At 35.3% G+C, this 235,308-nt stretch overlaps 5 protein-coding genes and 2 non-coding genes across 11 annotated transcripts; 3 read left to right on the top strand and 4 right to left on the bottom strand.

The window, feature by feature from the left end:
* Positions 1-8,000: 8,000 nt before the first annotated feature.
* LOC126964638 (uncharacterized) lies at positions 8,001-92,707 on the bottom strand. Of its 2 annotated transcripts, XM_050807868.1 has the most exons (3): positions 92,323-92,707; positions 47,542-47,837; positions 8,001-11,380 (listed from the first exon to the last, which is right to left on the bottom strand). In XM_050807868.1, the coding sequence occupies exons 2-3, from the start codon at positions 47,683-47,685 to the stop codon at positions 8,180-8,182; spliced, it is 3,345 nt and encodes a 1,114-aa protein (XP_050663825.1). In that variant the 5' UTR covers positions 47,686-47,837; positions 92,323-92,707; the 3' UTR covers positions 8,001-8,179. The 2 variants fall into 2 exon arrangements, with proteins under 2 accessions (XP_050663825.1, XP_050663826.1); XM_050807869.1 differs by lacking the exons at positions 47,542-47,837; positions 92,323-92,707 and adding an exon at positions 28,663-28,686.
* Positions 13,997-14,069, bottom strand: Trnak-cuu (transfer RNA lysine (anticodon CUU)). Its single transcript has one exon. It is a non-coding gene; the product is annotated as a tRNA-Lys (tRNA).
* Positions 78,825-78,896, top strand: Trnaf-gaa (transfer RNA phenylalanine (anticodon GAA)). Its single transcript has one exon. It is a non-coding gene; the product is annotated as a tRNA-Phe (tRNA).
* A 6,802-nt stretch (positions 92,708-99,509) lies between the features above and the next one.
* LOC126964676 (UPF0605 protein CG18335-like) lies at positions 99,510-133,858 on the top strand. 2 transcript variants are annotated; one of them, XM_050807937.1, is made up of 8 exons: positions 99,510-99,657; positions 107,717-107,855; positions 108,947-109,043; positions 115,051-115,226; positions 115,513-115,675; positions 118,928-119,066; positions 128,272-128,370; positions 133,070-133,858. In XM_050807937.1, exons 1-8 carry the CDS (start codon positions 99,611-99,613, stop codon positions 133,137-133,139), a joined length of 930 nt encoding a protein of 309 aa, XP_050663894.1. In that variant the 5' UTR covers positions 99,510-99,610; the 3' UTR covers positions 133,140-133,858. The 2 variants fall into 2 exon arrangements, with proteins under 2 accessions (XP_050663894.1, XP_050663895.1); XM_050807938.1 differs by lacking the exons at positions 115,051-115,226; positions 115,513-115,675.
* LOC126964647 (elongator complex protein 3) lies at positions 120,671-128,238 on the top strand. Its single transcript, XM_050807888.1, has 7 exons — positions 120,671-121,312; positions 122,656-122,820; positions 123,591-123,705; positions 124,189-124,439; positions 125,204-125,369; positions 126,158-126,370; positions 126,982-128,238. The coding sequence occupies exons 1-7, from the start codon at positions 120,750-120,752 to the stop codon at positions 127,177-127,179; spliced, it is 1,671 nt and encodes a 556-aa protein (XP_050663845.1). The 5' UTR covers positions 120,671-120,749; the 3' UTR covers positions 127,180-128,238.
* LOC126964657 (kynurenine aminotransferase) lies at positions 133,803-150,946 on the bottom strand. Of its 2 annotated transcripts, XM_050807907.1 has the most exons (10): positions 150,797-150,946; positions 150,436-150,573; positions 148,402-148,555; positions 142,815-142,941; positions 141,946-142,055; positions 140,918-141,161; positions 139,839-140,005; positions 137,309-137,495; positions 135,905-136,068; positions 133,803-134,087 (listed from the first exon to the last, which is right to left on the bottom strand). In XM_050807907.1, coding segments are annotated over exons 1-10 (1,356 nt in total). In that variant the 5' UTR covers positions 150,799-150,946; the 3' UTR covers positions 133,803-134,024. The 2 variants fall into 2 exon arrangements, with proteins under 2 accessions (XP_050663864.1, XP_050663863.1); XM_050807906.1 differs by lacking the exon at positions 150,797-150,946 and having other exon boundaries at positions 150,436-150,760.
* A 7,492-nt stretch (positions 150,947-158,438) lies between these two features.
* Positions 158,439-210,767, bottom strand: LOC126964687 (protein obstructor-E-like). 2 transcript variants are annotated; one of them, XM_050807959.1, is made up of 6 exons: positions 210,650-210,767; positions 192,606-192,646; positions 171,407-171,646; positions 169,668-169,856; positions 165,570-165,775; positions 158,439-159,987 (listed from the first exon to the last, which is right to left on the bottom strand). In XM_050807959.1, exons 2-6 carry the CDS (start codon positions 192,637-192,639, stop codon positions 159,910-159,912), a joined length of 747 nt encoding a protein of 248 aa, XP_050663916.1. In that variant the 5' UTR covers positions 192,640-192,646; positions 210,650-210,767; the 3' UTR covers positions 158,439-159,909. The 2 variants fall into 2 exon arrangements, with proteins under 2 accessions (XP_050663916.1, XP_050663915.1); XM_050807958.1 differs by having other exon boundaries at positions 165,561-165,775; positions 210,650-210,766.
* Positions 210,768-235,308: the final 24,541 nt, after the last annotated feature.

Here is a 235,308-nt window from a genome sequence, read left to right as displayed (position 1 = left end):
AAAAGATGGAATATTTTATCAAGTTTTATATCTAATAAAGAAAGTGAGTCTTCAACTTCAATAACATTAAAAACATTAAATCCTACTATGGGCAGGATTTATGATGCCGTTTTTGCTTTAAAAGTTAGGTTTGTTGAAGTCCAAAAAGCGCTAACGAAAACAATTCTGTTAAATTACAAAGCAGATGAAAGAAATGAAGCTATCTCTCTCAAAAAGAATATCGAAAACTACAATTTTATACTACTATAGCACTTCAGTCTCAAGCCACCGATCTTTTAAATTTAATAAAATGAATGAACATATTTTATTGAGTGTTGGACATAATTATAAAGCAACTGAAATCGCGTTACCTTCCAATGAATGAAATTGTTTAAAATTTCAGTGTTTTGCTGCCTTCCACTTTAAAAGTTTTAAATGACACTAATCTGTTAAAAAAAGCTCTAGAATTTGTTGAGATATATAAAAAAGACCTAAATCATTTGCAACAATGACGTTCTTGATTTGCAAGAGAAATTTTCAGTTTTCGATCAACTTTCAGAGACGAAATAGAAAAATCTTTTTGATTTATTAATAATATAAAATCATTTTATGTCCTGCAGCCTTCCTGAAGTATGCACTGCATTAATGTTATTTCTTACAATTCCTGTGACTACAGCTAGTTGCTGAACGATCATTTTCAAAACTAAAATTTATAAAAACCTATTTAAGATTATTTTATTTAATATTTAAGAAAACACATTTGCGGAACAGAAAGTCCGAAAAAAAATTTTCTTAAGAAAACATCTTATTGAAATGAAATTTTTATTTTTATTTCATTGTAAAATGTATGCAGGTTTCCTCACGATGTTGTTCCTTCACCGAAAAGCTAGCGAATAGATGATGAATGCTTTGAGATATTATGTTCTATGGATGAATGTGTAGTCTGCAATAGGCATTGGGCTAGAGTGGGGACTACAGACCATTCCCTCTCGTCTAAGAGAGGAAGCCTATTACCATTAGTGGGACATATACAACGTGTTTGATAAATTGAGTACGCTGAAAATCTCGAAGTTTATTAAAATTAAACTGAGTACAATGTGATGATTTTTACTGATAGGGCCCCATCAAAATTATTTGCCACGGGCCCCAGATGGTATAGTTACACCACTGGTCCTACTGCTATCATATTATATCGATATATTCGCAATGCAAACAATTCAGTCAACCGAGGTGAGCGGAAGCAGTGTACTAAATGCTGTTAGTCAGGTAACGACCGCAATATATTGTAATTCGTAAGATTATAATCACAACATACCTATTGTAAGCAAAAATTGTGTCTGGTGTTGGCGAATCTGAATATTGACTTCTGTGTTTCTGGTTTGAGGGCTCCGTCCAATCAGGACCTAGGACTTAAGACTGCGCCGGAAGAGTATGGTTTTGACAACAACGAAATAAAATGCTTATCTATATAGTTAATATCAGTTGTTTTTTATTTTGTAAATTTTCTGGAAATGAAGGAAGAATTATTTGAAAGAGAAATCACACGGAGCTAGATCAGGACTGTATGGAGGATGACTCGTGACTTTGACCGGTGTGGTGTCCAGGAAGTCCCTTGTTTGGAACGCAATGTGCGCGGGCGGGATGTCGTGGTGAAGCAATAGCCCGCGGAGCCCGCTATATTCGGTCGCCAGTGGCTCATGGCTGTGAAAACTTTTAGCAAGTATTTAGTAGGATACCATTTGGCGTTAATGCAGCAAATTGATTTCGTAATGGAATCGATGCGAAATACCCCGTCACAGTGAAGAAACTAGCGATCATAATTTAACCTGCGTTTCTCAAGCGCTTCAATTTGGTAGGCATTGAGTCGCTTTGAAACGCAAAACCAAAGTCGTTTGACCACACTGTAGACTGACGCTGTGTTTCGGGATCGTCTTAATAAATCCAGGAGTCGTCACCAGCCTGTTTCAAATTTATTGATCATGTTACGACACCATTCTATACGGGCCAGCTTCTCAGCTTCGGTGAGGTTGTGCGTCACCCAGAAACTATCCTTCTCACGTGAAGGTGCTCGTCTAAAATCTTGTGAACGCTTCCCAATCCAATCTGCAATATATACTGAATTTCTTCGTATGTACCTAATTCATTGTCAGCTAGGTACCTTACTATTACGCTCTATGAGACAGACAGACACACATGGGGCATAAAAAAGGCATAAAAGGCATTTATTTTCTCAAAATTATTTCCCTTAGAATTCTTTTTGATGTCATTTCTGATAACTACTAGATACTACTACAAACGGATAAGTAGCTCAACTGGTGGAAACCCTCAACCAACGAGAGCTTAAGAAATGTGCGTCAGCATTCCAAGAAATGGTTTTGCATTTTGAAGTTAAATAAATAAGCATAATTCATCCCTACCACCTGGCTGTGTAGCGGTCCTCCACAGTGCGGTTTTCAAGGAACTTTCTTCCACGTAGGTACAACAAAGCTGCGGAATAAGCTTCCTTGTGCTTGTGTTTCCGGGACGATAAGACATGGGTACCTTCAAAAAAGCGCGTACACCTTCCTTAAAGGCCGGCAACGCTCCTGTGATTCCTCTGTTGTTGAAATATAATGTGGCCGGCGGTCATCACTTAATACCAGGTGACCCGTACGCTCGTTAAAAAAAAGTTAAGTGATGTCTTCATTTCTCTGCGTAATTCCCAAAAATCAAGTAAAATTATTCGAGCTGCTTTTCCCTGTTGGCGCTCAAATGGAAAGGGCACTGCAGGGTTCCCTACCCCGCCTAGAGTTGGTAATATGGGTCCCGATTACCTTTCGGGTTCGGAATCCTAAAATTTATCGGCAAATAATCATAACAACATGTATTTGACATCAAAATTATATGACTTACAAAATATTCTTATAGCCGATATCGGAAAGTTGAGGAATGCACTAAAACATAAAATAAATAATATAACTAATATTTATTAATTAAGCAGGTTACTTTTACTGATATAATAAACAATAACGTAACCTTTGAAAATAATAAAGGGTTAAATTATAATCACCCTTTAAGTACTGTGATTAATTAGTAATATTGCACAAATTGATATATTACTTAATATACCATAATAGCAGGTGCATCTAGTATGAAATTAGTAATTTGATAATTAACCCTTTCAATATTAATTAATTTGGAGTATATATAAGTTGAAATTTATTTCGAATAACCATATTGCATAATACATTTGTCGGAGTAACAAGTGAAGAACGAATTTATTTGAAATGGATCTGCATTTGCATTTGACCGTTGCTTTCCGTGCCTTGGACCGTGAATGGGGAATGCCAATCGATCTAGAAGATTCCTGTGACGTCAGAACATGTCTGCCAGTCGACATTGATCTACCGAAAACAACGTTTTCTTCTGAAGATTTTTTCTGCAATATAAGAAACCAGACGATGTGCAGGCAAAGGAGAAAAGAATCATTTTGTGATATATCTATGCCAAGAATGCCTTCTACCAGTGACTTGGGGTCGTCCTGTGAATCTTTATACTTGTCAGGTGACGAAATTGGCTCCGATGATAAAGTATTCTCTAACAATGATGATATAAACAGCTCACAGACCAAGGAAAGCACGCTTAAAACGAGACAAAGAAGGTTACATAATGTTTTAAATCGATTGAAGAGATTTGTAAGGAAGTTTTAATAGAAATTAATTTAATGTTTTATTCTAGCTTAGCTGTTGTAATACAAGTCAATGTAAATGTTGGTATTGTTAAATTGAATAATTTTGTTATTATATTGAATAAATGTTGTTTGTTTTTATAGAAGATATGTATATTTATTCATAACCATGGAACTAGTATATTCATATAAACGTGTTTTCTGAAAAATTTGTTGTTTAGGTTTCACAAAGAAATATGCACACACAGACTCATAAACAGATCAACCAACTCGTGCAGTCGAGTATAAAAATCGTATAAGCGTGATGTTTGTATTAAAATTACTAATATAAAAACAAAAACTTGAATTAAACTAAATATTGTACTGTAACTTATTAAACAGTAGGTACAATGTACACGTTGCCATCAAAATTTTCTGTAGGCGGTAAAGTTTTATTCATTCGACCAATTGGACAGCTGTTTGACCTGATTCCTGCCGCCGAATTTCACCTTCTCATGACACCCCCAACACTCATTATCTCTACCATCTGGATGTTTGGTATTCTTCTACAGAGCAGATTTCAAATAACTTTGTTCCACGTACAACCAAACTATAGAAAGAAATTCCGTGCGCGGTGTTACGAGGGGTACCTTAAAAAGTAGTTGTTTTAATTTATTTTGTATGAAAATAAGGGACGAGACGAACAGGACGTTCAAGTGATGGTAATTGATACGCCCTGCCTTTTACAATGCAGTGCCGCTCGGAATTTTTGAAAAATCCAAAAATTTTGAGTGGTACAACTGCGCTCGTCATCTTGAGACATAAGATGTTAAGTCTCATTTGCCCAGTAATTTCACTAGTTACGGCGCCCTTCAGACCGAAACACAGTAATGCTTACACATTACTACTTCACGGCAGAAATAGGTGCCATTGTGGTACCCATAATCTAGCCGGCATCCTTTGCAAAGGTAAAAGGTAAAAGCTATTTAAAAGGCCGGTCACGCATTCTAAGACAATTTTTATGGTGAAATTATTGCATTTGGAGCTTTGAACACAACTTTATCTTCTTTGACATACCCATAAGTTATTTGAAACTTGCCAATGCTAACTGTTGGTTATAGTTAATACTCCAGAGCTATTTTTAACCACCATTTTCATTTACAGTAAAACAGTTTGTTTCTCGTGGCGCATTTGTTTAGTACGAAACGAAGTTTTTCAGAGTTATTTTCCTAAAGCTTGTACTTTTATTGTGTAAGATTTAGTACTACTTAAGTACTTTTATTATTAGAATAATTAATCAATAACAAGGACTGTAAGCATATAACTGCTTACGCCTTACTTTTCAACGAAAGTCAAGTATGAAAGTATTCACTCGCAAAATATGATCAGGCGTTACATTTTTCATGCTTTACAAACCAGCCAATTACCAGAGTCCAGACATTTACACAGTGCGGACGTAGGTACGTTGTGCCACGGCAATGTTCTGCTGTCGTCGGGAGTCGGGAATGAAGCAAGCTCCTCCCACTTGATCAAAGTTGCTGGCATTTAGCATCGCTTTAAGTCTGGGGCCCGAGCCAACGGCCTTGAGGAATCGAGCAGAGCTAGGTTACCTCTCCCGTACAAGATCGCCATACTTTTAATTTGGAATTAGAAGCTTTTTGAAGTGAAACTTCTTTAGAATCGTTGTGATTTCAAACCGGATGCAACGGAAAAAACGACAGGTAAGAGACACAAATACAAAAAAGTGTAGGATGAAGCCGGCAAAGAATGAGAGAGAAATATGCATACTATTGAAGTGGAAACTTCTTTATCATCGTTGCGGTTTGAAAGTCGATAAAACGAAAAAGCGACAGTAATAAGAGCAGTCACATCAATTCATAATATTTAACATGGGATAATGAGATAGGAAGCACAATACAATGTTTGGGTACCAGGCGATCATAGTTAAAGAAGAGAAAGTCTTAAGTATGGCGCGAGTATACCTTAATATATTCTGACTCCAAGCGCACGACGTATTACTACATAGACACCAGGAGAACATATTATTATATATATTAGTGGTGGTAGGAATGTCTTTCATAGCGGTTGAAATCATGTGTCATCCTAGCAACACGTACAAGGAATTCATATGCAGTTTAGAGGTTCATGCACCATGCAGGTTTCACTTCTGACAAGTGTACTTTGTATGCACGCAATGTTTTTTAATTTATTACAAGCATAATACAGTTTTCTTAACAAAACTATGTCATGTTAAATAGTATTGGTGCACAATTAATACATTTTCGTACAATTTATAACGAGATTGAATGATTAGCATGGCTTCAACTGTAAAAGTTAGAAGCAATGACGATAAAAAATAGAAACGTAATGAAAAAATGAATGCTCTTCTCATATTCAGTAGACATAATATTATTTTTTGTGTAAATATAAGTATAAAATAAGGCTTTATATAAACCGTCAAGAAATGGTTTCTACTATGCGCTATTTTGGCGATTTCTGAGATAGTAACCTTAACATCAGGTGATCCGTTAGCTCGTTTGTCCTCCTAAAGACTGTCCGTATGAAACCTACGGCTTGTATCTCATCAAGCGCGATAGTTAGACAGTTGACAATTGCAACCAAAGAATATTATTTTGAAGTCAACTTACATTAATTTTTCTTTGAGTTTTCGCAAAAAATAGCCATAACAATACAATTTATTTGCCTCCAAAAATACGATATAATTACAAATCGAGGTATAATTTTTAAACATCAGGTGCAAAGTCTGATCAACAAGCATGCATCAATAATTGCAAACTTGACAAGAATATTTGTTATTATTTATTACATAAAGTATAGGTGGGTATTTGGTGTCAAAGGCTATTCTTAAATCAAAAAAAATAAAAATAAATAAAATCAGCTTTCATTACTGTCAACAATAAATATTTTTGGCGACTTAATGAGCAAACGATTATTACATCAGTTTGCTCTTTGGCAAAAGCCCCTTTCTAGATTATTCCACAGCACTCTATCCCTTGCCATTTTCTCTAACTTATTCCATATAAAACACTTTTCAAAGGATTGAAACGCGTGTAACTGTGTTTTTAGCGTAGCGTAAAAGTTACATTTTTATTATTATTTTAGCTAACCCGACGTTTCGTGACCTTTCCAGTTCACGTTTTCAGGAGGACTGACCTGTTCCAGCCATATTACAAATTTCACTCTTCCCACCATTTGTCGCGGCATTCACATCTCAATAATAGGTACCTTATTAGTAGCTTACTATCATTTGGTTTTACCCTCCTTAGTGTATGTCCAGTCAACTTTCATTTGAGGTATCACGGTATTTGTACAATATGTTTAGTTTTATTTCGCCCTAAAACCTCGTATTCAAAAAACATAATTCTCAGTTCTTTCGTTGTTTTGGCACTGTTTTAGAGCCATTTTTCGGCTAGGGTCCATTCCTTAAAAGTTTAGCAGTCATAAATCAAGCTCAGCAAATGTTTAAATATTTTTGTAGTAGACACTACATAGATATATTATTACATAGAGGAAGTCATTTGTCAGCGGATCCGAAAGACCAGCTTTTCTTCAGAATTTTCTTGCTTTAAAAATACCTACCGTGGTATCAGAGTGGCGAAGTCAAAGTCAAAGTCAAATAAACTTCAAAATTCAATTATGCTTAAACAATTTGAATCGTCACTATAAATATCTCTTTTAAATTACTGAATTTATCATATGTTCGTGAAAAGTTGAGCTCATGAGAAGAAGATATAAAAAAAAATCAACGGCCACTCTTTTCAATCAAATAGAGTATTTTACAATTGTAACAATACATAACAAATAAGTTCGTAAGTGTGTAAGGTTGGATGCAGGATCCAATAATTATATGAGTCGTGTTTAAATAATATAAATTATTTCATAAAAAGTAATAAAGAATTAACTGCATAAATAGAAATTCTCGTATATTGGATGCATAAATGTTTAGAGCCTGAACTCATTATTTGTGTAAGGGATGCTTGATGAACATGATGGTCTTGTCACAATAAGAAGTTGCATCCAGTAATTACAAATACTAAATATAAAGTCTTCAACAAATACAAGTCTTCTAGGATATATTTTATAAATAGCCTTTTAATGAATCTAGCTATTGTGAAGCCAATTCAATTATATTATTTTCTGACAAGACGACTTGTTACCTTTCACTATTACTGTGGTGCTGAATGCAAGTTGCTTCCTAAGTTTTTAAACAAGTACCATGAGGATAAAAATTCTTGTTGAATGAGGAGCAGTAATCACCTACACTCAAGTGAGCCGCACCTCGTCCGTTAGGAGCAATGACTTTGACTTTATGGAGAATATAATTCATAAAATAGTTGGAGAATAAAACAAGTGATTTATTTAACAGATAGATGTATTATATTTTCAAATAATAAGTGAACATTGTATATTTACAAAATAAAGGTTGAAACATTAATTACACTAATATTATGCAGGCAAGTTCATTTTTACAATAAATAATAATTAGTTTAGCCTAACGTTAAGTACTTAACATATATTATACTAAATATAAAGTTACACATAAGGCTCGAAATATTTGATAGCAGTCGTCATTGATTTTTCGTTGATTTTATTCGTTGTGATGGTATTTTTGACGCGCATTTTTACGTCTTTTGGCTTCAGTACGTTTTTGTGATTTGCACTCGGCGGCCTCATACCTAGATAGTTTTTGTTCGGCGAAAATATTGACTTAGTACTAAGACCAGATGTCTCAAGGAAGAAATCGAAAGCTCCCCTCGTTTTCATGTTGCTTTCTGATGAAACTATCATTCTTGGTTCGCATTTTACAGTGTTGTACGATCCACTGTTACTACCCGAAGAGTTGCTCGATTCAATGTCAGAATTTCTAACTGATTCAGTCTCTAAGTTCTCTATATTAGATAGGAGATCAGGCTTATTTGAAAGCTTAGCGTTTTTTGGAAGACCAGTATTTATAGCCTCATTGGATTCCTGAAATTTATTATTTTCCTTTACTATATTTGCCTCATCATTTTCTTCATTTTGTTTATTCGGTAAAGTTATAATGTGCTCTATTACAGCATCAGATATAGAACCATCGCTGCTACCTGAACTTATGCGATATTCCTCAGCAACTATACTGCCAAGTTCATCATCTATTTTGAACTCTTCGAAGTTTTGTGATAAATCAAATTTATCTATATCGTCAAAGTATTCCGCTTTATGCTCCACGTTGCGTTTCTGAGGTTTTTCAATAACATTGTTGAATTGATTGTCTAATTCTGTTAAATTTATTTGTTTACCGTTAGTCTTCACACCTTTATTAATCTCCGAAAGAATGGAAGATACAGTGTTGCCCATCTGAATCGAAGCACGAGTTTCGATTTTAGGTTGAATGTTGAAATTAACCAGATAATGATGATTATTGGCTGTTTGAAACGATCGGTGATCATCCTCAGGTTTTTCATCGTCATCTGGAATTATTATTTCGGTTACCTGTGGGAGCTTAGGTATATCAATGTCACTGATTTTGTTTTGAATTCTTGGTAGAGACACAACTTTTGCAATATTATTTCTGTGGTTTGCTGTGTGTGTATTGTATTGCTCATTATGAATTTCGACCGTTGGCTGCGTGAGTAGTAAGTCTCTCTTACTGTTATTGACTACTGGAACATTTATCTCTGAAATGGAGCAGTAGTCCGGTTCAACGTTCTTCGGTGTTGCCGTGTTACCCAGGTTTCTCATCTTAACATCTGCAACCCGTTGATTAGCCGCAACGGCTTCAGAGTCTAAACTTTCTGCCAGGCTTTTGACAGTATTTTCAGCTTTCAATTTGGCCGATAAATTCTTCGGCTTAGGTGGCAGAGCTGGAGGAGTTCGGGGCACTTTTCTTTTATTAAATATTTTCATGGATCCACGGTTGTTTTCAGATCTAAATTCAAAACTGTTGTTTGTGTTTCGACTTTCAATATTGGCAGCGATGTTTTTAACAATAGATCCCTTAATTTTCGGAACACTAGTTTTGTTATCAAATTGTTCCATAATATGCGGCAATGACATAGACCTTTGCTCCGTTGATCTGGTTATGATAGGTTCATATTCATTACTATAAATACTTTGAATCTCATACTGAAAACCTTGAGCTGTATTGGGTACCTCGTAGCTATGTTCTGATGCAGTTTCTAAACTGAATTTAACTATTTTGTTTGCTCTTTTGTCTGCCCGAGGTAGCGTATTGTTATTAGTGGATGGTCTAACTTTTTCATCATAAGAAATACTATTCAACGTCGAAAATTGAACTCTTTTCGTTGTCGCTTTTGGACTAGGAGTAGGAGCTTCGCTAGACTTAGAGTTATCATTGCTGCTATCATCTAATGAATTTTGTAATAAAATTTGATTAACACATTCCAATACAGGATTATTTTTATATATCTCATTGGGAGGAGCCTCTTCAGCATCACTAGTACTTGCGTACCAATTCTCATTGATATCATTTATATGTTCAATTTGAATTGATTTTGATGGAATATTATTGTTTTTGTCGTCAAATCTAGTATCTACTATACCATTTAATATAACGTTATTGCAGAGAACTTCATTTTTGGCTGAAATTATTTCAGCGTTGATGATACCGCTGTTAAGTCCTGCTATCAGGACGTCATCACACGGCTTCGTTTTTTGTGGTAATCTTTGGTCCATACAATCGATGTCTTGTTCCTGATCGCTGACATTGCAGTACCAAGGTTTTTCATCATTTTTTTCATTTAGGACATTGTTCAAAAATAGGGTCCTATTAGCTTTTATATCATCTGAGGCATGCCTCTTAATCCCATGAAGCCTCTCAATTTTAGTTGCATATGTTTTTTCTGAGTCACTGAGAATATCTTCTCTTTCCTTTTTATTAGCTTCGCATATAAGTTGGTCAATTTTGATAGAAGCTATTCTTATATCATTAGCAATTTGGTTTGCAGTTAGATCAACATCGTCACGATTTACCTGATAGCTCATGGCGGCGCAATCATCGGCACTACTACTATTATTCGCTTGATGCCTGTAGATTTTTTGTTGGTCGGAAATTTTGATACTACTGTTTCTTCTGCCCGAATATTTTCTTGATCGTCTCAATACGTCCCTTCGAACAAAAGCTTGTTTGTTCTTTATAAAAGTTCCTTTACCACAAACGTTTCCGTTATTTCCTTCTTCGCTTGAGCTGGTATTACAATAAATTGTATCATTTTTCGGCAGTTGGAAGCTCTTACTCAGTCTAGTGTTCTTTTGAAAAACAGGGGGTGACTTTCGTTCACGATAACTACTGCTTCTTACGAAAGCATGTGGAAATCTTGAGTCTGTACTTTCTAGGCTTTGAAATTCTGGATCAGTTTCAATATTAGTCTGTTCACTTGTGAAACCTAGTAACTGTTGACAATTGCTGCAATATGATTTCCTGGTTTTAAGCTTCAATATTTCCTCCTGTTGAGACTTAATTATTTTATCTTTCTGTTTAAGAGAAACGTGGATTTGTTTCTGCTCTCGAGTTAAACGTGACTCTAGTAGGACTAGTGATCTTAAAACAAGAGCAAGCTGGTCTTGTCTGAGGCGCCTTTCTTGCACAGCTTGTTTGTCCCGAGCTACGAGAGCCTGTCCAGCTTCTACTAACTGATGCTTCTGCTTCAAAACCGACTCCGACTGCTTCTGCAATGCGCTTTTAACAGCGTCTAACTCCCGCCGGAGCTCCATCGCTTCAGAGCTGCTATCCATCTGAAAAGAATGAACAACCAGTTAATAATCCGTTTCATTTCAAGTCACTCGTAACATAATTAAATGTCAATTGGATAAGATCAGTATTGAAGCCGTACTTTTCAATAGACTTACAAGGTAGAAATGTCAAGAACGATAGCTGCACGTTTTTGTACAAATTAATATTATGAACATGTGTTGCGAATGAAGTATTGTATTGTATTGAATAATATGAATTAGATCTAATGATGTTATTGTTTATGCGATCAAAGTCCAAAGAGTGCTCGATAGAGGTCAAACTTTAATGAGAGGTGTCATGCAATGTTGAAAGCGGAAATTGTTTACTATCGCAGTGACGCGGTGTTTTTAATTGTTGTGTCGTAATGAGATACCTATCTATCGGTTGCGCTTATCAGATAAGGAGAACTGGTTGTATTCCAGAGATTTTAATGTTAATTTTCATCTACTCTCGTATATATTAATATTCATTTTCAGATATTTAACGATTTAATTGTTTTTTTTTTGTTCTTCTCGCGGGGTAATCTCTTTTCTAACGACTTAATGGCAATATACTCAATTCACAGTTATCTGCAGCTCTCTTTTATTGTTTATTTAACCTTGATTTTGAATATGCCTGTAACCTTTACCAGTGAGAGGCTCCTTTCAACAGGATACCGGCTAGATTATGGGTACCGCAACGGCGCCTGTTTCTGTCGTGAAGTAGATAAGTGTAAGCATTACTGTGTTTCGGTCTAAAGGGCGCTGTAGCTAGTGAAATTACTGGGTAAATGAGATGAGTGTTCAGCGCAATTTGTAGTGCCACTTAGAGTTTTTGCGTTTTTCAAGAATCCTGAGCGGCACTGCATTGTTATTAGCAGGGTGTATCAATTACCATCAGCTGAACGTACTGCTCATCACGTCCCGTATTGGCATAAAAAAAAACCTTCTCGAAAATGCTCGCAATGAGTTGGTAAAGTGTTTTTTCATATGATAAGAATAACATTATACCTACAGTACTTAAGCCGCAAATGTTTTTATTTCCTTAAGATCAGAAAAAGAAATATCTACATACTGAGCGTTTATACCCATAATATAGGTACTTAATATATGTAAATTTGAATGGAAATCTTTGTGTTCGTATACCGTGAAAATGGAAACTTACTTTCATAAATATAATATGTGTAAGGATGTAAAAATGATTCTTTATGTTTTGTACAAAATATATTTTGCATTTCACCTAAAATAAATAAGTCACAAAAACGTTATTAAAATAAAATATTACACCAATGATCCACCTCATTATTAAGCAATATTTTTTTAATGACTATCTGACGTTCAACTTCTAATTCTGAGCTAATTCTTAGCGGCACTACAATTGCGCTCGTCACCTTGAAACATAAGTTGTCAAGTCTCCTTTGCCCAGTAATTTCTAGCTACGGCGCTCTTAAGACCGAAACACAATAATGCTTACACATTACTGCTTTACGGCAGAAATAGGCGCCGATGTGGTGACCATAATCTAGCCGGCATCCTGTGCAGAGTAGCCTTCCGGACTTCCCTATTCTTTTTATGCCCCGGGAAAGCAAAGGACAGGAAGTGGCCATAAACCTGGCATTGACTACGAATGTAACCTAATTCTTTAACCAAGCTGTGTGTTAAAATAAAAAAAAGCACAATAAAACACATCAAACCATCGCATAGATGTGCAGAACTGTCAAAGAGTATAAATTATTATTAACAGTAGTGACATTTGATAGCGTCGTAAGCTGTAACTCGATTATCTGTGACGAACTAATAAGACTATGACGGACACATAAACCCGGATCTTAGAGCTATAATATATAACCTTCTGGATAAACAAGAGTGAAATGCAGTCGTGAAAGCGATATATCTTGCTTCTTCGAATCCTGGTATGAGATTATTTGAATTAAAATTAAATACCAACAACAGAGACCATGCATACACACTTTTTTAAAGTTTAAACATGAATTCTTTTTTAATAATTTAATTCCACGTAGTAAGTAACATCGTTATATTATAAGAAAAATATTTTATTACATATAGTAATATTAATTTAAAAAGACACTTTAAAAATTAGAAATTAAATATCACGAAATCGTTTTCGACCGAATCTATATTTTCAGACCAGTTGGATTTTTTTAAATAATAATACATCATTGGTTTGTTTTTTTTTCGGCCGTCTATGGATCAGAATGAGGGTCAACAGATGATAGGTGACAAGATTCGAACACTTTATGTGTAATGGGCATTCGATCGCATTTATTTTAGCATACAGGAAATTCATTACCTACTAGTGGAACACTAGTAAGATGTCCTAATAAACTTAATATTATGAATAAACTGTATTGTAATGTAGTATAAAAAATAAATGAATAAAACATAAAAATAAAATATTTTTAATAAATTTTTATTTTTCGTTTACAAATAATGTTTTTGATTATTTTAAGGAATTCTGATCTTTTGTCTATTAGAATAATAAATGAACAAAAATTTTTATGCACTGTGAATTTTATTGAAACATTCAAATTGTTAAATTTCGAAAATCAAATATTATAATTTGATAGAAATTAAACCATTTTATTAAAATTAAATTGTATTAAAAATAAAAAAAGTGGTCGCCCAACGTGGGGCTCGAACCCACGACCCTGAGATTAAGAGTCTCATGCTCTACCGACTGAGCTAGCCGGGCTTATGTATCCTGGTTGAAAGTATAAATCGTTTTATTAAAAAATGTAGTATTCAAGGGGAAGAATAGAACATTGACGTGTTTGAATTATTTATATCTCACAGTATCTTGTAATGACGTAATTAACATGAAATTTATAAGACATCAACGATAATACTGGGATTCGAATGTAAATTAATTACAATTATATAATGTGTTAATAGTACTTTTGAATCCAGGGGAATAATAGTAGATATAATTATAAACCTATGTGTACTATTAGTATTAGACTATAAGGTATGTACTCTTTATTCTGTGCCAAAATTTATGTTATTACTAGCTGACCCAGCAAACGTTGTATTGCCGATATTAAAATCGCGATACAAAAGTAACTGTTGAAAGTAGATGGGTGAAAATTTGAAGTTGTATGTATTTTTTAATGCTGACATAATCAAACAAATTTAAAAAAAATGTCAAAAAAATAAAAAATAAAAAAAAATCGTGTGGACCACCCTTAACATTTAGGGGGATGAAAAATAGATGTTGTACGATTCTCAGACCTACCCAATATGCACTCAAAATTTCATGAGAATCGGTCAAGCCGTTTCGGAGGAGTTCAATGTTTAACACCATGACCGAGAATTTTATATATTAGATATAATACGTAAGTGTTAATAACCCACAGCACAGACTTACAACAAAACAATTTCACGCTCAGATAAGTAAAGCGAATTACTGACACGGTTATAAGTAAGAATTTGGCTCGGATAGCGTCGACTGACATCTATATAGTGTACAAAATAATTCAAATTCAAATATTTTTATTCATAAAAAAGTAATTAAGTGAAATACATATTATATTATAGTTATTGACAACCCATATAGCCCAGTCGTTAGTGACCCTTCCTACTGAGGTCCCGGGTTCGAATCTCCGTAGGTGCAAACATTTATATGATGAATGTGGATGATTGTTTCCGAGTTTGGGTGTTTATGAGTATATTTTATTAAATATATCGTTGTCTTGTACCCATAGTACAGGCTATATGCCTAGTTTGGGCCAAGATAATTTGTGTTAAAGTATATCAATATTTATTTATTTATTAAAAAGCGGATTCAAGATTCACTTATTGCATAGAATCTGTGCCTGAACAAAAAAATGAATCAGACGTTATTTCGCGTAAAACCAAAATTATCCAAATGTAATGAGTTTTGTTGAGTATTAACTCCCTTAAGATTTGTCGAACCAATTCGACACGTTTTTCGCCTGTACACGAGGCACCCTCAGGAGATGTTGACTCGCCTCGATTATGTTACTCTTTGCGCCGAATTCTGGTACTCGACTAAGGGTGAGATCTAGATCTAAATGTCGTAGAAGTCTTCCGCTGATATCTATAGAGTCGTCTCGTCACCTGGAGACATAAGATGTTTCTCATTTGCCTAGTAATTTCTCTAGCTCGGTGCCCTTCAGATCGAATCACAATAATGCTTACACATTATTGCTTTACGGCAGAAATAGGCGCCGTTGTGTTACCCATAATCTAGCCGGCATCCTGTGCAAAGGAGCCTCCCACTGGTTAACTTCAGCATCATTTCAGCTATCAAGTGACGATACAAACGAAATCGAAGATTATAATAAGCTTACACTCAGTTGAGTTTTACGTAAGTAAAGTCTGAGCAAAGTCTAAGTACGGTCTATACCTAGATCTCAGTCTGGTGCCACGACCAGCGGTGGATTTACACTAGGGGCAGTTGGAGCAAGTGCCCAGGGCGGCAAATTTTGTAGGGCGGCAAAATTTTCAGAGTGAAAAAAATTTTTTTTTTTAGTTTTATCAAGATTGCTCAATATAATTAATTAATTCTGTTAATTATTAATTTTTGGTTTAATTATAATTCAAGAAATTCAATTTTTAAAATAAAATATATAAACTATAAGATTAAGTGAAATTCCAGTATTGGGGCGGTTTTTTTTCCGGTGCCCAGGGGCGGCATTAAGTTTAAATCCGGCCCTGGCCACGACATGCCACACGTGTCCAATTAGTTTATCTTAGCGGGAGAAAACTCATAATAATTGGAGAATATACCACCAATACCATCCCTAAACCACACAATGAAGCGTAGCCGGGTTTATCTAAAGTAAAGTTAAAAAACGAAATACAATTTTCTTTATTAATCTAACAAAACTATGTCGTGTTAAATTGTATTGGTGTACAATTAATAAATTATCGTACAATTTTTATCTAGATTGACAGATTAGCATGGCTCCAACTGTAACAGTTTGGTATTTTGGTAATTGTTTTTCGCATTGTCTATAAAAAATAGGAATTTATAGAAAAAATGAATTTTCTTCTCATATTCTGTATATATATAAATATTTTTTGTAAAAATATAAGCTATATATACACGCTTACATTGTTTTGGCGATTTCTTGGAATAGCACTCTTAAGGTCATGGTGCAATCTGTGGTTGGTGATATACCATGGTTCGTTTACTATCATTGGATTGATATATTGGATAGTAGGGAAGATGTTCTACTTACTTTGGTCCATGCGCTCCAAGTACTTTGAGCTATTATTAGTATTAAATGCTGGTTACGGTATTTTAACATACATATTATTATGTTATAAAGCTATTCTGTATAGAGTGGGAATGTGTGGAAATGAATGAAATGAGTTAGTAAAGGAATTCCCATTGCATATGTTGAAGTAAGGCCATGTACACACTAGTAGATAACATTAAAGTATTTAAATCTATACAATATATAATAAACTCGTAAGTAATAATAATATTTAGTACTAAAATGAATAAGGTATATTCCTCTCTAAAATTTATTTCTTAATATTTCAGTTTATATTATATTTTGAATGCCTAGTTAGTATAAATAAAATCAAAATCACTTTATTCGTGTAGGTTCGGGAAATGGCACATATGAATGTAAAAAGTTTTCTTTACTTTTTAAATTTAGCACCACTTGGGAAAAGGTTGAGCTTTAACGAAAAGAAGCAGCAAGTAACTTATTGCCACTCTTTTAAATCGATAGCTTCATTGTTTTACAAATAGTTTCAATTACAATAAATGTAAAGTGATGCAACAAAAATACTCAAATGTCAAATACTCAATGCCTTACACGAGGAAATTAAAAAAATCAACTGTAAATTAATACAAAAAAATATAGACAAAAATTAATAATAAAGAGAAAAAAACAGTTGTCTATAATATCAAAGGGCTGAGTTACAACATTGTCATGCAAACTGATTTTATTTATTTTAGTACTACTATTATTATATTTAGTATAGACAGTGTGAACAAAGCTTTACATTTAAAGCTGTTAACGAAACCGGTAGTGTGTGGTCTTGCGGAGATTTCAAGGTTGCTTTCTTTAGCGACTCGATCTCTATGTGGAGAATGTTAAGATGTTTGGAATATAGTGCTTGAGGTTAGGTTTCTAGGTCTTCGTCTGGTCGTAGACTATCCTTGTACGATGAGTTATGTGTGATATTTGTATACTTTCCCAACTAATTAAACTTAAAACGTGTCGTCTTTACATAGCAATATTTCTGCGAAATGTTCTGTTAATGAAAGAAGTGACGATACGAATAAGACTTTCAACTGATGGTTGGTGATATGTCCACATTATCTCTGCACCTCGCTAGAACGTGAAGCCCCCTCCTGTTCCCCTTTCACCCCCTCGCGCTCGTCCTGTTGCGTTAGTACTGTTTGCAGTTTCATTACCGTTACCATGTGATCTTAATTGTTTGTTTTTGATTAGAGGTAAGGAGAATCATCTGTGTATATGAAAAAGTGTCCGTCAAAATGCATTAAATTAGGGTGGCGCTACAGTCGCATCAGGGTAAATCTTAAAAGAAGCGCCAAATATAAAATAATTATAATCACTCTAGGTGAACGTTTCCCTATAATAATTCTTTAAGGTTATAGTTACTACATTATTTTGTACAACGTAAGTTGATGAAATGTTCAATAATTAACTAAATTAGTCGACAATAATATTAAATTCTTTAACTCGGCATACTTCAATTCGTTTATACATTCACCATGCTTCATATCATACCCTGTGCCTACACTAGCGCCACTGTGGAAGCTTTTTGAACTGTTTTTTACAGCTTAAGCTGGACACTTTTTCAACTTTTCTCTCATATGAGATGCTGTCCCAGTCTATCGAGACGTATAAATTATCTAAGTTGACAGGCGTTAACATTGAGTACAGACTAGTAAAATTGTCAACGCAGCTTCGGTCGTACAAAAGAGAATGCATACGCTAACCATGTATGATCTGCGATGACGTAATAGAAACCTTTACTTTCGGTCAAGCGACCTTCTCTGGGGACATTGTCACTGCTGAATCGGTGATTCAGACTTGATGCTGAGGTCACGGTAAAGGCACCGGGTAGGACCTTCTCAGATCACACACTGGTTTTCAATAAGGTTATTTATTGTTGTGAATCACCTTGGCAAATAAGACTTAGGTAACTACTTATATGAATTATAGGCAACTAAATATCGGTATATCTTAAACGAATAATTATACAACCCACTTACATTATCTCTAGAGCTGACGTCAATGACGTCACATTGTCGCTTTGGTACGGTGCGCAAAATAAGCATCACTAGGATATTAATAATAAACTACGATTTATTTTTTCAGAATTTTAGATTAATGTTAAGGTTTTGTAAGAACTACTTATTAAAAATAAAAGTCAAAACAATGAAAACTTCAAAAACAATGTACGAAAATATCACGACATGTGCCTAACGGTACTGAAACTGCAAACCGTAGTGACACAACAGGACGAGCGCGAGGGGGTGAAAGGGTTAAGGGAGGGGGCTTCACGTTCCAGCGAGGTCCACAGATAATGAGGCCGTGTAGTACATTTATGTTGTTGGTGTTCCAATAAATAAATGAATAATTAAAAAAGTACTTCAATCTATGTAAAATAGTATAAGGTATTTTAGTGAAGCCAAGAGAAACCTCCGAATACCTGTAGTGCGATACTAGTGCATTGTGCCTCAGGGCAGATGTCAGTGGGTCGATTGAAGAAAGTGGTAAAGGGCCAACTCGCTGTCACTGTTGATGCGCCGTGAAGGGCAAACATTAGCATGATAATGCGACAGACATTCTGATAAGTGAAGAAAGTTATGACGAAATTCTAGGTCACAATCCGCCTACGGGAGCTATTTATGGAATGTTGATGGAAAATGAGAATAAGTTGGGTGTGGGGATAAATGACCGTTGTTATGGGAGTGGGGGGGGAAACAATTGTTAAGTGATTTGTTATGGTTTAAAGTGATAACCCTCACTTCTAGGATTAATTACACAAATAAAACTGAAAGCAAATGTGTAATTAATCCCAGAAATGAGGGTTATCACTTTAAAACATAACAAATTGTTTGGATTTGCAAGAGCGACATCTCAAGTCAATTTCCGAATATGCAAATATTGGGGTTGACCAGGTTATCAACTGTAAAGTAGATCCTATAAATGAAGTCACAACCTGAGAGTTGAACAAAGCATACAAGATTTTGATCAGATCATTTTGATCAGATGGCTCAGTTGGAAAGAGCGCTCGCACGGAACGCGAGAGGTCGCGGGTTCGAGTCTCGCATCGTTCATAAAATTTTGTTTTCAGTTTTATTTATGTAATTGTTAAGAGATCACCGCCACTTGCAACATCAAAGGAATCACAGGAGTGTTGGCAGCTTTAAAGAGGACCCTATAGGACATTAAAAGAAAATTGTTATAAAAATTTTAAACAAAAATTTAGATCTACGAAGTACATAATATGATAAAATATTCTGTGACAAAACTAGATAATATGTAATAAGCGATCAAAATTGAAACAGGATCTTTATATTTATAGTATTTTATAATGGTAAAAATATTTTCTTAATCTAATATATAAAATTCTCGTGTCCCGGTGTTTGTTACAAATTCCTCCGAAACAGCTGAACGTATTTGTATGAAATTTTGTGTGCATATCGGGTAGGTCTGAGAATCAGCCAACATCTATTTTTCATACCCTTAAATGATAAGAGTCAAAGACCCACCCCTAAATACTTATTTTAATTATTTAAACAATATTTTTTACTTTTATTATATTATATAACTTCAAATTTTCGCCCTATTTTATTATCTACAATTATTTTTGTATAGCAATTTTTATATTATTCTGTTTGATATGAGCAAAGTCACGAATAAAGTCTAGTTAGATCATTTATACCCTCACTAACCCTTTCGACAACCATTTTGCATACTTGTTCATTCTGTGCTCGAAAGAGTAGCGGTGTTATAACAAAAAATTAATTTAAACATGGTTTATACACGTGTTCTGTTAAACAGTGACCTAACTATAACAACTCAGTGATCTAACAATAATGACGTCTAACATGGAGTTTATCTTTTTCTATTACAAAACAGTGTGTTTGTGTTTAACTAAAACGTCGTTAAACACAACATAAACTCAAGTATACAGGAACAATTAATGAAACGGAACGCAATTTTTGACAGCTGTCATCTACCTGTCATCATATAATCTAAAACTTCCGTATGAATATGATCTATCTGTTAGACACACCTTAGACAAGCTTCGACTTGTGGTTAAATATAAGCAATGTCTAAAGATTGTTGAACGCTAAGCAATAGTTTTACCAGTGGGAGGCTGCCGGCTAGATTATACTGATACCAAAACGGCGCCTATTTCTGTCGTGAAGCAGTTATCTATAAACATTACTGTGTTTCGGTCTGAAGGGCGCCGTACCTAGTGAAATTACTGGGCAAATGAGCCTTAACATCTTATGTCTCAAGGTGACGAGCGCAATTGTAGTGCCGTTCAGACTTTTGGGTTTCTCAAGAATCCTGAGCGGCACTTCATTGTTATGGGCAGGGTATCAATTACCATCAGCTAAACATCCTGCTCGTCTCGTCCCTATTATCATAAAAAAAAACAGAAAGACACAGATTTGTAATAGAACTTTTTTTTAATACTTGATTTAATTTTCAGAACATTCTTAACTCTTTGTAATAACACAGTCTGTACTTGTGGGCGAGTTAAAATACATATTTTTAAACAGATGTTTCCTTCACAGATAAATAATGTCTTCACATTTGAAGGTGAATAATAAAACCCAATCGGCAATAGTGGGCCAACTGTGTTTGCAACTATTAATGAAGTCGATAAACAAAACTTTCACGATAATTCGCGTGGCGTATCACCTCTTCAATCGATATGGAAAGTCAATATAATGTGACCTGATTGTGATTGTCAATAACGAAAGTGATTAGTTCATGTTTGTGTGAATTATTAATCATGATGATTTGTAGATTTATAACGTACACGGCTCCAACATCGTGCAATAGTGTTCTCTAGAGGTATTTGGAGCACTTTGTAAGTTTCGCTTTTGTAAAATTGTACGAACTTAAAATAATATGCCAACCGTGTAAAGTCAAAGTTAAATAAACTTTATTCAATCGTTAGATGCTATAAAATACAAAAATTTATTTTAGGCCGCTATCCCAAAAAATCACCAAAATACCCCTAAGTTTTACAGTTGGAACCACGCTAATCATTCATAAAAATTGTACGAAAATTTATTAATTGTACACCATTACTGTTTTACATGACATAGTTTTGTTATTTAGTAAAGAAAATTGTATTTTGTTTGTGATAAATTAGAAAATGTTTATAATTCTGAATTAAAACTATGGCGATCTTGTACGAGAGAGGTAACCTAGCTCCGCTCGATTCTTAAAGGCCGTTGGCTCGGTCCCCAGCCTTAAATAGCCGAATACTACGAGTATGTAATACTATGCGATAAAGTGTCAAAAATCACAATCTAACCTTAGGCTAATAAGCAATTTAATTTTAACTTTGTTTACTAAGTAGAGTAAAATTAAGAAAGTGTCTATAAGTAATATTCTTATTACACTATGTTCGTGTGTTCTTCATTTTTTCACCAATCACTGCTCCATAACTTTGTACAATCTCCGCTCCTCTGGGTCCCGCGGTCTAAGGCTGATATAAGGATAAATAGAGCATATTTATCCTTTCTCAGACTTTATTTATATAAGACTTAGCTGAGTGTGATAAAACGTGCGCACGTGACTTTTGCATTGGGCTGTCTCAGCATAATTTCAGCTGTTAAATGACTATAAAAACGTATATTATGTCAAGCTTACAATCAGCTAAGTTGTACGTAAGTTAAGTCTGAGCAGAGTCTATGTACGTTCTATAGTTGTCAGCCTTAGTTTCGACACCAAACGGCACAAAGTTGTAAGACTCACTAAGACCAAAATATTTGCGACATTTTTGTTGTCTTTGGTAGTCGAAGCAGCAGCCCCAGCACCAACTGTAGTAGCTTGGACATGAGAAGGAACCAGAGTGTCAACCCCGTGCCCAAGCCACTAGGGCTATTCCATCAGGACGCTTGCCATCGCGAGGGGCCATTTGGCTCTAAAATAGTTGGTATGTTAAGAGCGACAAAGAACCTTCTGGATGACTATATCATTTTATACCACAAATCTGTGAATTCTATAAGAATAAAGTCTAACTTACATAAATTTACATTACTTAACTTACTTATGTTACACGTTAAAATAAAGACAGACAGGTCATATGAAAGCCAACAGTTCAATATTATTCTATTCTCGTTATTGTGGCTTTTGCAGAAGTGTCAGTACAATTTAGCCAACTTCATTATTCAATTACGTAGGCCACAAGCAATAAATATTTGTACGGTGTGTACATAAATAATCCAGTTTTAACGGTAATGATTGGTTGTCAACTGTTTAATTATGTTTTGTTTAATTCTTAAACAAAACCTATTCACGTAGGTCTAATGACGACAATTATGAATTTGAATAATTTCGAATATACACGGTGATACAAATTAAAACATAACGTTGACTTATCCGGACTTAACCTATATCCGAATTTACCCTATATCTGGACTTACACTATATTCGAAGTTACCCTGATGATACATGAATTGTGTATCTTTATATATTTATAATTCTTCTGTACGTGTGTTGACAGTGAACTCCTCCTAAGTGGCTGGACCGATTTGAATGAAATTTTCTGTGTGTGTTCAATGGGATTCGAGTATGGTGTAGATTCACAATTGATCTACCACCTAAATGGCTGGATTTTGATGATTTTTTACAGTGTTCCAGAGAATTTGAGATTTGTTTAGATAATTCTCCTATGTTTGTTAGTGATCTCCTCCCAACAACTGGACCGATTTTTTCTAATTTAACACGTGTGTACAGGACAACGTCTGTCGGGTCGGCCAGTTTATTATAATTTTATGAAATTATAGGTATTATTCGTTAACAGAAAATTACCGTTACATAACATTTGAATTTGAATATCTCTTAAGCCTGGCATTTGCCGCACTCAGAGGGGCGAGTGATGCAAGCTCTACCTTCGAATCTATTGTGTTTGTGGAATGTATCGCATGGTTTTTCTTGTTCTTTTGTGCTTTATGTGACTTTCTCTGTATTTAATCACTTTTATTCGCAGTTTATACTACGTAGGCCTTGAAATAACTGGCATACAACGATATGTTTAATAGAAGGAAGGGCATCAAAATTTAAACTATATGAAGAGTATAAGATACATTATAGTTTTAAGGGTAAATGTATACACTTTTATAATAATGTCCCAGCAAAGTTCAGGCATTATCTATAAATCAATTTAAATGTTTTATTAGAAAATGGCTATGCCGTAAATCCTAATACTCCACAGCTGAATGATTAGAATATAACTATTTTATAGTAATAGCAATGACAGTAAAATATTATATATTTTATTAAAAGGAGCGCAAAAAAGAATTGTGGGAGATTTCTTGCACCCTTCTTCTCTCTCAGAGCGCCATTTGTTTCCGAAGCGGTACTAGTGTCTAGTATATTAGAAATGACATTAATAAGAATTCTTAAGGAATCAATTTTGAGAAAATAAATGCCTTTTTATGCCTTGTAGAAGATAACACTACATCAGACGAAAACGAGGCTCTAAATACAGTCCACTTTGGAATCGCAGCGTAATGCTAATGCAAATCTATAGATGATAATCTAACGCGACGCTATGTGAAATCTTGTTGAAAGTGTCTTCTCGCATCACAAAACTTACTCTATAATTACTTTTTCTTCAATATATCGCCTAATAAATAACCATTTATCACGTTATTTTATCAGTATGAACCCTATACGTTACCAAAGCTAATACTACATACGAGTATATATCCATATCACACACGGTAACGTAACATTCTAGCAGTGGAATAACTTATGAATTTGGGTATTTTAGTATTATTGAAGTTATACTTCTTAAGTCACGTTATGAAAAAATGATGAGAGTGAAATTTTTAGATGAGCGCGCATCACTGTAACACAAACGTAACAAGTTTAAGTTGGTTCCTAAAATTTTCTGACGTTTGCGTTATTCGTTATTTTTTTTGGTTTCTTAGTCCATTATTAGGACAGGCAAAGGGTTCAAACCCATACAGCCGTATTCATTATTTAATAATTAACTGTCAAAGCCATCTTTGGAAGAGTTTTTACAAAATTGTTCTTTCTAAAAACGTAGAATAGCGCGAGGAATAAATGATTTTAATGATTTTTGCTTCGTTAAGCCAAAGAAGTATAACTTCTTGCGTGCATACATAAGTTTTTTAGTTTCGGAAGTTACTCATGACTAACAAACCATAAAACTTATTAACCTTAGCTCTTTGTAGTATTAGTATTTATAGATTTAAAGATGATCATTATTAAATTATCTGTTATGTAACATAGAGGAATTTTAATAGGATTGAACCTGCAGCAAAAACAAAAGGTTGAAGGCACGCGCGTTCATTGCCGCGTGTCCAACGCGGGGCGTTCTTGTGGGTTGCCATTTTATTTGTGATCTAGTCGAGATTAATTAAAACTACCAAATTCTACAAAATTGATGAAATAAAAAAACAATGGGCAGTGAGGACTTTTGACTGCATACAGTTGGCGAAAACTTTAAATTGTTTGAAATGTAATTTGTTTTCATTAAAACCAATAATTTTGCTTTTTTATATACATATGGGCCAAGGAAGAGTTGTATTATAAAAGTTGGATGTTTTTAATTTAACAAGCGATTTTTATTATTACTTAATGATGTAATGGAAATAAATATTTCATACATATACAAATTATTAAATTATAACTTAATGAATACTTTGACTAATTGTTACAATATGGCGATCGTCTTCGTTATGTTGGAATTCTGCAAAAATTTACCATTTTCGATTTTTTCTAGCATGAATAAACTCTCTCTGTCTTTCTAGAAACAATATCTTCTGATTAACAATGTAATCAGCAGGAGTGTAATAAATAAATAAATAAATTTTATCTTCAGAAAGACATGTATAATAATAATTTAATACCAAATCATTTAACCATTAATACTTGTTCGCATATATTGTTATGGGTAGGGCGTATCAATTACCATCAGCTGAACGTCCTGCTCGTCTTGTCCCTTATTTTCATAAAAAAAAAATGTTTCTCTTAAACTAATATTTACTTTGTGAAAAGTATTGAAGCATGCATGTAGTAGATACCTGTAATTGTTTGTTACATTAAATACAATATATTTAGTCTGTATTGTTATATATATTGCATCAATATAAATAAATGCTGGTGTTTCTAAATAAATAAATAAAAGACTTTTTTTAACGGTCTAAGAAAGACCGAGTCAACGAAGTAAATCAGAAAAGGTTCGTTTTTAAATTTTCAATCAATATAATGACAATTATTTAAAATACGGTAGAAATGGTAAAATCTACTAAAATGGTAGTATTATACCTGTTATGTGGTGATGTTAGTACATTGCAGTTTAGCCATGCGTTAGAAGGGTCAGTTTTTGTTTGATTAAAAACGGTTGGTTGCACTTGGCAACAGAAATCAATTATTCCAATCACTGCTGTAGGTTCCCCTGTGTAATTATTTATAACTACTGGTAGCGCCCCCGGCTTTGCTTGAAGAGTTTTTATGACGTTTCGACCACGTTTGCATAATAATTATTAGTATTTTGTAACCGCTAGAGGCTTTTATAGAGAAATTCATATGACTATTACTACTAGCTAATTGATCATTCATCATTAATAATAAGAAAAAAGCTAATTCATCATCTTCTTCCAGAACTTGTACAAGGATGACACGATATATTCAATAAAACACCTTTTTTATACAGAACAAGAAGAAGCGATTCCATTAATAATGAGGAACGAAGTTGTAAAAGCGATTGACACACAAAAAAACCAAAAATCACCTGGAGAAGATGGAATTTCAAATGAACTACTTAAAGGGTTAAAGAACGCTGTATTGGATAACTTAGTGAATCTGTTTAACGAGATTCTAAAGAAGGAACAAATACCCTTCGAATAGGCAACATCAACCATAACTTTAATTCACAAAAAAGGTAAAAAAGACGATATTGGCAATTATAGACCCATTAGCCTCATGTCAAACCTTTACAAGATGTTTTCGAAGATATTATTGGATAGAATCACGAACGTGTTAGAGGAAAACCAACCGAAGGAACAAGCTGGTTTTAGAAGCGGGTTTTCTACTATAGATCACATACATACAATAAAACAGGTCACAGAAAAATACAAAGAATATGGTCTACCCTATTATCTAGCGTTCGTTGACTATAACAAAGCATTTGACTCTCTAAAACATGGACCGATATGGAAAGCATTAGCTGACCAAGGAGTACCAAAGAAATACATAAGAATTATTGCAAATGTCTATAAAAACATGACAGCGAAAATAAAAACCGAAAGGGCGGGACAAACATTGCAGACGTATCACAAACTATTAGTAAACTCAAATGGCAATGGGCGGGACACCTAATACGAGGCAAACAAGAAAAATGGGCCAAAATAGTAACAGAATGGTATCCTAGAGAAGGAAAAAGACAGAGAGGGAGACCGAGTCGTAGATGGAGCGACGATTTAAAAGATGCCGCTGGTGTGACGTGGAGCAGATCATGTCATGACCGAGAACAGTGGAAGAGCCTGGGGGAGGCCTATGCGAAAGCAAAACAATCTGTGCCGATGTCTACTGCAAACTAAATGTAAATCGAAAACTATGTAAAGATTGTTATTAAATGCTATTATTATTATTAATTGATCATGCTGAGTCCCTGATGCTTTTACAAGCAGCATGACTGCAAGATACTTATATTTCTTATCGTGATGTTAGAATTAATTCGACCTCCAACAAAATATGGGTTTAAAGCCATTAAGGCCGCTATCCCAAGAAATCACCGAACTAGCCCATAATTGAAACCATTTCGTAGCAGTTTATATAAATCTTATATTTAAAAAAAAATTATATATCTACAGAGTTTTAGTTGAAACTCCATTTTTATCGTTACATTTCTATTTTTTATAGACAGTGCGAAATAAAATCACCAAAATACCCCTAATATTTACAGGTTGAGTCATGCTTATCATTTAATCTAGATAAAAATTGTACGAAAATTTATTAATTGTAATTTGTACACCGGTACTATTCAACGTGGCATACTTTTTAAATAGTATTATGTTTGTAATAAATTAAAAATGCTTCTAATTCTGAATTAAAATTCTCTTACTTGGTGCGATTAATTGTTGTGTACTATGACGTCACAGTTCATTACATCAAACAAAAATATTTTAACTCTTGGTTAAGTCAAATGTATAAAGCCTAGTATTATTTTTATGAACTCGATGCAAACATTTATATCTGCACTGTTCCATTCAGTGTATTTATTTAGTGTTTGCAACATTTTGAGAGGTTTTCCAAAGGTGACTGAAATTTATTTATGAATTTATAATAAAAATCTAGAAATAGAAAAATAATTCGGACAAGGGTTATATAAGAAAAAAATAAAAATAAAATCTTTACTAACTCATTAACAACCTCACAGACTATTCAGATGTTCTTCAAAATATTGGCATTTGTGTACTAATATTTAATTGTAGGTAGGTACTTATTCCCCAATATAAAATGTTATAGAAATAACTACAGATTAAACTCTGCCATTCAACTCATATTGTAAACTATAGTAAAATATTTAAATTAGATCATGAAATTAATATATATTTTTTTAATTTAACTTTATTATCTAACAGGAGTAATTAAAAAGCTTAAATATAAATTGCTAAGTAAGTGATTAGTAGTAAATACATTATTTTTATTTTTCTAAATTATTTCTAGCATTTGTTTTTTAGTTTAGTAAAACTTTGTGCATAACTTTTATTTAGATATATAAGTAGTAACAGATATTATTGTTTATCATATTCGAATATATATATTAAATTATGTATCTGTAGTTGGTAAGCCTTAATAAATAAATAAAAAGATTCTATATATTTTCATAATCAGCTTACGGCTAAAACAACCAATGAATTGACCCCAAAAGTATCAAAACATAAACGTAATAATTTATTTAATTTTTAAAATATTGCACAAAAACCGAAAATCTAGTCACATGTGATATATGAATATTATTAACCGGATGTTCATACGCAATAAAATTTTCAAAACACATCAAAAATAGAATAAAAATAAAGAAATAGAAAAAATACTTGCATGACGTCGATCTCTCTGTTTGAATACCCATTCAATGGATCAAGGAAATTGTCTTTAGATTAAAAATGTCAGATGTGGTTGTTTGCTTCCCAAACATTAACATATAAATTGATTAATCAAACATATATATTACTTTAGAAGTCAAATAATAATTAAATGTTTAAAGAATTAATTAATTCTTAATTTTCACATTCGAATTCCCGGCGTTACATTTACCGAGGCACACGTTTTTGTGAAATAAATGTGTAAGTTGGTTCCCTATTAAAGCCAGCCTAGCGCAACTTTTAAAGAAAAAAGCGATTCACTCGATTGTATGAAATGTGCAGATGATATTGACAGATGACAGCTATAATCCTGTAAAAAACGGAGATAGCCGAAATCCACTACGTTTTAAGAAACTGTTCGCTTTCAAACTTAACCGGATTAGACTTCGTCACCATATTGTAATTATTATTTCAAACTCATGTCAAATCTCACTGCACGTTTCATAATAATCTAAATTACTCAGGCAGTCCCGGCTCTTATAACGTAGTATTTACATCCTTTTTGATTAAAGCTGTGGTTATCAATATTATGCAAAAGACATTAAAGCGACAGTGGGCAGTGGGCATAGTTCGATGGACAGTTAGCCGTTGGGGCAGCAAAGTCTTCGAATGGCGACCACGTACTGGAACACGCAGTGTTAGTATGCCCCCACAAGATGGATTGATGATCCGGTCAAGACCACCGTAATGGGTTGAATGAGGGTAGCACAGGACTGATCTTCGTGAAAATCTTTTGGGGAGACCTTTGTCCAGAAGTGGACGTTTTCGGCTGAAATGATCCCGGCGAAAAACGATCGGAAGGACAGATGAACATCCGAGTCTTAGATCCGAAATTGAATGTTTATATACCTACCTACATTTTGCATGTTTGCACTTCTTTAGCCGCGTTGGGCACTTTTTCGTACCGGTCAAATCTTATGGGCTCGCATCACCGGCATGCTCATGACTGGCGCACGCGATAAATAAAACATTATAAATATACAGATATACTTAGACACTTTTTGGAAACTACCAAAATGCTTATAGCAGTATATCTGTAGCTATACAGCTGACGTATTGTACACATTAGTGCTGTGTATATCTTATAAGTGAAACTGAATGGATTTAGTGAAAAGTTCAATGTGTATATACATTGCATTGTCGAAATAGTGTTTTTATTGATTAATATAATATTATTGAAACAAAGTTTTAAAAATAAATAGAAATTAATAATTCAATTGTTTTTAAACATGATGAAATTTCAAAATCTAATACTATAAGTTCTAAGTTTTTACTTCTATCGGTAGTCTTTACAACTGCCAATTTCTTATAATTTTACAAGCTCACAAACAATAATTAACATCACATCATTGTTCCACAGATTTGATGCTCAAATCGCCATTTGACCTGATTCCTGCCGCCATCTTCAAACCTCACAAACGTAGACACTTTCAAACAACGAAATTTAATGCCATTGTTTCACGCATATGCATATAAAGTTCCGTTACGTTTTCGTATGCAATGAGGTTAACGAATTTGGAGTTTTTAACGGATTATTGGAAAGTTAAAATCGATAACATTTTCTTGTGATATTTCACGCAAATTATGAATATTTATGGATTTATGAACTGGTAGCAATATGGAAAGCTGTTAAATGCAACTAGTTTGTCTGATGTGGTTGTTCAATTATTTATTTAAAAAATATTTTATTTAGATATTACAAATTAGAATTTAGTTAAGATTCCTTTAGAATTATTTTTGGTGTTATTTCTAATATACTAGACACTACTACCGCTTCGGAAACTAATGGCGCTCTGAGAGAGGAGACGCGGTGCAAGAAGCTCTCCTTTTTTTGCGCTATTTTTAATAAAATATACAATATTGTATTGTCATTGCTATTGCTATAAAATAATCATAATCTAGTCCCAGGCTGTCGGATCACTTAGATATTCAGCTGTGGAGTAGTAGGATTTACGACAGACTTAAGGCGAAGGGTAAACAGAAAACATGCAAACAAGGTGTTTTTAGACATGTATTGTGGTGAAAATATAGGATTTGGAGCTATGAACACTACTTTATCCTGTTACACATACCCTTAAGTCTTACTTGTAGGTTACTAATGCTTATTGTTGGTTCAAGTTAGCACTCTAAAGCTATTATGAACTACCAGTTTTCCTTGCAGTTAAACAAGTTTTTTCTCGGCATCATGCATTTGTTTAGTATACTACTATCATAAAAGTTGTTCTTGTAGGTTTTACTTTTTTATGTAGGTACATTTATTCAGATTAGTAATCTATAATGAGGATTGTAAGCAATTAAGCAGTTTGCGCCAGTTAAAATGTTATATTTTCGACGCAAGTATTTTGAAAATATTGGCTTTGTTACATAGGAGTCGTGAACTCATATCGCTCAAGGTCGCCGGCATTTGGTGTCGCCTTAATGCCTGAACAGTAGCTGGGACTTTATTTTAAAAGTGTATACATTTACCCTAAAGCAATCAGTTCAAATTAATGCAGGTTATTTATATTACGTGTAACTATAATATATCTAATTTCATACTTATATATTAGATTAAATAACTTAGTATCACAGTTAAGAAATGACCAATAATTAATAAAAAGCAGAAAGTCAATGAGTAATATATGCAATCATGATAAAAATGGAGATGAAACCTCATAGGTGTATGAACGAAATAATTCATACAAGTTCAAATACTTATATAGCAATACATTACTAGCAGAGAGAAAAATATATTTTTAATATTGAACGATATCATCCTATATTATATCTTGTTCGTTTTTCATAAACGTAAACAACGATTAAGCATTGAATTTAACTTTAACATTAAATTAATATATGTCACAATTTTTGTCGTTTTGCTTAAGTTTTTTTTGTAAACTTTAATTTGAATGAAATTGTAACAAAAAAACAAGTTTTTGTATCTTTTCAAATCAAAACAGCAAAACTTTCAAATTTAAAAATATTATCATAACTGTCATTTAGAATAATAATAACACGTTATGTGTAATATATGATATATTGTTGTTTATATTACTTTATCCGACAACGAAATCGCCCCATAAGATATGAAAATCATAATGTCAAAATAATATATCGATTGCGTAGCGGATTTCGATACAAACGAATAGAACACGGGTGTCAGTGACTGACAGATGAAAAGCTTATTTATATTTATTTAATTTATAACAATCTAGAAGTTACAACTTCAACCAGATTTAAGGGCAGAGAGTACTACAGTATAAAAAATATATAATTGATAAAAATCAACAGTTTTAATATATTAAATCATTACAGTTTTTAGGGTGCCTTACCCATAGGGTAAAAACGGAACCCTTTTATTTTGGAACTTCTAATACTTTGCTGACCGTCTGTAGAATTAAACTAAGCGCTTTTGATCGCCACTATAAATATTTCTTGTAAGTATATACCGGAAAAAGTAGAGCTCGTGAGAACAACATACAAGAAACTAAACGGCCACTCTTTTCAATGAAATAGAGTATTTTACAACGGCTGTAATATACATAACAAATTAGTTTTAAAGGTGCTGCATCCAATATATGAATCATGTTTAAATAATAACAAATACTTCATATAAAGTAATAAATATTAAACTGTATAAATGTAAATTATCGTATATATAGTACTAGCCGTTCCCGCCCGTTTCGCTGTGCGGATTTTAAAAGGAAGGTTGGAATTCGAAAAATAAGTAGCCATAAACTATATAGGACTATTTCGCATCGAATGGCGGTAGTTTCATGTCGATACGATCAGTGGTTTAGGCTTGAAACAGCCTCAAACAAAGACCATTTTATCTAGTAGATAAGTAGATTTTTGCATCCATCCCATTTTGTATAAAAGGATCCGTATATTCACATTAGCCGACCTTTTAAACTTTCGGTGCGTTAAAACAACGAAAGCGCTGCATCTCGCAATCCGTATATATATATTATATTGGCCCACGTTGACCGCACGCTCAATTGAACGAATGCAAATGGGTCACTTTTGTGAAACATTATGGCCTTTTAGCCTAACATGTTTCCGTGTTGCCAAATGAAACTAATGGATAGAAAGACAACGGATTTAGTCTAGTTTCGACGGTGACACAATATTTTTGTGTGATTTATGAATCAATAAGTTTCAAGGGCGTTGAAGCATCGCCAGGAGTGGACTGGTAGTTGGATTCGTAGTTTTTTTATGACAATAAGAATGACATCAGCAGGACGCCTAGCTGATGGTAATTGATACGCCCTGCATTATATTACAATTTGTTTCTTCGATCATCAATTATAGTTATCTTGTGTGTGAGAGGAGCTATGTAGGTATATACAATTAAAAATACAACAATAATAAAAAACAGTCTAGATATATTCCTTATAGCTTATTTACATATAACTCCTTAAACTGCCGTAAGTAACCAACACAAAGCAGGAAATCTCAACTTGACATGTAAAAGTTTATTTTTACGTTTATCGTTCAAATTGTTTTGTTTTCTGAATGTTTCATTAATAACAGAGCTTAAGGAGGCAGTTATTGAAGTGAAACTTTTATTATATAGCCTCAAATTTTTTCGCCTATCTATCGCATGTCGCATTACAGGAGGGGTGAAGGCCCCTAACCCCTATAGTATTAATATAATTGCATCATTAATTTCAACAACTGCTTTCAAGTCAAACAATTTGTTATGTTTTTAAAGTGATATCCCTCACTTCTAGGATTAACGGTTAGCTCACTTGGTAAGAGCACCGGCACGAAACGCCGGAGGTCGTGGGTTCCAGTCCTGCATCGTTCAGAAATTTTGTTTTTCAAATTTTATTTGTGCTTTCAAGTCAGTTTGTTCACGCGGCCTAAAGCGCCAGATAAAAGTGATAGAGAAACCTTTCTTTGAAAATGTAGCAATTTGAATACGACCGATTTTCCTTTCATTCAATTCGTAAGGATACTTCTATCAAATGCCACGACCCTCAACACGCAGCTGCCAAGATACTACGTGTCATATAAGCTACAATATCTCCCCAGGTAATCGGATACTGTGGGTGGTGGGTGTCGCTTCCTCAAGAAACCTTATTGCTCCACGTGTCGCAGACATATGCCCACCCAAGTGACAAAATACACAATATATTTATGATATTATTATCACTCATGTCAACTTAAAATATAATTTTTTTTAGATTATTGTTTCAACAACTTACAACAAGGTTTTTGTATGCGTATTGGGTATTCTTTTTTTCTATATCTATTATTCACAACTAGTTAAAAAAAAGTTTAAAAATTATTATGGAGAACGTCTAAGTGTATATTACCAAAGGTTTTTAATAATGTACAATTACTCAGGCAAACACCAAAAATGAGCAAGGGTAGTGTAAAAACAAACTTTAAACAAAATTGACATTTTTTAATTCGTTATGTCTTTTGAATGGAATATCCGATTTTAATCATTAAAAAAATAATTTTTGCACACTTTTAAAATATAAAAAAGTAGTTATAGTTGTTACCACAGAACACTTTAAAGATAATCTTTTACGTATTCTGTGGTTGTTACTATATGCCTAACTACAGTAGATGAACATATGGTATCACGGACTTTTTTGTAGATATTGATACGTTCTATAATACTGTAGAATATTTTTTTGTTCTATCATCGTCAGTTTCTTCAGCGCACGCGATGTTTTTCACACCTTGGTTTTTCTTATTGAATTTATATTAAATTCTTTTTGAAAATTTAATATAGCCTATGTCACTCAGTGAAGATGCAGCTTTCTAATGGTGAAAGAATTTTTTAAATTGGTCCAGCAGGTTTTGTGTGAAAACATTCCAAACATACATACATAAACACAAGTGTTTCCTCTTTATAATATTATATTAAAACAGTGCTTATATTTACTATACTATCTATTATATAAAATACAATGATGTCTGCTTATGAAGCTCTGCTAAAACAAGTTCCTAGTTTTTTTTATGGAAGAGAAGTACAAACATATACTCTTTTGTATTTGTACACTAGAGGAATTACAGGACCGTTGCTGTTCTTATAAAGCGACGATAAACGTTATGTCCGTTTAAAATATTATAATAGTTATTTATTTTGAGGGGGACTGATTGTATTTAAATAAATGTCTAACTCGCTTAAAGAAAATACATTTCATAACCGAAAACACATTGGCACGAGGCGGGCGAGGTTTGAACCGGCAGTAGTGAGTAACAATAAGGGACGAGACGAGCAGGACGTTCAGCTGATGATACGCCCGGCCCATTACAATGCAGCGCCGCTCAGGATTCTTGAAAACTCCAAAACCTCTGAGAGACACTACAAATATTGTGCTCGTCACCTTGAGACATAAGATGTTAAGTCTCATTTGCCCAATAATTTCACTAGCTACGGCGCCCTTCAGACCGAAACACAATAATGCTTACACAGACTTCCCTATTCTCTTTATGTCCCGGGGAAGCACAGGGCAAACAATTCAGCCACCGAGTCATAAATACAAGTTAGTAACTAGTATTAAGGCCGATGTACCTTAAAGACAGTACTAACGTACATAATATTGTATTGCTAACGGAAACAGCCCGCATTGTGTATATAAGTGTGTAATTCCACCAACGCTTTGGACTTTAAATTATAAAAACAAACGCTATAAGGGTTGCACGTGCCTCACACACGTCAATATGAGCTAAGGGTTTGTGTGTGACGGTTGAAAATTAATTACAAGATAATTTATTTATTACACTAGCTCCTACACTTAAATTTCTGCGTATATAATCAGGTTACTTGCGTAGAGACGTCGCTTCATTGTGTGTCTTCTACCGCATTTATCACGGGGAGTGTTCCGAAGAGCTGTTTCATCTGATTCCTGCCGCCGAATTCTACCTTCGCACGACACGCCACAAGTTAGGATATCATCCCCTCCATCTGGATGTGTGGCGGTCCTCCACAGTGCGGTTTTCAAGGTGCTTTCTTCCACGTACCACAAAGCTGTGGAACGATCTTCCTTGTGTGGTGTTTCCGGGACGATACGACATGGGTACCTTCAAAAAACAGCGTACACCTTCCTTAAAGGCCGGCAACGCTCCTGTAATTCGTCTGGTGTTGCAAGAGATTGTTGGTGGCGGTGATCACTTAACACCCGTACGCTCGTTTGTCCTTCTTTTCCATAAAAAAAGTGCGCTATTATTATATAGCTGACCCGAAAGACGCCAATAGACGTTCTGTCAATAGAAAAAAAAAATGATGTTCCTATTCGGTAATAATGTAGTCTAAAGCCACCGGAAATATGTAATCTTATATAATTAGTTAAAATTGAAACAAAAACGTATTTATGAATGATTCAACCCATCATTCCTTGTTTGGAGTAGGCAAGACGGGGGGAGGGTCGTATAAAGAAACTATATTATGATGTAGAAGAGTAAAATATCAAACTTATTTAAAATGATAAGGATTAATATCGTATTTGTGTAAACAGATTTTAAATTACCGCTTTATAATTATAAATTGCCAATTATTTTCAAGTATTAAGATGGATATAGTATGTCATCTGTAAGAGATAGACATATGCCATCGGACTTTTCTGTAAATCTATATAAGATACACAATTCCGATTTACATTATTTTGTTATATCTCAAAGGGTTTCCACAGCGTTTTCGTTGAAAGCTCCCAAACGGCTCATTTTTTTCCGACACCTCCAACAAATATAGTTGATGTATTCAAAAATGTATGCAAAAACCTAACAAATTATATAATAAAACCTTCCTCCATAATCCTAAATCCATTGTTTAAAACAGCATGAAAATAGGTGCTGCAGTTTTTGAGTTTATCGCGAACAGACAGACGCGACGGATGATTTTGTTTTATAATATGTGGTAATATATAGTTTGTGTTCGATTCTTAAATCTAAGACCTTTAACCACAGTAGACATAATGTCTACTGTGGTTTTACTATGCGATGAACGCATAGAAAAGAACTATCAATCAATCATATTACATACTCGTACATATTACAGTTCCCGGGTTCGAATCCCGGTAGGTGCAAACATATATATGATGAATATGAGTGTTTGTTTCCGAGTCATAGATGTTTATTTGTATTTATGTATGTTTTAGTAAGTATATTGTATTAAATATATCGTTGTCTTGTACCAGTACTATGACTGGCTGTACCTAGTTTGGGGCAAATAATTTGTGTAAAAGTGTGTCATTATTATTATTTATATTATATTTTTAAATAAAAAGGGGTACAAGGTTCTCGTCACTAAAAGTTAAAAACCAACTGTCCCTGTACTATGCTCTAAACTTAAAAGAATTCTAAGTCGGTTTAGTGCCGCCTATATCTATGAAAGAAACGCAAAGCGCATCAAAAGATACAACTGAAATATAAATTCCTATAAAATACTATGTTCATTGTCAGTACATTTATGAAAATTTAATATAAGTTCACAAAATTCGTCACCTCTTTGCACTTAATAGTGATTTTCATTATTATAACACTAGAAATAAGGGATTGCTTGTAACAATTCAAGTAGGCTTCATAAGATACATAATAGCTTTAAGGCCAAATGTATACACTTTAATAATAAAGTCCCAGCCACTGTTCAGGCATTATCTCGAAATAAATTTAAATGTTTTATAAAAAAAATGGCTCTGTCGTAAATCCTTCACGGCTAAATATCTAAGTGATCCGACAGCTTGGGACTAGATTATGGTTATTTTATAGCAATAGCATTGACAGTACAATATTGTAAATTTGATTAAAATTAGCAAAAAAAAATGCTTGGAGAGTTTCTTGCGCCGCGTTTTTGTCTCTCCGAAGCGGTAATAGTGTCTAGTATATTAGAAATTACATCAAAAAGAATTCTAAAGGAATCGATTTTGAGAAAATAAATGCCTTCAATGACGTGACAAATGTAATTAGGAGAGTGGAGAAGTCACTCGATGATGTAATCTGATGAAAGAATCGTGCATTCGTGCTCGCGCGACCAAGGACGATCCGGCCACGATAACCCATTAACTATACAAGCGATCTTACTTCATTTTATTATTATTATCTGAGATAACGTACAGTGCAATTGTCACACCAAGTGTTTCGCGACAATTCGTAGAAGATTTACAATAAATTTAGAATATGTAATAGTTATTACTACGGTCTGAAACTCAGCAGACGGATTGTTTTTTGATTTCTGATTTTCTGCCCCGTAACATTCGAATTGGTCTGAATTCAAACACTTTAAATGCAGGTTATATGAAAAATAATATAAGCGTCGGTTATCACTTACAAACAAACCATAAAATGATTATAAACTCATATTAAAATCACCGCTGTAAAGTGCCTCGAATCTCCTTTTCATTTGACCCACTAAAACCATTCTTTATTGACAGAACATTCGAGATATTTCGTCGCGAACATAACTCAATTGCGAAATATTTATCAGATCGTATCTAAACTTTTATAACGTAGAATCAATATGGCGATAACATTATCAGTGATTCAGATAGACTTAAGTGCACAGGGATTTATGTATATATCGTCGAGCATAAGAAACAGTACGAAGATGATTCAGTAATGTCAAGTAAGTAAGTTCATAATAATTATGCTAAGGTCACATACGCACTACGCGGTTACCGCCTAGTAAGCCCTAATAACAATAATAAAGTAGCTAATGCAGGTAAACACTGTAATATCCAGGCATTAGTTGTCCCTGGATGTTTTCAGCTGAAAAGTAGTGGGAAGCAGTTGGCAGATTTGTGCACGACCTGCTGGGGAAGGGGGTAGAGGTCGTACTACCCTGAAAACGGGAGGTATGGATGAGGTTTTAAGTAGATAATAATTCCAAAAATATTTTCCTTCTAACACGAGAGAAAAACAGTCAAAGCCAGATAAATGAAACAACGAGTTTCCCTTAATCGATTCGAGCCGACTATATCCGCATGAGCAGTACAAAGCCGACGTGTCTAAAAGTCAGTCTCACAAAAAGATGTTTTCTCATATTATTGAAAAATTAATGTTTTTTTTATGGAAAAGGAGGACCAACGAGCGTACGGGTCACCTGGTGTTAAGTGATCACCGCCGCCCACAGTCTCTTGCAATTTCAGAGGAACCACAGGGGCGTTGCCGGTATTTAAGGAAGCTGTTTTGTCTAAATAAAACAAAACATTTTTGAGCTATTCCTTCAATGAAAAAACTCCAGTTATATGTATAGCACTGTATGACGACTCAAATTACAAATGTTAGCGCTATTTCACTAACAAGTGCCTACTATATGTTACAATATTGACTGACACGTGCAAATTTCTAACATAAACAATAATACACACGTTTGTTTACAAACAATTAGACTCTGGTTATTGAATAGTAACGATATCAATGCATTTTACATTTCAATTTACATGTGTTAAGTTAAAGTAAGTTATGTTATTTAAGGATGCTCCCGAGATAGGTGATAAGCTGTGTCGTTTTTTTATATGACAAGGAACCCAAACCCAAAAATTCTGAGTGACACGATAACTGACCCTTGAGACATAGATGTCAAGTCTCATTTGCCCAGTAATTTCACTAGCTACGGCCCTCTTGAGACCGAAACACAATAATATTTACACATTACTGCTTCACGGCAGAAATAGGCGCCGTATATATCTATATACTCTCTCTTTTTAAATGTGATTGCATTATCTATAGATAATATGTAGGTATCACAAAATATTATAAGACCATAGAAATCTTAAGTGCCTTATTAATAAGATTTCTATGTATTCAACAAAGTCCCCGTCGCGTCTGTCTGTCTGTTCGCTATAAACTCAAAACCTACAGCACCGATTTTCATACTGTTTTCACCAATGGATAGCGTGGTTCTCGAGGAATCTTTTAGTATATAATTAGTTAAGTTTTTGGATATGTTTTTATATATATGAACGATATTTGTTGGAGGTGTCGGAAAAACTAAGCCGTCTGGGAGCTTTCGACGAAAACGTTGTCGAAACCCTTTGAGATATAACATAATAATGTATGACGGAATTGTGTATCATATATGGGTCTACAGAAAAGTCCGCGATGGCATACGTCTATCTATTTTAGGGTAATAAACATAAACATACTATATCCATTTTAATTTTCTTTCTCTTGACAGAACAGCGTCTGTCGGGTCCACTGATAAATTAAATACCACTGGACAGGCTGTTCCATATATACGACAGCAAATTTTTTGTGCCTATTTGAAGCGCCTCTCGCGAGCGTCCAGAGAACTAACTTTGACGTATAATACAAATGGCTGCGAAGGAACGTTCAATACTCTGAAGTATTTTTGCATTATGAATTAATTTGGTTAGTTTTCCGTGTTATTTATACTCCAAGAATCAACAACAACACAAAAGTACACAATTTTTTGTAAATAGTTTTCCACTATCTATCGATGTCATCACTAGTTTTAGTACCGCAGACTCTCGCTACATGGCCAACAGCGCCAAAATGGCGAATATCAAACAGGCTCAATAGCACCTTGGCAACCGCCAGTATATAGTAGAGGTCCTTGCGTTATATACATAAACGTCATTGGCCTGATCGTCAAAACACCTCAAAGCTAAAAGCGACTTATTCACAGTGGTGTTTTATTAACAAAAAATAACTAAAAAAATAGTTTGCCATTTAATGAGGAAATAAAAATAGATTACGATTTTAATTGATTGACCTTTTTCATATCAGATAACGGTACGTTGCAACAATGCATTCTAATTTAAAATTAGGTTGTTTTTTAACCAACTTCAAAAAGGAGGCAGTTATCAATTCGATCGGTATATTTTTTTGTATGTACACCGAGATTTATGATCCGGTTTACGTAATTCTTTAGTTTGATCCGAAATACATGCCATTTGTCCCATAAAAATTTTACACAGTTTGGCCCAGTAGTTTTCATTTTATGAATATTTTTGTTTACGTGGATGTTTTATTATAGTTTGTCTGCTTTTTCATGAGTTTTCATTAAGTTTGATTACATATTATTATTATTAACCCGTTTGCCTATAAGTGGGTCTTAGTCTACCTGTCATTCATAGCTAACAAACGTTCTTCACAATATTTCAGTGTCTCAGCGTGAGTATATAATAATAATAATTATGTATAAATTGGACGTAGGTCCTGAAAAACGTTCCAAGCCACAAATATCACATTTTAAGGAATTCGTGTTTTAAGTTTAATAAATATTAGTGTATTCCATACATGTGGGTTGGGCTGCCATTTTTTTGTCAGTACGTTAATATGAATCACGTGACCAGTTTTGTATTATTAACTCAATTTCAACATTGATTGTGATTTGAAACGTTTTTCCGGGATTACGTCCAATTACTCTGGTGAATATTGCTCCGATGGATCCCGCCACTTTAGTCGATGCGGGCCGACTTTAACACTTCCTTTCGATTATTTTGGAAACCTGCAATCAATTGAGCCCTCTGTTGACTGCTGACATAAAATAATTAATGTACAATAGAGTCTTGATTCGGCGATTTAACTTTCTTGTACTTTCACTATATATATCTGATCAAACACATATCAAGCACTCAAGCAGTAACAAGATTATTTTAACATAGAATAATTTATTGTGCCAAATATTGCACGTACCAAATGCAGGGCCGGATTCAAAACAATGCTATTAATTCTATTTTATATACAGGGTGTCCCAAAGTTATGGGACATGAAGGAAAAGTACCTTAAATATCGAAGATAGGCTATTTTACTGAAAGAACACTTTATGTTATTTTTAAAAGTTAGTACTTCTGCATTCAAAGATATTCTAAAAATTACTTGCCTCATCTGGGAATCGAACCGACTGAAGTGTAAAAAAAAACACCCCTACTTTTTTAATGCCAATCGAAAGAATGGCCACTCTACTACAACTAATTACTCTTCTTAAGTAACATTTGGGACACTCTGTATAAGTAGCCGTTCCCGCCCGCTTCGCTCGGCGAACTTTAAAAGGAAATTAATTGATGAAGGAACGTTGGAATTCGAAAATAAGTAGCCGAAAAACAATCAAGGATAAATTTCGCATCGAATGGTGGTAGTTTCATGTCGATACGATCAGTGGTTTAGACGTGAAAGAGCCTCAAAAGAAGACCATTTTCATTATATATATATAGTTAAAAATGAGAATTCTACATCAAAAATAGAACGTCTACCTTTTCCTGCATTTACATATTGTACACTTGTACACAATATTCAAATTTACTCAGATAATTTAAACGTCTAGATAGTCTCTTGCTGTTAGACAAACGATAAAAACTTACACTCCCGAGGTAAATATAGGTTAGTTCTAAACTCAATTTTTACGACATTTTCACAGCTGTCGTCATAGTCTATCTAGACGTAAAAATGATCTAAGCAAATTTATTTTATGTTATGTTGTAAGAAACAGGTTTAGTGTTTTAAGGGTTCCGTACCCAACGAGAACCCTGTTAGAGGTATGTATCTCATAAACAATAATAGTCAGATACTTGAAAAATTTATAGATAGTTGTAGCAATAAGAACAAAAATAAAACCCAAGATGGTGAATAATAAAATGGGCATCATGCCAGTTATCAAATGAAAATGTATCTATTAAGTAGGTACAAAAGTATTTTTTTATGAAAATAAGGGACGAGACGGGCAGGACGTTTAGCTGATGGTAATTCATACGCCCTGAGCATTACAATGCAGTGCCTCTCAGGATTATTGAAAAACCCAAAAATTCTATTAGTTTATATTATTATTATTACAAATTTAAAAAATACATAGTGTTGTATCTTTCTGGTTATATTTGACTTTAATCTAACCGACCGTTAACTAAACCGTTAAAATATGATAAAACCAAATTCCATTACAAAATGTTTTTATTTATGATTCGTACTCTATACTAAATACGGTTCGAATTTTTAGTATGTTAAGCTATGGTTATTTAGCAATTAGTGCCTAATTTAGCTCGTTTCGTCACGCCAATTGTCGAATGCTACAATGTAACGATTAAGGATTTAACGGATTTTAGCGATAGAGAAAGAGTGAGAAAAATTTAAATATATATTGGTTAAAGGGTTGTTAATGAAGTTAAGAAGAAAATAGAAGATATTAATCAATAATGACCGAAACTGAAAAATAACCTACTTTCATGTCATTTCCAAGTCTATACGACATTACGAACGTTCCTGTTATTCAAAAGTGAACTTAAAGCGAGGTGTTCACAGGGTTCGAATTACTATTACTACGAATATAACTATCGCGTGTGTGCAATTTTCCATCTGAAATTATAGGTGAAATAATAGTGAACAAGGGTCGATTCGTTTCTGGCACTCGCCGGGTTTTGCCGCGGCACGCTACGCTCGACTCTTGCTTTGTTTTTAACAGTGTTAATTTGTTTTTGGGACCTACTAGTGAATTTTGTTGCTGATTTGCTTAGATAACAATTAATCAATTACACTTATGCATAACTTAAACATAATGACTACAAAATAAATACAAGAAACAGACCAATCAGAGACGGCCTCATAAACTAACGACCAGTAAAATTGTCAAAATATCATTGCCTTACAATATGACATTAGAATATCACTAATACCAAGCCGTGAATTTTAAGAAATGAAGTCAATTGACAATCTTTTTTTTTGTGGAATAGGAGGACAAATGAGCGTACGGGTCACCTGTCGTTAAGTGATCACCGCCGCCAAAAATCTCTTGCAACACCAGAGGAATCACAGGAGCGTTACGTAGCGTAGCGTAGTGAAATTGTAACATAACGGCTGTGACAATATTTATTTTCGATTAAAAAATCTCAGTTGTAAAATGGAATCCGTCCCTGTTTTGGACATTTCACAGAGCGCCCACATAAGAATTAAAACAATAAAGAAGTATATTACTAACTTGTTATCTGATTAACAGATCACTTTCGCCACGCGTGGGCGTGGACACAATTATAGAAGACAAAGCTGTTTTATTTTCTGCCAAAGTGACACCAGAGAGTCGTCACTATCATTGATTGAATACTTTCTACTATTTAACCCTGTTTGTTTTATATCGTCACCATTCTATATTTATAATATATATGGTAACGGCCAAACCCGATTTTAAGACAAACTAGTTTTTTCAAGGCCAAGTCGGTTCATGCTTTAGTGCTCTGGGCACTTGGCGTTGCGTAGAGAAGTCGCTTCATTGTGTGTCTTCTACCGCATTTATCAAGGGGAGTGTTCCAACGAGCTGTTTAACCTGATTCCTGCCGCTGAATTCCACATTCGCACGACACGCCACAAGTTAGGATATCATCCTCACCATCTGGATGTGTGGCGGTCCTCCACAGTGCGGTTTTCAAGGAGCTTTCTTCCTCGAACTACGAAGCTGTGGAATGAGCTTCCTTGTGCAGTGTTTCAGGGACGATACGACATGGGTACCTTCAAAAAAAGCGCGTACACCTTCCTTAAAGGCCGGCAACGCTCCTGTGATTCATCTGGTGTTGCAAGAGATTGTGGGCGGCGGTGATCACTTAACAACAGGTGACCCGTACGCTCGTTTGTCTTCCTATTGCATAAAAAAAAATAGTTGATAGGATACAACTGTACATCACTATTTTTTTTTATAAAAATAAGGGATGAGATGAGCAGGACGTTTAGCTGATGGTAATTGATACGCCCTGCCCATTAAATGCTATTATAACGTATTATCAGGTTCACCCTCATTATGTTTCTTATAATAAATATAACAATTTTTCAATATATATCATCAAGTAGGCACCACTTTCATTTCGTCGTACGTAAAATTTCGAAAAGCAAATTAAAACCATCAACGCGATATAAAGCATTTATCACAATCACGCGAGCGAAAGTTAATGTAATTTCAGTGACATTACACGTTAAAAGCCATCCGAACGGGCCATTGGATAATGTTGCGAGATCGAACCAGCTGGAATCGAACTTGTACTTTCTCCGCGAACGATGACACCTGTATTGTTTTCACTAAGCTGTAGTTACACGAAATTGAAAGTTCATTTATTAATGTTTACCATTAAATATAAGAGTGTATCTTCAATGTAATGATATTTCTTATAAGGGTATGGTACAGTGAAATAGACGCACGAAATTTTAATTATATGACCCACATGCGAGAGTTTTTACTTCTTCCTTCCGCAGCGTTCAGCACTTTTCTTGGGATGGGTATAAAATGTTAAACTCACGTCAGAACACGTGGCCTGATCGAATATTCGTAAGACATTCAAGATGCTATTTCAATTCAAAACATACGGTCATTGGACCAGTGATTGAATCATTGTGATTGCGAAGCCGAAACACCGCGAGGTCGACGAATCGAATCTCAGCCGTGAATTATTTTTACAGTTTAACTATTTGGTTTTTATAAGCTTTGTAGTTATCGAAGACTTTTCCTAAGGCGATAGTAATACGTGTATTTCCTCCATTAAATTAAAACTATCATTACGGGGAAGCGTACCAAGAATACTGGCAGCATTTCAGTGTTGGATTGCTAGGCTGATCCGTTGACCGAAATAGCTGCCAACGCTTGGGTTGCCAGTAGCCCTATTGAAGCGCGTAGATTGTACTTTGTACCTACATTCTCCCCGCCTCTGGGCCCCACGGGCCAAGTATCAACAAACCACCAAGCGGCAAATAGATGTGACTCACTGAGACCAACTTATTTGGGACGCTTGCCGTCTTCGGCAGTCGAAGCAGCAGCCCCAGCAACTGACGTAACTTGGACATGGGAAGGACCCAGAGTGTCGACGCAAGTCGCGTGCCACACCAGCGCCCTTCACCATGCTCAAGCCATCAGGGTCATTCCATCAGGACGCAAAAGAAGAAGAAATGTCCCATTTAAATTTTAAATTTCTGTTCCTTTTCCTGCAAACAGTTTTTAATCCGTGGGCCCTCGCAGTGACCATGCGTTGCTTAATTAATAATATAATATCCGGTTAATATTTATTTTTAAGGTTAAATTGGCGCGTTAGGGAAAAATTATCAGAGTGAATTATTACGATGCCCGCGAACACCGTCACGCAAATTCGATACGCTGACGTAATCTGGTCAACAACACCATTTGTATCATACTTCAGCTACCAAGCGTTTTGTAACTCATATGTGTACTGAACCACAACCAATGAAAGAATTAAATAAATTTCAATACATAATTTCAATTTAAATACAAGTTAAAAAAAAAAATTACTCTCCAATTGTATGAAAATAATTTAATGACATTAAATTACACGCTATTTAACTAAATGTTATAATAATATTTCATTTAATACCTGCTTTATTACAATTGTTTTTTCTACAAGAATAAAATAGCACAGCGAATAAATTTAGTTTAAGGATTTTTGTATTAATACGCCAAAGAAGAATAACTTATTAAGTACGGTAAGGTTCTCACCTCTCATGTTGTATGATCTATGTTTATTTTTGCTATCAGCCTAGCGAAACTCTCTAAGAAAAAAGCGATTCACTCGATTGTATGAAACGTCCAGTCATTGATAGATTGACAGATGACGTCTATAATTTTGTAAAAAACGGAGATAGCCGAAATCCACTACGTTTTAAGCAACTGTTTGCTTACAAACTTAGCCGGATTATACTTCGTCGCCAAATTGTAATTACTATTCCAAACTTATGTCATATGACTGCACGTTTCATACAAAACTAAATTTCAATTTTTACTTAGGCAGTCCCGCCACTTATTACGTAGTATTTACATCCTCTTTGTTTGCTATGACATAATTTAAAATAACTAATTAAATCCAAACAAAGTGCGACAAATTATTATGCAATTATCTAAATGACCTCCTTAATATCCGGCAATAACAGGATGTGAAAATTGACTTGTTGATGTTAAGTTTTAGCAAGTCCTGCATTCCGATTATGTAATTCTGGTAATAAGTCCGTAAATACCTAATAACGGTCTGTATAGCCAAATTATCTCAACTAATACAATCTAAGGCTAAGATCTATAGATCGTACTCAGACTTTGCTCAGACTTTACTTATGTTAAACTTAGCTGAGATTTCGTTTTTATAGTCATTTTTCATATAATATTTTAATATTAGATTTTCTAATGTAAAAACACAGTTACAATTACACGCGTTTTAATCCTCTAAAAAGTTTTTTAAATGTGTAACACTCGCGTTAATCAAAGAAAATACTCAAATTCAAATTCAATTTTTGAAGAGAGTCTATACTCTAGTTAAAGCTGGGGACCGAGCCTTGAGGAATCGAGACGAGCTAGGTTACCTCTCTCGCACAAGATCGCCATAGTTAAAAATTAGAATTAGAAGCATTTTTGATTTATTACAAACATACTACTTTTTTTTTACAAAACTATGTCGTGTTAAATGGTATTGGTGTACAATTAATGAATTTTCGTACAATTTTTATCTAGATTGAATAATTAGCATGGCTCTAACTGTAAAAGTTAGAGGTATTTTGGTGATTTTTTTTTACTCTGACTTTAAAAAATAGAAATGTAACAAAAAAATTAATTTTCTTCTCATATGCGGTAGATATATAATATTTTTTTATAAAAATATAAGTTGTATATAAACCGTCAAGAAATGGTTTCAACTATGCGCAATTTTTGGGATAGCAGCCTTAAAAGAGTCTAACGTCCGATTTCAATAACGTATCTCTAGTTAAATTGCTATCACCGTTTAATGACAAGATCTTATCTATCCATAGTTATGTCCAATATAGTTATATTATTAGTTATAGTCCAATGCTACCTGTCGATAGGTTATTGAAATATAAGTTAGTGTGAAAGGATAGTAAGTCTACCTCTAGTAAGTTAAAGTAAGGAAAGATAGGTTAGGTCTTTCGTAGTAACCATCTAATGCTTACTCACCCTTTCAATAGTAGGCGGTAGAGGTGTATCCACTTCTGTGTAAATGCAGAGCGTCGACTTCCTAGACAGCGAGTCGCTCGCGAGGCTGCTGGAGCTTGATCCCGTCGAGAACTTCATCCTGGTTCTGACAGAATCAGGTGACATCTAATCCCTCAATGCGTCGGCGGGACATCACCGGCCTCTTAATGTCAGGCGAAGTTTGACAAGTCTCTTTACGTCACTGTCAGTGTGACACCTCCTATTTCGATGACACGTGCGTCAGTGACAGCTGTATGGCCACTTGAGTGCTAGTTTGCCTGAAAAAAAAAAACATTTTATTAATAATTTGTATTATTATTGAATTAAAAAAAAGTAGTAATTGGTTAGAGAATGCGTGAGAGAAAGGGAAACCAGACAGACTGTCGCCGTAACGCGTTACGTTATGGAGTGGGTTACCCTCCCATAAAAAGTTATCACTTCAATAAAAATGAGAAGTTACTATACTAATAGATGTTACATAAATTAAAATAAGCTTCTTATAGATCTCACTTATTAATAAAATACAGATAAATAATCATAATTTATAATCCTATTTACATACTTTCGCACAAATTATCTTGCCACAGACGAGGCGTACATTTCATTATGGGTTGCCGGAAAAAATATATTTAATACGATATATACTTATTACATAAAAGGATAAAAACATGAATTAAAAACAAATAACACATAACTTGTTTTTATAAATATAAATCAAATAAAACATTTAACTTTTTTATGATCGACGCAATTGTGAACGACCCTGTCCACTGCCTCCTGTGATTAGCTTTAGGACCCGGGTTTGAATCCCGGTGCAAACATTTATATGGATCATCAGCGTCATCAGCGGGGAGACGTCCACTGTTGGAAAAAGGCCTCTCCCAAAGATCTCCACGATGATCGCGTCTGCGCTGCGCTCATCCAACGTATTCCGCCGAACTTGACCAGATCGTCGGTCCATCTTGTCTCCTAACACTATGTCTTCCGTTACGTGGTCGCCATCCGAGGACTTTACTGGGCACTGGCCTAACGGCTATGTCCGTCAAGCTATGTGCCCTGTTCACTGTTACTTCAGTTTCACAACCACCTGGGCTATTTCGGTGACTTTGGTTATCCTACGGATATCCTTATTTCTGATTCGATCTCGCAGGGAAACTCCGAGCATAGCCCTCTCCATTGCCCTGTGAGCGACAATGAGCTTCCTCATAAGGCCCATAGTTAGCGACCACGTCTGCGTACCGTAAGTCATCACTGGCAACACACACTGGTTGAAAACCTTCGTCTTCAGACACTGTGGTATTTGGGACTATATGATTTTACGGAGTTTCCCGAACTTTGCCCATCTGGGTTGAATTCGACAAGTGACGTCTTTCCACGAAATTGGACTTGTGTCCAACCGACTGGATTATTAGTTCCAGGTAGACTAGTACTTGTCAACAATTTAAATTATTATGCAGATATTAATATGTTATTCTGTAAAAAAAATCAGTAACATCTTGGTTTCGGTTGCCACCCAGTTCGATACCATGTTCAACAATCAAACTACAACCTATTCAAAATGAAATCTGCTCTCGAAATATACCAAGGGCAAGTTGATAAAACCTTTTAAGTACACATGCATTAACCGATCAATATCTGATACCGATAATCATATATTTGGCATCTACGCAACTTAATTGAATTATGGTGGATTTTCATTGCTCACGGACGATAAAACTAGAGTAAGGTTGTTCGCTAATTTGATTAAAAACTCAATGCTGTACCACCTTTATAGAACATAATTCAATTTATTTCTTTTATTCTTGCGTTAGAGTAGACGATGACATTTAGCTATAAAGGTAAGCTAGTTTCGAAATTCTATGCATGCTATAAAACAAAATATATGAAACTGCGACAATCATTATGTTAACACGAGGAACAGACATAAACTTGTTATGCCTACTACTCGGTTAAGTCGAGTTTTTAAGTATTTTATTGGGCGACGAAAATCAGAAGAAATTTACAAAACAAATGTTTTACGAAATTTAAAAGAATTGTTAAAAACTGTTTGTGTGGGAAAGGTTACTATAACATTGATAATTTTCTTAATGATACTAGGTTAAGTCGAGTTTGTAAGTATTTTATTGGGCGATGAATATCACAAGAAATTTACAAAATAAATGTGTTACGAAATTTAAAAGAATTGTTAAAAACCGTTTGTGTGAGAAAGGTTACTATAACATTGATAATTTTCTTAATGATACCCTTAGGCTATTAAATTGTAAATTTTACTGTACGATACCACACATTATATTGTATCTAAATTGAAAAAATAAGCCCGTTGAGTTTTTTGCGCCCGTTCTTCTCAGGTCTGAGGCGTACTATTTTGAATGGTTGGTAGTCTTTTGACGTGCAATGAGTCATTTAAAATTATTTTTTGAATGAAAATATTTGAATTTGAAATTTAAATATACTATATACAGGATTCAAAAGTGAGGAATGTTCTTAATTCGTTTATAAGTCTCTATACCAGTTGTTGACTAATATTTATTGATTCATTTTTTAATAAAAGGATATCTAAAGGATGGTCCTTTTGAAACTATGATCTTTTCGGTCTTTACACTCGTGACAGTGTGGTGGTGATTGTCAGGAAGTTTCAATAGGGGCCCGATGTAATGCGCCTGACAACTTTTCGCCATCCCTCTCTGTTAAAGTGCACACAATCACGGAGCCGCTCACAGCAGATTTGATCTGATCGGTCCATCGCATAGGAGACTCCGCGCGGTCTAATGCCGTCTACTTTACCGTGGACGACAAGGCTTTCTAGGGATTGACTGCCTCGTCTAGATGCGTGTCCAAGGAAGGAGGAGAGATAGCAAATAGCCAGGTTTTCCCAGTTTCCTAGATTTTCCCCCACAAACCCTATGTATTAGTTTTTAAGCATAATAAAGTTTTATCCCCCAACGTAGATAGGGTTGTAGAAGTAAGTTTTCTGATAACTACATATATAAGGCTTATTTGTAAATTGCTTTAATAAGTAGATTATAAGTAATTTTGTATATATATTTTACTATCAAATATAGAAATTTGGAATTTGATTTTTTTTCCAAAGAAGGAGTATGCAGGACTGCACTATGGAACATAAACACTGTTTGATTTTTAGTTGCTGGAGTATCGAATTCTGCGAAATTCGGTCCACGATACGTTTAATTAAGTTTTTGTTTGTTCCTGGTGTAATCATTATGGTTATAATAAATTCACTTATTTGCCTGTGAACGTACATATTATTATCAAGAATATATTGAGAGGTAACAGTTAAGATGTTTATTTCGTTAAACTTTACTCTCAATGATTCTTAATATTTACATCTTAGATTAAGAATTGGTCTCAGCTGCGCTCCAACTAGATGCCGCACTACCTAAGACCAATAGCTTTTTTATTACGCCAACTAGTAGATGCTTATGTGCGTGGCATCTTGACACTCAATGGCATCTTTAAAATTTTTTAACATACGCTTCGTGTTATTTTACATTAAAATTAATAAAATACAAAATACTTACTGATGTGTGTTCCCAGTGTCTTTCTTATTTCTTGTAGTATAATTTTTACAAAGTTTTACTACGCAACCCGGTCTTAGTCTGAATTATAAGCAAAGTTTAACAGAATATCTGACACAGCAACGTGACACATTGTTCGAGACTGGCTCGAGAACGCCCACTTGGGCGTAGTATTAGTTGCCGCACTTTGCGACTACGCCAGCGGTATCTAGTTGGAGCACAGAGGAGACCAGTCCTTAATCTAATACTATGTATGCAATGCCATAATAATAATAATAATATAATATTGACACACTTTTCACACAAATTATCTTGCCCCAAGTTAAGCATTTATAGCCTGTATTATGGGTTACTAGACAATGATATATTTAATACAATATACTTACTTAAACGTACATATATTCATATAAACATACATAAATGCATTTAAACATCCATTGGAAACAAACATCTATATTCATCATATAAATGCTTGCACCTACCGGGATTCGAACCCGGGACCTCTAGCTTAGTAGGTAGGATCGCTAACCACTCGACTATACAGGTTGTCTATAATGACAGCGGCATTTTATCTAGCTAGTCGTTTTCCATAATACATAAAAGAAAACTTCACACATACTCTTGCAACATTAACAACAGTCTGTCAATCACTTGAGTGTTGCAATCAAACAATGTTGAGAAATTCAACATGGCGGACGACGGATACATTGATCTCATTGTTAAAAAGATAAGATAACCTGAATTATCAGTACTGAAAAATATAATATGCGATAAATTACATATTATAATGAACTTGCTTTATATTGTATTGTAAATCTCACAAACAAGAATAATAAGACTCATAAAGACATTTATTTTCTCAAAATTGATTCCTTTAGAATTCTTTTTGATGTCATTTCTAATAACTACTAGATACTACTACCGCTTCGGAAACAAATGGCGCTCTGAGAGAGAAGAAGCGGCGCAAGAAACTCTCCCAGCATTCTTTTTTTGCGCTCTTTTTATTTTTATTGAACATTTAAACATTTAAATTTATTTATAGATAATGCCTGAACAGTGGCTGGGACTTTATTATAGAAGTGTATCCATTTACCCTTCTAATATAATTCTAACTATTATTATATTATGTACTACTATTTTTTGTCCTGCTACAAAATATGTTTTTGTCTTAGATAATTTATACGTCTAGATAGACTATGACAGCTGTGGAAACATCGAAAAAAAAACACTTTAGAACTAACCTCTATTTTGAGCAATTCACGCACACTAACACAAAGTGTCATACAAATCGCGAGTGTACGACGTTGCTTGTCACGCACACTAAACAAATATTCATGGCCTGTTTTTATCGGTTCTAAACACTCTAACAGCAAGAGACTATCTAGACGTATAAGTTACATGATGAATATAAATGTCTTTTTCAGAGTCATAGATGTTTATATGTATTTATGTATGTATATTAAGTAAGTATATTATAAATTTATTGAAGTAGGCGTTACTTTACGGAAATCCATAATCAAACAAATGATTTAAGTTTTCTTTAGTGTTAATTCCGCCAATATTTGTTTTTAAACAATTCGACACGTGTTTCGCCTCTACACGAGGCATCCTCAGGACGTGTTATCTCAGACAACACGTCCTGTCGATGTGTTTCGGTCTGAAGGGCGCCGTAGCTAGTGAAATTACTGGGCAAATGAGACTTAACATCTTATGTCTCAAGATTAGAGCGCAGTTGTAATGCCGCTCAGAATTTTTGGGGTTTTTCAAGAATCCTGAGCGGCACTGCATTGCAAAGGGCAGGGCGTATCAATTACCATCAGCTGAACGTTCTGCTCGTCTCGTCCCTTATTTTCATTAAAAAAAACATTATCTAAGGAATTTATATTGCTGTTCGTTCATAATTGGGTAAAAATAAATGTACCTTAATGTAAATTTATAAATCATAGTGTTAAAATAAAACAATACTGTTTATTATTATAATAATATCTTCTAGGTGTAACTTGTATTTTTATTCTCTAATTTTCATCTAATATATGAAATTTGTGTGCATATCAGATAGGTCTGATGATCGGCCAACATCTATTATTCATACTGAATCCCGACCTGGGTGACCCAATCCTTAATATATTTTTATAAGTTTGAATAAAAAAAATTCAGCATTAAATAATACATACAACTTAAAATTTTCAGCCTTCTACGATCAATCCCTGTTTTTTAATCACGATTTTTATATAATGCTGTTCCATCCACAGATCCACAATATGGTAAGCAAATACAATAATTATTTTAGTACGATATAAAGAAACGAGATATTTTGTAGGTCTGAGAATCGTATGTCATCTTTTTTTATACCCCAAAAATTTTAAGTATTGAATTTCATCTAGTATACATATAAAAATCAAAGAAAAAGTTTACCAAAATAGAAGCTTCTTGGGCCGTCTTTTTAGACAAGATACACCATACAAAATGATGATGAAATAAGTTTACGCTACAAGTTAGGATATCATCCCCACCATCTGGATGTGTGGCGGTCCTCCACAGTGCGGATTTCAAGGAGCTTTCTTCCACGTACTACAAAGCTGTGGAATGAGCTTCCTTATGCGGTGTTTCCGCGACGATACGACATGGGTACCTTTAAAAAAAAGCGCATACTCCTTCCTTAAAGGCCGGCAACGCTCCTGTGATTCCTCTGGTGTTGCAAGAGGTTGTGGGCGGCGGTGATCACTTAACACCAGGTGACCCGTACGCTCGTTTGTCCTCCTATTCCATAAAAAAAAACTTTACTAAGCTTTTTATCTAGGAACCTGATCATTTCAAAATAAATAGGACTACTCGTAGTTTATCTTATTCTGGACTCGGGAAGGACGAATAGTGATGTTTTAGCAAAGCCAATATTTTGTCGATTTCTTATCGTAAATTCATGTTCATGTTATAAGTTCACATTATAGATCGCCCGAAAAAATTCTTACTAACTCGACTTAACCGAGTAGGCGAAACAAGTTAATGTTCCTGGCGTTAACATTATGATTTTCATAGTTTCTAGCAAATTCACAATTGTGGCGCAAATTCATAAAGGTAAAACAAATCATACGATGCTCTTTTTGAACAAATTAAAATGAAATATTTATTTCATCATCATCATCAGCCGGAAGACGTCCACTGCTGGACTAAGGGCTCCCCCAATGATCTCCACGACGATCAGTCCTGTGTTGCCCACAAGCGACGTATTCCGGCGATCTTGACCAGATAGTCGGTGCATCTTGCGGGGGCCTACCAACACTGCGTCTTTCGGTACGTGGTCACCATTCGAGGATTTTCTGTCCCAACGGCCATCTGTCCAACGAACTATGTGCCCTGCCCACTGCCACTTCAGTTTTGCAATCATTTGGGCTATGTCAGTGACTTTGGTTTTCCTGAAACTCCGAGCATTGCTCTCTTGATTCCCTTGTGAGCGATGAGCTTTCTCATCAGACCCATAGTTAGCGAGCACATATTCATTTAAAACTACTAAAATACCGAAACACGGTGGACTCGTTCAAGCCTTTACCGTAAAAGTCGGCAGCATCACATTACCAACTGGATTTAAGTTATTTACTCTCAGGCTTACCGTGTGACTCATATCTTGAGTTTAACTATTCTAAATCCGACCTTAACGCTTATGTAATAAGGAAGCGTGATTTGATATAGAGCGTGGAAGTTTGTAATGATCCGATAACAACAACAGTTATGTAATAGATATAGAACTTGCTGTATCTTGCACGGTACGGTGACTGCCTTCTGACTGTAGCCGTAACAGGAAAACATATTAGTCAAAATAGTTTTCTGTTTGTACTTAATTCAAATACTTAAATAAATTAAGAATATGTGAGAGCTTGATATATTTCTGCGGTAATAAATAATATTTCTATTAAAGCTTAAAATAATAGACATTTACCCATTGAGATTGAAGGAATGCAAAAAAAGTATAGTATAAAGCAAAGGGTAATTACTTCTTAGTCTGACCATATATACAGTTATAATTTGAAATAAACAAAATATTACATTTGAATTTGGAATATGTCATTTTTATATGATTGTTCAGTGAGTTTTCTCATTTTGGCGCCAATACATTGTGCAATATTTTGCGATACTTAAATGGAGTGGGGTTATAAAGAGAACCAAATCGCTCTGATTGCATTACACAAAGATGCTATGGAGCCAAATGCAATTTTTAATACTCTCCATACGCTTGGTATTAGTAAAATGTTTGTGTATCGGGCTATTAATAGGTACAATGAGACCTCCTCTGTTTGTGACAGAAAAAGATCTAGCCGTCCACGTAGTATTCGTACGAAAAAGGTGGTCAAAGCAGTAAGGGAAAGAATTCGAAGAAATCCTGTCCGAATGCAAAAGATTTTATGTCGGGAGATGAAGATAGCACCTAGAACCATGTCGCGTATTTCAAAAGATGACTTAGGACTTGCAACCTATAAGAGACTTACTGGTCATTCTTAACTAATTGAATAGGGTGGTAAAATTGAAACAACTACTGAAGCGGTACGCAAAAGGAGGTCACAGAAAAATTTTGTTTACGGATGAGAAAAGTTTCTTTCTCAATGAAAATTATTAGAATTTGGTATAGAAATTAAAGATTTTGTTTAATAAAATAATTTTAAAGTAATAAGTGTACAACAAGTACAAAGTGTATAACACATTATAAAGAATGTCCTTGCAGACAATAAAAATAGATAATAATGCTCGTGGTAATGTACGAGGAATCATATTTGCGACAGCAATAATTATACTCGTACTATAACATATATATATGTGCCTGCAGATATAAAACATAAAAAATAGTGGTTAAGTATTGTTAAAAAACTTAGTAAAGTGAAATAATTATTCGCAGATGGTTGGTAAAGTTGAATAAAATTGTGTATAAAACTATTATGTAGCTCATTACTTACTTATCTAGTCATTGACGTATTTTGAAGCAATAAGGAAATTAGTTAATTAGCCGAAATAGTTGAACATATTATTATTATCAAGAATATTTTATACGAAGAACATAAGCGGCCCTATTATGAAACCCTGTGAAACACTCGTGGAATGGAAGTGTGTTTACTATCCTAAATGCATTTTTTGTGTGATAACATATTATAAAATAGATTATAAGTTAAATTTTATTACGATGACTTCAAAGATTGACTATTATTGTAACCCTCATTGCATGTTTGGAATAGTAGAGCTAGTGAGAAGCTTATACAAGAAACTCAAAGGCGAGTGGCCTTTTAAATTTTTTAAATCAATTTGAGTATTTTATAGTAGCTTTAATATATATATCTGCATGAACAAATTAGTTTGTAAAGTATCTAATATATAAATCTGTAGTCGACCAGGCACCACAAGCAGCACCCGTTCACGAGTTGACGCATGGACCAGACATCATTTCCGTCGCATTTTAATATAAATAAACTTCTAACTGAAACGCAAATTGTAGCTTCACATTACGACTTGGCGGCGGAAATTGAAGCCATTGTGGTAGTTACCATTCCAGGTGATATCGTGTGTAAGAAGGCCCCGAATTGAAATAGAAATGGATATAGGATGTACAGAACTGCCCTGACTGAATACTAGACATACAGTTCTACCGCCACTAAACTGAAATACCTGATACAATTTAGTGAAATTCTTAATCAGACATAATATATCCTACTTTTCCTTTCAGGAAGTCCCGTCATGACACGCGAATGGATTGAATCATTGATTAGTAAAGTGATTATCGCAACGTAGATACAGGAAGTACGCGTTGTGCGTGAAATACATTGACCAACTGTTTCGTATGCCTTAGCGATAATCATTACGTGAGAAGGATGTGTCGCTATTTTCATAATTATATTAATAAAGGGTGACATAACGTTGATTCCCTGCAGTCGTGGAATGCCGCTGGTGTGGGATTCAACTGGGTTGGCACGCAAAACACATCTAAGCAGCGACAGAAACTGGCGATAATCTAAAGCGGATGAAATATGTACCACTCGGTGATGTTTTTTTAATACGCACTAGTTATACGCGCCTTTATTGAAGGTACTCATGTCGTATCGTCATGGGAATACTGCACAAGGAAGCTCATTCCACAGCTTGGATGTTCGTGGAAGAAAGTTCCTTGAAAACCGCACTGTAGAAGAACGCCATACATCCAGATGGTGATGATGATGGTGAAATTTGGCGGCAGGAATCTGATCAAACAGCTCTTCGGAACACTCTCCGTGATAAATGCGGTAAAACACACAATGAAGCGACGCAACGCCAAGTGATTAGCCGTTCATAGAGCACTGGGTCCTCGACAATTCGCGCAGTTATCCCTGCTTATTATAATTACACGTTAAGCGCATTATAAAATCAGAGAAAATATTTCGTTAAGAATCTAAATGCTTATATAAAGAGGTAAAGAGACAGCCATAGAACATTAACAACAAATTTTGAGGTTATCCATCTTAATACCAACCCAGGCATGTCGAGGACCGCAACCAATCGCGTGGAACCGCACGCACTTGCAGTTAAATAACGATAGACCACGCGTAACCATTCTTAAAACTAGTGATAAATTGTTGTAACGGTAATATTACCGAAAATAATCGTGGCGAAATTGCGACTAATGCAGTTGTTTGATGAGAATTGAGTTATTGGAGCTTGCTTAAGTGATTGCCGGGTTGGGTGTCAAAATAGAAAGTGCTAATTACTTGAAGGACTGTCGCCTATAAGATCATAGATTGCATTACTACCTACACTTGCAACGCTCCGGATATTGAGGGGTTTTTGCTTCAATGGTATGCAAAAAACCATAAAAGTCATTTATTTTCTCAAAATTGATTCCCTTAGAATTGTTTTTGATGTCAGTTCTAACCGTACCACCATTTCGGAAACAAATGGCGCTCTGAGAGAGAATAACTGGCGCAAGTAACTCTCTCAGCATTTTAGTTTTGCGCTCTTTTTAATAAAATAATTATTATTACTACAAAATAATCATAATCTAGTCCCAGGCTGTGAGATCACTTAGATATTCATCTGTGAAATAGTAGAATTTAAGTACGACAGAGCTATTTTTTAATAAAAAAAAAATATTTATAGATAATGCCTGAACAGGGACTGGGACTTTATTATAATAGTGTATACAGTTACCCTTAATGCTATTATATATCTATCTATGATGACTACTAGAGTTAGTTACAAGCAATCCCTTATTTTTAGAGTTATATTAATGAAAATTACTATTTAGAGCAAAAAGGTGACGATTTTTGTGAACGTATATTAAATTTTCATCACTATGACGGCGATACGAATAAATTAAGAATCTAATAGTGAAAAATGATGGCCATATATATTTTTTTTAAATTGCGTGCGTACAAAGTACCTACACATGTCAGAAGTGAAACCTGCATTGTGCATGAACCTCTAAACTACATAATATGAAGTCCTGGTACATGTTGCTAGGATGACACATGATTTCAACCGCTATGAAAGACATTACTATCACCATTTATTTATATATGTTCTCCGGGTGTCTATGTACTAACACGTCGTGAGCATGGCGTGAAAATATATTGAGGTATACTCGCGTCATACATTAGACAATCTCTTCTTCAACTATGATCGCCTGGTACCAAAACACTTTATAATGTTTCCTATCTCATTATCTCCCATGTTAAATATTATGAATTTAGTGTGTGCTCTTTTACAGTCGCTTTTTCGTTTCATCGACTTTTAAATCACAACGATGCTAAAGAAGATTTCACTTCAAAAAATAAAATAATGGTGAATTAATTTGCAGTTCTTGCGATAATCGTTGTTCGAGATAGATTGCACAGAGTCAATATCGGTACTATGTATGTCTATTGTCTACATTTGCAGCGTTTGTATGTACCAGTATGGTACAGATGTATGGTATGTACTTTAAAACGCGCTTTAAGTATTTGTTTCCATTTGGTTAGGATATTAACAACCAGTAATTAAAATAAGTTAACTGTTAACGTAACAGTGCTATCAAACTCCCTACATGATAGCGTTAAACATTTAACGCAACCTTGTTTGAGGTCGCATTAGGAGTTCCACTTCAAAAATACAACTGTTTATTTGAAAAAAGTACTTTAATACTTATCGATAAATATTATAATTGATTGCTATAGTTACAGGTTGTGGAAGAGTTTTGTAGCGTAACAATAGTGGTGGTCGAGCTTTCTTTTTTGACTCTAGCTGATTAGTCTTCAGTCTCATTCAAAATACTCACCAATAAAGTACTCAGTGCTCCTAAAGAATAATTCCATTATAAACAAGCACACGACACCGATTTGTATGGTCACGAATTCGTTAATACAAAAAGTTTTTATTGAAGTAGTCGTGTCTCAAGTTAAACTAGCAAAATACTTGACATCTTATTACTATCAATAAAATGATAGCGAGTCGAGTAATATAAACTATTTTTTTTTCTCGGTTGCTGGATATTTTTTTTCCGTAAAAAGGGACGGAAATGTGTTACAGGAAACCGTGGAAGCGCGCGCAATTTGATTTGACCAATCAGCGCTTGCTATTTGATTTGTCCAATGAGCGGGCGCAATTTGATTTGACCATTGAGCGCGTGCAGTGGCGGAGAAAGAGATGAGTGCGGAAATGCGTGAGATTGGTGTACCACGATGTACTGTCAGCTAACATAGTGTATGCGTATGTATAAGAGATAGAGAAGGAGAACGGATTACCTTTGCACTTATCTACAGTACAGTGCTATGTATTAAATCTGAGGTTACGTTATAGTAAAATGTGTAAACTATATTCGTAATAATTTTTACTTCTAAGCTTTTGAGAAAGTTCCATCATCCTTAAAAAAATACGAGTTGGTAATTTTCATGTCTACTTTTAAAATTCAAAAGGAACTGTAAAACATAGAATCAATCACAGAACAGGTAAAAGTAAACGGCCAGATTTCGTTCAAACTTCATAGATTTATCGAGGATTGATGACAATACATTAATCCGATCAAATTGTTCATTTTTTCAATTTGCAAAATAAGATTTTTGTTCATTTATATAATTTTCATCTATCGTCTACAAGGCAGGAATTGGTGTTAATTTCAACCATTATCTTTATCCGATTTATCTAATATTAGGAATTTTTCCAATACCAAATAGAATTTTTAATTCAACAATGCAAATAATAGTTTAATGTATGAGAAAATATTTTCTATTTTTAGTTCGGTTTTCTATAAAAGGCGTGTTTTTTCGTAAGTATTCATCCCTACCTTGTGGTAGTTTCTACCTGCTTAAAATTTTGTTAGTTCCATTAAAATTTTTAATAAATCAATTACAACAATATCGCCATTTACAGAGCAGCTTACACACGACCGTGTTGCAATTGTAATTGTATTTAAGACGATATTAGCTCATCTTTACAAAATAACAAAAATGTGATATTACGTGAACGACACACTCTCCGCAATCCGCATTTGGATAATATTTACGTTCGAGAATGTAAGGCCGAAGCGATTCAGAAATAAAACTGCATTACGACCGACGATAACACTACATAAACCTTATTTAAAATGGTCATAAAATGAACGTTATGTAAAAGCGAAAATCGTGCACCCCAAAGAAACATCGTAAAAACTAAAACAATTAACTTGCAATTTACGCGAATATTTTAATTGTTAGCTTTGGTTTTATTTATGAAAGAGTAGGACAAATGATCGTACGGGTCACCTGGTGTTAAGTGATCACCGCCGCCCACATTCTCTTGCAACACCAGAGGAATAACAGGAGCGTTTTTACAGCCTTTAAGGAAGGTGTGCGCGCTTTTTTTGAAGGTACCCTTGTCGTATCGGCCCAGAAACACCGCACAAGGAAGATCATTCAACACCTTTATATTACGTGGAAGAAAGTTCATTAATAAACCGCAGTGTGGAGCAACGTCACACATCCAGATAGTGGGGATGATATCCAAACTTGTGACGTGTCGTGCGAAGGTGGAATTCGGAACACTCCCCGTGATAAATGCGGTAAAAGACACACATTGAAGCGATGTCTCTACGCATCTCCATATGATCTAGCCGTTCACACGTGCAGTTTTCAAGGAACTTTCTTCCACTTTCAATAAATCTGTCTTATGAGCTCCCTTGTATGGTGATCAGGGTACAACCCACCTAAAAGGTTGCGGAAACGCTCAAGTATTTACTCTAGCGTTGGACTAACATGAGGCGTATACTTTTGTCCTGTTAAAATATATTTTTTCAACTGATTTTCTTACTTACTAATAGCACAATAAAATGGGGTCTAATTTGATCAACAATTCTTCCTTCCTTATATTATTCTAATTGTTTTTGCATATTATAACATACTCGAAAAAATTCAATCAAATACAACATCTGTTATACCATCAGATGCTTCATAGTCAAAGTCAAATAAACTTTATTCAAATAGACTTAAATTTTATAACCTTTTGTAACCGTTGCTATTAATATTTCTTTTAAATTACTGAATCTACCATATGTTCGGAAAAAGTAGAGCTCGTGAGAAGAACATACAAGAAACTCAACCGCCACTCTATTAAATTGGTTTTTAGTTGGTAAAGTGCTGCATCTAATATATGAATCATGTGTAAAGTTAAAGTTCATAACAAGAAATAAAAAATAAACAGGTATAAAAATAAATTATCGTACATTGGATCCGTCGACCTTTAGAGCGCGAATTCATTCTGTGTAAGGATGCTTCTTTAGCATGATGGTCGTGATTACTTTCATCAAACAAATACAATGAATAATTATTAACTACTAGTTGACCCGGCAAACGTTGTTTTGCCACATAAAGTATAATTCACGCGATAGTTTTATAAGTAATAAAATATTGCCTATATTATAGCCTCTACATCATTTTGTTCTATTGTCAATAGTTTTTGCAGCGCACGCAAAAATAGGTTTTCGATTTTACACCTTGTGTTACAAAATAGCAATTTTATTACGGATCCCTAATTTTGAAAAAAAAATGTATAGCCTTCCTCGATAAATGGACTACCCAACACTCAAAGAATCATTCAAATCGGACCAGTAGTACCAGAGATTAGCGCGTTCAAACAAACAAACAAACACTGCAGCTTTATAATATTAGTATAGATAACAGCTTGATCAGGCATCACAAGCTGCACTCGTTCACCAGTTCACACATGGACCAGCCATCGTTCCCGTCGTACATTTTTGAGGAGAGTAAGCTATTGTTTTATTTCTCGTTTTAGTTTTCATAAAAAGCCATCGATATTTTTGTCCAACATAACATAACCAATAAGTTCAATGACCACCAACTGAGGTTAGAATTTACTTAAAAAATGGCCAGCGATTTCCGCAGTATCTAATTTTCGGCCATAAACATTAATTGCGTTTACCAAACCTGCTACTTGCCTTCCAATCAAGTTAGCCTGAGAATTCTTTCGATGTAGAACAGGCTTGTTACGTGGTTACATTGATTTTATCAGCCGCGAATTAAGGTTTTAATTTAAATGATTCTAGTAATGTATGAGTATCCGGTATTGACGATATAGATAAATCTACAGCAGCTTTTTGGGTACCACAACGGCGCGTTTTCTGCCGTGGTCAAATTGTTTAAGCTGATGTTGGGGTGCGCCATACTATAGCTACTACAACTGTCGGCAATCTGGAGACGAGCGGCTGTGTTCAGCGACAGTGAATAAGGCCCGATAAGAAATATAATCCATTTCTCTGTAACTATCCAGGATCTTATTTAGGCTATTTCTCTCCCTTGAACAGAATTACCAGGGAATATAACAGTCACCACGATGATGTCCACATATATTTGGTCACGATTTACACAATTTTAAAAAATATATTAAGACGGTTCTTTCAAGGGAGGGATGACCTCAATCTATTATTGTGTTAATTTCATGTCTAAATAGCATGTCATTTTCGCCTATAATTGAGGCATCACTTACCATATGAATGTTATTGATTTTTTATTAAACTGTGTTTAAATTAGTGTATACCTAGTTGGCGGATTTTATTGAATAAATATCTTGATTCCTGTCGAACAAAATAGCTGATTACGGGCAAATGCGCCTTTTTCTGCCGTGAAGCAGTAATGTGTAAGCATTACTGTGTTTCGGTCTGAAGGGCGCCGTAGCTAGTGAAACTAGCTAGTGTACTGGTCAAATGAGACTCAACATTTTATGTCTCAAGGTGACGAGCGGAATTGTAGTGCGGCTCAGAGTACTTGCTGCACTGCACGGCAGGGCGTATCAATTCCTCAGCCATCAGCTGAACGTCCTGCTCGTCACGTCCCTTATTGATAAAAAAGCGCTACTTATAACTGACAGTGAGAATGAAAGACATGGAAGTCGAAAGCTGGCGTGGCAAAAACCGCATTCCACGCAATCACATTCAAGCAAAAATTAAAAATACTTGAGGTATCCCATTGAAACCAGTTGCGCATTGTAATCTTATGAAACATGTGGTTATTCTTAAGCGTTTGACAGGTCCGGAGATAACTTCGCAATACGGACGTGTTAGGGATTTTAGATTGTCGTTTTTAGGGCATCGTGGGCGGTCAGTAGATAAGAAATCAACGCAAAAAATCGCAGCCTAGTTCTAACAGGTAACGATTACTATCCTTCTTTGTGACAGGCAGTACTTGAAAAACTTAACTCGATTGTATTAATCTTAGAATATACTAGAACATGTTTTTCAATTTGTGGGTCACCCTTGGGGAAAAAGAAAGCATGAAGTCTTATTTAGGTGGTCGCCGGCAGAAGGAAAAAGGTAGGTAAGTGAAATTTGTCAAATTGCGGTTCTATTTTTGAAATGTTAAAATTCAAATAGTTTTCTTAATGAAGTCAATTTCTCTTTAATATTAATGTCCACTATTGAAGAGAATGTCATTTCACACAGGTCTGAAGTGGCAAATGATATTAATAACTTTATAACTTTCCTTGCCAGCTTGTTAATCAAAATCCTATACATATAGGTTTTTTATTAAAGAGGCGGACACACTTACGTAAAGGCCACCTGAAGTTAAGCAAGTGATCACCGCAGACACATATATTCTTGCAAAACCAGAGGAATTACAGGAGCGTTGCATGCCTTTTACAAAGGTGTGTTTATGGTGTTCCGGAAACACCGCACAAGGAAGCCCTATCCACAGCTTTGTAGTACGTGGAACTAAGCTCCTTGAAACCGCACTGTGGAGGACCGCCACACTTCCAGATGGTGGGGATGATATTCTGGTGGAATTTGTCGGCAAGAACAAGGTCTAACAGCTCATCGGAACACTCCCCGTGATAGATGTGTTCGAATGCATTCGCTCTCGTTTCCTATCTTGCTGTGTCTCCGTTAGAGATATTCTTCCCTCTTGCAAGCTTTCTTTGACAATAAACTAGTTCGAGTGACGTATCGTCATAAAATCTTGTATTCTTTGTTCAACTCTCAGGTTGTGGCTTCATTTAGGATCTACTTTACAGTTGATAACCTGCTCAATCCCATACAATAAGCTAGTACCTTGATGATACCACAGATTGAGAATGAAGCAACTGCCGTCAGGCTATTAAAATTTAAAATTTGATTGTACCGAAATTTGATAAAAATAAATGAAACACGCTGAAATTCTTGCGGCCGTTCTTCTCTGTATTGGGGTTAAGGTTGTAATTTTTGTCTTTCAATAAGTGATTTTATAGCCCATGTTGAATAAAAATATTTGAATTTGTATTGTAAGTGTATTTTACCTTGAAAACTATAATATATCACGCTCACGACAGCGAAATAGGTCACATTTCACGATTGATTTAGTAAAGGTCAATATTAATCTATTTCAAGCATATTGGTTGGCATAGCAATCTATTGTATACTTTGTTGTATACAAATATGTATCTGAGCTGGTATTTAAAACCATTCTCAATCCTTGAATGCGACAGACACATGTGGCATTTCTTGTTGAATCTATTTGTTGTTTGACCACCTTGAGAACCTTAATAGCGAAGTCACGCGCTGAATTTGGACTTTTAACAGATTAAATTGTGTGATCTGTAACGGTTACGTTTTTGCTGTGATTATGTTTTTTTCCATCTTGAGTTTTGTAGATTTTTAGTCAATTAATCACAATTAAGTCAGATTTGTATTTTGATTTGATTTAGTCTGTTATATAAGCACTAACACATATATACCTAACCTCATTTTACTATTTTATTAGCTACTGACCTGTATAAATACCGCTGGACAGGCTGGTCCATGTGTTTGACAGCAAATTTTTGCCTATTTGAAGCGCCACTCGCGAGCGTCCAAAGAACTAATTTTGACGTAAAATACAAATGGCTGCGAAGGAACGTACAATACTCCGAAGTATTTTTGCATTTTGAATTAATTTCGTGCGTTTTCCGTGTTATAGTAGAGGTCAGTGGCTACTGACATAAAATATTTAGCTAATGTCAAATCAAATCAGATTTATTCAATTAAGTCAAAAACGACTCTTAATAATGACAATAACACCCGTGAAAACATAGAGAATACATGAAGCCATTCGGTAGTCTTAAGTAATCAAATCGAATCAAAACTGCTTTATTCTTTTATATTAAAAATTGATTCCTGTGAATTTAAAAACCTATTCATTTAATACCATTTCGGAAAAGATTGTTTAAGTAAAAGAAGTTGCAAGTAACTCATTGCCAGTATTTTAAATCAATATTTGTACCTTAATCATTTTAATTACAATCTATGTGAAACAAAAACAAACAAACGCCATGCCTTACAAGAGTAAGTTATTAATTAAAAATATAAAACCACAATAGTAAATACATCAATCAATCAACATACACTATTCATAGATAAGAGTAATAAGGAAGGCATTATATCAATATAATATATATTATTATTTTTATGACAATAATTGTTTAAATCATAAAAATAATAATAATATTACAAAAATCTTATAAAATGATGTTTATATATTATAGAAGATTGTTTTAATCCCCGAATTTTATCCAAGTTATATTTTGGTTGGCTTCAGATTAAGTTGTCAAGTTCTTTATTCCAACTATGTTAAGTGTCAGGCAAGCTAAGCGCTATAATCCTGTTTGCTTGCGATAGATATATCACAGAATAAACTTGATATACTTAACCAGCTGATGTAAATGACTATATAAACGTGTTAAGCAAATATCCGACTTAACGTCCGTCGGGCAGTCTTTTGTATACAGATATAATAATTATAATCTTATGACTACTAAGATTATATAATAAAAAAAGTGTGTGTGTACATGCATACATGCAAGAAGTTATACTTCTTTGGCGGAACAAAGCAAAAATCCTTAAAATTATTTATTCCTCTTGCTATTCTAAGTTTGTAGAAAGAACAATATTGTAAAAAATTCATAACGTGCCAAAGGAAGTATAGCTTGAAAAATACTATAAGTTTTTCCTTGCCTTAGGAGACTGGGCCTACTGGGTAACGATTTTTGAGTAATATTTATTTTATGTCATGCATTTCTTATACAGTTTTTATAATAATTGCAATGTTAAATGTAATTCTAGATTAGATCACCTGCTTTACCAATACATAGTGTGAGAAACGTGTAAATGATTCATATTTACAAGGATATAGGGGCATACTTACCTCCACATGAGCAATACTTATGACAACGTACTGTGCTAACGGTAGATCGTAAAGTGATTTCATATACAATGCTTGAAAACATCACCAACGTTGTGTGATCATAAACTTATAATATACTACCTGTAAATACAGCCCTACAACATATGACAGCCCGGTAATGCACGACTAATATTTTATATATATACTAGCGAACCCACGTCATAAGTTTGAAAAATCAGTCTAGCCTAGCTAGGAGGAGTTCACTACCATGGGCAGGAGTATTATATATGGACTGAATTGAGAATCTAAACCATTCTCAAATTCACTGGAACACACAAAAAGTCATCAAAATCGGTCCAGCCGTTTAGGAGGGAGTTCACTGTCAACCTACGTACCTATAGAAGAATTATATATATATAAAGATAAAATATGTCATACTTTTCAATGTGTGCGTTAGTATTATAATCAAAATACTAAGAAACTAATAACGAGCCCCGCTGATTGTTTTCGACTTGCCAATCAGAATCTGTTACAGAAACAAAAGACTCACTCTCCTTTTCTATCTTGCTGTATCTCCGTTAGAGATGTTCTTCTGTCTCATTACGAAATTCAAATTGCAAAAAAGAATTGTTAAAAAACGTTTATGTTGTAAAGATTTCTATCACATATTTATGTATTTAAGTCATTTGACTTTCTTATGATACCACTGATTGGGAATGGAGCGACCGCAGGCTATTAAATAATAAGTTTTATTGCTCGATATAACATTGTAACCATATTTTTTATGAAAACAAAAGAAGCCCGCTGAGTTTGTTGCCCTGTCTGAGGAATACTTTTTCAAAGGGGTGGTAGTTTTTAACTTAAAATAAGTGTTATTATATCTTATATTGAATATATTTGAATTTGAATCTCGCAAGCTTTATGTTAAACCACACGACAGGAAAACTTCATCAAAGCCTGGTTTATAATACGAAATAGAACCATGTGTTTACGAGTATCAAATACCTAATAACATTTACAAAATATAATATAATTATAATTGCGTATATCTTACTATGGCTGTTTTAACTTTTGAGGCCTTTGTCCAGCTGTGGACGTCTTTCGGTTGAAGTGATGTTGATGAAGTGAAGTGAAATTGATGATGATTTTCGCATAAACCCAATAGTAAATACGCGATCACGTCATCTTCAACTTGTTATTTTAAAAAAATGCTTAGATTTGAAAAGGTGACAAATTATGTCAAGTCAATTTCCTAATATGTAAACATTGGGGTTGAGCAGGTTATCAACTGTAAAGTAGATCCTGTAGATGAAGCCACGACCTGAGAGTTGAATAAAGCATACAAGATTTTATCAACGATACGTCACTCGAACGGAACGGGAGAGGTCACAAGTTCGAGTCCCGCATCGATTATAAATTTTGTTTTCAAATTTAATTTGTCTAATTAATCCCAGAAATGAGAGTTCTCACTTGGTCTATCATCAATAGTTACCGCAGGGCATGCGATATAAAGAATATTTAAGGTAATTTTATTACACCTTGGGTTACATTATTGGAGTTTCAGTAATGATCCCAAATTTTTTTGTAAATATAAAATTGTCTATGTCAACTATGGAACTTTTCAAATCGGTTCAGTAGTTTCGGAGCGTATCCAATGTAAACAAACAATCAATCAAATCTTTCCTATTTATATAATATTACTTAAATAACATTAATTTTAAGACATGAAACACATTTTCCGTTAACAGAATCATCCAGCCACCGCATACCGCACCGTGCCACAATCCCAGAAATGGTTATGTAGGTCCCGGTGACAAAAACTGCAATGTTGTCCATACGAGTTGAATCACTAATGGCTTAGCCGTAACTACGGCTGACCTCTTTTACCTTAACAGGCTATCCGGTTCAACACGCGTAATAGCCATAACAATGTACAGACAATGGACTCTAGTCACTATTGTAATTTAATACGACATTTTGAAAGGAGTTATCCTAAAATGGTTTGTCACACGAAGCTTTGTAATTCTTGTAATACTGAGAAATAGCACGGTTAAGGCATTATTATGCTATTTTAGGTATATCAGTTGTTTGTATTATTGTTTTGAAACTAGTAATGTGTTAAACCTTTACTGGTCTATTTATTTATCAGTGAGAGTCGCACGGAATGTCGGCTAGGTACGACATGTCGGTATGACATTGTATGTATAACATTATAAATATACCGTACCTCCAGATTCTTTAAGCAGCAAATCGTCCGTGCGAAATCGAAGCACGTTGTCAAAATCAGCGATCAGTTTTCCAGTTACCCGACTGGAACTCGTAAGTTCTGGTCGTTGTCGAAAGCTGCTCTTGGTAACTTCAACTAGCCGTCCCTGCCGCCGTTGCTCATTAGGAATGAAACCCTGGCCCATACGGCAAAAGAGAAAGCCGTACTCCTGTGCGCTCTTTCTGTCTCCAACTCGACTCTTGACGACAACGGAAAAACACCGCTGACCATCCAGCGGTGTCAGAGCTCTATGCCTGAAGTACAGTTCAGACAGAAAACTGTTCGGAGCTCTGTTTTCATTGGACGTCAGGAATTCGAGCGGGCCGGATGGCATTTCTCCAATCGTGCTCAGAACGTGTGCCTCTTAGTTGACGCCGGTGCTAACGCGTTTGTTCCGGCACTCATAAAAAAAAGTCGTAGTCCCTGACTCATAGAAGTCAGCTTTGTCCATCCGATCCAAAAAAAAGGAGACAGTTCGGATCCGGCAAACTACAGGCCTATTAAAGCTATTACCTCCCTGCTCTCCAAAATCTGATCACTTAGCACCAGGTGACCCGTACGCTCGTCTATCCTCCATTTTCCATAAAAAAAATATACATGTATGACATGTACGTACATGTACAGAAAGTCGTACATGCTTCATACCATATGATTAATTTTAATTTGTGTTATTAATCCCAGAAATGGGGGTTATTAAGTACTTTAGAAATAACAAACTGTTAAGATGATAAAGATATATTGATATGATTATCTGTTTTCAACAACTCATAAAGCCAGTAGTAGATGCAAATAATTTATTTTAATAAAAAGAACGGTGAAATCTTCCTTATTTAAATATACATTAGATACTGCTTGTAGCGTTTAGTTAAAAGATAAATTAATTTTATATCATAAAATTAAAGTTTAAACACGCAATCGGCGAAGCGGTAATATAATAATAATTAATTTTAAAGAGCTAATAGCCTCTCAAGACGGTAATAATAATAATTTTGTGAGATGAACAATGCGACATACTATCGATTATGGTCCGCTACCGGACCGCGTCCGATGGCTTGGCCGTACCAAATTCGATCATGTGTTTAGGCTATAAGTGTCTTCTCGGTTTGTGTGAACCATAGACATACAGAGAAGAACATCTCTAACGAGATAAAGTGAGTTGGAAAAGAAAGGCGAATCTGTTGGGACTGTCACCGATTTTGATTGATAAGTCGTATGCAGTCAGCTTATGAGGAAGCTCATGGTCGCTCAGAGGGCAATGGAGAGGGCTATGCTCGATGTTTCCCTGGGAGATCGAATTAGAAATGGGAAGATCCGTAGGAGACTTGAATGATTGCGAAACTGAAGTGGCAGTGGGCAGGGCACATAGCTCGACGGACAGATGGCCGTTGGGGCAGTAAAGTCCTCGAATGGTGACCACGTACCGGAAGACGCAGTGTTGGTAGGCCCCCCACAAGATGGACCGACGATCTGGTCAAGATCGCCGGAATAATACGAAATAGAACAATTTTTTCTTGTTCTATATTCTACAAACTTAATATTATAATATTATGTTTATGTCGTCCCAACTAAGTACATAACTCGAGCGTGACAGCTAAACTTTATGGAAAAAGAGGACAAGCGAGCGTACGAGTCATCTGGTGTTAAGTGATTTCCGCCGCCCACATTCTCTTGCAACACCAGAGCAATCACAGGAGCGTTGCCGGCCTTTAAGGTAGGTGTACGCGCTTTTATCATGGTACGCATGTTGCATCGTCCTCGGAAACACCGTACAAGGAAGCTCTTTCCACAGCTTTTTTACGTCGAAAAAAGCTCCTTGAAAACCGCACTGTGGAGGACCGCCACACATCCAGATGGTGGGAATATCCTAATTTGTGGCGTGTCATGCGAAGGTTTTTCGGCGGCATTCGGCGCCAGGAATCAGGTGAAATAAACTCCATTCAATAGACTCATTCACTTTAAAAATATATTTTCAAAACTCCAACCTAACTTGTGAATGGTTTTTATCAATTTTAAATAGATAATAAACTATGTGAATTCATTTCTCTGAAACTTTCTAGACACACATAATATATGCATGAGACCGGTTGGTACTAAGCGGTCTAATAATAACGGACTCTACAATTTATCTTTGTAAATGGTCAGCGATCTATGAAGAGACTAGTTTTTTTTTAATGGGTACGAATGTGTGCTAGACATTATTGAAGTGAATACTGGCCTGTTTGTATTTAGAATAAACCAAAGAGTTGTAATATATTGTGATTTATTTTTCTTCTTAAATATAAAATTCTCATGTCGCGGTGTTGGTTACTAAACTCCTCCAAAGCGGCTAAATTTGTATGAATTTTTTGTGTGCATATCGAATAGGTATTTTTATACCCCTAAATGATAAGGGTGACCCTTGATATATATCTTTTATTTTTTACATATTTATTTTATATTTTATCATGATTTAAAAATACATACAACCTCAAATTTTCACCCATCTACGATCAACAACTATTTTTGTATCGCGATTTTTATATTATTCTGTTCCATCCACAGACCCGCAATAGGGCTGCAAGATGGAAATCGACTATTATTATTATTAATGTATAATTCCAGTATGATTATGGAAATCGTTAATAAGTTACAATAAATTTTATGTACGATATATTATTTGGAAGGTCTGAGAATCGGTCGTCAACTTTTTATTATTATTGATTTTTTTATTACTTTATATAGGAATACTAGCTGACCCAGCAAACGTATTGCCGATATTAAAATCGCGATACAAAAGTAACCGTTGATCGTAGATGGGTGAAAATTTGAAGTTGTATGTATTTTTTAATGCTGACTCATAATCAAACAAATTTAAAAAATATATCAAAAAAATTAAAAAAAAATTGGCATGCACCACCCTTAACATTTAGGAGGATGAAAAATTTCATGAGAATCGGTCAAGCCGTTTTGAAGGAGTTTAACTACAAATACCGCGACATGAGAATTTAATATATTAGACGACGTTTGCTGGGTCAGCTATTTGGTCGTAGTTGGGTATTTCTTTATGTCGCTGTTATGTATTAATGTTATTCTTGCTTTTATTGATGGGTACTAACCGGCTATATTATGACGTAGATGACGTCACATCGTCGCTTTGGTACGGTGTGCAAAACAAACATCACTAGGATGTTATTTAAAAAAATAAACGACGATTTATTTTTTCAGAATTATAGCTTGTTGTCAAGAAGTTGTATTGTGATTTTGATTATTATTATTATAATGATGAAACATGAATGAAGGAATCTGGTTAAAGTAAAAAATGTATTTATATTTGTGGCAGTACTATTATAGCCACACAGAAGTAAGTATTAACAACTAAAGTCAAACCGTAACAATGAAAACTTCAAAAACAGAGCAGAGATAGTATGAAAATAATATGTACCTAATGGTATTGAAACTGCAAACCGTACTGATTCAACAGGACGAGTTATAAGTGAGATGTGCTTGTGCCGCACGCGCGACGTCATGGGCCGAAGGCAAGAGCGGGGTCGCGGCGGCGAAAAAATTGAGGTTGACTTTTAACCTCTATGTTGAGCATAGTATGCACACTAAAGTCATAAGCCTGGGCTGTTTTCATTGGTTGTCTAGCAGCAAGAGGCTTTATCTAGACGTATAAATTATATGAGTTTGGTATAGATTTACGGCCGTTTTCAATAACCTATCTATCTTTAGTTTAAATAACTAGACGTAGACAAATCTATCCTTTTACGCATACTTACATTTCAATAACCTATAGACATAAAGCATTGGACTATAACTATATTGGACATAACTGTGGATAGATAAGATCTTGACATTAAACGGTGACAGCAATGTATCCGTAAGATAAACTAAGGATATATAGGTTATTGAAAACAGTCGTAAATCTATAATAAACTCGGAAAAGCTTTTAAGATTTCTAAACGTCATAGCGCGATACAGTAACATTGCGCCATTCTTAAAAGAATACTAGCTGACCCAGCAAACGTTGTATTGCCGATATTAAAATCGCGATACAAAAGTAACTGTTGATCGTAGATTGAAGTTGTATGTATTTTTAATGCTGACTCATAATCAATGAAATTTAAGAAAAAAGTCAAAAATATTAAAAAAAAAATCGTGTGGACCACCCTTAACATTTAGGGGGATGAAAAATAGATGTTGTACGATTCTCAGACCTACCCAATATGCACTAAAAATTTCATGAGAATCGGTCAAGCCGTTTCGGAGGAGTTCAATGTTTAACACCATGACAAGGGAATTTTATATATTAGATATAATACGTAAGTGTTAATAACCCACAGTACAGACTTCCAACAAAACAATTTCACGCTCAGATAAGTAAAGCGAATTACTGACACGGTTATAAGTAAGAATTTGGCTCGGATAGCGTCGACTGACATCTATATAGTGTACAAAATAATTCAAATTCAAATATTTTTATTCAAAATAGGATATGACATCACTTATTGAAAGTCAAAAACTACTTCGATTTCGAAGAATGTGTATTCATGTGTGTGTACTTTCCTAAATAATTTGTTTATGTTATAAGTTTTTTCAAATTCAAATATTTTTATTCAAAAATTAATTAAAAAGTCAAAAACTACCACCCATTCCAAAAAGAATGCCCCAGACCTAAGAAGAATGGGCGCAACCTGGGGCAAAAAATATGTTTACAATGTAATATTGTACAATTAAACTTATTATTTAATAGCCTGAGGGAGGTCGCTCCATTCCCAATCTGTGGTATCATTGATAAAGTCATTTATGTTATATTAAGCTTTACCACACAAACGTTTTTTAACAATTGTTTTGTATAAAGTAATACTTTTGTTTTGAATATTTTTTGCGATCTTGTTGTTATTTAATAATTAATAATACGATCTTGTTTTAAGGATTGGTCTTCGCTGCGCTGCAACTAGATACTGCAGGCGTAATCGCAAAGTGCGGCAACGAATACTACGCCCAAGTGGGCGTACTCGAGCCAGTTTGTGTGATTGTGTGTGTGTTGTTGAGCCTGTGACGTTGACGTGCCACATGTTCTGTTAAATTTGCTAAAAACTGAAACTAAAAACTAAAACTTTGCAAAAATAAAACTACAAGAACAAAAGAAAGACACTGGGATCACAAATCATCAGTAAGTATTTTGTATTTTATTCATTTTACTGTAAAATAACACGAAGCGTATGTTACAAAATTTGAAAGATGCCATTGAGTGTCAAGATGCCACGCACACAAGCATCTAATAGTTGCCGTAATAAAAAAGCTTTGGTAGTGCGGTATTAGAACGCAGTGGAGACCAATCCTTAATCTAATCATACGATATTATAGTACAGAATGATTTACTTCTATATCTGTCAAACAATTTGGCGAGTATTTTTAAATATCTGTGCACAGTCGCCTTGGCAACAACAATGTCAGTAAGAAATGTCCGGAATGTCCCAGTCACGACACAATGAACCTCCACACAGGTAGAGAACCAAGCAGGACTGGTTTAGTTACTTTTTACATCTAACACAGAGCCCTTGTGCCTTTACTTATTACTTAACACATGTCTGTCCAAAGATACTCAATAGGTGCTCAATACTAAGTCTGGCCATATATACTGTTACAATTAAAAATAAACAAAATATTGCATTTGAATTTGGAATCTGTCATTTTTATATGATTGTTCTTTGTGTTTACTCATTTTGGCGCCAATACATTGTACAATATAATATTGCGATATTGAAATGGAGTGGGGTGATAAAGAGGACCGAATCGCTGTGAATAAATTACACGAAGTAGGTATGGAGCCAAATGCAATTTTTAAAACTCTCCATACGCTTGGTACTAGTAAAATGTTTGTGTACCGGGCTATTAATAGGTACAATGAGACCTCCTCTGCTTGTGAGAGAAAAAGATCTGGCAGTCCACGTAGTGTTCGTACGAAAAAGATGGTCAAAGCAGTAAGGGAAAGAATTCGAAGAAATCCTGTCCGGAAGCGAAAGATTTTATCTCGGGAGATGAAGATAGCAGCGACAGAGTGCAACGTGGGTACTATCCGACTTTAGTGATGGTTTGGTGGGGTGATTACCTATAATGGAGTGACTGCGCTATGCTTTTGTGAAAAAGCTATCAAAACATCGGCACAAATGTATCAACATACCATTCTTGACGATAGTTAAGTCCCTTAACAACACCATGCTGATTAACTAAGAATGGTCCTTCCAGCAAGACTCGGTGCCGGGTCATAAAGCTTGGTCTACGCAGCCTCGGTTGAAAACAAACATTTCGGACTCCATAAGAGCTGAAGACTGGCTGTCGTGTAGTCCTTATTATGATTAATGGTCAGTTTTAGAGAGTACGGCTTGCTTTAAACGCCATGATAATTTGGAGTTCCTAAAACAATCCGTACGATTGGCAGTGAAGAATTTTCCCATGGAAACAGTGCGTGCTTCTATTGAAAACTGGCCTCAACGTTTAAAGGACTGTATTGCAGCCAATGAAGACCACTTCGAATAAGCTTTTTATATTTTAAATTGTTGTATATTTATATATTAAACTAACACACTCTAAAAGTAATAAATGTTATTTGCAATAAAAAATTACCCTTTTTCTTTGTTTCAGTATTTATGGCACGACTGGGTATAGTATATAAACCTAATCGATCTTACAAATAAGCTTGCTATAAAGTTATACCTGAGAACCTAAATCAAGAATATGCAAAATGTTGACTATATCGCTGACAACACTCACGACAATAATGATTCTCAAGCGTTCCGAATGTCAAGGAACCTTGCAATAAACCAATCATTTTTTTTTTGGATTTTATGGCCTGGTAACGAGACAATCAATCATAAGCAAAATATCTATTTATAAACATACCAGTACTAAATGTATATTGTATAATATATTGTATAATATACCAAATTTTGGGTACCACAACTGCGCCTATTTGTACCGTGAAGCAGTAATGTGTAAGCATTACTGTGTTTCAGTCTGAAGGGTGAAGTTACTGGGCAAATGAAACTTGACATTTTATGTCTCAAGGTGACGAGCGTTTGCATTTTCTTTGCTTAATCACAGTTATAACTTTATACCAAGTTTATTTGTAAGGCTGTATAAGTTATGAAAACGATAATAATAAAGAGAAACTCGCCGACCTCTGCTACTGACTTAAAGAAACATCTGTACAATATGACCTCGTGGCTTATGGCATACCAAATAAACAGGCACCAAACAATAGCTTATATAAGTACAGAATTTTGTTAATACGTACTAAACCTTGCATAATAACTGGTCCGCATAAATGTGCACCCACTTTCCAATTTGAGTTCCGGATTTAAGAGTAAATAAATTACTACCATTTGTTAGAACTAATTGTTTACGTGTCGCCTGTTGCGATTTGGTTATGATGAATAGTTTTTATATACATACAAGCTAATCCAGCAAACGTTGTATTGCCATATAAAGTAATTAAAAATAAATTATGGGGTATAAAAAATAGATGCAACGGATTCACAGACCTACTAAATATATCGTACTACGAATATTGTATTTGGTACAAAAATAGTTGTAGATCGTAGAAGGGCGAAAATTGAAAAATACATACAACTTCATATGTATTTTTCAATTCGGAATAAATAAAAATAAAAAACATTGTCAAAAATAAAAAAAAGTATTTATAGGTCACCCTTATCATAAGGGAATTTGAAAAAAAATGTTGGACGACCTACCCGATATGTACACAAAATTTGACAGAAATCGGTTCAGCCGTTCCGGACGAGAATAATATAATATAAGATATGGTAACACCGGAGAATTATATAAGATATTGTTCGCCATCGTTACCCTCGGGCTGGAAATTGTTTTAAATGCGTCAATGATCATAAATCAAAGATTTTTATGTGTAGAAAGTATAACTTGGTTAAATGGAAGTAGGGTTGTCAATTTTTTCTGGAAAATGTAAAATATGTCTACTTTCCAAGAAATATAACTATATAATATTAGTTTTAAAAAACATTAAACTGTTTTTCCTCCAAGAAATTAACAGTATATTCATAAATTTTCGCTACCTTCAGAAACTAGAGATGAGAGTTTCTTGCGTCGCTTTTTCTCTCTCAGAGCGCTAATTGTTTCCGAAGCAGTAGTAGTGATGCAAGTGATATCAAAAAGAATTCTAAATGAATCAATTTTGAGAAAATAAATGCATAATATGCCTCTTAAACAATGAGTCTATTAACAAAATCGAAAGCCGAATTTTCGGTCCGAAACGAAAGAACGAAGAACTTCGAATTAAATCCTATTACCAAAGTACTTCGGATCCGAATAGTGCGGACGGATTTCGCTTCGTAACCATAGACTTAACCATAAAATGAAAAGTTGTAGTTACTATCATAATACATTCAAACAACAAAACAGTAAATGTCTAGTGAATTTGAGAATAAGGTAAACGAAAGACAAAATGTCTTATCGCGAACTTTGTATCGATCTTCGGAACAGTTTCGTAATAGATAAAATGTGCGATCCGTCAACCGAAACTTCGTATTTCGATTTTGGTAATAGGGCTCCAGATTCGTTATAATCAAACTCAACAGAAAAAGGCTCTGCAAACATAAAATACGCAATTACGCCAGTGAGATAGAGTTAATCGTAACAATATGTTATGTTTTTAAAGTGATAACCCCCACTTCTAGGATTAATACATAAATAAAATTTGAAATACAAAATTTTATGAACAATACGGGACTCGAACCCACGACATCCGGCGTTCCGTGCCTCTAACCAACTGAGCCAACCGTTCGAGTACCGCCTCGTTACAAAATTCTGTTTGCTTTGTTCAACTCTCAGGTTGTGGCTTCATCTACAGGATCCACTTTACAGTTGATAGCCTGCTCAACCCCTATATTTGCGTATTTGGAAATTGACTTGAGATGTCGATCTTGCAAATCTAAAAAAATATTATATTTTGTAACGAGTCCCGCATCGTTCATAAAATTTTGTTTTTCAAATTTTATTTGTGTAGAGTTAATCGTATTAAAGTTATAAAAACCATGCAACCTTCACCGATAGCCATATAAGGTTTGTAGTTATTGAAGACCAACCAATCAAATGTGGATTTGTTGCACAACTTGCAAGATATCGTGATTCGTAGGGCCCTGAGTGAGTGGCCTAATTCGTGCACCAGTTAATATGACCGACAATACACAGAAGGACTTTTAAAACTATTTCGGTATTAGAGTTCTGTGATCAAAAATACTACGGCAACTTTGCAGCTGGCATTGTGAAATCACGGAGCCGGGTGCGGTACAGTTTACAATAACATGAAACTAACAAAATCATTTTTTTGTTAACGTTTTCTCTAGTTATAATTTGTGTAATTGCCATTAATCTAATATATAAAATTCTCATGTCGCGATGTTTGTAGTTAAACTCCTTCGAAACGGCTTGACCGATTCTCATGAAATTTTAAGTGCATAGTAGGTCTGAGAAACGGACAACATCTATTTTTCAGCATTAAAAAATACATACAACTTCAATCTACGATCAACAGTTACTTTTGTATCGCGATTTTAATATCGGCAATACAACGTTTGCTGGGCCAGCTAGTATAATATAATATTTAATAATAAACAATTTTTTATGTTTTTAAAGTGATAACCCTCATTTCTGGGATTAATTCAACAAATATAACTGAAAACAAAATTTAATGAACCATGCGGGACTCGAACCTGCTACCTCTCTAGTTCCGTGCGAGCGCTCTTTCCAACTGATCAACTGTAAAGTAGATCCTGTAGATGAAGCCACAACCTGAGAGTTGAACAAGAAATATCAAGATTTATGGACGATACGTCACTCGAACGGTTGGCTCAGTGGAAGAGCGCTCGCACGAAACGCGAGCGGTTGCGGGTTCGAGTCCCGCATCGTTCATAAAATTTTGTTTTCATTATTATTTGTGTATTTAATAATAACATTAATAAATAAATAGTATTTTAAAATTAAGTGTATATTAGTGATAGGCAAGGCCTATTAGAGGGTAGTTGGCAGTGAAATAGATTGCTCTTAGTCGTCCAGTCTCTGTTATTATACACAAAAAAAAATTTGCTTACTGAGTTTTTTGTGACTTCTTCTCAGCTGACTCGCCATATTGAGCAACGTGAGTACTTATATTGATAAGTTAAAAATTTTTGAATTTGATTTTGAACAGCTGAACGACTTGTTTTAGCTGGACGGTATTTTTGTCTGTTTGTTCGGATACAATTGCAATACTGTATAGTATCTATTTAGATTTCACGTGATCTGTAGGCGACAAAAATCTACTTCGAAGACCATACAAGTAAATCTTAGATCATTTATACGTCTAGATAGACTGTGGCAGTGAAAGCAGTGAAAACATCGAAGAAAAAACAAAGAGGTTGACTGTTAACCTCTATTTTGAGCAAATCACGCACATGAACACAAATTGACATACAAATCGCGAGTCTAAGACTTAACCTGTCACGCACACTAAAGTAATAAATCAGCGCGTCATTTGTTTCCGAAGCGGTAGTAGTATCTAGTATATTAGAAATGACATCTAAAAGATTTCTAAAGATATCAATTTTGAGAAAATTAAATGCCATTTATGCCTAACCTGGCCTATTTTCTTATATATTCTAGTTGTCTACGTTGGTAGAGGTAAGAGGCTCTATGTATATATATATATGCTGTATATAGGATGTATATGCTTTTACAACAAGATCCCAGAAAATGTTCAAAACAAAAATAGTACGATATTCAAAAGATTGTTAAAAAACGTTTGTGTGGTAAAGGTAACTATAACATAAATGACTTTCTTAATGATACCACAGATTGGGAATGGAGCGACCGCCCTCAGGCTATAAAATAATTAGTTTAATTGTACAATATTAGTTCATAATATTCTTTTTATGAAAAAAAAAGCCCGCTGAGTTTTGCGCCCATTCTTATAAGGTGTCAGGCATTCGTTTTGGAATGTTTGGTAGTTTTTGACTGTCAATAATTGATGTCACATACTATTTTTAATAAAAATATTTGAATTTACATATATCTGGACGCATAAATTATTTAAGAAATCAACAGAGCTGGAGAATATTGCATTCATTATTGTCGTAGTTTTAGGTGACAATACGTCGTTATTATTGGAATATTAGTGACACAGCTGTGCATACTATCGATACGTACTTGGTTTTTACGTCTTATCAAGCGCACCGTTGATTCGATACGCGCAAAAATATGAAATAAATTAATAATAATGAGTTAATCCAGAGGGCACGGCCATAGTTCGACGGACAGATTGCCGTTGGGGCAGTAAAGTCCTCGAATGGCGACTACATACCAGAAGATGCAATGTTGGTAGACCCCCACAAGATGGACTGAGGACCTGGTCAAGATCGCCGGAATACGTTGGATGAGGGCAGTGTAAGACCGATCGACGTGGAGATTTTTGAGGGAAGCCTTTGTCCAGCTGTGGACGACTTCCGGCTGATGATGATGATGATTAATTTTATCAAGAAACATCGCTTCATTGTATCTTCTAGTGCATTCTTCTGGAATAGTATCGAGACGAGCCAGCTTGGCCTGTTACAATGCAGTTCCGCTCAGGAGTCCAAAATAATATTTTAATGAGATGAGTGACGAGGTGTTCACTTGATGGCAAGTGATGTAAGTGCCGCTCAGGGTTCTTGAAAAACTCTGACTGACATTGCAATTGCATTTTGAGACATTAATATTAATACAAGATTAAGATACAAATGATTTGATTCACCTCTACACGAGGCATCCTCAGGACGTGTTGTCTCGCCAAAATCTGGCACCAGACAGAACACACGAGAACACACATTTTGGCGAAACAACACGTCCTGAGGATGCCTCGTGTAGAGGCGAAACACGTGTCGAATTGTTTAAAGACAAATATTGGCGGAATTAACACTAAAGAAAACTCAAATCATTTGTATAATTATGGATTTCCGCAAAGTAACGCCTACTTCAATAAAAAGATTAAGATACTTATAAGATTTTATGCAAGCGCGGGTTGCGGTAAAATTTGATATATTTTTGTCGATTTATTTATTTATTTATTCATCTGGTAATCGTACACCGATGCAGCAAAAACATAGTTAATAATATGGTTAAAAGCGGATTACACATTTAAAATTACAATAGGAGGTCAAACTATTCCTGTGTTTTAAAATAAACACACACATTGTGTATGTGTGTGTGTTTATTTTATTATGTGAACTTTCCTTATTTTCATTTATATTTAGACAAATAAAATAGTCATTGTTATATGTTTGACCAATAACGGCATGCTGAGTTTCGAACATAATTCGTCCTTAAATAAGGTATTTGAAGTAATTTTGTATGTTGTATGATGAAACTTATTCTTTGACAAGAAAAAGTTTCACGTCTGACATATATGTTAGGTGTTTCTACAAAAAATATTTAAGAAGAAGAGATAAGTAAAACTACACATAAACAAATTCTTGCCACTCTTTCCAACATTTGACAATAGTGTTTCTTTTCATTTAAACTACACTTAGCATGCTACAAACCAGTTTTTGAACAAAGACTCGCACATGGGAATAACCCATAGAGTCCCTCGTCTATATCGAAGTGATTCATACAATTTACTTTGTTCGTCTGTTGGCCCTTTATAAACAACGGTTCTATACATAATTGTCACATCAAATGAGTGTTAAGTGACTGTTAAAACAACGATGAAAACATACGTTTAATTAATTTGAATGAATAATACAAATATTTCACGAAACAGGCTTATAAAAACTGGAGCATGTAACTTATTTTGACTCCATGCAGATATACTATAGTAGATATACTAGTTTAAGATATATAATATACTAGTAAATGGATATTATATGTTATACTTAAAAGATAGAATTTTTTACTATACTGTTGGCCCGTATAATATGCTCAATTCTACCATACAATATTTTGTTATAATATTTCGGAGGAGTTCAAATTTAACAAATTATATACTAAAACCTTTCTCGAGAACCACGCTATCTATTGGTCAAAACAGCATGAAAATCGATGGTGTAGTTTTTGCGTTTATCGCGAACAGACAGACAATCATGTGGCGGGGGACTTTTTTTTATAATATGTAGTGATATAAGTAGCTAGCTGACCCGGCAAACGTTGTTTTGACAGATAAAGTATAATTAGTTTTATAAGTAATAAAATATTGCCTATATTATAGCCTGAACATCATTTAGTTCTATTGTTAATAGTTTTTGCAGCGCACGCAAAAATAGGTTTTCGATTTTATACCTTGTGTTACAAAATAGCAATTTTATTACGGATCCCTAATTTTGAAAAAAAAACATAGCCTATAGCATTCCTCGATAAATGGACTACCCAACACTGAAAGAATCATTCAAATCGGACCAGTAGTACCAGAGATTAGCGCGTTCAAACAAACAAACAAACACTGCAGCTTTATAATATTATGTATAGTATAGATATGACACGGTTTGACAGTTCTGCTATGAAACAATTTCACTATAACAACAGGGAGCATTAATTACGAAATAATTCTTGATGTTACCTTGTTGAAACCTAGCCTCTATTTCAATATACTAAGGTGACAACGACAATCAATGACACGAGGTGGTGGACAAAATCTTTAGTAATTCAATTAATATTTTACTCCGAGACGAACCGACGTGCTTTAAAATCAAATGCTTTATGAGACAGTGTACCATAGAAATGTTTCTTTAACGCCACAGAGCTAAGCAGTATCAGGATAAAAAAATATATCTATCTATGTACATGATAAAATATATGGAGATAAGAAATCAAATTATGGCAAATATACGAAAACCATACAGTAATTAGTGAAAGTATATATGAAAGAATTTAATTGAAAAATAGATGTATACATATAGATGCTAAATAGTTGACCCGACAGACGTTGTTCTGTACATCTAATAAGTATATAAAATTATGCCATTAATCTAATATATAAAATTCTCATGTCGCGGTGTTTGTAGTTAAACTCCTTCGAAACGGCTTGACCGATTCTCATGAAATTTTGAATGCATCTTGGGTAGGTCTGTGAATCGGACTACATATATTTTTCATCCACCTAAATGTTAAGGGTGGTCAAATATTATTTTTTAATTTTTTTGACTTTTTTTTTTTATTTGTTTGATTATGAGTCAGCATTAAAAATACATACAACTTCAAATTTTCACCCATCTACGATCAACAGTTACTTTTGTATCGCGATTTTAATATCGGCAATACAACGTTTGCTGGGTCAGCTAGTAATAAATAAAATTCTGTTTTTTATGAATTTGTCAAGAATATTTTATAACATCAAGAATTATTTCGTAATTAATGCTCTCTGTTGTAATAATGAAATTGTTTCACAGCAGAACTGTCAAACCGTGCGTCAATAAATTCTCACAAAGAAAATATGTCCATACAAAACAAATATCGGATATAAAAATAATTATGGGTCACAAATCGAAATAAAAACTGTCCTATCTCTCAAGTTGGACTAAACTGATTCCTGCCGCCGAATTCCACCTTCGCACGACACGCCACAAGTTAGGAAATCATCCCCACCTGATGTGTGGCGGTCCTCCACATTCCGGACAAGGAGCTTTCTTCCACGTACTACAAAGCTGTGAAATGAGTTTCCTTGTGCGGTGTTTCCGGGACGATACGACATGGGTACCTTCAAAAAAAGCGCGTACACCTTCCTTAAAGGCTGGCTAAGCTCCTGTGATTCCTCTGGTGTTGCAAGAGATTGTGGGCAGCGGTGATCACTTAACAACAGGTGACCTAGCTCCTGTGATTCCTCTGATGTTGCAAGAGATTGTGGGCAGCGGTGATCACTTAACAACAGGTGACCCGTACGCTCGTTTGTCCTCCTATTCCATAAAAAAAAAACTGCACTGCATGAAGTGATCCTCATTAAAATCTGTTCAGGAGTTCACTGGAAACAAACATCAGGACACTGGATTTATATATAGATAGTATACTAATAGGCTTATCTAGTTTATAGAAGTTGTACATACACAAATAAATTTAGAGGTGGCAATGAACTGCCGCATATATATAGATACATATGTACAGATAATATTAAAAGAACATGAATATTTCCAATGTTTAAAGTAAAAACAAAGCATAATAGAAAATGTACTTGAAATGAAGAATGTTATCGTAAAACCGATGCGGGCGCCATGTTTGTTTACTGACGTGCAAAATGAAATTATCTTTATCTTATCTATGGTGCTACCTCAAATTTATTGTGACATAACACAATATGTATTGTAAGCTCGCGTATTACAATAATATACCTTAGTTTATTGAAATAGAGGTTAGGTTTCAATGAAACGAGGTAGTGGACAAAACCTTTAGTAATTCAAATATTATTTTACTCCGAGACGACCCGACGTGCTTTAAACCTAAATGCTTTTTGAGACAGTGTGCCATATACTAACAATTTACTAGAGTATAGACAAACAAAGCTGGCAAGAGAGAAGCTCATCTCTAACGGAGATACAACAAGAAGTCGTAAACAGTCAGCGACGGTTGGCATTAGGTCCTTATAGTATAAGATCACACCGCTCGATTATGCCGGCACGCGTTTTTTTGATGAAACTAATTTTAAATGAACGTTTAGGGGGGTATGCGATAGGTAGCCAATAAAAATTGGCCGCAATCATATTTATTTATTTTAGTATCATTAATTTAGTGATGTAAATTGCACGTTTTTTTTAATAAATTTTCACGTCATTTTAAAGAAAATTATGTCCAGAATTGAAAAAATATGCTTGCCAGCTCTGTCAGCCGCAACATAAAGGTTGCCAGGTGTAAATAGGTACATTTTTATTGATAATTTGTTGTCATCTGTTTTTATTAAATTAAATTTAATACAAAATTGAATAAGAAGTGATCAACTATGGTTAAAAAATCTTAGTTAAATGAGAGCAAGTATATGTTTTTTATTCAATTTATGTAATTTTAAAAGGAATTATGTAAAAAATTGAAAAAAAGTGGTTGCCATGTTGTACCTTTGTAATTTATATATTTAGCACTATCGTTAATAAATAAAAGTAGTCTACTTTTATGAAAATTAAAATTTATTCAACAATATATAAAAAATGAGATTTTATACGGATTCTACAAAAAATTTACTCACTTTCTCCCAAACGAAACATCGTAAACGAACGAAATTTAAACGATTCGGTAGTGATCCTACTCTATTTTGTTTTCGGACACACCGACGTAGTTCGGAAACAATGAATTTTTTCGTGAACAATTGATGTCATTGTTATCTGACTAACTAAAGGATACGAGATACAACTAACTATTTAATATACATATATCAAGAAGAAAAATGCAATTCACATAAGTTCATTAATGTTTGCTCTCTTTCCAGACTAAAACAAAACTTATTTTTTAAGAAATCATAATATTTTTGATTGCTTTTTATTCTAAAAGAGGAAAACATATAAATACTGCACACAGCAACCGTCATGTTGTTATTTAAATCAAACATCCTTGACATATTCACCCTGGGTACAAATTGCACAGTATTAAGCCATCCGGTAGTCAAAACAATATATCGTGTATAGAATTACAAACGGAATTTCCATTCATTAAAATTCTATGTAATTATGTCTTAGGGTGAGTTAGGGTGTGACTGACAATGGGTTATTCCCTACTAATTCAAAGGATCTATTAATGCTTTTTTATTTTTTTTATTCGTTAAAGTTGACAAGGGTTTATTGGCAAAATGATGATTGCAATTAATTAGAGTTTTAAAGACCCTGATTTAATTCAATAATGTTGGTACAAAATACAAACTCTATGTAGATCATTGTTTATTATAAAATAAGTTTCATAATTCTTCATCATAATATTAATTAATGCTTAAATCATTATCATATTTAAGCTTAATATGTTTGCTGTTATTAAAGAAATTATATGATAGCCCAATCCTCAGTATATAAAATATAACAGTGATTTATGTTAACAAAATAAAATCATCTAATGTCAAAACTCACTAAAACATTAAACAATGGACACAAAATCTCCATTGATCTAGTTTCCGAGAAAGGTACAATGTTTGTTCTATCGTTAAATGAATTACTAATCAGCATAGAAATATCACACGTTTGTTTCCTGAACCGATAACAAACTGAGATAACATTGTCGACAAATATTTTTAAGGATTAACAGGATTATATAATTTATGTGTGATATTAGCATCACATTCTACGGACAGATGGCCGCTGGGCAGAAAGGTCCTCGAACACGTACTGGAAGACGTAGTGTTGGTAGGCCCCGTAGATTGTCGTGGAGATCTTTGGGGGAGGCCTTTGTCCAGCAGTTAACGTCTTCCGGCTAATGATGACTATCATCCCTGCTACAACCCTTTTTGGCTTACAATTTTCACAGCTTCAAGAGACTATAGGCTTTAGTATAGCGTTTCAATTTCAACTCGATACCTCCACGCATTCCCGAAATAATGGATCTTTTAAGACAGACGGGCGGAACCCGAAAAACTAATTCTGAATTCTTCAATAACATCAAAGACACGCCAATTACATTACATGTCAATTGAAGTGTGAACCGTTTCTATGTAAATGTTAATTTGTGCGAAGAGTTGTGAATATTATTATAAACACAATATACAAAGATCTTTTGGAAGGTTATTTGCTTGTGTTATTGCTGGTTTTGACAACAGTGATCTCAAAATGGCGTCATCGTGTTTAATAATATTAGATAGAATACTGCGATGTATGCGGATGTTATAGCTTAGATTTGATTGCTATTTGTTGTTGGTTAATTAAGTCTGTTATTACACAAGATTGTACAGTCCAGGTTCCGCAGTAGAAGGACAAAAATCCGAATATATAAAACCATCATAAGACCAGGCCAGTGGCCCGCGGGGCCCATAGGCGCGGAGAATGTATAATGTACTATCTTCGCGCCTCAATAAGGTGAACGGTTCAGCCTAGCTATCCAACATGGAAATGCTGCCAATATTCTTGGTACGCTTCCACGTAATGATAGTTTTCATTTTATATAGTCATAGTACTGTAAATATAGTTATAAGAATTGTAGGAATCATTTATAATATATCATAAGACCAACATTAATGTATGGATGTGAAGCCTGGACATTTACACAAAAAGACCAAACTACTTTTAGCAGGGCGAATGACATCTTGGCTGAGCCGAACATTATTGGATAAGTTAAGGCCCACGGTCTTCGCTGGGCCCCCTACGTAGAACGCATGGGAGAGGATCGTGGAGTGAGAAAAGCAAACTAGGTACTTGTAGAAGGCCGACGCATGGTAGGTCGCCCTAAGTACAGGTGGAAAGAACGGTTGAACGCTGATCTGTGCGAGACGAAAGTCATAAATTGGTGTGATATCGCACAGGATTGAAATAAGTGGAAGTCTCGTGTCTGAGGCCAAGTCCCTTTAGGTCGACAGTGGGTCGCTGCGCTGCTGGAGTAAGTAAGTAGTAAGTCTGTTATTATTTCAATAAAACTCTTATTAGATCGTCACAAATTTTGTCGACATCTATCGCATGTCACATACAGACGGCCGGGGAGTAGGAGTGAAGTTAAATCATTAATTTCATGTACTGCTTTAAAGTCAGTTTGGTCGAGCGGCCTAAGGCCGGGTAACCAGCAAAGCGGAGAGGAGAGGAGACGAGAGGAGATAAACCGCGAAGCTGTCACGTTATTTCCACCAAAGCGGAGATGTGAGCTGTGAGAGCTCGAATTCAGTCAAGTGATGTCTACGAAACGAAGACGACATCACACCCATCCAAGCATCTCCGCTCTGCCGCGGCCGCGCCGCTTGATCGCGGCACAATTCCATAGTAAAATAAGACATCTCCTCTCCTCTCTGCTTAGCTACGGTGGAAATGGATCAAGTGGATGTGGAAATAACGACATCAATCAGATGTTATCAATATATTAGGTTATCAATATACATCTCTTCTCCTCTCCAATATTTTGACAAAAGTTTTTTTTTATTATGCCTAATATTTAAAATTTAATTATTTGTAATACAAATTGTAATTGTAGATAATAAGTCATTAAGTAATTAATAAAATATTGTCTGATTTGTTGTTCCCAATAACGTAGTATCTGTTATTTTTTTCGTTGAATTGCAGACTGTTTACCAATGTAAAACCGGTTAGTATTCCGGTTTAGTGTTTTACCCTCATTGAGTGTTTTCAAGCCTTTATAACAACAAGGAAATAATTGCACGGTATCCATGAGATATTATTTTTTCGTGTTTTTAGCGGTGTATGCTTTTGGTGTTTTTGAAGTGATAACTTATTTGTACAAAGCTTGGATACTTAATATTATAACCGGTTAACGTGTAAGTATATCGTGAACTTTTTATTCGGTCCTATTCAACCTTTAAACGAAATTACACGGTTATTTGATATTTAAGTTGAAATAAATGTCGTATTAAATAAACCGGTTTAAACCGATTTTTTTCGCAGAGCCGATTTTCAATTTTGGTAGCCATGATTTTAGTAAGCCTCTCTAGCAGGAGCCATGGTTCATATCTGAGTTCATAATAAATGTATTAAATAAACCGGTTTGAAACGGTTATTTCTCACAGCCAATTTTCAATTTGTGGTAACGATGATTTCAGCAAACCCTTCTAGGAGACATGGTTCATCATGGTTGTATGTAAGTATAATATAACCTGACACAATGCTTGGATACCTTAATACATGTTATAGACAGTTAACGTGTAAGTATGTATATCGAGATCTATTTATTCGGTTTTTCGGTTTTCGGTTAACCTTTAACTGTAATATTACGGTTTTTGTTTATTTAAGTTCGAATAAACGTCGAATTAAATTAACCGGTTTAAAACGGTTTTTTTTCACAAAGCCAATTTTTGTATATTTTGTGGTATCAATGATTTCAGAAAATCCTCAATTTATGTATAACATAACCTGACCCAATATGAAAATGTACATCACACCTACTTTCAAGCGAAAACTTAATTACTCATTAGCTCTGTAGGTATTGAAACGACTTTTTAATGAGACAAGTTCTGTATTGTACAATTACAGTCGGGTTAATGTTTTATTCATTACAGAATGCGTTACTAAGCGTGTAGGAATGTGCTGATTAATGGCATACTCCAAAAAACAATTCATGCACGTATTGGATTTCAGCATCCCAGGAACAGGGTTCCGTACCAAAATACACAAACTTTGATCACACCACAATCATTGACATTTTATCTAGATCATGGGTTACATAACGGTGCCTTTTTTTGCCAAGTAGCAGTAATGTGTCAACATTATTGTGTTTCGGTCTGAAGGGCGCCGTAGCTAGTGAAATTCCTTGGCAAATGAGACTTAACATCTTACGTCTCAAGGTGACGAGCGCAATTGTAGTGCCGCTCAGAATTTTTGGGTATTTCAAGAATCCTAAGCGGCACTACATTGTAATGGGCAGGGCGTATCAATTACAATCAGCTAAACGTTCTGCTCGTCTCGTCCTTTTTCATAAAACAAAAGTGTCAAATGTCAATCTGTCAAAGAGTTTCTCGCCGCCTCCGCAGTTCAGCGGTTCATGCAATTAGATCGAAATATCGGCTTTAAATTAATTAAATATATATCATAAGTATCTGTCAAATAATAAATCTTAATATATATAAATTACGTGACACGTTGTTTGTCCGCGATGGACTCCTAAACTAATGAACGGATTTTAATGGGGATCACTTCATGGAGTGCAGTTAGGTCCAACTTGAGAGATAGGATATCTTTTATTTCGATTTGGGACCCATAATTATTTTTATTTCTAATATTTGTTTTGTATGGACATATTTTCTATGAGAGAATTCAGGTTAGACAGTTCTGCTGTGAAACAATTACATTACAGTTGACAACAGGGAGCAATGATGTTCTATACATAATATAGAACGTCATTGACAGGGACCATATTTTACAAAATAATTCTTGGTGTTATGAAATATTATTGACAACATAAAAAAATTAGATACTTCCAATATTCCAAGTATAAAATTAAGATTGATAAAGCGATTTTAATACCCTTGATGGAAGATAATTCAAAAAAAATTTAGTTAAATGTCTTTATAGACTATATGTGTTTCACTTTTTCCGTGGTTTCATAAAACCACACAATCCTTTTTTTTTATTATGCACAGAACGACGTCTGTCGGGTCAGCTAATAAATTATAAACATTGACATTCTTTTACACAAATAATCTTGCCCCAAACTAGGCATAGCCTGTACTATGGGTTACAAGATAACGATATATTTAATACAATAGTACCTGGACGACCGAGCGTTGCTCGGATTTATAAGAAGGTATAAAACTTGAACAAAAAAAACTAATAGAACATTTGCATTCGAACTGGGGTCTTCTGCTTTCCGGATCATCCAATGTCCATCTGAGCTATTATAGTCTTGTATATAGTGGTGAAATTTACCTTTGTATTCCAATGTTATTGTAGCTGTTTCTCATTAAAACACGGATAGAACTACATTTGTTTAAAATTGAAACCTAGCTAGATCGATTTCTTGGCCCCGAAACTACCTGTATACTAAATTTCATTAAAATCGTCGGAGCCGTTTCCGAGATTCAGATTATATATATACAAGAATTGCTTCAACATACATTTATAAATACTTATAAACATCCATGATTCAGAAACAAATATTCATAAAATTCATCATATTAATGTTTGTACCGGGATTCGAACCCGGGACCTCTAGCTCAGTAGGCAGGGTCACTAACCACTGGGCTATAGGGTCAAATAATTAGTATATCAATTCGCATACGCGTTTCGAACGTAAAAGTGTGTTTGCCTATCGTGGGCACCTGTAGTGTTGGTGAAATGAAGTCTGGGCGTCACGCCTCAGAGAAAGTGTACTATAAAGACCAATTGGGTTATGACCTCGAAATCCAACGGCCACGGGTATTCTTTTTTGAATCGCAACTCGTCGAAACCGGTCGGCGTCCAATACTAGCCGTGACTTCTTGCTCGCGCAAGCAATAATCTAACTTTTTTTTTATGAAAATAAGGGACGAGCAGGACGTTCAGTTGATGGTAATTGATACCCTATACCCTGCCCATTACAATACAGTGCCGCTCAGGATTCTTGAAAAACCTAAAAACTCTAAGCGGCCTTACAACTGCGCTCGCCACCTTAAGACATAAGTTGTTAAGTCTCATTTGCCCAGTAATTTCACTAGCTACGGCGCCCTTCAGACCGAAACACAGTAATGTTTACACATTACTACTTCACGGCAGAAATAGGCGCCGTTGTGGTACCCATAATCTAGCCGGTATCCTGTGCAAAGGAGCCTCCCACTGATAATATCATATGACCTCTATTTTGCCTCGACCTCTTGTAAACTTTGGATCAACATAACTTTTGTCTCCTTACACTGTATTGGATCAAATACAGCCTACACCAATGTGTAGGAGCAATTCAAATTCAAATATTTTTATTCAAAATAGGTTTTAAAATCACTTATTGAACGTCAAAAACTACCACCCATTCGAAAGATAGTGCCTCAGACCTGAAAAGAATGGGCGCAAGAAACTCATCTCCTGGCTACGCTGAAGGCATACGTAGAAGTTCTCTCCAGTAGTTTCAGAGATTAGCATGTACAAAGACAGACAGATAGACATTTTTTTAAATTTGTATTTAGCTGCCTTTATTATACCTACAAACTATTTTTGAAAAAATTATGCAATGTACAGATAATTCGACTCTACAGTTTTATTATTCTATAGATAGATTAAAAAAAGTAGAGTTTGCGTGAATGAATATTAAGTTCTTTCCGGTTGAGTATTTAGGGTTGAAGTTTTATTTTAAGAAAGGAAACATAAAAAAGAAACTTTAAATTTGGAATTGTTTTGACATTTCCAACTAACTTCATGGAATATCAAACAAGCGTAAGAAAACATTCATTTAGTTCCTTGAACTATTTTAAATCAGCATTTTATCTTAAAATTTCTAAAAGGAATAGTTTCTTAATATTTCTTTACCAATGTATAATTGTTTCTATGTAAAAAAATAAAAATCATTTCGAACCTAACAAGTTTAAATGTAGAGTCGAAATAATAACTTTTGAATTATAATAGATTTCGTACCTATATTCCTTGATTTAAGTATATAGTCATGGTGTTTTTCTGGCAATTTGTTACTATCATAAACTACTTAGTTTGGTATATTCAACTAAAAAGAACCTAAAGAAAACCGAATAAAATATACAAAGGTAAATATTAAAATAAGTAACAATTTAAATAAGTTATTAGAAACTTCAACTCACCTTGAATATTTTGGCGACTTACGTCACTTAGAAACACTTTTCAGGCACAAATTAACAAAACAGCGTCACTTCATTTGTCAAACGTTCACACCGCGAAATCAGTTCAGAAAAAAAAACACGGACTTATGCAATGTATTGAATATATTGAAAACGAACCGAACAAAAAAACAAAGTTCAATATTCTCCGCGGAATGCCTGCATTTCAAACCCCCGCTGTCATTGATTTGGATTACGAATTTGTTTAGATGCACTACACTTGATCATTGTAACTTGTAAATGACATGAGTAAATACACATGACACAATGCCTTTGAAAGTTTTGATTTCATCGTTATAAGCTGTCAAATGACGCACGCGCCAGCATTGGGCACAGCCTACCCGTTCGACGTTTCGAATCAATATGGCTGCCGCGGCGCGCGCGATTTTCACAGACTTGAAGTTCGAACGAGTCGCCTATTTTAATCGTTTAATGAATGAAGGGCGTTATGTTTTATTCTTTTTTAGTTTAAATAATTAAATATTAAATGTAAAATAAAGGTTTTTATTGTTCAACTGTAGCTCTATCACAAAAAATGTTTTGAATTGAATATTCTCGATAGCAATTTCCTGGAGGTTTTTTTTTATTAATTTAAACTTTAATTTATTCATTGAAAGATACACGCTTATCTTACTAAATATATTTTAATGTATTAAGTAGTTTAACTCGGCACACTAAATGCTTGTTGTAGAAATTATAATAAAATCTGTTATTTTCTGATACAAAACCTCACTGACTTTATAGTACTAGTGGTTTACATAAATAAATTTTGAAGAGTCTGTTTATTGAAGTGAAAATAACAGCCTGTTTTGCCCTGTGTTTTCCCGGAACATAAAGGGTATCGTAAGACTTAGGGCATTTACCAGTGGGAGGCTTCTTTGGACAGAATTTTGGCGAGATTATTTGGGTCCCACAACGGCCCCTTTTATCTGCCGTCAAGCAGTAAGTAATGTGTAAACGTTATTGTGTTTCAGCCTGACGAGTGCCTTAGCTAGATAAATTAAATGAGACATAACATCTTATGTATCAGGGTGAAATTGTAGTGACACTCAGAATTATTGGGTTTTTCAAGAATGCTGAGCGGCACTGCATTTTAATGGACAGGGCGAACAATTACTCCATTACTGTTATAAAAAAGCCAGATTTATACAAATGTGTCTGTTTCCGTTTAAACTAACCTCCAAAATGGTGCGACTGATTTTGGTACTGTATCTCTTGTTATAGCGAGTAATAAAGCATACTTATGAGTATTTCATCATGTGAAACAATATATTGATGAGGTAGATTTAATGCTATGTATACATATCCCAACGGATACTCCCAAGGGAGTGCCGTTAGCACCTCTCTCTACCCAAGAGAAGGTCGCCTTCGATGAAGGCTTAGAAGGCACTTTCCGAAAGCTAACCTCAGGTTGTGTTTAGTGGGTAGGCACTTAGGTTTTACGTGAGTTCCACATAACCAACGCAGATTTAGGCTCCATTGGTATGCATGAGCATTCACCATCTCCCTCCCCTTAGTTCCCTCGAAAAGAAATGTTATGTGTACATAAATGTAATAAAGTAACAACTGTACATAGAATTTACTAAAATATAATACTTGCTATGTATAAATATAAATATATTCATACAATGTTGAGGCCAAAAAAAGTAGTTTATAGAATTTTTATCTATTTGCCTGTAATGAATATCCGGGAAAAATTCTTAAACTACTGAATAGATTAAATTCAAATTTTGCATGAGTATTAAAAAAAGTTAGGTACAACATATATGCTGTATGTAATCACTTTAGATGCAGGCAGTGTATCTCTGCTGTTTCATAGCTTACTTGTGAATACCGCAGCGAAAATTAGCTAGTATATTTGACGAACCATATAGCCCAGTGATTAGTGACCCTGCCTACTAAGCTAAATATAATAACAAACTATAGTTTTTAAATGTGTTTTGTATGATAGAAATTCTCAACATAGACCAATGTTAATTAAAATTTATGTTTTAAACTTAAGTAAAAATTATAATGAAAATTAAAGTTACCTTACAAAGATGACAAAGGACAAAGTTATCTTGCACTATATCAATTTATGTTTGTTCTCTTTATTTGTGATTGGATTTAAAATAAATCTAAGGCTAAGATCTAAAGAGCATACTTAGACTTTGCTCAGACTTTACTTACGTAAGACTCAGCTGAGTGTGATAAAACGATAACTAGACTTTTGTATTGGGCTGTCTTAGCTTACACTCAGCATAAGTTGTCAAATGACTATAAAAACGAAATCAAAGATTATGCTCAGCTTACACTCAGGTAAGTTCCTCGTAAGAAAAGACTAAGTACGTCCTATAAATCTCAGCCTAATTGCTACTTTAAGTTTTACAAATTAAATCAGCGAAAAAAACGGTAAAAAGTTCTAAAGACTCTACTTTTGTGGCGTGAGTTACTAATTTGTATTTTCATAAAAAAATGTTTTATGTATGTTGTATGTATTGTGTAATATATTTTTAAAATAATACTTGCTATGTGTTTTACGAATCTGCCCTGTGCTTCCCCGGGGCATAAAAAGAATAGAGAACTCAGGTCCAAGGGTGTCGTAAGAGGCGACTAAGTGGGAGTACCAGTGGACTTCCTTGCACAGAGTGCCGGCTTGATTATGGGTACCACAACGCCCTTTTTTGTCGTGAAGCAGTATTGCTTTGTATTGGGCAGCGCGTATCAATTACCATTAGCTGACCGTCCTGCTCGTCTCGTCTCTTATTCTCATAAAAAAAATCCAAAAAATCCGTAATGAGTAATTCTCTTTTTGTCTGTTTGTATACATATTAATCTGAGGGTTTCATAATCGCCACGCTTGGCATGTGGGTTGGCGAACGCTGTTGATGGTGGTGCTCTCTTGGAATGATGGGCAGCAGGCCCATCCTTCGTTTTTTGTATCCCTTAATTGGCTCTTACGACACACAGGGCAGGAGAGGGTAATGCTATTCTGACGCGACACCACACGCACAACATGGACCGATGAACCTTTTTTTTTCATGGAAGAGAAGAGAAACGAGCGTACAGGCCTGATGTTAAGTGATCACCGCCGCCCACATTCTCTTGCAACACCAGAGGAGTCACGGGAGCGTTGCCAGAATGTAAGGAAGGTGTACACACCTTTTTTTGAAGGTACCCATGTTGTATCGTCCTGGAAACACCCCAGAAAGAAGCTCATGGCTCGCTCGTCTTGGAAGCAGCGCATGACCGATCGTCGTGAAGATCTTTTCGGCTGAAGTGACGATGATGATAATAATGAGTATTAACAACAGGTGGGCACAACTTACATGCTATATAGTATCACTCTAGAAGCAGGTAATGTATTTTTGCTGCTTATAACGTCCACGCGGACGACGTCGCAGGTACCAGCTAGCTAAAAATATAAACTTATAACTAGAGACTCGTCCTCATTTTGTCTCGCTAATCAAAATAAAATATAGACTATATTCAACCGACTTTAAAAACAGAAGGAGGTTCTAAATTTGATTCTAGTTTTACCTCATATCTTCCCCGTTCATGAACTGATTTGAAATTAAATTGCTCCCGCTAAAACTTAGAGGCATTGAAGGAAAACCACAAAATTAATCATAATCCTAAATAAGGCCTACCCAAAGATTTCCACGATGATCGGTCCTGCGCTGTGTCGTCCAACGTAGGTAATCCACCGATCTTGACCAGACCGTCGGTCCATCTTGTGCGGGGTCTACCAACACTGCGTCGTCCAGTAAGTGGTCGCCATTCGAGGACTTTACCACAGTAAACATATGTATCGGTACGGAAACTAAGCCTTGTTGATAAAATACTTACCTACATGTGCGTACACTCCATTGAAGCAATAGGGTTGTCAGGTAATTTTTTAACCAACTTTAAAAAAAAATTAACCAAAAAACAACCGACTTCAAAAACACTATTCCAAAACAATAGATATAATATGCACTAAAAAGTATAAAAATAATTGCGTATTTTTATACAATCTGATTCTAGTTACGATTATTGTTATTTTTGGAATCGGTGTCCTTCCGCCGCGACCCGCTCTCGTCTCTCGCCTCCTCACAACTCAACCACATCTCACCTATAACTATGTAGTTACAATATATTATATCTTATATTATATCTTGGATGACACCGACTCCAAAAATTACAATAATCGTAACTAGAATTAGATTAACTAATTAGATTGTATAAAAAAAGGAATTATTTTTATACTTTTTAGTGCATAAAGTCGGTTGTTTTTAGTTAAATTATTTTTTTGAACACTATCAAGTCCACTAACTAACAATTTGTCTTAATATGTGTATAAATAAGATTCGGCCGAGTATCGTTAATTTCCTCCTAAGAATTGAAGATTTCCGTTACTTTGTCATGGATTCCGTAATTAGATATTAAGTTATTCGTTAATCTATCATCCACTTTGCTATAAAAAAACCAGCTTTCAAATAAAAAAAAGAATTATCAAAATCGGTTCACCCAGTCGAAAGTTTTGAGGTAACAAACATTAAAAAAACCGACGAATTGAGAACCTCCTCCTTTTTAGAAGTCGGTTAAAAAGGAGTTTTGGAATGATACCTAGTTCCTTAGGGGGCGTTGCAGAGCAAAGTATAAAGCGTAAGATTTTTATGTATAGTGTATGTATGATAGCTATACAGTGTATAATGCAATATTATATTCTACATGATTACTATTATGTAATGTTTTTATATAACATTTTATTGAATGTTTTTCTTGGAAATAATTTTTTTGGAATGTTTTTTTTTTTATTTATTTATTTATTACAGCTTTGACATTACAATGACTAAATAAAATAATGGTCCCACAAAACCATCTTGATGGTTTGTCTGTGGTTTAATTTTCGTTGATATATTTTGTTTAAAATATTGACGGAAAGCTTTGAAATATGTGTTTTTAAACTTTGTCCGTTGAAGTTCCACTTCTACCACAGCCTTAAGAAACTCTTTCCTGCAGTAATCCCACGAACATGTCTAGACGGGGCAATTATTGTTTTCGTGAGTGTCAATAACGAATATGACATCTATTTTGAGATCCGAGATGACAAATGTGACTTTTACAATAAAATCAAATTGGGTATCAATTTCGAGATTTCCAGGAGTGTTGAGATTTTCGGGAGTGGAATTACAAATATAACACCCATTTCAAGATATGTCTACTGTGACTTTACTGTCCCACCGGCTGTCTATCCGTCGAAATATGTGCCCTGCCCACTGCCACTTCAGTTTCGCAATCATTTGGGCTATGTCAGTGACTTTGGTTCTCCTACGGATCTCCTCATTTCTGATTAGATCTCGCAGTTAAACTCCGAGCATAACCCTTTCCATTGCATTTGTTGTACAAAGAGCGGCTCGAATCATCGATAAAATCATCTCCGATCGGCTTGATTCTTTGGCGTTGCGTAAGGTTCTCTCTGCATCTTCTACCGCATTTTATCATCCGGAGTGCTCAGAGGAGCTGTTCGGATTGATTCCAGCTGCCGAATCCCACCACCAGACATTACGTGCAAAGTACCACCCGCATCACGTTGACGTCTGGCATTCCACAACCACGCGTTTTGCAAGAAATTTCGTGCCACGCACAACCACTTTGTGGAATCAATTACCGTCTGCAATTTTCCCGAACCGATACGACTTAGGGACCTTCAAGAAAGGAGCATACTCCCACCTCAAAGGCTGGCAACGCATCTCTTGACACCTGATGTTGCGGATGTCCATGGGCGGTTTCCTCACCTCTCCCCATCCCGTTAGCCTCTTCCCGTTTGCCCCCTCTTATATATTAAAAAAACAAAAAACATTTGTATGTATATTTGTATATAGAAAGTATTATTTAGCGAATCGAAACAGACGATGAAGATCACAAAAGGGCCGCCAGAACTCTTTAAGGGTTAGTATTACTTATTGACTTAGAATATACCTACTTGCTTAAGGTTGATGCATCTTCTTCTACTTTTTATGAAATATTGTATATTATTTAAACACGACTCATATATTGGATGCAGCACCTTACAAACTTATTTGTTATGTATATTACAGCCATTGTAAAATACTCTATATGATTTTCAACTTTTTACGAACAAATGGTAAATTCAGTAAGTTAAAAGAGATATTTGTAGTGACAATTCAAAAGCGTGACAGCCATGCGTGATAAATTTTGATTTGTTAACCAACTTCAAAAAAGGAGGAGGTTCTCAATACGTCGGTATGTTCTTGTTTTTTTTTACGTTTGTTACCTCAAAATTTTTGACTGGGTGAACTGATTTTGATAATTCTTTTTTTTATTTGAAAGCTGGTGCTTCCCGTGTGGTCCCATTGTAATTTGGTCCAGATCTGACAGTGGCGTCCATGAGAAAACCATAAAAGTCTTCAAATTGCTATACATACGTATAGCAAAGTGGACGATAAATTTACGAATAACTCAATATCGCGCCAACCGATTTCGATGATTCTTTTTCTATTGGAAAGGATATATTCCAAAAATAGTTTGGCGAGAGTTTGGTTAGGTTCTGATTGCGGAATCCATGACAAAGTAACGGAACTCTTCAATTCTTAGGAGGAAATTAACGATACTCGGCCGAATCTTTTTTATGCTATCTTTTTTTATATATCTATATATATATATTTAAGTCATCTACCATAACATAGTTATGGTCAAGTAATTGTCGTAGTCTAATATGATGATCAATGGTACTCCTTAACGACTTACAGTAAGGGTTTGTGATCTGTGGCAGAATTTCTAACTGTCTGTAATCAAATTGCAAAGCACTTACGTTCATTGCAGCATGTAAAAAATTTAGTATTAGTTTAAAATTTAGTTTTAGTCTGGTTCTACGCAGGCCAACTAAAATTGAATATAGAATAAATAGGCAAAGTTGTCTTAAGATTCCAAAGATGGGCCGGAAGTTTCTTATCAGTTCTTCTCTCCGTGTCAAAGCCCCAATATGTAGCTACATGACGTTTACCAAGTGTTGTTTGTTGTCTTTGTTGTAATATGTTATTTTATTGTCGCTCCCTATGGTAAATAAATATAAAACTTATTTCAATTACTATAATATATCTCTATAAAAAAACTTTTTTCTGCATTTCATGGTAGGCGTGACTTATAATCTGTCCAACGACAGCCGTCAAAATGTTTTGACCGCAAACATTCCGGATCGACGCCCAAATATTTCCGTGTTTAATATTATGAATTGAAATCTATTGGTGATAAAAACAAATAAACAATTATGGCTTTGGATCTCGTGAGCATTGCACAGCCACATTACATACCGGGGTGAGTCAATATTATGTTCTAATAGTGTGAAGACACCCAGAAAGTAGCTACGTTTTTTATGGAAAAGGGGACGTATCTGGTGTTAGGTGATCACCGCCTTCCACAATCTCCTGCAACACCAGAAGAATCACAGGAGAGTTACCGGCCTTAAACGAAGGTAAACGCGCCTTTTTTTAAGGTACCCATGTCGTATCGTCCCGGAAACACCGCACAAGGAAGTTCATTCCACAGTACAAGATTTATTTTTTAATTTCAAGCTTTTTACTTTAGATCATTTATACGTCTCGAAAGATTGTGATAGAAATCGTCGAAGCAAATTGATGTTGACTGCTAACCTCTATTTTGAGCAATTCACTCACACTAATAGAAAGTGACACACAAATCACGTGTGTAAGACGTAGCTTTTCACGCACACTAAAGTAATAAACATGGCCTGTTTTCATCGGTTGTCTAGCAGCAAAAGGCTCTATCTACTTAGACGTATAAATTATCTAAGATTTTTACCAAAACATGATGATCCCGGTTAAAGATTGCAAAGGAAAGTTGATAAAGTAGTCTTAATTAAATCTGAGAAATTTTTTCTAATCTCAAAATACTAAAGTTAAGATCTTTTATACCTACGTCTAGATAGGCTTTGACAGCTGTGAAAACGTCGAAAAAAAATGAGATTAACTGTTAACCTATATGATGATATATGAGCTCTGTAAAGCTGCAGAATTTTTTCTTCGTAGGTAAATTCTTGAAACAGGATTCGGTGATTACAATAACCTCTTAAAAATACAGACCAGCATATTGAAACGATTCATTGGTCGTGTTTTCAAGTACAATTGGATCACATTTTGCGGAGCTCTTCATAAAATAATTTACTTCATCTGGTAACAGAAAAATATGTATATCTACATTCGCACTAATGTTACTTGAAATAAATATGAAATTGGTCTAATATTTATAAAAAAAAACACGAAATTCCATTTCACCTTCGCACGACACGCCAAAAATTAGCATATCATCCCCACCATTTGGATGTGTGGCGGTCCTCCACAGTGCGGTTTTCAAGGATCCTTCTTCCACGTACTACAAAGCTGTGGAATGAGCTTCCTTGTGCGGTGTTTCCGGGATGATACGACATGGGACTTCAAAAAAAGCGCGTACACCTTCCTTATAGGCTGGCAACGCTCTTGTGATTCCTCTGGTGTTGCAAGAGAATGTGGGCGGCGGTGATCACTTAACACCAGGTGACCCGTGCGCTCGTTTGTCCTCCTATTCCATAAAAAAAAAGGGAATGGCGGGGTTCTTCTGTATCAAAATGTACTATGTGTGTAGTTTTGAACACACGCAAGAAGTTATACCTTACTACTTCTTTGGCGTAACAAAACAAAAATCCTTAAACAAATTTATTCCTCGTGTTAGTTTACGTTTGTAGAAACCTTAGATAGTTTATACGTCTAGTTAAACAGGCCAGGAATATTAGCCTGACAAGCTACGTCAGTTTACGTCACTTTACAGTTGCAATTTGAATGACACTTTGTGTTTGTGTTACTAACGGCCATTCCCAATATTCAGTCTATCTCTTACTTGAGATAAAAATTGTAACTATCGTTGACTTTTCTGTCCCAATAAACTTATCGACGGTAACTTACCTTATCCGTACACGCTGTCTGTCAATGGGACGACGTATAGCTTACCAGTGATAGAAATTTGTATGGAAATTGCAAATCACGTGTCCCAATGTAAGGCGAAAAGAATGACTTATCGGCTATATTGGAACAGCTTCAGATTATTGACAGCTAATTACTGACAGTAGAAGGTAGTAATTATCTCTATCTGTAGACAGTATATTGGGAACGGCCGTAACAGTTCTAAAGTCTATTTTTTTCGACGTTTTCACAGCTGTCATAGACGTATAAATGATCTAAGGTAGAAACAACAATATTGCTATTAAGAAGGCATTAAATATAATCAATGAAAATATTATTATACCGCATTATTTAATTAATTACGGTTATTTAAGTATCATAAAATTATTTTTTATAAAAATAGAATGCTCTTGGTCGCTCAGAGGGCATTGGAGAAGGCTATGCTCGAAGTTTCCTTGGAAGATCGATTCAGTAATGAGGAGATAGATGAGAGAATTCCACTTCGTAATGGCAGGGCACATAGTTCGACATATGGCCGTTGGGGCAGTAAAGTCCTCGAGTGACAACCACGTACCGGAAGACGCAGTGTTGGTAGGCCCCCCACAAGATGAACCGACGATCTGGTCAAGATCGCCGGAATACGTTGGATGAGGGCGGCGCGGGAACGATCGTTATGGAGATCTTTGGGGGACGCCTTTGTCCAGCAGTGGACGTCTTCCGGCTGATGATGATGATTATAATGTTTGTTTTGCACACCGTAACAAATATATAATAACTTACTTTTCTTCATTATTCTGTCGTAATTTAAGTAAGTACTTATATGGTTCTTGAATTGAATGTGTTCTCATAAATGTTTGAACCGGTTCAAATTACGATAATGCATTTAGTGGGTGTGATTAATTCGTGTTAACTCCAGCAGTATTGATCGTATGTTAATCTCGTTTCGCATTCTGCTAACGAGGTATTTAGATGCTTATTTCAGTCACGTTTGCGATATTTAAACAAACTAGAAGGAAAACTACGGGGGTATCGGGAATAATTAAACTGCTAAAAATTAACAAAAAACAACCAAATTCAAAAACAATATTCCAAAATAATACACTAAAAAGTATAAAAATAATTGTGTATTTTTATACAATCTAATTAATAAAATATCTAATTCTAGAAACGATTTTTTTTTGGAATCGGTGTCCTCCCGCCGCGGCCCCTTTCTCGCCTCTCGCCACCTCACGTCGCGCGTACGACTCAAGCATATCTCACCTTTAAAGAAAGAAGAAAGAAAGAAAAAGCATTTATTTTAACACACACACAAATCACAAAAAGAAGTAACTTAAAAGTATACAAATATAAAAACGTGTGGTGTTTAAAAAGGAGCCACTCAGCATCTGTTTCAACACAAGTGTGCTGCAACGCTGATCTTATAACTATGTATGTAGTTACAAACCTACCTTGGCTGACTCCACAAATAAATGACAATAATCGTTACTAGAATTATTATATCCTATATCCTATTCAATAAAAAATTTCATATTCAATAAGAATTATCTAATTCGGTTGGCGCGATATTGAGTTATTCCTAATTTTGTCGCGCACATACTTATACAATTGATTTGAGTTTTCTTTAGTGTTAATTCCGCCAATATTTGTTTTTACAACAATTCGACGTCTTTCGCCTATACACGAGGCATCCTCAGGACGTGTTGTCTCGCAAAAATCTGGCACGAGACTTTAAGTCTCGTTCAAATCATAAAATCATTTGTATAATTATGGATTTCCGCAAAGTAACGCCTAATTCAATAAATTTTCGCGCACATACTTATAGTAAATTTAAGACTTTTATAGTTTTCTCATGGTTGCTATTGTCATATCTGGACAAATTTGCAATGGGACAACACGGGAAGCACCAGCTTTCTTATAAAAAAGAATTAAGTACCAAAACCCAGTCAAGTTTAAAAAACATACCGACGAATTGAGAATCTCATCCTTTTTTGAAGTCGGTTTAAAACCAAACTTAAAACTAGAAAATAAATTTTCAATATTATTAAATTTGGAATAGTGTGATTAACAAGCAACATAATATTAAAAAAAATGACGCTTAATGTCAATCATTGCAATAAATACTTTATAGACAGATAAAGGTAAAAGTAGAGTCATTTTAAAAATATCTTTTGCATTTCAAGACGCAATAAAATGCTTTTGTTTGTAATCATACTATTCCGTATTTTAACTTATTGAGAATTTTTTGTCACATCCAGATGGTGGGTATGATGGGATTGCATTATATATCTATCATCATATATCCTAAACAATTTGTTATGTTTCAAAGTCGTCAAAGATAGCCCTCACACTTCTGGAATTAAATTAATTACACAAAAACAAAATTATTGAATTAGGCGTTAATTTACGGAAATCCATAATTATACAAATGATTTAAGTTTTCTTTAGTGTTAATTCCGCCAATATTTGTCTTTAAAACATTTCGACACGAGAAATCACATGTCTCGTGCCAGATTTTGGCGAGACAACACGTCCTGAGGATGCCTCGTGTAGAGGCGAAACACGTGTCGAATTGTCTTAAAGACAAATATTGGCGGAATTAGCACTAAAGAAAACTTAAATCATTTGTATAATTACACAAATAAAATTTGAAAAAATAATTTATGAACGATGTACGACTCGAATCCACGACCTCTCGCGTTCCGTGCGAGTTCTCTGCCAACTGAGCTTACCGTTCGAGTAGCGTATCGTTATAAAATCTTGTTTGCTTTGTTCAACTCTCAGGTTGTGGCTTCATCGACAGGATTTCCTTTACAGTTTATAACCTGCTCAACCCTAATATTTCCATTTAGAACTTAAATCGACGATACGTCACTCGAACGGCTGGCTCGCTATTGTTCTTAGGCAGTGCGGTATCTAGTTGGAGCGCAGCGGAGACCAAGCCTTAATCAATGTCTTTCAATCAGTGTCTAATAAAATGATAACAGTTACTCAGGAATTGTATGTTCAAGCGAATTTCGTCCTTCTTGTTTTTTATGACATTAAGGTAGGACAATTTATATAATAACGATTCAATTTTGTCGATACCACTACTAGGATAATACCAGCTCGAGGTTTGATACATCCATTAAAGGATAATCTATATTTATGAAATTTTTTCTTTATTACTTTGTGAAACTTTTTTTTACTTATTTGTGAATCATTTGATATTTAAAACGCTTTTAACATTTTTTTATGAAAATAAGGGACTAGACGAGCAGGACGTTCAGCTGATGATAATTGATACACCCTGCCCATTACAATGCAGTGCCGCTCAGGATTCTTGAAAAACCCAAAAATTCTGAGCGGCACTACAATTGCACTCGTCACCTTGCGCTTGAGACATAAGATGTTAAGTGTCATTTACCCAGTAATTTATTTTCATAAAAAAAAATGATACCTGTACAGGATGTCCCAAAGTTATGGAACATGAAGGGAAAGTACCTTAAATATCGTAGATAGGGTATTTTACTGAAAGAAGACTTTATGTTATTTTTAAAAGTTAGTTATTCTGCATTCACAGATTTTCTAAAAATTACTTGCCTCGTCTGTGACTCGAACCGACTTAAATGTAAAAAAAAACATCCCTGCTTTTATGATGCCAATCGAAAGAATGGCCAAAACCTAAAGTCCTAACATAAAGTCTTCTTTCAGTAAAATACCCTATCTACGATATTTAAGGTACTTTCCCTTCATGTCCCATAACTTTGGGACAATATTCGCAATACAAATAATTCATTCTTACATATGACAATTCATACAATGAGCGGGCGTGGGTATTTAACTTATACGGCAAAACAACGTTTGCCAGGCCAGCATTTGTAGGAAATAAATAAAAACACTGTGATGGCACGTGATTTATTACTAAAAGGAACATTTCTCAACTCAAAACTTAGCAAGTTACTTAAAAAATTGAGAGTAAATGTAAATATATAAGCCACAGTGCTTAAATTATGTTTTTTTTAGCAAAAACACGAATAATGTTGAACTGCGGTCATGTTAAGACCCATAGCGCGTGGGAGAAAATGTGGAAATAAAGAGAATTGCAACATTTCACGCACTTCAGCTCCTGACATCAAGATAAATGGCAACACTAACGCAAGATTACTTGCAACACCGTAAATAACAATGGCGTCTAGTGTGCTTTATCTGAATCATAATTGTCGTGTGTTTGATAATGTATCTGGTGTACATTACTGATAAATGAGGAAGAGGCTAATACTAGACATACGTCTCAATAGGGGGCATAAATTACAACACACGTTGGGTGGGAGGGGAGAGGGGGAGATGGGTTTGAAATTGTGAGACAAGGTACAGGGGGGTTAACCTTCCCAAATCGGCAGGATACTCCAAAACCGAAAGTGCCGTAAGGCACCCTACTCCCTCGCCGAGTTCTGCCCCCCTTATTTTGTTTATAAGACGCACATACGGGTATACTACATGAAAATCTGGCCAAAATTATTTTGTTATTAATTTAGAACAGTTAGATATCAAAATCACTTCTCAGCTTCCTAATAATTGCTTCTCACTACTTTTGACAACTTTTATACGATATTTATTGATAAAAAATATTTTATTAGGGATAAAAATGCCAATAAAATAAATGAAAAGCGTAAGTGTACCTTTAATTTATGATTTATTAAATTATCTTATGTGTATTTAAAGAATACAACAAGTAACTTACTATTATAATAAGTACCTATACTAATCATCAGTACTAATAATCATCTGCCTCATCACTTTCGTTATTTTCATTGCCTTTGTTACTTATATCCGTACTTGCGGAACACTCATACTCGTCCGCTTTTAATAATCCTAAAGCTTCTGATGAGAACGGTTTCTTAATTTTCTTTATCATTGCTCGGCTGCTGACGACGGTTTAATTTGCATGGTCTTATAGCTTGTTTCAATAGCTTTCAGATACATTCAATCAAGTCATCATAATTATAAGCAATCCATTTTATAAACGTACAATAATACGCATTGAAAGAACGTTGCGCGAGCGCCAAAAATCGCGAGTTTCTCAAAACGGAAAGGGTACAAGGCTTATGATCTGATATACTAAAACTCAAAAGTAATATTAAAACCAAAAACTAAGAATATTTTAAATAGTCTAGACGCATGTGTCTTATTTAGTTTGAGCCGCTTCTAGACACTTGACTATGTGAAACGAAACCCGCAACTTCACGTCAGTTTTCTGTGCGGGGTATTGATAAAGTCAAAATAAACATGCAAATATTGGGGTTGAGCAAGTTATCAACTGTAAAGTAGATGCTGTCGATGAAGCCATAAACTGAGAGTTGAACAACACATACCAAAATTTACGATCCATACCTAATTTAACTTGGTTCAGTTGGTAAGAGCGCTCGGACGGAACCCGAATAATATAAATATTATATAATGTTCATAAATATTAGTTAGAAATTTAATTTGTCTATTACACTTTTGCTTGCAGTACAGTTTTATCATTTATATAGAGCTTTGTTTAGTTTCGAATAATTGCATAAATTTACTTGAGATGTCGCTCTTTCCTCGAAGTGTCATAACTTTATTAGTTATTTATGCAACTGTTGTGTAATAAGGGGTATTAAAACACGAATGTGAGTGATAATAGTATCACATGAGTGTTTTAATACCTAATTATCAACAGTTGCATACAAGAATTTATCTACACCCAGAATATGAATCCTCTAAAAGATTCTGAAACAGTTAGCTTACTGCTAACCTTAAAACAGCCAGTCCTAGTAGTAACCTAATATCATCCATTACTGATTATATACAAATAAACTAAGTATTAATGAAACAATTATTTATTTTAGTACTTATTTACATTTTGTATAGTGCAATTATTAAAATTCACTTGAATATTATGTTCTTTTACAGCGTTTAAAATATCCGGCGGTGTGCTGTCAAAACTTGAATCGCTCAATTTTTCAAGAAAAATGTCGGGGTTTCGAATAACCCACTTTTTTTTACGGCGCGCGACGTTCTGGTAGTGTTTTTACGCGCGTAAACGAAAATTTTCTTTTTTTGAAATTCATACAGATACCACGCATCAAGCAATAAGAATGTGGCTGTTTGTTGAAACTCTTTGCGCATGAAGGGATCGAAAAAAAAACAATGAGTGTTGTTATGAAATTCAGTACAACATTACAACACTCGTTTGGATGATGTAATGGTTATTACGACATTGGGTGTTTTAATGTTGGTAATAAGCTAACTGTTTCAGAATCTTTAATAGAGGATTTAAAGTATGGGTGTAGATAAAATAACATATTGTAACAGACTAATATGTTATATATTAAATAGTGTCTCATATAGGCGTTGCATGCGTACGCAGAGGATGTGGCTTATCTTGAACTGATGTCAATTATGTTTAATTTCAGCTATACGGGTCACTGTCCCGAATACAAGTACCGTATCGGCGACACCTATGGCTCTACCACGCACAAGATACTGCTGGATCCCAGTGTCAACCATTCAGAGAGGCTCGTGCTCTCCGACCGGACTGCTGATGACTTCCAGGTTCCATTTCCTCTTTGCACTCTATGGGTCCTACACTTGAGTGGATACTATCATATTTTAGCAACAACGTTTTGTTATTGATATAAAAAAAACTACATTAAAAAGAACCGACCTCATAAACTGAAATGTATCAAATAACTAAAAATGCAAACTTATGCAAACCTTTAATATTAATAAAATACTATTATTTATATGTGCTATCTACTGATAGGTTTTAAGTCGGTGCTAAGCCTTTAACAAAATAAAAATCAATATTATAAACAAGCTGTTCACTTACTGTAATTATTATTTAGGTTATCTGGCCACGCGTGTCTGTCCGCTTGCGTTGTTTTGTTCTAGACGAAGCTATCTCGCTCAAAGTCACGCGTGTCAAGTGTAGGTACCTACTATTTGGCTTGGCGCCGACTTCAAAGCTATCAATATAGTAGCACATACAAATAATAGTATTTTATTAATATTAAAGGTAAAGGTTCGCATAAGAGGTGTATTAAATTAAATTTTTAGTTATTTGATAGTTTTCAGTTCTTGAAGTCGGTTTTTTTTTAACGTAGTTTTTTTAAACGTAGTTTTAATTTAGTTTTTTACTTTTTAGTGTCAGTATAATAACCCTGAATGAAAACTCCTAAAAAGCCGTACACAAAAAGCAATTATATCGCGCCGATACAAAAAATGTGATTTTTATAGATGATATTTTTATAAATACCTAATGGGGTTACCAGTGGGAGGCTCCTTTGCACAGGATGCCAAGTACAAATGTTTCGGTCTGAAGGGCGCCGTAACTAGTGAAATTACAGGGCAAATGAGACTTAACATCTTACGTCACAAGGAGACGAGCGCAATTATTGTGCCGATCAGAATTTTTGGGATTATTTAGAATCCTGATCGGTACTACATTGTAATGGGTAGGGCGTATCAATTACGATCAGACGAAGGTCTCTCATCTCGTCCCTTATTGTCATAAAAAAAATGGTACGGAACCATTCGTGAGCGAATCTGACTTGCACCTGGCCGGTTTTATTAATATAAACTTGGGGCATTGAGGAGTTCCTGGTTAAGCTTTTTATATAATCACGATATGTTTTACACTTCAGATATTTCGTCCGCCTCAAACGGACATCGATATAGTGAACGCCAGGTTCCGAAACGGTGACCCAGTCTACAAACATCCGATGATCCCGGGCTATGAAGGTAAAGCACCAGGAATGCCTGGTTTTATGTAATCTAGGTTTTTTTTTATAGAAAAGGAGGAGAACGAGACACTTGGTGTTAAGTGATCACCGCCGCCCACATTCTTTTGCAACACAAAAGTAATCACAGGAGCGCTGCCGGCCTTTACGGTCGCACTCCTTACGCGCATTTTTGAAGGCACCAATGTCGTTTCGTCCTGAAAATACCGCACAAGGAAGCTCATTCCACAGCTTGGTCGTACGTGGAAGAAAGTTCCTGGAAAATTGCAAATCGCACAGAATGCCGGCTAGATTATAGGAACCACAGCGGCGTCTATTTCTGCCGTGAAGCAAAAATGTGTAAGCATTATTGTGTTTCGGTCTCAAGGGCGCCGTAGCTAGTGAAATTACTGGGCAAATGAGACTTAACATATTATATCTCAAGGTGACGACCGCAATTGTGTTGCCGCTCAGAATTTTTGAGTTTTTCTACTGATTACGATTAGTACTTGATTATAATGGGCAGGGCGTATCAATTACCACCAGCTTTACGTCCTGCTTGTCTCGTCCGTAATAAAAAAAGTGGAATTCGGCGATAGGAACGTTCAGCCGTTCACAGAGCACATTGATACGCCCTGACCATTACATTGCAACCTAACAAAATTTTATAAACGATTTGGCTCAATTGGTAAGAGAGCTCTCACAGAACGCGAGAGGTCACGGGTTCGAGTCCCGCATCGTTCATAAAATTTTGTTTTAAATTTTATTTGTGTAATTAAACCCAAAGGTTAGGGTTTCACTTTAAAACATAACAAATTGTTTATGGTCAAAATAAATTTAACAGGTAACTAGAAACCAACCTTTTCAACCTTGCTGTATTTCAGTTATTGATGTTCTTCTCGCTCGAGCCCTTTGTCTATTCTCTAGTATGTTGTACGGCGATGATACTCATTATATTCTTCTAAAGCGTCATTGTATATATATATGGGTTTATTTATGAAAATAAGGGACGAGAAGAGCAGGACGTTCAGCTGATGGTAATTGATACGCCCTACCCATTACATTACAGTGCCACTCAGGATTCTTGAAAACCCAAAAAGTCTGAGCGGCACTACAATTGCGCTCGTCACCTTGAGACATAAGATGTTAAGTCTCATTTGCCCAGTAACCTAATCACAAGCTACAGCGCCCTTCAGACCGAAACAGTAATGTTTACACCATAGAGATCTTTTAGAGTTCGAGTTTTGATTATCTGTGGTTTACACATTACTGCTTACGGTAGAAATAGGCGCCGTTGTGGTACCCATAATCTAGCCGGCTTTCTGTGCAAAGGAGCCTCCCACTGGGATTTTAATGTGTGTAATTGCTATTGGAAATCCAAATTGCTAATAGGTTTATTAATTTTCCAAGCCAGTTAGTCTCGTTTTCAAATCTATCATATATCTTGGTGAAATACAAAATGACTCAGTATTAATTATAACTGTAATGTTAATGACTCACTGGGGACACTTGGTTATTAAATGTTTAGACAGAGCTTGCTTTTGTAGATAACCTGGATTTGTTCTAATCTAAGCGCAAGTGATATTTATATGTTTATTTATATGTTTATTATGTTTTTTTGCCCTGTGCTTCCCCGGGGCATAAAATTAATAGGAGAGTCCCAGGCGCCACGCATTCCCACCATCTGAATGTGTGGCGTTCCTCCACAGTGCGGGTTTCTAGGAGCTTTCTTCCACGTACTACAAAGCTGTGGAATGAGCTTCCTTGTGCGGTGATTCCGGGACGATACGACATGGGTACCTTAAAAAAAAGTGCGCTTCAAAAAAAACACCTTCCTTAAAGGCCGGCAACGCTCTTGTGATTCCTCTGGTGTTGCAAGATAATTTGGGCGGCGATGATCACTTAATACCAGGTTACCCGTACGCTTGTTTGTCCTCCTTATCGATAAAAAGTAAGTAGTAAGGCAATATGTGCATCTTTACACTCCACTTAAAGTTCCCTATGTCATATCGGTTAATCCACAAAGTGGCTGTGCGACGCAATAAGTTACTCGTAAAATGCCCGTTTCCACACATTCACACATTAAATTTTGAATAAACTTGATATCCAGTGGTTAAAATCGGCTGCTGAGATTAGCCTGAGCAATTCCTCTACACACTCAGTGGGAGGCTCCTATGCACAGGATGCCCGCTACATTATGGGTACCACAACGGCGCCTTATTCTGCCGTGAAGCAGTAATGTATAAGCATTACTGTGTTTAGACTGAAGGCGGCCGTAGCTAATGAAATTACTGGGCAAATGAGACTTAACATCTTATGTCTCTAAGGTGATGAGCGCAGTTGTAGTGCCGCGTTTTTAGAGTTTTTGTGGTTTTCAAGGATCCTGAGCGGCACCGCGTTTTAATGGGCAAGGCGTATCAAACACCATCTGCTGAACGTCCTGCTCGTCTCGTCCCTTATTGTCATAAAAAAAACACTCTCGTGATATATGCGATAGAAATTGCAGTGAGATATGAAGTTACAGTAAATCTTTTTGTTCAGGGCTATATTTCACCGGGTAAGCAGTAAGCTACCAAATTAGATACCATACAGAGTCACGATGCGTCCGAACGGTAGCGCCACCAGATTGGTTGCGCAACCAAAACGGACTCCCTATAGAGCTATATTTCGGTAATGGCGACTGGTTGCGCCAACGTGATGTCCTGTTGAAATATAGCCTTTAGCTTTCCGGTTCCATTTCTGTAACAAAATAGAATTTACATTTTTTTTTCTATTTCTTTATTATAAGTACTTTAACCTTTTAACTTCTTAATATACGCGAAGTGTGGTACAGACTTGTGAAAGATGAAGATGGACGGCTCTATCTATATAGTTTTCACTCTCTGATAACGCAGACTTGATTGCTAGCACGTCGTCGTTTCCCGGCAAATGGAGCGCGCACACACTAACAAGAGAGGGGTCAAAGTTAACAAATGAAACTAATAAACTAAACTGATATTAATGATGTCGTTAGTAGAACTTATTTGGCTATAAATGTTGTGAAATATCAACAAATCAATCTTCAATCTATATATATATATATATATAAGAGATTTCCACGTATATAGTCACTCATCACGATATCTCTGGAACCATAAGGCGTAGAGACTTGAAATTTGGTAGAAATATTCATTTCGCCGAGTAGAGATCAGCTAAGAATGAACGGATTTAAAGAAATTCCATCCGCAAGAGTTTTTTTTTTATAACAGAACAACGTCTGTCGGGTCCGCTAGTTAGGTATAAGTCTTTTATATAAAATTCTCGTGTCACAATGTTAGTTACCTTACTCCTCCGAAAGGGCTTTATTGATTTTTAGTAAATTTTATATGCATATTCAGTAGGTCTGAGAATCGGCTACAATCTATTTTTCATCCACCTAAATGTTAAGGGTGGTATTACCCCTTAATTATTTTTTTGGACGTAATTTTCTGTTTTTATTTTTTTTTATTATTCAGCATTAAAACTACATACAAATTTAAATTTTCGCAATTCTACGATCTACAACTATTTTTGTATCACGATTTTAATATGATTCTGTTCCATCCACCAAACCGATATAGGGTTGGAAGATGGCAATCGAATACAATAATTGTATTACGATATATTTGGTAGGTCTGAGAATCGGTTACATAAAAATTTTAATAATTGATTTTTTTAAATATGTTAAATGGCAATACGACTTTTGCTGGGTGTGCTAGTATTATATATAGGGCCTGATATAAAAATTGTACTTTTGACTAAGTAACCTATTTATTTACGATGAGATTAAATTATCCAGTAATATGATTATTATATTTCTTATGAGACTTTTCCAAAGAAACCTCAGTTTTTATCTAACTGGGGGTTCTTAAAAACCCATAGACCTGAGATAAATGTCTCACTGCTTGAAGTAACTATTATAAATAGAAACTAGAAGAATTAACAGCATAAAATCTCTTCGAGTATCATAACCGATCACACTGTAGTATAATATTTTGTACTTGTATTCTTGACAAACCCAAATATTCTGAGTGGCAATACAATTGCGCTCGTCACCTTGAGACATAAGATGTCTCATTTGCCCAGTAATTTCACTAGCTACGGCGCCCTTCAGACGGAAACACAGTAATGTTTACACATTACTGCTTCACGGCAGAAAAAAGCGCCGTTAAGCACCCATAATCTTGCCGGTTTTCTTTACAAAGGAGCTTCCCACTGGTTTACTACCTATAGGATTCTTCGTAAACTATAAGTAGAAGTAGTTGGTAGCAATGCAGCTTTGATGGCATACACAATACAAGTTATAGTACAGGCGTAACTCAGTGATCTCCTTGAAATTTATACCTACGTCTGGGCGGAGATTTATATCGAAGACGTAGACGGCGCGGTGCAGCTAATTTAACTCTGACAGCGACCAGTCTCGGCGGCGCGGCGTACGGCGTGGCCAGGGGTGGGACAGACGCCTTAAAGTGACGTTTTTAGAAGACTGTAGTGCCGTCTGTTAGTTGGCCCGAAAATGAAAGCTTTGTCAGCTGTCACTCGCTTTGAAACCTTTCAACTTTTCTTTATATGTGTCACTGCCCACTGGTCATAAAATGGCGGCTACTTCTAGCGTTTGCGCATGTATGTAGCTCTCGTGTTCCATTTTGCATATTTACACTACTAACTCTATCCTTTATGTTCTATGTTGTGACAAAATTAAATAACTAACTCTACGCGCAATTTCAACATGGTGAAAAATTGCAATACCTACATTAAAAAGTAGAGTTAGTTATTTAATTGCGTCACAACAAAATTAATTTTATAATTTCGAGCTTATATATAGTTATTTTCGGGGCCAATCTCCAGATGGCGCTAGTTTTCAAATAGACAGCTCATAATGCGTAGAGAGGGCTCTCTTTTCCCTATATGTTATTGCACTCTTTGGGCATGGCACTCAATAGTTTTGTCTCCCTAAGATTGCTTAGTGGCCGTGTAAATCGTGTGTATGTGTGCGTGTGTTGATTCAGGCGCTCTAGTATGAAGTTATAGTACTGTTCTATTACTGTAGTGTGACGATGGCAATTCAAATTCAAATATTTTTATTCAAAATAGGATTTAACTACCACCCATTCAAAGTAGACTACCTTAGACCTGAGAGGAACGGCGCAAGAAACTCAACGGGCTTTATTCTTTATAAAAATATGGAATACAATGTTATATCGTACAATAAAACAATTAAATAGCCTGAGGGCATTCGCTCCATTCCCAGTCTGTGGCATCATTAAGAAAATCGTTTATGCTATAGTAACCTTTCCCACACAAACGTTTTTCAACAATTCGTTTACATTTCGTAACACATTTGTTTTGTACATTTTCTGGGATCATATATATAGAAGCATATACATCGCCGAATAAAAGACAATTAACTCGACTTAACCGAGTAGTAGGCATAACAAGATTAGTTCTCCTTCTCTCCTAGTTGCTATTGGTGATTCCATATTTGGTTAAGCTGCATCAATTCTAAATTTGTTGGATCGCAGATGTATACAGGAGCAATGAAATCCTCTTCTTTAATATCTACTGCGTAGAATGCTGTAAAGCCATTTAGCTATATGGTTAATACATACGTTATGCTTTTCCAAGTAGCTCTGTTCCTTTAGGTTGCTTTATAAGAATATGAGATTTGAGCATAGCCAAGGAAATGCGGTTACATCTTCGGGATAACTTGAGAATTTTCGTTACGCATATACCATCACAGTAAAAGCAAAATTTGTTACCGAACTAATGTTTGCAAATGCCGAAACAATTGCAAACATTTTATGAAAACAGTATCATTTAACTCTTCTATAGCTTACAAAACCTGTGTACAATTTAATAAACAAGGTGATACAGTGAAAGTAGTCGAACATTTTGACATCATTAAAAAATACTCGAAAGAGATGTGACTACACTAGGGGCATGAACATGCGAGTATTGATATCTGAGTACGGATCAATATTTAAATACTGCTTTTGATATTTAAAACATAGGGTTTCTACCACGTTTGAACGCACACTTCGGTCAGCGGTATACAGTATCTGCAACTGAAGCCCTATCGGAGTTCCAGACAGCTCAACTGAACCAGCGAGCAGCCAGACACCAGTTAGAACGCGTCGTTGATCTGCAAGCTGGCAAGGGACAACCTTGGGACCTAGTAGACAGATTCGTGAGTTAACAGATGTTAAAGCGATGGAAGAAAGGAGGATGGAAGGCGGAGAATGGAAGAGTGAGGAATGGATAGAACTTGTGTAAATTAAGTTAATGCAGAGAGAAAATGGAAGAAATCAAGTATGTTGTATGTAGAAATATAATTTTAAAGGGAAAGCTATTTTTTGAAGAGCATATCGTTTTGAAAAAAGACTGTTCAAATAGAAAGAGAACTGTGTCCAGATTCAGATAATTTAGAAATGTACCTGAAATAACAATTATAGAAGGTTTTAATACTCTTTTAGTCTGCAACAGCTGAGTTCAAGCTGCCGTTGGTCGTGGTAAGACCAGAATGTGCCGGTATCCTGAGAGACCTTCCGATGGATGAGGCGAAATTGCCACCTGCCTCGCACTCTATCAGCCCCTATTTTATGGAAAACTCTGACCCTGAAAAGTATATAAAGAAAGGTGAGACACGAAGCTGATTCGAAACTCTTTTGAGGGAACCTCCTCGTGATTGAAGTTTGTCACTTTTATATTTTGACATTTGACAACGACAAGACACGATTGCTGTAAATTGGAAATAGTTGTTTATATTTGTTTCGGTACCGCAAAGCTTAATATTTTATTAATGTCTTACGCAAAAATTCATCAGTCTTTTGTGGGTAATCAAATTTGGGGCTTCAATCAAGCTGAATCTACACGTGAGTGGTTCGCGTAAAATTTTTGATACACTGTTACATAATATTTACTGATTTGTGTACAATAGTTGATAACCAACTTCTACACTGCTATAAAGGTTTATAGACTCTGTTTATAATTTTACACAGTATGTGATAAACTTGTATAGTTACATTTAACTGAGACATTTCTACTATTTTGAAGTTATTTGTCTGGCTGTATGTGCTGTGTTATACTTAGAAAATTTATACGTCTCGATAGACTGTGACAGTTGTCAAGACGCAAAAAAAGTGGTGAACTGTTAGCCTGTATTTTTGGCTGTTTTTTTCTATTTGAAAGGTAGTGGGAATTTACTTCAAAATTTTATTCTACGTAGGTACAAACAAACTGTACAAGAACTTTCTTGGGCAGTCTTCTAGGTCGACCTTAAATACTATTTGAACGGCAAAGCTCGTGTGATGCTAAAGTGTTTTGCGGTCTGTGGTTGCGGTGATAATATTGTATAATGAGGTCATTGCTCGTAATTGCTTTAAAAAAATCAATAAATCGTAGTAGTGATTATACCTTCACTTTTACAATTTCTGAATTTTGCATAATATAATAGCTTAGCCACGTTAAGGGGAAACAGAAGAGTGCTACCGGCCTTATAATTTTCGAATAACGTTCATTTGAATTTAAAAACGTATTGCCATTGGTATGGCAACGGTCAAATTGATTTTGAATTTGTAAGTAAGTAAGTAAGTATATCTTTATTTGGAACAAACACTACAAATACACGTGAACATTTACAAAATATAATAACAAATAATATGAAAAAACTTATCTAAAAATTACTATAATATTATAATTTGAACAACCTTCGGTACAGTTATGCCTTTTATGTTAATAAAAGAAGTACCAAGCATTGAGGTTATGATAATACTAAAGAAGCCATTCCCAACAAATTATAAGGAACAATTTCATCACAGCGGACCAAGCAGTTTGACATTCACATTCATTTACATAAGTACAACTAAATTTACTCTGTGCCTGTGTCTGTGGTTTGCATTAAAATTGCCAGTTGTCCACGACTCACACACCATCGAGATGATATGTCGTTAAATCAACTAAATATTATTTGATTAAGCGTGTTTTGTTTTTAGGTTACTCCTTGACTTTGTGTTTTCGGAGTAATAATTATGAGTACTATAAACCGTTAGCTAGATAGATTTCCTTTATACAAAATATGTACCCTGCGAGTTAACTACACTACAGATGCGTTCAACTCGGGTACTAAACAATAAAGTTGGGGCATTAATCGTTTTGTGTACTAATGTTACATTAATGTGCTATGTACACTTCTGTGAATTATTAATGGTGTCTGGCTGGTGATAGTCTCGTGCCAGATTTTGGCAAGACAATACGTCCTGAGGATGCCTCGTGTAGAGGCGAAACACGTGTCGAATTGTTTTAAAAACAAATATTGGCGGAATTAACACTAAAGAAAACTTAAATCATTTGTATATAGTAATTTATTAATCTCAACAAATATATTTTTAAGCTATTGCATAGCTTCTATCGCGGGCCTTGAGCGTGGAGACCGAATCCAGAAATTCCGTAACGAAAATAATCCCCACATCACAGCACTTGCTAATAGAGTCAGGAGGCTAATCCCCGTATTTAGAAACCTCCGTGACATTGCTGACACCAAATTGATAATACAGGTTTATAAAGCACTATGTCAATCCCTACTGATCTATTGCATATCTGCATGGGGTGGAGCAGCCTCCTCACACCTTATTGAGGTAGAAAGAGCGCAAAGAGCTATCATAAAGGTGATGCTCGGTAAACCTCGTAGATTCTCTACTGAGGAACTATACAAAATCACTGAACTTCTTACGGTACGTCAGCTGTATATAGACAGAAGCGTTACACGTTACCATCGGATGCACCGAATCCCACCACTGGACAGTACTCCCCGACGTCGACCTGTAATACACATTCCCCGAACAAAAAGTTCATTTGCACAACGCCAATATAACTATTTGGGACGATTACTTTTCAAAAATATTAATACAAAACTTAAAATTATGCATTGTAATATATATGAACTTAGACATTAACTCAAGAACATGTTAAGAAACCTAAATTACGAAGCTACTGAAAATCTTATTCGATAACCACTACTTAAACCAGGTATAGCATTTGAAAAATAAAAAGCTAAACACATACTCACACACACAAACACACACACACACACACACACACACACACACACACACACACACACACACACACACACACACACACACATATACACACACATACACACACAAACACACAATACACGCCCTAAATTATATATAAAATAGTTTCTGTGTTCATAATTTGTTGCATAACTTCCATTGTTAGACCTTAAAATATGTTGATGTTTGTTATTTGACATTTTAGAATGCACAACTGGGAAGAGACTGACCCCCATGTCACGGGCTGTCCTAGTTTGGGGGTCGAGGTTAATTTTAAGCAAAATTGTATTTTTTCTTTGCAACAAATAAAGATTTATTATTATTATTATTACTTACTTACTAGATGTATATAAATAGATATTTTGGCACGGTCATTAATGTTGCCGTGTAACAGCGTTTATCACGTACACTTTTTTGCAGAAGATCCCAGGTTCGAGCCTGGGGTACATCTTGATTTTTTTTAATTTCATTATTTTTTTTATCACGTTTTTTTTAATTTTTATTATTATGCCAAGCATTTTTATTTAGTTTAACCTGTCCCGTTGTCTGTCTGTAATCAAATCTTGCAAGTTAAATTCTACTCACTTAATGTTTGCTTTTTTTTTAAATTAATTTTATCAAAAAAATACTGCATAAATAAATAATTATAATTGCATAAGTTGATAAAAAATGCTATGCAATAGCTTTACCGCGGCAGTCCCCGAGTGCCACACGTCTTTTTTTATATTATAGGGGACAAACGGGCAAGCAAAACCAGAGGTATTATAAATAAATATTTTATGTTATTCCACTTATATTTTCATACATTTCACAGGCTTCGCGGGTCATGTACCATACGGTTTTCAGCGATTTGGAGATTCGTCAAAGAAACTTACAAACTCTGCTTTGTGCGACTTCTCCTCTAACTACAGGCGAAGGCAAAGCACGGAATGGGCTCCTGTCAATGTTGTTAAGTAAGTAAAAATATTCAAAGAAGAATATTGAAGTGCCCTTCACTTCAATTCTAGTTATGTACGCTGTTAAATAAATATAATACGTTTTTTAAAATCAATCACTATTTTGATAATATTTAGGTGTACTGTAATTTTAAATAATGGCATATATTGTGTTAATGATATATTTATTGTTTTCCAAAGTATATTTCTCCGCTATTTACACACTTATGTATGCTTTGGAGCTCTTGTATAAAGCCGTTGCTCCAGTTCTCCTGAGTGACTTTTTGAATGGCTTCTTGGTGTGCATAGACCGCCTCTTCAGGGCTTGTAAATTTGTATACCCCTTAAATATCTTTATTTTCGAAAAAAACGACAAGGTCGTTCCAGACTGTATAATGGATGCATCATTAGTTTTATCTTTGAGGCCTTCAAAAACACATTCGTTACGTTAGTGAAATGTGAGGACGCGTTGTCGTTTTGGACGACTGCTGCAAGCGTCATTGTAGTATGATTATCCGATTTGACAAAAAAGACAGAAACCATTTTCTTAACATAGCTTCGACCCATTTAGAAAAAAATTCAAAAGAAATCAACCATTCCGACGATTAGCTTTTGCTTTTGAGGTAAACCTAAGCAAAACACAGGTTTCGTCAAACGAGGCGATATCAGAATACACAGTCAAAGACTGTCTTATTATATATATTTTCATATTTTTTGTCGTTTTACGACACCACTCTTCACTTGTATGTGTATATTTATAGCTGAATAACAAAATATTTTGCTTAAGAAGAATCGCCAGTAAGTTGTTTGTGTGCTCACACACCCTTCGACTTTTCCGAATATGTTGGATTAAGTGAATCTATAAAATTTTAATTCATAATTAGTATTACAAATTTCGTAGTTTTAAACGTATTCGAAAAAACTCAAAACAATTATACGTGGTTTTGATTTCGAAAACGTAATAAAACAAAAAACAATAACAATATAATAACAAAAAAATTTCATTAATAATAATTATTACAAATTGCGTTGTTTTAAACGTATTCGAAAAAAACAAAAAGCAATGATAAGCTAGAGGTCCCGGGTTTGAATCCCGGTAGGTGCAAGCATTTATATGCTGAATATGGATGTTTGTTTCCGAGTCATGGATGTTTAAATATGTATATATGTATGTTTAAGTAAGTATATTGTATTAAATATATCGTTGTCTTGCAACCCATAACACAGGCTATATGTCTAATTTGGGGCTTGCCACAAATTAGACATATAGCCTATATAATATAGATAATTTGTGTAAAAAGTGTGTCAATATTATATTATATTAATGATACGTGGTTTTGATTACAAAAACGTAGTAAAACAAAAAATGGGGGGATAACGTACATATCGCATTATAATTTGTTTTATTCAAAAAACTTATGAGGTTTATTTTTGTAAGTGCGTTAATTGAGAAATTTGTTTTTAAATATTATGATTGATAAATGTTTTTGTGTGAGTTTATAGCCACGAGTTGCCATTGCTCTAACTAAAAAAAAATATGGACATTGACAGATATTGACAGGGGTCAATGTCAAATGACAATTGTCATCAAATATCAATACATTTTCAAAATATTGATCTTATAAATATTGGGTGTTAACCTGTTGCTAACACATTGTCACATTTTTATTTATTGTGCCATTTGATCAAATTGCTAAAACCATGCCGAAGAAAAAGATTTTGCCGGACCTCTCGACGGAAGAGAAAATGGTGATAGTTATATCTGAAATAATACAGGAATTGCAAATTGCTCACCGCCAAGGTAAAGATGTTAACCTTAACAAGATGAAAACCAGAATCTCATCTAAGTATGGAATGGACACATCTCCAAGGCTTGTTGATATAATAGCAGCTGTGCCGCAGGAAGCCAAGAGCTATTTACTGCCGAAGTTGAAGGCAAAGCCGATTCGGACAGCATCAGGGATTGCTGTTGTCGCTGTAATGTGCAAGCCTCACCGATGTCCGCACATTAATTTCACGGGCAATATTTGTGTTTATTGCCCAGGTGGGCCGGATTCCGATTTTGAGTATTCAACTCAAAGTTATACTGGCTATGAGCCAACCTCTATGAGAGCAATCCGAGCCAGGTACAACCCATACTTGCAGACGCGACATAGAGTGGAACAGTTGAAGCAACTTGGTCATAGTGTTGATAAGGTTGAGTTTATTGTCATGGGTGGCACATTTATGAGTCTACCTGAAGACTATAGGGATTATTTTATCAGGTAAGCATATAAACCTTAATTACTATGTTTGCAACTAATTTATAGTCACAGTTTGCTGTAGGACAGACAAAATATTATCTTACTAATTATATCTTGATGATAATAATGAGCTACTATGCCTCCCAGGAGCAGTAACTATCAATATACAGCCGTTTTCAATAACCTATCTATCCTTAGTTTACCTTACTAGAGGTAGACAAATCTATCCTTTTAGGCTTACTTACATTTCAATAACCTATTAACAGATAGCATTGGACTATAACTATATTGGACATAACTATGGATGGATAAGATCTGGTGACATCAATGTATCAGTAAGTTAAACTAAGGACAGATAGTGTACAGTAGAATCTGTTTATTACTGACCAACCTCTTGATTTCACACATTGACTGCAGCATGAAGTGAGATTTTTCTAGCAAATTCAGATATAATGACTAAGGCTGAGATCTATAGAGTGTATTTAGACTTTGCTCAGACTTTACTTACATACAACTTAGCTGAGCTTAGCATAATGATTGATTGCATTTTTATACTACACTAGCTGACCCAGCAAACATTGTATTGCCAATATTAAAATTGGGATACAACTGTTGATTGTAGATGGGTGAAAATTTGAGGTTGTATGTATTTCTTAATGCTGTCTCATAATCAAACAAATTTAAAAAAAAACGTCAAAAAAAATAAAATTTCGTGTGGACCACCCTTAACATTTAGGGGGATGAAAAATAGATGTTGTCCGATTCTCAGACCCACCCAATATGTACTCAAAATTTCATGAGAATCGGTCAAGCTGTTTCGGAGGAGTTCAAAGTTTAACACCATGATACGAGAATTTTATATATTAGATAGACATCAGAAACTATGCTGAGATTAAACTAAGACAGCCCAATGCAAAAGCCAAGTTTGTGTTTTATAACAGCTAAGTTTTTCGTGAGTAAATTCTGAATGAAGTCTCAGTTCCCTCTATAGATCTCAGTCTAAAAAGTAAATTTGACTGATCTTTAAGAGATTACATGCTGTCATAGTGACCAACACAATTATAACACCTTTTCTTGTTTTTGTGACTCTGCTCCATCAAGTTCTCTGCAATGATGTTTAGAGTGAATGAGGTCTGCATTTCATTGTTATTTTGATGATCATAAAGCATTTACTATTGAAGAGACAGGTGCAATTATGATATGCTATAAAAGAGAGACTCAAATTCATCCGTCACAAAACCAGAAACTTTTTTTTTATTACTATGATGTGATTGTCGCTTGGATGTTCTTTAGATGGCATTATAGACAGATTCCACTGAAGTTATTTTGTTTATGAGTATTGTTATTTTGAAGTTATATTTCAGGAATCTCCATGATGCACTGTCGGGCCATACTTCATCTAATGTGGCAGAGGCCGTAAAGTATTCTGAGAAAGCTAAAACCAAGTGCATTGGTATCACAATTGAGACAAGACCAGATTATTGTCTGCAGAGACACATGAGTGATATGCTCAATTATGGCTGCACAAGGTGAGTAAATTATTGTTTTAGATGATATATTTTATAAGTGGCCTGGCCTTTTAGGTGTTCTCCAATAAATCCGGAAGATAACCATGTCCTTTGTCCTGGGCAAGTAGTATTTAGGGGCCTACAAAATTAATCAATAGAATGTCAATATATTCTTCTACTAGGTAGATAGAATATTTATTTTATGAGTATTATTGCAAAAGAATTCTCTTAAATTTTAGTGTGATTACTTTTTCATAATATTGTCCAACTTTAATCACTGTTTGGGGCCATTAATATCCATCCCTGTATGTACAGTGTAAAATTTTTAATAATACTTTCTTCCACATACCATTGGTGAAATCCAATAAGGGTTATTATTTAGTAATTTGAAAAGTCCTCACAAAAAGCCTGACATTTTGTTAAAGAGTCCATATTTTTTTATTGATCTTGTTTAGATTTCGCTTCACGTAAAGAATCATTTGATATTAGTTAAATGTAGTTTTATTATTATATTCCATCCAATTAAAAATGAAATCCCAACAAGTTGGAGAGCTGGCCAAAATCTGAGCCTAATGAGACTGACGGACTTGTATTGATTTAGACTATGTAACAAATGGCTCTTGAGTGTATTTAAAATTTCCAAAAGATACCTAAAGTTTAACTACTCTCTTCACATATTCAACTGCTTAGAGCACATGTTTATTTTTTAAAATCTTTTCATCTGACATTTATGTAGGTGTATTGGTGTTAGTATAAAAGATTTTTTTAATGTTATATTTTTTTTAATTCAGATTAGAAATTGGAGTGCAGTCAGTTTATGAAGATATAGCAAGGGATACTAACAGAGGTCACACAGTTAAAGCAGTTTGTGAGAATTTTTGTTTGGCCAAGGATGCTGGATTTAAGGTATAGGTTAATTGTGTGTTTTTATAATAATATAATCTGGTTAAGTTTTTTAATAAGTTGCGGCAAGTAAATGTACATTAATAATAATTATTACATAGTATACCTATTCTGCCATAAGCTTGTTTCTGATTCCTTGGGAATACTTTTAATGTCAATTAAATTACTACCACTACTCTTTGGAAAGGTGTGGAGTTCTGAGAGAGAAGAAATGGCATGATGAATGTATGTAATGAAGTTTTTTAGTTGACCAGCTCAGTGCAAGTTGCTTTACCGCACACCCAACATTTGAATTTCGTCACAGGTGTGTGTAAGTTTCCATACTATGTTTTTCAAAATCAAAATAAAAAGAGACATACGCCTTTGAACCACCTATGTTCACAAAATATTGATATCCTCAACATTTTCTCCTCACCAACTATCACTACAATTTTATTTTTATTTATGGGATTTTCTTTAACTTATCTAATTTAACAATTTTATCAGATCGTAGCTCACATGATGCCAGACTTACCAAATATGGACTTAGACAGAGATATTGAGCAATTTAAGGAGTTCTTTGAAAATCCAGCATTCAGAGCTGATGGTCTGAAGATATATCCCACCCTTGTGATCAGGGGAACCGGACTGTATGAATTGTGGAAAACAGGCAGATATAAGAGCTATCCACCATCAACATTAATTGACTTGATAGCCAATATATTGTCTTTAGTGCCTCCATGGACAAGAGTCTATAGGTATGTTTCAAACATTATTACTTTTTCTTGAAAGAGGAGAATACGAATATACATGAGGTTCAACTGATGGTATGTTATCCCTGCTGCTCATCTATTGTAACGCCAGAGAAATCACACCTTATAAAGACTACTGACAACTTTTGATGACTTATACTATAGACCAGCGGTTAGTGACCCTGCCTGCTGAGCTAGAGGTCTCGGGTTTGAATACCGGTAGGTGCATATGGATATGTTATGATGAATATGGATGTTTCTTTTCGAGTCACGGATGTTTATATGTATGTTTAAGAAAGTATATTGTTTTAAATATATCGGTGTCTTGTAGCCATAGTACAGGCTGTGCCAGTTTGAGGCAAGATGATTTGTGTAAAGTGTGTCAATATAAAAACAAAACATCAAAAATATATAAATTCGAAAATATTAATTCGAAAACCATTGGGAGTATCAAACGGGTTTGGCACTGCAGAGAGAGTCGGTTGCACTATAGAGGCCTATATATAATAGACAAAGCATTGTTGTTTTCTTATGGCTACTTTCAGTATAAGATTATTTAGAATCAGGCAGGAATCAGGTGAAACAGCTCTTGAGAACACTCCCCGTGATAAATCCTGTAAAAGACACACAATGAAGAGATGTCACTACACAACAAGTTATCTATCCTTTCACATAGCACTTGATTTATTGATTCGGCTGTAATTAACTGTAAATATTTATACTGCACATCCTATTTTATAATTTTTGAAAGATAAATTCTACGTTTTTAGAGTGCAGCGTGACATTCCTATGCCCCTAGTATCATCAGGTGTAGAGCATGGAAATCTGAGAGAATTAGCGCTACAGAGGATGGCAGACATGGGGACTGACTGTAGGGATGTCAGGACTAGGGAAGTTGGCATACAAGAGATACATAACAAAGTTAGACCGTATCAGGTGAGTCTAGTTTCATTTGATTAACAGTTCGCGAATTGATCCCTCTAAGATATAAATCTGTCGCTTTCCGAGCCATTTTGACTCGCTCAAAACAACTATGCAGTGTCCATGATTTTTGCCCAAACTGTATTCTGTTGCAGTCAAAAATTATTTAGGTTTAAGAGTTTCGCGAATCAATACAAACGTTTGTTCTTTCTTTTCAAACAAAATTATAAAAGCCAGTCCAGTCAAAAAATCTTAATCCATATTCTTTGCAGAACAACCATACGCTGCTTAGATTTCTGTGGGTGCAACTGGCATTTTTTTTGACAATAAGGGACGAGACAAGCAAGACGTTCAGCTGCTCATTACAATGCAGTGCCGCTTAGGATTATTGAAAAACCCAAAAATTCTTTATTAGACATAACAATTGCGTAGACAAGTCTCATTTGCCCAGTAATTTCAGTAGCTACGGCGCCCTTCAGACCGAAACACAATAATGCTTACACATTACTACTTCACGCCAGATAAAGGCGTGTGGTACCCATCATCTAGCCGGCATCCTGTCAAAGGAGCCTCCCACTGTTAAATGCCCTTTGTCGACTTAGTATTACGACACCCTGGGGCGTTCCTATTCTTTTTATGCCCTGGGGCGTTCCTATTCTTTTTATGCCCTGGGGAAGCACAGGACAGGTTGTGCATTTCCCTCCACTGCATCCTTTATTTTACCGCCAATTTGTTCGGCAAATTGCCAGTGCTCTAGTATAAACTACTATCATCGTGACGTAACTATCATATTTATATTTCAGGTTGAATTGATAAGGCGAGATTACGTAGCCAATGATGGGTGGGAGACTTTCCTCTCCTATGAGGATCCAGATCAGGATATTCTCGTTGGCCTCTTGAGGCTCAGGAAGTGTGGCAAAGATACATACAGGCCGGAGCTCAAGCCGGATCCTGACTCTGACTTCAGGCAATGCAGTATTGTTAGAGAACTGCATGTTTATGGTTCTGTTGTTCCGGTGAGTTTTTCAAGTGAAAATTTCTTTAGCATCGTTGCTATTTGGAAGTTGATGAAATGAAAAAGCGACCGTAAAAAAAGAGACAGACATATAAATTCATGGGAGAAAATGAGACAGGAAGCATTATACAATTGTTTTGGTACTAGGTGATCATAGTTGAAGAAGACATTGTCTTACGTATGACGCGAGTATATCTTAATATATTCTGACGTTATGCGCACGAGGTATTACTACATAGACACCAGGAGAACATAAATACGGTAGCAGTGATAGTAATGTATTTCATAGAGGTTGAAATCATGTGTCATCCTAGCAACATGTACTTCATATGCAATGTAGAGGTTTATGCACAATGCAGGTTTCACTTCTGACATGTATACAATAATTGAGTCGTGTATTACAGAAAAATTCTGAGAACTCGGATAATCACGAGAAAATATTTATAGAATTTTTGTATGTTTGTCCTCTAAATGCAGGCATAATATTTTTGCTGTTTTATAGCGTAGCGTCCACGTATACGATGTCGCGGGCAACTGCTAGTAATTAATGGTTAGTGTCTCATGTGTCCGACTTTTATAAATTTAGTATACAATATTATAAATCTTTTTTAGGTAAATGCCAGAGACCCAACAAAATTCCAGCATCAAGGTTTTGGTATGCTTCTGATGGAGGAAGCTGAACGTATAGCTATTGAAGAGCATTTCTCCGACAAGATGGCTGTCATATCCGGAGTGGGCACTCGGAACTATTATGCCAAGATTGGATACCACCTCGAAGGACCGTACATGGTCAAATATCTGTCTGATTAAATGTTTACGGAATATACCGTGTGTTGATATTTTTGATGTATAAATGTTTAGAAATGTAAATTTATAAATTAAATTTGTAATTAAAAATTATCAACGGCGCTGGACTCGAACCCGCGATCTCCCGCGTTCCGTTCAAAATGATGGAAAATAGCGAAAAGCACTCAAAGGAGCCTGGGGCTCGACATTGATAAAAACAAAAACTGCATCATTAGATTTAAAAAAAAAACATCCTGTATTATTTATTATACACCATTCGATAGTGTCGTTATTCTAAATAGTTTCAGATTTGGCCACTTGAAATATAATTAGTCTTGTATAGTTTTAAATCATCCACAGATTATAGGTACTTAAATCAAGAACAATATATCCAATAGCAATTTTGTAATAATTAGCGGCAAAATGGACAGGGAAACCAACAATAAACAATATACAAACATTGTGCATGTTACAGCAAATCCAATGTCATATTTTTAATTATTTACGAGTATAATATGCATTGTATTCCAATTTATGTATTTGTGTCTATTTTAAAACTTATATAAAAATATTTATCAATGTATTTAGTACCTTAAGTACCAATATTATAAAGTCTTAACTATATTGAATATCAAAAAATTCCAACAAAATAAAATGTACACTCATAAACCTAAAACCATAATTGTAAAACATTTTTGTTTTATTTATTTAAAACATTGGTGACAAGACCATCAGCTCAAACCAAAAAACAATGAAATTAAAGTAAATTTATTGATGTAGGCTTTACTTGAAATCCATAATTATCCAAATGTTTTGACCTTTCTTTAGTGTTAATTCCGCCAATATTGATTTTAAACAATTTAACACTTGTTTCGCCTCTACACGAGGCATCCTCGGAGATGTTGACTCGCCAAAGTCTGACACGAGATTTAAGACAAATATTAGCGGAATTAACACTAAAGAAAACTCAAAACATTTGGATAAAAGAAAAGTATTTAATTCATTTTTCAATATACAATCTTAACCTTAAAGTACCCTACTTATATATATCGTAGTGTCAAATAAATGTTGTATCAAACTAAACTTTCTTTCTAACCACAATGTATCCCATTCCAGACCTGATCCTCCCATGTCCATAAACCCAACGGAGATATATCACAAGCACGTGGGCATGTTGCCCAACTACGCGGGTCACGTGCCCGGCTGTGTTTTCAGGTTTGTTCACTAACATACACATTATTTTAAACCCCCGCTAGTTGATAAGACTGGAGTAGAGGGGAGTGTTGCGAAGAGCTGTTTCACCTGATCCTTGCCGCCCAATTTCACCTTCGCACGACACGCCACAAGTTACGATATCATCCCCACCACCTGGAACTTTGTTCCATGTACCAACTACAAAGCTGTGGAATGAGCTTCCTTGTGCTGTGTTTCTGGGATGATATGACGTGGGTACCTTCAAAAAAAGCGCGTACATCTTCCATCAAAGCCAGCAACGCTCATGTGATTAATCTGGTGTTGCAAGATATTGTGGGCGGCGGTGATCACTTAACAATAGATGACCCGTACAAGTTTTACAAAGATTATCGAAGGCAAATTACACCTACTCATGTTTTCAATGAATCCGTTTCGGTACCTAACCTTTATGTAAGTCAAACTGAGTAACGTCATTGACCTGTATAAATACCACTCGACAGGCTGTTCCTTATGTTTGACAGCAATTTTTTTGCCTATTTCAAGCGCCACTCGCGAGCGTCCAGAGAACAAATTTTGACGTTTAATACAATTGGCTGTGAAGGAATGTACAATACTCTTCAGAGTAGTTAAATAGTTCACTATTTTTGCATTTTGAATTAATTTCGTTCGTTTTCCGTGTTATTAATACTTAAAGAATCAACATAACAAAGTATTGTTTTTGTAGTTTCCCATCATCTATCGATGTTTGTAGAAGTTGTCATCACTAGTTATAGTACCATAGACTCTCTAGAGTATAGTGGTGGTAGAGGTCAGTGGAGTAACCTCCATATAAATGTCAAATAGTAGGTAGGCTGTATAATCTGGAGATTGACATGTAATTGCTTTCTATATATCTGCAGCAATCTTAAATGTTTCGAAATTAGTAATTGCTTTGCATTAACATTCTATATACAGCTATACTCCCAATCGCCTAGTAAATGGTCATATAGATATAGTCATTGCTGCAGTAGCGAACTACAACAAAAATAATAAAGAAAACAAACTTAATTCCAAGAGTATTGGCTACGGGGGCCCGGTATCGGCTATCTATATATCTGAACACCTCTCACCATACTACAAGAAACTCCACTCGCAAACCCGAATACTCGTGCGTGAGCGAGGTTTTAAGTGGGTTTGGATTAGAAACGGAAGAATTTTTGTGAGAAAGAACGACACGTCACCCATTGTTCATATATCTTGTGAGGATTCTTTATCCAAAATAAAATAAACTTGTATGGACTTGCAATATGGGACCCTGAAACTCAATAATATATCAATTTACTACCAAAACTTTCGAGGAATAAGATCTAAGCTTGACGACCTCTATTTGAATAGCTTAAAATGTACATATGACGTAATTATTGCAACGGAAACATGGTTAAACGATTCTATTTTTCATGGCGAGATATTAAATTCCTATTACAATATATACAGACGTGACCGCAATAAAACGCAATCAAATCGTGAGGATGGCGGCGGGGTTTTGATAGCAGTTTCAAAATCAATACCATCATATAGGCAAATTTCTTGGGAAAGTGACAACGAGGACCTTTGGATTACATTGAAAGTTAGAACTGATACAAATTCAAGATTTATCAACATCTGTGGTGTATATTTACCGCCTCCCTTAACTTTACCACAATTGGATAACTTTCTCGACAGTGTTTCTAATGTTTTAAACTCTTCTAATAATAAAACTATTGTAGTTGGGGACTTTAATCTTAGCTTTTTGAAATGGTCTATGAGCACCGACTCCGAAACATATCCGCAATTAATTCCTTCTAACTATGATAGCAACATAGTAACCTATGGGGTATAAGAAGTCTACAAAACTGTAACCAGTTTTTTTAGACTTCTTATCAGAAAATATTCTAATGCAAATTAATCACATTAAAAACTTTAACGATCGAATTCTTGACCTAATTCTCTGTAATTTTAAGGGGGGTAAAGTTAGTTGTCCAGCAGAACCTTTATCAAAAATTGATATACATCACCCACCTCTACTTATAAATTTTGATATAGTCTGCCACTCGAACCTAAAAGCAGTTCCTTTCGGTACCTATAGCTTCCGGAAGGCAGACTATGATTACGTAATTACTGAATTAGACAAAGTAGACTGGCAAACTGAACTGGAGAATTGTGATAATACCAATACGATGGTGGATAAATTCTACAAATCTATTCAGAATATTATAGAAAAGACTGTACCTAAGTCGATTCATAAGAATTATAAATTTCCCATCTGGTTCTCTAAGCCCCTTATTCGTATGTTAAACGAAAAGGAAAAATTAAGAAAACGATTTAAAAAATATAAAAATCCAAGAGATCTGTTTGAATACAAAATTCTTAAAGACCGTGTTGATAAGCTAATGCCTACTTGTTACAAACAATACATTAGGGATATTGAGAGTGGTATTCATGGTAATCCTCGTAGATTTTGGTCATTTGTCAAAAATCGTAAGAGCTCTTCATCATCGCTTCCCAGCAAAATGAGTTACAATAATATGACGGCTGACACAGGTGAAGATATAGTAAACCTATTCGCTGGTTATTTCTCCTCCCTTTATCAAGGTACCCCTATTAATGTCTCTTATGATTGTGTTAATACAGCTCACGGGCACTCCACTTTGAGTAATATATATATCAATGAACACGTGATTATTAAAACCCTTTTGTCTCTCGATCCTTCAAAGGGGGCTGGCCCTGACGGTATCCCACCAATATTCATAAAAAAATGTGCAAAACAACTAGCCCTTCCACTAAAAATTATATTTTCACATTCCTTATTAACATCTTTTTTTCCCACTAAGTGGAAATTAGCTAATGTCGTACCAATATTTAAGAAAGGAGATAAATCTGATGTTTCTAATTATCGCCCCATTTCTCTATTATCTATATTTCCGAAAGTCTTTGAAAGGATTCTACATAAATTTATGATTTGGCATTATAAAGAACTTATTTCTAACACTAAGCATGGTTTTGTTGGTGGCTAATCTACTGTGACAAATCTTATGAGTTTTGTTAATAACCTAGCTGAAAGCGTCGAAAGTGGTATTCAAACGGATGTCATTTACACGGATCTCAGTAGTGCGTTTGATAAAGTCGACCATAACCTACTCCTGACTAAGCTTTTCAACTACCGTATCTTTAACCCCCTATTATCTTGGTTTAAGTCATACCTAAGTGGTAGGTCTCAAAGAGTCATCACGAATGGTTATACCTCCACGTGTTACACCACATTTTCTGGCGTTCCCCAAGGTTCTCTCTTAGGGCCTTTGCTGTTTGTCGTTTTTATTAATGACGTAATATCGGTTGTGAAGCATAGCAAGGCGCTACTGTATGCTGATGATTTAAAGTTGTACAGATTAATTAAGTCGCATAATGATGGAGCGTTGTTACAAGAAGATCTTTACGCTGTTAGTGACTGGGTCAGAAGTAACAAAATGATCCTCAACGCTCATAAATGTGTTCATATTAAAATCACGCGAAAGAAAAATGTAATATCCACAACATATTTTGTTAATGACCTTGCCATCAATGAAGTAAATACTGCCAGAGATCTAGGAATTTTAATTGACACTAGACTTTCATTCAAACCACATATAGATGAAGTTGTTGGAACGTTAGGCGACGAAAATGGTTGGGTTTATTAAGCGTACTTCAAAAGATTTTAAACAGATTAATTCTGTCATGTGTTTATACAATGCATCTGTTCGGTCGCATTTGAAATATGCTTGTGTGATTTGGGACCCCTTTTACAAAATTCATGTTGATAGGTTGGAAAAAATACAACGGTCTTTTACTCGATTTCTGGTATACAAAGACACAAAACATAGCGGTTCATGTTTACCATACAGCCAGAGGCTAAATATTTTTAAATTAAAATCTCTCTAAAATCGTCGTCGTATTCAAGATTTGCTATTTTTATTTAAATTATGTAATGGTATTGTTAGTGCCCCAGAAATATTACGACAAATTGATTTCAATATACCCCGCCCCGGTGCAAGGCTTATTAATCGTGAATTCTTTCATCTTGCTATTCCAAGAACTAATATTGGTCTTCACTCTCCACTGCAGCGCTCTATGAGATCATTTAATGAGCTCCTTAATAATAATTTTGACTCCATGGATATGTTTGGGATGTCGGTGCTACAATTTAAAAGACTTTGCGCAACAGTGTTATTTATAATAGTTTTTAATTATATATGTATGGTCTGTTCGCTTTACTCATATTCAACATAAGAAATAATTTGTATTTTTAACATTTATTAATCTTTAAATTACTTTGCGTTTTTTGTACTAACATTATCTTTAATAATACAACAGAGCTGTACATACCTGTAAGAAAGCTATTCTGTTCATAATGTTCGTTTTATATTTTTCTTATTTTTGTTTAGTTTAGAATAGCTTGTTGGTGTGTCTATTATAAATAAATAAATGGTCATAAAAAATATCCGAGCGGCGTTGACAACATTCATTCAAATAAACATCTTATTTCGTGGCAGTAGTAATGTTCAAAGTCTATTGTATAAAACTCTGCCTAATGACGCGTAGGCAGAGTTTTGCTTCGGACAATTTTTGAGCCTGATTTTAAGTCTGGTTGTTTATTGTACATCAATGTTGCTTTCTTCTCATTTTCAATTAGATCAAAATGCCTATTAAGTTTATTTGATCACTCCAGGTTTGGCAAGACGTATGGTAACGATACCCGAGATGCAAAGAGGTGGCTGCGCGGTGATTTCACGTCCTAAATTCTACTGTATTGTACAACAATGTCCACCGGATCGGTCCCAGAGAGCAGCGAGATCATTCTTTAGTGCGACGAAGATCTGAAGTCTGAGATCTGAGTGTGACCCAAATAGAATACATCAACGTCACTTTTGACAGTTGTTGTTGTTTTGACAGACAAAATTGAACATAAAGGTATTTTTCAAAACTGTGCAAATTAATCAACACAAATGCAAAAGGGTTATATGCTGTAGTTATTTTATTTTTTATATACTAAGTCAAAATTTCTCGTAGTTTTTCCTGACACCTTGGCCAAACTTCAGTATGACGTCGTTTTTGAAGAAAATGGCATTGAATATCGGTGGATAATATAGGATTACCATTAATTGTGAAGTTTTTTGTAAAGCCCTTCTACCCACGTGTAAGATGAAGAGTTATGGTATCCATAACATGCACAGTTTTGATAATGTTATGTAACATATCCTCAGAATCACGGAAAAATTTACCGCAGTCAGTCGTTTTTCGACATGGTCTCTTAAGTTTTCATTGAAAAGCACTCTTTAAATTTACATAATTACACTTATTTACTTGTCTGTGCAATAATTAAACATTTTTTATATATCTCTAGATCTTTGTCGCACTATATTCTTGTTATGGAATTTTATTTTTATTAGAAATGAAACACATTTGATAACATTTCTTTTATATTTACTTATATACACAATATACAATTTATATTTTACATGTTTCGTGTTTTATTTATCCCCAACATAAACTTCGGCAAAAATAAGTGCAATTAAATTGCACAATTCCAATTAAAAAAGATAATATTTTTCTAGGCCGCCTAATGTTCCAATTAGTTGGTAGGTACGAGTATTTATAGGTTATATACATATAAAAATATAGTATTACTTCTTCTTTGCGTTCCATTCTTTGAGTAGTTTCTCGCACAGCGCTAAATTCTCGTCTTTCTGTAAAATAAAAATACAAGAATAAAATTTTATCTATTAGAAAAAAAATTTGGAGAAGTAAGCACAGTTCACATGTTTTGAAATGATAGCAGATTTGATGATTTTCAAAACGTTTTAAACCACTTCTAAAATGAGAAGTTGCAAGAAATTTATTGCCTACTCACGCGATGACGCTTTACAGGTCCAATGTTTAGATAATTTATAAGTCTAGATAGACTATGATAGCTGTTAACACATAGAAAGAAAATTTGCAGATGTAGAGACCGCCGATAGAAGTGAAAACTTACAACTTTTTAGTATTAAAATCTGAAATTTCATAATGGTTACAAATAAATATTTGAATTTATTTTTAAAACTTATTTTCAATAATATATAAATCAAACAAAAACGCTATTTCAACAATACATACACAGTATATACACACAAAATCCATTCAATTATATGATATATACAGCACTAATGTTGCACAATACGTCAGATTATACAGCTATAGCTACAGATATACTGATATAAGCATTTTGGTGACGTGACCTCCCGAGATTACACCCATAAAAATATTATATATATATCTAATATATAAAATTCTCATGTCGCGGTGTTTGTAGTTAAACTCCTTCGAAACGGCTTGACCGATTCTCATGAAATTTTGAGTGCTTATTGGGTAGGTCTGAGAATCGGACAACATCTATTTTTCATCCCCCTGAATGTTAAGGGTGGTTCACGCCAATTTTTTTTTATTTGATTATGAGTCAGCATTAAAAAATACATACAACTTCAAATTTTCACCCATCTACGATCAACATTTACTTTTGTATCGCGATTTTAATTTTGGCAATACAACTTTGCTGGGTCGGGTTGGGATATATATGAGCGTGTCGGTGACGCGAACCCATAAGATTTTCCCCTACCAAAAAGTGCCCACATGCCCCATCGGTATGAAAGAGCTAAGTTGCAGATTGAACAAGTGAATAGACGCTGACGCTGAACTTCGATTGTCTCTAATTTAATATTTATATACTGTTCACTTTCGCTCCAGACTTGTACTAAGTAACACATATTCTAATATTATTGTAATTAGTGATTTGTGTAATTAATAATAATTTTTAAAAAGACCATTTATGATCGTCCGAACATAACTCGCGGCTAAAGAAGTTTTCACTTCTAAAAAAAGGCGGGGGTGTACCAACCGTGCTAATTACTGAGCTTTGATGTAATTTCACTCTAATTGGTGTTTCAGTTAAAATGGCCGATATAGCCATACCATATATAATTAACAATAATTATGTTTTTTCAATCATTTTCAATCAATTATAATATTAGCACGATAAACCACTAACTACGTACACTAATCTTACAATGTAAACCAAATAATTCTTAAAATGTTTATTACGTGCCAATACTATTTAATTAATAGTGGCAATTATTAAGTATTAATTGAATATTTTTAACCAGTGGGAGGCTCCTTTGCAGAGCATGTCGGCTAGATTATGGGCACCACAACGGCGCCTATTTCTGGCGTGAACCAGTTATGTGTATGTATTACTATGTTTTGGTCTGAAGGGCGCCGTAGCTAGTGAAATCACTGGGCGAATGAGACTTGACCACTAATTGGTCTTTCAAGAATCCTGAGCGGCAGGGCAGGGCGTATCAACTACCATCATCTGAACGTCCTGCTCGTCTCATCATAAAAAAAACTAAACACAGCGACACAACAGCGATGAGCAGCTGACTGTATCTTTCTCTCCCGGGTACAGTCGGCGGTTCCGAGTTCACCCGATGGTTCCTTTAGTAAAATCTCACAGTCAGTTAGCGTTTACCTTAATGAAACAGAACCTGGCGAAGTCCTCGCCCAGATGTTTGTGCGGCTGCGAGTAGAACGCCGACGGCGGGATGGTCAGCACGCCGGTCTCTTTCGCGAACTTCTTTGTGAACTTGTAATCGCGGTACTGGTCCGGCTCCGACGACAGATCGATCTTGTCCTCTGAAAATATTAATGATTCTTTATTGAAGTGAAAACTTCTTTAGCATTGAGTTGAGAAAGTAGATGGAAACAAAAACGCGACACTAAATAGAGACTGACACATAAACGTGGGAGAAAATGAAATAGGCAGCATTAACAGTGCTTTGGTACCAGGCGATCATAGTTGAACAAGTGATTGTCTTATGTATGACGCGAGTATACCTTAATATATTCTGACGTCATGCGCAAGACGTATGTATGTAGTAACATAAACACAAGGAGAACATAAATATTGTAGCGGTGATAGTAATGTACGTAAGTATCCATCCGTACTCTGTGGTTAATGTCTTTCATAGCGGTTGAAATAAAGTGTCATCCTAGCAACATGTACCAGGACTTCATATGCATTCAGAGGTTCATGCACAATGCAGGTTTCACTTCTGACATGTGTACTTTGAACGCACGCCTTTTTTTTACTATTGCACCAACCACCAATTAATTACAAGTTCTCACTATTTAAGATACTTGTACTTAGTAATTGCTCTATAATTATATACTTGTAAAGATTTTGTGTTGTTGTTACGTGTGTGTGTATGCTTTTTTAAAGATTTTAGTTTGACTCTTAGTTTGGACGAATGTTGGTAAGAAATTTTTAATACAATCTTTTTCAATTTAACAGTTCGTTTTTTCACTCTTGAACTTGATATTATAGAATTCATTCCCCGGGGCATGAAAAGAATAGGGAAGTCCCAGGCCCAAGGCCGTCGTAAGAGGCCACTAAGAGCATTTACCAGTCGGATGCTTCTTTGCGTAGAAGCATCAGAGTATGGGTACCACAACGGCGAGTTTTTCTGCCATGAAACAGAAATGTGTAAACATTATTATGTTTCGGTCTGAAGGGCACCGTAGCTAGTGAAATTACTGGGCAAATGAGACTTAACATCTTATGTCTCAAGGTGACGAGCGCAGTTGTAGTGCCACTCAGTATTTTTGGGTTTATTAAGAATCTTGGGTGGCACTGCATTGTTATGGGCAGGGCGTATCAATCAATTACCATCAGCTGAACGTACTGCTCTTCTCGGTTTTTAGTTTTTACCAGACAGTAATCCAGACACTTCCCAATCTAATATTTAATTGTTAAAACATGTCAAAAATTTAAATCAGGCTAGAACTTTTGCGAAGATATTCCGATAGTACTACACTGCTAGTAGTGGTTGAGAATCTCTACCGACCAATCACAGTTGGTAGTACAATATCTTACTCAGTTTCGTCCAATCAGCAACGATGAAGTACCCCCCTTCGGGCACGGTGGGGTTGAACCCGTTCTCCTGGAGCATCTTGGACAGGTAGTCGCGCTTGGCGGTCAACTCCCGCGCCAGCGACACGAAGAAACAATCCGGGGAGTCGCGACGGCCTAGCTCGTATTCGAACGCGCGAGCAACCGCTTCCTAATTAAATAATATTAATTCAATTACATTTCTAACCGAGATTTACGAACCATGCGTCACTTAAACGGTTGGCTCAGTTGAAAAAGCGCGCGGACGGAACCCGAGCAGTTGCGGGTTCGAGTCCCGCATCGTTCATAAATTTTGGTCACAAATTTAATTTATCCCAGAAATAAGGGATAAATTAATTCAATTAGATACATATCAATATATCTTAGTTACAAAGTGTAACAAGTCTGAATTTTTTACGTTTGCATTGTTTCATGACAATAACGGACGAGACGAGGGGAGAGAACGATGGTAATTAATACACCTTGCCCATTATAATGCAGTACCGCTCAGGATTCTTGAGAAACCCAAAAATTTTGAACGGCACTACAATTGCGCTCGTCACCTTGAGACATAAGATGTTAAGTCTAATTTGCCCTGTAATTTCATTAGCTATGGTGTCCTTCAGACCGAAACACAATAATGCTTACACATTACTGCTTCACGGTAGAAAAAGGCACCGTTGTGGTACTCATAATCTAGCCGACATCCTGTGCAAAGATGCCTCTGATCCTGATAAGTGAATGCAGTTTAGTTCTTTCTTCCAATATTTCTTCATAAGTCTAGAATATTTTCGTTTCAAATAGTAAATACTCGAGTTGTTTTTTGAATTTTATTTCACATCCCTTTTCTGAATTGTTTCTTTTGGTATCTATATGTATTTTTATGGAAGAGTAGAAAGAGAGAGCATATCAGTCACCACAATTTAAGTGGTCACTGAAGCCCACCTTCTGCAACAGCAGAAGAATAAGTGTACGCTCGTGAAGGTACCAATGTCGTCATAATCTAATAATAACCTAGATCCTAAAGATCATTGAGAGCGAAATTCAAAGAAATTAACATCTTGACTGTTGCTTCTCAATATATTCTTGATAATGTAATGTAACATACATTACAAAGGCACATAAGTGAATTTGCCAGAAACTGTCATAACCATAATGTTAACACCAGGAACAGATATATACTTATGTTGCCTACTACTCGGCTAAGTCGAATTAGTAAGTCTTTTGTGGGGCGATGTATATGCTTTTACAACAAGATCCCAGAAAATGTTCAAAACAAAAGTATTTCGTTATTCAAAAGAATTGTTAAAAACGTTTTGTGGTAAAGGTTTTTTTTTATATGAGAGGGGGCAAACGGGCAAGAGGCTCACGGGATGGGGAGAGGTGAGGCAACCGCCCATGGCCCACAACAACAGGTGTGTCAAGAAATGCGTTGCCGGCCTTTAAGGTGGGAGTATGCTTCTACAGCAGTAGTTACAGATTGGGAATGGAGCGACCGCCTTCAGGCTAATTAATAATAAGTTTAATTGTACAATATTACTTTGTAAACATATTTTTTTGATGAAAAAAAAAAACACCGCTGAGTTTGTTGCGCCTATTCTTTTCAGGTCTGGGCATTCGTTTTGGAATGGGTGGCAGTTTTTGACTTTCAATAAGTGATGTTACATCCTATTTTGAATAATAATATTTGAATTTGAATAACCGGGAAACTTATTCCATAGTTTAATTGTACGGAAGAAACTTTTGGAGTTTCGCATCAAATTCTCCATTCTGCAGGAACTTGACATAAAACAACTCCTTTCGATGTTAGTACAGAGTCACATTCTTAAGTTCTTCGGACACGTCTCCCGGTGCGAGAGTGAGTGCATTGAACGCCTTGTCGTGCAGGGCAAAGTGGAGGGCTCCAGAGTGCGAGGATGGTCACCCATGCGATGGAACGACCAAATTAAGTCAGCAGGTAAAAATGGCGAATGCTCGTGAGGCAAATCACATCTGCCCCAAAAGATGTCACTTCGTGATGACCACAACCGCTCTGCCAAGAGTGTAACGTAGAAGAAGAAACTTCCTTGAAAGCCACACTGCAGAAGAACGTCAGACATCAATATGGTAGTGATGATATATGTAAGTACTAGTAAAGATACGTCTGCACAAATAAATTTATGTTTCGGTCTGCGATATAAAAGGGCCATTTACTTTGGAACCAAATAAAATACGATATGAAAGATTTACGAACGATGCGTCACTCGGACGGTTGGTTCAGTTGGCGCGCGTTCAAGTCCCTAAATCATGCTTTGCTTAGCTAGTGAAATTAATGTACAAATGAGACTTAACATCTTACGTCTCTAGGTGACGAGCGCAATTTAAGTGTCGCTCACAACTTTTGGGTTTTTCAAGAATCCTGAGCAATACAGGGCGTATTAATTACCGTCAGCTGAACGTCCTGCTCGTCTCATCCGTTATTGTCATAAAAAATATGAGTACAATATTTATATGATAACATGGTTAAGTGGATCACCTGCACTGGTGTACAGCACGTGTAGACACAGTTCTGGTGCACCACCTGCAGGTTGCGCATGAGATCTGCGGGTGCGTACGCCCAGCCGATCTTCCAACCGGTCACCGAGAACGTCTTCCCGGCCGAGCCCACCGTGATCGTCCTATCCCACATGCCCGGTAACGTCGCTGTAAGTACGGGATTTGATACCAATTAGCTTTAGAAGGTGAAAAATACTTTAGCCGCGTTGGGCACTTTTTGATAGGGTGATGGTGATGGTGGTGACGCGAACCAATAATCGTCACCTTTTTGCTCTTAATAGTGATTTTCATTATTATAATACTAGAAATAAGGGATTGCTTGTAACTAATTCTAGTAGGCTTCATAAGATACATTATAGCTTCAAGGGTAAATGTATACACTTCTATAATAAAGTCCCAGCCACTGTTCAGGCATTATCTATAAATAAATTTAAATATTTTATAAAAAAAATGGCTCTGTCGTAATCCTATTACTCCACTGCTGAATATCTAAATGATCGGACAGCCTGAGACTAGATTGTGATTATTTTGTAGCGATAGAAATGACTGTACAATATTGTATATTTTTATTGAAAAGAGCGCAAAAAAAGAATGCTGGGAGAGTTTCTTGCACCTCTTCTTCTCTCCCAGAGCGCCATTTGTTTCCGAAGCGGTAGTAGTATCTAGTAGTTATTAGAAATGACATCAAAAATAATTCTATAGGAATAAATTTTGACAAAATAAATGCCTTATTATGCCTTTTAACCGTTACACACTAATACTGATAACCAACAATACAACTGCGCGTTGTAGCGCTTGATATAATGCACTAAAGGAACACTTTAATCGCTGAGTTACTGAATGAATAAATAAATCAACTGCGTATCTAAATAAATGGATTATTATCGAATATTGCCGAACAGTGCAATAAACAAGTAAACAGCTTGTTTACCTGACAGCGATCCATATCATACTCGGCCTTAAAATGCTCGACGTTAGGTCGCGATTCTTTTACACCTTTTCTATCGAATTCGATGTTTTAATTCAAAATAGGACTATCATCACATAAAGAATATTTACCTATCCTGATATGTTTATTTGGTTCATAAACCATCCACTCGTAGACTTCATCGGAGAGACACAGGACGTCGTGTTTGATGCAGAGGTCCGCTATGGTCTGCAGTTCTTGAGCGGTGAACACCTTGCCCAGGGGATTGTGGGGGGTGTTAAGTATCAACATCTTGGTTTTATTTGTGAACAACGACTTGAGCTCATTCTCATCTAGCACCCAGTTGGCTGAAGTTTGAACACCTTCTGAACATTTCTTAAAAGAAAAAAAATACAATTAGGATTTACTAAAAAAAAATGCTGGGAGAGTTTCTTGCGGGGTGCAAGAGTGCTTCTCTCTCAGAGAGCAATTTGTTTCCGAAGCGATAGAAGTATCTAGTATATTAGGAATAACATCAGAAAGAATTCTAACCTAGTATATAAGAAATGATACCAGAAAGAATTCTAAAGGAATCAATTTTGAGAAAATAAATGCCCTTTATGCCTAGAAATATTACTTTTCATTTTCTTTTCAAGAAGCTAAAGATTGTTATTGTGATTGAGAAACTATGTACATTTATTAAAAAGATTTGGTAGCGTCCTAGCATTTTTCTATGTATCAACTATAGTTATCGCGCGAGTTGAATGTAGTCTGGGCCTGAGGTAAAGACCGGGAGCATCTCCCCCCGCTGTCCGCACGTCTCACCTCGCGCCCCTACAGTGTATTGTTGTGCCGTCGTTGAGTTATTGTACGCTCACCGGGTTTTCGCGTTAATACAGAAGATATGTCCCGTGTTATCTTTAAATTTTAATAATGACTGATCCGAGTCCATCTGGTTCTAAATTTTACTCGGTCTTAAGAAGCTTAGTCTCTGTAACGTTTATTTACTCATGTGGCGTTACGTAATAACCGGTCGCCATGACATCTCACACGTATTTCAATGTAGATTCATAAAAATACATTAAATTGCATTAAATATTATTTTATTGCTGAAATAAAGTTTCTTCGATGCCTATGGCTTACCGAGGGTTGTAAATTTGTGTAATTTTAATGCACTTACTGGTTTCAAGGCAATAAACTTAGGTACTCCACCCGCTGATTTGATCATGAAGTCATAGCAGTCGAAGAATGGTTCAATGACGATCACTTCATCACCAACATCTACGTGACCTGCAAGGAATAGCATTTTATTTATATTAAAATTTTAAAGTGAAACTTTTATTACGTCACCTCAAATTTTTTCGTCCATCTATCGCATGTCGCGGTTAAAACCTAATATCCCTTAGCACGAGGGAGGAATGAGGTATGAGGGGAAAGATGTTGAAGCTGCGAGAAACTGTCATAACCATAATGTTAACACCAGGAACAGACATAAGCTTATAATGCCTACTACTCGGCTAAGTCGAGTTAGCAAGTCTTTTGTGGGGCGATGTATATGCTTTTACAACAGGATCCCAGAAAATGTTCAAAACAAAAGAATTACCTTATTCAAAAGAATTGTTAAAAAACGTTTGTGTGGTAAAGGTTACTATAACATAAATGACTTTCTTAATGATACCACAGATTGGGAATGGAGCGACCGCCCTCAGGCTATTAAATAATAAGCTTAATTGTACAATGTTACTTTGTAAATGTTACTTTAATTGTAAAACATATTTTTGATGAAAAAAAAGCCCGCTGAGTTTGTTGCGCCCATTCCTCAGGCCTGAGGCATTCATTTTGGAATGGGTGGTAGTTTTTCTGAATTTCAATAAGTGATGTCACATCCTATTTTCAATAAAAATATTTGAATTTGAAATTTGAATTTGATTGCGGGGAGGGGTGTTTTCACACCCCTGATACTACTCTCATTACAAGGTTAAATAACTCTTTTTTCGCATTATGTTTGATAATATATTATCTATGTAATGTTTATTAATTATTACAAACCTAATATAGAGGAGAAGAGTGCTTCATAAGCTCCACTCGTGACTAGGATCTCATTTAGTGGATCTAATTGTCTATTAATTAACGGCGAGTACACCTTTGATAAATTCTGCACAAGTCTTGGGTGACCCTGAAATTAGGATTATTATTAAGATTCTTAAGATTAAGACCCTGATTCAAAAAATTATCCAAATGTTGGGATAAATGCCTAAATATTATTAATTTTTACAAAATATTCCATAAAATACCAGGCTCCTTTGCACAGGTTGCCAGCTAGATTATGGGTTCTACAACGGCGCTTATTTCTGCGCGCTAATTGCTGGGCAAATGTAACTAAACAACTTATGTCTCAAGGTGACGAGCGCAGTTATTGTAGTACCGCTTAGTTTTTGGGTTTTTCAAGAATCCTGAGCGGTACTACGTTGTAACGGACAGGCCGTATCAATTACCATCAGCTGAACGTAATTCTCGTCTCGTCCCTTATTGTCATAAAAAAATTCAAATGTCGAAATTGTTGTTCAACCAGAATCCTGCCGCCGTATTCTATCTTCGCACGACACGCCTCAAATTACAGTATCATCGCCACAGTTTGGATGTGTGGCGTTAACAGTGTGGTTACACTTATAATAATTGGTGATATTTTTAGTATTCTTAATATAAAACCCCTCGCTAACAAATTAACAAATCTAAATTAGTTATGAATCATCGGGCTGTCTGATCATCTATATGCTAATATATTCCAAGCCTATGCATTAACCCTTCTTGAAATAATTAGCTGCGAGTGGTAGATCTGCAATCTGATAGCAGATATCATAAAGGCGCAAAAGACATTTATTTTCTCAAAATAATTCTTTTAGAATTCTTTTTGATGTCATTTCTAATATACTAGATAGTACTATCGCTTCGGAATCAAATGGCGCTCTGAGAAGAGAAGAAGGGGCACAAGAAACTCTCCCAGCATTCTTTTTTTTCAGCTCTTTTTAATAAAATAATCAAAATCTAGTCCCAGGCTGTCGGATCACTTAGATATTCAGCTGTGGAGTAGTAGGATTTACGACAGAGCCATTTTTTAATAAAACATTTAAATTTATTTATAGATAATGCCTGAACAGTGGCTGGGACTTATAATAAAGTGTATACATTTACCCTCAAATCTATTATGTATCTTATGAAGCCTAGTACAGGGTGGTCCAAAAGTCCGTTAACATTTGAATCGGTTGCCGCGTCTAGCAGCGGCGGCGGAGGGAGGTGCAGGGGTTACGCATTGCAAGAGCGGCCAATGGGAAATTAGTACCATGGCGTCGTTCAGCGGTAGTCAACGTGCGTTTTGTGTACGCGAGTACTATCGAAACAACGATTCTGCAACCTTAGCTCAACGAAAGTTTTGCAATCATTACAAGATACGACACAAAAATCAAGCTCCATCAGGTGTGTTAATTAAAAAATGGGTGCTCAAGTTTGAGAAGACGGGTTCAACAATGGATTTACCTCGATCTGGCCGGCCTTGAACGTCGAGGGACCCCGAAAACGTGGAGCGAGTAAAATCGTCTGTTCGTGACCAACCTGGACTTTCAACTCGAAAGCGGTCTGCTGTCCTTAACGTGCCAAGATAATGATGTATTAAACCGCATTCTCAAGAAAGGTTTAAGTCTACATCCCTATAAAATCCAAAGGGTGCAGGAATTAAGGCCTCAGGACCATGCCACTAGGTTGCAGTTTGCGATCGAAATGGTAGCGCGATTCACCAGTTTTACAAACATTTTTTTCTCAACGAGGCACACTTCCACCTAAATGGGCATGTTAATAGACAAAGTGTCGTTATTGGAGTGACACTATGTCATGGTGATCAAAAACCGCTGCATTCCAGCCAACCAACCCAGTAACTCTTCACGAATTAAACGATCGTATTCGCACAGAAATCCAAAACATCTCAACAGAAACATGTAAAGCTGTCATCGAAAATTTCCGCTCTAGATTGCAGCAATGCCAGAATAATGAAGGATTGCATATGGATGATATGATTTTTAAGAAATAAATTCCCCTTTTGTTTACCATCGAAAACAATAAACAATTTTGATCTACTGTAATTAGTTTTTTTTTTAATTATCATTCCAATTATAAACGGACTTTTGGTCCACCCTGTAGAATTAGTTACAAGCCTTATTTATAATGTTATTATAATGAAAATCACTATTAACAGCAAAAAGGTGACGATTTTTGTGAACGTATATTAAATTTTCATAAATGTACTGACAATAAACAGTCACTAAATTCATTTCTTAAAATATTAATTTAAGTATTCATTCTAGAAAAGCAAGAAGTATTTACGCCTCACTTGTAAACTATGTCCGCAAGCCAATAACGTTCTAAACACATATAAGTTCACAATCCGATAACGGTACGGCAAAAGTGTGCTTAAAGACAATGTCAACTGTCTCTGTCGGAATCGGGTTCTAAATTCAACATACGTGAACTGAATGTATTCCATTGCTGCTTATTGACAAAGAGAGTGTAAATACTATGTAATAAAAGGCGGGAATGCCTCAGTAAAAATTAAATTTAGCTTAGTATAAAACGTGCAGCCATTTACATATTTTCATAAGTTTGAAATAGTAGTAATTACAGAATGACGATTGGCGACGAAGTATAAAACGGCTAAGTTCGAAAGCGAACACTTGCTTAACGTAGGTATCTCTAGTTAAGGATACATTGCTACGGTTTATTGACAAGATTTTATTTATCCATAGTTATGTCCAATATAGTTATAGTCCAATGCTTTATGTCGTTAGGTTATTAAAATGTAACTAAGCATAAAATGATAGATTTGTCTACCTCTAGTAAGTTAAACTAAGGATAGATAGGTTATTGAAAACGGCCGTAAAACGTAGTGGATTTCGGCTCTGCGTTTCTTACAAGATTATAGCCGTCATCTGTCAATGACTGCACGTTTCATACAATCGAGTAAATTGCTTTTTGTTTAGTTTCGCTAGGCTGCTTATGGGTCAAGTATATTTTAAACAACTGGACTAAATGCAGCAATGTATAGATAAACGTGTAATAGTATAAACGTTAACAGTGTAAGCTTATTATGGTGTAATTTGTGACATGTTCCATGTTTTTGCTTTGTTTTTTACGACGTGATTTATCTTTATGTATAGAACGGCAGCAATGAATAGAAGCATGATAGGGAAGAATTTTTAATATAGATTAAAAATATCAACCATAAAAAAGCACACAGGAACAAATGATGTATCTATAACCATTAAGAAACTTAAATGGAAGTGGGCAGGGCATACAATCAGAGGGCAGGCAAAATGGAGTAAAACAATAATGAATGAATGAATAAATGGTACACAGGTCACATGAAAAGAAAAAGGGGTAGACCTTTTCAAAGATGGGTGGACCAAATAAGAGCGGTTGCAGGTTGCACATGGACTAGAACTGCGGGGCATCTCCAATTTCTTCCATAAAATTTTATGGAAGAAATTGGAGGAGGTTGCCAACAATAGGCAAACAGACAAAGTTGTTGAGGGAGTTTAAATTTCATTTTAAATATAAATATTCTAGGCTAAGTAAAACACTTTGTATAACTTGTCTGAATAAAGGCTTATATTATTATTATAGAACGTCATTGGTGCAAACATTACAATCTTTATATCATTTACTTATCTCACAAACACAAGATAAAAGAATAACCTCATCACTATAATTGATGTTAATTTAAGAAACTATCATTTGTTTGAACCTTTTCTTACGGTAAGCATACCGTAAGTTTATTGCTCCAGTTTCAAGAAACGAATATGAGTAACCAAATTTTTATGCATTTCATCTGAATAAGAACATGATAAGCAGTCACTGTGATAATTAATGACACAACATATTTTCTTTATCTCATTGAGACTATTTTAACCTTTTACCACTTTGATGCCACAATTAATAATCATAGAAATGAGTAAATAAAAAATTATTATACAACCAATTACTTTTGCGATTATAAATTTGTTCTTATTTTTTACTAGTTGACCCGACAGACGTTCTGTATATAATAAATAAAATAATGTTTTTTAAGAATTTGTCAATAATATTTCATAACACCAAGAATTGCTTCGTAAAAATGCACCCTGTTGTTGTAATGAACTTGTTTCACAGCATAACTGTCAAACCGTTGCGTCTATAAATTCGACGGGGTACGCAACAAACGAAAAACAAAATTGTTTTTATTTAATTCCGAGCATTTTTCTATTTATTTACCTTTTAAACCTTCCCTGTACTTCCACAAAAAATTCAAGACTAAAATTAGCCAAATTGGTCCAGCCGTTCTCGAGTTTTAGCGAGACTAACGAACAGCAATTCATTTTTATATATATAGATAGATTATGACAAAAAGGGATGAGACGAGGAGGACGGTCAGCTGATGGTTATTGATACGCACTGCCCATTACAATGGAGTGCTGCTGAGGATTCTTTCAAAAAATCTGAGTGGCACATTGCGCTCCTATTCAGTTTAAAAAGCGGGTTCTCATTCCACAGCAGGTTGTACGAGGGAGAAAGATCCTTCAAAACGACACTGTTGAGGAAACGCCACACATCCGCGTGTCGTGCGAAGATGAATTCGGCGGAAGGAATCAGGTCAAACAACAATTTCAACATTTGAAATTAATTATTGATTATTTTATAAAATTAACAATTCAAATTTATTTATACAAAAAATTTTACGTAATTAGTGCGGACACAACTTACTAACTTCTGGATAAATAAAAAAATACGGGTTGCACTTCAGGAGTGCCGGCAGAAGTGAAAATTTAAACTTGTTGACCATTTTTGAATATTTTGGAATGGTTAGGATATAATTTTGCACGAATTGCTTTATTTATCAGTATTTAAGTACCACATAAATATGTGGTTAAATACAGTATTCATTTGTTGCGCCATTGTACACAAAAATGACCATTTATATTACATAAACTATTTAACACTTCAAAACTATTACAATTATTTTACTTTCATTCATAATTTCAACGACTGTCCAACAAATTTTTGATCAGGTCACGTGTCCTGACGCGAGTTTAACATTTTATACCCATCCCAAGAAAAGTGCTCAACGCCGCTAAAGAAGTTTTCACTTCAAAAATATTGAAATAAATAATTAAATTACAGAGTTTATGGCTACGCATATTTTAATTTTATATAGTAAATTATTAATATTTAATTCAGTTATGTGTCACTCCCAATTTATGCTTAGCTTATCTCATAGTTTCTCAACCCTATTTTGGTCAACACCCACTTTGAGAATTTTTTTTTTTCTAGAGTATTTTCGTGTATTTTTTTGCCTTTTTAGACTATATTTTTTAATCTACCCACGCCCCATCTGCGCTATCTCAATGCCCCCTAATTTTCTCTGGGTCTTCTACTGCCCCCCCGGAAAGTCTCAAACGCCCACATGGGGGCGTTATCGCCCACGTTGAGAACCTATGGCTTAACTGAACCAATTGCAAATTTTTTTGCTCATGTGTGGTAACAACTCCATTTACCAAGATTTGGTCAAAGCAATAAAAAAAAAAATTTATATAATGTCATACTATGTACATACAAATCCTCTTGTATATTGATTTAGTAAGCAGTTATCTCCAACAGCAATCTCAGCAAGTGACTTGGTGACATGTTCCGGTGGCGGGTAGTCAGGGAAACCTTGGCCAAGGTTCACAGCTGGTTTGTAATCCATGGCTAGCTGTATGTATTCCACCCTAAAATAATATGATTATGGCCATCAATTAATTATAAAATGTTATTTAACCGTATAACCTAAACTATATTGTAATATATCACATTCACTGTGTAGTCAATTCACACAAATTGGAGACATTCCACCTCATCCCCACCATCTGGATGTGTGGCGGTCCTCCACAGTGCGGTTTTCAAGGAGCTTTCTTCCACATACTACAAAGCTGTGGAATGAACTTCCTTGTGCTATGTTTCCGGGACAATACAACATGGGTACCTTCAAAAGAAGCGCATACACCTTCCTTGAAGGTCGGCAACGTGCCTGTGTTTCCTCTGGTGTTGCAAGATATTGTGGGTGGCTGTGATCACTTAACAACAGGTGACCCGTACACTTGTTTGCCCTCTGATTCCATAAAAAAAAGACAATATGTTGCATTAGATATAAAGCTAATATTATATTGCATTGATTTATATTATTTATATATAAAAATTATAGTTTGTCATTGACCCATCCGTGGGTCATGCATGTATGATCTCTTTAAAAAACACATATTATGGAGTGTGTAGAAGGCCAAAAATATTTTTGGCTTAAATGTTTTAATATTTCGCATTGAAATAGATATAATATCACTAATTATTGTTCTATTTAATTTTTCACTAGCTATTTAAAAAAGTTTGTCCAGTTTTCGCATACTGTTTTTTTTTAATCTGTTGTACACTCGTGTGAACCGATGAAAGTCGCTAAACTCATACATGTTTGAAGTTATGAGCCATTAAATTTGCGAACAATTGTAAGTGGGTCATCCACTTACAATGAGCAACTCGACTTGCCCCATATGTGGGGCATGCACAGTAAATGTGATAGATATAATGTATGTTAGAGGCAACTCAAAACTGGAGAAGAGTGACCATGACAGACTCCAATGGAAAGAGCTAGAGGAGGCCTTTGCCAAGCGGCATACTGAGTTAAGAGACATCCTCTAACTCTGAATAAAAAGGGCTTAATAGATAATAGAGGTGACTCAATAATTAGGTAAGATATTTTACAATTGAATTTTTTCTGTTTGTATTACCTACCTACATAATATTCACCAATGGTATTATTTTTACATTTTATAAAATAACATTAATTATTTGTATTGTATTCTGTAGAACCTTCTTCTCCAGGCATAAATATTTTCTATGAATGCTAAATGAATATTGTTCATTTGTTTTATATAAAAAACTGATTTGAATTTATTTGTGTATTTTTATTTCTATAACCTACTACCTAACAATTTACCTTTGTCCATGATTCCCAGTCATGCATAAAACCATCCACATTATACTCTCTTATATATGTGTGTTGCAGGATTTCCCTTACAACTTTTTTCACACAACATACCTTTGTGTTTATGTATTTTTTTTAATATTTATCAAAATAATAATTAATTCATCATCAGTAATCTATTTACCCATAAGTCATAATAAAAACAGGTAGCACCTAGTGATCCAACTTATAAATATAAAAAGAAAAAGCATCAAATGTGCTAATCGAAAGTATTACTGAAAAACAAATTATTCACATGCAAAAACTAAATGAAATATTAGTTTTATTAGTATTAAATTTTAAGAGTAGAAGAAGAAATTGTAAATTGAATTACAATAATGGACTCTTAACATAAACACTGTAGTGTCTCTATAAGATTTAAGTTAATTTTGATTGATATAAAAAACAGCAGATCCTAATAATTTGAATTAATATAATATAAGCAGGTAAATTTTATTAATTTTATAAATAGATACCACATGACAAGATTTAATTAAAATTCATAGTTAAACTTACATGAGAAAACAAAATGTTTGTATAATTCAGCTTCTATATGAAATAATTGACTAGAGGTTACTTAAAAATTGTATTTACCAAACGCTTTTCTCTCCGGCTCCGTAGCGCGATGGAAGTTTGAATTTATCACCCATTGTGCAACTGGATAACTGTTTCACATTCGATTCACAAATGCTTTGATAACTTCTTAAAGCAGTGCCGTAAATGTGTCTCCACCTAATCATCGTTAAACGCAGTATTTTATATTATATCAACGATACAACAAAGTCTTATCAAAATAACTTATTACACATTAGTCTTATCACAACTAACTACAATATTCCTATTTTTATTAGAAGAAATTACACATATGACAATCAGTCAATTTACATATGTTCGGTTTTTACATAGTAGGTTTAAGGTTAATTTATAAAATACAACTATTATAAATTACACTTACATCAGATTGATTGGTTTTCAGTTTCAGATTCAGACCACTTTATTATTTATTCACATTTCTGTCTTCTGATCTTTGCCAAACTTTTCAAATGTTTAGCTCATTTTTGACTTTGAGTTTTTTTTGGCATTGACAATTGACATTAGGCAAAGTTAATTTTATTACCTAAAATTTAAACATCATTGTCATAGCTGTTACATATGCCATAATTTCCATATAGATCTGCAGTTACGAGAGCAAGGATTCCACCTTCGCACGACACGCCACAAATTAGGATATCATCCCCACCATCTGGATGTGTGGCGGTCCTCCACAGTGCGGTTTTCAAGGAGCTTTCTTCCTCGTACTACTAAGCTGTGGAATGAGCTTCCTTGTGCGGTGTTTCCGGGACGATACGACATGGGTACCTTCAAAAAAAGCGCGTACACCTTCCTTAAATGCCGGCAACGCTCTTGTGATTCTTCTGGTGTTGCAAGAGAATGTGGGCGGCGGTGATCACTTAACACCAGGTGACCCGTACGCTCGTTTGTCCTCCTATTCCATAAGAAACAATGGGATTTAGGATGGAGGATCAAGTTGATTTGCCTCACATATGCAAGAAGGAGACATTCAATCCCAAACAAATTTTTGTACAAAGATGTTGGCCTTTGTACCAAGAATGATAAATTGCATTAACTACCTACTGATTTGGTTGAATAATATTTTGATTATCATGATAATAGATAATATTTTTTTTTTAATTTTATGGAATTCTTAATCATATTTAAAATATGCTTCTGCTCTTATTAACTGACTTCAAAAAATCGAGGAGGTTCTCAATTCGTCGGTATTTTTTTTTATGTTTATTACCTTTCGACTGGGTCAACCGATTTTGATAATTCTTCTTTTATTTGAAAACTGGTGCTTCCCGTGTGGTCTCATTGTAATTTGGTGTCCAGATCTGATAATGGCCTCCATGAGAAAACTATAAAAGTCCTAAATTTGCTATACATTCGTATAGCAAAGTGGATGATAATTTACGAATAACTCAATATCGCGCCAACCAATTTCGATGACTCTTTTTTTATTGAAAAGGGTATACTTCAAAGATAGTTTGGTGAGAGTTTGGTTAGGTTCTGATAACGGAATCCTTGACAATGTAACGGAACTCTTCAATTCTTAGGAGCAAATTAACGATACTCGGCCAAATCTTTTTTATGGTATCCGGATATTTAAGTCATCTAACATAACTTAATTATGGTTAATTAACTGTCGTAGTCGAATATGATGATCAATGGGACTCATTAACGACTTACAGTAAGGGTGCGATCTGTGGCAGAATTTCTAACTGTCTGTTATCAAATTGCAAAGCACTTACGTTCATTGCTGCATTGAAAAATTACGTATATCTACACATATTTAGACAAATTGTTAGTTAGTGTAATTCAAATTCTCTAAAAATCATAAAATAAAATAAAAATAACAAAAAAACAACAGACTTCAAAAACACTATTCCGAAACAATAGATATAATGTGCACTAAAAAGTATAAAAATAATTGCGTATTTTTATACAATCTAATTAATTAATCTAATTCTAGTTAAGATTATTGTAATTTTTGGAGTCGGTATCATCCGAGGTAGGTTTGTAACTACATACATAGGTGAGATTTGCTTGAGTTGTGAGGAGGCGAGAGCGGGTCGCGGTGGAAGGACAACGATTCCAAAAATGACAATAATTGTAACTAGAATTGGATTAATTAATTAGATTGTATAAAAATACGCAATTATTATAGTACTTTTTAGTGCATATTATATCTATTGTTTTGAAATAGTGTCTTTGAAGTCGGATGTTTTTTGTATTATTTTTTTTATTCTGTCAATATTTTCACAATGCAACTAAAATATTTTTATAATAATGTAAGTGAATTAAAAATCTTTATAAATGGACCTTTGGACCCCTCTCCCCCACCCCGAATTCATTATCTTCACCCACCTCCGTCAGTACTCTGAGTATATTGTTTCAGGCGCCAATCTTAGTTAACTTTTATACACATACACATAAAGATTTATTGTTATATTAATTAATCCCTACAATAATGCCAAAAATCGCTTATACTTTCCCCTATTTGGCAGTTTTTGGTTTTCGTTGTGTAAGCTGTATGCTTGGTGAATGAATGGTTATATTGTGTTCTTTATCGTTTCCATCCAGTACTTGGTTACAGTCTTTGTCACTAGCGCAAATACATATTATTACAATCACGACCGACCATAACCCACGTGCAGATTAATAGTGATAACGTCATTTTTATTAACATTTTTTGTTTGTTGTGATTTCTAATCAAAATGTACAAAAGGTACATAATATATGATCTAACAGCATATTAAATCAGCTGGACTAATATTTTTATATTATATAAGCTATATTAATTTAATGCGCATAAAAAATGAAGTAACTAATAAATAAAATAATAGAAATACCCTGACCTAACAATGAAATAAATCTGACTGAGATAATTTATACGTCTAGACTCTAGATAGAGCCTCTTGCTGATAGGCAACGCATGACAATGGGTCAGTCTTATTATTTTAGTGTGCATGACAGCTACATCTTACACTCGCGAATTGTTGGACACTTTGTGTTACTGTGTGTGCGTTGCTGAAAACAGAGGTTTACAGTTTGCAGCTATTTTTTTCGACGTATTCACACCTGTCACAGTCTATCTAGATGTATAAATTATCCAAGAATTCTGTTTTCAAATATAGCTTTTTATTGATTTAGTGTTAGGATGAGACAAACTAACAATTTAATATTGTAAAATCGTCACAGAGGTATATTCAAATCAATTACCACCAGCTGAACGTCCTGCTTGTCTTGTCCCTTATTATTATAAAAAAAAGATAATATGACAGATGATATCATACGGGCAATGATAAACCCTAATGTCAGGTCGAAATTCGAATCCACATACATTGTACTCCTCTTCCATAAATATCGACATTACTATGATAATTTGCGAAGCACAATTTTAGAAGTTGACTCTTTATCCTCTCGAACTCATATTGCAATTATAAAGATAACATATTTATGGAATCATCATTATCGATGTTAACTACTTAACCACTCTACATAGCAATAATAGATGCCTGTTTGATCTTTTGAAACTTTGAGCTTTCATTGACTAACCCTATAATTTGTTACATTGATGGGATGCCCGCAATTTGGACGTAACCTGATATTTTCTAGTACCCGTAGCCCTCCGAATGACTTGAGTTTTAATTACATACAATACATTTAAGCCTTATGTGGAAAATGGCGACCTTGGAACTTTGCGTTTCATATGAAAACGCAAATTAATTTGAACGCTATAGTTTCAAATTATTCAAGTTATTATTATAATATATTTGTAAACGTAAAATTCTCTAAATAATCAACGTTATATAAATACTTATTATTCCTGTGATAAAATTTATGGATTTAATAACGACTTAAACTTGTGGGCTAAGTAAAGTAGATATCAAAGTTTGCTGTTATAATACATTTCCTGAAAATGTGTTCGAAAAGTCTCTCAACAAATTCAAAGCATAAAAATTAACATTTTTTGTACGTGTAATTACAATGTACAAATTAACATTTTTTTTTATGAAAATAAGGCATGAGACGAGCAGGACGTTCAGGTCATGGTAATTGATACGCCCTGCTCATTACAATGCAGTGCCGATCAGGATTCTTGAAAGACCCAAAAATTCTGAGTGGCACTACAACTGCGCTCGTCACAGTGACACATTATCGCAATGTCAAGTCTCATTTGTCCAGTAATATCACTAGCTACGGCGTCCTTCAGACCGAAACACAGTAATGCTTACACATTACTGCTTCACGGCAGAAATAGGCGCTGTTGTGTTGCCCAAGTTCTAGCCGGCATCCTATGCAAAGGAGCCTTCCAATGGTAATTTTTAATGATAGAAAAGCTTATGGTCTATAGTATGGAGACTGTATATTGATGTCACAAGGAACTCTGACTTTGTTGTTAATTTGATGTTTGGGGGAAAAGTTTCTTCACATTTTATATGAAAATCAAGATATTTTTTTTTCAAAGTTTATTTACATTTAATTACAGAAGATATAATATATAATTATGGAACTTTGTTTGATGAGATTTACTATCTTGACATGATCTTGTTGCTGTACAAATTTTGGGACTATTGATAAAAAAACGCGACAAGCATTAATTTATTGGCTGTCCATGATGATGGACTTCTCTCTTGATGTTAGCCTGATACTTATTCAAGCAATCTCTGGGTTAATTATAAGCGTAAGGCCATGAACATCTTAAGAGTTCAATATAACAATGCATTTAGAATGTTTATGGACCTGCCGCGTTATTGTAGCGTTTCCTTAATGTTTGCATTGCACCTATTATAGGGTAATAGTTATTTATGCAACTGTTGTGTAATAACTAATAAGGGGTAACACTCACGTGATACTATTATCACACTCGGCTTCGTAAATAAATATTTATTATACGTATATTCGTAATAAATATTTATTTTAGTAGGAATTTACGGTTTGTGTAGTGCAATAATTATAATTCACTACTTGAATATTATGTTCTTTTGCAGCGTTTAAAATGAATCGCTCATTTTTTGTAAACAAAACAATAAAAAAACGAAGAAAAATGGCGGAGATTCGAATAACCTACTTTTTTTTACCGCGCGCGACGTTCTGATAGTGTGGAACGCGCGTAAACGAAAATGTTCTTTTTTTGAAGTTCATACAGATACCACGCATCGTGCAATAAGAATGTGGCTATCTGTTCAAACTCTTTGAGCATGAAGGGATTGAAAAAAAAATACGAGTGTTGTTATGAAATTCAAGTACAATATTACAACACTCGTTTGGATGATGTAATGGTTATTAGAACATTGGGTGTTTTAATGTTGGCAATAAGCTAACTGTTTCAGAATCTTAAATAGAAGATTTAAAGCATCGGTGTAGATAAATGATTTTTATGCAGTAATTAGAAAAAATATGTTTTCTATAACAGACCTCATTAGTAAAAGTTCCAATATTGTTTTAAATGTAGTGAATAGTTTTGAAAATACAATGAATAGACATTTGCTGTTAAAATTATAGTGTTCAAATAAATGTATTTAATGTGTTACTAACCCTAGAATAAGATTTTACTAACATTATATGGGCTGAAATAAATGATATCATTATTATTATTAAACGTGCAGCGAAGCGATCCAAAGTGGGACTTGGCCTCCGACACAAGAGGCCTCCACTTATTTCAGACCTGTGCGATATCACGCCAATTTATGACTTTCATCTCGCACAGCTCATCGTCCAGTCGGTCTTTCCACCTGTACTAATGGCAATCTACTATGCGTCGGCCTTCTACAAGTCCCGAGTATGATTTACTCACTCCACTATCATCTCCCATGCGTTCTACGTGGCTGAGCCAGCAGAGGCGGTGGGTCTTGACTTCTCCAATAATGTTGGACTCGCTTAGCCTGACGCTACCCAAATAATTCTGGAGTGACCAAAACAAGGGGACTGTGGAACACTGAGACTGCAGGTCTTTCATTGGACGATGTATATGCTTTGAAAGTATCTTACATATTGTATTAAATATTAAATTGTCGTCTTGCACCTATAGTATAGAATCTGCCTTGCTTGGGGTACAATAGTTTGTGTAAAAGTGTCTCAATATTATATTAATGTGTTATTTATTATATTATACTGATCACTCGATTGTATGTGATCTTGGCAAATACTCCCTCGTTACACCAGAGGAATCAAAAGATCGTTGCCAACCTCATAAACCGTCGAATAAACGTATATTTGAATTTAAAAACCAAAAATATGTTGGTACGTTGCGGGCGAGGATTGAACCGGGGGCTCCGTGGTGATAGTCGATATAACGATTATATTATTTATTACGCCGTGTAAATTTCAGCTCACCAACTATTGCGGTTTTTCTTATACGCAGCCTGGTGACAAAGGTACGGACAACGATTACCATTCGCGGGCGAAACCTTAAAAACGCATTCGACAACCTCCCCTTTTTTAAGAAAAAAAATTGCATTGTTGCGTCATTTAGGTAGGTATTATATATCTTTTCAGATGTGAAAATATTGTAAAAATACATTATTCAAAAATGTATGTATCAAATTTCACATGAATATCGATATTAATAATAATTCAAACCTTTCCTGTTATTGAAACTTGAAGCATTCTCATAATATTTTGTAAGGGCTATTACCGCATAAGTTGAGTAGACATAATAGCCTCTTGGGAGGTTGCAAGCCATGTAAAATTAAATTACCCATATTGTAAGGTAAGATTGAAATATCCTTTATAGGATTTCCTATCGAAGTTATGATAATGGCAAAATATGTTAGTCATAAGAATATCGTTGCTTTGCTGTTTTTTGGATTTATCGAAGGCATTCGATATTGTTGGTCACGATTTTGTGGCATAGGTTACAAGCTTAATCTCTCTTCCAAACGAGGTGATATCAATATTTAGGAATTTGTATCGCAATTAAAAAAACTGTGAACGGTGGAATGGCTTATTATCAGATGTATGTATATTTATGTGTACCCAGATAAACCCGTCAGGTTTTCGTGGTATTTATGAGATAAAATTGTTATGTACTTGTTCTGTATTGGCCAATAAACTAAAAAAAAAAGTATTTCGGATGGAATGTACTGTGCATCAGGGATTTTCTAGGAGGCATGCGATGATGGTTATCCGCACAAAAAATTAGTCCCGCATCATGGTGCTCCCGCAGCTCGAATTATTGTTGGGGACCCAGTGCTCTGTGAACGGCTGGATCACTTGGCGTTGCGTAGAGACGTCGCTTCATTGTGTGTCTTCTACCGCATTTATCACGGGGAGTGTTGCGAAGAGCTGTTTCACCTGATTCTGCCGCCAAATTCCATCTTCGCACGACATGCCACAAATTAGGATATCATCTCCACCATCTGCATGAGTGGCGATCCTCCACTGTGCGCTTTTCAAGGAGCTTCCTTCCAACTACTACAAAGCTGTGGAATGAACTTCCTTGTGCGGTGCGGTGTTTCCGGGACGATACGGCATTCCTTCAAAAAAAGCGCGTACATGTTCCTTAAATGTCGGCAACGCTCCTGTGATTCCTCTGGTATTGCAAGAGAATATGGGCGGCGGTGATCACTTAACACCAGGTGACTCGTACGCTTGTTTGTCCTATAAAATATGATGCCTATAGACTTAGATTATACTAACGTATACGATCTGACTATCGATATAACCCGATATATATAACCAACAATGCGTGACCAATTTTGATTTGTCAATGTGTGTGTGAGCTAGTCATAATATTCAAATACATACTATGAAGCGAATGCCAAGCATTGCAGACTGTTTACGACTTGTAAATAAAAATCGGTTACAGCAACAATAGATTCGCTTTCCTTTTTTGTCTCCGTTTAAGATATTCTTCTCTCTCGCATGATTTGACTGTCTATACGCTTATAAATTGTACGTGTATGGTCACACTCATTCTTTCTCTTTCTTGTTAGTTTAATTTGTGGACCCACCGGGTCTGTGGAGCCATTCATATTTCACATTTAAATAAACTGATTTAAAAATAAATCAATTGTAACGAATAATAAAACGAATTTTTATACAAAGTCTTTATTATGTTAATATTAAAATATAATCTAAACATATTCTAATTATAAAAGGAATTCCGTCTTAAACATTCTAACGTCACAAAGGAATTGATCGCCTCTCCAAAATTATTTTCTTTTTTTGTTTGACTTGCTGGAATTACATTTTTTTGCGATTCTTAGTGAAGTACAATAGGCCTGCTCATATTTTATAAGAAACTTAAAAGGAATCACTCTCAGTAAATTTTCCATACAAACATTCCTGACCGTTTTCTCCTTGGTTTTTAACCCTAGTTCAATGTTAAGATCAATATCAACAATATCTGTGTCTCTCTCTTTTGATTTTTTTGATATTTTCGTTCTAATAATTGCCAGATTACTTCAAACAGTACATAAAACGGTATATAAGCCGCAAATACAATACTCGCCAACATACAGTAACATAACAGTAATTTTACTTCATACTCGAGCGCGCGACCATCTCACGCACACATACACGATTACACGGTAGCTAAGCAATCTTGGGGAGACAAAACTATTGAGTGTCACCCGCACGCCGCCGAGACTGGTCGCCGTCCGATTTAAATTAATTTCAAGGAGACCATTGTGTTATGCTTCTGTTCTATTACTTGCATAATTGTGGTCTCGCTGACAAAACCGAAAACAAATTCTTCCTTCCCACTTAGTTTCCAAATTTCGTAACGATTGGTTAAGCTTTGCTTGAGGATTCTTTGATTTTTGGATTTTTTACTGACGATTTTTAGTCGGAGCTTCAGTTGTCATCGCACTAATTTTTGTCTCGTTAGTGTGATAGAAATAATGATTTGTGGCTTCAGCTATGTTACCTGCTAAATGTTGTTCATGCAATATTTATAGTAAGGCCAACAAGACGGGATAAAAAATGTAAACAAAGATTCAGCGGTTCAAAACATTTTCAACGATAGCTTTGAATATTGAAAAGAATTGATGTATTTCAAAGGTTGTCTAGAGCTACTAGGCTGTGATTCCAAAATTAAAATCAACAAAATATCTAACAGTTACGAATTAGTCACTAATAACAAAAAAATAAGTAAATACAGAAACGAAAAAATACGAATCACTTCGAACGCGATCCAAACAGGAATGAACATGTTCACAAAATGGTGCACCAAATGTTGACAACTGCGGTATTGACTGCTTTCCTGTACCACGAAACACGCAACGACAGCGGCGAGATAATAATCACTCGCTATCGCAACGTAACTTACTGAGTCCGGTCCATTTGTTTACATTGTTTATCTAGTCTCGCTGGCCTTAGTATAAGTAAACAAAAAATTATAGCTAAGTATTAACGTCATTGTAAACCAATTTAATTCTTTGTGAAACATATTGTATCATGTGATATTTACATATGGACGGATATGAGTATATTAAGGAGCTTACAACTACATGATTTGGCAATAAATATGATGCCCATAAGGTCTTAGCATAATGTTAGGTCTTAGTTTCTCTGTTGAGGCCTCGGACGGACTGACCCGTCGTGGAAGTCATTCGGTGGTCTCTTCGAAATGTGTGGGGCCTGAAACAAAAATAAGTATTTTGTAGATTTATTTTCAATAAATATTAATGGTATTTTTCATGTAGATATCGATTCGCTCATAACGGAGCAGTACTTATTGTGCCGTTGGATTGTTTTTTGCAACATGAGCAGACAATAATAAAAAACATTTAATGATTTTTTATGGAAGACGGGAGACAAAGGAGAGCATGATTTTTTTTTTCATTACAAGCATTAACGTACAATAAACAACTAGACTCCCCATCGCCTTTTAAAAGGTCGTCAAAAAATGAGAAAAAAAAACAACAAGACGGGGAGAACGTATAACTGATAGTATCATAAATGAGAAAAATTTAAATTCTGAGCGACATGGCTATTATTGGGCTCGTCACTTGGAGACATAAAATGTTATTTCACTAGCTACAGCCCCGCCAAACCGGAAAAGAAAAATGCTTGCACGGCAGAAAAAAGCGCCGCTGGGGTACCCAATTTGTTGGCATCTTAGCAAAGAATTATAACATCGATACTATGTGATGATAAGTACTTTCCTCGGAGAGGGATAAAACCTCTCAAGCTCTAAATCTTGACATTCATCTTGTATCGAAAATGGGACAAGGTCATTGGTTCCTACCTACGTCCTATTTATATATAGACGGAACATTTTGTAATAACTAATTAAATTGTTTCGAGATCATTTGTATCACGAAGGTTTCAATGCTTACTTTGGTAATGTAAATGAGACAATAATAATCAATTTGAATAAAATTTTTTCTTCTGATTTATAAAAAGAATTAGACACTAGTTATTTTTCTAAGAAACTGAAAAATAAATATCACAAGGGAAGCGGGTGGCAATTTCGTATTCAAAGTAAACTAAAAGGTCGTTCATTAAAATTTCCATAAAATTAAATTTAAAAAAACCGAAAAACCATGATAACTTAAAACCGGGTCACTTGCATCATGTCATGTCATGTTAAAATTATCGCAAATAGTCACCTCCTAGCGGACATTTGTCGAATAACCAATAGACCTGTGTATTATTATCTAAGAAGAAAGTATTTATTTTATCATTTCGATAGTTGTTTTGCATCTACATGGGGCATCCTCAGGAACTATTAACTCTTTGGAACGAGACTAACTCGTGTAGGGGCGAAACACAAGTCGAAGCGATTTCGTGAATTTGAAACATTTAAATAGCAATGGTTTTGCGCGATTATTTCACTAATTCGATTATTTTTAACTGACTTCAAATAAGGAGGAGGTTCTCAATTCGTCAATATGTTTGTGACCTCAGAACTTTCGACTGTGTGAACCGATTTTGATAATTCTTTTTGGTGGTCGAATTGCATTGCATTTATTGTCCAGATCTGACTATGGCATCCTTGAGAAAACCACAAAAGTCTTAAATTTGCTATAAGTATGTGCGCGACAAATAACTTAATATCACGCCAACCGATTTCGATGATTCTTCTATTTATTCTCTTCTTCTCTCTTAATGGAAAGGATATACTTTAAAGGTTGTTTGGTGAGAGTTTGCTTAGGTTCTGATTATGGGATCCATGACAAAGTAACGGAACTCTTCAACTCTTAGGCGCAAATACTAACGATACTCGGCCGAATATTTTTTATTTTGGTATTGTTTTTTTTTTCAAACAATTTTGTAATATTTTGTATTTAACTTATATGCGTACTCGAATTACAATCAATATAAACAAAAATTGAGCAAATCTGCTTGTTTTTTCAGGATTTTTCCCTCTTCTAGCGAACCCGTGCTCCGTCTAAAGATGCAAAAAAACAAAGCAAAACAGACTTATAGCAACACCTTTACATCTTTGGGGGTTAATGTACAAAGGTCGACTTTCTTCCGATAAAAGGTTTCAATCGATATATTTTCAGGGGAGACGGTTCGCGCTAATTCTAATAATGGAATGAACGCTGCATTAAGTATTTAGATCGTTGTTAACACTTCATTTGGTTAGAATTTTTTAATTCTTCATTAACTGAAGTAGCTTGGGAAGAAAATGATCATCGTACCGTTCTTTCATGAAATAAATTTTCAATTTTCAATTTATAATGCAAAAATACTTATTGAACGTCAAAAAAGTATCCATTCAAAAAGATATGCCTGAGATGAACAGATGAAATAATGAAAAAGGCATAGGGTTATGCCTTAGACGTATAAGTTTTTAAATATTAATAATTATTTTAATAATATTAATTATGCCTTGTGAGATACATGTGTATCTGGTCAAAATCGTTTCAATAAGTTGGATGTGGGCAGCGCAGGACCGATCATCGTGAAATTCTTCGTGGAGGCCTTTGTCCAGCAGTGGACGTCTTCCGGCTGATAGATGATTTTAAATTTACAATTACAATATCATATTTAAAATGATGCAACAAACACACTCAAACGTCAAATAGTCAATGCTTTACACGAGTAAGTCAAAAAAGTAAGTGTAAATTAATACAAAAGTTATTGAGTACAGTAGCTGCGTCATCCACACACACCGTAAATAAATAAAGGTATTCTGTGAGCATTTTATAAGCGATTATAAACAATATATATACATATACATTCTGCTTAAACTTGTAACTAATATTATATTTTTACTAACACTAATCAAATCAAAATCACCTTATTCAGGCAGGTCAAGGAAATGACTTTTCTTTTTATATTCCCACCGCCATTGAGGGTTGAGCTTTAATAAGATGTGGCATGAAACTCATTGTGACAATCACTCACTCACAAATCATTTCAGTTACAATATATGTAAAGTGATGCAACAATAACACTCAAACTACAAATTCTCAAAAAAAAATGTAAATTAATACGTAAAAACAAGAGTCATTGAGTACAGTCACGGCCGACTACTACTGTATCAACAATAATAGTAGGCCAAGTACAGTACAGTAGATGTTGTATATTAGGAAGTTGACTTTCGATGTCGCTCTTCCAAATCTGAACAATTTGTTATTTTTTTTCTTTCTTTAAATTTAATCTTTGTAAAATATGACTGTTAAAATTCAATTACAAAATATTTGAATAAGTATTATAAAGATTCTTTCTTGAAACTACGTCTGCCTCCTTACAATTAGCCTCATTTTTGACATTAATTTAGTTAGAACGCTGAAATATTTGCGTTATATTACAAATAGCCTTTCACACCTTTTCATTAACAAGTCCAACTCGTGAATGAATGAATCTTCAAAAAGACTTTCTCGACTTTATATTAATTAAGACTTAACAACTTTAATTTATTTTATTAACTTTGAATATGTAATACAAATATAGTTGACAGATTTATAACATTTAACATTTTGCGTTTTCTATTTACAATAACGAACCTAATTCTAGATTAATTATTATAAGAAATAAATTCATTATAACGATTGAAATGATATGAAAGGCATTTATTTTCTCAAAATTGATTTTCTTTTTGATGTCATTTCTAATATACTAGATACTACTACCGCTTCGGAAACAAATGGCGCTCCGAGAGAGAAGAAGCGGCGCAAGAAACTCTCCCAGCATTTTTTTGGTCTCTTTTTAATAAAATATACAATATTGTATTGTCATTGCTATTGCTATAAAATAATCATAATCAGGCTGTCCAATCACTTAGATTTTCAGCTGTGGAGCAGTAGAATTTATGACAGAGCAATTTTTTAATAAAACGTTTAAATTTATTCATAGATAAAAGACTGTCTATAACCAAGCTGATATATAGCACGAACAGCTCTCTTTAGCAGAGCAAACACAATGTCAGCTGCATGACCCCAAAGTAATATAACGTACATCATGATGCTGTGAAAATAACCAAAGTATACTAATCTGGCGGACAACAACATTACATTCGTATACTCTCTAATCTTTCTAACGGCGTATGCCGCAGAGCTGAGTCTGAAATAGAATAGTCTGTAGTATGAAGTAGAATGCGGAGATACCACTAAAAATAAAATAAAAAATCGAAACCCCTTAGATTAAATGCTACAGTAAAAACATCTCATATTAAATGGTTTCAAAAGTCTTGAGAACCCCTGACTTATTTATTCTACCAGTAGACTAAGGTCATCGCCCTAAACTCGGTCCAATGGCGTAGAGCTGGCGTCAGCTGAGCCGCCGGCGCGGGCGACTCAATCGAAAAAGGCGGGGCATCTCGCCTCGCACTTTGACCTTGTCTTTTGGCCGTTGCCGCCAATCGCGTAAATTAGAATGATTGCTATACAACATTTAAACTTATTAGTTCTGATGTGCAAATTTTGCGCTCGCATTGGTTGCGTGATTTTTTATGTTTAGTATAGTGTTAGTTAGTGGGAGGCTCCTCTGCACAGGAAGTCGGTTAGATTATGGGTACCACAACGACGCCTATTTCTGCCGTGAAACAGTAATGTGTACACATTACTGTGTTTCGGTCTGAAGGGCGCCTGAACTTGTGAAATTACTGGGCAAATGAGAATTAACATCTTATGTCTCAAGGTGACGAGCGCAATTCTAGTGCCATTCAGAATATTTGGGTGTTTCAAGAATCCTTCATTGTAATGGGAAGGGCGTATCAATTACCATCAGTTGAACTTCCTGCTCGTCTTGTCCCTTATTTTTATAAAAAAATATACTTTCTCAGTTTTTGTGCGTCGTGTACTCGAATGTAGAGTATTTTATCATGCTCATGTGTTTAGGGCTCGATAATTGTAACTACGCCGCAGCTCGTAGGTATTACAAGCAAAGTTAAGCACTTGAGTTTTTGTATACCAAGATCATCAAAACTAAGAATATCAAAATCCAGTTAGTTTCAAAATTAGTAAAAACTAAAGTGGCTACAAAACTGGAAGATTTTGAAAGGAATACTCACAAGGCAGGAGCACACCACTTTTGTCAAGAAAGCTTATATATCCAGAAAACTTATATATTTTGCGGAAGACATTGCACTGAACTTTGTTAGTATACAGTTTTACAGATTGATCTTAAGCCGTAACTTTCTTTATTTTGAGTTTATTTCATTGCCAGACAAATGGCGCACATCATGCATGTGTCATGAAAGTTTGAAAATAAATGTTCTAGGATTTCAGGACAAGTATAAGGGAATACCGCAATACTCTGCATGTATTACGTGTTATATAAACAAATAAATATTAAAAATAAAGAAAAGGAATATAAAATAAAATACTTGTATAAGAATTATAATATTAAATAAAATATTTTACCGGTGGGAGACTTCTTGGCACAGGATTCCGGCTAGATTATGGGAACCACAACGGCGCCTATTTTTGTCGTGAAGCAGTAATGTGTAAAAATTCCTGTGTTTCGATCTGAAGAGCGCCGTAGCTAGTGAAAATGAGACTTAACATCTTATGTCTCAAGGTGACGAGCGCAATTGTGGTTATGGGCAGGGCGTATCAATTACCATCAGCTGCACGTCCTGCTCTTCTCGTCCGTTATTATCAATACAAAATCATTTCTACGAAACCAAACTTAGTTTTACCTATACTTGGAGCATATGCAGTCTAGTCTGGTTTTTACTAGCGCCATCAATGACTCCTGGAGAACTGTCAACGAATGAGCATCACACTTTTAACACTATTAAACCTAAATCTTACATGTTTCACCTCCTGTTCCTCTTCTGGCGGTGGCGCTGTGGTGGTAGGTGCTTCACAGTCTTCAGTTGGCGGTACCACGCATCTCAGCGAGCGGCGATCGAACACCAACATGGCTGGGCAGCGCTGGAGTCGAGGATACCCTCCTTGGCATTGCCAGTATCTGTTGCAGGACTTGCCAAGTGGCACATTGCCGTTGGCATCTTCATTGCAGAGAGCTGGAAGTTCAGTTCAAAAGCTTAAATACTTTGTTTCTTACACCAGGCTAGTAGAGGACAAAGTGAAACATATATTTATATACTAGCTGACCCAGCAAACGTTGTATTGCCGATATTAAATTCGCGATACAAAAGTAACTGTTAATCGTAGATGGGTGAAAATTTGAAGTTGTATGTATTTTTTAATGCTGACTCATAATCAAACAAATTTAAAAAAAAATGTCAAAAAAATTTAAAAAATAAATTCGTGTGGACCACCCTTACGTTTAGGGGGATGAAAAATAGATGTTGTCCGACTCTCAGACCTACCGAATATGCACTCAAAATTTCATGAGAATCGGTCAAGCCGTTTCGGAGGAGTTCAAAGTTTAACACCATGACACGAGAATTTTATATATTAGATTGATGAAGTGAAAACTCCTTTAGCCGCGTTGGGCACTTTTTGGTAGGGGAAAATCTTATTGGTTCGCGTCACCGACATGCTTATAGCAGTATATCGGTAGCTACACAGCTGACGTATTGTGCAATATTAGTTCTGTGTATATCTTTTAAGTAAATTTGAATGGATTTAGTGAAAAGTGCAGTTGATATAGAAAAATTTGTTTGATTAATACAATATTATTAAGTAAAAGTTTTAAAAATAAATTGGAAGTAATAGTTTAATTGTTTTAAGCATTATATAGCTTCAAATTTTAATACTAAAAGTTCTATGCTTACACTTCTATCGGCAGTCTCTACAAAGGCTGATTTAAGATTTACTCGGGGGAGTAAAAAGGATTTGCATATCATTACTTAATATATAGGCATCATTAAAACATGATTAAATATTTATTGGACTAATATTATGACGACGTGTTTTGAGTTCGTAATTCAATCAAATTCGTGAACTAAATAATTATTACAATACGTGGTTTTTCTCAATGTAGAGCGGGCTTAATTTGATTCTGAGCACTTTTTGATTACACTTAAACTATTGTGTATTGTAATACTTTCTGTGCGGTTTGTACATATTATATTGATGATAAATATATTGTAAAATTCACTCGGAGGATCAGCTCTAGTAATCATTAAGGAAACTTTTCGGGATTCATTTGTTAGGCAATGATGTCGTAAGATTAATTCGTTGTACAACTGATGAAATAATTTGCGATGAATTGGCGATGCGACTACAACCTGAGAGTTGAACAAGATATACCAGGATTTACAGTCGATGCGTTGGCTCAGTTGGCAAGAGCGCTCGGACGGAACACGAGAGGCGCGGGCTCAAGTCCCGCATCGTTCATAAAGTTATGGTACAAATTAAACTCAATAAACAAGTATGAAACGTGCAGTCATTGACAGATGACGGCTATAATCTTGTAAGAAACGGAGGTAGCCGAAATTCACAACGTTTTAAGCAGCTGTTCGCTTTCAATCTTAACCGATTAAACTTCGTCGCCATCTTATTGTAATAACTATTTCAAACTTATGTAAAATGACTGCACGTTGCATAGTAAACTAAATTTAAATTTTTACTTAGGCAGTACCGCCTCATATTACGTAGTATTTACGTCCTCTTTGGTCATATGCCTGTACGTGTTAAAAACGTTAAATTCTTTTGACAGTAAGATACATTGTTGCGCTTATTTTGAAGTTCATTCTGATTAGAGATGCTTTTGAGTCACGTCTAGAACGCGATACTAATATATCTGCTTCCTTTTTAATACGACACTAAACCATAATATCATTGGTAGACATTTTAATTTTTAGTATTGAATTAAAGGAAAAACTAGCGTTCGGGTAACCTGATGAGGTTAAAATGTTTATTTCTTTAATTTTTGCTCTTAAGAATGGGCCGAGCTAATGGCCTCGAGGAATCGAGCGGAGCTAGGTTACCTCTCTCGCATAAGATGTCATAGTTTTAATTCCGAATTAGAAGCTTTTTTAATTTATTACAAACAAAATACGATTTTCTTTACAAAAAAAACAAAACTATGTCATGTTATATAGTATTGGTAAGTAGATAATAATTTTTTATACAATTTTTATCTTGTTTAAATGATAAGCATGTCTACAATTGTAAATGTTTGGGGTACTTAGGTGATGGTTTTTCGTAATGTATATTAAAGATAAAAATGTAAAGAAAAAATTAATTTTCTTCTCTTAACCTGTAGACATATAATTAAAAAGCTTTATATTAAACGTTTCGAAATGGTTTCAATTATGCATTATTTTGGCGATTTCTCGGGATTAATGATTCTTTATGTCAATAAATGTTCTCTCAATGTTCGTAATACATCCCGTTTATTAGAAGAAACCCAATTTTTAACCAATATCTAATTCATTTAGTATTTTTATACAAATACTGCGTTAGTAATACCTATAATTTTTTCGCCATTTGTATATCAAAAAGAATTCAAGAAATGACATCAAAAAGAATTCTAAAGGAATCAATTTTGAGAAAATAAATGCCTTTTATGCCTTTATATAATTCAGTATTCGTAGATAATATTTTGTTCAACGGCCTAATCATAATGTTCAGAGCTCGATTATCAAAATTGGCATTAACTTACAATATTGCCGATGGTTTTCATCGCCTTAATGGATTTTGCTTCATAAGGAAATGACTTCGCGATAAAAGATTACATTTCCTATTTATGGCTTAGTTATATTATGTAATCATAATAATCGTGTACCTCTATGTCTTATACCAACTTATGTAGTAAATAGGTCAAAGAATTGTGGTTTCAGCCTAGGAAATATTTTACATTCATCTGTCCCTTTTTCTGTCAGATTAATTGAAACCTTTTTGGTATGACCTTTATTTAGATTGTTATCGCATACATTTCGCGGGTCCAGTTATTTCGCGGGTATTAGTTGTTTTGTCGAAACAAGAACAATCCTTAATTAGCCCAGTCAGTTGTCTTTTAAACAAGAAACTCAACGGCCACTCTTTTCAATCAAATAGGGTTTTTTACAATGGCTGTAATAAACATAACAAATTGGTTAGTAAGGTGCTGCATCGATAAATTAATCGTGTTTAAATAATATCAAATGCTTTGGGCATCACGGGCTATCCTGCCCTAAATCGGAAGACTAGCTGTTTTAGAGCCAAATGGGATTACCCGCTGCGATGGCAAGCGTCTGGATGGAATAACCCTGGTGGCTTGGGCATGGGGAAGGGCGCGGGCGTGGGATGCTTGCTTTGACACTCTGGCTCCTTCTCATGTCCAAGTTACGTCAGTTCTGCTGTGGCTTTGGTTGTATAAGGATGCTTCGTGAACATATTGGTCGTGATTACTGTCATAAATAGTAATCGCATTCAACAAATACAATGATTTATCAATTATTACAGGTCCACCTGGCACCACAAGCAGCATCCATTCACGATTTGACGCATGGACTAGCCATCGTTCGACCCGGCATACTATATAAGATAACTTTAAAATTAATGCTCACAAAGCAAGCCCACAGAACGAATATTTAAAGGTAGTTATATGTTGTTAATAACCTTTTATTTTTTATTACTTGAGTTGATCTTTGGATTTGTCGTTTCATTTGGTCAAAAAAAACTAGTTATACTCCGGGAGTGCCAGCAGAAATGAGAACTTGAACATAAACGTTGTGTATTTTTGAAATTGCTTTATTTATCAGTATAAAATTACTAGCAGTTATGTGGTTAAATACAATATTCATTTATTTGCGCTATCGTACAGAAAGAATGACAACTTATATTACATTAAAAAGTCTATAACTCAGAAAAATCAACTTTCATCCATAACGACTGTCTTACGAATTTTCGATCAGGTCACGTGTCCTGACGCGAGTTTAAGATTTTATTCCCATCCTAAGATGAGTGCTCAACGCCGCGAAAGAAGTTTTCATTTCAAATATAATATTAATGTGTACTCACGATGTTTCTGACAGCCTTCAACATTTTCTGGCCAATCACAGGAGTGCGCGTTCTCATTGTAAAGTAGGCCACCAATACAGAGCTGTTCTGTTGCTGTGCCGTTCCAGCACGTCCAATAGCGAGTGCAGGATGTCTCGTGTCCGAATATACCGTACAGCCAATCGCAATGTTCTGTACCAATTGGATGGTCTGAAAATAATATTAATAAATCAAATCAAAATAAAAACAATTATACATGTTCAAGTAATGATACTAAATAAATGGAAACAAACACAAAACTGAAACTATATCATTGATTTTTTATGGAATATGAGAAACAATTTATGGGTCACCCAAACTTAAGGCGTTAATAAACACCAGTGGCCTTGAACATAGGGCGAGAGCGGGTGACCAGGGCGTACTAGTCGTATTTAAAGATTAAAATAATTATTAATAATTGACGGATAAAAAATTAAGAAATACACCCGATGTAATTTTCTTTTCCGAATTTTTGGAAGCGAAAATTATGTTATTTGGAGTAATATTAAATGAGCTAAATGTTACGAGGACAATTTACGATTATTTATATATTTTTTAGTTATATATCATATTACAATTGCAGTGTATAAAAAACTAGGTCCAAATAGCATCTAAAAACCACATAGGTTACAAAATGCTAATAATTAGTTTGCAAACGAAAGAAGGTTATTCGGAAAACCAAACCAGACAAAATATATTATTTAATTATTGTGATTGATCGTTTATAAGTATGCAAAGTTTCACTTTAAAATCTAAAAAATTCTGAATAAAATAAAAGCCTATTAAAATCAGTCAACCGAATTTTCATCTAATACATAATTTTATAACTGTTAACATTTTCCATTAGTAGAGCTTTCCATTTCCCAAATCCTATTTATTATGCATGAGTATGATGTATCGCCTTTTGAAAGCCTTAATAATAATATGGTGACTGATCATTCATTGGGTATGAAATTCCATTACGAGAATAATTAAATTTCTTGGAGTTTCATCAAAGTTAAATGGATCGCATGTCACCTTTCTATAATATTTGATCGTAGTAGGAGAGCTCGCTTCCTTAGTTAAATGACAGTATTATAATACAATACCAATTTTTTTCAAGTTATACCAAACCATGTAATATAATAGTACTAATATACTCTTACAAGGTTATACTTATTTGGCGTGTTATGGAAAAATTATCACAGTGAATTTATACGATACGCGCGCACAGCGTCACGCAAATTGACACCCTGACGTGGCTGGTCAACTAGACCATTTTTATCATACTTCAGCTACCAAGCCTCTTGTAACTCATATGTCTACTGAAACACAACCAATTTACGAGAATTAAAAAAAAACCAGCGAAGATTAATTGCACTTGTGCATCGATGATTTGTAAACTTTTTTTATGACAATAAGGGACGAGACGAGCAGGACGTTCATCTTAGGATTCTTGAAAATCCCAAAAATTCTGAGCGGCACTATAATAGCGCTCATCACATTGAGACATAAGGTGTTAAGTCTGGTTTGCCCTGTTATTTCACTAGCTACGACGCCCTTCAGGCCGAAACACAATAATGCTAACACACTACTGCTTCACGCCAGAAATAGGCGCCGTTGTGGTATCCATAATCTAGCCGGCATCCTGTGCAAACGAGCCTTTCACTGGTAAAGTGTATGTTTAACATAAATTTAGTCCTATTCGAAGACAGTAATGAGTCGATAGTCTTTCCACTTACTTATTTGAACTTTGGGATATTCACAGTAGTTCGACCTCCAGGGATAGTCGCACCCCTCTGTAACTCCTCGATGCTTGCCAGCGAAGACCAGCCCGTTTGGACAGTCATACTGCACCGCCTGCCCGTTCTCACATTCCCAGTATTTGTCGCAGTACTTATCATCAGCTGTCACGCGTGACTTCATTTTGCACGGGTCTTCTACTTGTGCGCATGACATCAAAGCGACACTCGCCATGAATGCTGTAACAATAAAAAATTCTTGTAATATTCAAATGCAAATATTTTCATAGAGTTTGGTTCGTAACACTTTAGTATAGTACATAGTACTACCCGGTTACATTATCTCTGTACCTGACGTCGATGACGTCACTTCGTCGTCGCTTTATTACGTTGTAGATTGATGTAAATGTGTTGTGTTGTGACGCGTGGGGTCGGTCGTCACCTTCCTCATATGCGAGAGAAGCGACGGCTGGTGCACTTTTAATTGTATTTTGTTCATATAAAGCGATTTTTTGAATTTATTCTTGACGCACGCTGAATTAGGAGAGTAGGCTGCTGAATGCGTGACGAGAGCGTTACGAACAGTGTGATCGGTTGAGACGAACAGAAGTTGAGAGAGAGAGATAGAAAACAGAAAAAGAGAGTTACGTTTCGTATTTTAATGAATAATATTAAAACAACATTATATCATTCTTTATAAAATATATACTTAGTCGAGCCATAGATACTGTTATAATTATAAACAAAATATTACATTTGAATTTGGAATCTGTCAGTTTTATATGATTGTTCATTGAATTCTTTCATTTTGGCGCCAATACATTGTACAATATTTTGCGATATTAAAATGGAGTGGGGTGATAAAGAGAACCGAATCGATGTGATTGCATTAGAAAAAGTAGGTATGGAGCCAAATGCAATTTTTAAAACTCTCCATACGATTGGTATTAGTAAAATGTTTGTGCACCAGGCTAATAACTGGTACAATAAGACCTCTGTTTGCGACAAAAAAGGATCTGGCCGTAAACGAAGTGTTCGTACGACGTAAAAGTAACTAGTAAAGTGGTCAAAGCAGTAGCAAATTCGAAGAAATTCTGTCCGAAAGCAAAAGATTTTACTTCGAGAGATGAAGATAGCACCAAGAGAAATGTGGCTTATTTTAAAAGATGACTTAGTACTTACAGCCTATACTGGTAATTTCTTAACAAATAATTTAAAAAAGAATAGGGTGGTAAAATCCCAACAACTACTGAAGCCACCAAAGGGAAAAATTTTGTTTACGGATGAGATTTTTTTTATAGAATTGAGCAACATTTGAGCAATTGATATAAAGAACGGGAATGAGTTCCCAACGATCCTATCTCATTCAAGCCCAACCATTCCGAGTAGCTGGTAAATGTTAAAAAGATTTGATCATCTATAAGATTTTAGATGATTTTGATATGAAGCATTTAGTTGCATTATTTTAAATAAAACACTTTTTAAAGGATTTAAACCCGTGTAGCTGTAACAGTATTTTTACATTAGATTTTGCTTAAAAGTTACATTTTATTATTATTTTAGTTAACCCGACGTTTGTGACCTGTCCTGATCAAGTGTGGGAACTAAACCAGGGTTAACTTAAATAATAATATAATGTAACTTTTACGCTTAATCTAATGTAAAAACACAGTTACAATTGCACGCGTTTTAATCTTTTAAAAGTGTTTTATTTAAATGTGTAACACTCGCGTGAATCAAAGCAAATACTATGTTCATTATTTTATCTATCGATCAATCTCTGAACAGACTAAAGCTTCATTTCAATCTCCCACGATCAAAATCGTTGGACAATCACTGTCATGCATTACGTTGTCGATTATCGATTATGATGTATCGAGTTCATTCAATGTCATAAGCTTATGTAAGTTGAAAATACTTTCACCTGTGCCGGCGCACCTCTACCGACTTGTACCTACTTGACTTGTACCGCGAACAATATTGTTATTACGACGTTGTGCTTATGAGCTTCCGAGAGGAAATTCTGTTACTTTATTACTCATGAATATCATTTTAGATAACTATTGCATATATATTTTTTTTTTCTAAAATAAAATTATACAATCGAACAAGCTTATAATGAATATCAGGGGCATCTATTAAGCCCCGTCTAACTTTAAATAAGTTCTATTTTGAATAAAAATAATGAATTTGAATATGATAACCACACTGTCGCGTCAACTAGAAATGCTGTCGCTATCAGAGCGAGACGGGATTGTCACAAATGTACGAAATAACTAAATTATTCTGATCCGTGTTTCCTCCAGTATCATCGCAAATCTGTTTACTATCAACGATAACGATGATAAACGAGAATAATTTGATTTATCCGATAACGCATGTTCTGTATTATTTAATTTTGGAACATAGTGATGTTATTCTGTTAAGGTTACAATGGAAATTATGAGTCATTATGTATATTAATAAATTATGACGCGTATGTATGCACGCAAGAAGTTATATTTCTTTGGCGTAACGAAGCAAAAATCATTAAAATGAGGAATAAAAACGTTTTTAGAAAGAGCAATTTTGTAAAAATCTGGCAGGCTTTTACAATTAATTATTAAATAATGAATACGTCTGTATGTGCTTGAACCCTATGCCTGTCCTAATAATGGTCGAAGAAACATATTCGAACAATAAGAAAACTATTTAACAAGTAATCTGATCGAATTAAATACCTTTTTTGTGTAACACAATAAGTTCCGTTGTGCACCGTTGAATTTGATCGGTTTCTATATCGAGTAACGTATTAATGTATTGTTTCAAGCAAAATATATATTAAACTTCTTTTGTCTATGACATATTAAAATATAAGGAAGAAGTGTGTTACTACGCAAGAAAACAGTTGGTTGAAATTCCTTTCGCGATGTTTTCAGAGTGAACAAATTCAAATATATTTATTCAAAAAAGGATTCAAAATTACTCATTGAACATCAAAACCCATTCGAAAAATTAGACCTTAGATAATTAATTATACTTCTAGATAGAGTCTCTTGCTGTTAGACAACCGATAAAAACAGGCCGGGAATATTAAGTTTAGTGTGCGTGACAAGCTACGTCTTACACTCGCGATTTGTATGAAACTTTGTGTTAGTGTGCATGCATTGCTCAAAATACAGATTAACTCTAAATCCAGTTTTTTCGGCGTTTTCACACCTGTCATTGTCTATATTGACGTATAAATGATCTAGGCCTCAGACCTGAGAAAAAACGCGCAAGAAACACAGCGGGCTTTCTTTTTTATAATCAAATTTCGTCATAATATAATATCGTACAATATAATTTAATATTTTATAGCCTGAAGGCGGTCGCTCCAAATCCAATCTGTGGTATCATTAAGAATGAATGAATCAATGAAAAGTAATGAAGGAGAAGAAAGATTAATTGGTTTTTGTCCATCGTTGTATGTAAACATAGTCACAAGTAGAGGCTACTTGAAATTTAAGAACAGATTGTTTCCTGTCGAACAGGAGGACAATAATTGTAATAAATAGGGGAATCAAAAGACCGTTACGACCTTACGCAGCGGTAGGAAACGTACATAGGAATTGGAAAACCGAAAACCCACGGATCGAACCGGCTTAGTGGTGAGTTTTTCTTGTTTTAATTTTATGGAAGAGGAGGACAAACGAGCGTACGGTTCACAGCTGATGTAAAATGATCACCGCCGCCCACATTCTCTTGCAAAACCAGAGGAGAATCACAGGAGCGTTGCCGGCCTTTATACACCATATTATCCTATTTGAGTTTTTAAACACCTACTGACGTGGAAAATATTTTACTTTAACTAAAATACTAATTTATCTTTAACTATTAGTAATTAGCTACCGAAAACCCTTGGATGTATAACAACACAAATTTATTACCAACAAAAAATATTTATTTATTTATTGGACATCCAGTAGTTCTCACATTCTTATAAATATGCTGACAAATAAGTTAGATAACGAGTGGGAGGCTCCTTTGTACAGGATGCTGACTAGATTATGGGTACCACAACGGCGCCTATTTCTGTCGTGAAGCATGACTGTGTAAATATTATTGTTTCGGTCTGAAGGGCGCCGTAGTTAGCGAAATTACTGGGTAAAGAAGACTTAACATCTTATGTCTCAAGGAGACGAGCGCAATTATTGTAGTGCCGCTTAAAATTTATGTGTTTTTCAATAATCCTGAGCGGCACTGCATTGTAATGGCTATCAATTACCATCAGCTCAACATAATGCTCATCTCGTCCTTTATTTTCATAAAAAAACAAAAAGTTAAGGTGTAAGGTAGCGTGCACAATCTTTATTTTAGTGACACCAAGATCACAATAACATAAAATTAATCAAAAATTACAAAGTCAAAACAGAATAACAATAGAAACAGAAGATATTTTTGTGCAAGAAAATAAAAATATCCAAGACAAAATAATATAAAACGTTCGGAGCCGCGGGCATTCGCATGTCCGACTTAATAGTCATTTTATAAGCCCCATAGGGACTCTGCAATACCCTTAATGATACAAAAACCTATAAAATAACCGGATTACATTGAAGGCAACTAAATGCAATGACATTTCGTGAAAGGTCAACACGGCTGGGCTAATTTGCTACTTAATAAATTGTAAGCTATAGCACTCAGTCTGATCAAATCGCCAGTTCGGGATTTTGGATTTAGGGTTGGGATAAATGTGACGACAACAAAATTAATGCCGTATTTGGAATTAACATTTATGTAGAACTTTCTAGGACATGATATTTTGGTAGTGTTTCTTCAAGATAGAACTACTAAGATATAGGACAAATTCTGCCTCACATGGAGTAATGTTCAGCTCTGGGCTGGTTCACCCCAGTGCCAGCTTCTTCCATTTGACCGCATACAACGAAGAGCGGATCTCTAATCCGCTTGATTCTTTGGCGTTGCGTAGAGATGTGGGTTCCCTCTGCATATTTTACCGCATTTAACACGGGGAGTGCTCAGAATTGTTCGGGATGACCTCAGCACCCGAATCCCACCAACGGACATTAGGTTAAGATGATAAATACCACTTGTATGGCATTCCACACCACGCAGTTTTCAAGAAATTTCTGGCATCGCACAGCCACTTTGTAGAATCAATTACTAGCTGCTGTTTTCCATTTTTCATTTTCATTTCATTCCATTTTTTAACCAATACTACTTAGGGTTCTTCAAGAAAAGAGCATACTCCCACCTTAAAGGTCGGCAATGCAACTCTTGAACCCTGGCGGGGTTCCCCCCTGTTGTTTCGCTTGCCCCCTTTTATTTAAAAAAATAATAATTTCTGCCGCAAAGTATCCATACACTCGTCGACCTTATAATCCCGTAAACGCCTAATAAAGGACAAGTGTTTTCAGATACCATAAAAGCAAATCATTGAGATTTGCTTAGTAGCATCTAGTGAATGTACGCGACATGTTATTACTTGACCAATTCCGATATATTTAATCCTATTCAATACTAGTGTCGGACACACTTCCACCTGGAAGCTTTCGCCGTAAATCTGCTTTCATCGACCGCATTCAAAGAACAAATTTGCTGCAGAATCAACCTGACTGCTGTCAGATCGTGTCTGATTTTCATCCTGGACATGCATCGAACTGGACATGACCAGATAGATTCTTGGTACGATAGAAATCTATCTCACCGTGATTTCTTTGCAAGCAGTTTTTTTAATCTATCAATAAACCTAGAAGTCCATTTAATGACTTTGACCACAATACAGTAATAGAACAGTAGTGTAACTCAGCGGTCTCCTTGAAATTTATACGTACGTCTGAGCAGAGCATTAGGGTCGGTACATGCAAAAAGTAAAATTACTAGCGATATGATGATGACAACATGATCCCAGAAAATTTACAAGACAAATGTGTTACTAAATTCAAAATTGTTAAAGATGTTTATATGGTAAAGGTATATGTGTAAAATGATTGCACAGAGCGACCGACATTAAATTTTATTAAAAAGAAGAAAGAAGCCCGCTGATTTTTATACATACACATAACACACATAATATAATCACGCCTCTTTCCCGTAGGGGTAGGCAGAGACCACTTCTTTCCACTTGTTACGATGCTTACATACTTGTTTCGCTTCATCCACTTTCATGCATGCTCTTCGGTTTAGGGTACTCTTGACCTGGCCTTATTTCAAGACGTCTCTGATTTGGTTTCCAAAAGTGGTTTCCAACACTTTCATTCACACTGGCCTTATACGAACTTAAGACTTTTTCGTCAATGGTTTTTCATTCATTCTCTCGACATGGCCAAACCATCTCAGTGTACCTTTCTCAATTTTTGTTACAACATCTTCTTTCAGACCGCAACGTTTCCTTATCTCACTATTTCTTATCATGTCACTCAGTTTAACTCCTATCATACTTCATAGCCTCTCACCTCAACTGCATTTATTCTGCTTTCATGTTTCTGCCACACCCAACTTTCTCTTCCGTACATGACTGTTGGAACCAACAACCCCTCATGCACAGTCAAACGAGCCTTGTTAGACACCTTCCGACTGTTCATAAAGCACCATTCACCATGTTTCCTACATTCACTCTTCTTTCAATATCACTCTCGTTTTTGTCTGTAGTTATTGATTTTTCTATTAAGGTCTGTAGCATTTCTTGACATTCATTAAGTGATTTATAATCTCTTTTTGGATGAAATCAGCTTGATAAAATATATTATGTGGTGAAGTGGCAAAAAAGAATTCATTCTTAATGCTCCTCGTCCTTTTACGGGTTAGTCAATGTTAGCGTTAATATTGCTCAGGAAGAAAATTTATCAGGTGTTTAGCAGAGCTCTATCACATTTAATTTATTATTTATTAATTTATTATGTATTAAAATTTCAAACTTAGCTTCAAGCTTTCAAAGAAATACGATGACATATTTATTATCACGTGCGCAATAAATTATAAATCTCGAGTATTTGGTGTTAGATGCCTGGAAATGATTTTTTGCGTAATTCACTTCACACACCTACATTCCAACCATTTAACATGTGCTTATTTGGTCTGATAGCTTACAATTTACATACAACGTAACAGATTTATTTAAAACAAGAAAAAATTATAGATTTTAGATCTATACAGCGTACTTAGACTTTAGTCAGACTTTACTAACGTGTTAGTAACCTGTAAAGCTGAGTGTTATCTTAGCTTAATGTTTAATTTTATTTTTATAGGCATTTGACACTGAACTATGTAAAGTTTAAGTTATGGAGGGTAAAGCCAAGGAGAATCATCTGTGTATATGAAAAAGTGTTCGTCAAAATGCATTAAATTAGGGTGGCGCCACAGTAGTAACAGGTTAAATCTAATAACTAGGTGCACGTTTCCCTATAATAATTCTGTTAGGTCTTATTTACTTCATTATTTTGTTCAACGTAAGTTGTTGAAATTTTCAATAATTAACTACTTTAATCGACAATTATATTAAATTTTTTAACTCGGAATACTTCAATTCATTTACAATTGCTACATTCACCATACTCCTACACCAGCGCCATTGTGGAAGGTTCTTGAAACGTTATTTATAGCTTAAGTTGGACACTTTTTCAAATTTTCTCCCTTATGATATTATAGTTTGACAGCCCAATGCAAAAGTTAAGTTCCCCTTTCATCACACTCTTATAATAATTCTAACGGCTTGTTTGCTAAAGTTAATTTAAATCCTAAAATTAAAGATTTATATTTCAAATCCATTTCCTGTTTTTGGCATTTCAATAAAGTTTATAATGTGTAATTTCTTCCTTGGGGTGATGTGTAAATATTTGTAAGGACGCGACAGAGAGTGAGTTCTATATGGATTACGAAATTAAGATTGACAGTACCTGGATGACCGAGACTTGCTCGGATTTTTAAGAAGATACAAAACTAATAGGACATCTGGATTCGAACCGGGGTCTTCTGCTTTCCGGATCACTCAATGCCCCATCTGAGGTATCTTGTCTTGTATATAGTGGCGAAATTTAAGTTTATATTCTAATGTTATTGTAGCCGTGTCTGGAGTAATCATTGGAGCCGTTTCCGAGATTCAGAAGAATTGCTAGTTTAAAGATATAAGATTATTGATCTACAGATTCGGTATCGATTCACGCGTAACATAAAACCGAGATTCTAAGATATCATACAAAGGCAGGTGATACGCAAGAGACAAGCAGGTTACTAGTTTGTTTTGGAAGAGGCGGACAAACGAGCGTACCTTATGCTTACTGATCACCGCCGCCTTTATTCTCTTGCAACACCAGAGGAATAACAGGACCGTTGCCGGCCCTACGCGTTTCTTTTGAAGGTACATGTTGAATCGTTCCGGAAACACCGCACAAGGAAGCTCATTCCACAGCTTTGTAGCACGTGGAAGAAAGCTCCTTGAAAACCGCACTGTGGAGGACCGCTACACATCCAGATGGCGGGGATGATATTCCTGGCTTGTGGCGTGTCGTGCGACGGTGGTTATTACTAGTTATATTATAGTTATAGTATTATATTATAATTAACAACGATCTCGTTGTTATATAATACCTAAATGATAGCAATTATTCAATTTAAATTGAATCGAGATACAGTTACGTGTTGGTCAGATTAATGTATACAGTTAAGTAACATCTTGCAGCTATGACCATCTGAGGAAGCTCGCTTCATTTACAAATCTGCATGTTTCATAATAATTATCATGTAAGTAGCAACTGTGGTTTTCTTCATTTGCATTATGTTGCAATTATTGAAAAATAAATTAGCGCTTCTGCTTTTTTTATAAATAATAAAAATCCATTTTTTTCGAGTTCTATTGAGGGAATGTGAGGGAAAAATTATCATAGTGAATTTTTGCGATGAGCACGCAATGGACATCCTGACTTTTGCTACCTGCTGAAGGGCTTCACACACGGAAGCTTTAATGTATATTACATTCTGGAATGTTTATCTTTGAATTATCATAATGTATCACACACACAACAGGTAATATAGTGAATCTTTCCCTTCATTACGATCCGACTTTGTAATAAGATTTTTAAGGATGTATCGAAATACACACATCAAAAAAGTCTAAGCAACGTGCATGATATTACAAATTTACCATTTATATTAATTAATTTCTAAGTCTTTATTCAATCAAAGTGCATAGGTATGTAAACTTTTTTGTAATTGATGACATACTGGCTGGTTGTAAAAAAAAATCGATTAAGTTTTGTTTTTCTTTTTCATAAAATTAAATGAAAGGGAATTTGTTTGAATTTAAGTGCATTTTTATTGTTAAGTCTTGATTTTATAATTTTACCAATCATTTAAATAAAGTTAGCGACAAAATTGAATTGTTAGATATTCTTTACGTCATGGAGCGACGTCATTTGACGGCAAATGAAATGCAAAGAGCTGTAGGGATGATGCAAACGGGAAGTAATCAATCTCAGGTATCTCAGCATTTTGGCATTCATAGAAGTGTTATTTGTCGTCTTTGGCAGCGCTACAATAATACAAGGGAGCCCGCTGAACAGCATTCAGGCCGTAAAAGGAGTATAACCACTCCGCAAGACCGGTACATACAACTGACTGCAAGACGCCAGCCGATGTTAACCGCTCGAGAGATAAGTTTGAGGCTACAAAATTCAAGTGGTGTTGATGTAAGTCCCCAAACTGTGCGAAATCGACTGCATGAGTACGGCCTACGAGCTCGACGCCCAATTAGGTGCCCACCAATACGTCACAGGAATCGCGCTCGTCGGAATTAATGGTGTAGAGAACGCAGAACATGGACCCAGGAACAATGGGATAAAGTAATGTTTTCCAATGAGTCGCGATTCGGGTTTACGCCTGATACAAGAAGGGTGCGAGTGTACCGTTGGCCTGGAAATACTGAAAGGCTCAGGTGCATTCAGGAAATTTATCCATACAGCGGCTCAACAGTTATGGTATCGGCGGGTATTATGAAGAATAAGCGAACTGAGCTCGTTTTTATAAATGGAAACATGAACGCTGAAAATTACGTTGAGGATATTCTCAGACCTTATGTCCATCCATTTGCACAAACCTTCGGCTCCGATTTTACGTTAATGCATGACAATGCGCGTTCACATACAGTTCGGCGAACCACTCAATACTTGGCAACGGAGAACGTCCGGGATTTGCCCTGGCCTGCACAATCGCTAGACTTCAACCCTCAAGCACGCATGGGACATACTCCAGAGACGTGTTTTGAAGGACTTGGACGGAGTGACAACAACACAACAGCTGAAGGATTTGCTACATTTCCATTGGGAGCGAATACCGCAAGATGACATAAACAGTCTCATTAATTCAATGAATAATCGTTGCCGACAAGTTCTGAATAACAGAGGAGGCCATACTTTGTATTAAATTGTCCAATCCTTCACAATAAATTCATTTTCTTTAGAAATTTCATTGTGTTAAAAAAATGTTTAGTTGCTTATGTACCGCTCAGTGCCGCTCAGGATTCTAGAAAAACCCCAAAAATTCTAAATGGCACTACAACTGCGCTCGTCACCTCGAGTCATAAGATGTTAAGTTTCATTTGCCCAGTAATATCACTAGCTACGGCGCCCTTCATACCAAAACATAGAAATGCTTACACATTACTGCTTCACGGCAGAAATAGGCGCCGTTGTGTTACCCATACCCATCTAGCCGGCATCCTGTGCAAAGGAGCCTCCCACTGGTAAAGTAGCCTAGTAAAATAACTTATAAACAGCTGTTAATTTTACATCATAGGACCCTAAAAATATTGTTTTAAAAATAAAATACATCGTTATAATGTGAAAAACCATCCTAAAATTTTAATTAGTACATGTTGCTTAGACTTTTTTGATGTGTGTATAGATGTATACGAGTATTTTCGTATCGCTCTGTGTCTTAAGATATGAAGATGTGAAATGTTCTGTTGATTTCTATGAAAAGATGTAACGAAATGTATAGTGCTATAATGTACATCTTTATATGATTATTTTAGCTGCCGTGTGTGAAGAGCCTTAGTTGGTAAACTAGAACCATTGATATAAGATCATACTTCAGTTATCATAAGCCTCTTGTTACTCATATGTCTACTGAACCACAAGCAATGAACAATAATTTAAATAAATTTCAATAACACTAGTGGCCCCGACAGACGTTGTTCTGTAAATATTAAAAAAAAAAATACTGTTTTATAGGAATTTGCCAATAATATTTCAAAACATCACGAATTATTTCGTAACGTATGCTCCCTGTTGTTATAATGAAATTGTTTCGCGGTTTTGTAGTAATTTACACGATAAGTTCGTATTGTCGTCATTTCGTACACCATTGCTACATGCTCTTCAGTAAAATATAATTATTGCAAGCATAAGTGGTAAAGTATTGTAAGTAGGACTATTCCTAATAATTACTAATTGCAATTGACTATTACTAATTGCAATGCTCCTATGATTATAACGTACTATACTACGTTTTACGATTACTACGTAATATATACGTGACACTCGTCTCGCAAAGAATTAGCATTTATATTTATCATTTTTATTTCTACGACTACACCCTAAAGATTAATTCCATAACTATGACTGAATCAAAAGAAGTATTAATAATAATAATGGGAGTGAAAGCTCTCTCCCTAATGATATTACGTTGTCGTACAAATTGATCAATTTATCAAAATTATTTACAACAGAACTGAAACGATTACAAAAATGACTCTTAAGTTTATAGCTAGATATGACTTTGAAAATCGTATAATATCTGTTTCAAATGGTTATAAATTCTCACAGCGGGTTGTGTTTCAATTTGTGATCAAATGAGTACATGACGTGAGCTGTCATTTGCATTTGACAGCCGTTGTGTACGCTATTGTTAGAATATGCGGGTACAGTGCAATTAAACATACTGAGATGACTTGATGCTATAAAACTTGGAAAGTAATTTAATTATGTTTTATTTTATATTAAGTAGATTAAGTGCTCATTTGAATTTTTAAGGGAATAAGTCACAACATAAAAGTATGTATGTACTATACTACATTTATCATATGGCATTCCTTACTTATTTCCAAAGAGCTGTTTCTCTTGATCCAGTCACCGAATTTCATCATCTCACAACTCATCATAACTTCAAGTAACATCCTGACCAACTGGATCCTCCACAATTCCGTTGCCAAGGAACTTTCTTCCACAAATAAAAAAAACCGTGTAATGAACTTTCTTGTGCAGTGTTTCGAGGTCATTCGAGCTTCAAAATAGGGTGTTTGTACTTATGTATGCACGAAAGAAGTTATACTTCTTTGGCCTAACGAAGCAAAAATCATTAAAATGATTTATTCCTCGTGCTATTCTAAGTTTTTAGAAAGAACAATTTTGTAAAAATCTTGCAAAGATGGCTTTGACAGTTAATTATTAAATAGTGAATACGGCTGTATGGGCTTGAACCCTTTCTCCTAATAATGGACGAAGAAACCAAAAAAAAAAAAATAACGAATGTCGCAAACGTCAGAAAATTTTAGGAACCAACTTCGCCCTGTTATTTTTGTGTTACAGTGATGTAACTAAAAATTTCGCTCTTATCATTTTTTCATAAAGCGCCTAAAGAAGTATAACTTCAAAGGCGACTTCTTTGTCTGTTTACACTTTCTCGGCAAAGGCTTTCTTCGTATCCACTGTTTCATATCCAACTATCCCGGTTTTTCCCGCTCTTGATTTTAGCTTATTTTCCTTTCCTACAGACATTTTGTAGTCTTCCTCTACTCCACTTGTTGTATTTTATAAATTTTCCTTTTATTATCAGTTGTAAAAATATTACTGATCAAATGCCATCTTTATTTCCTTCTACTAATTAATCATTAGAGATTTGATTCACTAACGTCTAATGAACTGCTAGACTCACAATCAGGATCAAAAATTATCTGAAGAAAAACTCTGTCCATGTGTTTTAAGTAGAGTTTTCATTCAGTTGTGTTTCGACCGCGCTTTGAATACAATGCCACGCAATGACATAGTGTTCGGTTGAAAACTGTCGAAATAACAGCATATCCAAACTTATAAAGGATGGAATGTCGTATTTCAGGTAAACTGTGCTATACACTGGGCGGTTTTTAAATTTTGCTAAGTAATTATATTTCAGTTCCTAAAACAAGTTGCTATAACAAAGATCATCGCCGACAAATTGTGCGACAGAGACCGATGTCTCATTTGCCCAGTAATTTCAATAAATCAATATTAATGCAAAAAAAATTTAGCTCTCATACAAATATATATTATATTATTGCTATTTGAAGTGGCGAAAGTAATTTTATGAATTTATATAGGTATTTATTGATAAAAATCTATTATAAAAATAAAGCGAGGCACGATTCAATTTGTTACTGAATGGCACGCAAGGCTGTACGCATGACGCGAGCTGTCACTTGCAAATGACAGCTCATTGCGTACACTGCTGCGAGAATATATGATTACTTTGAAATAAGAACATGAACTAAAATTAATATGACCTTTCAAGAACATTGCCATGGCGGAAAAATGTGGTTTTGTTATTTTTAGATCAAAGACTTACAATACTGGGAGTCTCCTTTGCACAGGATGCCGGCTAGATTATGGGTACCACAACGGCTTCTATTTCTGCCGTGAAGCAGTAATGTATAAGCATTACTGTGTTTCGGTCGGAAGAGAGCCGTAGCTAGAGAAATTTGTGGGTAAATGAGACTTAACAACATCTTATGTCTCAAGGTGAGGAGCGCAGTTGTAGTGCCGCTCAGAATTTTTGGGGTTTTACAAGAAACCTTTAACGCACTGCATTGTTATGGGCAGGGCCTATCAATTACCATCAGCTGAACGTCATGATCCTCTCGTCCATTATTTTCATAAGAAAAAATTGTATATAGCTTGCACCGTTGTCCATGCCTTAACCACCGTAAAATTTAGCCGTTCTTAAACTTGTGTTGTGTGTTTTATTTAAAATTATTTAGTAGTTACTGAATAGTTTATTTTTAATGTTTCAAAGACTTCTCTAGAACACGTTTCAGGATTGTTTCCTAAATAAAATTCTTCATTAGCTAATTAAAAGATTGAGAGATTCTAATTGTATTGTTCTTATAGAACAGCAGCTAGATTAAGTAGTGATTAAGTATTCATCTGACGACGGACGTGACTTCCATAAAAGTGTATTTCAGTATAATATCTAACTGCGGAAACTGTTCTACAATATACCAATCAATATATACACCAATAAATAGAATCGTTTTCTTCCTTCGCTTATATTGCAAAACCTACTTAATCGACATATTATAAGGTACAGCGTGTTTCGGAAAGGTTTCAGTATGTGATTTTATGTTTATGAAAATGTGACAAAACCGGAAAATGGACAAAAATCATAACACAGTGGTATCCACGAGAATGCAAAAGAAGTAGAGGGCGACAAATCAATTGAAGGCAGGATTAATATATATTTGTGAAATACTTATCTGGAACCTATGTGTTTTTGACTTAGACATACTTTTTAATCGCAATACAAATAATTCAGTAAATGATCTTTCAGTACATATGACAATTCATACAATGGGCGGGCGTGGGGCACTTAATTTATATGACAAAACAACTTGTAATATTTTATTGGTAAGTACGTAACCAATTAGGGTTGACTGAATTTATTTATTTATTTATATGGATCTCCAACAGTAGTCATATTAACATCTAACACATGCCTTATATCTATTAATATTTGTATGTACTACCAATTACATGAGAACACTTCATTCCATAACAATAACAGTGACTATAATTTGCCTTTAAAGTGACTAAAAACTTCTGAAGTATCTTAAAAATTAGATTAATAAATAAAACATAATATGATTTCTGAACAAAAACAAATTTTGAATATAATAAAAAGTTCATCACTAATTAATTGGCCAGACGTAGCTATGTTTTTCAGAAAAAGTGAGAGCCTCTCACAATCAATGTCAAGTGTTGCTATGTTTTTTACACATTCGTTGTATACGCGTGACATACGGGCTGTAGGAGCGTTCTGTCCAAGTTTCGTTCGAGCTGTTATGAACAATTGTCATATGAGGTAAATTGCCGAGTTATCATATTAGTTTTATATAAAAGCCTCCACGCGGTGCGGAGAGTTGGCTACACTCGGTCTTGTGAGTAAGTTCTGTATAAAATTGTTTGTGGAAATTACTTAAAGTAATTCGGGAATCAAAAAGTGTTTTTTTAAAAAGGCCACCAGCGCGTCCATCCTTACAAAATTGGTGTCAGAAGTGTGATTTCGGGAAGGGCTATAGTTAAGGAAGACCCGGAGTCAATTTTACTAGTTTTACCATCTAACTATGTTATTAGATCAATAGATGTATCATAAAGATACCTAGGACTGACAATTATAATTAATATATTTTGGAGTATTACAAATAAACGCTAAAACATTCACTTAACCACGAGGTCGTGTGAACAACCTCCATACAATTGTTTTGACAAATACAATAGATTTCATAATATGAGCTCCTAAGATTTGTACACTGTTTTAGCACAATTTATGTAAACAAAATGTAATACGCGATGTACTCTGTTTATTCGTGCATAAACCGTTGTTGTCATACATTCTCCGGTATATCTAAAATATATATAAATCCAGTGTCAATTTTTAGTAAGTAGGTAACAGAAAACGTTACGTTTCTGAATATGATAATTGTTTATGTTGGATTTCTTTTATACCTCAAAACTGTTTAGGGTTTATATAAGTCATGTCATGAATCTTATTGTAAAGCTTTTACGAGAGAGCATCATTGACGTTTCCCGACGGCCATTTTACATTTTATTATAGCACATACTTGGTTGCGGCGCCGTCGTGACAGACTACTGAAAAGTAACGCTCCATAAAGCATGAAAGATGAAAATATTCTCATTTGTTACGTTACGCACATGGTAGACGCTTCCAACGGTCTCATTTGTCAAATTATTATATTAGCAGTTGGTAATAGTATGAGTATAGTCAGTATAGAAAATTTGATTTTATTAATCTTAAATCTTTTATCGAAATTTGTAGAAGTTCAATCATTACCATAATAATTGTTTCGGTTCTAAAGGTTCTTTCGGTCAAACTATGCGTCAAAAATTATTCTTATACATTTTTTCATACATAAAATAAAATATTATACACTGGTATCCAAGAAAAGGAATCAAGGAAGACAACCCATTAGGTCGGAAGATGATTTTAAAAAAGTGACTGCACCAACGTGGAGACGATCTGCTCTGGACAGATCACAATGGAAATTTCTGGAGGAGGCCTATGTAGGAAGACAAGCGAACGATGTAGAAGATTAAGAATATCACTTATATTAGATTATTACTTAGATTAGAATATTACTTAGATTATTATTACTTAGCTTAGAATATTACTTAGATTAGAATATTACTTAGTTTACAATATTATTTAGATTAGAATAATACTTAGTTCATATATATTGTACGAATCTTATATTGCTTGCAACAAAGGCTTATTCATTCATTCATTCAATAAAATTTGAAATTGGAAAATATTAAGAGGTAATCGCAGTAAAAACTATCTTACATCTCAAATCGGATCAAACTGCATACAGTGTGCAAATTGACACGATATTTTTATTTAAAAAGTCTTACTTTAGAAGTGAAGGAGGAACAGATGAACATACTGATAAATAATACATTGCCCCCCTTTTTGCGTCTCTGGGACTCGTTGTTGTTTAATCAAACAAGATTAAATCGTAATTGTAGAAAGTTTTCGCCACGATAACTTTCTCGACAGTTGAAGCATTATTGTTGAATGTATGCTCCACTAAATAAACTTGTTTGATATACTTAAGAGAAGTTTAATATACTTAAGAGAAGTTATGGAGATATGATTTAAATATAGTGACTCTTTAGTAGAAATTATGGACTCGAAAAGGGACGCAATTACGCTTCTACATGTTTGTAAAATGGATTATCCTTATAATATATTGTTGGAGATACTTTATTTGTTTGAAATATCTACGTCTAAATTATATACAACTACAATAAATAATTTCATTATTACTGCTTCAAATACTTATTATAAAGAGGTTAAGTTTGTGAGGTTGGATCTCTGGATCTACTGACGACTCATATAGTTCAATGGTTAGTGACCCTGAATACTAAGCTAGAGGTCCCGGGTTCGAACCCCGGTAGGTGTAATCATTTATATGATGAATATGGATGTTTGTTTCAGAGTCATGGATGTTCATATGTATTTATGTATGTTTATGTTAGTATATTTTATTAAATATATCGTTGTCTTGCACCCATAGTACAGGCTATGCCTAGTTTGGGGCAAGATAATTTGTGTAAAAGTGTGTCATATTATATTATATTATTATTATTATTATTATAAAGATTACTTGCTGACCCAGCAAACTATGTTTTGCCACATATTTATACTTATTATTTCTAGAAGGTATTTGACTGTTTTTTCTGCGACTACTACGAAAAAGGCTTTTCATTTTCGGGTTAATATAAAATAGCCTATACACAAATAATGTGGCTTTCTATCGTCAACAGAATTTTCAAAATCGGTCTAGTAGATCCAGAGATCCAACCTCACAAACTTAACCTCTTTATAATATTAGTATTTGAAGCGGTAATAATGAAATCATTTGTTGTAGTTATTGATAACCGTTACATTTACTACTTTTTCATTTAAGATTGAAACAACTGAATTGATTGGAGTTGTCCAACAATATGTGACTTGATAAGATAGATGTCAAATAGGTGGGAATTCCTTTGTTGGACGCTGTTTTCTAGACTATACTTAAATTGCGCTGATATAACTTCCATCTACGCAAAATTATTGGCAGTTAGAACAAATTCAACAGCACCAAATATTTCACCGGGACACCGCGGCGGCGCATCCAGTCTCGCCACCGCCGTGGTGTCCGTAACCTAGCACACTAGAGACCATACAGACACCAGAGCCACGACACCACCCTGAGACGGTATCAAAATGGATCTCGAAGAGATAGCACTACTGCTGTATAAAAGTAGGAAAATAAAGTTTAAGAAATAGTGATGGGTTGGTCATCCTAATTTGTCCTAATCATTTCATTTTGAAATCTACATATATCAAAATTTTCTGATTTGGAATTATTCTACATTGATGAATTTCGATAATAAACCTTTCTGTATCGAAATTATCCATCGTATGCAATTAAAAAGAAAAACACAGTGCACTCGTGTTGCATGAAATGAGGTGGTAGCGTCACTGGCGGCCGGACTGGCGGCCGAGTGAGTGAGACCCCTTACAGCTCTATATCTGCATATATTTTGTTGGTAACGGCGACTGGTAGCACCACCGCCACCAACGACAACCAAATTTTTAACTGTGAGTACAAATTTGGTGTATTTATTTCTTATATATCATATAGCTTCTTTATCATTAGAGAAATTATGAAATATATTCTACATTTGAAATTGGTCGAATCTGTCTAATCTAATCTAACTACGAAGTAAGTATTTATAGCAGCTTGATTACATTCAATTAGGTAATTGGCTTCGACTTTCAATCGAGCTTTCTAGAATTTCTTTCAATATTGAATGAATACCTAAGGCGGCGATGACCGTATATTAAATGGCACGAATAGGAATTCAATTTATAATAACCTTTTAGTCTGTGAGACTTATAATTATAATACTTAATATATTTTTGCAATTATTGAACATCGTTATGTTTTTCTTTTGATATATTTTTCAATGTATTTTATTCGATAGCGTGAGAAGATATCGCAAATAAAAAGGCGTAAGATATAATATACTTATATTATTATGACTGCATTTTTAAAATTTGTGGTTAATTTTACACTATTGGAGTTTAATCCTTATAAATCGATTCTGAGCAGCATGCCAATTTTATGAGTAAAAAAAACTACGTTTAAAAAAACCGATTTCAAAACTGAAAAGTATCAAATAACTAAAAATTTAATTTAATCCACCTTTACAGATAATATTAATAAAATGCTATTATTTATATGTGCTACCTAGAATTGATAGGTTTTAAGTCAGTGCCAAGCCCTAAACAAAATAAAACTTAAAAAACAGCTATAGAATTAATTATTTTCCTGTTAATTATTAAATTATGTTACTGTAATTATGTTTCCGGTTGTCTGGCCACGCGTGTCTGTCCGCTTGGGTTGTTTTGTTCTAGACGAAGCTATCCCGCTCAAAGTCACGCGTGGCGAGTGTAGGTACTTACTATTACATTTGGCTTGGCACCGACTTCAGAGCTATCAATATGTTGCACACACAAATAATAGTATTTTATTAAAATTAAAGGTAAAGGTGTATTAAATTAATTTTTTTGTTATTTGATACTTATCAGTTTTTGAAGTAGATTTTTTTAAAATAGCTTTTTTTTACTTTTTAGTGTCAGTTAATAATTATAATATATAATCAACTTGAATGAAAATTCCTAGCCCTATAGCCGTAGGTACATAAAAACTATTATATCATCGAGGTAAACAAAAATTTTCTTATAAAATGTTCCTAAAATGAAAACTACTGGGCCAAACTATGTTAAAATTACGTAAATCGGATCATAAATCTCAGAGTAATCGGTGTACATACATAAAAAAAATACCGGTCGAATTGATAACCTCCTCCTTTTTGAAGTCGGTTAAAAATATAACGTTGCTTAAAGGTATTGTTACGTCACTAGTTGTCATTTTAGACTATACAAATTTTTTATGTGTAACAATATGGATATCACAGAACATAACACTAGAAATAAGGGATTGCTTGTAACTAGTTCTAGTAGGCTTCATAAGATACATAATAGCTTTTAGGGTAAATGTATACACTTTTATAATAAAGTCCCAGCCACTGTTCAGGCATTACCTATAAATAAATTTAAATGTTTTATAAAAAAATGGCTCTGTCGTAAATCCTATTACTCCACTGCTGAATATCTAAATGATCGGACGCATGGAACTAGATTGTGATTATTTTATAGCGATAGAAATGACTGTACCATATTGTATATTTTTATTCATAAGAGCGCAAAAAAAGAATTCTGGGAGAGTTTCTTGCGCCGCTTATTCTCTCTCAGAGCACCATTTGTTTCCGAAGCGGTAGTAGTATCTAGTAGTATAAGAAATGACATCAAAAAGAATTCTAAAGGAATCAATTTTGAGAAAATAAATGCCTTTTATGCCTTTTTATGCCTTCATAGAAAGTAGAAAGCCCACGTATGTGAGGCAAATGTGCAACTGACAATACGTGCTCCATATATCAGTCGGTTTCTGTCTGTACTTGAATTGAAAACCACGAAAAAATTATAAAAATGGCGTACTTGAAAGATATCCAAACTAAAATGGTGTCAAATTGAGGTATATGAAAGCCCGAGAGTTGAACAAACATACCAAGATTGGACCTGGGAGCGCTGGGACCTTAGATAATTTTGACATATAGATTGACCCCCTTATACATAATGGTCCGCTAACTTAAAACAGCCGCTAAGGAGTGTTTTTTCTCATTCTGACTTAGGTCAATAGAAGAAGACAGAGTGAGAATTAGCAATGCTTTAAGTTAGCAGACTATTATGAATAAGGGGGTGAGTCTCTTGCTGTTAGACAACCGATAAACACAGGCCAGGACTATTAATAAGTGTGCGTGACAAGCTACGTCTTACATTCTTGATCAAAATAGAGGTTAGTTCTAAAGTCAATTTTTTTCGACGTTTTCACAACTGTCATCTATCTAGATGTACAAATGATCTTAGGCTGGGACATATCCCGAAAGGCACGAGTTTGAAATGGTACATAAATTGTACGTATACATACATAGATATAGTCAAATACATGAACAGAACACATACATAATTTAATAACTTCATGATAATCAGGAATAAACTATAGCCAAATAACTACAACTTAATGAAATGACATATGCCCAACTAAACAAGAATTTACTGAGTAAGAAATGAAATGAAATTTATTTCTATGAATCGTGGTAACATAGTTCTTGACAATTAGACGATGTATATCACAATTCGCCAACAAATTGGCATACAAATATTTGATCGTCAATATTAAATTTAATATATTTTGCGTCATTTCCACATATATCATAAAGCTATATTTCAATAATATATATCAAGCGGTGTATTTTAATTATTTAAACAAATATCATCAACTTACCACCGAGCTGCATCCAATGTCTGCTTACTGCCATTTTGTTTCTGTAACAATAAAATAATTCTTGTTATAATAGAGTAAGAAGTTAATAATATAAATGAGTAACAATTTACTTAATAGACATATAAAAAGTAACAGTTATTTTTATAGTATGGAGTATTGCTGTCGTCTCTGGTCTGGCGCACCCCAGTATCAGCTTGATCCATCCGTGTGCAATGCAGAGCAGCACGAATTGTCGGGGACCCAGTGCTCTGTGAACGGCTGGATCACTTGGCGTTGCGTAGATACTACGTACGTCGCTTCATTGTGTGTCTTCTACCGCATTTATCACGGGCGTGTTCCAAAGAGCTGCTTCACTTGATTCCTGCCGCCGAATTCCACCTTTGCACGACACGCCTCAAATTTAGATATCATCCCCACCATCTGGATGTGTGGCGGGCCTCTTCGGGTATCTTCAAAAAGGGGCGCATACACCTTCCTTAAAGGCCGGCAACGCTCCTGTGATTCCTCTAGTGTTGCAAGAGAATGTAGGCGGCAGTATCACTTAACACCAGGTACGCTCCGTACGCTCGTTTGTTCTCCTTTTCAGTAAAAAATTCAATATTTTGACAAATATTTAGGCATAGTATTTTCTTTGTTCGAATCGAGTGCTGTCAATTTATTTTAATAAAACACTTTTAAAGGGATTTAAACGCTTGTAAATGTAACTGTACTTTTACATAAGTTCTTGATTAAAAGTTACATTTTTCTTATTATTTATTTAGCTCTCCGTTAGAGATGTTCTCCCTTCTCGCTTTGTTTGTCTTTAAACTAGTATTGTTCTGTGGTTATTTTTATAAATGCCAACCAATGCCATAAACGATTGAATATATTCAAAGTCAAAGTCAAATAAACTTATTAAATTAGGCTTAAACTAAGCACTTTTGAATCGTCACTACAAATTTTTCTTTTAAATTAATGAATTTACGCTATTATTATGTTCGTAAAAAGTTGAGCCCGTGAGAAGAACATACAAGAAACTCAACGGCCACTTTGTTTAATCAAATAGAGTATTTTATGGCTGTAATATACAAAACAAATTATTTTGTTAAGTGCTGCATCCAATATAGGAATCGTGCTTAAATAATATAAATTATATCATAAAAAGTAGTATAGAATAAACTGTATAAATAAATTATCGTATGTTGGATGAATCAACCTTTAGAGCTTGAACTTATTGTTTGTACATTCATTCATAAATTAAAATTACAATCTTGTATATTAGACCCGGCATGTAATGTTCATCTTACGCTATTCTGTTTGACGATGGTTTCAATCTAATATCTTTAATAATTATTTCGAAAATTATTAATAGGTCAAAGGCAGTGTAACATTATGAATAACAGATGAGTAGATACGAACGTAGGTTGAGGTTGTATATCTCTGTCAAGTTAAATTGCAATGCAATTTGGCAATACAGCCTCAGGGGACAACATTGACTACATTTTATTGGAATAACACAACGTATTGTATTTCAAATTCAAATTCAAATATTTTTATTCAAAATAGGATGTGACATCACTTATTGAAAGTCAAAAACTACCACCCATTCCAAAATGAATGCCTCAGACCTGAGAAGAACGGGCGCAACAAACTCAGCGGGCTTTTTTTGCATCGAGAAAATATGTTTACAAAGTAATATTGTACAATTAAACTTATTATTTAATAGCCTGAGGGCGGTCACTCTATTCCCAATCTGTGGTATCATTAAGAAAGTCATTTATTTTATAGTAACCTTTACCACACAAACGTTTTTTAACAATTCTTTTGAATAACGTAATACTTTTGTTTTGAACATTTTCTGGGATCTTGTTGTAAAAGCATACACATCGCCCCACAAAAGACTGACTAACCCGACTTAGCCGAGTAGTAGGCATTATAAGTTTATGTCTGTTCCTGGTGTTAACATTATGGTTATGACAGTTTCTAGCAAATTCACTTATGTGCCTATGAACATACATTAGATTATCAATAATATCTCGTATCTAGTATCTCATATTACTATTCTGTAAACTAATTTTAGATACGTCTAAAGTTTTCAACTAATTGAAGTGGTAACTAATTTATGCCCCTGGCACTTTTTTTATGAAAATAAGAACGAGACGTGCAGGATGTTCAGATGATAATACGCCCTGCCCATTACAATGCAGTGCCGGTACTGCAATTGCGCTCGTCACCTTGAGACATAAGATGTTAAGTCCCATTTGCCCAGTAATTTCACTAGCTACGACGCGACCTTCAGACCGAAACAGTAATGTTGTACTATGTCGGTGATTTTAGTTCTCCGATCCGCAGATCCGTACGATCTCGTGTTGTGCCGGCACTTGTAGTGCCGCTCAGAGTTTTGGATTTTTCGATGAGGACAGCGTCGGACCGATCGTCGTGGAAATCTTTGGGGTAGGCCTTTGTGCACCAGTAGACGTTTTCGACGTCAATTTATGGAACAGTTAAACGGTACGTATTGGTCAGTTAAGTTAACTCTTTTTTAAACGGAGTATAACTAGTGTTGTGTCGACCAGAAACACACTTTTGTGTGTAATCGAACCAATAACGCTATCAAATAGATATACCGCCGTTAAAAGGACCTAAAAAAACCGACCATAGGAAGACTCTGTGTGTATTGTGTGCGTGCCTTTCTTTAAATTACTACTTTGCTATAAAAATTTATGGTTATTTTAGTCTTTAACAAAGATTTAACTCCTATTGTATGAAAGCTGACAAGGTAAGGAACCACCATTCATAATTAATGTGAGGGACGTAAGGTGCCGTTTACATATTTAAGGGTTAGTTTATGAATAGCTCCAGGACTGAAACACAGTCAGCTGCGTATAAGGTGTGTTAATAAAATAATCGAAAATTGTTTTTCAATGGAAAAAAGATGAAGCCCAAAAAATGGGAAGGATATATTCTGTGTCGGACTATTTTAATTATTTCACGTACACAAATAAAAATTGATAGCCAAATTTTATGAACGATGCGGGATTCGTACCCACGACCTCTCGCGTTCCGTGCGAGTGCTCTACCAACTGAGCTAACCGTTAGAGTGACGTATCATCATAAAATCTTGTATGCTTTGTTCAACTCATAGGTTGTGGTTCATCTACATTCTACAGGATCTACTTTACAGTTGATAACCTGCTCAACCCTATTTTATTTGTGTATTAATCCTAGAAGTGAGGGTAAAAACATAACAAATTGTTTAGTTCACGTATTTTTAACGGTTTTGTATACAAGGCTTCTATTTGCGGACTATTTGACTAAGCCGTTTGAAGCACTGTTTGAAGTAGCCTGGTACTAAAAAAAACAAAACAGAGAGATATAGATGGAATCTGTGTGGAACGAGAACCACCGTAGCATAAAATGGAACTAACATTATGATTTTTATAAAGCTTATTATTTTAAATATTTTAGGGCGAAATCTTAAATTATTACTATATTGCAACATAGCTTCAAAATATCAAGATGTTACAGTCGCACAATAGTGTTGTCAACATAAAAAATACGGTATTTACATAAAACTGCGCCCTCAAGACTTATTTGAGCACGCAGTTGTTTATCTTGATTTTAATTTAAAACATTATTAGTCTGGGGCTAATTAATACCACGAATAAAACTATCGAAAATGTTTGTATACAAAAATGACCGGTAACGTAAGAATACATAATATATAAGCTTCTGCTCTGTACAGGCCTAAGAAACAAATACTAATAACGCAAGGTAATTGTTTAATTTATCTGAATGTAAGTACATTATATTCTAACACAGTTTAAGAGTATCAAGATGTCACAGTCGCGTTAAAGTGTAATTGTCAAATCTCAAATCTTCATGACGGTTCTCTTTCCGCATAGACTATTTTGGTGATATTGATCTGAATAGAATACATTATCAATCTGAGGTTTATATTAACTAATAATAAAACAATCGAAAATATTTCTATACAAAAATGACCGTAGTAGGAATAAAAATCGCTTCATAAATTCTTAGTAGCGCGTGCAGCAATAAACTTCTGCTCTGAACAAGCTTGACAACACAACAACAAACAACAACTAATAACGCAAAGTAATTGCTTCATTTATCTGAATTTCAATACATTATATTCTAACATAATTTCAAAGTATCATGATATAACAGTCGCACTATAGTGTTGTCAACATAACAAATATAGAATTAAACAAAACTGCGCCCTCAAATCTTATGACTGTTTTCTTTCCGTATAGACTGTACTAGAAATATAATTGGAAACAGTTTTAGTCTGGGCTTAATTAAAACCAAGAATAAAACAATCGAGTATGTTTCTATAGAAAAATGGCCGGTAATGTAGGTAATAAGTATCGCTTCATCTTTTAACTTTAAACGAGCAGTTCTTGTATATATATATATATATATATATATAACCTGAATCTCGGTAACGGCTTCAACGATTTTCATAAAATTTAGAATACAGGGGATTTTGAGGGCGATAAATCGATCTAGCTAGGTTTCAATTTTAAAAATGTAGTTTTATCCGTGTTTTAATGAGAAACAGCTACAATAACATTACAATACAAAGGTAAATTTCGCCACTATATACTAGACTATAATAGCTCAGATGGGACATTGGGTGATCCGGAAAGCAGAAGACCCCGGTTCGAATCCAGATGTCCTATTAGTTACTTTTTGTTCAAGTTTTATACATTCTTAAAAATCCGAGCAAGTCTCGGTCGTCCGGATATTAAATTCTTATTACCGCGTGCAACAAACAACATCTGCTCTGAACAAGTCTCACAAACAAAAACTAATAACACAAAGTGATTGCTTCATTTGTCTGTATGTTCTCACGCCGCTTTGATCGTCCTCGACAGAAATGAGGCTTCGCTGGGCTTTCACTCGACTCAATTAATAACTGTGGTGCAATTAGTATACTTACGTTCGTTGAGTATGTCAATGTATGTCATTAGAGTTTTATAATAATGATAATAATAATCATTTATATCAGGTATAACCCATAGAAAATACAATTGAAATCAAAATTACAATTAAATTACCACTAATAAATCAAATTAACTTACCACTAATTTTACAAAAAATTAAACTAAATTAATTACAATTACTTACTTATATTAAATAACTAATTTTTATTATGGATGTCCATCCATCTTTTGAAAATATCGTTATTATATACATTGTTAGAGACAGTCATCAGAATTTCGTCGCTGGAGCGTCTCATTCGATCCCAAAAAGAAGCAATTCTTGTGCGAATTATTGCGAAGAAGTCGGGCAATTATATTTGTTGTTTGTTTAATATAGTTATTTTTATTCAGTATTTATGTATATGTTGAATGCGATTACTAATTATGACCATCATGTTCACGAAGCATCCTTACACGAATGAATTCAAGCTCTAAAGGTTGATGCATCCAATATACGATAATTTATATTTAAGGTGAACATTACTTTTCCCTGTCATGTACGTAATTCTATAGTGACAAAGGCAAAATAAAATTTGGAATAATGACTTTGCGTTTATTAGTAACACAGGTACCTACAGTCTATGAAATATTTGATATTATTTAAACACGACTCATATATTGCAGCACCTTACAGACTAATTTGTTATTGCAACCATTGTGAAATACTCTTTTTGATTGAAAAGAGTAGCCGTTTAGTTTCTTGTATGTTTTTCTCACGAACTCAACTGTAAGTAAATTAAAACAAAATTGTAAACAACCGTTGAATTCGAAGTTGTTGGAGTATCGCGCCAGTCTGCCGGCACGGCGTCTACAGTGTAAATTAAGTGTATTTATTCAAAACACATTCAAAACTATACAAACTTGATTGGCTATTTCAATTCTGCAAAAAGCTGGTGGTAAACAATTTGTTATTTTATTTAAAGCGACAACCTTCACTTCTCGGATTAATTACACAAATTAAATTTAAAAACAAAATTTATGAACGATGCGGGACTCGAACTCGCGACCTCTCGCGTTCCGTGCGAGCGCCTTTTCACTGAGCCAACCGTTCGAGTGACTTAAATTTCATAAATATTGATAAGTCTTACTTAACTCTCAGGTTGTGGCTTCGTCTACAGGATCTACTTTACTGTTGATAACCTGCTCAACCCCAATATATATTAGGAAATTGACTTGAGATGTCGCTCTTTAAAATCTAAGCAATTTGTTATTTTTTTATTATTATATAAGTATTTCATTATCCAATACACGCCGATGTCGATGAATTAAATTACGGTGTCAATTTTCTAAATTCCCCCATTTTAATAATAATAAATCCTTTATTTCGACCAACAAATGATCATAATGTGTTAGTAACTTAAAACCTAGTGTTAATACAAGATATCTTAAAATCTAAGCCTTCCTAATTTAGAACAGGGCCGACTTGTCAGCACATGTATCATACACCAGTGGTTCAGGTACTGACAATCGAAACTGTGAGAAAATGCCCTCAGATAACCATTGGTGCTAGCCCGGACCCTACGCAACAGGGACGTACACCGCTTTCGCATAGTCGAGTAAAAACAATCTACGCGCGCCTCAGCATATATCCCCGACGCGCTGCAGTATCGTGGCAAAAACGCGTCGCAACATACTCAACTACAGAATACCGGCTTCGTCCAATGTTGTCACTCGTCCAGTGGTACACGGTAGCAGTGTAAGCACATTCACGTCGGAGTCACTCAATTTTTTTAATGAAAATATTGGGCAAGACGAACAAGACGATCAACTGATGGTAATTGTAATACGCCCTGCCTACAATACAGTGCCGCTTAGGATTGTTGAAAAACCCAAAAATTCTGAGCGGCACTACAATTGCGCTCGTCACCTTGAGACATAATATGTTAAGTCTCATTTGCCCAGTAATTTCACTAGCTGTGGCGCGGCGCATTTCGGAATGAAACACAATAATGCTTACATATTACTGCTTCTCGGCAGAAAAAGGCGCCATTGTACCTATAATCTAGCCAGCATCCTGTGAGTAAAAGTGCAAAGGAGCTTCCCACTGGTGTACGCGAAGCGTAATGCTCACGGTTCTTACTTCACGAGATATAGAAGTAAGGTAAAAACTTCACGCGTAAATAATTAATCATGTCAAAATTGAACGCATTTTTTTAATGAAAATAAGAGACGAGATGAGCAGGATGATCAGTTGATGGTAACTGTGATACGGCTTGCCCATTACAATATAGTCCGCGAAGGATTCTTGAAAAACCCAAAAAGCGCCAAAAAAACCCAAAAAGCGGTACTACAATTGCGCTCGTCACCTTGAGACATAAGATGTTAAGTCTCATTTTCCCAGTATCACTAGCTACGGCGCCCTTCAGACAGAAACACAATAATGCTTACACATTACTGCTTCTCAGCAGAAATAGCTGTTCAATTTAAAAATGATTTATTCAATAACATACAAACATCACCGACACTGAATGCATTCTTTACCGGTGACTCCTCACGTATGCAACGCTATAAAAATTCACGACAGGCAGTGTTTTTGTTTCTGAATAATAAAACCGCTCTGACCCGAATGTATGCCTTGTTTATAAAAAATATTTACAAACGCACATACTAGTTATACGCATTCAGTTTTGTAATAAATTGATTTCTTTGTGTAACGTTGCATGAATAACTTTTAGATCTAAATGTGTCTTTAAATCATCCAACATGCAGTTGTTGGATGATTTAAAAATACATTTACTGACTGACTAGATCGCTTTTGATTCAATGCTGCGATTTTTGAAGCGAAAACTTCTTTACGCGCTTTGGCATTTTTTGAGATGAGGAAAACAATTTAACTCGCGACACTGTTCCCGTTACAGACACAACTCTATACTTAGTTTTCAATTTCAAATTAAAAATAAACAAAATATTTCATTTGAATTTAGAATCTGTCATTTTTATATTTTAATATGTTCATTGAGTTTTTTCATTTTGGCGCCAATACATTGTACAATATTTTGCGATATTAAAATGGAGTGGGGTGATAAAGAGAAAAATCGCTGTGATTGCATTACACAAAGTATATATGGAGCCAAATGCAACTTTTTAAACTCTCCATACGCCTGCGTAAAATGTTTGTTTATACCGGGATATTAATGAGACCTTCTCTGTTTGTAACAGAAAAAGATCTGGCCGTCCACGTAGTGTTCGTACGAAAGATGTGGTCAAAGCAGTAACAGAAAGAATTCAAAGAAATCCTGTCCGATAGCAAAATATATTATCTCGGGAGATGAAGATAACACCTAGAACAATGTCGCCTATTTTAATAGATCGCTTAGGTCTTGCAGCCAATAAGAGACTTACTGGTCATTTCTTAACTAATAATTTAAAAAAGGATAGGGTGGTAAAACCGAAACAACTACTGGAGGTAACAGAAAATCACAGAAAAAAGGATTTTGCTTACGGATGAGAAATTTTTTACAATCGACCAACATTTTAACAAGCAAATTGACAGTATTTATGCTCAAAGCTCTGAGGAAGTCAATCAGTGGACAGAGTACAACGTGGGCACTATCTGACTTCAGAGACTATGAAGTAGGCTATGAAGAAGCGACTGAGCCAAACTTTTGTGGAAAACATCGGCACAAGTATATCAAGATACCATTCTTGAGAAGGTAGTGAAGCCCCTTAGCCCACGACGCTGGTCTGACCAAATATCCGAGCAGACTAACCAACCCATCAGCATCGCACTCCGCCATGCGACAGACCGAAACAGATGGAGGAACAAATTAGGAAATATATTGCAAAAACGATAAGGTGTAATTATAAGATGTGTATAAGTTTAGTGATGATAAGATTGTACGTAATGGAAGTCCCAGACCATAAAAATGTCGAAACGTAATTTGAAATGCAGATGATTTGAAGTTAAGTAATAATATGTAAGAATGGTTACTGAATGGTGTTGACTAACGCTTGTTTTAAACAAATGTGTACACTTTTATGTAATGGTTATGTTACGTAGTAGTGTAGCTGTTTATTTGATTGTTACGTTGAGCATTAGACAACGTAAGTGCTTTCAGGAAAAAACCAAACCCTTTTCACACTTTTGGTTCAATTGTCCCTGTAGTTAGTAATCCATTAAGGAAGGATTAAGGTTGAAACTAGAATTTCTTTGAATAACGCGAGTGTTACAAATTTAAATAAAATACATTTTAAAGGATAAAAACACATGTAATTATAATTGTGTTTTTCAATTAGGTTTTTGCCTAAAATTACATTTTTATTATTATTTTCGTAACCTTTTCAGTCACGTTTTCAGTGGAACTCTTTCCACGTAACACAGTTAAATTTTCACGTGTTTTAATCTTTTAAACCGAAATCTCGAGCAATTGCCAATTCTGCGGTAATCTGGAGAGCAAAGCCAAATTGGCTTCGAAGAAACTGGGCGTCATAAATAGACCACGGCAATACTTCAAGCCGGACCACATTCTAGCGCCCTACAAAGCGCAGGTCTGGCCACATATGGAGTATTGCTGTCATCTCTGGTCTGGTGTACCCTAGTATCAGCTCGAACCATTTGACCGCATTTAACGCAGAGCAGCTTGAATTGTCAGGGACCCATTTCTCTGTGAACGACTGGATCACTTGACGTTGCGTAGAGACGTCGCTTCATTGAGTGTCTTCTATCGCATTTATCACGAGGAGTGGTTCGAAGAGCTGTTTCACCTTATTCCTGCCGCTGAATTACACCTTCGCACGACACCATAAATTAGGATATCATCAACCATCTGGATGTGTGGCGTTCCTTCACAGTGAGGTTTACAAGGAACTTTATAACACATGTCACAAATCTGTGGAATCAGCTTCCTTGTATATATATTATAACACTAGAAATAAGGGATTGCTTGTAACTAATTCTAGCAGGCTTCATAAGATACATTTAATTAATGTATACACTTCTACAATAAAGTCCCAGCCACTGTTCAGGCATTATCTATAAATAAATTTAACAGTTTTATAAAAAAAAATGGCTCTGTCGTAAATCCTATTACTCCACTGCTGAATATCTAAATGATCGGACAGCCTGGGACTAGATTGTGATTATTTTATAGCGATAGAAATGACTGTACAATATTGTATATTTTTATTGAAAAGAGCGAAAAAAAAAGAATGCTGGGAGAGCTTCTTCTCTCTCAGAGCGCGATTTGTTTCCGAAGCGGTAGTAGTATCTAGTAGTATAAGAAATGACATCAAAAAGAATTCTAAAGAAATCAATTTTGAGAAAATAAACGCCTTTTTATGCCTTTTTTTGTGCGGTGTTTACGGGACGATACAATATAAGGTACCTTCAAAACAAGCGCGTACACTTTCCTTAAAGGCTGGCAACGCTCCTGTGATTTCTCTGGTGTTGCAAGATAATGTGGGCGATAGTGATCACTTAACACCAGATGACACGTCCGCTCGTTTGTCCTCCTTTTCCAAAAAATAATAATAGTGTTCCAGATTAACTATTATCAATTAATATTATTAGGTATTTTTTTTTCTTCATGCAAATAACTATAATTCATTTATTATTACATAACAATTAACTATCAACAATTTTTTTTAAATACATGAAATATTACTGGAGGCAATAAACAACAAAATAGCCCTGGAGCCGCAAAAATAAATGATTAATTTTGTTGAAAGTTTCATAACATAACCGCTTTGTATACGGCTAACATAGCCGCAAGGGTGATAAAGTTTAAGAGCAATGAAGCGTTTGTAATATGCTTTATATTATGAAAAAAGTTTCCACCGTCCAAGCATTATACTTTAATACTTCTTAACACAAATTTAAATGTTATGATTTAAGTTTGTTGGGCAAGTTTTTATTGTTCAAACTCTTTGTTGCGGAGAAGTGTCTTTTAGATTATTTCCCTCTTTTAATCTGTTTGTAAACATGTTGAGGTTTCCAACCAACAGCAGCCAAGCGAAACTCTCTAAGAATTAAGATTTTTTTTTATAAGTTGGAAAATGGAATAATTTTATCAAATCAATGTATTGTCATCGGTCCTCGATAAATCTACAAAGTTTGAACAAAATCGGCCTGTTAAAGTGAGTTAAAATTGCGCCTAAATGAGTCGGTTACAAACAAATCGTAGATACAGGTGAAGCTAATAATTGGCGTGTAAAAAAGCGATTCACTCGATTGTATGCAGTCATTGATAGATTGACAGACGGTGGATATAATCTTGGAAAAAACGGAGATAGCCAAAATCCACTACTCCGAAAGCAACTATTCGCTTTCAAACTTAGCCGGATTACACTTTGTCGCCCAATTGTAATTCTGTCAATAATAATATCTTATATCTCACTGCACGTTTCATACTAAATTAAACTTCAATTTTTACTTAGACAGCCGTGCGTCTTATTACGTAGTATTTACATCTTTTTTGTCAGCAGATGTCAAAGATGCAACTGTCGACGCGTCAATAATAATTATTATTGTTACAGAACCATAAAATACTAATTAAATACATTGCAAAACGTAGTAATTTTACTAAATATATGGCTATTTATTAATTTGATGATGTAACTACATAATTATACAGAAAACGTAACGTCCCCGCTGCGCACTACCTAAGAACTATGGCTTTTTTTATTACGGCAACTATTAGATGCTTGTGTGTGTGTGGCATCTTGACACTCAAGAGAGAGTTGAACAAAGCAAATAAGATTTTGAAAAGAGCGCTCGCACGGAACGCAAGAGGTCGTGAGCTCGAGTCCCGCATCGTTCATAAAATTTTGTTTTCAGTTTTATTTGTGTAATTAATCCCTAAAGTGATGGTTATCACTTTAAAAACATAACAAATTATTTTATTTAAACGTGTAAATTGTAACACTCGCGATAATCAAAGAAATCATTTCTATCACCTTGGAAGCAAATGGCGTCTTGAGAGAGAAGAAGGCGTCATTTTTAAATCGATCTGAATATGTTACGAGTTCAATTCAATAAAAAGTAGGGTTTTTGTGGCTAGACCAAGAATTATGGGAAATTGTCCAAAATGCGCTGTCTTGAGAGTAAATTCCTCTACACGAGGCATCCTCAGTAGATGTTGACTTACCAAAGTCTGGCACAAGAATAAGGGAAATTGTTTAAGAAATAGTAGACGAGAAATTTCACATTAATACAAGCACAAAAATAAACAAATTCTTAATTGAATTTCAAAAGCAAACAGAGTTAAGAATAGGTAAAGTAAAGTAAGTAGCTAAGTAAAGCACTTGTCTTAGAACAGGACATAAAATTTAGATCACGATGAATAACCATTATCAATTATGTTATGTAAAGGTCAATTTATTCCGTGGCAATACTAGAAATACAAGTCTTAACCGATCTACTTTGTAGTAAGTTGGAAACACATTTAAGCTCTACTTAATTGTTTGTTTTGAACTCAATCCTAATTCCTAACATCAATCTTCAGACTAATCCTGCACCCTTTGACTTTGTATATACGTTTATAACAACTTATACACATAACATGAAACATTCATTCAAATTAACACTTTATTTCTTTGTTTTTTTTTATTTATGAAAAAAGGGACCAGATGAGCATGACGTTCAGCTCGTGAAAATTGATACGCCATTACAAGTAGTGCCGCTCAGGATTCTTGAAAAACCAAAAATTCTGAGCGGCACAACAATGGCGCTCGTCACCTTGAGACATAAGATGTGAAGTCTCATTTGCCCAGTAATTTCACTAGCTACGGCGCCCTACAGACCGAAACACAGTAATGTTTAAACATTACTGCTTTAAGGTACCCATAACCTAGCCGGCATCCTGTGCAAAGGAGCCTTCCACTGGTGTCATGGCATTAATGTTCAAAGTCTATTGTATACACTCATTAGAAGGTCGGACGCGATCACGAAACAAGAACATTTTGTTTTAGCAATTATTAATGTAATTATTTAGCCAAGTGACTAAAAACGTCAAGTTAGTTACAATTTTGTTAATTAAAAGTGGCACTTACCTGAAACAGGACACTCAATCCTTTTAAGTTTGAATATGCTATTATTTGGACAGATTTTCACTGAATACTGTCATTGCGTGGCGTTGTATTCAAAGCGCGGTCGAAACAAAACTGAACGAAAACTGCCTAATGTTAATGCCGTTGAGTTTGTTATATGAAAAGGCATAAAAGGCATCCAATATATTCTAACTTGTTCGACTTTTTATTTATTTAAGACTAATTGAATAAAGTTTATTTAACTTTGACTTTAACAGACGCGCAGGCAATATTTACTAATTTTTTTATTATTATGGCAATCGTTATTGTTCTGTGTTTTAACGCATATTAATAAAAGTATATAATAGTGTCGTGTTCTGTATTAGATTGTGCTGTTACATATAGCGACAATCAAACTAAAGAAATATTTCGCAAGTAATTACCGATTCTTGAATACTACTTTCGTGACGCTTTTTTATGTTGACGTTTTTTGTATGATATTATTTTAGTATGAAAAACGCACTAAAATATTAAAAATAATAATAACATTTTATACACGCAGTAAACATTATATTTTCTTAAGATGTGAGTATGACGCCGTTATCAATATATTTTGTCATAGGGATTGACTAAAAGCAAAACTCTATCTACACACTTCACTAACACATCTGTAAAACTATCACACATAAATAATTTAAATTTAGTCGCGCCGTAATGAAGAGAGTGTTTGTCTATTATACTTAGTTTATGATTTTTAGTAATAAAGTCACAAGGAAGTAGTTCAAAAACCAGTAGTATATCATACAAATAGTATATTATGATAGATGGATTTATGGTGTATGTGGATGATGCAGCTACTTTACCCAATAACTTTTGTATTAATTTACATTTACTTTTTTGACTTACTCGTGTAAGACATTGACTATTTGACGTTTGAGTGTGTACTTAAATGTAAATCTTGATATAAAAGAGTGGCAATGAGTTTCTTGCTACTTCTTCTCATTAGCTCAACCCTTTACGAAGTAGCGGTAGATTCAATAAAAAAAAAATTTTTTTTTGACTTTCATAAGTGTCATTTCCGTGACCTACGTGAATAAACTGATTTTGATTTGATTTGATTTGATATATCATAATATACTGTGGATATGTCCTCACGAGGTACAAATATAAAATAAATGTTTCATGCAATGCAAATCCTCTTCAAAAACTGCTACAAAATTTCTATATACAATCCATAAATTAAAATAAATGTATTGATTATACAATTCAAAGAATATATATTGTGAAGCGTTTGATATCATAGCCTAATTAATAATTTATATCTTTCATTGAGCCGGATGTGGACCGGTAGTCCTGATATTGGATTAATAGAATATTGATGTCAAATATACAATAGATTCAAATTAAACAATAAATACATTAAGTTTTAGACTAGATAAAGGATAATATAACACTGAATCATTATCTTTTTTACATTTTTAAAATGATTTGATTAATTGTAATTGATATTTTTACTGCTACGAAATAACAGTTATGAATTCTTTTTGAAATACCTTTTGAAGGGCTTAAATTTTTAAAACATCTACCATTGTAATGTATATTTTTTATACTATCGGAAAGAAGAGATTTCAAAGAACAGAAATCACACAATATTTTTGAAATAGGGTGTTTTTTTAACGCGTGAATTTTCGATTGAATTATTTTTGGATATTTGAGTCAAAATAAGGTAAAAAATAAATATTTCTATTCAAATAAATTACATTGTATTTGGGACATAATAAATAACGGCGCCTATTTCTGCCGTGAAGCAGTAATGTGTAAGCATTACTGTGTTTCGGTCTGAAGGGCGCCGTAGCTAGTGAAATTACTGGGCAAATGAGACTTAACATCTTAGTCTCAAGGTGACGAGCGCAATTGTGGTGCCGCTCAGAATTTTTGAGTTTTTCAAGAATCCTGAGCGGTACTGCATTGTAATGGGCAGGGCGTATCAATTACCATCAGCTGAACGTCCTGCTCGTCTCGTCCCTTATTATCTTAAAAAAAAAATAAAAAAGAAAAGGTAAACATTTCACCAAATTTCGTGTAAATTTATTTTTTTGTAAAAGATAAAAATAAAAAAACGAATAACTTTTTTATTTTTCAAATAAATTTTGAGGATATGTGAAAAAAGTGTGAATACAAAATTTGTAGATCTTTTTATTGCCTACAACTTTGCCATTTAACTTTTTTCTATAGGTTTTACCGGAAATCGAAATAAACAGTTTTTTTTTCCCCTTTTCCACTTCTCAACCTCAGATCGCCTGCAATTTATTTTTCGGTTTACTTTTGTTATATTCTCTTCCGTTTCCAATAGTAGGTTTCATCCTACCACTTTTTTTTCACTATTTATCATTTTCAAAGGCTTCAGCACTGGTCCAATGGCTATAGACTACATTATTCCGTAATACTTACATATTTCTCTATTGACAGAATCGCGTCTGTCGTGTCAGCTAGTTATGTATATGACAATAAAGACTTAATCAAATCAAATCAAAATCACTTTATTCATTTAGGAAATGACACTTTATGAATGTCAAAAATTATTTTTTCTTATTAAATCTACCGCTTCTTCGTTAAGGGTTGAGCTAATGAGATGAAGTAGCACTCTTTTATATTATGATTAACATTTTCTTCGATTTACAAATAATTTCATTTATAATTTAATATAAAAATATGTAAAGTAATGCAACAAACATACTTACTTACTAACTCAAGTTATTACCGAGATACATTAACAAGTTTATATTAATTCGTTGTTATTGTTTAAATGCTCTATATGTTGGCTGTATGAGTTTTATTTCCATTTAAATACCTTAAAAGGTCAAAATCTTGACGAAGTCTAGTTGTGAGCAAAACAAATCATTCTTTTTTATAATGTTTTCAATTTGTAAATACCTAATCAACGAATCATGTAGTCTAGACATTTTTATGACTCAGCAAATAAATTCAAAAATAAGATCTTTTCACCATACGGTTCCTAATTGTTTTTTTTAATATTAACACTAATTTTTATTAATATATTTGTTGTATTTATTATTAATATGCATTTCTTGGCCTTTATTTTATAATATAAATCAAGAAGTTTGTTAATAACCTAGTTTTTATTGCTATAAACTGAATCGAAAATTTTAATTACTCTAATTGATCTTATTATTGTGTAATTAAATATCATTAAATTATTAAAGACTATTTTTTATTTATTTTTAAAACTTGTATTTAATGAAAATCATATATTGAAATTAATTTAATTCTCGTCCATTGGTTGTGGTACAGTAGACATAATTATGAGTTATGAGAGAAATATGATACAAATGGTCTACTTGACCAGCTAACGACAGGGTGTCGAATTTGCGTACACGCACGTGCATCGTAAAATATCTATATTTTTTCGCTAATGCGCTAAAAGCAGTGTAACATAAATATTCAATAACAAATAAAATCTAAAAAGCTCTACTGGATAGGAATCCACTATTTTACTTTGCAAGTCGGTGCTCGGTGGCATATCCCACTCCGTATACCATGAAATTTATCTCTCTTTAATTAGATGTTCTTTCGCGAGAACTTTTTTTATGACAATAAGTGTCGAGACGAGCTGGTCGTTCAGCTGATGGTAATTCTGCTCAGGATTCTTGATAAACCCAAAAATTCTGAGCGGGCTACAGTTGCGCTCGTCACCTTGAGACATAAGATGTTAAGTTTCATTTGCTCAGTAATTTCACTAGCTACGGCGCCCTCCAGAACGAAACACAATACGAACAACGAATATAGTTGTTATAAATATCTGTTTTTTACACACTTTACAAGCTTCACCTGTATGTATGTTTGTTTGTAACCGACTCATTTGGGCTCGATTTTGACCGGCCAGATTTCGTTTAAGCTTCCTAGATTTATCGAGGACTTATGACTTGTACATTAACTTGATAAAATTATTCCATTTATAAAATTTGCAAAAAAGATTTTTGTTAATTTATATCATTTAAAAAAAAATCTTTCACCGATTTATCTAATATTAGGTAATTTTCGAATGCAAAAATAGAATTTTTGACTCAATAATGCAAAAAAATAGTTTTTAAAAACTAACATACTTTTATAAATAAACCAAACTGAAAAGTGGTAAATATTTTGCGTGTTTTATAGTTTTTTTTTAACTACGATTTATTTATTACAATATAATCTATATTTACTTGGCTTTTATATAAAATAGGCCTGATAGCCTGCGTGGACGCTAAAAAGCAACAAAAATACTATGCCTACACTTACCTAGCATGATTATAATATGATATCTATATATGTAGCCTATATGTTGTCTGATATTGCATGAATTTGAATTGTGAATGAATAGTAAGTAACAAGTGTTAATATTTTTGTAAAATTCACCGAACATAACAGTGAAGCACCAAAACAAGCCGGTAAACGTGTAAATACATAGCCCCACGCACACACACTAATACAAGCCGATCGGCCACCATTATATTTGCCATCGTCTGTGACAGATCAGTTTGCGCCGCAATAAAATATTTCAAAAATGCCTTCGTGCGTTGTGAAAAAGGGTAAAAACAATACTATAAAAGTATTTTATGATTATTTAAGAGAGAAAAAAAAATGTGTAACTGGTATCCCCCGTAACCGCACACACACTAGCATAAAGGTGCTTCACTTGCTAATATGACGGCATGGAGCCCTTCTTTTTTTAATCGTCCGTGATTAACAGTAGGATTTATTTAATGACCTGAGTATTTTATTCTTACTAGCATACTTAAAACTTGATAATTGGTATATTCAGTATTTCTGGAAAACAGCGTCCGAGATAAACGCGTGAAAATGTATCTATAGCACGAATGTATCTTCGAGAACGCGTTAATTATTGGATTCTTACGGATTGAACAAAACTTTCACTCACGTAAGAAACTAACTTATTCGCGAACACATGACATAATGACGCATTGACTTATTATCTAAGAAGAGAAATCACATATGACTACAATTAATAATATTCTAGAACTATAATATTCTAAATTTAAAAAAGGATCTCTTCAAAAAAGTTTCAATACTCACAGCTACTGGCACAACACAAAAAATAAACAGTCAATTATTTTAAAAATGGAAGCGGTTTGTTCGATTCACAGAGTATGTATGACTGGGACGATGTCGCCGGCGCAGGTGAATGTAAACGTCACTTACCACTCTTGTTTCGCTATGGTAACCCAACTTATTGCACACACATTGAAGCCAATAAGGCGTTGAAATAGTAACTGTACTCTTTAAATCGGCCGGTGTATATGTGCGTTGAACTTTGCGGTCTATTTGAGCGAAATTGTTATTCTACGCAAGTAGGAATACATTTTTCAACGCCTTTGTAGCGTCTTTATAAATAGAATGTCCCAGTACGGATCGTGTTATTGTCAGCGACACGAAAATGCGTTAAGGATAAAAGATTCTCTAGAATAAACGGATGTATTGTACGATGTAAGAATATTATATTACATTGAGAATGGAAAATTTTACAATCTCACAAGTTTCACATAAGCTCATCGAAATATAATAACTAATGTAAGTTTTGGTACCACTTCTTTTTTTCATGGAAAAAGGCATAAAAAGGCATTTATATTCTCAAAATTGATTCCTTTAGAATTCTTTTTGATGTTATTTCTAACACTACCACCGCTTCGGAAACAAGTGGCGCTCTGAGAGAGAAGAAGCAAAACAAGAAATTCTCACAGTATTATGTGTTTTTTCTCTTTAAAAAAAAAATTATAATATCTCACTATCATTGTTGATATATAAAATAATCATAATCTAGTTCCAGGCTGTCCGATCACTTAGATATACAGCTGTGGAGTAGTAGTATTTACGACAGAGCCATTTAATAATGAGATTTTTTTTATAGATAATGCCTGAACAATGCCTGGTACTTTATTATAAAAGTGCTTACATTTACCCTTAAAGCTATTATAAGTATATCTTATGAAGCCTAGTAGAATTAGTTTCAAGAAATCCCTTATTTCTAGTGTTATAATAATGATAATCACTCAGGAGGACAATCGAGTGTACGGATCACCTGCTGTTAGGTTATCACCGTCGCCCGCATTCTGTTGCAACTTTAGAGGAATCACAGGAGCGTTGCCGGCGCTTTTGTTGGTCATTTAAGGTTCCTATGTCGTAACTCATTCCACAGCTTGGTTACATCTTATTAACTTAAAAATTATTTATTCATGGTTATTGGTAATTTGAAGTATTCCCATAACGTAGTGATAGGGGTGACTATTTACGATAATTTTAGCCCCCATACGCATGCTAAAAAAGGGAACCCTTTTTGAGCTTTTTTTTTCAAATTATGTCAAAATTGCAATATAAAAAATATATTTAAAAAAGTATTAATGTAAATCTTATTTTTTTTCTGATTTATAATAATGATTAAACACTGGGTATTTTTCAATATGAAAACAAAAATTATAGGTCCAAATTTGCAAGACAAATCAGATGTTTTCACTAAAACGCTTGAAAAGTTATAAACTTTATGAAGCTTGATTATTAAAAATTAGTAACAATTAAGACCATTCCAGGAGGTCAATCATTTAGAATGCTCAGTAAAAAAGTGGTCCGTTTAATTGTCGTCAAATTAGTCCCATCCAAATTTTTTTGTAATGTTTTTTTTTTCAGAATATTTGGCTCCTCGAAGGCGTGCGGTTGGCTATAAGACGTCAAACCATGACATACCAACAAGACGGATGTCCTGCACAATTTTGTGTCACTGTTAGGGCGAGGAAGACTCAACGTGGCCTGTGAGATGTCCGGACATAAAGAAATAAACATCTTGAGCTCAATATATTCTTGACAATTTAATGTATGTATGTATAGGCACATAAGTGAACTTTCTAGAAACTGTCATAACTATAATGTTAACACCAGGAAAAAATCATAAACTTATAATGCCTACTAGTGGCGGTCCTCCACAGTGCGGTTTTCAAGGAGCTTTCTTCCTCGTACTACAAAGCTGTGGAATGAGCTTCCTTGTGCGGTGTTTCCGGGACGATACGACATGGGTACCTTCAAAAAAAGCGCGTACACCTTCCTTGAAGGCCGGCAACGCTCTTGTGATTCCTCTGGTGTTGCAAGAGAATGTGGGCGGCGGTGATCACTTAACACCAGGTGACCCGTACGCTCGTTTGTCCTCCTATTCCATAAAAAAAATACTACTCGGCTAAGTCGAGTTAGTAAGTTTTTTGTGGGGCGATATACTATACGCTCTTACAGCAAGATCCCCGAAAATGCTTAAAACAAATGTATTACGATATTCAAAAGAATTGTTAAAAAATATTTATGGTATTACTTTGTAACCATATAACCATTTTTATGAACAAAAAGCCCGCTGAGTTTGTTGTGCCCGTTCTTCTTAGGTCTGAGGTATTATTTTGGAATGGGTGGTAGTTTTCGACTTTCAATAAGTGATTTTATATACTATTTTGAATAACAGTATTGGAATTTGAATAGTCCTGGTTGATTTCTATATCTGGGGTCAGATTAAATCCCTAGTTTAGGAGTTCTCGTCTGTATTATCTGCGTAAGAAATCAAAATAAGAATAATTATAAACGTAACAAATGTAATGCGAAATAATGACTTCCAACAATAACATTAATTAGCCTAAATTACAAAATGTCTTAATTGTTACTTATACGAGTATGTAGTTAATTGTTATTACTACTACTAAATTGTTACTGGTTCTAAATTGTATTTTGTTATGACAATAAGGGACGAGACGAACAAGACGTTCAGCTGATGGTAATTGATAAGACCTGCCCAATACAATAAGGTACCGCTCAGTGTTCTTGAAAAACACAAAAATTCTGAGCGGCACTACAATTGCGCTCGTCACCATGCTACTAAATTGTTTATTTTTTAATGACAATACGGGCCGAGACGAATAGGACATTCAGCTGATGGTAATTGATACGCCCTGCCCATTACAATGCAGTGCCGCTCAGGATTCTTGAAAAACCCAAAAGTTCTGAACGGCACAACAAATGCGCTCGTCACATAAGATGTTAAGTCTCATTTGCCCAGTAATTTCACTAACTACGGCGCCCTTCAGACCGAAACAAAACGCATTACTGCTTCACGGCAGAAATAGGCACCGTTGTGATACTCATAATCTAGCCGGCATCCTGTGCAAAGGAGCCTCCCACTGAGTCCCCCTCCCCTTATGATTGTATTCCTTGTTTTTTTTACATCGGGTTTTGTTTGTTAAGGAACGACCTTAAGTTTAGTTCGAACATGAATTTCCGCCTGCTTCTATATGATCATTTTTTTTACAGTTTCTATGAAATATGTTCCTACTTGTTATACATTGTTAGAGAGCTAAGAAAACTGGCATGTTTTTAAAGTAATCCACAAAACAAGTTTCATAACACATTTTTTGTTTATCAGGTATTTTATATAGATAATTGTTACTTTTTGTTTTTGAATTTTGAATTTTATTAAATTAATTTTTGATGTTGCAATTCTTACTTATTTTGATAAGCTAAAAGACTTGATAACTTAAACCTAGTATAGTTTTGCATTTGTTGTATTAAAATTATCGCAACTAGTCACCCCTATTACCTCCCACCGAGAATACGTCCAAATAATAATACCAATAACCCTGTATGTATATTAGTTTAATATTTTAATGAAAATTTTAGATTCAAATATTAATATATTTTAATAATAATGTTTAAAAAAACAAACTTTAATGGAAAACCAAATCATGTGTTACACATGATGTTACACAACCGAAAAATCAGGCTACGAATGTTAATTTAGGGTGCGTGACAAGCTACCTGAATAGCCGAGTGGTTAGCGATCCTACCTACTAAGCTAGAGGTCCCGGGTTCGAATCCCGGTAGGTGCAAGCATTTATATGATGAATATGGATGTTTGTTTCCGAGTCATGGATGTTTAAATGTATTTATGTATGTTTAAGTAAGTAAATTGTATTAAATATATCATTGTCTTGTAACCCATAACACAGGCTACATATGCGTAACTTGGGGCAAGATAATTTGTGTAAAAAGTGTGTCAATTTTATTATGATAGTTATGGTCTGGAAATTCTAATTCAAATATTAATATATTTTAAAAATAATTTTTAAAAAACACAATTTAATGGAAAACCAAATCAAAAATTTAAAAATAAATTTCAATATTTTTAACTTAGATAATTTATACGTCTAGATAGTCTTGCTGTTGGATAACCGAAAAATCAGGAATATTAATTTAGGGTGCGTGACAGCTACCTCTTACACTCGCGATTTGTATGACACTTTGTGTTAGTGTGCGTGAATTGCTCAAAATAAAGGTTAGATCTAAACTCTATTTCTATCGACGTTTCACAGATGTTATAGTCTATCTACACGTATTAATGAATTAATATTTTTCGATTACGTATAGTGTAATTAACAAAAATGTGTTTTCTTAACTAAGTCGAGTTAGTAGGTCTTTTGTGGGGCGATGTATATGCTCTTACAACAAGATCCCAGAAAATGTTCAAAACAAAAGTATTAGGTTATTCAAAAGAATTGTTAAAAAACGTTTGTGTGGTAAAGCTTAATATAACATAAATGACTTTCTTAATGATACCACAGATTGGGAATGGAGTGACTGCCCTCAGGCTATTAAATAATAAGTTTAATTGTACACTATTACTTTGTAAACACATTTATTCGATGAAAAAAAAAGCCCGCTGAGTTTGTTGCGCCCATACTTCTCAGGTCTGAGGCATTCATTTTGGAATGGGTGGTAGTTTTTTGACTTTCAATAAGTGATGTCACATCCTATTTTGAATAAAAATATTTGAATTTGAATTTGAAACTTGTTAATAAGCCTGGGGTGATTTTTGTAAAGATAAGGAAAGTGCTATTTTAAAACAAACCAGATAATGAATAAAAATTTCAAGGAACTTATTTATACGGGAGCTCCTGACATTATATAAAGATTTTTAATATTTTTGGATATTTCCATAACAAATCAAGCAATGTATACACACAGACTTATTTAGTTGAATAAAATGTATGAAAAGTTTGTAGAGGATATTTGTTTTTTTGTCGTTAATATTTTTTTAATTTATTTTTGAAGTTATACTTCTTTTGGCGCGATGGAGAAAAATGATGAGAGTGAATTTTTACGATGTGCGCGCACACCGACACCTGAATTCTACATCGTGAAGTTAGTTCTAGGTGGCATGAAAATCGATAACTATGTTCAAGTTGTATATTCTAGTATTTTTATATTTAGAACACGTGTTTCGTAACAGTACAATTAAACAGTGTGAATAAATAAATATTATTTTGGTGTTTTTATTAAATCAATTTCATATACAACGGTGATAGTATTAAATGTTAATAATTTATAAGTATATATATATATATTTAATATTAGTGATAAAACTGATTTGAAGAAACTGTTTTGAGTGCATTTATAGATTTTAGGTTAATTGTCGATATGTATAATTTATTTACATCGTTAATTAAAAATTATTACATTATTATCTAAAAAATATTTTTTTTTCGTTTTGTTTTATTTCTGGTATATTTACAAATTTTATGTATAAATAAAAAAAATCTATTCTTGTTTATATTAACCTTAAATGCTGAGTGTTAATACTATCTTTGATCTTAACTATTTGTTAAAATTTGATTTATTTTTCCATACGCCAAAGAAGTATAACTTCTAACGCGTGTACATACTCGTAAGTACACACACTCTTTTTTTTATTTGGAGTGCTGATAAGAGATTTCCAATTATATCTACTATATTTTATTTGGTTTTATTGTGACTTTTTTAATAAACGAAATATAAATTCCAAATATGATTAAATACTTATTGAACGTCAAAAACTAGCGCCCATTCGAAATAGTGTGCCTCAGACCTGAGAAGAACTGGCGCAAGAAGCTCAGTGGCCTATTTTTTACTATAAATAACAACCTATATAATTTCGTAAGACATTTGTTTTGTACATTTTCGGGGTTTATGTTGATCTACTAACTCGACTCAACCGAGTAGTAGGCATAACAAGTTATGTTTGTGCATCGTGTTAACATTCTGATTGTCTTGTATAAAGAACATTATCAAGAATATATTGAGATGTAACAGTCTAAATATTATTTCATTAAATTTTTTGAAGTGAAACTTCTTTAGAATCGTTGTAATTTCAAACCGGATGCAACGGAAAAAACGACAGGTAAGAGACACAAATACAAAAATGTGTAGGATGAAGCTGGCAAAGAATGAGACAGAAATATGCATACTATTATATTTTTATGTATTACGCGAGTAGGTATACCTTAATATATTCTTATGTCATACGCACGACTTATAACTGCATAGACACCAGGAGAACATAAATATGGTAGCAGTGATAGTAATGTCTTTCATAGCGGTTGAAATCAAGTGTCATCCAGCAACATGTACCAGGACTTCATATGCAGTTTAGAGGTTCATGCACAATGCAGGTTTCACTTCTGACATGTGTACTTTGTACACACGCAATTTTTTTTTCAATTAATGATTCTTTAGGAAAACATATATATAGCCTGTCTCTACAATATCTTAACTTCAACATAGTGTCCCCCAGATATGCCTCAAGGTCATTCCATTGTTTTTTTTTTTCTTTTTGCTTTTGTACACAATTAATGAACCTTTCGTTAAATTTATAAAATCTCAGTACTCTAGCGATAGTATGGCAATGAAATAGTGAATTAAAAATTAATATTCAAATTTGGAACATACTAAAGACACATAAAATGAATGTTAATGGTCAGAGATTCACTGTTCCTTTTACTTTTGTTGGTCAAACAGAAATGCTCCGACCAGTTTAACTGATAACCTTGGCTTGGCTCGGCTTCAAAGCGTATGCGCTAGGGTACTGTTTATAATAAATAACATATTAATTGTATTTTATACTAGCTTCTTTGTTTTTTGCAGGACTTTCAGCTGATGGTAATTGATACGCCCTGCCCATTACAATGCAGTGCCGCTTAGGATTCTTGAAACCGAAAACCAAAAAATCTAAGCGGCACTACAATTGCGCTCGTCACCTTGAGACATGGATGTACGGATCAGTGGCGTCTTTACGACATTTTCTTAGGGGGGGTAATAACTTCAAGAAGTCGCCTTGTAACTGTAAGAGAGGGTTAAAGGAAAAAAAATTAAAACAAACACTCTTTAATAACACTTTATTATTTGTAATTTTAAATCTCTATGTAAAATAAAAACACTTTACGAAAATAAACTTTAGGGTTTTAAGGAACATAATGGTAATTAAAAATTATTAATAATAAAGTAACATAAACGTAATTTTTTTTTGTAATTTAATAAAATACTACATAATACGTAAGAATGATACATAATATCACAAATATAAAATAATAATTTCAACAGATAAAATCTAATTTTCTTTTTTTTTCAGTAGCAAACTTATTAATTACCGAATCAATATTAATTTCAACATTTCGGTGTATGTATAAAAGAGCTAACCTTGAAATTCTTTCTTGGCCCATTGTTGCTCTCAGCCATTTTTTTATTATTTTAAGTGTTGAGAAGCTACGTTCTGAAGACGCAACACTTACCGCAAGATCCAACGATATTTACGAATCTAAAATTCCATTTTCTCTAGAATGGTCCAGAATAAACCTGTTTTATTTGATTTCCTGCACCAAAACAGATATTTCATAACGAGAACTAAGACAAATTTTATGACTAAAGAATTTTGTGAGAAAACGTTTTTGAGTCAAAAAAACTTGCTTCCGGTATACTCTGAATTTTGGAAAATTAAATGCGCGGAATGGGAAAGTCGGAATTCTCGTAACAGACATGGAAGGATATTTAAATCTGATTTTCGATACAATAATTGAATTATGACTCTGGGAACTAACTACTACCGAAGATTTGATTTTGTTTTCTCTTTAAGATTCATCTATTCCATTGTTTTTGTCAAACTTCAAATTTTATTTGAAACCCGATTTTCGTTTTTGTTTCCTGATTTCTGGGGGGTGTAGTTACCCCTATTACCCCCCCGTAAATACGCTCTTGGTACGGATGTACAGTTACGGTGCCCTTCAGACCGAAACACAGCAATGTTTACTTCGCACGACACGCCACATATTAGGATTTCATCCCCACCATTCAGATGTGTGGCGGTCCTTCACTGTGCGCTTTTCAAGGAGCTTTCTTCCACGTACTGCAAAGCTATGGAATGAGCTTCCTTCTGCGGTGTTTCCGGGACGAAACGACATGGGTACTTTCAAAATAAGCGCGTACATGTTCCTTAAGGGCTGGCAACGCTCCTGTGATTCCTCTGGTGTTGCAACAGAATGTGGGCGACGGTGATCACTTAACACCAGGTGACCCGAACGCTCGTTTGCCCTCTTTAAATTTTTTTCAATAAAAATAATGTTTACACATTACTGCGTCACGGTAGAAATAGGCGCAGTTGACCACAACGGTTTCCTAGCATTGGCTACCAACCCATAATCTAGCCAGCATCCTGTGCAAAGGAGCCTCCCACTGGTATTGTGAGATGCGTTTAATAACACGGGTTTCAAAGTGGGTCGCAGAGCCCAACCCTTGTCTCTATTATAATTAGGTTTACGGTCGACTTCTTTGGCTTCCAGCAGCCTGCGAGACATTTTTTTTTGCGAGCCAATACTTTCACCCTATCTAACCTAATAGGGCATGATCTGCCACTGCCGAGGTTTTGCTGTCGATTATTTTCCATCCCGTTTCCCCAATGTAGCTTTCCGTGGAATGGTCCGAAACTAGTCGGTGCCCACACCGATAAATCGCAAGTAAAGCCGTATTAATATATACCTACAACAACTTTTTAATAGTTTCTAGCGCTCTACAAAGCGCAGTTCCGGCCACAAATGGAGTATTGCTGCCATCTCTGCTATGGCGCCTCCCAGTATCAGCTCGAGCCATTTGACCGCGTGCAACGCAGAGCAACTCGAATCGTCAGGGACCCAGTGCTCTGTGAACGGCTGGATCACTTGGCGTTGCGTAGAAACGTCGCTTCATTGTGTGTCTTCTATCGCATTTATCACGGGGAGTGTTCCGAAGAGCTGTTTTACCTTTTTCCAGCCGCCGAAATATACCTTCGCATGACACGCCACAAATTAGGATATCATCCCCACCAACTGGATGTGTGGCGGTCATCCACAGTGCGCTTTTCAAGGAGTTTTCTTCCACATACTACAAAGCTGTGGAATGAGCTTCCTTGTGCGGTGTTTCCAGGACGATACGACATGGGTACCTTCAAAAAAAGCGCGTACACCTTCCTTAAAGGCTGGAAACGCTCCTGTGATTCCTCTGGTCACTTAACACCAGGTGACCCGTACGCCCGATTGTCCTCCTTTTCCATAAAAAAAGTCTACCCTGATCTCTCAAAAAGATTAACTCATTTAAAACATTTAAATGTAAGTTATCAGACTACATTATTTAAAAGTGTTCATAAAAACATGTCTGAAATAGTTTTATGTAATACGTCAGTAAGTGGCAATATTGTGTTTTTTATGAGAAAATAAATTTCTTTAACCCTAATAAATAAGTTAACAATGTCTCACGAATTTTTGAATAATTTATTACTTACATAAAACATTATCAATAATATATTATCTTACATAATTTATAAGTCTGTAATGTAATTACAGCTTAACGGAACCCCGAGGGCTTATATAAGTAAGTCACGCTTGGCGTATTATTGTATTCAATATCTTAACAATATTGACCTTACCATGTATTGATGCACTTTCAAAAAATTCCATAAAGTATTCTACAGTTGTGGTAGCTTATGATGTTGTAAGTGAGAGTTGTACAATATTTTTATTGTTATTTTTGCAATCAGATATTTTAACCGACTACGAAAATAGGAGGAGGTTGTCAATTCCCATATTTTACCTTGACCTTACTATCTACCACTATTTGCCAATGGGACACATATGTTTATTTATGAAAAACAAACAGCTAATACAATTTCAATATATACTTACATAATAACTGATAGCCAATCGAGAACGTAGATACGAGAACGCCATTTTTAACCGACTTAAAAAATGGAGGAGGTTCTCAATTCATCGGTATGTTTTTTTATGTTTGTTACCTCAGAACTTTCGACTTGGTGAACCGATAATGATAATTCTTATTTTATTTGAAGCTTGTGCTTCCATTGTTATTTTATTTGAAGCGTATGGTCCCATTGTAATTTTGTCCAGATCTGACAAATTGTCAGCCAAGGTAGGTTTGTAATTACATACATAGGTGAGATGTGCTTGACTCGCACGCGCGACGTGAGGACGCGAGAGGCAAGAGCGGGGCCGCGGCGGGAGGACACCAAAAATAACAATCAATCAACAATAATCGTAACTAGAATTAGATTTATTATTTAGATTCTATAAAAATACGCAATTATTTTTATACTTTTTAGTGCATATTATACTCTGTTGTTTCGAAACAGTGTTTTTCAAGTCCGTTTTTTTTTTTGTTTTTTTTTCTAATACACTTAAATTAATGCTTCTGAAGTAGAGATTAGGTCATTTACGTACATATTACGTACATTTACGTATATAGATATATATCATCTAAATTATAGATAGTACAAGAAAATCAGTTTCTTAACTATTTTTAACATTTATTCAGTGAAATTGTCTCTTGTTTGTTTAAAATAGCTAGATAATAAAATATGTATTAGTCTATTAAATTTATTTTAAGCTTATTATTTGAATAAAATTGTGAAGTTTAAAGTGTTCGTACGGTGTTGGTAAAGAAATTTGAGTTAAATAAAACTGTGCTCTGACGATTCAACATCTAAAACCTTTGTTATGAACTAAAATTACCAAAAACCGCGAAATTTCATTAACGTTTACATAAAACTGAAAAACGTTCAATAATATGTTCTTAAACGTTAACCGGTTAGAATGGGTTCCGGTTTCCAAGCATTGGTAAGTATCAAAAGAGTTAGTAAGTCTTTTGTGGGGCGATGTATATACTTTTGCAACATAATACCAGAAAATATTCGAAACAAAATTTGTTACAAAATTCAAAAGAATTGAAAACGTTCATGTGGTACTATATAGGCTACCACGGATTGGTAATGTATCGTTGATTGATAAATTTAATTGTACCGAAATTTTATAAAAAAAAGAAGCCGAAGAAGAAGAGTTTTCACTAAAAACTAATCAACCAAACTGAAGGGGAATAGTATATTTGTTTCATTGATTTTTTATTATTACACCAGTGGGCTCCTTTGCACAGGATGCTGGCTAGATTATTGGTACCTACCACAACGGCGCCTATTTCTGCCGTGAAGCAGTAATGTCTAAGCATTACTGTGTTTCAGTCTTAACTAGTGAAATTACTGGGTAAATGATATTTGACCTGTTATGTCTCAAGGTGACGAGGGCAGTCGTAGTGCCGCTCAGAATTTTTGTGTTTTTCAATAATTCTGAGCGGCACTGCATTGTAATGGGCAGGGGTTATCAATTACCATCAGCTAAACGTCCTGCTCGTCTCATCCCTTATTTACAAAAAAAGAAAAATTTAATACATATGCTTAAATAAAATCTAAGTAAACACAATTATGTTTTGTGCTGTATGTCGTCACACCACAAAGAGAACCGCATCTGCTTTTGACGTGTGTCATGTGGTTCAATTGATAGACGCCGCGTTTAACTAGTTGATACATAAAAGCACTCATAAATTGAGAATCTAGTATTACTAAAAAATAGAATTACAATACAAGTTGTTTTATACTACTTTTTATGTAAGAAAAGGTGACTAGACAATTAACATGATGGTAAGTGAGACTAGGCTAATAACAATGCAGGATTCTGTATTGAACCTAAATTCTGAACGGCATGCAATCTTATATCTTATAATATGTTTCATTATTCCAGTAATTTCACTTGCTACGGCACACAAAATCAAAACACCTAGATAATTAATACGTCTAGACTCTATATCAGTGTTTCCAAACATTTTTAAGCCATGCCCCACCTTAACATTTCTAACTTTTTTATGCCTCCCATAATTTTTAACTTTAAATTGTTTGTTTCTTTAAGAAATATAAATGATAAGTTTATAATTTTTCTTTATTCATCTAGTTCTGATCCTTGCGTTTGATGCTTGCTGCACAGAGATTTTATATTTGGTTAACATTTACTTAACGTTAATCTCAATTAATGTCCAAGTTAAATTATATGAAGTCGTTTTTTTATCAGTTATTATCATTTACAAATCCACATTCAGCTAAATATGAAGATTGAAACGGAAGTCAAAAAATTCTTGTAAATTCTTAAAAATTACCTTTTTTGTTAAATTTGTCACCGATGTCTAGCATTGCGTTAATGCAATGTTTTGAGACAATCCTCATTAAGCCTCGATATACGTTTATGGGCATTGGGTGGATACATATCAAATCAAATCATTTATTAATAACACCAACGTTATAAGTCAAATGAAAAATAAGTCAATTAAATATTATCATTATCATTTTAGATAGGTAGGGAAGTATCAAACTCACTATAATACATTATTATGTAATTGGTTTTTTTTTTTTTTTATGGAATAGGAGGACAAACGAGCGTACGGTTCACCTGGTGTTAAGTGATCACCGCCGCTCACACTCCTGCAACACCAGAGGAATCACAAGAGCGTTGCCGGCCTTTAAGGAAGGTGTACGCGCTTTTCTTGAAGGTATCATGTCATATCGTCATGTCGTATCGTCCCGGAAACACCGCACAAGGAAGCTCATTCCACAGCTTCGTGGTACGAGGAGGAAAGCTCCTTGAAAACCGCACTGTGGAGGACCGCCACACATCCAGATGGTGGGGATGATATCGTAACTTGTGGCGTGTCGTGCGAAGGTGAAATTCGGCGGCAGGAATCAGGTTGAACAGCTCTTCGGAACACTCCCCGTGATAAATGCGGTAGAAGACACACAATGAAGCGACGTCTCTACGCAACGCCAAGTGATCCAGCCGTTCACAGAGTACTGCGTCCCCGACAATTCGAGCTGCTCTGCGTTGCACGCGGTCAAATGGATCGAGCTGATACTGGGGTGTGCCAGACCAGAGATGACAGCAATACTCCATGTGAGGCCGGACCTGCGCTTTGTAGAGCGCTAGAATGTGGGCCGGCTTGAAGTATTGCCGTGCTCTATTTATGACGCCCAGTTTCTTTGAAGCCAGTTTGGCTTTGCCCTCCAGATGGCCACGGAATTGGCAATTGCTCGAGATTTCGAGACCCAGTATTCCGATACTAGGCGAGGCTTTAAAGGAAGTGTTCTCGAAGAGCGGTAATACGGCAAATGGGGTTTTTTTAGTGGTAAACGCGCAAACTTGAGTCTTCTGGGGGTTAAATTGGACAAGGTTCAACTTACCCCATTCCGCGACCTTCTCGAGAGAGGACTCGATAGAAGACACAAGTTTCTCCCGGCACTGGTCGACGTTTTCCCGAGAGAGACCTGCATGGCCCGTGTATACGGCATCACCAGTGCTGTCGTCTGCATAGCAATGCATGTTGGCGGTGTCCAACATATCATTGATATGCAGAAGAAACAGCGTGGGAGATAGCACACAGCCTTGGGGCACTCCAGCGTTCACGGGCTTGGGATTCGAGCAATAACCGTCGATAACGACCTGTATGCTGCGCCCAGTGAAGAAGCTGGAGGTCCACTTGCATAAGCTCTCGGGAAGCCCAAATGATGGAAGTTTTGCGAGGAGCGCCTTGTGCCATACACGATCAAAGGCCTTCGCTATATCCAGGCCAACTGCCAGGCCTTCCCCTTGCTTTCAATAGCCGCCGCCCATCTATGTGTTAGGTATACCAGAAGATCGCCAGTCGACCGACCATGGCGAAAGCCGTACTGCCGGTCGTTGATCAACTGGTGACCCTCAAGGTATAACAAGAGCTGGCGGTTAATTATGCTCTCCATGATTTTGGAGAGTAGGTAGGTAATAGCAATAGGCCTGTAGTTTGCCGGATCCGAACTGTCTCCTTTTTTTGGGATCGGATGGGCAAGGGCTGGCTTCCATGAATCAGGGACTACGCCTTTTGAATAAGAGTGCCGGAATAAACGCGTTAGCACCGGCGTCAACTCAGGGGCACACGTTCTAAACACGACTGGAGAAATGCCATCCGGCCCGCTCGACTTCCTGACGTCCAACGAAAACAGAGCTCGCCTAACAGTTTTCTGTCGGAACTGTACTTCAGGCATGGAGCTCTGACACCGCGGGATGGTCGGTGGTGTTTTTCCGTTGTCGTCAAGAGTCGAGTTGGAGGCAAAAAGAGTGCACAGGAGATCGGCTTTCTCTTTTGCCGTATGGGCCAGGGTGACGGCTGGTTGAAGTTACCAAGAGCAGCTTTCGACAACGACCAGAACTTGCGTGTTCCGGTCGGGTAACTGGAAAGCTGCTCGCCAATTTTGACGATGTGCTTCGATTTCGCACGGGCGATTTGCCGCTTAAAAAATCTGGAGGCACGGTTATATTTCCTCTTCAGAACTTTGCAGTTCGGATCCTTTGAGCCCAGCGCCGCAACCCAAGTTCGATACGCCTGTTTTTTGCAGTCAGATGCTGCTTTAACTGACGCATCGAACCAGGGCTGTGATCTGCCACCGATCGGTACTACAGAGCTTGGTATAAAAATATCCATGCCCTGCAGTATCACATCTGCTACTGCAACGGCGCAGGCACTAGGATCATCCGAAGGGAAACAAACCCTGCCCCAAGGGTAGGATGCAAAAAAGGAACGCATCCTATCCCAATCTGCTGCCTCGTAGTGCCTGCGCCGTTGCAGTAGCAGATGTGATACTGCAGGGCATGGATATTTTTATACCAAGCTCTGTAGTACCGATCGGTGGCAGATCACAGCCCTGGTTTGATGCGTCAGTTAAAGCAGCATCTGACTGCAAAAAACAGGCGTATCGAACTTGGGTTGCGGCGCTGGGCTCAAAGGATCCGAACTGCAAAGTTCTGAAGAGGAAATATAACCGTGCCTCCAGATTTTTTAAGCGGCAAATCGCCCGTGCGAAATCGAAGCACATCGTCAAAATTGGCGAGCAGCTTTCCAGTTACCCGACCGGAACACGCAAGTTCTGGTCGTTGTCGAAAGCTGCTCTTGGTAACTTCAACCAGCCGTCACCCTGGCCCATACGGCAAAAGAGAAAGCCGATCTCCTGTGCACTCTTTTTGCCTCCAACTCGACTCTTGACGACAACGGAAAAACACCACCGACCATCCCGCGGTGTCAGAGCTCCATGCCTGAAGTACAGTTCCGACAGAAAACTGTTAGGCGAGCTCTGTTTTCGTTGGACGTCAGGAAGTCGAGCGGGCCGGATGGCATTTCTCCAGTCGTGTTTAGAACGTGTGCCCCTGAGTTGACGCCGGTGCTAACGCGTTTATTCCGGCACTCTTATTCAAAAGGCGTAGTCCCTGATTCATGGAAGCCAGCCCTTGTCCATCCGATCCCAAAAAAAGGAGACAGTTCGGATCCGGCAAACTACAGGCCTATTGCTATTACCTCCCTACTCTCCAAAATCATGGAGAGCATAATTAACCGCCAGCTCTTGGTATACCTTGAGGGTCACCAGTTGATCAACGACCGGCAGTACGGCTTTCGCCATGGTCGGTCGACTGGCGATCTTCTGGTATACCTAACACATAGATGGGCGGCGGCTATTGAAAGCAAGGGGAAGGCCTGGCAGTTGGCCTGGATATAGCGAAGGCCTTTGATCGTGTATGGCACAAGGCGCTCCTCGCAAAACTTCCATCATTTGGGCTTCCCGAGAGCTTATGCAAGTGGACCTCCAGCTTCTTCACTGGGCGCAGCATACAGGTCGTTATCGACGGTTATTGCTCGAATCCCAAGCCCGTGAACGCTGGAGTGCCCCAAGGCTGTGTGCTATCTCCCACGCTGTTTCTTCTGCATATCAATGATATGTTGGACACCGCCAACATGCATTGCTATGCAGACGACAGCACTGGTGATGCCGTATACACGGGCCATGCAGGTCTCTCTCGGGAAAACGTCGACCAGTGCCGGGAGAAACTTGTGTCTTCTATCGAGTCCTCTCTCGAGAAGGTCGCGGAATGGGGTAAGTTGAACCTTGTCCAATTTAACCCCCAGAAGACTCAAGTTTGCGCGTTTACCACTAAAAAAAACCCCATTTGCCGTATTACCGCTCTTCGAGAACACTTCCTTTAAAGCCTCGCCTAGTATCGGAATACTGGGTCTCGAAATCTCGAGCAATTGCCAATTCCGTGGCCATCTGGAGGGCAAAGCCAAACTGGCTTCAAAGAAACTGGGCGTCATAAATAGAGCACGGCAATACTTCAAGCCGGCCCACATTCTAGCGCTCTACAAAGCGCAGGTCCGGCCTCACATGGAGTATTGCTGTCATCTCTGGTCTGGCACACCCCAGTATCAGCTCGATCCATTTGACCGCGTGCAACGCAGAGCAGCTCGAATTGTCGGGGACGCAGTACTCTGTGAACGGCTGGATCACTTGGCGTTGCGTAGAGATGTCGCTTCATTGTGTGTCTTCTACCGCATTTATCACGGGGAGTGTTCCGAAGAGCTGTTCAACCTGATTCCTGCCGCCGAATTTCACCTTCGCACGACACGCCACAAGTTACGATATCATCCCCACCATCTGGATGTGTGGCGGTCCTCCACAGTGCGGTTTTCAAGGAGCTTTCCTCCTCGTACCACGAAGCTGTGGAATGAGCTTCCTTGTGCGGTGTTTCCGGGACGATACGACATGACGATATGACATGATACCTTCAAGAAAAGCGCGTACACCTTCCTTAAAGGCCGGCAACGCTCTTGTGATTCCTCTGGTGTTGCAGGAGTGTGAGCGGCGGTGATCACTTAACACCAGGTGAACCGTACGCTCGTTTGTCCTCCTATTCCATAAAAAAAAAAAAAAACCAATTACATAATAATGTATTATAGTGAGTTAGATACTTCCCTACCTATCTAAAATGATAATGATAATATTTAATTGACTTATTTTTCATTTGACTTATAACGTTGGTGTTATTAATAAATGATTTGATTTGATATGTATCCACCCAATGCCCATAAACGTATATCGAGGCTTAATGAGGATTGTCTCAAAACATTGCATTAACGCAATGCTAGACATCGGTGACAAATTTAACAAAAAAGGTAATTTTTAAGAATTTACAAGAATTTTTTGACTTCCGTTTCAATCTTCATATTTAGCTGAATGTGGATTTGTAAATGATAATAACTGATAAAAAAACGACTTCATATAATTTAACTTGGACATTAATTGAGATTAACGTTAAGTAAATGTTAACCAAATATAAAATCTCTGTGCAGCAAGCATCAAACGCAAGGATCAGAACTAGATGAATAAAGAAAAATTATAAACTTATCATTTATATTTCTTAAAGAAACAAACAATTTAAAGTTAAAAATTATGGGAGGCATAAAAAAGTTAGAAATGTTAAGGTGGGGCATGGCTTAAAAATGTTTGGAAACACTGATATAGAGTCTAGACGTATTAATTATCTAGGTGTTTTGATTTTGTGTGCCGTAGCAAGTGAAATTACTGGAATAATGAAACATATTATAAGATATAAGATTGCATGCCCGCAAGAAACAAACCCTGCCCCAAGGGTAGGATGCAAAAAAGGAACGCATCCTATCCCAATCTGCTGCCTCGTAGTGCCAAACGCGGCGGGTCGCTGGTGGTCTGCGACGTTGGCGTCGGATAGGCACTACACTCCTGACCAGGCAATGGTCGGACGTTCCGAGAGGGGCGTCGATAGAGACCTGGTAACCATCGGGATGTGTAGTCAGCAGAAGATCTAATAAGGACGGCATGTGGCTATCCACATCCGGGAGCCGCGTCGGTGACTCAACCAATTGGGACAGACCATACGCCAATGCAAAATTATGCACAGATCGCCCTGCGTAGTCTGTGGTACGTGATCCAAGCCATTCGGCATTGTGCCCGTTGAAATCACCCAAGACTACGATTTCAGCGGAGCGGATCTGAGCAAGCACGTCATCAAATGCTGCTTGAACGCAGCCCATGAGGTGATCCGTTTCTGCGTTACCACTATGGGACCTGTAGACACACGCATAGATGCGGACGCGATCCTCTAAATCTACGCGGAGCCAGAGAGTAGACAGGCCCCTTCCCTCAAAATTGCCGAGACGGCGACAGCAGATATCCTCCCTAACGTACACACATACCCCGGCATGAGGCATGAAATTATGCTCAATTTTGTACCCGGGGTACGTTAAATATGACGTATCGCTAGGTCGAGATATCTGCGTCTCCGTAAGGAGACACAAGGCCGGCTGCGCCGTCTCAAGGTGGTGGTGGACGGCGTTTAAGTTGGAGTGAATTCCCCGGATGTTACAAAAGTCCACATTAAGCGTGGAGCGGGGTGCCGTGGTGTTGCTGCCCTGTTTGTCCTGTGACAAAAGCGGTACTGTGCCCTCCCCAGAATACGAGGAGCAGCCCGAGCGCGAATGCTCGGGGAGGGATTCTCCGGCTCTACAAGAGCCGGTACCCTCCTGGGGTAATTTTTTTTTAATACCGCTCTCATATTTTGTTGGGGGGGGGGGGAGGGGGGGGGAATGGCCTCCGGTCCTCGACACTAACCTATGCGAAACATAGCGCCACTAGGCCACTACTTCACGCCGGTATTCTGTGCGAGTGTGGGAAGTAACCCGGACGAGTCTGGCCCGATTGTGCTGACGTCATAAGACAGCAGCGTGACTCTCCCACTTTCAAATATGTTATTATATGTGTACAGTGCTATTTGGTAAATCTCCTCGCAAGGTAGAGGCATGATTTTTAGTTCTCTAAACAGCTCAACAAGAGACATCGTCCGAGACACCCACAATGGCACGCACGGCTCGTTTCTGCATGACAAAGACTCGGCCAACGTCCGCGGCCCGCGCCCTAAGTTCCGCACCGTGGAGAGATTGCTTTGGACGGTAGCGTGATAGCACGAGTCTATCACGCTGCGAGATGCGGTGCTGGCGAGCCATCGTAATGCAAAGCAGGTAAGACCCAGTCTAGAGCAGTCCTCGTCAATGTGGACATCACAGGTGATGACACACACATTACTATCCAAATAAAATGCGAGCAATTTTATTGAGTGTACCATCTCTAGTGGTATCGCCCGCGGTGACTGTGAGAGGCGGCGGTGGATTCAAAATAGAAATTAAATTATTTTAACAATTATCTAGTCCATTTCATCGAGTCCATTTTTAAAGTTCCCCCTTAATTATGAAACTAAGGGGGCCCACGGCCCCACAGGGCCGCCCTGTGGGGGCCCCCGTGAGCTCCACGTTGGGAAACACTGCTCTAGTTGTCTAAGCGCTAGAGGCTCTATCCTCTATCGCTTAGGCAACGCAAGACAAGAGGCCAAGCTTATTACTTTAGTGTGCTACAAAGTTTTCGCAATACGTATCTCACTTTGTTTTAGTGTGCATGCGTTGCTGAAAATTCAAAATAGAGGCTAACAAGTTACCTCAATTTTTTTCTATGTGTCAAAGGTGTCGCAGTCTATCTAGACGTATAATCTATCTAAGCCAAAACACAATCATCATAATTACGAATACGCGTACGATCCGGTTGACTAGCTTCATTTAAAAAAACAATTGTTCAGAAAATTGTTCAAAGATATTGAAATGAAAGTATTAAATTCTATTTTTACTATTTCCCACACACTTTATTGAAAACGTCATGTGTTAAACGGATGTGTAACTCGACAGATTAAAAAAAACTACGTTGAATAAAACCGAATTCAAATAATGAAAAGTATAAAAGAACTTAATAAATATTTAATTCAATACACCTTGTATATACTACCTATTGAGAAGTCGGTGCTTACCCGCTTTGGTTGTATTGTTCTAGGCGAAGCTATCAGGCTCAAAGTCACGCGTGGCGAGTGTAGGTACCTACTATTACATTTATTTGGCTTGGCACCGACTTCAAGACTATACACATCATGTACATACATAAAAAAATACCAGTCGAATTGAAACCTCCTCCTTTTTCGGCGGTCATTTAAAAACCCTCGCTTTCGACTCGGGCTTGTTAATAACATCTCGTTTGTAATAACATAGTCTCCATCCTTGTATCACTGCAATGTACTATTCTTTGGCAGTATACCATTCTAATGACTACTGTAGAAGATATAAATTTTTAAACAATCAAGGTATTTTTTATTATTTATTAACACACAAAAAAAATGTATTTTACAATTTTACTTAAATTCAGGTACAAACGTAAACCCACTCGGTTTTTACCGTGTACTACACTCATCGCATGTTATAAATAATTATTAATTAAGAGAAAACTAAAAATATACTTATAGACATCATAATTTATACAGAAATTAAAACTAATTACAATAAAACTTCAAAAATTTATTACAATTATTAACAAATTACAAACAAAGAAACCTAGATCTTACCGAATACTTACTTACAAGTACCCTTCCATTCATTTATGTTTGTATATTATTGTTCTCTGTTGAGGGTAAGGTATCATTGCGGGTTTAGGTTTCTCTAGACTCTACGTTAGATTCTCAACGTGGGCGATAACGCCGCCTTGTGGTCGTTTGAGACTTTCGGGGGGGTACCAGTAGAAGGGCCAGAGAAAATTAGAGGGGACTGGGTTGGCGCAGATGGGGCGAGGGGAGATTAAAAAATACATATAGTCTAAAAACCATTTTCTCAAAGTGGGCGGTGAACAAAATAAGGTTGAGAAACTATGCTCTAGCTAGAGCTATTTAGCCATTTCGTGCGTCACGCCTAAACAAAATTTGTTCGTACTACATAAGAAATTTTATTCAACCTCATTTTTCTAAGTCACCGGCATATTGCCTGGTCGCAAGTATAATATTTTGCATATTTTTCAGCATTAATTTCAAATTGAAATCGTCCAAATAGAGGCACATAATTTCCCTTTCTAAACTCCATAGGTTCTGCGCAAGGCCACTGCGATGTCCCTGTCTAGTCACATAGGTGGGTGGGTTTTGGCATAAGATTGAAGCGATTTGATAAATAATCGAAATGATATTTTTTTTTATTTTTTTTTAATGATATACACTGGCCTTCAAAAGTAAGTATCACACTTTTAAAATTGGGATAACGTTTTAAGTTCACAAGATATACTTTCGAAATAAAAAGGACTCCAAAGAGAATTTAATTTTGTACATAAAAACTTTATAGTCGGTAACCTTCTTTTAAGAATTCGCTGAAAAAAAACTTCAAAAACAAAACCATTCCTTTTTCAAAGTGGACGTTTCCGAATTACAATTTTACCATTCACATGTTTCTTTCTGTTTTAAATTTTTTTCAAGATCGATGGGTCTTGTTTTAAAAATTTTTGCTAAAAAGCACATAACATTTATTTATCATGCCTCTTTCAGTTGAAGATTGTGCTAGGATCATGGCTTTTCTGGAACTAGGCATAAGTATGCGTCGCACTGCAAGAACGGTGGGTGTGACGGTACGAACGGTGCAGAAGGTAATGCGAAGGTACGAAGAGACTGGACACCATCTGAGGAGACCTTGTAATGGCAGACCCAGGTGTACCAGTGCCCGAGAAGATCGTTATATTATTTCCACTGTGTTAAGAAATCGCCACCAAATTGCAGTTGTAGTCCAGCAACAGCTACTTCAGACCCGGAGGGACTACATTAGTGACAGTACAGTGAGAAGAAGACTTGCTGAAGCAAATTTGAAACCCCGAAGACCAGCGAGTGGCCCAAAACTCGAGAGACAGCATCGAGTAGCGAGACTGCGATACGCCCGTGAACACATGCAGTGGGATGAAGAAGAATGGTCAAGAATTTTGTTTGCAGATGAGTCTCGATTCTCCCTTTACACTTCTGATGGAAGGCGAAGTGTTTACAGGCGACCTGGTGAGCGATACCTTCAAGCCTGCATCTCAGAAAGAGTCCAATACGGCGGAGGCAGTGTACATGTATGGGCTGGCATATCTTCAGAAGGTCGCACAGAGAGAAAATGGCACCCTCACTGGGCAAAGATATGCTCAAGAGATTCTCAATGAGTATGCAGGGCCGTATTTAGCAAATATGGGTGATGGATCGATGCTGATGCACGATAATGCCCGGCCACACACGGCTAATATCGTACAACAGTATATTCAGGAGGTCGGTATCAGCGTGATGGCTTGGCCATCAAGAAGTCCTGATCTCAACCCGATTGGACACGCCTGGGATGAGCTTGGGAGGCTAGTCAGAAATCGCAGACCACCACCTACTACCCTCAGGGCACTAAAGCAGGCCCTGGTAGAAGAATGGGAGAATATTCCCCAGCATCGGCTCCGAAACCTAGTGTTCAGTATGCCAAACCGGTTCGAAGCTGTAATCAGAGCTCGAGGAGGCAATACCAGTTATTAAAAATTAAATAACATGTAATACATTTTAGTTGAATTTTTTTACACTAAACTAAAAATATCTATTTTCATTGTTTTATCCTTTTTAAGTTAAAAATGTTACTAATGTATAATTTTAGTTTCTAAGAATTAAAGCCTATAAAATTTGCAACAAAACGTTTTTAATCTTAAATCTCTATCTTCTATAGTTAAGAAAAAAAATTTATTTGAAAAGTGTGATACTTACTTTTGCAGGCCAGTGTATTTTGTTTTACGAGTGAAAACTTCTTAGTTGTGGCTGCAGTGCAGTGCCTTCTTGGTCAGCTGTCGGGCAAAGTTAGTCAGTCAGGGTAGAATTTACCATTATAATTAATTATAGGTGCACTATCGTCTATACTTTAGTAAAGTCTATTGTGTTTTTATTACAATAAGTGGGGAGACGATTAGGATGTTTAGGTGATGGTAATTGATACGCCCCGCCCCAAAAATTCTGAGCGGTACTACAGTTGCACTCGTCACCTTGAGACATAAAATGTTAAGTCTCATTTGCCCAGTAATTCCACTAGCTACGGCGCCCTTCTGACTGAATTACAGTAATGTTTTCACGTTACTGCTTCATGGCAATAAAGGTGCCGTTGTGATACCAATCTAAGTGAGGCAAAAAAACCATCCATCAGTTTAGTCACTTGCCCGTTTACCTTAAGATATATAATATGTAATATTATCATTTTTATATACTCAAATGTCAGAAACCCTCCATAATCCATTCAAGAGCCGCACATTTAGACCACTATAAAAATAGACTGTTCGGTTAAAACAAATTTGTGTAATAATATCGATTTCGTTATTAATATTATTATTTAAAATTTCAAACGTCTCTAAAAATCAAGAAATTTGATTGACCTCTAAGCCTCTATTATCAGTCGAAATGACGTTAAGTTTGAATAGAAATTTCAATTTGCAAACAAATTTGACAAATTTTGAACGTAACTAAGATATCCAATGATATAATGATAGTTGGGGCCGACTTAAATGTGTCTCTGAATTAAAAATAACTATGACAGCTGTCAGAAAACCTTTCATTAGCGCCATTAGAATTTAAATTTTATGATGGTCATCATCAATCAATTATATGGTGTTCCTGAATGCATCATTGAGGCTCATGGTACGTGGGTAGATAAAGTAGCAGTAGTAGACAACTGTACATAAATAGGTATTAAAACACTCGAGTTAAATGCCCTTTATTATACATATACAGTCACATAAACTACTATTGAAGTACTCTGACAAATTCTATTCAGTTCACATAACAAAAATAGGATTTTTTTATGGAAAAGGAAGACAAACGAGTGTATGGGTCAACTGGTGTTAAGTGATCACCGCTGCCCACATTCCCTTGAGAAACCAGAGGAATCACAGGAGCGTTGCCGGCCTTTAAGGAAGGTGTCGTCCCGGAAACACCACACAAGGAAGTTTAATCCACAGTTTTGTAGTACGTGGAAGAAAGCTCATTAAAAACCGCACTGTGGTGGACTGCCACACATCCAGATGGTGGGGATGTAATCCTAAGTGTGGCGTGTCGTGCGAAGGTGAAATTCGGCGGCAAGAATCAGGTGAAACAGCTCTTCGGTACACTCCCCGTGATAATAAAAATTACGCATCGAAAATGTTCATAAATTGGACCATACTCTAATACCTTTCGTAAAAATGAGTTTGCGTTGAGCTTCCCACCAATTTAACAGTGGTCCATTGTGCGTCCGCCTTGACCCAAATCTTTCCATCCCATGATAAGTATGATTTATTGCGCTTAAGCTGTTTATCTATCCGTTATCTTCGTGTATTGTTGTGTCTCTTAGCTGTTGACGATAATGGACAAAACTGTTATGCAAAAAAAGAAATATCTTAAGCCTTTTAATTAGAATGAAATTTTTTTTATTGCATCAAATACATTATAGATCTTAAATTGATTTTAGTGTCTTCTCTTCGGTTAATTTAAATTAAATACACAAAGCTACGGGTGGATCAGATTCTTACTTGGCGTATATTTTTTGAAATTGTAATTTTTCAATAATTAAAATATAGCGCATTGAAATAAATTAATAATATCAGTGATATAAAATATCGAATCAATCCTTTCCGGTCCGGGAAACTATGATCGCGCGGTATGCCTCAGATCAGCGTGGCTTCGGCGCTCGCGCAGCGTTCTGTCAATGCGTATTGTTTTATGTTTATTAATAGATTGCTTATAATTCGGATGATTTGAGTGGATGTATCTGAAAGCTATTGA

The sequence above is a fragment of the Leptidea sinapis genome, chromosome 5 (genome assembly GCF_905404315.1).
Source record: "Leptidea sinapis chromosome 5, ilLepSina1.1, whole genome shotgun sequence".
In the NCBI taxonomy this organism is placed as follows: Eukaryota; Metazoa; Arthropoda; class Insecta; order Lepidoptera; family Pieridae; genus Leptidea; species Leptidea sinapis.
The sequence above is the reverse complement of the archived record's forward strand: the minus strand, read 5'-3'. Positions and strand labels throughout refer to the sequence as shown.

What these genes read in the sequence shown, in the direction of transcription:
- LOC126964647 (XM_050807888.1), top strand. Translation starts at nt 120,750, where the DNA reads ATGCCGAAGAAAAAGATTTTGCCGGACCTCTCGACGGAAGAGAAAATG. An exon ending in CCATGGACAAGAGTCTATAG is followed by an intron (nt 124,440 to 125,203) that starts GTATGTTTCAAA and finishes CTACGTTTTTAG; the next exon opens with AGTGCAGCGTGACATTCCTA. An exon ending in ACAAAGTTAGACCGTATCAG is followed by an intron (nt 125,370 to 126,157) that starts GTGAGTCTAGTT and finishes TTTATATTTCAG; the next exon opens with GTTGAATTGATAAGGCGAGA.
- LOC126964687 (XM_050807958.1), bottom strand. Translation starts at nt 192,639, where the DNA reads ATGGCAGTAAGCAGACATTGGATGCAGCTCGGTG. An exon ending in ATATCCCAAAGTTCAAATAA is followed by an intron (nt 169,857 to 171,406) that starts GTAAGTGGAAAG and finishes TATTATTTTCAG; the next exon opens with ACCATCCAATTGGTACAGAA. An exon ending in AGGAACAGGAGGTGAAACAT is followed by an intron (nt 159,988 to 165,560) that starts GTAAGATTTAGG and finishes TTTTTGTTTCAG; the next exon opens with GCCCCACACATTTCGAAGAG.
- LOC126964638 (XM_050807868.1), bottom strand. Translation starts at nt 47,685, where the DNA reads ATGTCACCTGATTCTGTCAGAACCAGGATGAAGTTCTCGACGGGATCA. An exon ending in TACCGCCTACTATTGAAAGG is followed by an intron (nt 11,381 to 47,541) that starts GTGAGTAAGCAT and finishes CATTCTTTTCAG; the next exon opens with ATGGATAGCAGCTCTGAAGC.
- LOC126964657 (XM_050807906.1), bottom strand. Translation starts at nt 150,581, where the DNA reads ATGATTAGGTGGAGACACATTTACGGCACTGCTTTAAGAAGTTATCAA. An exon ending in AGTTTATTGCCTTGAAACCA is followed by an intron (nt 141,162 to 141,945) that starts GTAAGTGCATTA and finishes TTTTCTTTTAAG; the next exon opens with AAATGTTCAGAAGGTGTTCA. An exon ending in CCAGGTTCTGTTTCATTAAG is followed by an intron (nt 134,088 to 135,904) that starts GTAAACGCTAAC and finishes TTTATTTTACAG; the next exon opens with AAAGACGAGAATTTAGCGCT.
- LOC126964676 (XM_050807937.1), top strand. Translation starts at nt 99,611, where the DNA reads ATGGCTTTGGATCTCGTGAGCATTGCACAGCCACATTACATACCGGG. An exon ending in CAGCCACATTACATACCGGG is followed by an intron (nt 99,658 to 107,716) that starts GTGAGTCAATAT and finishes GTTTAATTTCAG; the next exon opens with CTATACGGGTCACTGTCCCG. An exon ending in GGACTGCTGATGACTTCCAG is followed by an intron (nt 107,856 to 108,946) that starts GTTCCATTTCCT and finishes TTTACACTTCAG; the next exon opens with ATATTTCGTCCGCCTCAAAC.